Raw genomic sequence first — 257324 nt, forward strand, 5'->3', positions numbered from 1 at the left:
CTGTAATGGAGTGGCCTGCACAGAGTCCTGACCTGAATCCTACAGAACACCTTTGGGATGTTTTGGAACGCCGACTTCGTGCCAGGTCTCAACGACCGACATCGATACCTCTCCTCAGGGCAGCACTCCGTGAAGAATGGGCTGCCAAGAAACCTTCCAGCACCTGATTGAATGTACCTGCGAGAGTGGAAGCTGTCATCAAGGCTGGTTGGGCTAGCACCATATTGAATTCCAGAATTACCGATGGAGGGCGCCACGAACTTGTAAGTCATTTTCAGCCAGGTGTCCGGACAATTTTGATCACATAGTGTACATACGTAGCAAATGAATGAATATATCATTGTTAATTGGAACGAGGTTGAAGGAGATTGGTGACACTGTGCGTAACCTTTTACTGCATAGTGTTAATATTTGGCTACATTAGATTTAAAAATAAAACTTATTCAGTACCTTAAGGTTATTCAAATTTTATTTCGTAAACGATGAACTTACCACGTTTACAACATGTTTTGACGACATAATCTGCGAGTTTCAATTAAACAGAATGCAATCAAATACTATTAATCTAGGTGCCTTAAATAATTAAGTGCTGTTCACTTGGATTAGGATCAAGGCTCCAGCTATGGCGACTACCTCAGTTATGAGCACTCTGAGGTAATTAGTGAATGCTTAAGCTTCTTTTGAATACCAGTCAATATTATAATACCTATAACAACATGAAATGTGCTATTTAATTAGAAGCATTGCTTTCTTTGTTCTTGTTTGTAGCCATAATTTTGTGAAAAGGTCTGAGCTGAAGAAGTTGAGTTTAAAGAGTTTTCTTTAAGAAATGTATAATCGTGTTTCATACTGTACATGTTTAAATAAAGCTTCAGAAGAAAAATCATTTGGGAGCTAAGATTAAGCATTATAGTTTTATTTCTTACAAGTTGCATATGTTACAACTCAAAACAATACCACTAAACTTATATGACTATTAACAGATCCATATTTAGTCTTGGTTCCCTGTTATGACCATGATTAGCCACAAGTAGACAAATGTGTGTTACGTTTTGGCCAATTTTAAACGTATATGCAAAAACTTCTCATGGTTAGGATTCAGTCATATAATATTTCTTAAAAGACATCATAGTCGCCGTTGACTGTATAAAATATTTATTATTACTATTGCAATTTCGGCCTTATGGCCATTTTCAACTAATTATGGATATACACCCTGTGCTTCACTTTTGTATGTTTTTGCAGTGTTACTTTAAAATGGCCATAAGGCCGAAATTCAAATATTAATAATAAATATCTTATTCGGTCAACGGCGACTATGATGTCTTTTAAGAAGTAAATGCTAAACATCTGCAACACAGATTTTATCTGCGCTATAACAAGGGTAATAAAAAATAATGTGAAAATCGATCAATAGATGGAGTTGCATGTGTCAGAATACGCAAATAAAAACACCTGTCATGCGCACCCATTGAAGCTGGTATAAACACGGTACACGGCTTTAGTTCCTTCCGCGTCTGCGACGTTTGCCATGCCTGTCTCAATGCAGGGTCGCGCTCTGCTTGTAATGCTGCATTACAAGAATGATGACTGTGCACACGTCGCTCTGCAGAAATTCCGGACACTGAAGGGTTTGAAAAAAGGCGTCGGTCCGATGACTGACGTGGATCTGGAGAAAATGACTCGGAAAGACGGGTTCTTTTGGTGTGCAACCTGGTAGAGGGAGGAAACGAACTGATTCGAAGTCAGTGGCAGCAGTGGCCGGCCACAGCAATGCAGGAGGAGACGAGTGGTGGTGTGCAGACCTGTAGTGCACGGAGAATTGTCCAAACATTGGACATACCGGTGAGCACGATGCGTAAAATCCTACGAAATATCCTTTTTTTGCTAACCATTCAAAATTACCCGTGTGCACGAGTTGCTTCCTGTTGACCTGCCAGCAAGAGAGACCTTTGCTTTAGAATTTCTTGCACGCATGGAAGTGGACAATGATTGGCCGTGGAAGATTTTGTGGACAGACGAAGCCCACTTCCATCTGACAGGATATGCCAATACACAGAATTGTTGAAAATGAGCAACGGAAAATCAACGCGCAAATCCACCGGTACCACTTCATCCTGAAAAGATCACTGTGTGGTGCGGGTTTAGGCCATCATTTATCATAGGGCCATATTTTTTCGAAGAGACAGGTGGTTCCAGTCCTGTTACCTGTACCGTCACTGGTGATCACTATGAGTGTCTTTTGCACAACCACGTAATTCCAGCTCTCCAACAGCATGGGTGTGTGGATGGTATCATTTTTATGCAAGATGGCCCATCTCAACACATTGCAAATCCAGTTAAGCAGCTGTTGAAGCACCATTTCGGAAATGCTAGAATTATCAGCCGCCGTTTCCCTACAGCCTGGCCGTCCCAAACACCTGATCTAAATCCGTGTGACTTCTGGCTGTGGGGCTATCTGAAAGAAGTGTATAGTGTTGCGATTCCAAACTTAGCTGCATTGAAGGCACGCATTGCGTAACACATTCCGAACGTGACCCCGGAAGCATTACGATCAGTTGTGGAACATGTTGTTCCTCGATTTCAACTTGTTGCAGAAAGTATATTGAACATGTTTTGCGCTAGTCACACGGAAATTAATAATCCGATTTGATTTTGATTTATGCTGTTTTTGGCCCCATGACAGAACCGATTTTCCCATCCGATGTGATATGACCGTGCCATGGTGGATACGCTTATGTAACTAACGGTATCACACCTGTACACCCATGCACACTGAGTAACACAGTTTGTTAAACATCAAACGTACACCGTAGGCGTTGTTGTACGTTTCATTTGTCGCTTGTAGTCGACCACTATTGAATTGTGGTGCTTACAGCGCCATCTACTGATACAATTTGTAACTATTTAGTTTTCTTCTGCCATACGTTTTCCTCCTCCTCCGGTAATATTCCATTCCCATGTGACGTCATTCCGACCAGTGGTGTTATTCCTACAGCGGTTTGAAAGTTTGATTCTAATCACCCCATAGACAGGGGCAAACACAGTTGGGCCAATGCAATACAGAGGGAACTATCTGGCCAGCAACTGCAGTGGCTTCAAACATCCAGCCAGCATGTTAACCAAATTGTCCGTGACGACCACCGTGCAACGACAGATGAATTCTGTTGCCAATTATCCATTGGTAAAGGCGCTGTGATGTTCATTATTGAAAAACTGTGTTATTCCAAGATTTGTGTACACTGGGTACCGAAAATGGTGAATGACAAGAATAAAGAGACAACAAAACATTTGCATCCAGTGTGTTGTGTAGTGTAATGTGTTACTAGTGAGAATGATCTGTGTTCCACTGAGGACAATCACACTAGTGAAAGATGGTCGTGTTACTTATAAACATTTTATGAAGTGGAAAAAGACCCACCATGTGCACACCAGTCTGTGATCTGTGCAGATGGTATGTATGCATTGATGTAACACAGCAGGGGCATGGCACGATGTGCTGAGCACAGCAACACTTGCTGCACGTGGATGTTTAGGCCTCCGTGATGCCTCCTGAAGGCGTCACAAACTTCTCAGAGAAAATGGACATACTAAAGTGTATATGCTCAAGACGCATGAAGATTGTAAATCTTTGATCTTAAGTGGAGTTTGATTTGATCAGACATGCTGATCAATGTGTTTGAGTTTATGAGTTACTGATAGAAAGATCTGTCACTGTAATTGATGTAAGTAGTTGAAACAATACAGAAGATTATCATTGATGACGTGCTCGTCTTTCAGTAGCTGGAAATAGTGACACACTCTTACAGCATTGTCCTGCCCGAATATGGCACAATAAGTTTGTGCCGTGGTAAGGACTAGCCGGATTGCGAGAGCGAAAATTAAATAGCGATCATGTTGGAAGAAGAACAATCAGTGGTAATGTAGACCACACCAAACTGACAGATCAGCCATCCAGTGTCTCCTACTTGTAGTGTTACAACTAAGTTACTGCACACACGTGCGAGGAAACAGGTCAGTTGCACCATCAGACTTACTTCTCTTTGGTCCGCTCAAAGAAGATCATTGGGGGCATTACTTTGAAGATGCACAGACCTCGAAACATTTTGTGTGCCGTTGGCCGAGGAAGCCTGACCATGATATTTACTGCAAAAGTATATGAGCTCTTGTTTCAAGGTGGGAAAAGTGTGGACAAAGATGGTGTTTATATAAAAAAATGACAAACTGATCATCCATAGTGTAGCTATTATCCTATGTATATGGCATTTACTTTTCTGGTAAAATAAAAATTAAGAAACAGGATGCATTACTTTTTGACTGATGCTCATATAGACAGTCTCATTCTGAGGCAAATTACTGTTTCCCAGTACCCCACTGAGAACTTGAAGCCTCCCAGTTTCTTTATCCATAACTCAGTCTATTTGTCTATTCCTCAGGGAAGATAGACAAGGAAGGTTACAAAGGAAGGACACATCACTTAGACCTCAGGATGAGACAGATCCACCCATAGTGATGATGAGAGGAAACAAAGATAAAGGGATCAGTGCAGAGGGAATAGGGGTGAGATGGTACACTGGCAAGCACTGTACCTGGTTCAGAGTCCAGAGATGATAAGGACAGAGTGAGAAGTGAAAATGGATCGAGGTAAGAGAAGTGAAATAAACAATGCAGTTGAGAACTACAAGTGGGGAAATGAAAACAGGGGTAGGGAGGGGAGGAAAAATAAAAAAGTAAAAGCATAAAAGAAAGAAAAGTTCTAAGAGATAAGATTGTATCACCACTTTTACTCATATATGTGTCTGTTGGTGGTATTATGCATTTCCCCACCTGAAGTTAAGTCCTGGTTAGTTATTCTGTCTCATAATTAATTAGTTTTCTCAACATAATTAAAGTTCAGCTACTCGTGGACATCCAGTGAGGGGTGTTAATTACTGTGTGACAGCAAAACTTTGTAGATATGCTAATGTGTGAATGCAGAACCGATTTATGCTGGAAAAACAGTTGGTTCCAGTTGTGGCCACCAGATGCAAATCTGTACACTGTATGATGGTATGATATCTACACTGTCATTTGACAAGCCATAACATGAGTTATCAGTACGGTTACTGAGAAGAGAGACTATGCACTGTCAGTGAAGCAGTTTTACATGAAGTACAGCAATTACACATGCCACACTGAGATAGTATCACCAACTAGAAGGTCTGGGGAGAGATCTGATCTCATTAAAAGTTTTCGAGAAGATGACAATGAAATATGAAAACACATGGAAGAGGAAGGCATCCTATCCCAGTGGAAGTGACTGACGAGGTTGCTCGCGCTGTAACTGACGATGCAGCACGTGTCCCGGGTTGTGCTGCAGCTCGTGTAGGATCACAAGGATTGTCTATACCGTGTTCCACCATACGGAAAGTTTTGCAGTCTATTTTGCACTCGTGCCCTAAAAGATCGAGACGATAAAGCAACTGAAACCTCACGATCCATCGTGACAGTCTGTATTTGCTCTTCAGTTTTTGGCACACATCGAATTTGATGACATGTGGGCAGGCAATATTCTGTGCAGTGACCTGGCACATGAAGCAGTGAATACACAAAACTGTTGAATTTGGAGTACTGCTAAACCGTGTGTTTTACACGAAGAGTCATTGCACTCACCATATGTGACTGCAGTGTGGATTTATTCTTGGTCCATCCTTATTTGAAGAGAGTGCACCCATAGGACATACCAGGTGTACCGCGACATCTTTGACATTTTGATGTCATGCACTATATCAAAGACAAAAAGAGTTGTCTATTGACTTTTGCAATCATTGCCCTCCGCCACACACTGTTGGGTGGCGTGTGGAGTATAAATGTAGATGTAGATCTGCATGTCATTGAGACTGCCTTGGACAGCTTGTGATTTCCTGCTTTGAAGGATCACATCCATATGCAAACCACCGTTTTCATGAAAGATTGGGAAACACCTCATGTTGCTCGCCCACTGAAAAATCTATGTAGTGCAGCTTTCTATGAACAGTATGTTGTTTTACGACTGCAGCATGTCATCGACACCTCCGGTGCTTGTATTGAACAAGATGTGTAAGCGGCGATTAATAATCAAATCAGTACTGTGCCTTTGTCACTTGTTTGACCTTCTCTGCCCATATTGCACTACTAACTCATTACATGTGTAAACATTCCTATATGTCTTTCTTGCAGTCGCAGCACCAGATTTGCACCTGATGGACACAGTCATAACAAACCTGTTTTCAGCTTAAATCGATTCCACATTAACTCAGCATATCTAACCAATTTTGCTGCCATACAATAATTACAGCCCACACTGGATCTCTGTCAGTAGCTGTACTTTAATTACAAGCACCCAGTACAATTGTCTGTTTAATCCACTTTTACTTCCAAGTATTTTTATGACATGTGTGACTCCATTTGTAACTCATTGATCATTTGTATTTTGAAATGCACAGTATTACGTTTAGAATCAGCTGCCAGTCTTCGCATATTTTCCAGATGAAAACAGACAGGAGATTGCACAGGATTCGTAGGCTACGATAATAAATGTAAGTAGTAGATTTAAGGGTAAAAATATTTATTAACACACAAAATATATTTTCAATTAATTTGCATTTTTTTCAATATATCAGGCTTCCTCTCTATATGGAAGAAAAGTACATCAAGAATTTATTGTGCTGTAGATTAGTTTCCATTTAAAAAAATCAGTCGAGTTCATATTACATAGCCAAACACTTCTAAAAATCAGTGTATAAAGTTATATTAATACATATCACAGGACCATATCTCTCAGCAGAGCTATGGACTCATGGGGTGAAAGTCTGAAATACAGTCTTAATGGTAAAATTCATTTGTCTACATTCCAAATGTATATATAAATTACATAAACTTTTAAGAAAAGACAATCAGATAACATATGTGGCACAGTCAATAGCTACAGATAGATTTCAAGATCTGAGATCTGCTCCACAAAAAATCAACTACAACATTAAAGAGTTGTTACGATAAATGGTAACGAGTCAATACAAATTAGCCCACAATTTTATTCTATATTTTTGTGCCCTATAACAGGCACAGAAGCAAATTGGAAGATACTACAAGAATAATATTACCACAACCTACAAGTGACGAAACTGAGCACATTATTAACTATTATTTGACTTTGAATGGGTCCCTAAACTGTGTTGGGTTTTACGAAATCCGTCAGCCCAGTGGCAGAGAAGAAGTCTTCCTGTGGCCTGTCGGAAGGGCGAAAAAAGTGGAATTCCCCAGCAGTCCAACAGAAAACAGTATGCAGATATGTTCTGTACAGACAGAACTCATCTGAACATTTAAAGCACTGATTTTGTGCATACAGCAGTAGAAGTTTTTATTCTGATATTACAATTTCAACATTACACTTTTGCAAACATAAATATCCAACACTGTGTTGTACATGGTGGTTCATTGGTTTGAAAACACACTTACAATTGAAAATCATGTGGAGAAACAAGTTTGAAGTCAAGTAGTAAGAAGTGGGAACGAGAGGAAACCTGTGAGACTATTTTAATGTTGGTAACCTACAGTTCACAAGACTTTGTGCAAACATGACATCATTTTGATGTCACGCACTATATCGAAGTCGAAAAGAGTTGTCTATTGACTTTTGCAATCGTTCCGTTCACAATACACGAGGCACTGTGGTCAAAATTACAACATTCCCCTCAAGTAGAGAGAAATGAAGGTTAAGATTTTTCTGCAGGATACGTTAACCTCGAAGTTACATCGTTTGTAAAAGTGTAAAATTCTGCTTTCATGTGGACTGGGCTGTGGATAAGGAAGAGATTAAAGTGTTGTCAAGATTTAACTCTGAAACATAGTGAATACGTTGTACTAACTATTTTACCTATTAAGCATTCATCAACTCTGAAAATGAGGTGACTTACTAATTTACAAGGGGGGGGGGGGGGGGGAGGGGAGGTGGAATTCAAGGCAGCGATCACTCCAACTGACAATGTATATAGGGAGGGGTCCAAAAAAATGTATCGACTGTTTAAAAGTCCATAACTGCAAACTAATTGGCGGAGTTATCTCATCTTTGGCAGTGTAATAGTTTGTAGTTCTGGCAATCGCCACACAAGCGTTGTATTGCATTGTTTTGTTTTGTCAGATGACAGTTGCCAGATAGTCAGTGTTTTGTTCTAAGTTGCACCTAGTTATTCAACTAAACATGGCTGGCGCAAAGCTTACATTCAATGAAAGGAAGTCAGTTTTGAAGTTGTATATTAACTATGAAAACATTAATGAGGTTCAACGGCAATGACAAAATGAGTATCTACAGAGCCACAGACACGTTTAACAATTTGTCGCATTCGAGACAAATTTGAAGCCGAAGACTGTTAAAGATGTACAAAAACAATGATCTGGATAACCTGTAACAGTAACAAGTCCAGCTAACTCCTGTCATGAGTTACAACAATTCACTTGCTCACAACAGAAGTCTGTGAGACAGTGTACCCGTGAAACTGGAGTGAGTCGCTCAAGTGTTCGGCGAACTTTGAAGACAGCAAAGTGGAAGTGCTACATCCCATGATTGCTACACGCAGTGAATGAGGACGACCCAGATCGTAGAATGGAGAACTGCCAAGTGGTTTACTAACATGGTGCGCAACTATGAAGAGTTTGCAGAGATGATTGTGGGGTCTGATGAGGCACAGTTCAAACTCAATGGTACAGTAAATCGCCACAGTTGCATCTACTGGGCTGCCGAAAATACGAATGTCCATGTAGACAAAGCCGTGAATTTGCCAGGGATAAATGTGTGGTGTGGGTTGTCTTGATTGGGCCATTCTTCTTTGACGGCACAGTTACCGGTGAAGTGTACCTTCAGAAGCTTCAGACATCCATTTTACCTGCCATCCGAGACTTGTATGGAGATGGAAGAGTTTACTTTCAACAAGAAGGTGCCCCAGCTCACTACCAAAATCGTGTTAGGGCATATCTCGACGAAAATCTACAAGGAAGATGGATAGGCCATAGAGGTGCTGTGGAGTAGCCACCACGTTCCCCAGACCTAACTCTTCTGGACTTTTGAGAATCCATCATACATTCACGTGCAAATATCCAACTGAACACATTGCAGTCAGTAGTTCATGCTGCAGTTTGGCGGCATCATTTGTGTGTAGATGTTAATGGTGACCGTTTCGAACACCTACAGTGATATCTTGAAATTGGATTTTAAGCTACACTTTCACCAAAAATGAGACAACTCCGTAAATTAGTTTCCAAGTTATGGACTTTAAAACAATGGACACATTTTTTTGATCCCTCTGCATTTAACAGTTTTCATTAAGCTCATTTTTAGAAACTCTGAAAATTATTTTCAGGATTTGGTCTGTAATTATAAAGGGTGGGTAGCAGTTCTAGCACGTGCATTAAAGCAGCAGCTGTTTCAAAACACCAACACATTGAGGATTTCTCGAAAACACATCATTATTGATAAAATTTGTAGTACTAAAATCACAAAAAGCATAACATTTGTGGTTGAAGATGTACTTTAACTGAAGATGTCAGTCTGGAAAAGAAGTGTTCTAAAAGAACTAGATTGTGAATTGTCTTTTATGCACTTTATAGATGGTTGAGTTTAAGTTATTGGTGCCTTTTAATTCTGTTGCAAGTGTGTTAGTCTTTTTTATGCTTTTTATTCTGAATGGTAGTTTGCTTTACCAGATGGTCAGCGTGTGAATATTTATTTGCGTTTGCATATTTTGTGCTTGATTTGTATATTATTGACAATGACAACTCTCACCAGAGAGAGAGAGAGAGAGAGAGAGAGAGGGTTGAGTGTCAAATATTACTGAATGAAAGTACTTCTATTAGCTTAATAATGAAGGCCCCGAACACTTTGGAAATGAAAAGTAAAATAATAATAATAATAATAATATATTATGTATAATGATAATAATTGTTATTATTATTATTTACACATCAGGATGTGAACCACAGTTTGTAGCTCAATGCTTATAACCACTACACCAGGATGAACTAGAGGAATTCCAGTCTTTGTACTGTAACTTGGACCTCATGAAGGCTTTAACAGCTGGATAAACTGAAAGAACCAGAGGTTGTACAGAGTTTCAGGGAGAGCATTAGGGAACAATTGACAGGAATAGGGGAAAGAAATACAGTAGAAGAAGAATGGGTAGCTCTGAGGGATGAAGTAGTGAAGGCAGCAGAGGATAAAGTAGGTAAAAAGACGAGGGCTGCTAGAAATCCTTGGGTAACAGAAGAAATATTGAATTTAATTGATGAAAGGAGAAAATATAAAAATGCAGTAAATGAAGCAGGCAAAAAGGAATACAAACGTCTCAAAAATGAGATCGACAGGAAGTGCAAAATGGCTAAACAGGGATGGCTAGAGGACAAATGTAAGGATGTAGAAGCTTATCTTACTAGGGGTAAGATAGATACTGCCTACAGGAAAATTAAAGAGACCTTTGGAGAGAAGAGAACCACGTGTATGAATATCAAGAGCTCAGATGGCAACCCAGTTCTAAGCAAAGAAGGGAAGGCAGAAAGGTGGAAGGAGTATATAGAAGGTTTATACAAGGCTGATGTACTTGAGGACAATATTATGGAAATGGAAGAGGATGTAGATGAAGACGAAATGGGTGATACGATACTGCGTGAAGAGTTTGACAGAGCACTGAAAGACCTGAGACGAAACAAGGCCCCCGGAGTAGACAACATTCCATTAGAACTACTGACGGCTTTGGGAGAGCCAGTCATCACAAAACTCTACCAGCTGGTGAGCAAGATGTATGAGACAGGCGAAATACCCTCAGACTTCAAGAAGAATATAATAATTCCAATCCCAAAGAAAGCAGGTGCTGACAGATGTGAAAGTTACCGAACTATCAGTTTAATAAGTCACAGCTGCAAAATACTAACGCGAATTCTTTACAGACGAATGGAAAAACTGGTAGATGCGGACCTCGGGGAGGATCAGTTTGGATTCCGTCGAAATGTTGGAACACGTGAGGCAATACTGACCTTACGACTTATCTTAGAAGAAAGATTAAGAAAAGGCAAACCTACGTTTCTAGCATTTGTAGACTTAGAGAAAGCTTTTGACAATGTTGACTGGAATACTCTTTTTCAAATTCTAAAGGTGGCAGGTGTAAAATACAGGGAGCGAAAGGCTATTTACAATTTGTACAGAAACCAGATGGCAGTCATAAGAGTCGAGGGGCATGAAAGGGAAGCAGTGGTTGGGAAAGGAGTGAGACAGGGTTGTAGCCTCTCCCCGATGTTATTCAATCTGTATATTGAGCAAGCAGTAAAGGAAACAAAAGAAAAATTCGGAGTAGGTATTAAAATTCATGGAGACGAAGTAAAAACTTTGAGGTTCGCCGATGACATTGTAATTCTGTCAGAGACGGCAAAGGACTTGGAAGAGCAGTTGAACGGAATGGACAGTGTCTTGAAAGGAGGATATAAGATGAACATCAACAAAAGCAAAACGAGGATAATGGAATGTAGTCCAATTAAATCGGGTGATGCTGAGGGAATTAGATTAGGAAATGAGACACTTAAAGTAGTAAAGGAGTTTTGCTATTTAGGAAGTAAAATAACTGATGATGGTCGAAGTAGAGAGGATATAAAATGTAGACTGGCAATGGCAAGGAAAGCGTTTCTGAAGAAGAGAAATTTGTTAACATCGAATATAGATTTAATTGTCAGGAAGTCATTTCTGAAAATATTTGTTTGGAGTGTAGCCATGTATGGAAGTGAAACATGGACGATAACTAGTTTGGACAAGAAGAGAATAGAAGCTTTCGAAATGTGGTGCTACAGAAGAATACTGAAGATAAGGTGGATAGATCACGTAACTAATGAGGAGGTATTGAATAGGATTGGGGAGAGGAGAAGTTTGTGGCACAACTTGACTAGAAGAAGGGATCGGTTGGTAGGACATGTTTTGAGGCATCAAGGGATCACAAATTTAGCATTGGAGTGCAGTGTGGAGGGTAAAAATCGTAGAGGGAGACCGAGAGATGAGTACACTAAGCAGATTCAGAAGGATGTAGGTTGCAGTAGGTACTGGGAGATGAAGAAGCTTGCACAGGATAGAGTAGCATGGAGAGCTGCATCAAACCAGTCTCAGGACTGAAGACCACAACAACAACAACAACATGTCATTATATGACATTTAAGTAGAACAAATCATACCAAGAATGACGTGTCTTTAAAAATTTTTAATGTGCCGTTGCCTTGAAATGACATGCTTTTGTAACACACAAGTTATGGTATGAAATTACGGGATCCGATACGGTGTTTACCAAGTACCTAGCATCAAATGTGAACAGAAGTCAACTTGTGAACTGTAGGTTAGCTGTTAATGGCATGGCAGCCATTTTGAAAGTTGTTATCCTGTACGCAACTTGTACTTTTTCAATGAAAAGCGGGTCATGTGACATATTAGACTGGATAGAGAATTGTATGAGAAAAGCAATGGTGCCTTTCATTTGCGTGTAGCTTTATTCATTCTCAAGTTATTACTGATATCTCCTGCTTATACAACTTGATGGTACTAACACGAGCCACACACACACAGGGATTGTCCCGGTATAAGGAGAGAGGAGCACCTGTGTTATCGCAGAGGGTTTCAATCTACACCACCCAGATATATCACCCCTTACTCACAGTGCAAAGGTGAAACTCCTCAAGAAATTCTGCGTAATTGGCTGTGTCACAGAGATTAACCAAAACATGGATAGTAAAAAATGGCTACAGATGAAGCAACATGAATTGCTGTTCTGTAGAATACTGAGAACAGGACTCGCCACACGTATTGGTTGATTTGGGGGAGGGGACCAAGCAGTGAGGTCATCGGTCCCATCAGATTAGGGAAGGATGGAAACCAGGGTGAGCTGGCCCTGGACAATGAGAATTTTGGCCACATAGAACATGACATAACTTGAAAACGAATGAAGTCGTGCTCAAATGACAGATACCACTGTTTTTCTTGTGGAATTCTCTATCTGTCTTATATATCACATGACCCCCACACCCTCCACTAGAAAATTGTGGACTGAATCCAAGATGACAACTTCCAAACCTCATAACATAACCTCATTGGTCCCCCCCCCCCCCCCCCCCCTCTCTCCCATCTCCTACTGATTGATTTTAAATTTATGTTTATCCACTCACATTTGTTTTAAAAATGTGATTCCAAGCCTACAGACCACACTGTATTTAAGTCTACATATAAATACCAGATGTTTGCTTGTGGCAGTAGCCAGAGTTGTTGCCTACTATCTGTGCCGTGACATGTAACCGAATATTTATGCTCGACAAAGGCACGCTGAAATTGTAGTAGCGGAATATAAATGTCATCAGCCATCTTTTAAATGATTTGTACAAGTAGCAGACCCATATTACAAAAAGTTAGTGGTAACATGTCAACTCAGGTGGGTCCTGCCATTAACTGAACATATTTGATAAATTGACAAATTTGCTGCACTGATCTCCTTCATTACACGTCAGACCTCATATACAATATTTTTCAGAAGAGCACAAGAACAAGTGCACAGCAAACTGCTCATCACCCTTTGCTACCGAGTTGGTGAATTTCATGAAATTAGTCACAGCTTAATGACACTGTTGAAGAAGACTAAGAACACACTAATTCGCCAATATAAACAAATTTTTAAGTGATATCAACAGTCACATTTCTTGTACGTTCAGGTAATATACTGAAAAGAATCAATCTGAGAAGTTTTCGCAGTAGATAATAGTCTTATAATTCTGTATATATGTAATAGCACAGTAAGTTGTGATTGAAAGGATTAACTGTACAAATATATGTACATCTACAAATCATATCATATATACAAAGATAAATAGCTTAAAACCTATCAGTAACTGAAGTTCATGTACTTTTGGAGCTTTCATGGTAAAAGCAGCTAACTGTGTTTGCAATTGCACGGGTCCTTCATTTCTTACAAAAGTCAAAGATTTCACCAAGGATTAGTAATTAAACTGTTCATTTTTCAGTCTTACATCAGTTCTGTAAGCAAACGAATATCATTTATCATTATACTACTGAGGAAGGACTGGACATATAGATGTGAATTCTACTGGACAGTTTGTCTGACAGCTCACAAAGTTTCCACAGTACAGAGTTTTTGTGCAGATTATATCAGTGACAGTGAAACATGCAGTTCCACACTCATCTGTCTGTCAGTAAAATTTCCTACTAACTGCAGTGGCCAAGAAACTAACATTGGCATGAACTGATAAGAGATCTCTTATCTGGATTGTTGCGGCATCCAAAGGACTCCAGCCTATCGGGTCTGCTTATACAACTTTCCACACCGAAGACTGGAAGTTCCGACAGATTAAAAAATAGCCGACGTGCGACTCGTAAGCTCAATGTCACATTATGCTGTGCACTTTGTCACATAATCGCTTCCCCTGAGTGCATTTAATTCCTGTGCGACCAATTATTATTTTGTGGACACGGTATCCTACAGAACATCACCATATTGTAAGCTTACAATAACTAACTTTTAAACTATGAGGTAGAAGAATTTACAGAAGAATAGAAAAATGCTTAGAAATGGAAGAAAGACTAATGAAAGACAAACTATTTTCAAGGCACTTGTAGACTTGCAAGGAAAGATAAACATAGCTGTCACTGACTTCTGAATGAGACCAGTTTTTTTATGTTTCAGAACACAAGAAAACACATTTGGTGTTATATGATGTGCTGTGGACCATCAGATGTAGGAGAGAGGGGGGAATGAGGAGTGCAAGGAAATGAGCAGACGTGGGACCGGACTGCCTGTCACATATTAGAGATGAATGCGACATGCTGTATGTGTAGTTTATTACAAAATGAAAGTGGCTATAAAATTTGTTACTGGATTTTTCAGGTATTTCAAAGGAAAGGCAAACTAGAGTCAATCACATAGTTTGCAGACAGATTAGAAAACAGCTACTTGATACAGACATCAATGCCGAAGAGTACAGAAGAGTACATGAAGAAGTCACTGATGAAAATGATATTGAAAATGATTTTGGGATGATTCAATGATACAGCTAGAAAAGAGATGACTTAAGACTGCAGTGAAGTATTATATGGCAGTCACGGAGCAGTGTTTCTTCACATTATACACCACCAAAGACAAATAGAACAAAATTTCCTGAAGGTTACTTGGCTGATGCTTACAAAATATGGACAAAGCAGCCAAGAGGAAATGATGATCCACAATGGTGCCCTCCTCGACTAGCCCAACACATCGACACTTAGAGTCAAATTTACTATCATAATAAGGGGGGGGGGGGGGGGGGCACAGTTCTGCAAAACTTCAAAAAGAATGCTCAAATGACATGGCAGAAATAGGAAGGTGCTACAATGAAGAATAACTCATGAGGTACATGATCTGTTGATTTATATACAACTGAATGTTACGACTCTGGATGATGCCTTTTAAAGCACAAATTGATCCAAACGGTACTGTAATATTCAAAGCTTCCAGAACATGGTTGCAGTGGCTCAAGAGAAAAAAAAAAGATTGTTTCTTGCATGACCACACATTAAGTTGGTAGCAGATTTTTTTTTATGATGCTGCTAATGTAGAAAAGGAAGCTAACGAGTTTATTACAAAAGTAAGGTGTTTCACGGAAGAGTATAATTTTATGCTACAGCAGACAGTTAATACAGATCATCAAAATTTGCTGAAGAGTTATGTTCTGGGATAACTCCATTAAGGGAACAGACACGATTTATGGTATCATGTGTTTAGGTGCAACAACCACCCATTCATACATGAAAACATCTGTTATTTTATTAGATGGCACCCTTCTTCCACATATGTATGTTGTCATCTGGGAACCCATTGGGAAATTTCCAGCCAAGCACAACATTTCAATTACTGAATGTGAAAGCATACAAGGTGTAATCAAACAGTAGTAGGACTGAATTTCTGTAGTGCAAACGGAGGAAGCAGAGAGTGGTCACATCGATTTTTGTTGTCCTCTGTTCAGTAGTGCAATCGCATTTCAAGATGGAGAAAAATCTCAAGCAGTGCTATGCCATCAAATTCTGTGAAACTTGGGAAAACTGTGATGGAGACCCTCAGAATGATTAAGGACGCCTGCAGGGATGCTGCCCTGAGCATCTCAACAGTATTCCAAGCAGCACAAGCTGTTCCGGGAGGGGTGGGAGCCCATCAAAAACAACCAGTGCACCAGTTGCCCATCAACACCGAGGACTGAAGAAAATGTGACCTAAGTAAAGATGTTCCTGGAGTCTGACTGGTGCTTAAACATTTGTCTGACGAGTTCGAAATTTCGTATGGCAACATACAAAAAATTGTTACCGAGGGTTTCGCCATGCGAAAGGTGTGCACCAAGTATGTGCAAAAAATTCCGAGTGATGAACAAAAACTGAATCTTGTGCAAATTTCCCAGGAAATTCTGAACTGTGCCCAAGAAAACATCATTTTTTTCCACAATGTGTTTATCAGTGACAAACTGTTGTGTTTTGAGTACAACCTGGAAGCCAAACACCAGAGCGCTGAGTGGCAAACTGCCAATTCCCCACATATGAAGGAAGCCAAAATGAGCAAGTCAAGGGTCAAAACTATGCTCATTTGCTTTTTTGACTGTCGTGGTGTATTTCACCGGGAGTTTGTGCCCCCTGGACATACTGTGAATGTTCAATTTTACATGGAAGTGCTTGAAACGTTGTCCAAATGTGTTCTCCAAGTGCAGCCAGACATTGCCGCCTGATGGAAGCTGCACCATGACAACGTGCCAACACTGGGCGGTCCGTGACATTAAAGACACAGCACAAGCTCGGACTACGGAAGGACGGAGAAGGAAATTGACGTGTCCTTTCAGAGGAACCATCCCAGCATTTGCCTTAAGTGATTTAGGGAAATCGTGGAAAACCTATTTCGGGATGGCCGGATCTGGGTTTGAACTGTCGTCCTCCCGAATGTGAATGGGTACCTGTCTACACCACCCTAATGGTAGGAAGTACTCGGATGTGCTAAGAGCCTAATATGATGCTGCCTGTCCAGCACCTGTCATGCTGTATACAAATGTCAAAGTGGCAACACTTCTCAAGGCAGCTCCAGCCCTGCATAGAGCCCCATTGTACACCCACATGGCTGTTGAGCAAAGTAACAGGTATAACACCTTCTGGTAGTCTCTAAAAAAAGACTCCTGTTCCCAAATTTTTGCAGATATTAGACCTTGCTGTGAACACTGAACACAAACAGGTACAGTTTAATGAAGATGACACAGAACATTCTAACTGTACGGTGCATCGGAAAGCTTTCCAGTGCCGACGATCACGTGCGGTTGGTGTGCACCCGACGGTGTGGTGGGATCCTGGTGCGGTGACAAATTGCGGACCCCACCGGTCACTTCCGTTCCCACGCTCCTGTACGGAACGGCGACATCAGCAGTGTAGTTCCTGAGTTCCGCGATGACGTCGAACATGTCCACAGTCTTGTCGCCGTGCGAACCACGGTGGGACGCGCGGTAGCTGTCGCGCGGGTACGAGCCGTCCGCATCCGGAATCCTCTTGCCGCCAGAGCTGCAGCCATACAGCGTGTAGTTGAGTGCTTCGTCATCGTCTTCTTCGTTATCGTCCGACAGCCTGTCGGAAATAGCGCTCATCCGCTTCCCCGGCCGGCGCACCTCCGCATACACGGAATGCCGCTGCTCCTCTTCGATAAACGTGCTCTTGCCGGACTGAAATGAAAGTCGGGAAGAAAATGACGTGTTATGTAACAGCACTTTAGCACTAAAAACTGTTAAAATTGAGCAAATTTGAAACACATTAAGAAAGAAAAGTGTGTAATTAATTGTGATCTCTCGGGTTTCTCTGTGTGACTGATTATAGGGGTGCTTCTGGGAAGTCAGTGAATTGCGGTTTCCATTTTACACACAGTGTTTTGACGCACAACTCGGTCGTCTTCCTGAGGTGATGTGAGTTTTGCTATTGTACATGCTTGCTGGAGTTCAGGCATCTGAAGAAGACAGCTGGGTTGCTCATCAAACAGTGTTCATAAAATAGAAATAACACAGCTGAGTATTCGAAAGCACACCTTTAGTTGGACAGTTACTACCAGGTTCAAATGCCATAGTTGTAACTTCTTGCTACGATGTGGAACAAGTCATTTCTACACTAATAGTACTCTTTACAACTGAAAAATATGAAGATATCAGACCCGTACTTGACATGGAAGAGCAGTTGAATGGAATGGACAGTGTCTTGAGAGCAGTATATAAGATGAACATCAACAAAAGCAAAACGAGGATAATGGAATGTAGTAGAATTAAGTCGGGTGATGCTGAGAGAATTAGATTAGGAAATGACACACTTAAAGTAGCAAAGGAGTTTTGCTATTTGGGGAGCAAAATAACTGATTATGGTCGAAGGAGAGAGGATATAAAATGTAGACTGGCAATAGCAAGGAAAGCGTTTCTGAATAAGAAAAATTTGTTAACATCGAGTATAGAATTAAATGTTAGGAAGTCGTTTCTCAAAGTATTTGTATGGAGTGTAGCCATGTATGGAAGTGAAGCATGGACGATAAATGGTTTGGACAAGAAGAGAATAGAAGCTTTCGAAATGGGGTGCTACAGAAGAATGCTGAAGATTAGATGGGTAGATCACATAACTAATGAGGAAGTATTGAATAGGATTGGGGAGAAAAGAAGTCTGTGGCACAACTTGACCAGAAGAACGGATCGGTTGGTAGGACATGTTCTGAGGCATCAAGGGATCACCAATTTAGTATTGGAGGGCAGCGTGGAGGGTAAAAATCGTAGAGGGAGACCAAGAGATGAATACACTAAGCAGATTGAGAAGGGTGTAGGTTGCAGTAGGTACTGTGACATTAAGAAGCTTGCACAGGATAGAGTAGCATGGAGAGCTGCATCAAACCAGTCTCTGGACTGAAGACCACAACAACACAACAACTTGACAACTTACATTTTTGTTGTTTTTTGGGTTCTGTTACCTCAACCGGTAAAAACAGAACCCTTATAGGATCACTTTGTTCTTTGTCCATAATCTGTCTGTTTATTCTGTCTGACCATTAAAGAACTTGTTTTCTTGGGAACTGGAGGTCATATCAAAATTTACGCCAGATACTAAAGGCCCTTGGAAGTGTAAAAAAAATTTAACCTTCTAACTCATTGTAATCAAAAGATATGGTCATTTATGTCACACATTTTGATACTTGCAAATTCAACATCTATAACATACTTCCCATTAACCTGGAATCATGAAATTTGACAAAAAGCTATGTTTCACAATACAAGTAAAGAGAAAAATCTTAAAACTGTAATTTTGTATTCATATCACACAAAAAATTTTTTTGTCTTGTCCGTCTATCTGCCAGTTAAGACCCACTTTTCTCAGGAACAGGTAGGTGTATCAAGTTCAAGTTAATGTCACGTACTGCAGTCTACAGTTCCTTGGCGGTGTAGAAAGTTTAAGTTTCCAAGTCAATGTAATCAAAAGGTAAGGCTGTTTATGTCATGTATTTTGATACTTACAAACTCACTTGTCAAAAGCTGTAGCGTGCTTTGGCAAGAAACTAGGTTTCACAGTACAAATGAAGTAAAAAAATATTCCAAAAATGGTTCATTTGTAATTGTATCATACAAAATTCTTTTTCGTCTATTTCTCCGTCTATCTGTTGTTATCTATCTTTTCTCTAAGGAGTGGGTTGACATATAAAGTTGAAATTTCTGCCACATACGAAAGTATATAGGCCCTCTCTCTCTCTCTCTCTCTCTCTCTCTCTCTCTCTCTCTCTCTCCACACACACACACACACACACACACACAACTACTACCATGCATTCCGGAACTATTCTATGGAGTAATTTATCAGCAACACAATACACTTTCTGATAGATGCTATACAAAAGTCTTTGAAAAACTTTAATTAAAATTATTGTGTTTTACCTAGGTCTTACTTAGGACTATCATCTTCAAAGTAGTCACTTTGGGTGCGAAATTATCAATCGCAACATTTCTGTCACTCCTGAAATCCATCCTGTAAGCCTTTTTTGTTAGAGTATTTAGTACTCTCAGTGATTCTGCTGGGATCTCGTCCACTGTACCAAACGTTTGCTCCTTTAATTCGATTTTCATCACGGAGAAGAGGAAGATACATCGAGGTAAGTCTGGTGAAGATGGTCACTGGGGAACAACTGTCATTTTGTTTTCAGTCAAACATGTCTGAATAATGTAGGGTGCATGTGGTTGTCAATTGTCCTTCATATACTACTACTTCTTGTTTTCTCTTGTCCTCCTTCAATGACTAAGAACATTGTGATAGGAATCTGTATTGAGTGTTTACCCCAGGCAGACAGATTCTCTATGAAGAAACCTGTCAATTAAAAAGAAAAAAGAAGCTGGCCAACGTGAAGGACTGTTCCATCATGACAATTACTGTTTACAGCAGATATAAACAGTGTGCCAGACCGAGACTCAAACATGGGACCTCTGCCTTTCACTGGCAAGTGTTTTGTCAACTGAACTGTCTGAGCATGTCTCACGATCCATCCTCACAGGTTTACTTCAGCCAGATACGATATGAGATACTGGTCGAAGTAAAGTGTGAGGACAAGTTGTAAGTCGTGCTTGGATAGCTCGGTTGACAGATGACTTGCCTTTGAAAGACAAAAGTCTCAAGTTCAAGTCTCGGTCCAGCACATGATTTTAACCTGCTGGGAAGTTTCATATCAGCTCACACACTGCTACAGAGTGAAAATTTCACTCTGAAGTTGCCATTTAGTTTCAAGGTAGAAGCCATAAACTAAACTCTCATCACCAATGAATGCTTTTGAAAGAACGTTTGGATTGCTTGAAACATTTGTTTCAGTTTTCTACAGACTCCCACACTAAGTTCCTTTTGATCATACTAATACAGTCGTGCTTAAAACTTTGCCACAGTTCTTCTTGTGTTCAGTTCTTCTGACAGAATATTTTCACATTTACTGTAACTTATCCCAGGAACAGAATAATGTTATTTCATTTTTTGAAATTACTCTTCCGTACAATTTATTCCTATAGACTTACCACCCCCTCTCCCCCACCACCCCTTCTCCACGTAAGTGTTAATATATTATAGCAACATATGCACATGCAAGGAGCTACTGATGTAGGATGTAATTTGAACAATACCTTCTTTCCACAGAAGACTGTCTGTTTCTTTGCATGCATTTTTATGTACGAGCAGTAAGTGTCAAAGTAAGTGGTATTTGGTGCTGGGGGCTGCTTGCCATCCAGTGTGCTCTTCTGCTTCCTGCAAACAAAAGAGAATTATCTGCATTGTAATAAGGCTGCAAGAAATGCGAGAAATAAAAAGTTGCCACTCTTACAGCAGTTGCAATGGAAAATAAGAGAAGCGAGTTACAAGAAGGGTGTCAACGGGGTAGGGCGTACACATATCATAGGCCAGTTGCAGCTCTGTGTCATCATGTGTACCAAAGTCATTATGTTCTTGAGAAACCAGTGATGTCTTTTGACAAAGGAGACCCAGAAAACATTTTCTCAAATTCAAAATCTCCAGATAAAACAGAAATTCAGAAATAATTAGAGCATTCAAAAATTACAAGGCTTCTGGAGAGGAAAACATGAAAAAAAAACCTCATGAGAATTCCAGGTGTGAGATGGAAGATTGTGTCAAGAAGCTCCTGATAAATTAATGGTGTGTGTGTGTGGGGAAGGTATGTAAGGGGGGGGGGGGGGAGGGGGGAAGGGGGAGCATAATGACCTTTTTTTCCACTCTGAGCTAAATACCAGCCATGAATAGTAGTTTAATCACACTTTTTAAATATTGATAATTTATATGGAATAACATTCATATAATGAACACTCTTTGAAATGTGAAGTATTTTAAAGCTTGTAATCTGTAAAACTCAATAAAATTCAGTTTCAATGCTAGGTCAAAAATGTAGAATTCCCTGACATTTTATGAAATTCCTGAAATTCCCTGAGACTTCACTGATTTTTCATGGCAAAATGTAATTTCCTGAGAATTACAGGTTTTCCAGACAAATCACCACCCTGATACTATACATTTGAGCTTTTGGCTTCTAGTAGCTGCAGACAGGAGGTTTGGGTGAGAGGCAGAAAAGGAGAGAAGTAGAGGAAGGGGGGGGGGGGGGGGGGGATTGTGGGTGTGATGGTGGAAAAGAAGGCTGTGTTGTACTGGAGTGGGAGCAGGGAAGGGGATAGGTGGGTGAAGGACAGGGATCTCCCCTATATGGCAAGTAGCAGTCTATGCTTTCCACACTACTGCCATTATTGCATTCTGGATTTTCGATGTTTGAAAATTCAAAAACTTTTGGAAGAAATTTGGGAAACATAGAAAATTCCAGAAGAGCTGAAATGCTCTCATATTCATTACACAACAGAGGAAATAAGACTGATGTTAACAACTATAGAGGAAGTTCTCTAGTGACTGTTATGTACAAATTCTTATCACTGACCTTTAAAATGGTTTGGAAGACCAATTAGACCATCGGCTTGGTTAATACCGAGGGCATTTTAGAAAGGTCCAGCCCTGTGTAGAGCAGATTATGAATTTCAAACTCATTGTAAGGAACTATTGTTTAAGAAGTAAAAATCTTATCATAACCTTTGTAGACCCCAAAAATATGATGACTCTGTAGACAGATAATAGTTCTTCAATACATTACAAGAATTCATCTCAGATAATAAAAACTTACCAAATGAGAAAGCGCTGGTATGTTGATAAGACACAATAAAACACACACACACACACACACACACATTTCAAGCTTTTGCAACCCAAGGTTGCTTCATCAGGAAAGAGGGAAGGAGAGGGAAAGACGAAAGGATGTGGGTTTTAAGTGAGAGGGTAAGGAGTCTTTCCAATCCCGGGAGTAGAAAGACTTACCTTAGGGGGAAAAAAGGACAGGTATATACTCGCGCGCACGCACGCACGCACGCACGCACGCACGCACACGCGCACACCTATCCATCAGCACATATAGAGACACAGGCAGACATATGTCTGCCTGTGTCTGTATATGTGCGGATGGATAGGTGTGTGCGTGCGAGTGTATACCTGTCCTTTTTCCCCCGTAAGGTAAATCTTTCCTCTCCTGGGACTGGAATGACTCCTTACCCTCTCCGTTGAAACCCACATCCTTTCGTCTTTCCCTCTCCTTCCCTCTTTCCTGATGAAGCAACCTTGGGTTGCGCAAGCTTGAAATTTGTGTGTGTGTGTGTGTGTGTGTGTGTGTGTGTTTGTGTGTTTTTATTGGGTCTATCAACGCAATAATTACAGAAACACTGATGGAAACAAAGTCGAGGATAAAAGTCTGTGGAGAAATTCTGGAACAATTTGAAATCAAAACTGGTGTAAGGTAATGTGATAGCTCTTTCCCAATGCTCTTCAAATGCAATGTCTTGGGTGCATTATTTCATGTGATAACAGGATAATAATCAAACTTAAAAATCAACTCAGTTCTGCCATCAAGTTCAAAATCTGCACTGGAACAATCAAGTTCCCTCAAGATCAAAAAATACGCCCCAGAAACCTGCAACCTGCAGAAGTGAAGTTCTTACAAACCATTATTTAGAAAACTAGGAAGTATAGGGTAAGAAACGAAAAAATAAGGGAAGAAGCTGGAGTGCACGCATCTTAGAAAAAGAGCGTACGAGTGAAGGGTAGCAAAGAAATGGCTACACACAGATGTGATTGGTAGAGGACCAAGGAAGATGCGACAGCAGCAACTCAAGGAGGATACAGGATCAAGAGGAGTCAGCTGGGATACAGTCCTGACAGAAGAATGGTACACAGACCGACATGAGTGGAGGAAAGTCCTCATAGACCACACCTGGGCAACTGGAGTAGAAAACCAATGGTGATGAAAAAGTGTTTGCAGCCCACAAGTGAAGTGAAATGGTAAGAATGTTTGAAAGCCGGTCAGGTGAGTTTAGAGGACCTATATCAGAGGGAAACAGTGTGACATCCTTTCTGCCAGCATCACCGATCTCGCACAGGGATCACTTGAGTAGCATGTTAGAGTTTAGAGTGCATACGAGACATGTAGAAATTACACTTCCTCTCACTTAATATGGAAATAGAAGAAAACAGAAAAATCTTTTGTAGCAACTACTTCACCATTCTTACAAAGATCCTCATTTATTTCTGCGAGTGTGTCTGTCATAGAAGGGTCGAGGCATAACTCATTGCTAATATTTTTTCTTCTTGTAGATACCAGCCCAGTTAGAAAATGAGAACTATACAATGTGAGTGGGCATTGAGAAATGTGCAAAGATTTTGCATAATATATTTACTACTGCAGTGTGCAGGGCAATACCGGTCTCTCAGTGAAAAATGATTACTGCACTGCACACATACAGTTGCCATGGAAAACTAGATCTAAAGGTCTTCAAAGCAATCCCTTGCAAAAGTGACAACACACTATTAACAATGTGGGAGGTGCAAAATACCACCTGCACATCCATTTGCCACACCGGGTCTGAATCGGGTAAACTGTAGACTGTTTCACTTAATATCAATATTTTACACAAAATAACATCATGAGATGGAATCCTCCCAAGTTAGAATAGCTATCGGTAAGGTCTTCACCAGCACACATGACAGCAATTGTTTTAGCTCTAGGTGTTTTAGAAAAGGTAATATGAGAACAGATAAATCTCCTCCAAGGTTGGTGTATGGCTGATAAAGGAAAATTCCCTTTAGGAATTGTAAAATGACAACAATACAGAATGGTTGGTGAGTACTTACACTATGTGATCAAAAGTATCCGGACACCCCCAAAAACATATGTTTTTCATATTAAGTGCATTATGCTGCCACATACTGTCAGGTACTCCACATCAGTGACCTCTGTAGTCATTACACATTGTAAGAGAGCAGAATGGAGCACTCTGTGGAACTCATGGACTTGGAATGTGGTCAGGTGATTGGGTGTTACTTGTGTCATACATCTGCACGTGAGATATCCCCAAATGTAAACATCCTTAGGTCCACTGTTACTGATGTGACAGTGAAGTGGAAACATGAAGGGACACGTACAGCACAAAAGTGTACATGCCGACCTCAACTGTTGACCGACAGAGACTGCTGACAGTTGAAGAGGGTTGTAATGTGTAATAGAGAGACTGCTATCTACATCTACATCTACATCTACATCTACATCTACATCCATACTCCGCAAGCCACCTGACGGTGTGTGGCGGAGGGTACCCTGAGTACCTCTATCGGTTCTCCCTTCTATTCCAGTCTCGTATTGTACGTGGAAAGAAGGATTGTCGGTATGCTTCTGTGTGGGCTCTAATCTCTCTGATTTTATCCTCATGGTCTCTTCGCGAGATATACGTAGGAGGGAGCAATATACTGCTTGACTCTTCGGTGAAGGTATGTTCTTGAAACTTTAACAAAAGCCCGTACCGAGCGTCTCTCCTGCAGAGTCTTCCACTGGAGTTTATCTATCATCTCCGTAACGCTTTCACAATTACTAAATGATCCTGTAACGAAGCGCGCTGCTCTCCGTTGGATCTTATCTATCTCTTCTATCAACCCTACCTGGTGCGGATCCCACACTGCTGAGCAGTATTCAAGCATTGGGCGAACAAGCGTACTGTAACCTACTTCCTTTGTTGTCGGATTGCATTTCCTTAGGATTCTTCCAATGAATCTCAGTCTGGCATCTGCTTTACCGATGATCAACTTTATATGATCATTCCATTTTAAATCACTCCCAATGCGTACTCCCAGATAATTTATGGAATTAACTGCTTTCAGTTGCTGACCTGCTATTTTGTAGCTAAATGATAAGGGACCTATCTTTCTATGTATTCGCATCACATTACACTTCTCTACATTGAGATTCAATTGCCATTCCGTGCACCATGCGTCAATTCGCTGCAGATCCTCCTGCATTTCAGTACAATTTTCCATTGTTGCAACCTCTCGATACACCACAGCATCATCTGCAAAAAGCCTCAGTGAACTTCCGATGTCATCCACCAGGTCATTTATGTATATTGTGAATAGCAACGGTCCTATGACACTCCCCTGCGGCACACCTGAAATCACTCTTACTTCGGAAGACTGCTCTCCATTGAGAATGACATGCTGCGTTCTGTTATCTAGGAACTCCTCAATCCAATCACACAATTGATCTGATAGTCCGTATGCTCTTACTTTGTTCATTAAACGACTGTGGGGAACTGTGTCAAATGCCTTGCGGAAGTCAAGAAACACGGCATCTACCTGTGAACCCGTGTCTAAGGCCCTCTGAGTCTCGTGGACGAATAGCGCGAGCTGGGTTTCACACGACCGTCTTTTTCTAAACCCATGATGATTCCTACAGAGTAGACTTCTAGTCTCCAGAAAAGACATTATACTCGATCATAATACGTGTTCCAAAATTCTACAACTGATCGACGTTAGAGATATAGGTCTATAGTTCTGCACATCTGTTCGACGTCCCTTCTTGAAAACGGGGATGACCTGTGCCCTTTTCCAATCCTTTGGAACGTTTCACTCTTCTAGAGACCTACGGTACACCGCTGCAAGAAGGGGGGCAAGTTCCTTCACATACTCTGTGTAAAATCGAACTGGTATCCCATCAGGACCAGCGGCCTTTCCTCTTTTGAGCGATTTTAATTGTTTCTCTATCCCTCTGTCGTCTACTTCGATATCTACCATTTTGTCAACTGTGCGACAATCTAGAGAAGGAAGCACAGTGCAGTCTTCCTCTGTGAAACAGCTTTGGAAGAAGACATTTAGTATTTCGGCCTTTAGTTTGTCATCCTCTGTTTAAGTACCATTTTGGTCACAAAGTGTCTGGACATTTTGTTTTGATCCACCTACCGCTTTGACATAGGACCAAAATTTCTTAGGATTTTCTGCCAAGTCAGTACATAGAACTTTACTTTCGAATTCATTGAAAGCCTCTCGCATAGCCCTCCTCACACTACATTTCGCTTCGCGTAATTTTTGTTTGTCTGCAAGGCTTTGGCTATGTTTATGTTTGCTGTGAAGTTCCCTTTGATTCCGCAGCAGTTTCCTAACTCGGTTGTTGTACCACGGTGGCTCTTTCCCATCTCTTACGATCTTGCTTGGCACATTCTCATCTAACGCATATTGTACCATGGTTTTGAACTTTGTCCACTGATCGTCAACACTATCTGCACTTGAGACAAAACTTTTGTGTTGAGCCATTAGGTACTCTGTAATCTGCTTTTTGTCACTTTTGTTAAACAGAAAAATCTTCCTACCTTTTTTAATATTTCTATTCACGGCTGAAATCATCGATGCAGTAACCGCTTTATGATCGCTGATTCCCTGTTCTGCATTAACTGATTCAAATAGTTCGGGTCTGTTTGTCACCAGAAGGTCTAATATGTTATCGCCACGAGTCGGTTTTCTGTTTAACTGCTCAAGGTAGTTTTCAGATAAAGCACTTAAAAATATTTCACTGGATTCTTTGTCCCTGCCACCCGTTATGAACGTTTGAGTCATCCAGTCTATATCCGGCAAATTAAAATCTCCACCCAGAACTATAACATGGTGGGGAAATCTACTCGAAATATTTTCCAAATTATTCTTCAGGTGCTGAGCCACAACAGCTGCTGAGCCCGGGGGCCTATAGAGACATCCAATTACCATGTCTGAGCCTGCTTTAACCGTGACCTTCACCCAAATCATTTCACAATTCGAACCTCCGTCAATTTCCTTCGATACTATTGCACTTCTTATCGCTGTAAACACGCCTCCCCCTTCACTGTCCAGCCTATCTCTGCAGTATACATTCCAATCAGAGTTTAGGATTTCATTACTGTTTACGTCTGGTTTCAGCCAACATTCTGTTCCTAGTACTATATGGGCGTTGTGACCGTTTATTAATGAGAGCAGTTCTGGGACCTTTCTATAGACGCTCCTGCAGTTTACTATTAGCACATTAATATTGTTATTCCTTGTTGCATTTTGCCTACTCCTGCCTCCGCGTCTCAGGAGGCGTCTTGTCGGGCCTAGGGAGGGAATTCTCTAACCTAAAAAAAACCCATGTGCACTCCACACGTACTCCGCTACCCTCGTAGCCGCTTCCGGCGTGTAGTGCACGCCTGACCTATTCAGGGGGACCCTACATTTCTCCATCCGATAGCGGAGGTCGAGAAATTTGCACCCCAGCTCTCCGCAGAATCGTCTGAGCCTCTGGTTTAAGCCTTCCACTCGGCTCCAAACCAGAGGACCGCGATCGGTTCTGGGAACGATACTACAAATAGTTAGCTCTGATTCCACCCCACGAGCGAGGCTTTCCGCCTTCACCAACTCCGCCAACCGCCTGTACGAACTCAGGATGACCTCTGAAGCCAGACGGCAGGAGTCATTGGTGCCGACATGAGCAACAATTTGCAGTCGGGTGCACCCAGTGCTCTCTATCGCCGCCGGTAGGGCCTCCTCCACATGTCGGATGAGACGCCCCGGCAAGCAGACAGAGTGAACACTGGCCTTCTTCCCCGACCTTTGTCTCTGTCAACAAAACTTTCAAGTCCAGCAACACTTGGTACTCCTGTACCACCACGAACAATGGGTACGGTAAACTATCCGTTACCATGACCAAAGGAATCGTTTATATCTAAACTAAAATTAAATCTGCAACTGACGAAAACAGCAGGACCATCCAGCAAAGCTTGTGCAGCGACAGACTTAACTGGAATACGATTCTTCTTGTCTCCAGCTGTTGTAGCAAATTCGATGTTTTCGATGGTCTTTTAGATTGTTTGTTTAGAACGGCGTAGCTGTTGTAGCAAATTCGATGTTTTCGATGGTCTTGTAGACTGTTTGTTTAGAACGGTGCCCGCGTACGCTGTGCGCCAGCCAGGCGCGCTGCCAAGATTACGTAAGTTGGTCGGCGAGTGACTAGTGCCCGCGTACGGGATAATGCTCCGCCAGCAGGCAGTAATATTCTAAGTCCAAATCAAGGTCACGTGTGTTCGGACAGCTATATAAGCGAGCGAGCGCCGCGTAGCGGCTCAGTCGCGCTGCTGCTGCTACACAGGTAACTGCATTGAACGCTGCCAAGATGCCGTACAGAAGATATCGCCGGCGTTCTAAACAAACAGTCTACAAGACCATTGAAAACATCGAATTTGCTACAACAGCTGGAGACAAGAAGAATCGTATTCCAGTTAAGTCTGTCGCTGCACAAGCTTTGCTGGATGGTCCTGCTGTTTTCGTCAGTTGCAGACTTAATTTTAGTTTAGATATAAACGATTCCTTTGGTCATGGTAACGGATGGTTTACCGTAGCCATTGTTCATGGTGGTACAGGAGTACCAAGTGTTGCTGGACTTGAAAGTTTTGTTGACAGAGACATTATAGCTTTTCGCACTTACCATATTTCTGAATTGGCTAATAAGGATTTTGGTAAATCAGCTATCCAGACCATCACACAAGAATTCCAGACTGCATAAGGGTTCACTGCAAGTACTATGACAGTTAGGCAGGAGGACATAAAACTTGGATTTCATGATTGAGTGGCTGCTCATAAGCCACACATCATGCCAGTAAATGCCAAACAAAGCCTCGCTTGGTGTAAGGAGCATAAACATTGGATGACTGAACAGTGGAAATACGTTGTGTGGAGTGATGAATCATGGTGCACAATGTGGCGATCCGGTGGCAGGGTGTGGGTATGCCGAATTCCCGGTGAACGTCATCTGCCATTGTGTATAGTGCCAACAGTAAAATTCAGAGGCGGTGGTGTTATGGTGTGGTCATGTTTTTCATAGAGGGGGCTTGTAACCCTTGTTGTTTTTCATGACACTATCACAGCACAGGCCTACACCGATGTTTTAAGCAGCTTCTTGCTTCCCACTGTTGAAGAGCAATTCGGGCATGGCGATTGCATCTTTCAACACGATCGAACACCTGTTCATAATGCACGGCCTGTGGTGGAGTGGTTACACGACAATAACATCCCTGTAATGGACTGGCCTGCACAGAGTCCTGACCTGAATCCTATAGAACACTTTTGGGATGTTTTGGAATGCTGACTTCATATCAGGCCTCACCAACTGACATCAATACCTCTCTTCAGTGCAGCACTCTGTGAAGAATGGGCTGCCATTCCCCAAGAAACTTTCCAGCACCTAATAGAATGTACCGTATTTACTCAAATCTAAGCCACACTCGAATCTAAGCCACACCTAAAAAATGAGACTCGTAATCTAGGAAAAAAAATGTTCCTGGATCTAAGCTGCACCTGAAATATGAGGCTTGAAATTCAAGGGGCGAGAAAAGTTTTAGGCTGCACCTCCAAATCGAAACAAAGTTGGTCCATTGTAATATGGGACACAATTTAGGTCGAATGAGTGACGATACAGCTACAGTAGTTTGGTTAGAGTCATAAGCTTAGCAGTTAAGCTTTACCAGGTAGCCATTGCTATGCGTCAGGTGCTCCGTCCGTATTTATACGGGTACCCTACCTTTTTCACGTGCTTCGTCTGGTTTGAATTGATTGCTTATTTTTCTTTGATCTGATAAGTAGCGTTCTCTTTGTTATGTGTGTTTACGTCACTCTATGTTGAAAATGGATTACTGTACTGTGTCATGCATTGTTTGTCGCATTCTGATAATGAGTGTTTATTGCCGCTCGTGGCATGGCTTGCTTTTGGGTGCCCTACAGTGAGAAGAATCATCTCATTAGCGAAACAACGACAAGAGACTGCTATTTGTTGTTACTTACACTGCTGCTTTCTTTGATAATGATCAACAAGAACCAAATAATAGACTGCGTATGATAGAAGATGTTCTGAACAAGAGTTTAGCGAAAAATTTTCTCTGTTTGAAAATCTTTGCAGACACCCCTTTAGTGCATTACATTCTGCACAGAAATTAGAGTCTTCTTAGAGTTAAAAATCTAGTCAATTGCTGTGCTTTATTTCTGACTGTATCACTATTAGGCACAAGAATAATACGAATATAAACATGACGTGATACGTATATTCTTCCGCGTTTGCTGTTCTCTCACTCTAGTTTCGTAGTTTATCAGGCAGACAGGATTTAAAAGAGATAGCATCAAACACAAAAGAATACATGGCAAAATGTTTATATTCGTATTATTCTTATGGTGAAGAGAATACTGCATGTGATTCACAATTCATAAAAGTTCCTATTAGCAACCATCTCTTCTCACAGGTAGGAAAAAATTCAGAACGTAGAGGTGGCCATATTGACAAACATCCCAAACAGTCTTGCCAGTTGGATTTTCGTAGTACATAGGAATGCTGCTACATTCGAAGATGAACAATATGGAATTTGTATCTACTTCATTGGATATTGTATGAAAATGCAGTGGTCGAAACTCGGGGCGGAGAAAAAAAGCTCGTCTTCCACTTTTTTTTAATTTATTTACTGACACAGAGGTTTTGGCGCCAGTATTTATCTTTGTGCCTGCAAAGCATGCCTGTGTAGTGCTACATATATTCGATGACAGCACCTACCAACATTTTTCAGAACTTCCGCTTACTTTTCACTCGATTCTAAGCCGCAGGTGGTTTTTTGGATTAAAAAACTGGAAAAAAAGTGCGGCTTAGATTCGCGCAAATACGGTATGCCTGCGAGAGTGGACGCTGTCATCAAGCCTAAGGGTAGGCCAATGCCATACTGAATTCCAGCATAACTGATGGAGGGCGCCACAAAGTTGAAAGTCATTTTCAGCCAGGTGTCCAGATACTTTTGATCGCATAGTGTACCTGCAGGAGGCAAAAATTCTAGATAGGCACAAATAAAAGTAGGAAATTAGGTTTCAGATCTATTAGTTCTTTCCTCAGCGAAGAAAGGAGATATTCACCATGACCTGAAAGGAGGCAAATAGGTCATCCAGAGTGTTTGCTTTTAAGAGGGCGTATGCGTGTGTAGGAGCATGTGATTGTAAAATAACTGCGGCCCTGGCACTGAGACATTTTTAAATTCCTTTTCAGATTCCAAACATTACTGCATTTAAAATTGTGGACTAATTGTATGGAAACTGAGAAGATGCTTTATAGAGCTTTTAAAAATAATAATTTGTTCCTCAGCCAGCTTTTGATGCGTTATAGGTGCCTTTTCAGATTGTAGCTGCTTACAGGTACTGTATATTTTGTACTCAGTGCTTCTCAAGTTATGCAACATTTACAGTTTATGGGATGACAGGGATCTGTCATGATCCCAGTTGCACCTGGTACAAAGTATAAAGTGCCTATAAACTGCCAAACCTGGTGATGAAACTGCATTAGCTCAAAACTTAGCTAATAGAAGAATAAAAGCTTTAGAGAAGCATGCTCAAGCTACTGGTTGAAGCTTTTGTGCAAACTGTCGATTGCTCAGTGTTGTCTGGGGTAGGGCTTGTGGCTGTGGTGGACCACCCATGAAGTGCTAAGGTTTCAAAAGGTAGCCACAGACACTGTATACATTACTAGACAGCTGAGACACTCACCTGGTTCCAGCAGCAGGCTGGCTATCTAAGGGCCTGCAGGGGCACAAAAATTTTATTTTCAGTATTTTATATAATTAATGGTCAAACTGGAATTTTTAAAGAATTTACTCATTGAAAGGTATAACATTACGTTAAAGGTTTTACACAATCTGGAATATGCCTTTGATAAAGTTAACAGAGAAAACCTGTGGAGCATAATGAAGAAAAGACATTACACATTTCATTTAATAAACACTTTAAGAATTCTATATGAAGCCACAATACTAACATTAGATACAAATGGAGTCCTGACAGCATGTTTCAGCATTAACAGGGCAATCATACAGAAAAGGCTGTGGCATTTGACCCACACTTTCCATACATATGTATACAGACAATTTACTGTGTGAATCGAACATTGGTTTCATGCAGGTATTAGAATAGACACAGAGACTACTATGAATTGTGTTTTATATAGAGTGTTCAGAAATGCCTGTTAAAAACATCTAGTATTTGTAAAGGGGATGAGTATGTAACATTTTGAATAGGAACATACCTTTTCTCTTCTATGTTTTCAATTCAAATGTTTAACTCGTTCACTTCTGCTTGAGGAGCTGAAGTAAGCATGACACAGTACAATTATTTGGTAATAGTTTGAAAGCAGACATAACAAAACATCAGTTTATCACTCAAGTACATTTGTTTGTATCAAGACTTCAACATAACACATTTCCATTATCCAGAAACAAAAAAGAACCCAGCACACTGTACGTACAGAATAGTACTGATGCACTACAGCTCAATGTGGTGACTGTCTATGTTGTTACAGACGTTGTATCTGCTGAACGTGTTTTGGTACACATTCTCCGTCCCACCAGGGCTACCCTATTGTATATTAGGACTATCAACTTTGGGACTTTTCTCTTTCCCTCAGCTGATGTGGACGCTTTACACACCTGAATTGAAATGGTCACTGAATAGAAATAGTAAATTTCTGGACACGGGTTCCTATTCAAAATATTATGTACTCACTCAGATCTACAAGTCCTAGAACTTTGTAACGGAATTTCCAAACATCATGCGTAGACAATGTAACAGTTTTAACAGTTAAAGAGAATGATCCACGAAAAGGAATTCACCTTCTGAATCGCATACGACTACATCTGTAAAGAAAACTGGAACAATGGTTTTGATAGGACAGAACCCGGATATGAACAAAAAAGTGGTGTACAATACAGCAGTAGTACAGGTCAGGCATTGTAACTATCTGCAGTGTGATATCACATGACAGTATGACAAAAGTGCAATGGAGAAAGTAGCAAAATTTTGAAACACATGTGGAACAATAAACAGGTACTTTACAAACATTATAAAAAAAATAACACAAGCGAACTTTTATAACAATAACATCCGTTTGCAGACTACAGAATGAATCGTGCATCTTTTACATTGCCAAAAAGTAAGATGTGAGCAGCAGAAATGAGATTTCTTAGGGTCGTGAAGGGCCATACCAGAGACAGATTAAAAAACAGCAACATTAGGAATGAACTAAAGACATTTAATGTAAGAAATTTGCTGATGACAAAAGAAAATGGGAGTTAACATTCCAACAGCATAAACAATGAGCAAGACCTAACAAAGTCAGAATTATAATGTAGTATAGAATGAGATTTTCACTCTGCAGCGAAGTGTGTGCTGATATGAAACTTTGTGGCAGATTAAAACTGTGTGCCGGACTGAGACTTTAACTCGGGACCTATGCCTTTCGCGGGCAAGTGCTCTACCGACTGAGCTACCCAAGCATGACTCACGCCCCATCCTCACAGCTTTACTTCCGCCAGTACCTCGTCTCCTACCTTCCAAACTTTACAGAAGCTCTCCTGCGAACCTTGCAGAACTTCAGGAGTGCTAGTTCTGCAAGATTCGCAGGAGAGCTTATGTAAAGTTTGGAAGGTAGGAGACGAGGTACTGGTGGAAGTAAAGCTGTGAGGACGAGGCATGAGTCGTGCTTGGGTAGCTCAGTTAGTAGAGCATTTGCCCCACGAAAGGCAAAGGTCCCGAGTTCGAGTCTCGGTCCGGCACACAGTTTTAACCTGCCAGGAAGTTTTATAATGTAGTAGGCTGAAGAAGTCTGGGATACCCGAGGAACAAACAAGCACCATAACAGGTAGAGGCCTAATATTTGAAATGCAAAAGACGTAGTCTCAGACACTTCTGTACAGTTTTTACTTAGGTCATTCGGTTGACTTACCCGTTCCCCGTCGACACAGTTGTGACACGAAACTGCTCTTGTGGAAGGGATGCCACCTGCTCCCGTGCCGGAGACGTCAACTCCTGTGCGGAGGGCAGCTGTCGCAGTTTCTCCACTGAGGCGGCTTCACCCACAGCGGGGAGCTGCCGTTCCGGCACCCGCCTTCCGCTGGTCAGCTGACCGAGGTTACCTTTGAGGATGCACTCGTAAACGTCACACAGTCCGAGAGCGTCTGCGGAATGGGGTGCCACAGCCGGAGGTGCGGGCGGTGTCTCGGCCCGTACTGGTCCGGGAGGTGGTTCCGGCATGTCTGAGCATGGCGTGTCGTGCAGCAGCAGGCGAAGCATCGGCTGGTTCGGCCGTGGCGAGCAGGCGGGCAGCGGTGGCAGTGGGGGTGCCGTGTGGACAGGCTTCGGCCTCAGCTCACGATTTCTGCAAAAGACACACGGCATCACCTGATTAGCAAAATTGTTGCTCTCTATGCACCATACTGTGACCTCTCCATCATTTTTCCTTGCAATGTATAGTACACTGGTGAACAGAATTAAAGCAACAAACAGAATGTTTGCAAAGTTGCCTTTATTTTCACACAAAAAAGTATAACAAGGTGATACTACAGTAAAAACAATGTAAACAATACAAAATGTAAACAATTGTGACATGCTTAATGGTAGACAAAAATGTTATTCATTTTTTTCAATTTAATGCACACACATTCTGACAGCTGGTTAATGTGCTCAGCATGGAGTGTGACCACCTCTGACAGCAATATGGGCTTCACAACAATGGGGCTCGGTGTGAATGATGTCATCAATATCACGCTGAGGCAGTAACGTCCATTCCTGCTGCACAGTTGCTCGCAGTCTCGGAGAGGGTTGGTGGATGCTGATGTGATGCAACCCATCTCCAAAGAGCATCCCAAAAATTCTTACGGGATTCAAATTGGAAGAGCGAGTTGTCCATGCCATATATGCAGTGTCTTCTGTTTCCAAGGAAACAAACCATATGTGCTCTATGAGTTTGAACATTATTGTCCATCAATACAAGGTCTGAGCTCACAGCATGTTGCAAAAACTGCACTTGAGGTCCCGAGATCTCCTCACGGTACCTGACAGCAGTTAAACCTTGCTGATTCACTTGTACAATTTCATGAAGAGGTGTTCGAGTGGTCAACATAATCCCTGCCCACATCATTATGGATCCTCCTCGATAACAGTCTATTTTACAACATTTGGGTCATGAAATTGTGTTCTACATTTCTTCCAGATACAAATTCATCAAAAATCACTCTCCAGAACATCTGTGAAAATCATTCAAGTAGCACGTCGGTCACTCCACGATCCCTTCTGTGAAGATGTCTCTGACAATAAAGGCCTTCTGCACACTGTTTGCCTCGGTACAGCACATCCAGTGAATGCTGCAGGTTCAGGTGCCAGTTGCGGTGCAGCACTAAGTCCATATTGTCGTGTCCTTACAGCCAAATAACAGTCCTCTCTTTCTGATGTTACATGTGGTCGGCTCTGCCCTGGCCTTTGGGATACAGTTTTGGTTTCTGTAAACTGTCGCCACAGCTGAGAAACAACAGAATGTTCCACATTAGCCATCAGACCACATCAGTTTGCAACTGTCCTGGTTTCATTTTTCCTATTGCCCTTTACCACAGAGTGTCTGGAAGGTGTCTTCTCTGTGCCATACCGCACCATCTCTAAGTGTGTACATGTGGATGTGGAACGACCCAGCAAACACTACCCGTTCAAAAGGTGCTCTGACGTCATCATTGGTGTGGTTGTCTATTGACCAGAATGCCATCTTCCATACAAAACACAATGGTAGGGACATCTGTTGACAGTTCGTATGATTGTATCTTCAATCACACATGGGATAGGGAAATAATGGTATGTTGCTAATTTTGGACGGAAGTGTATTAAGGCCGATAACAGTATTAAGGTTCTGCCATCATGCAGTAGATCGTGCAAATGTCACCTGGAATTCTTCTCCATTACAGTCACCTTATGACAATTTCTCAATGTTGTGCACTTGCAACTCAAAGCTATTGGTTACTTCCCATAGTTCTTCTCCGACAGAATCAGTGTGAAGACAGAGAAAGAGTCCTAAATATGTTTGGCAGCTACAAAATTATATCTCAACATTCCCTCAAGAGACTGTCATATTTTAAATTGTCTCAAATAATCTTACAACATACTGTAGTCGTGAATCATTATGTCGATACATATCTAAATATATCTGATATGTCTAGTGACTCAAGTTAGTAATGAAATGAAACAATCATTTTTCAGTCCTGTTTTGTTTTTACAGTTATTAATGGTTATTCTTCTCTGCGATGTCCAAACCTCCTCCAAGTAGTGACTGCGCAGCTCAATTAAAACATCTGCACCACAGATAAGTCTGCTCGGTGCTGTCATGCCTCACAGAAATTTCGTATGCGTCCTGTTTCGTGGATTTTAATTACAATTTGTAACAACCATGAACATTGGGTTTCTCCACCTATTACTACACTACTTATACTTTTTTCTAACATTGAGGTACGGGTGGAATGTATATCTCCGGACAAGCTACAAGTTACACCTCACCTTCCACTACCCCTCCAATTGGTTTGCAGATTTTTGTCATCTTCGCAGATTTTTGTCATCCTCATCAGTCACAAATTTTGTGAAGGCTGACTAAATTGGTTGTTGTTCTTAAAACATCATTGAAGAGGCATGTAACTTACTGTAAGATAGAAGCATACTTAAGTATATAAAGACCGCAGTAGAGGGGCGCAGTGGCCAGGATGGAAAATGTGGCAACTACACATTTTTTGTCCAGGTGCCACTGCCTGCTAAGAAGTGGTCAAAGCAGTTCTAATATACACCACTAATTCTGTCAGTGAGCTTTGCAGAGGAAGCTTGTTCCATTATTTTTTAGTACAAACTTTTCCAATTTTCAGTTGTCTGATATAAAGTAAGTCATTTATCTTCAATAAGGATAGAAGCTGAAGTAATGAATTAAAAGCTGTGCCAAGGCTGGGACATGAACCTGGATCTCCTGCTTACTAGGCAGATGTGCTACCTGCTACACTACTGTGGGATTGTGGCTAACACAACTGCACAGACTAGCGTAATCCAATCCCCCCCCCCCCCAACACAAACTTCAATTCATACCTCAGCCCTGCTTGATTTTCCTCTTCTTAAATCATCAGTATTGCCGAGGCTCTCCAATATTGGAATATCACCACAGCTTTGTAAGTAATGGGAAAATCGTGCCTGGAGCTCAGGTGTAGGTGGTCTATTGAGCTGATGAAATTATTTCAGCTTCTATTTTTATTTAAAATAAGGTTGAGTTCAGTAAGTCTCCAGGAAAATGTAATTCTGTAAGATCAATAGATCACCTACACATGAGGTACAGGCATGACTTTCTCATTACGTACAAAGCTGGGGTGCTATTCCAATATCGGAGAGTCTCAGCAATATTGGTGATATAAGAAGGGAAAAATGAAGATGGGTTGAGGTGTGCATTGAAGTTTGTGTCATGGAGGGCATTGGAGTAGGGTAGTCGATGCTGCCGTGTTAGCCACTATATCAGCACATCTGTCTAGTAAGCCGAAGACCTGAGTTCAAGTCCCAGTCTTGGCACAAATTTTAATTCATTATTTCGGCTTCTATCCTTATCAGAGATAAAGTTGTCTCCAAGAAAATTTAATTCCTTAAGTCATTTGTACTATTCTTGTTATCTTGTATATATGTAGAGTTATACTACATACAATATTGTCCATCTGCTTAGCTGAGTGGTAACTTGCTTGCCTTCCCTGCAGTGGGCCCAGGTTCGACTCCCGGTCAGGTTGGAGATTTTCTCTGCCCATGGACTGAGTGTTGTATTGTCCTCATCATCATCTCATCGTCACTGACATGCAAGTGACTCAATGTGGCGTCATATGAAATAAGACTTGCAACACTGAACTTCACCGGATGGGGCCTCCCAGCCAACAATGCCATCGATCATTTCATTTCATTTCACATACAATATTAATGTTAAAACAATGTCTTTTGGCCTACACGAATAGTTCCTCAATGTTTCTTTCAGTTCGTTAATTTCACCTGTGAACCACTGATCCTGACACGGCATGCAATGGAAAAGTAGGCACATTACTAATCGAGATAAGTGGCCAAGGTGTCTAACCAGATAAGAGATAGTTTATGCCCAATACGGGTTGACAATATTATGAAAAGAACAGATGCTACTTACCACACAGAGGAGTTGTCAAGTCACAGACAGACACAGAGAAAGGGCTACTAGACATTTAAGCTAACTGCCAAAAGGCCTTCTTTGGAAATAGTAAGTCCACACACATTCACACAAGCACAAGTTTGACACCTGGGGCTCCTATCTCCGGGCACACAGTCATGCCGTAATGGCTGTAAACAGTGGCAATGCGTGTGTGTGAGAGTTATGCTTGTGTGTGTGTGTGTGTGTGTGTGTGTGTGTGTGTGTGTGTGTGTGTGTGTGTGTGTGGGCTTTTTGTTTCCAAAAAGGCCTTTTGGCCGTTTCTGTTCATTGTACCTTGTGGGGTCTTGTCCACTTGTCTCGTATAAGCTGCCTAAAGGATGCTATGTTACCAGAAGTTTTTATAATTATTAAGAAGATTGACAATACTTAGGCTTTACAACGAGTGTCGCAAGCAATGGGTGACATGTAAATAGTAATGTTCTTCACCACAGACAATGTCCAAACCAGCAATTGATACTGATCTATAATAATGGTTCTGTGAGTGCCAGTCTACAACTGTGCTATTATTGTCCCAATAATGAGTGGCCAAGGCTGGCAGGAGCGGCACTTATATTCTCCTCTTGTAGAGGCTGCTCCTGTCGTGGTGCAGTCCTAATCAGCGCACCATTGGCCGAATCATTTCACCACCTTCTCTTCTCTTGCATTCATTATCTTCATTCTGGCACTTGTGGTTACACCAGAACATACCTGTCTGTGACTTGACATCTCCTCTGTCTGGTGAGTAGCAATATGTCCTTTTCATAATATTACTGTTACTGCATCGTGGACAGTCAATGTTTGATAACAAATTGTCTTCTAAATGCCTTTATATACAAATTATATACAAAACTATCATCCATCATTCTGTCCCTTTGCAAGAATTTGGGATAAGTAATTTAAATTATTTAAAACCATATCTGTTCTGTTACATTTGACCTAACACAAAAATCTTCTCCAGCCAAATGGTATTGTTTCAAATACGAGGCATCAAGCTGCCCAGCAAATATTTCCAAAACTAACAACAACTGGGTGATGCTGTTGCCATGGCACTGGGCACATCAACTCCTTAGGTGGGATTAAGTGGTCATTGTGTAAGACTTCATAAAAATTCATGTAGTTCCTACATATATTTTGTTTATCAGTTACAAATATTTGGTGTGCTATCTTACGACACACAAATTTAAATGTGTAAGCGACCAGGTTCTTTCAGTAACCCCGGTTTGGTGAAAATTCCATTTTCCTTAGAGTGGTCGCTTTATCACAAAACATGAGCATATAATGTGAACCAGAAACAAAGCAGCTGTTAACTCCTCGGTTTCTGAGATGAAGAAAACAAACAGAAGTGGGTTGTTTGTGAAGCACTTTACACAAAATGATGGTTCATTTTCTTTTATTACACTGTCTGTGTTGCAACAGTTTGTTTAGAGGACCATAAAACAGTTAAATCCAAGTGGTACACAAGAATTTTGTTGTCAAACAACAAAATTTAGAAAAAAAAAAAAAAACGACATTGCACTGTTCTTCATCTTGACACTGACACAACATCTGATGAGAAGTATCTAGGCACCCCTGCGGAGGACAGAAGTGATCACTAGGTGTCACAAGAGAAAGACACACCAGTGCAAGAGGAGGTGCGCGGAGTATTAGAGAGAGGCAGTAACAGAAGAACGGGTCGTTCACTTCAGATGTGGACTAGTCATTGGATGTCACTAAAGTGTGCGTCATTTATGATGACAGCCGAGTTTAGTTTCGATCTATGCATCTGACATCACAAAACAGTCAGCCAATGAACAGAGAATGGCGTTGCCAGAGCTGAGCACGGACAGGTCTCTTCAGTTTTAGATATGTTCAGTCATAAATAAAGTAATTGAACAAAAGCAATGTCTTGATAGCAGACTTTCTTTTATAGAAAGTTTGGAAAAAACATTCTTTATACCAATTGCTTCATATTCTATTAATTTAACCAAACAAGCAATAAGCCTCCTAATTCAGGCGATAGCAAGGAAAGGTGTTTGTATCATTCTCACTAACTGCTTTTTCGCAATAAAGAACAGCGGAAATTCTTTATTTCCTATTGTACTTCGATGAAATGTGAGTAATTCATAATCATACCAACCGTGTTTGTCAGTATTTTGCGTGATATTTTAAAGCCCTCCGGGAGTAACATTGAATGATGAGCTGTGATAGTGTAATGATTAAAGTGTATGGCTGCTAAGCGAAATGTTCTGAGTTCAAACCGTGAATGGTGTTAAATATTTTCTTTATTTTAAAAACAATATCAAAGTGTCTTACTTCATGGATTTTATTCATTTGATCGTAATTTTTTGAAATTTCTAGTGGCAACTAAAATCGACCATACGCTATGGACTTTTACCTCTGCAAACTCTTCAAAATTTCGTGAAATGGTTTACTACATCTAATGCTGCACAATAACTGCGTTGAACATCGAAACAAAATTAAGTCATTTATGGGGGGAAAGGTATCAGTCAAGAAGATGTGTAAAAATCAATTTTTTGGGCCAAATAGTTTTTGTGAAATTGAATGATAAAGTGTGTCAAAGCAGTCGAAACACCATGTGTCTGCACAGGCGAGCAGTGCAATGATGACAAAATCGCGCACATCGCGGAATGTGGGGAGCACGTCTCTGTAGCAGCGAAAGGGTTTAGGCAGCCGTGGTGGCTTTACTTCATAAACTGCACGCTCCCCCCCCCCTAAACGTAAGTTTGCGAACTATACTATGGCGCTGCTTCTCTTGGTGCGTACAACTGGCAATGCAGCAATCTCCCGCATCTGGGCGGGCATGCGCGAACCGCCAAGATAAAAGAATTGAACAATAGACGACGTTTGCTGGCTAAGTCAGCCCTGGACAATGATCACTAAGCAAGTGATTGAGAGCTGCTCATGTATTTCCCAAATAGGCTCTCGTCCATTCTCGTCTAATCATTGACATCGCCCGGTCACTGGCCGATTCTACTCGGCCGGCAGTTGGTGATATCTTCACCACCGGTGCCACCCATAGCGCTGGTGGAACTTGTGCAAACGGTGAGTCTCTAAGGCATTGGCAACAGCTCGGATCTTTGTGCCTGTGGTGCTTTTACCCTGGCTATGTCTTGTTTGGATGACACAGCAATATCGACCCTTCCAAAGGTGTCCAAGTTGACTGTCACAGATGTGATTATGAAATGGAAATGCGTTAATTCCAAAGTGCTACATGCAGCTCAGCTAACACATTGATTGTGCATAGGGAGTTAAAAAAGAATGGGGTAGAGCAGTCGGGCACCACCTCCATATTTCTGTAGCCTGTGCTAAGTGACAGACACTCGAAATGGTGTAAAGAGCAATGCCACTGGACAGTGGATTACTGGAAATGAATGATTTGGAGTCACAAATCGCACTACACAATGAGGTAATCTGATGGAAGGGTCTGGGTTTGGCAAATGCCTGTATAACGTTACGTGCCTCTGTATGCAGTGCCAGCAGCGAGGTGGTGTTACAGTATACAGGTGTTTTTCATGCTTAGGATGTTATACCCTTATTGCCCTCAACAAGAAAAAACAACAACAACAACAACAACAACAACAACAACACTGTATGCAGATGGATACGAAAACATTTTAGAGTGTCATGTATTGCATACAGTACAGGAAGAATTCGGAAACGACTATCAGTTGCACCGGCCTTTCACAATGCAGGCAACAGTTGCTGGACAGTAACATTCCCAAAAGGACTGGCCTGTCCACAGTTCCAACCTGACTTCAATCTACCCTCAACTTGGTGAAAATACCAATTCAAAGCAGCTAGTAGTTACAGAGCATCGTCACAAATTGCACTAAATTTTTTTTTTTTCCGAATATTATTTGGGGCAATTAGTTCAGGAGAAGAAGAATGGGTAGCTTTGAAGAATGAAATAGTGAAGGCAGCAGAGGATCAAGTAGGTAAAAAGACGAGGGCTAGTAGAAATCCTTGGGTAACAGAAGAGATACTGAATTTAATTGATGAAAGGAGAAAATACAAAACTGCAATAAATGAAGCAGGCAAAAAGGAATACAAACGTCTCAAAAATACGATCAACAGGAAGTGCAAAATGGCTAAGCAGGTATGGCTAGAGGACAAATGTAAGGATGTAGAGGCTTATCTCACGAGGGGTAAGATAGATACTGCCTACGGGAAAATTATAGAGACCTTTGGAGAAAAGAGAACCACTTGCATGAATATCAAGAGCTCAGATGGAAACCCAGTTCTAAGCAAACAAGGGAAAGCAGAAAGGTGGAAGGAGTATATAGAGGGTCTATACAGGGGCGATGTTCTTGAGGACAATATTATGGAAATGGAAGAGGATGTAGATGAAGATGAAATGAGAGATATGATACTGCGTGAAGAGTTTGACAGGGCACTTAATGACCTGAGTCGAAACAAGGCCCTGGGAGTAGACAACATTTCATTAGCACTACTGACAGCTTTGGGAGAGCCAGCCCTGACAAAATTCTACCATCTGGTGAACAAGATATGAGACAGGCGAAATAAAAACTTTTGAGGTTCGCCGATGACATTGTAATTCTGTCAGAGACAGCAAACGACCTGGAAGAGCAGCTGAATGGAATGGACTGTGTCTTGAAAGGAGGATATAAGATGAACATCAACAAAAGCAAAACGAGGCTAATGGAATGTAGTCGAATTAAGTCGGGTGATGCTGAGGGAATTAGATTAGGAAATGAGACACATAAAGTAGTAAAGGAGGATATAAAATGTAGACTGGCAATGGCAAGGAAAGCATTTCTGAAGAAGAAAAATTTGTTAACATCGAGTATAGATTTAAATGTCAGGAAGTCGTTTCTGAAAGTATTTGTATGGAGTGTAGCCATGTATGGAAGTGAAACATGTACGATAAATAGTTTAGACAAGAAGAGAATAGAAGCTTTTGAAATGTGGTGCTACAGAAGACTGATGAAGATTAGATGGGTAGATCTCATAACTAATGAGGAGGTATTGAATAGAATTGGGGAGAAGAGGAGTTTGTGGCACAACTTGACCAGAAGAAGGGATCAGTTGGTAGGACATGTTCTGAGGCATCAAGGGATCACCGGTTTAGTACTGGAGAGTAAAAATCATAGAGGGAGACAAAGAGATGAATACCCTAAACAGATTCAGAAGGATGTAGGTTGCAGTAGGTACTGGGAGATGAAGAAGCTTGCACAGGATTGAGTAGCATGGAGAGCTGCATCAAACCAGTCTCAGGACTGAAGACCACAACAACAACAACAACAACAACAACAACAACAACAGTTCAGGAGTCCACTCAAAGTGTAAATGGCTGTGAAAACACACTCCACCTCTTAGGCAACAAATAATCCAGAGAAAATAGGGAGCAGTTGTCTGCAGAGTATGGATGTAGATGTAGGGACCCAAAAGTAATGGGATGGGTGGAGATAGTGAGTGAGGGAACCCATCGTTCGACCAGGTGTCCATTACGGCCACGCCACCTGAGTCAGTGTGTGAAGTTGTGTTGCTGTGAGTGCACCAGTTTGCCCATGAGAGTTTTTTTAGTAAAACAACTTTTTCCATTCCAACAAAAACGTGATGGGACATAGTTGAGAACAACACACGGCTACGAAATTTTATCTCCTGTTGTGGAAATCGGTCAGGAAAACTATTGTAATGCTCAAATCTAAAAAAATTGCTGGAAGGCAAAAAGAACATCCAAAGAAGTGAATTTAAAAATTGTTTTGAACAATGGAAGGATCGTTTGAAGCTGTGGTCAATGGAGAATACTTTGAAGATGATCAAAATTTGGTGTAAAACTATTAAGAAATAAAGATGTTATGATGAATTTCCCATTTTTTTGGGGTCCTCCCTCACACATGAGCTACATACTGTGTACAATAAACAGTATTTTGAAAAACTATTTGCAGTTTCTGTTCCATTCTCCAAGCATAGCAGCTGTCATGAAAACAGGTGCCTCAAGGTTCTCCACTGACCCTACAGCATTGCAAGTGAGTGATAATTTCAAATGATGTTTTTAGTGTACAGTATGGTGAAGTGGCCATTTTGGTTATAGGATTGGGGAGAAGAGAAGTTTGTGGCACAACTTGACTAGAAGAAGGGATCGGTTGGTTGGACATGTTCTGAGGCATCAAGGGATAACGAGCCCCGCATGGTATAGATATAAACGCTGCATACTTCTTTGAATGAATGGCTGCCCCCACCTGGGACTCACGATGGTGGACACTGCCCGCTGTGGCGTCTCGGTGATGGTCGGCACGCAGTTGCTGGGCTGGGACCTCTTGATGACCGGCACCGCTCCGCACGTCTCGGCTGCCTTCGGACTGCCATTTGCGCCAGACGGGGTGGTCTCTCTGGTGTGGGCTGGCACCGGCTGAGGAGCTGGCGGTGCTTTCAGGGGATACTGTGGAATCTGTCAAGAGAAAAAAAAATTAAACTGCAATTCATTATTAAGACAATTTTCCAGTACTACCCAGTCTCTTTTAGTTATTTGATATAAGGCTGCCACATCCCGAGTACTGGTTTCACGAGAGATCGAATGACTGCAACTCATGCTAAAGAGAGTTGAGCCAGTTGAGAAAAGTGAGAGAGACTTGCTTGTCTAGGTTAAATTTCCTGAGGGGAATATAGGGGATCGGAAGATGACGAAGGTAATAATTAACTCAAAAGATACAATTAACTTCTGAGTTTTATTCAGAATATTAAGTACAGAAATGACTTCCTTAGCACAAGTGCCCCATACTAACAGCTAAGTCCTGCCAAAGAGACTTTGACTGTCGCTGTTCTGTCTGCTTACTGGAACGCTTGTACAACTAAAACCCTCGTACAAAGTCTAACACCTTCAGAGTCCTGCAGCTAAGTAATCCACTGCCCCCCATCAACCGCACTTTCCCTGATGACCATGGTTGGCAATTTTGGAGGCAAACTAAGGAGAGGTTCCATTCTTCCAATTTTCTGGACGGGTACAGTGGTTTACTCCCAGTATCGTGATATGGGGAGGTCTCAAATACGACTTCGGGTTACGGCCAGTAGTGACTGAAAGAACTCTGATAGCACAATGGTATGCCACAGACTTCCAGCATCCTCATGTGTTACCTCTCAGTGACAGTATTGTAGTGTCGTGTTTCATTTGTGTGATGGGATATGCCTCTGACCCGTAAGTTCCCCCAATCTATCCCAGGCAGAACACACGTGGACCACTTTGAACGTCAACTTTGTCCCAGTATCCAGGATATCAAGGGAAAATAACAACTGTTGTGGGCCAGCTTGCCTCGACAAAGGATATAATGGTTTTATGATACCCTTCCTGACACATTCAAGTCGGAGGTGGTGCAATGTTGTCCTCTGAAGAGTGGACTCGAACTGGAAATACTTTGCAAATTGATTCAATTTTCTAATCTCTGAAATTACATCGCAACCCCTCTCGATCTTCGTTTCGTCGGGCAGTGTCTGCGGGTGCCGGTGAAATACAGAGTTGCATCCGGGAATTGTAGATTCAGAATAAAAGATGTGCAGAATTTATTTGAGTAATCATCAATGATGTTACTGTGCAAGTCTGAAAATTTGCAAGAGAGCTACTTCCTGAAGAAAAGTAACTGAGATAATCTGGTTGAAAACACTGTCAGTGCTTCAAAGGACTACCCAGACACTGTGTTTTCAGATACACACAGTACTTCAGAATATGACACCTAAACAACAATAAATTGTCATGTTTCTTGTTCCTCCCCTTTCTTGAAGAGGTAAACCCTGTTTCCTTTCTCTGCCCCCTTTCCAGTCATTCCTGCCTTCCCTCTCTCCGCTCAAAAATTTATGAACAATAGGCAGAACAGCTGCCGTTTGTACCATATTTATGCAGACACTTCTGTCGAGTAGTACATCTGGTTTTCTGTTTTGTTATATGAACTGTGATACATATTATGTAAATAGGGGTTGGCGGACTGGGAAAGGAAAGGAAAGGAAAGGAAAGGAAAGGAAAGGAAAGGAAAGGAACTAATCATATCAGTGGCATAGGAACTTTATGCAGAATCAACAGCAACAAATGAAAATGTCTGCCTGACCAGGACCTGAACCCAGTACCTCCCATTTACTAGGCAATTGCATTAATCATTGTGCTGCCTGAACAGAGTGATTATCGCAAATGCGGGAAATATTGCAGTACGCTTCCCGGCTGACTCATGCCCACCCAGCGCCACCTACCCACAGTCCCTGTCCCATCCATGTCTTCCGTGCACACTAATTTTAGATTCCTGCTGGAGGCCAAATGTACAAGGTGTGTTTTTTAAGTAAGGTCCGTTTTCAGAATGAGATTTTCACTCTGCAGCGGAGTGTGCGCTGATATGAAACTTCCTGGCAGATTAAAACTGTGTGCCCGACCGAGACTCGAACTCGGGACCTTTGCCTTTCGCGGGCAAGTGCTCTACCATCTGAGCTATCTGCCAGGAAGTTTCATATCAGCGCACACTCCGCTGCAGAGTGAAAATCTCATTCTGGAAACATCCCCCAGGCTGTGGCTAAGCCATGTCTCCGCAATATCCTTTCTTTCAGGAGTGCTAGTTCTGCAAGGTTCGCAGGAGAGCTTCTGTAAAGTTTGGAAGGTAGGAGACGGATACTGGCAGAAGTAAAGCTGTGAGTACCGGGCGTGAGTCGTGCTTCGGTAGCTCAGATGGTAGAGCACTTGCCCGCGAAAGGCAAAGGTCCCGAGTTCGAGTCTCGGTCGGGCACACAGTTTTAATCTGCCAGGAAGTTTCAAGGTCCGTTTTGTTGTAGAATTTGTAGTTCGCACGCATACCACAATGAGCACGTGCGTCATGCACTGGCATGCCTCGGGAACAACTGTGCTCAGGTTCATGTCTGTAGCTAATCTGTATGGTTCTGTTCTGTGCTTTCAAAATGTTCAAGATTATCAACTCGCCCAACGCGTGTGAGGTTCGCTCAGTGATACAGTTTTTGTCAGCAAGGAACCTGTCTGCTGCAGAAATTCACAGATAGATTTGCAAAGTGATACTGTTATGAGTGAAAGCAAATTGCATAAATGGGTATGAGAATTGAAAGGTGGCCATGACAATGTCCAAGATGAGGACCATTTTGGTTGCCCTTCTTTGATTACAGACGATTTGGTGGCTTCAGTTGAAGCGAGAATTCGTGAGAACAGGCGCTTCACAATAACAGGTCTCTCAAACGAATTTCCTGACATGCTGAGATCAGTGCTTTACAACATTGTTCCTGAACACCTAAAGTTTACGAAACTGTGCTCCTGTTGGGTCCCGAAACTCCTGACAGAGGACCACAAAAACCAAAGATTTGAGTGTGCGATGAAGTTCTTGACTCCTTATCATGAAGAAGGTGATGGCTTCTTGAGTCAGATCGTAACTGGAGACGAAACATGGGTTTCGCATTTCACGTCCGAATCAAAGCAACAGAGCATGGAATGGACACACACACACACACACACACACACACACACACACACACACACTCGCCTGTAAAGGTGAAGGCCAAGCAGACTCTGTCCCAGCGCAAAATCATGGAGTCGGTGTTTTGGGATAGGCATGGTGTTTTGTTGGTCAACCTCATGCGATGAGGAACCACTATCAATGTAAAAGCATACTGCCAAACCCTGAGAAAGCTACGCAGAGTGATTCAAAACAAAAGACATGGCATGCTGACAAAGGGAATTGTCCTTGTCCATGACAATGCAAGACCTCACACTGCAGGTCAGTCCCGTGATTTATTGGACAGTTTTGGCTGGGAAGTTTTAGACCACACACACTACAGTTCTCATCTTGCACCGAGCGATTACCATCTGTACCTCCACCTCAAACAACACCTCAGTGGCAACCGTTACAATGACGACGATGACATGAAAATGGCAGTGAACTCTTGGTTATTGGAGCAGGCAGCAAGTTTTTATGAAGAGGGTATTTTAAAATTGGTTGAGAGTTATATCTGTTTCAACAAACTTGACAACTATGTCGAAAAATAGAGTGAAGTATGTAGTTTCTGAAAATAAATTGACTTTTTTGAAATAACCTTTCATTGTGTACCTACGTTAAAACGGACCTTACTTAAAAAACGTGCCTCATAAATGTGCCTCTGTATTGAAGGTCAGACATGTCTGAAAGAACAGACACCATACATTTATATAATTGATTCATCTTTATGGACATCTTTAGTGTGCACGCACAGGTCCAGAAGAAGAGATAGCACACATTTGTGTACTTGATTTTCCTTGATGGGCAATGAATTCACAACCTTCTGTGAGAATGCACATTTACATTCAATTTTCAGCGGAAATCTAAAATTAGCAAACACAGAGGACACGGATGACGGGAGACTGGCACTGGGTGGGAATGTGGGTCGGACAGGGAGCGTGCCGAGATAGTCCACACAGTTGCAATAAACACTGTGTCCGGGTTCACAGTGGATAATGCAGCTGCCTAATAAGTCAGATATCCCACACACAGGTTGTCGTCCTGCACACATTTTCACTCGACTCCGCATGAAGCCCCTGATATCATTAGTTCCTTCCCTTTCTCTTCCTTTCTTTCCCTCACACCTCAATTTTTGTAACTTCTGTTTTGTACCAACCTGAGAAATAAAATGCAAAGCTAATTAATGCTTAAATGTACATACAATCAAAACTGACAGAGCTTAATACACACCTCAACGAAAGTTTGGAACATCATAGAGTTTACTACAGTGTCTTCTTACAGGATACCCATTCAGGTTTCTACAATACCTTATTAACAAAATAAACATAATTTCTTCTGAAAACAAGGATGATATTAGTTAGCTACAAAAAAAATCATTACAAAACAAAGTAGGCTCTCTTCTAAGTGTACATCTTGAAACAAAAACAGCAAAAATCTTTATTTTGTGATGATGATTATCAGTCTTCAGTAGTATTTTATCCCTGCACACGGATGAGTTCTTCCACTCGGCGAGCATGCTCTGGATAAGACCATCCAGTTTATCTTGGGGTATCAGGTCCCGCTCTTCAATAGCAGCTTCAGTGAGGTCCTGAAAATTGTCTGGTGGATTCAGATGCTGTGCAGTGGCCGCCTTCAACAGGTCCCATGCATGCTCGACTGCATACATGCTGAAGACTGTGTTGGCCAATGCAGTGTGTTGATTTTGCTTGTTGAAGACAACTGAGACACTGCAAGAGTACGATGCAGTCTCACATTGTCATAGACTAGGATGAAGTTCTACTGTCTTCATGTCTTCAGGGCCTTACAATCGTTTGTAGGACCTTTTGGGGGTATAGGGGACCAGTCAGTTTGTTGTAGATGGGAATTAGCGGGGTCCAGCATCCCATCGTCATTGCCAACCAGAACATTACACTTGCACCTGCACAAATGGATGGACTTCCTGAGCATATTGGCGTTCCCAGGGTCATCTAGTGCATGTCCAAACCCTAATGCAATCTAGTATCCAGCCCCGAACCATTCCTTGTCCTGTCAGCAAACATGACATTACTCCATTCCGCAACAGTCAAATGTTGATATGCAACAGCGCAGGTCCTTTGATTTCATCGGTCCACTGACACATCTCATTGGTCTTCTGGAATAAAGACCATCATGATGCAATCTTCTACGCATTTTTAATCTGAGATATAAATCCCTGTTGTTCGGAAGAAGTCATTTCCAATATGTCTGGAAGCTGATGTTGGGTGCCAGCATTGGAAACAACCCTGCATTGGTGTTCTCATACAAGAATGATTACCGTGACGTCTATGGTTCACATTTCCAGCTTCTCTGTACTTTCTACACACCTTAGACACACCACTTTGAGTCCCATGTAACCGATCGGCAACATCTTGCTGATAACCTTCTGTGAGTAAAGCTACTATCCTGACACTATCAAAGCACTGTATGCGTCTACGTGGCATGTTACTGCAGCGCTGAACACAAACTGAATGAATGTGTCATTCGTCATTCATACTGTACTGCTTGTGGTGTGCTGTTGCAGCTGTGGTATGATTACATGACTGGGAAATGGCCAGAACACATGCCAGCAGTAAACACCATCCAGCATATGGGCTCCAACTGGATAATGCATTAAGTGCCTAGATCAGTGAGATCTCTAGTATTGTAGACTACATTTTACGATAGTATTCCAAACTTTTATTGACCTGTGTAATTCAACAGAATAGCAGTAATAGTAAATCTGCTACTGTGCATTTGTTGGGTACCTACGTAAAAACAAGTCAAAAGAAACTATTTGCAGCTAATTCATAAAAGTATAAAGGAGATGACACATTGTAATCTAATGCAAGCTGTGGGTCCAGCAGAGAATGAAAGAGTGGCTGATATCCAGAAAGATATAATTTAATGTGTGCTCCGTGGAAATGAAAAGGATGCCAGTACCTGAATGAAACCGACTTTCTCAATGTCGGTGGTGTCAGCTTCCACCTCTCTCTTCAGCCGTTTGCGACCGTTCCCTCTGGCACGGAGCAGTTTCTTCTCTCCGGTCGTCTCAAGGAAATCCACCGGCACGGGAGGCCGTAGCACCACGTGCCGCTCGCGCGGAGCAGGAAGGCAGTGGCGGGGCACCCGCGGCGGTTCCGGGAGGGCTCCCGGCGGAGGCGTCACGTTGCGTCGGAATACGGGGAATGAGGAGCACGCGGCCGGGTCCGGTGGGACGCGCACCCGCCTCTTGCGCAGAGGCCTGCTGGAGTTGGCATCCGAGGAGCTACCACATGCAGCGGACATGTCGGGTGGCAGTTTGGTTTCATCTGTGATAAGGACAAAAACATATAATTGGACTTCTGCTAAAAGGAGGGGAGAGTAATACACTGAGATGACAAAATTGTGGGGCAGCAATATGCACACATATACGAGGACTGATTGGAAAGTTTTACGAATGTAATTGTAAAATGGTGGTACTTACAAGCTACTGTGATGCATCTCCTTCAAAATAGTCCCCTTCTGACTGAACACACTGACTCCAATAGTGGTTTCACTTTTGGAAATATTCCTGGAATTTTTTTCTTGAATTGTGTGAAGGATACTCTCCGTATTTGCCTGGATATCTTCAATCGAGTCAAATCACTTTCCTTCCAGTAAAAATTTCAGTTTAGGAAATAGCTGGAAGTCCGCAGGGGCCAAATCAGGGGAATATGGCGGTTGTGGAAGCATAAGAATTTTGAATTTGGTCAAAAATTCAATGAGGCAGAAGGTATGTGGGCTGGAGCATTGTCATGGTGTAGCACCCAACTCCTGTCTTCCCACAATGCACTCCTCTTCTTCTGCATTTGTAGTATTCCTGGTTAATTGTCTGTCCTCCAGGGGTAAATTCATGATGCACAATACCAGCAGAATTAAAAAAAAAAAAAAAATCATCAACATTGTCTTCTCCTTCGACCGACTTTGCCTGCTACACAGTAGTCAATGCCTTCACTTAATGACCGAGAGCAGCAGCAGTTGCATTGAGTTGTCAGTGCTAACAGACAAGCAACACTGCATGAAATAACTGCATAAATAAATTTGGGATATATGACAAACGTCCGCAGCTTGTGGTCTTGTGGTAGCATTGTCGTTTCCCGTGCACGGCGTCCCGGATTCGATTCCCAGCGGGTCAGGTATTTTCCCTGCCTCGAGATGACTGGATGTTGTTGTGTCATCTTCGTCATCCATCCCCATTATGGCCAGAGGAAGGCAATGGTGAACCACCTCCACTAGGACCATACCTAATTAGCAATGCGGGTCTCCCGCATCATCCCGTACACTCCTCGGAGTGTGGGAGCTCATCATCACCATATGACAAAAGTGTCCCTCACGATAATGCGGCGATATTTGGTGTTAATGGACTACAGCAGCAGACAAGTAATGCGAGTGCCTTTGCCAACAGCACAACATTGCCTGCAGTCTCTCTCCTGGGCTTCTGACCATGTCGGTTGGACCCCAAAATGACTGGAAAACCATGGCTTTGTCAGACAGGACCCAATTTCAGCTTGTAAACAGTTGATGGTAGGGTTTGAGTGTGGCACGGATCCCATGAAGCTGTGGACCCATTTTGTCAAAAAGGCACTGTGCAAGCTGATGGTGGCTCTATAATCGTGTGGCTTGTGTTTATGTGGAATGGAGTGGGTCCTCTGGCCCAACTGAACCAATCATTGACTGGAAATGATTATTTTCACTGCTTGGAGACCATTTGTAACCAGTATGGCCTTCATGTTCCCAAACGATGATGCATTTTTATGATTGACAATGTGCAATGTGACCGAGCCACAATTGCTTGTGTTTGGTTTGAAGAATATTCTGGATAATTCGAATTAATGATTTGGCCACCCAAATCGCCCAACACAAATCCAATCGAATATTTATGGGACATAATTAAGACGTCAGTTTGTGCACAAAATATTTAATTGGCAACACCTTTGCAATCTGCACAGCTGTAGAGGCAGCATGGATAAACACATCTGCCGGAGATTTCCTATGACTTATTGAGCCTGTGCCATGTCGAGTTGCTACAGTATGCCGTGCAAAAGTAAGTCTGGCATAATATTAGGAGATATCCCATTAATTTTCTCACCTCAGTGTATACATTTCTTTCTTGAATATCTTCAAATGTTCTAAAGTATTCTTGAATGTTCTGGGACACAGTTTGTAAATGGCACATACTCATATCACACTGATCCGCATTCTGGCAAAATTGCCTTACATGAAGAACTGCGCAATGTAGTTCAAATGGTTCAAATGGCTCTGAGCACTATGGGACTTAACATCTGTGGTCATCAGTCCCCTAGAACGTAGGACTACTTAAACCTAACTAACCTAAGGGCATCACACACATCCATGCCCGAGGCAGGATTCGAACCTGCGACCGTAGCAGTCACGCGGTTCCGGACTGAGTGCCTAGAACCGCTAGACCACTGCGGCCGGCACAAAGTAGTAAAACAGAGGAAAAATTACATTCTCTTGGAGAGAGAAGCTATGTAAACAAAGGCAGCTTTTATGTAGTCTCCTTGTTTACTATGGTTACTGTAAATAAAGCTATAGCATTCTTTGAGTTGTCAAGGTTGAACACCTGGTTGGTTAGGAAGGAGTTGAAGTTTGTGGTATGTACCTCATATGACCAGATCTCATTTTCTGTAACATTGAGACGTGTTGAGTGTGCTGTTCACTTATATTTTGTACTTTTTTATAACAGATGTCTGAAGATGGGTGTAATCCCGAAACGCGTAACATATTCTAATAAAAGAGTCAATTGAACATCTCATGACTTTATTGCAATTGTACAGCATTTGTTGCCAATTATTAACATAAAAATGATTGCAGGCCTCAGACGGGATTTTATGTCCTGTATATCGCACAATTCCTTATTGGTGTAGAAATTTTTTTCCCATCAGTGTATTATCTCTGGCTGTAGACTCAACTCCAGTCTGCCATCAGCAATGGAGCATAAATCTCTGACAATGCCAGCCACTTGTGGTGTTGAAATGTCAGAAAAAATCCCTAAACAAACATCAGCCAAAGAGCTTGAGATGAAAGGCAACATGCAATATCTCAACAAATGGATGTGAAAGCCTCAACAATTTTGCAGACTGTGTATAGCAGCATGTGGCCTTGTTTACACATTCCTCCCCCCCCCCCCCCCCAACCCTAAAGTACCTTTGATGTTATCTACCACTGTCAGATGTCGAATATACCATACAGTGAACAGGCATTACTCCCAGACTTAATTTCTCAACACTGTAGTAGACAAATTACCTGTACATGCGGGTGTTGGCTGTGAATACTCAGTTCCCCTGTCATTTCCATGCGTTGCAGTGACAGTGCTGATGCACATCGAGTTATTGGCCGTTGCTGCTCTATTCACAGGAGTGGGAACGATACTGGAATCTGTGAGAACAGTCTCAGCTGCAGTACTGCTTTGGGATACAACACATTTGCTAGCTTCCTCTCTTGCTTTTTCTGCAGTTTTCTCCTCTCCTGGTTCCACTGTGCTTGCTGTGGAAGAGGGAAAAAGTAATTACAAATATGACCATCCCATTAATATCCACTTTGCATAAAGTTAGCTCCATATTTGCCATATGTGGCTAACAGTCTGCAAAGATCAAACAATGGAAAATACAGGATGGAATGTAACAATATTTGAAAAGGAAAGCTGCTACTCACTATATAGCGGAGATGCTAAGTCACAGATAGGTACAATAAAAAAGACTGTCACAAATATAGCTTTCGACCAGTAAAGCCTTCATCAAAATTATATGACAACCACACACATATGTACTCACGCAAACGCAACTCACACACGCGACTGCAGTCTCAGCCCTGAGACTCAGCATCTCCGCTCTACTGTGAGTAGCAACTTTCCTTTTCACAATATTGTAACAGTCTGCAAAGGGTTTATAGAGGAGAAAAAATTATGAAGAAAGCAATTTATTGGAACCACTTGCCAATAATGTTCTAAAAATGTCAGTAAAATTTCTGAATTAGTTTCTACAAAAGATATACAGTGCTTTTTAGCTAAAGAATACTGTCACAGTATATAAATAAAGGAAAAGAATTTATGTACCTATATTGGACAGGAATCACTTGACACCAAGTTTATGGAACCTCTTTTTAGCTAGTTAGAACAGGAAATAATACATTTATCAACTCTTTTCAGTATCCCCAATTGTATACTGAGGTGACAAAAGGCACGGGATAGCAACATGCACATACTCAGATGACGGTAGTATCAAGTGCACAAGGGATAAAAGGGCAATTCAATGGAGGAGCTTTAATTTGCAGCCAGGTGATTCACGTGAAAAGGCTTCCAATGTGATTATGACCGCTTGGCGGGGATTAACAGACTCTGAACATGGAATGGTACCAAGCGATGTGGCGCAGTGGTTAGACACTGGACTCGCATTCGGGAGGACGATGGTTCAATCCCGCGTCCGGTCATCCTGATTTAGGTTTTCCGTGATTTCCCTAAATCACTCCAGGCAAATGCCGGGATGGTTCCTCTGAAAGGGCACGGCCGCCTTCCTTCCCATCCTTCCCTAATCTGATGAGACCGATGACCACGCTGTCTGTTCTCATTCCCCAAACAACCAACCAACCACCCATGGAATGGTAGCTGGAGTGAGATGCACGAGACATTCCGTGTTTACCCCTCACCACGTATAACACAGTGGCTGATGGCCTTCACTTATTGACCCATGAGTGCAGTGGCATTTGCATAGAGTTGTTGATGCTAAGAGACAAGTAACACTGCATGAAATAACAACATAAATCAATGTGGGACATACAACAAACAAATCCATTAGGAAAGTGTAGTGAAATTTGGCATTAATGGGCTACTGCAACAGACAACCGACACGAATACCTTTGCTAACAACAAGACACTGCCTGCAGCACCTCTCTGGGCTTGTAACCAGATCAAATGGATCCTAGATAACCAGAAAACTGTGGTCTGGTCACAAGAGTCCCAATTTCAGTTGATGGCAAGGTCTGAGTATGATACAGACCCCACAAAGCCACGGACTTAAGTTGCCAACAAGGCATGTGCAAGATGACGTCAGTTCCATAATGGTGTGGGCTGTGTTTACATGGAACGTACTGGGTCCTTGTTATTGTTATAACCAGGAATAACACAATAACCTCTTCAGTCTGGTTTATTAAATCACAAATCACTTTTTAACAATTATGTTAGCCAAGCGTCTACCCAGGCTCACACTCAGAAGTAATGCATAATTAAAGTTTGGTTATGCCAGTGTCCAAATGTGCATGGGGGGTGCACGTCCCGTAATTATTCCCAAGTCCAGTGAAGTTCAGTCCCTCCAAGTGAAGTCGCAAGATTTCCGCCGTGCAGCCAGGTAACCTTGAGTGGTGCAGCGAGTCATCCACAAGCAGCTGGGACACGGCGTACTGCACTTCCCGATGAGAACTGACCTTTGCGGCGGTGGCCAATTTTTATATAAGGCTTGCTAGTTAATGGAGCCGTCGGCTGGGGTCGCTGTTTTCCAGTGTCGACCTGTAATTGAATCGGTTTTTCCGCAATCAGGACTTCAATAAAAAGCCTATTGGTGGTCTCCTGATGATCAATAGTGGCAATCAGATTAACATCCATCAGAAGGTCCGAAGGTTGCTGCGGCTGGCGGGACTTTCGACACACAGAAGCTAAATGGCCCTCAGAACAACATTTGTAGCAAAAGGCCCATCGATCAGGACAGTCATCTCGTTGATATTTTTTAAAACAATCAGGACATGATGGTAAACGTTTTGGCACCCACGACTGGTTGGAGCAGTTTGAGCGAGGTGGCGGACGGTTCTGCTGAGTGGACTGGTGGCCTGCCCGCACTATTGCTATTTCGGAATCATCACTCCAGTGGGCCTTAGCCACCGGCTCTGATGTGTTTACATTGACTGCAATGTCGACCCATGATTCTAGTTTCTTGCCTGCTACACGGGTCACCTCGAAGCTTTGTGCTAAGTCCACAACTTTATCCAATGAGGGGTCGACGAGCTGAAGGGCCTCATGTTGGAACTCCCTGTCTGGCGTACCCCTGATTATCATGTCCCGGATCATTTCTTCGGTGTAGGAATCCTTATTTTTAGAGGTAACAAAGTGACATCGTCGACCCAAGCCTTGCAATTCCGCTGCCCACTCTCTATGCGTCTGATTCGGCTGTTTCTTGCATTGGTAAAAGGCGACTCGAGATGAAATAACATGGGTATGGCGCTGGTAATATTTAGTGAGCAACGAGCGAATCTCGGCAAAAGTCAGCTCCGAAGGTTTTGATAAGGGGGCCAGTTTGCACAAGAGCTGATAAATCTCAGGTTTAGACCAAGACAAAAACAAAGATTCCATGAGGCCAACGTCAGTTACCTTGAAAGTATGGAAATGTTCCTGCAATTGGGATTTGTGGGCTTCCCAGTCCTCTAAAAGACGGAAATGGTGGTACTTGCTGCGTGGCCTGCGTCTGCATGAACCCTTGTATACGTGGCTGGAGGGTGTTGAGTAGCAGCCTGTGGTTCTCGTCCTGCTGCTGGAGAAGTTTCTTGAGGAGATCTTCCAACATCTCCTGGTGCAAGCTCATTGCCATTTTATTGTGTTACAACTAGGAATAACACAATAACCTCTTCAGTCTGGTTTATTAAATCACAAATCACTTTTTAACAATTATGTTAGCCAAGCGTCTACCCAGGCTCACACTCAGAAGTAATGCATAATTAAAGTTTGGTTATACCAATGTCCAAATGTGCATGGGGGGTGCATGTCACGTAATTATTCCCAAGTCCAGTGAAGTTCCGTCTCTGCGAGTGAAGTCGCCAGATTTCCACTGTGCAGCCAGGTAACCTTGAGTGGTGCGCCGAGTCATCCACAAGCAGCTGGAACATGGCGTACTGCACTTCCCAATGAGAACTGACGTTTGCGGTGGCGGCCGGGTTTTATATAAGGCTTGCTAGTTAATGGAGCCGTCGGCTGGGGTCACTGTTTTCCAGGGAAAACCAATCGCAATGTTTCCTGGCGTAGCCAATTGCTGCATGCTGACAAACGCGCGCGCACAAGGGCGGCCAGCGATAGTAGCCACGAGCTGCCCGGAGAAGTGCGGCCAGCGATGTATTTGGCGGCCGTGTACTGGAGCGCGTTGTTCGGTGTTTGTTAGAAGTGGTGTATACCACAGTTATGTTTGGCTACTTGGTGACCATCTGGAGCTTCTTGCAAATCACAATACACTATTTACAGACTGTTTTTTCTTTCTCTTCAATCAATAATTTCCAATATAAATATCTGGTAAATGTGATAGCATTTCTGGGTGATGTTTGTCTTCTAACTTCATTTCCAATTTCTAACCTGTTAGTGCTTTCTTACATAAGCACGTAAAGGTAATAGAAGCACAATAACACATTTTGCCTAAGTACGCAATAATCATCATGTAATAAGTACACAATTGCTAATGTGTGGATTAAAAAATTTTAGGTGGTGAAACTATTGAAAGTTGCAGGTAAATTTGAGTAAGAACATTAGTAATTTCTGTTTCATGTTGGATATTGATGAATTTTAAGTGAAGCTCCTGCAGGTGACTTCTTTGTCATGGAATTCACAATTTACGTTTGCTACACACAACACTTTGGGATTTGGGGTTAATAATTGTGATTCAGAATGAACTACAGTTTTAATTATTATACTGGAACACAGTTTCCATTTGTACCGTCCAAAGCGGACAGCATTTGCCTAAACCAATGTCAAAAACTGCCTAAAAACCCACCCAGAATGGTCATTGTATTGGCCCTTGACCATTAATCCAGCACATATGCCAGCCAGCCGGCCTCCCTGTCTCGCAGACTGGTGTGCTGCACATTACATTATATAAGCAGGTCAGATGCTGGAGAGATCCGTTCATGCAGAGAAACTGCAACAGAAGGTAACTGAGAGAAAGAAAGTTACCTAAGAAGGAGGCATTGAGAGTGGATGTCTCCAATATTGTAATGGTAAATGTTGCAGACCACAAACATTTTAGTACTGCCTGATATTATCAGGAATGGAGAAAACAGTCTCTACATAATTAGTTAAAACTTAAAGAACTTTTTTTACAAAAAATATTTAATTCCTGGATTGTATTTACATAAGGCAACTGAAATATGATGCTGGTTTTGATTGTAACAACTGTCTTCAACTCTGTAAACAAGCAAAATACAGGAAATCACCTTAGAAAAACCTATTTACAACATAATATTTGAGATAAAATTGTTTGAAGAAAGTACAAAATCTACAGCTGGAATCACTTGCTTTACCATAAATCGGTTTTGCATTAATATGTTACCATATCTACCAAGTTTCGTGGCCATACAGTAATTACAGTTCACAATGGACCTCCATTTTAGTCCACGCTGGACCCCCAAGAGTAACTGGACTTTAATTGTAACCACTCAGTATGTTTTCACGTTATTCATGTAACACTGGAGTCTTGTATGTTCAATTTCAAATTACTGTTATATAGGATACTAGTACTGCATATGCTGACATTTTTAGTAAGAATGATTAAGTTTTTAGTCTTGTAATGAATCCTCCTTCAGTCATTAAAAAAGTACAAAGATGCACCTATTTTTCATCTTTGTATATTCCTACAGATGTACAGCCCTCACTCAGTTTTGTTGGTATTGCTTTCTACGCAGATGCACATAACTGCTGATGGTTATTACTGCTACAGCCAGTTCATGTTTAACCTGCATTTAATACGTGCATGGTAGCTTATATTAAAAGCATTAATTTTTTTTTTGTCTGTGTAACACTGTAAGGTCAACAGTTATCCATATTCACTTTCTATATGTGATGTTTTCTTTAACATATGATGTTATAAGCCGCCATTTTGAACCAAAGTTGTTAGTTCCATCTGTACTTCGTGCTTTCTTCAAATGATTTTACCTTTCTTATTAGGTGGTAAAGGGGATTTTCTAAGGTAATTTTCTGTATATTATTTGTTTACAGATCTGATGACAGTTGTTACTTACAACTGAAACTAGTCAGTCATCATATTTTATTTAATTGTCTTATATAAATGCAATCTAGACATTAAAAAATTATTGCAAAAAAAAAGAAAGAAAATTAAATTTTAACGAAATTTTAACATATGATCTTCCAGACTGTCATGTTCCACATTCTACATCTACATCTACACCATACTCTGCAAGCCACCTAATGTTGTATGGTGGAGGGTACTTTTGGTACAACTAACTGATCCATCCTTGACTGTTCAACTCACAAATGGCATGAGAAGAACGATTGTTGGTAAGCCTCTGTATTAGCTCCAATTTCTCAAATTTTCTTCTCACAATCATTACATGAGACGTATCTGGGAGGAAGCAATATGATGTCCAGCTTATCCAAAAAAGTGCTCTCTCTAAATTTCAGTATTAATCTGTTCCTTGATGCTCAACTGCTTTCTTGTAATGTCTGCCAGTGGAGTTTGTTGAGCATCACTGTGATGCTCTCGTGCCAACTAAACAATCATGTGGCGGAATGTGCCACTCTTAATTGAATTTCTCTCTCTCTTCTATCAGGCCTGCCTGGTAAGGAACAATACTCAAGAATCAGTTGAACAAGTCCCTCTTATGCCAGTTCCTTAATGAATGAGCTGCATTTCTTTATGAATGAGTTACATTTCCTACAAATCTCATTCTGGCATCTGTTTTCCTTCTATTTGTTTTAAGCGGTCATTTCACTTAAAGTTACTCTGGACAGTTACACCTAGATAACTTACAGTGGACACTACTTCTGGAAGTTTCTCATCAATACCGCAGTTGTACTGTAGTGGCTTTCTTGTCATGTGCATGCACAGCATGTTACATTTATTTACACTCAGAGTCAACTGTCAGAGCCTGCACCATTAATCAATCCTCTGCAGGTCATTCTGCAAATTGGTATCTGTCTTCTGGCATGGCTACTTTCGTACAGACAGCCTCATCTGCAGACAGCCTAAAAAATCACCCAACACTTTCTACTAAATGATTTATATACATTGTAAACAATAATGGTCCTATCACACTTCCTTGGAGCACTCTGGAAATTTCCTTTACATCTGTCGATTTTGTTCCATTAAGAGTGACATGTTGAGTTCTACCTGCAAGAGAATCTTCAGTCCAGTCACAAATCTGCTCATATTTTTTTTTCACTGAACAGCTTTGTGGAAGAGCATCAAATGCCCTCCCGAAGTCAAGGAACATGGCATTCACCTGAGCACTGTTGGATATCATGGAGGAACAGAACAAGCTGAGTTTCACAAGACCTCTCTTTGCAGAATCCATGTTGATCTTTACAAAGGAGATTTTTGTTCTCCAGAAAATGACATAATTCTTTATCATAAAACATGTTCCACAATTCTACATGTTAATATCAACAATATAGGTCCATAATTGTGTGCATCTGTCCTACAGACTTTCTTGTAAACAGGAATGACCTGCTCTTTTTTCCAGTCACTAGATACCCTTTGTTGGTCCCGCAATCTATGTAAAAACTGCTACTAGAAGGGAATCAAGTTCTTTCGTATAATCTTATGGGTGTGTCATCTGGTCCTGATGCCTTTTGACTACTAAGCAACTGTAGTTGTTTTTCTCTTCTGCAATCAGTTATCTCAATGTCTGCCATTTTGACATTTGTATGATGATTAAAACGCTTACTGATTTTATTTGAGACCAAAATGTCTTAGAGTTTTTACTCAGATTGATTGAGAACATTTTTACTTTCAAAGTCATTGAACACTTCTCCCATTGCTCTCCTTATGTTGATTTTTGTTTCATTCAGCTTATCTTTGCCAGCTAGGTTTCGACTTCTCTTGAATCTGATATGAAGTTTTCTTTGTTTATGGAACAGGGTTCGAACACGGGTATTAAAACAATGGTGTATATTTCCCATCCCTTAAGACCTTGCTCGGAACATACTTGTGTAAGGCATATTCAATGATGGTTTTGTATTTTTTTTTTTTTTTTTTTTTTTCCATTTGTGCTCTACGTCTTTGTTCTCATCAATGAATATCTGACATTATTTTTGCCATCTATATAAATGCTTAAGTACATGGGGATCTCCTGTGTAGAACAGTTCCGATCCAAATTCCAAAGAGATCTGCCTCTTTTTTTTGCCTGAAAACCATCCTCTCGGGGTATTCCAGAAATTCCTCAGCTCCAGCGTCATCTCCGAATTCTATCTGAAAAATATCACTGAAACTCCAAACCTTACTCAAGTTGAGTCCTGAACTATCCGTGACCTGAAGGCAGATCACTACATTATCATCTGCAGTGCTGACAAAGACTCCACTACTGTGATCTTAAGGAAAATGTGGCAAAGCAGCTGTATCCACTTTGACGCACAAAACTGTTTCTTTTGACCCGTTCCTTCCACCCACTGTGAGCCACAGAAAATCCCAATATTTCTGTGCTTCCAACATACTTCATACCCCTTGTAACTGACACACCCCTGCCTTTTACAGTCTTCCAAAAATATACTAAAACGATCACCCCAACTGTCCCAACAGGCTTCACAGCCCTCACCGAATACATCTCAGATCTGGTACACAAGCACCACTATCCTATAGTGGAGAACCTCTAGTGCTCTACAAAAGGCACCATCCACTACCAAGAACATCTTTAATCCATCCCTGACTCTTTCCCACATGGAACCTTCTTCATCACTACTGACACAACCTCACTCTAAAAGGCTAGACCACACACACACACACATGATCTCTCAGTGATAGAATCCTTCTAATGCTGAACTGAAATCTCTGTAAAACCTGATTCACACTCAACCGAGCCAACTTTATCCTCACCCATAAGTACTTCTCTTTTGAGAGCCAAACGTGCTGGCAAACTGGGGGCCTGTTACAGGAACCCTGATGGCCTAGTCCGTTAATTTCCCTGCCTGTCAAAGGCATGGGTCCCTAACTATTTATATCAAACATGCGACTCGATGTCAATCTGGTGACTAGTGGTACGAACTACAGTAAATGTTCAGCGTGTTGCCAGTGAAACACAGTTCTTCATTTTCAGTTGTGAATTGCAATGACTGAAAGCATTGGCGTTTTGAGTGTACAATAGTCTCACACAATGAAATATTATTCCAATATTATTCCAATATTATTTCTCAGTTACTTAGTATGGAAAGTTGTGTGAAATTTTGTCTGGACTTTGGATGGATTCCAAATGATGATAGCAAAAATTGTGTATATTGTCACAGTCTCAACTCCATGAAACTTTGCAAGAAAGGAGTGCATGCTGATTTTCCTTTGCAATTTTACTGCACTGAGTGTCCAGGATGTCCTCTGTAAGAAGGAACATGTGGTTTGACAGTTCCAAGTTATCTATTGAGAAGAGCATCATTTTAGTATCTTGTCGAATAAGAGAGTATTTCTAGCAAGCGACAGCTTTTGAAAAACAATTGTTCAAGAACTGCATGTGTGACTACTGCAGTTTCTGGTGAGATGTTTGTTAAGTCACAGTCATGAATGACATTGTCCCAATCAGTTGACAAAACAAGGTTGTCAAAACAGATGAATCATATATAGCTATCAGGAAATACCAGAGAGAAAGACTGTCAAAAAATGTAGTTGAAAATATTTGGGTATTCAGGGTCATTGGAGGAGAAACTCACAAGTACTTTATTGTTTGCATTTATTTGAGGTGAAAGAAAACTATCTCACTGGTAAAGCTCTTTCTATTGCCAGGTACAAAAGTGATAACAGACAGCTTTAAGTCAAACAACATCTTAAAGAAATAGGGATTTCAACATGAATTTGTGAATCATTCTGTCAAATTTGTATCATGAAACGATTCACCTGTCCTCACACCGAACACTGAACAGTTATGGAAATCTGTGAAATCACTGATAAAAAGAGAGGGGTGTATAAGACTTAGGAATGAGCTGTACCTCTTTTACTACCTATATTTCCAGAACTTGAGGTTGCGTGGAAAATCTGCCCCCTCCTGGTGCTCTTCTGATATTTATGACTGACAATACAAGAGAGCATCTCGGTTATGGGTAAGAAGGATTGCTACTGGGGACTTATACAATGCCAGGAATAGTGCATGAAGAAGGCATGGCTGATGAGTACAGTAACTACTTTTATTTGTAATTAATTGTGACTTAAAAAACAATCCGTATTTTATCATTGGTCTAGAGAATGTTGTAAACAATATCTGTAACATGTGTCACCAGAGTCATTTGATCGACACAGTCACACATTCAGCATCAGTTGTTAGGGGACCACACATTCGACAGACAATCGTTCCTTTTCATGGGTCACACGGAACAAGCATTTCTCATCATCCAGGTTCCTAGGCTTCGTATAGATTTATCAGTGACATCTTTGAGAGCTGGCATCATGATCAGGAAGAACTGTTTCACATCCTGGGAACAGCTTAAATACTTCTCCCAACTATAGTTTCCCCAGTTCTCTGCCAAATCCAAAGCTACCTTACTTGACCCTGATCTCCATCTCATTAAGACTCACATCTAAATCTCAGTTAGTATAAAAATCAACCAATAAGCAACAATACCTCCAGCGAGCTACGTAATGTTTCCCGGCATATTAACTGACTGTACTCTTGTCAAATCTGCAACTGGATTGTTTAGATATCTCGACAGGATATGTCAATTGTCTATCTGGATCCCACCTTCTGGTCCAAATGCCGTTTACTAAATCTCACCAGAACCAATTCCTATCGTGAACAGTGACCTCCTATACAAAACGGAGAGAAATAATCACTGCTCGTAATAACATAAACCAAAAGCTGCCAGAAATGGTGTACGTGCCTGGGCCAGCCAAGTCAATGAACTCTTTTTTTGTTTTTAATATCAGATAGAAAATGATTCCACATTTTACTTAAAGGCTACCCCTTGTCTCTAGTTCCCTGGGTATGGATTTATTCCAATCTTCTATTAGTTCATCTGCTTCTTTCCCCTCTCTCTGACCATCTGATCCTTCACCCCATCTCTGTCCATCTCCTCCTCTAGCATCTGTCTGTCCATTTCCCCCTTGTGTCTCACTGCCCATTTCATCTCCCCCCCCCCCCCCCCCCCCCCACCATCTGTGCCTGCACCACCTCCTTATCCCTTGCTGTCTAATTTCCTCCTCCTCCACCCCTCCCCCCTCCTCTTTCCCCACATATTCATGCTCACGTCATTGGAATGCTGGTGGGTTTTAACCTCACAGTATTTCTTTCCAGATCATAACTAATATGTGCACCAAATTTGCTTCAAATCAGCACAGGGGTTTAGAACAAGGTTTTCACCCGCAATGAAAAAGTCGTAGGACACTGCCTAATATTGTGTCGGACATTTTTTTGCCCAGTATAGTGCCGCAACTCAATGTGCAGTGGACTCGACAATTCACTGGAAGTCCCTTGTAGAAATATTAGGCGGTACTGCCTCTATAGCCAACCATAATTGAAAAAGTGTTGCTGGTGCAGAATTTTGTGCACAAACTGACCTCTCGATTATGTCCCATAAATGTTTGAAGGCAATATTTATGTCAGGCGATCTGAGTGGCCACATAATTCGCTCGAGTTTTCCAGGATGTTCTTCAAACCAATCCTGAACAATTGTTATCCAGTGATGTGGCACACTGTCATCCATAAAAATTCCATTGTTGTTTTGGCACATAAAGTCCATGAATAGCTGTAAATGGTCTCCAAGTAGCTGAACATAACTATTTCCAATCAACGATCAGTTCACTTGGATGAGTACATTCCATGTAAACACTGCCCTCACCACTATGGAGCCACCACCAGCTTGCACAGTACCTTGTTGACAATCTGGGTCCACCGCTTTGTGGGGCTTGCGCGACACTCAAACCTTACCATCAGTTCTTACCAACTGAAATCGGGACTCATGTGGCCAAACCACAGTTTTCCAGCCGACTAGGGTCAGTCAATACAGTCTCAAGCCCAGCAGAGGTACTGCAGGAAATGTCATGCTGTTAGCGAACGCACTCGCATCAATTGTCTGCTGCCATAGCCCATTAACACCAGATTTCACTGTGCTGTCCTAATGCATACATTTGTCGTACTTCCCACATTGATTTCTGAGATTATTTCACAGAGTATTGCTTGTCTGTTAGCACTGACAACTCTAAGCAAATGCTGCAGCTCTTGGTCATTAACTGAAGGCTGTTGGGCACTGTGTTATCTATGATAGAGGAATGTCTGAAATGTGGTATTTGCAGCACACCCTTGTCACTATAGATCTTGGAATATTGAATTCCATAACAATTTTGGAAATGGGATGTCCCGTGTATCTAGCTCCAACTACCATCCCACATTCAAAGTCTGCGTGGCCATAATACATGTCAGAAACCTTTTCACATGAATCATGTGAGCACAAATGACAGTTCTGCCAAAGCACTGCCCTTTTACACCTTGTGTACATGATACTATCAACATCTGTGTACATGCGTATCACTATCCCATGAGTTTTGTAACCTCAGTGTATTTCACATGTATTTGTACACAATATGTAAGGAAGAAGAAAATATATAAAACCACTGACACGATGAAGAATGAAGATGAAAGTGTAAACTTTCCAACAGGGTTTTAAACTTTTCTATGTCACCAGCATGCCCTCAGAAAAAAGCTTATTAATATCATAAATTTAGAAATATTAACCAGAAAAGGAAAAGCCGAGTCAGTATTCATTCCATTCAACTAACTTACCGCTGAGCTTTAAAATGGTCCAATTTCTGGTATGATTAGCATACTGTAAGACTACTAATAATATTGTAGTGTGTATCTAAAAGAATTGTTTATATTAAAAATAAAGATTCCAAGACTTACCAAGCGGGAAAGCGCCGGCAGACAGGCACCCACACCCTTTCATTTTTCCCTCTCCTTCCTTCCTTCCTGACGAAGCAACTGCCAGTTGCGAAAGCTTGTAATTCTGTGTGTGTGTTTGTGTGTTTTGTTCATGTGCCTGTCTGCCGGCGCTTTCCCGCTTGGTAAGTCTTGGAATCTTTATTTTTAATATATTTTTCCCATGTGGAAGTTTCTTTCTGTTTTATTTAAAAGAATTGTTTCTCACACACAGACAACCAACTATATGTAGAATGTTGGACAACTACTGTTTGTACCCAAATGAAAAACACCAAATATAGTTTGTAAGAGTATACTTGGAGTAAGTTAGATGCCACACAGTTGATAAGTTTTATGGCACAATTTCTTCATATTCAGAAGAAGGAAAAATGAGATAAAATAAATAGTGAAGTGGTTCTTTCTCATCTAGTTAATATGTACTCATAATGTTTCCTTAATTAAATACTGTCAAGTAAAATACGACAATTTCTCAGGAAGCAACTGAGGTAACATTGCAAGAGTGAACTTATAATGGAATAACAAGTTATGCAGCACATCTCAGGATTGGTTGTAAGGCTTTAAATACTCACGATCATGTACTGGCATATGTTTCATCATGTCCTCCTTGTACGAAAAAGTCAAACTGCAGACTGGGCATTCATAGGGGTGGCTTCCCTTGTGTAGCCGCAGGTGGACTTCCAGGTTCTCTGAGCTGTCTAAGCACTTGCCGCACACTTTGCATGCATATGGATGCTCATCTGTGTAAAAAGAGAATTTATACTAGTGATATTTTTAAAATTAGACTCTGTTAACAATCAACAACAAATTCCAAACTGCATATTTGAAGTTTAAGAAGAAAATAAGAGAAGAAATATAAGGACATGCTTTCAACAGCAATGAAGGATTTTAATGGGCCGTCACAGTAAATAACAGATAAGCAAGCAGAGTATAAAACTAAATATAATAGTCGAGAACTACACTGATACACTAATATTTGTGGAATACCCACACAAATACATACAATATTCTGCTCAGATAGTGTCAAATGAAACTAAATAAATACACATCGTCTCAAAATGGCAGTACAAAAATAAATAAATAAACAAAAAATATTTGTGGAAAATTAATGTTAAAGTTCAATTAGTGATAGTGAGGTGTAACATTGTTGATCGAATGAGATGTTCCACCTCCCTGATATCTGTCAGCCGACAAAGGACATTCGTGGGTTAAGGCAGTTAGTACGCAGATAGCACCCCACTTTCACGAGGTTTCTTGATAGTTTGTGCAGATCGGAATTGTAGCGGTCCTGTGCTACCACTGATGTGGGCCACAGACTGGCGCTTCTATCTGCCGGGTGGAGTTGTTCAGCCTGTGGAGCTGTGACAAATGGAGGGCACGTGTCCTGCCTCACGTCAAAGAAATCGGCACTGCATTGGTGTTATGTTTTTATTGTACTACTGTTCTAAGTCTAGTGTGAACTGGACGTGTGGCAACATCTAGGTGGACTGTAATGCACGTGTAGTTGATTTATTAACAGCAGTTAGAGTTGCACATTATAGGAAATACATTGAGTTGAACTTCTCTGAGTGTGTCATACCACTGGAGCAAGAAAAGTCTCTTTCAGCATCTTTGACACAGCAGATCGAAGTCCGCAGGGAAGGAACTGTGTCACAGTTTGAGGGTACCGAATAACAGGATTCTCGCAGCATTGGTACTGTACAGTCATCACGAGAAAAAAGTAGGAGAAATATTAAACCTAGATATGGAAATTACAGATTGACTACTGGACTATTTCGATGGCGTGTTCCTGACATCCCGAATAGGGAAATAAATATGGAGGAAAGATTCCAATAGAGTGCTGTAAATATTCTCAATCATTAACGAATTTAGTGAGTCTTTCTGAGATGTACAGAGAATGATTGTACTTCAATTAATTTCAGAACTTGTGGGAGGAAGGGGCAGCCACTGCCAACTTGTAGGTACACAAACAGTGTTGTCCAACATGGCTGCTTACAGCAGTTTGTCAGCCACAAAGATTTTTTATATGAGTTATAACTGACATTATCCTCTAGATTACCTTCACCGTGTGCAGCAGCAGGGTTTTCTCGAGGCAGAACTTTCTCTGCCTCCGTACTCCTCTCCCCCACCACAGTCTGCGACTCGTCATCCTTCTCGGTCTCGCTGTGGGACAACTTGATGTGCCGCAGCAAGTTGTCCTTCCGCTTGAATGTCTGGGAGCACTTGTCACACTCAAATGGACGCACTGAAGCTGCGAAGATTATAGTCACATTTCAACATTTTCGCCCACACCGACAGTAAATTTATTCAGTTTGGACATAGTTCGTAACTGTATTTCACTGCAATATCTGTAACCTAGATGCACAAATTAATAAACCTAACAGATTATATGGAACTGACAGTAAAAACACTAACATCGGGATCCAGTAACAGTACCCACTCGATTGGTCTTAGGAGAAAGGAAAGAGTAGTGGGGTTTAGTGTCTCAACAAAGAGTGAGATCATTAGAAGCTGAGGAATGGAAGTAAGTTTGGAGTTTAATGCCACATCAATATAAAGCCATCAATTGTGGAGCATGAGCTTATCCATGGAGCCTTTAAGAAAAGAAACAAGATGATAATTACAAAAAGAATGAAGCAGCCATGTGTGAAAATCAGAGGACTTTGAGCATTTTATCTCAATCTTCAGAAATATTAGTGAGAGTAATACACAGATCCCGTAAGAACAAAACAGAACCCAACTTGGCTGAATACCAAATTGGCTTCTGGAAGGCAGCCGCACAAGAGAAGCTATTCTATACTTTTGCAACATAAATTCAGAGACGCTTTGGGTCAACAGAAAAATTTACGTAGTTTTGATATGCATCACAAAAGTATTTGGCATTTCCAATTGTAACAAACTTATAGATTCTCTGAAACTGGTGAAATCTGACTATAGAGAAAGAAGAGTAATTAAAGAGATATGCAAAGGACAAACTCCACCAGTAAAGATAAGAAACATGTAAAAAGATGCTAGAAATCTTTTAGGGTGTTAGAGAAGGATGCAATCTGCCTCTATCGACAGCTACAGGGAACATACAATAAATGAGTGCAAAGAGTATCATGTAATTAGCAGAATAAATGGAGAAAAAATGCAGGTAATTAGGTTTGCAGATGACATAGCTGTCATAGCTCAGAAGAATCTGTTATGGGCATAGTACTACAGGATAGGACAAAATGGAAGAAAAAAAGTGAAAATACTCGTAAGCTCCAAGGAAGCAGAAGAACTAACATTAGAAGAAAGAAAATAAACTAGATGATGCAAACATTTAGGAAGTAAGATAGCTAAAGACAAATAAGCATAGAAGACATAAAACAAAGCATAGAGATTCAAAAGTAATGTTAACGAATAAAAGAAATATTCTTGTTCAAGCAACATAAATACTGAAGTGAGGAGAAAGATGGCTATGAACTGCATCTCATAGCACTTTATGACTGGAAAATTTGGATAATGAACAAAAATTAAATGACATCTACGAAAGGACTCGAGGTACGATGCTGGAGACGTGTGCTGAAGTAGACACACAAAACAGCTGACGAGGAAGTCCTGTGAAGAATTGGCTAAGATAAAAGTCATGTGAGGACAATAAAGGAGAGAAGAAGACAAGTGGATTGACCAAATAATATGACACAACCAGTTCCTTGTAAGTGTTCCAGAAGCAATGTCACAATGGAAGAAAGTCTAAGAAAAACATGTCAGTCGTTTCTTTTTTTTTTTTTAAAAAAAAAAAACCATACACAGTGCATGAGTTTTAATTATTTAGAAACGAAAAAGTTAGCTTGTAATACATCCAGATGGAGAACTGCAAACCAATGGAAAGATTGATGCTGGTGAAGTAGTTTGGATCAGACAAGTATAGGTACGGGAAACCTTTTCGAAGCGACCGTCGAGACATTGACTGAACCGATGGGTATCGGGAAAAGGAGTCGCACCCTTTCCTACTGAGAGCTAATCTAGTGCCACCTCACACAGGAGAGAGACAGGGGGGAAGATGGGATGGATAGAGGGGGGGGGGGGTGGCAGGACAAAATTGTCTTAACTGAAGAATTGTGCAAGGTACTAAAGAGACAGAAACAACTCATCAAAAATGTGTCTCCACTTATAGAGCAAAACTAAGTAGACTGAGAACAGTTTTGTAACAAGTTTAGCACCAAAAATGATGTTGATCAACAAAGAAATCAACAAATAGATAATATGGCACTAATGAAAGAAAAATGTATACAAAACAACTGACAAGATGAGAAAACAAGATAAATGCATAAACTTCACAACAGAATCCCTATTTCAGTCAATATTCCCTGTACACCCCTGGGAAAGAGATTATTAACATCATAAAATTGGGAATATTAACCAGGAAAGGAAAGCGCAATCCAGTATTACCACTCATTTCAACTAACTTAGCATTCAGCTTTAAATGGCTCCGATCTCCAGTAAGATTAGCATATTGCATGACTAGTTCACAAGCCAGTAGTGTGGAATGAATCTAAAGGAACTGTTTTTCTCAAGCAGACAAATATCTGCAGCATGCTGGACAATGACCACAGATTTCTCTTACTAACCAAATGCAAAACACCAAATGCAGTATATAAAAACACACTTTGAATAAATTACATACTGCATAACTGAGAGGTTTTGGAGCATAATTTTTGCGTATTCAGAAAATAAATGAAGTAAAATAAACTTACCTAGTTAGTACATACTGATAATGTTCCTTATTTACACTAATGGCAAGTAAAATGTGACAATTTCTCGGACATCACCTGAGACAGCATTAAGCCTACAGTGGAATAACAAGTTATGCTGCACACCTTAGTACGGGTTGTATGGCTTTAAATACTCACGGTCGTGTATAGGCATATGCCTCGTCATGTCCTTCTTGTACGAAAAAGTCAGACTGCAGACTGGGCATTCATATGGGCGGATTCCCTTGTGTCGCCTCAGGTGGACTTTCAGGTTTTCCGACCGGGCAAAGCACTTTCCGCACATTTCACATGCATACGGACGCTCATCTGTGTAAAAACAAAATGTGACAGAAGGAACTAGTGATATTTTTAAAATTAGTTATGTTAACATTCAACAACAAATCACAAGCAACACATTTGAAATATAAGAAGAAAATAAGAGAAGACATTTAAGGACATGTCTGTAACCTCAATGAGAGTGTTAAAGTTATGAATGGACTGTTACAGCAAATAACAGCTGAGCAAGCTGAGTACAAAAATTACAGAGTTTTTGAGAGCTTTTACTGATACACTAATATTCGTGAAAACTGACACACCCACATGAATACTTGTAATTAACCCTATATCACAAGTTATGATGGTTATTGTCAAATTAAAGCCTAACATTTAATTTCACAGAAACTACAACAGATATGGAAAACATGTCATGCAGTGACGTATGCACGTACTTTTACTTTCAAAAGGATACACACACAGCAGTGCTATGTCATCCGCAGAGGACACCTCAGACAGAGTGTGTGTGTGTGTGTGTGTGTGTGTGTGTGTGTGTGTGTGTGTGTGTGTGTGTGTGTGTGTGTGTGTGTGTGTCCACTGCCAGAGCCCGCTACAGGCTATTTAAGGTCAGCCAAGCTATGCCTGGCCTCAGTTCTTTATGTGTATTGCTACAACTCATTGTATACGTAATTGATTCCTGCTGAATTCTACTTAAATACGTGTTCAAATTGTTAACACTTCTGTGGAATAAAGTTGTGTTCGACCTACTGGTTGTGTTTTACTTATACTTAATTACAAAACATTAACACAGTTAAATGGAATAAAATTTCAGCTACACGTTGTCATTTTTCTGCATATTCACATCCTTTAACTATGCATTTTCGGCAAAGACAAACTGGAGCCCGTACTCAGCATTCAAAAAATCTAAATCAGTTGAGACTAAGTGGTCTTACACATTTGGCAGTGGCTTCAAATGAATGTGGAAAATGGCTCAAGGAGCTGGAAAACTGAAGGTGCAAAAGTTGATGTCATAGGTGAGGTCAGACATATTTGGCAACAAGTTGTTGAGTTACAAAAATGTTGTGGATCCCACTGGAAGTGGAAGATTTTCTTCTACTCTGGCCTGGCTCTGGAAATGTGAGCTTTCAGCCTAGTCAAGGTCATCACGTAGCATTCAGAATTAGCAATTTTTCGAGTCTCTAAGAGATCCTTTGAAGCACACCTCAACTGTTCCACAAGACCGTACTTGTCAGTTTGCTCTCTCACGAAGTGCTACTCTGTGCACTGTCTAGCAGATTCTGCCTCATAGTGGTGACACCAAATCTCATTTCCAGTTATAACAGTGTACGTAAAATTGTCACTTTTGTCATCGTATCAGTCCAGCACATACCAACAATTTTGCATTATGGCAGGGTTTTTGTGTCCTGTAAAAATCTGCAGTACCCATCTCACACGAACTTTGTGGTAATGCTACAGCACCGCACTCAGGAATGCAATCCTTCCTCAGTCATAATCTGCCCATTGTAACTGAAACGCAACTGCTCACCGCCTAACATTACTCACAACTCCTGTACCATCTCTGTACACTTTTGTGAGTGTCGACAGGTTTCAATTATCACGATTTGCTCAGCAGTTGGGATTTCAATTACGCATCTCCATTTTATGGGCACACTGGTGTCAGGCACTACCGTGAAATGTTCCCCTGCTGCCGCTAACCACTGCGGGACTACGAAACTGGCAGGATATTAGTGGGAAGATTCAAAATTAACACTAAACTCACATAATTGTGTTTTAATACTCAAAGTCAACAAGTAACAGGTGGCACTGGTTTTGGAATGACTCTCACAGTCCATAGGCAATTAGGATCATGTCACTCTAATCCATTTCAGACTTTTGTAGCTCAGTATGGTGTGAAGCTCTCACGTGCCGCAATCGTCAAATGATAGATCTACACTATACTCTGCAAGCCACCTTACAGTGTGTGGCTGAGGGTACTTGTGTACCAGTGTCACTTTCCCTGTTCCAGTCACGAATTGTCTACAGGAAAAACGATTGCTCGTACGACTCGGTGTACGCTCAAATCTTTCTAATTTTATCTCCGCAGTCTTTTCGCAAGGTATACATAGCAGGAATTAATATATCGGTCAACCCTTCTAGGAACGTATGCTCTCAGAACTTTAAAAGCAAAGCACGCAGTGATGCATGAAATCTCTCTCATACTGTCTGCCACTGAAGACACATTTGAATTTAGTGACAGAGCCTGTGATGAACACTGCTCTTCTTTGGATCTTCTCTGACTCATTCATATCACTCATTCCTACCTGATGCATATTCCAGACTTAAAACCAATGTTTAAATATTGGTCAAATGAAGATTTCTCAGTCCACCTCATTTGTGAGTATACTGCGCTTTCTGAGAACTCCTGTAATGGATGAAGTCCAACACCTACATCCGCAATTACTTTCACGTGACCGTTCCACTTTAAATTGCTCCGTATGCATACGCCCAGGTTTTTGATGGATGTCGCTCCTTCCAGTGATTGTTCTTCATTCCTGTAATTGCACCGTAATTGAGCTTTCTGATAATTTATGTGCAAGGTGAATCTGATCCCCCAACCCTCTCTAGTTTCCATATCTGTCCCAGCACTTCCCAACTCACACCTGTAATACAGAGTCTTAAATTTCCTTTCCAAACCCAATAGCACTTCTGTTTTGAAAATCCTATTTAGTTCACTGTAAACCATCCAAGTCATTTTGACTCGTATGTCTATATCTTTTCACTAATTGTCTTTTCAGTATGGTGGTTATACACTATTTTCATTTTATTTTAATTTATTTTCAGGCCTATTTTCAAACTTGCTCTTTTAAGTCCTTCCATCTGTCACTTTATCAGCACTACAGGCAGACATTGTGTCAGCTTTCAGTGTAACAATGTTCTTCTTTACATTTGTGAAAGCATTGTCATCTCAAACTTCTTCTCCAAATTTGTTCTAATTCCTTTAAAATCCAAAACTGCTACACCAAATTTCAACAAATAACTCACAATACTACTGTCAACTTAACATATGGTATATTATTTTCATCGTCACACATGTTGTGTATGTTTGTGATAACTTTTTACTGGATAATAGTAAATTTTCAAAGTTCACCTTCTGTATCAGACAACACAGGTTCAATGTTAATATAACAGCTGTTGTGCAATATCCAGATTTCTGGGGCACTCGGGTGTGACGGTGGTCCGATACTGGCCTGCCCGTAACGTGGATGCAGGCGTACTTGTCATCAAGGTTCCAGCGAGCCACACGTGACCGGCACGAGGAAGGATCACTGTACCATACACTGGTCATATCATAATCCCTTCACGTCAGTTCTGGCCGTCTGGCAGCAAGTAATGGATATCCTGCAAGATTCTGGGACATCCTGCCCCAGCGATCAGAAACTAGCAACAGTCAGACGGGTAGGCTGGCGTTATCACCTCGACACGTGTGGCCACATTCGGAGTGGTACCACGGCTGGGAAACCACTGACTCCTGAAGAACAGTGTGACACTGTGTTCAGCTATGAGTTGCGGTTCTGCTCTACACAAGACGACCGTCGTCAGCCGGTGGCAACTTGGGAAGACGTCCTATTCTTACGATGTTCTGGAAGGGCACAGCAGTGTTATTCTCAACATCACGAATGGGGAGGCACCGAATAGGACTAGAGGTCAAAACTGGTAGCAATCGAGGGAAGCCGAGGGGACGGTGGTACGTCACAGATCTCCCGTGTTGTCACATGTTCTCTACCGTGCAACAGTACTGCCATGCCATTTTTTGACAGGACAGTGCTTATCGACCCACCAAGATCCCCAGACGAGTGGAAAAAATGAGTATCACACAGGTATTAGAATAGGCAAAGAAACCACTCCAAACAGTGTTTTATATGCAGACAGTGTCGCAATTTTAAAAGAGACCTGTAAAAAGGAATTTGCCTTCTGGGAAAAATAATCAGAGACAGGAAAAGTGCTGTATTATTGGGCACTGTTTCTAAATTAGCAACTACCAATAAATCAGCAGTCTCAATATTATGGAAAATGTGCTGTACTGTTAGCAAGGAATATTTAAATACTACACTTGAAAAAAAATTTCTGAATATTTTCTCATTCTGTAAAAGGAGGACAAAGAATGAAAACGTTTTTTAACCCCAGAGAACAAGGTTCCCAATTCCAGGTTTCCTAACTGGAAAATAGGTTGTAAATAAACATTAAAACTTAATGATTAGTAACGTAGCCCTAACTTGTACCAAATGCAGACATTTCAGCCATAATAATACAGATGTTCAGTCTTTGCGCTTTTTGATACAGATGTGACATTCAAAATCTTATTGTCGCCGACACCTGCACTAAGGTCATACCACCAGCAAAGGTGACCGATGCACTTAATCCAGGTATTTTTGGAGATATCAGTTGAGAACAGTTGGTCGCAGTAAATGCACTCCCTCTCCTTTTCACATTCGGATTATGATTCTTTCAACACGCTTTCATCAGCGCTCGAACTGAAGTCTTATTCATCGTGATTCTGCTGCTTCATGACTCTTTGTTTCTTTCTTATGAAGAGCTTCCTTTTGATAGCCCCAGATGTTGGAGGTCTGTCAGATGCACCACGTGAAGCTCCTGGAGTAGGTTTCGTCGAAGGTAGTGTTGTTCCTTTAGTCTCGGTACTTGCTTTCTCTCTCCCTTTGGCCAGGGACTCCTTTTTAAAAGAAGACAATGTCAACATTGGAGCTTTACCTGTTATTGGTGTTGGGTTTTATGGTGAGCTGCTAGCAAAAGTAGAAAATACCATTTCTTCCATTCTAGTAACTGCAATGAAGTTTTCACTCTACAGCGGTGTGTGCGCTGATACGAAACTTCCTGTCAGATTAAAATTGTGTGCCGGACTGAGACACGAAATCGGGACCTTTGCCTTTCGCGGACAAGTTCTCTACCAACTGAGCTACCCAAGCACGACTCACGCCCCGTCCTCACAGTTTTAATTCTGCCAGTAACTCGTCTCCTACCTTTCAAACTTCACAGAAGCTCTCCTGCGAACCTTGCAGAACTAGCACTCCTGGAAGAAAGGATATTGCGGAGACATTGCTTAGCCACAGCCTGGGGGATGTTTCTAGAATGAAATTTTCACTCTGCAGCGGAGTGTGCGCTGATATGAAACTTCCTACCAGATTAAAACTGTTTTAATCTGGCAGGAAGTTTCCTACTAACTGAAGTTCACAGTGGTCCTGCTGTCGCTTCTGAGGTCTCAGCATAGGCTGCAGATTGCTGAGGAGGATAATCAATAAATGAAAAAAACACAGGTCAAGAGGGTGGCTTCCACATTTTTTAAAATAATTTGCAGCTAATTTTATTGTTGTGGCTCTGCAAAATGACCAACTCATCAACGGCGCAATTTCTTTGTCTCTCAAACACTGGAAAGTTAGCATTTGGAATAAAATTCGCAATGTTTAGTTGTATAAAAGGAAACCAAATTTTGGGTACCTGAATTAGTGCATCCTATTACTACTCGCTATTAAGGACCATCCCTTACTTCTGTTTAGTCACAACCTAACTCTCATATTAGTGGTGGATGACACTTTTATCTATTTGGTAAGAAAGAGCATCCTTCAAACTGCTGTCTCATATGAGATGCTTTGAATGTATATCTTACCGGACTTATGGAAGGATTTCCAACTGAGGTCTGTAGAACACGTTTTTCTTGACCAGAATGTTGAAATAACGGGTTGATGGAACATCGACAGTACTGGCACCAAACTCACAATGGTGTATCAGAATGACCTTCCCTACTTGTTAACAGAGTGAGCTGCAGAGTGATGCACCGGGCGAGGGAGATATTCAGGCACCTGAAATTAGGTAACCACCCAAAATATGGGCACCTACAGGATGACTATAACCCAACAAGAAACTAAAACAGTGGTTTCAGTATAAAACGACCCAGTATCAAGAAAATTGCTAGTGAAGAACACAGTAGGAGAACATGTCAGCCATTTTTATTACCTGAAATGCAATATCACGTATGAATATGAGAAAGATGTAGCCAAGCAGCAAAATTTGGAAAGATATGAGTGACAGTAAACAGGTGCTTCACAAAAATACAATTGCCAAAAAATGAATACACCCTTTTAGAGGTTTCCATTTCAATCAACATTTATTCTTGGAACATTGGATATGGAATATAAGGAATGACTGCATTTGCAGACCAATAGCACAAATAGTTCTGAGGTACCAGGTATCGACCCATGCTGAAACACCCATACTAGTATGTGGTGTAGACCTCACACGCGGCAATGCAGGTGACGATTCCGGCATCTAGTCGATCGTACAGATGATGAATACTGTCCTGGGCTATGTTATTCCACACCTGCTCTACCTGTTCATGTAGTTCTGTAAAATTTGCCAGTGACGACTAGCACAAGTCTCTTCTCATTCCATATTCCACACCTGCTCAATTGAAGACATGCTTCGAGATTGTGCTGGCCGTGGAAGTTGCTGTACATCTTGAAGAGCACGCCGAGTTTCACGGGCAGTGTGCATATGAGCATTAGCCTGGTGGAACAACACATCACCTTCCTGTTGTACATATGGGTGAAGAAAGGATCTAACAACAATCTGCAATACCAAGTGCTAGTTAGCGTCACCTACAGAAACACCATATGTGAACGAGGCGTTTAGCTATATACTTATATAGATATGGTGTCTATTCTTTCGGACATACCTTCAGCTGCTGACGAGCGTTGATATATATCAAGGAAGACAGGTGAAAATGTGTGCCCCGACTGGGACTCAAACCCAGGATCTCCTACTTACATGGCAGAAGCTCTATCCATCTGAGCCACTGAGGGCACAGAGGATAGTGCGACTGCAGGGACTATCTCGCGAACGCCTCCCGCGAGACCCACATTCTCACCTTACATGTGCGCACACTACATTCATAGCGTCTCTACCCAATACACTCATTACTCGTGGAAGCCATTCTTACTAAGTACCATAAGAGTTTGGGTAATATGTGTGCATCCACAAAGAAGAACGAGGTCATGGCCGGTATCGCCAGAACTATATAAAAACAAAGATGATGCAACTTACCAAATGAAAGTGTTGGTATGTTGGTAGACAAACAAACAAACACAAACACACACACACAAAATTCGAGCTTTCGCAACCTAAGATTGCTTCATCAGAAAAGAGGGAAGGCCTCGACTGACATCTCTGCCCAAACTCTTTGCCTTTACATATGTCTGCTTGTGTCTGTATTTGTGCGGATGGATGTGTGTGTGTGTGTGTGTGTGTGTGTGTGTGTGTGTGTGTGTGTGGGCGTGCGCTTGTATACCTGTCCTTTTCTCCCCCTAAGGTAAGTCTTTCTGCTCCTGGGATTGGAATGACTCCTTACACTCTCCCTTAAAACCCACATCCTTTTGTCTTCCCCTCTCCTCCCCTCTTTCCTGATGAAGCAACCTTAGGTTGTGAAAGCTTGAATTTTGTGAGAGTTTTTGTCTTTGTTTGTCTATCAACACACCAATGCTTTCGTTTGGTAAGTTACATCATCTTTGTTTTTAGATATATTTTTCCCACATGGAATGTTTCCCTCTATTTTTTATATATGAGTTCGGGTAATATGTGTGCATCCACAAAGAAGAACGAGGTCATTGTCGCTTTCTTCAGGAAAGAGGGAAGGAGAGGGAAAGAAGAAAGGATGTGGGTTTTAAGGGAGAGGGTAAGGAGTCATTCCAATCCCGGGAGCGGAAAGACTTACCTTAGGGAGAAAAAAAGGACAAGCAGACATTACATCATCTTTGTTTTTAAATATATTTTTCCAATGCTGTGACTTACCAAACGAGAAAGCGCTGCTTGTGCCTGTATATGTGCGGATGGATATGAGTGATGTGTGTTTGTGCGCGCGAGTGTATACCTGTCCCTTTTTCCCCCTAAGGTAAGTCTTTCCTCTCCCGGGATTGGAATGACTCCTTACCCTCTCCCTTAAAACCCACATCCTTTCGTCTTTTCCTCTCCTTCCCCTTTTCCTGATGAAGCAACCTCAGGTTGCGAAAGCTTGAAATTTGTGTGTGTGTTTGTGTCTATCTACCAGCGCTTTCTCGTTTGGTAAGTCACAGCGTCTTTGTTTTTTATATATATCTTTCCTACGTGAAATGTTTCCCTCTATTATATTCCTATGTATATATAAACTTACATAGCTTGTCACGCTCCACATCACAAGACCTGGGTTGGTGCCAGTGTCTCTCGAATTAATGCACTTTACGAGACAGCACTCTGGCGGTCTCCATTGTACGCACAAATGGCCGTTACTTGCATTCAGTCACATTCTGCTTTCATCACTTAAGACCACGGTAAGCCACACCATCTTCCAAGAGATCCTCTGATGGCACCAGTCGAGTTGTGCACATTGATGCCGTAGCGCAAGTGTAAAGCAAGTTAATAAAATAGAAAGAAACTTCCACATGGGAGAAATATATTAAAAACAAAGATTCCAAGACTTACCAAGCGGGAAAGCGCCGGCAGACAGGCACAATGAACAAAACACACAAACACACACACAGAATTACTAGCTTTTGCAACCGATGGTTGCTTCTTCAGGAAGGAGAGGGAAAGACGAAAGGATGTGGGTTTTAAGGGAGAGGGTAAGGAGTCATTCCAATCCCGGGAGCGGAAAGACTTCCCTTAGGGGAAAGAAAAAGGACAGGTGTACACTCGCGCGCGCACACACACACACGCACACACGCACACACACACACACACACACACACACACACACACACACACACACACACACACACACACAAGCAGACCCGTAGGCAGAGATACGTTCTGTGGGGGCTTGGTAACCAGCTACAATGGGGTGGCCAGGATGTTTGGGTTTGTGAATTTTAGGAAGTAGGTAGAAGGTAGGAGTGCGAGGTGTCGGTGGGGTCAGGAGTTTGATGGAGTCAGGTGAAAGGTTTTGTAGGGGGCCTAAGGTTCTGAGGATTCCTTGAAGCTCCGCCTGGACATCAGGAATGGGATTACCTTGGCAAACTTTGTATGTAGAGTTGTCTGAAAGCTGACGCAGTCCCTCAGCCACATACTCCCGACGATCAAGTACCACGGTCGTGGAACCCTTGTCAGCCGGAAGAATGACGATGGATCGGTCAGCTTTCAGATCACGGATAGCCTGGGCTTCGGCTGTGGTGATGTTGGGAGTAGGATTAAGGTTTTTCCAGAAAGATTGAGAGGCAAGGCTGGAAGTGAGAAATTCCTGGAAGGTTTGGAGAGGGTGATTTTGAGGAAGAGGAGGTGGGTCCCGCTGTGATGGAGGATGGAACTGTTGCAGGCAGGGTTCAATTTGGATAGTGTCCTGGGGAGTTGGATCATTAGGAGTGGGATCAGGATTATTTTTCTTCGTGGCAAAGTGATATTTCCAGCAGAGACTACGAGTGTAGGACAGTAATCTTTGACAAGGACAGTTTGGTTGAACCTGGGAGTGGGGCTGAAGGTGAGGCCTTTGGATAGGACAGAGGTTCCGGATTGGGAGAGGGGTTTGGAGGAAAGGTTAACTACTGAATTGGGGTGTTGTGGTTCCAGATTGTGTTGACTAGAATTTTGAGGTGTTGGGGGGAGTGGAGCTGGAAGTGGGAGATTGATAAAGCAAGTTAGACGTGTATGCATCTATAGTCCTACTGCTAATAACCAGTTCACAACAGTTCATGTTGACACATCTGGGCTCACAAGCCCTCTTATCTGTGCTGTAGTAGCTATTCGATCTGCCACTGCTGTCCTTAAAGTATGGCAATCCTGATGGACATCTGTGCTGCGTGCTAGTCCAGAACCTCATCTACAGGTGTGAGAATGTTCATGTGACCACTGCTTACAGCATTGTTGCGCAACTGACACAGGATCTCCCCCTTGTGTTGCAGTTCTCTGAAAGAACCATCCTGCTACTCAGAAGGCTAAAATTGGACCACTTTCAAACTCTGTCAGTTGGCTATAAGAAAGATGAGTGCGTCGCCGTAGCACGGTTGGCTGCTTGATTCACACATCTGCAGCACCACTGACCTTTAAAGGATACACATAGATGGCGTTCTGGTAGCTATGGCACTACATTATCTCTTGGTGGATGACACTGAATATAAAGTAATGGCAATCCCACACAACCATATGGAAGTGAGTCAGGGTCATTTGCAAATGACAAGAAAGTAAGACCCAAGCAGCTGAAATGAGATTTCAAAAAAATGTTCAAATGTGTGTGAAATCTTGTGGGACTTTACTGCTAATGTCATCAGTTCCTACGCTTACACACTACTTAACCGAAATTATCCTAAGGACAAACACACACACCCATGGCTGAGGGATGACTCGAACCTCCGCCGGGACCAGCCGCACAGTCTGTGACGGTAGCGCCTTAGACCGCTCAGCTAATCCTGCGCAGCAATGAGATTTCTTTTGGATGTGAAAGACTGTACCAAAGTAAAAACATTAAGGAACAGTAACATCAGTATGGAATTAAACATGTTTCACGTAAGAAACAAAACTAACGAAGCAATAGAAGAAATTGGAGTGAACATCTCGGCTCCTTGAAAAAGTCAGAAATTATAACCAGTTAGGTCAAAGAAGTCTGGGAAGAGATGGACTTTTAACTGGCAAAGGATGCAGTCTTGAATTGCAGAGGAAGAAAAAATGCCAAGAACTTTAAGCTCATCTTTGCACTGTTAATATAAGTTTTACAAGAAAATTCAATTTGGTGTCTTGAAAATGCCTGTCTGCAATGTCTGTGGAATCAAATTTGCATTCATTTATCCAGTAATAAATGTCCTTGTATGTTTATGTGCAGTCCCCACCAGTTACCCTCAACTAGGTCTGTACCTATGCCACAGTTTACTCTTCCTGAATAACAGAAAAACATTTCATCACTGCAAATAATTATTCTTCATCAATTTCTAGATAGCATCTCAACTCTGTTCACCTAAGATAGCTGCCGACACACAGCTCAGCTTTCACTGTTTGGCAAAATCATTTACGAGTCACATTTACTGACGATCAAGTCACAAGAAACAATCATGCTAGTACTTGTATTTACCAGACTTTTCAGTCCATATTTATACTTTTACTTAATAAAAAATAGTTTATATTAAAGTATTGCCTTGATTAATAAAAGTTGACAGATATCACAATAACTGAGTAACTTTCATTTGGGCTCAGTCTGTAGGGTACAATACGTGTCCAGTAGTCAAAATTACTATAAAAAGAAGTGCATTTGTAGCATCTGACTAGAACATTTGACTGTGCTCACTGCGGCTGGCAGTCATTTATACGTACTTGTATGAATGCTGCGGACATGCTTGTTGTAATTGGCTCTCTCGTTGAAGCTCCGTCCACACTGGTCACACTTGTATGGCCTCTCACCTGTGTGCAATCTCGAGTGAACCTTCAGGTTCGAAGCTTCGGCAAAATGTTTCCCGCACGTAGAGCACTTGAACTTACGATCGTCTGTGGACAGAAACAGTGCCACAGATATTACACTAACTGGAAATGGAACATTATCTTACAGAAACAGTGTACCAGTTTGAAGTATTATCACGGGAGGAAGATCATCCCATTGACAGCTCGGTTATTAGAGACGGATCACGAGCTCATATTATGAAAGGATGGGAAAGGAAATTGGCTGTGCCGTTTCCAAAAAGGCACACTCAGTATTCACACTAAGCAGTTTAGGGAAATTTGGGAAAACTATTCAGGATTCTAGGACATTATTTGAACTGTTCTCCTCCCGAATGTGTGTCCAATGTGCTGACCAATCAACTGACTAACTCAGTCCATGTATTATGCTGTGAGAAGCTACAAAAATTATTTCATACATATACAATGTTTTTCTTAAGCATTTGTCAGTTTTGACTGGCCTACAGAGCTTAAGACTCTTAAGCAATCAAGAATAAAAAACAGGAAGTGAAAACTTATTTAGAACTTGAACAGAAACCAGACTACAGTTTGTAATATAACAGACTCGTTTGCAAAAACAATGCAGTATGGTTATACAACCATAAAATCAGTATGTTAAGGGGCAACTTAGTGACAGTTTCGCCGTGTCACAAAGTAACCCCACTGTGTTTTAAAGTGTAAATATTTGACATTTCTGTGCTTTTACAGTGTTAAATGCAAAATGAGGAAATACAAGAGGAAGCTTGGTGCTCGATCATACTGTAATTATACGAAATAAAGCGTAGATAATGCTGTCTCCTTGGTCATTTCTGGGAAACTATCGTTAAGGGATTCATCGAAGAGGTTTGTTATCACCTACACAACATTTTTTGAAAAAAATGGACTTGCGACAACTTATCTAATGTGCTTGTCTTCATTTTAATTTCAGATTTAACATTCTTCATAATAAAATATGGGTGAAGACGAAAGAAGCAAGGGGTTTAGTTGACCAACCAATAAAGAGGCCTGGTCATTAGCTTGTGATCACAGAAGAAGAGGAAAAATGATTCATTGCACATGCAATTGCTATGTCTTCGTGTGGGTTTCCAGAGACAACGTTCGATTTATGCTGCGTGGTGAAGGCATATCTAGAACAAACAGGAAGAAAAGAGCCAATATTCCAAGATGGCAGTTTTCCTGGGAGAAACTGGGCACTCTCTTTCATGAAGTGCCGCAAAAAAGACATCTCAGAAAGGGTGTCAAAAAATATCACCTATGCAAGGGCCTTGACAGACACAGATGTGATTAAGATGTTATTTGGGAATTTGGGGGAGGAGTTGGATTGAATACCACCCGAAAAGATTTGGAATTATGATGAGACTAATTTGCAAGATGGTCCAGGGAGCAAAAAAAATCATCACTAAAAGGGGAACAATGTACCCAGAAGAAATGCAAAATGCTTCAAAATCCAGCACTTCGATTATGATTTGCGGAAGTGCAGCTGGAGAGCTAGGACCACTTTATGTGAATTATAAAGCAGAGAAAAGGTGGTTGACATGGAGGCAGAATGGCCCAGAAGGAGCTATGTATACCTGAACCAAATCAGGATGGTTCGACCATCAGGTATTAGAGGACTGGTTTTTATCACTGATGCTTCCTATTTTGAGGAAGCAAGATGGCAAAAAAGCCCTCATTGGAGGTAATTTAAGCTCCCATAATAGCCTGGAGGTGCTGCATGTGTGTGAAGAACACAAAATAAAATTCATCTTTTACAGCCCTTAGACGTAGCCTTCTTTTGTCCCCTTAAAATAAATTGGCGTGCAATTTTGATGGACTGGAAACAAACAGCATCTGGCAGCCGATGCACAGCCATTCCAAAAGATAAATTACCAGGCCTCGTGAAAAAATTAATGATTAAAATGGAAGAAAAAGCCAAGCAAAATCTGAAGTCAGGATTTCAGAAAACTAGGATCTTTGCCCTAAACAAAAACGAAATTCTGGGAAGGCTCCCCAAAGTAGTTCTTGAAGGAAGCTTGGGCTCCATGACCGATGTTGTGGGTGATGTCTTCATTGAAGAATTTAATAAAACAAGAAATGAGACCACTGCAGGACAAGTCACCAAGAGGAGACAAAAAATTAATGTTCCAGCAGGGAAGAGTATTTCTGCTGCGGACGTACCAGTAGTAGAAGTGACCACTGGTAAGAGGAAGGTGAAATCTTTGAGTCCCGGTACTGGCAATGCTCAGTAGCTGAAGAAAAAGTGTTCTGAAGTCTCAAGAAGAGTCACTGATAAGGTTGAGTACTCAGATGAGAGCGAAAGCATCAAGTGGACCAATGAAGATCCGAATGACTTGGAAGCTCTCTGTGAAAGTTCATTAGATGAGCCATCAGACAGACACACACCTTTGACTAATGGTAAGTTACATCGAGACACAAGGAATGCCCACCACTTGAAAAGGGCCACTAAGAAGACCACTGAATAAACATTCGAACTTGATGATTTTGTGGTAGTGAACTTCGAAGGGGAAATCTTCCCTGGAAGAGTGACTGATATCAAGCCAGGAGGCTACATGATAAGCATCATGGAAAGGTCAAAAATATACTGGAAGTGGCCAGAATGAGATGATTGCACTTATCATTCAATGGAGGAAGTTCTGTATAAAGTAGCACCTCCAACACCAGTAGGAAAGTGAGGTCCTTTTGATGTTAAAGATTTATTTTTAGATTAAGTAGGTACCTTTGTAAATTCTTTATGTTGTCAAACAACAAACCAATGTTTTGTATATTTCCTTAAATAAACATTTGAGGGGGTAACTTCGTGTCAGTATTTATTTTCCATGCATTTCGGAGCAAAAAAAAAGCTTGTCACACAGTAATCCCACCTGTTGGGTTAACTTTGTGACAACTTGTAACAGTTGCATTATGGTTTTCTGTTTCCATCAGGGATTAAAAAAAGAAAATTTTTGGCACAACCTAGCTAGAAGAAAGGTCTGGTTGATAGGACACATCCTGAGGCATGAAGAAATCATCATTTGGAGGGAAATGTGAGGAGTGAAAATTGTAGAGGGAGACCAAGTGAGGACATTGAAGTGGATGTAGGTTGCAGATACGAAGAACTGGCACAGGACGCAGAGTAGAATGAAGAGGTGTGTCAAACCACAACAACAACAACGTGCACTGTATGCAGAAGCTCAGACTCAGCAGCAGCCAGCTGTAACAGGGAGCGTACGTTACCGAACTTCCCTTACCTGTGTGCACGATGGTATGCCGTGTAAGCTTTGTCTTCTGCTTGAATCCTTTCCCGCAGACGTCACACTTGTACGGCAAGTCTCCTGCAAGAAAATAATACCGGGCTTCACTGAAGAGTAACAAAAAAACAACACGTGAAGGATAATGTAAAGAATGAAACACACTAATGATAAAATAAGAATATAAAGGGCGTATTTCACAAATGCACAACCAGCAACTTCCTTTAGCATATCACGATGGGAACCTGGTAAACAGAAGCATACATGTGATGTATGCATACAAACAATATTTTTCCTTTTACTACATTCTACTTGCAAATGTGATTAAGGATTTTTATTGAGCATTATCCTCTTTTTTTTTTTGCTCATTTTTCTACCTTTTAGACTATACTTTTATCTATATTTCCATAGCTAAAAACAAGTTTTTGAGCAACACTGACCGGTATATTATCTCTCACCACTTTCCGTGGCCCCAACTGCAAAGTTTGTTGACAGATGTTAAGACTGATAACTACTGCACATTACATGTCGACCAACACTCACTATGAGGTCCTCTTTGGCTCTGTTCGTCACCGTGTAGTGAGCATTCACATTTTGCAATTTGCCGGAATAATCGAAGTGTCTTTTACCTTTCAAGTAGAACATTGTATTTTGGTTGGAAATACTGGTTTAACTGGAATAAAGTTTGTTTTTCAGGAAGTGCCAACTTGTATTTTCCTTCTACAGAGGGATTTCGGACACCTGTACACACACAAAGTTATCCGAGTCCTCACTGGAAGTTGCACCTTAAGGAAACAGCATAAACAGGAGCGGGAAATGACTGATGGAAATGCCTGCATTCTGCCTCTCATTCTTATTGGCTAAAGGGCCCAAATGTTAAATAATTTTTTGGAGCAGTACAGAACCTGCGAAATCAAGAGTCAGTTGACAGCCCTTGCAGGTAGGTGCTGGTTTTCTGAAATCAGAAGTTAGTGACGCAGGGTGGCCATCCAAGTTTTTCCTTGCACTGTGGAAAGCTGAGAAAATCCAAAATGGTGTTCCCGTGCACAGGTGTCAAGCCAGTCCTGTTTTATTAGGCAAGTTTTGCTGCTGAGTGAGTGTTCGGACACTCGATAGATGGTGACCTAATATTTGTCTGTGGAGCCAGTAGCTAGCCAGACAATCGTGTTTTCTCCTGCACTCCTTTTAAAGGTACAACTATCATTTTGATCCCGCAACAACTATGAATTAAGATACAAAGGAATTAATGGTATCAGCTGCCAGTGGCAAACCATCTGCCTAATAAGCAGATCTGGGTTCGAATAATGATCCAGCACAAACTTTCGACTATCCCCATTGATTTAATCAATGCCCACTGGCAGCTAAATTTGTGTCTTTTCTAATTATTTATGGAAAACAGAAGGAATACCAGGTGTTTATATCCCATCAACAGTGAGGTCATTAGAGAGAGAAAGAGCACAAGCTCAGAGAGGGAAGGTTGCTGGTCGTGCACTTTTGAGGGAACTGTCCCGACACTTGCCTTATGAGACATAGGGAAATCATGGAAAACCTAAATCTGGGTGGCCGGATGGAGATTTGAAACCCCATTCTCCTGAATACATGTTCAGGATCTTACCACTTTGCCACCTCACTTAGTATATTTACTTGTGTATTTTTGACATTTTTTAATCACAGATGTTATTGCAGTAACATCACATGCATAATACGGCAACTGAGTTTAACATATTAGGTGTTGGTGTGCAGAAAATATGGCTGTGAAGTAGGATTCTATCTTGACTTTGTATGGGAAAACCAAGGTTCCATGACCTACTAATTGTGTAACAACTGTCATCTTATCTCCATATATAACTGAAGCATCTAAACAGCATGAACTGTCACCATTAGTGACACATTGACTTACAGACAAATAATTAAGCCACTTATAAAAAGTATCCTAGCTTTCAGAAGTATTAGTTTCTTTGAGTAAGAAAGAGGAACAGTTTGGGAAAGGGTAGAGAGAAAAAGGACATATCACTCAGACTCCAGGATGAGGCACACTGCCTGTCATAAGGACGAGGAGAGACAGAGAGAAGAGGAGGTCAAAGATAATACATCACTAATCACTGCAATTACAATGAAATGAACATCCTTAGCTGCTTACAGGCGTTGACATGTCAACGGGGACAGATGAAAATGTGTGTCCCGACCGGGACTCGAACCCGGGATCTCCTGCTTACATGGCAGACGCTCTATCCATCTGAGCTACCAAGGGCACAGAGGGTAGCACAACTGCAGGGGTTTATCTCTGGCACGCCTCCCGCGAAACCCACATTCTCAACGTATTGTCCCGCACTACATTTGTAGTGCCTCATATATATATATCATATATATATATATATATATATATATATATATATATATATATATATATATATTAAAAACAAAGATTCCAAGACTTACCAAGCGGGAAAGCGCCGGCAGTTCCAAGACTTACCAAGCGGGAAAGCGCCGGCAGACAGGCACATGAACAAAACACACAAACACACACACAGAATTACAAGCTTTCGCAACTGGCAGTTGCTTCGTCAGGAAAGAGGGAAGGAGAGGGAAAAATGAAAGGATGTGGGTTTTAAGGGAGAGGGTAAGGAGTCATTCCAATCCCAGGAGCGGAAAGACTTCCCTTAGGGGAAAAAAAGGACAGGTGTACACTCGCACACACACACACATATCCATCCGCACATACACAGGTGTACCTCTTTCCATATCAAACCTATCATCCACCAGCAATACCTACACTTCAACAGCTGCCACAAATTCCATACAAAGAATTCCCTTCCGTACAGCCCACCCATCCATCGCCGTCACATCTGTAGTGGCAAGCAGTTTCTCTCCTAATATACTGAGGGTCTCATTGAGGCCTTCACAGACCACAATTACCCTTCCAACCTCATACAAAAACAGGTCTCCCGTGCCTTGTCTTTCCAGTCACTCAACATATCCTAAGTCCCACTGTCTGGCCACACAAAAGGATTCCCCTCATGACTCAGTACCACCCAGGACTGGAGCAACTGAATAACATTCTCCATCAGAGTTCTCTGTTAGAGTTTCTACTACCTCTCATTGTGCCCTGAAATGGGAATTGTCCAATCCACTATCCTTCCCACTCCTTCCACAGTGGCATTCCACTGTCCACCAAACCTATACAATATCCTCATTCATTCCTACAAAGCCCCTGCTTCCAAGCCCTTGCCTCATGGCTCATATCCCTTTACTAGACCTAATTGCAAGATCTGTCCTGTACATCCTCCCATCATCACCTACTCCAGTCTGGCCACAAATATCACCTACCCATCAAACACAGGGCAACCCGTGAAACCAATTATGTGGTCTACAAGCTAAGCTGCAATCACTGCGCTGCATTCTATGTGGGCATGACAACCAACAAGCTGTCGGTCCTTACGAATGGCCACCAACAAACTGTGGCCAAGAAACAAGTGGACCAACCTGTAGCTGAGCACGCTGCCAAACACATCTTTCATTTCAATCACTGCTTCACAGCCTGTGCCATATGGATCCATCCCACCAACACCAGCTTTTCTGAAGTGCGCAGATGGAAACTTTTGCTACAATATATCCAATGTTCCTGTAACCGTCCTGCCCTCAAACCTTCGTTAGTCATTGTCCTCTCCATCCAGCCCCTTCTCTGTTCCCATTCCAGCACTACTCATTCCACCATCACGCCCGCTCTTTTTACTTCTCTGCTTTCCCGCCACCCCTCCTCTCCCCTGTCCTGCGTCTAATCCCCCGACTGCACCTAACTGCCCTACCTAGTCTCCACCACGCCCCTGCATGACCCCCCCCCCCCCCCCCACACACCCTAAGCAGCACTTCAATGTAAGCCACCTCTAACCTACTATCCCTGCCCATCTCCACTCCCTCCTCCTACTTACCCCCACCAGCTAGTTGCCTCTCCCATCATGCACTGCTGTATGCGCCCTCACTTCAGCTGCCAGAGACTGTGATTATGTGTATGTCAGTGGCATTTGCATTCGGATGTGTGTATTTGTGTGTGTGTGTGTGTGTGTGTGTGTGTGTGTGTGTGTGTGTGTGTGTGTTGGGCAAAAGCTCACTTTCTGGCAGTCTTTTTGTTGTGCCTATCTGCGACTCAACATCTCCGATATATGGTGAATAGCAAATATTCTTTCGATAATATTGTTATTTTTACAAAAATATATAGCCTATGTCTGTCTTAATATTTGATGGAGAGTCATATACAAATCTGTAGTAAATCGGCAAAGAACTTTTTGATATTTCCAGTAACAACATTTCCCCTTTATATATTACTTAGATAACTTAGGTATTGATATATGGTATGTATGTATATAACTGTCAGACTAAATTTTTGTTATGAAAACATGTAACAGCAGAACTATCAAGCTGAACACAATTTTTTTAATTTTCTTTTTCATAACAAAGATGCCACTACCATTCACCATTACAAACTCAACACAAAAAAATCAACCAAATCAGTTGAGCCACTCTCAAGTAATAATCTACCACAATTTATTTTAAGTTTCGACTTCTCCGGTGGAATTTCCAAGACTTTTTACTCATATAAACCTTGTCCTGACAATTACTAACGCAAAAAAGACAAAAATCAACCAAATCTGTCGAAGCATTCTTAACTGAATACATTTCACACTTGTGGCAATTGTTAATTTTCAACCTTTTGGTTGGATTTTCCAAAAATTTTCTTTCACAAAAACCTTGTTGTTGCAACAACTAAAACACACACACACACACACACACACACACACACACAAGGTTAGGCCATTCTCAGGTGATGATCTATCATACATGCAGGAACTGTTTTTTATTTGTGTAGATAAGACAAACAGTTCAAATGAGATATGAAGTTATAGATATTTAGATACGAGAGAACCCCGCATCTAGTTAAAATGGTGTGCAGCAGAACTTCACCATCACACTTTACACTGTAATTTGTTACTTCTTTACAACTAACTATATTTGCAACACACTTTGCAGACACAATCTTCAGATATTGCTAAATGTACCTGTACAATTATATCACGTACAACACGCAGTTCAGGGCATATGGCATCATAAACATTCAGGTGCATGAAAAACTTGTTTTCGTTTAAAATGTAGAACAAATGACCCAGACTATATTCATCCAGTGGCTGATAATGAGAGCACTTAATGACTTCCAACAAACTTCAACCCCTCCTCACAGAAGATTTTAAGACCCTGTATGTACTTCTGTTTCAGTATTGAGAAGAATGAAGCACTGCAAAAAATTCTAACAGTCTGATTTGACCCATACAGCAACAGCAGATATAAGAAAATCCTGTTAATGGTATCTGTCACAAAAAAGAACTAAAATCCAGCTAAGGCCATTCAGCAGTAAACGTGGTTCAGGCGCCAGTTCCCGTTACCGTCGCAGTCACTCGATCCCGCCTCACCTGTGTGGTCCCTCATGTGGTACTCGTAGTGGGACTTGCTGACGAAGCCCTTCTTGCACAGCTCACAGGTCAGCGGCTTGTTCTCGACCCCACAGTAGTAGTGGTACCTGACGGTGGACCGCGATTTGAATTTGTGGCCGCAGATCGTGCAGCAGTACATCACCGACGAGCCTTGGAGAAACGAGAAAAACAGGAGACATGAGTGGACAGTACAGCCCAGACAGTTACAAAAGCACCACCAAATAGTGAGGCACCTAAACTAACTCCTTCCCTTTAAACAACAAATTACTTGCGCCTTCCGCAGTTGCAAACTTGTGCATGTACGTTTACTTATTTACTTTTTCTTTGCACAGAGCCATCAAAATGATGGCTTTTGGGAGTCCTAGAATCAACAGTATGGCAATAAATTAGTCTTACAAAATACATAACATACTACAATTTCTGCACCTTATATCTATTTTGTACACTTATTACTTTACAGCTAAGATGCTGCTTGTTTACAACACAAGTGGTGTCTCAAAATTCATTTGGTGGACATAAACATTTTTGTATCAGAAAAAGATTTTACTTTTGTGTTAAAATCATTCCCATTACATATTCTTAAAGAGTTTGGTAGCTTGTTAAACCAAATCAAACCATCACTGTATTGACTTTGATCGATAATTTTTGATTTTGTTCTTTGTTCTTTTGCTCCGGTGTTGTGATCCTGCATGAGATGCTACACTAAATCCAAGAATTTCCTGGTACCAATCAAACCAGTAGCAGTACAACATTCTGCCATTACATCTACATCTGCATCTACATGGATACTCTGCCAATCACATTTAACTGTCTGGCAGTGGGTTCATCGAACCACCTTCACAATTCTCTATTATTCCAATCTCGTATAGCGTGCGGAAAGAACGAACACCAATATCTTTCCGTACAAGCTCTAATTTCCCTTATTTTATCGTGGTGATCATTTCTCCCTATGTAGGTTGGTGTCAACAGAATATTTTTGCATTCTGATTAGAAAGTTGGTGATTGGAATTTCATGAGAAGTTTCCATCACAATGAAAAACACCTTTCTTTTAATGATGTCCAGCCCAAATGCTGTATCATTTCTGTGACACTCTCTCACATATTTTGTGATAATACAAAATGTGCTGCTCTTCTTTGAACTTTTTCGATGTACTCTGTCAGTCCTATCTGATAGCGATCACACACTGCGCAGCAGTATTCTAAAAGAGGACGGACAAGCATAGTGTAGGCAGTCTCCTTAGTATATCTGTTACATTTTCTAAGTGTCCTGCCAATAAAACGCAGTCTTTGGTTAGCCTTCCCCACAACATTTTCTATGTGTTTCTTCCAATTTAAGCTGTTCGTAATTGTAATACCTAGGTATTTAGTTGAATTTACGGCTTTTAGATTAGACTGATTTATCGTGTAACCAAAGTTTAACGAATTCCTTGTAGTACTCATGTGGATGATGTCACACTTTTCATTATTTAGGGTCAACTGGCAATTTTCACACCATTCAGATATCTTTTCTAAATTATTTTGCAATTTGTTTTGATTTTCTGATGACTTTATTAGTCAATAAACGACAGTGTCATCTGCAAACAACCTAAGTCGGCTGCTCAGACTGTCTCCCAAATCGTTTATATAGATAAGGGACAGCAAAGAGCCTATAACACTACCTTGGAGAACGGCAGAAATCACTCCTGTTTTACTCGACGACTTTCCGTCAACAACTTTTTTTGTTTTTGTTTTTTTTTTTTTGTTTTAGGGCGCACATCTTCAATGGTCACTAGCGCCCAGACTAAGTTAGGAATGCACCGCGAGTCACAAGGTTAAAACAGCAACTAAAAGGGACAACACTATAAAAGACGTAGTAACAGGCATAGGATTTAAAAAACAGCATACTCAAATGTCCCTAGACAGTACTGTCGCAAGAAGATCGGGCTCCGGACAGCCATGCGGCACTATCGAGAGGGAGGACGGTCGTGTTTGCCGTACGGCCCTGGTGAATTGTACTACATCTCCAGCAGTAGTCTGAGCAGCAGTTGGCATCACTGTGACGCAACCAACTGTTACAAACCGGTTACTCCACGGACAGCTCTCAGCCAGACACCCTGCAGCGTGCATTTCACTACAGCCAAACCACCGCCATTTGTGACTTTGGAACTCCGCCTGTTTGAATACATGTTTCACTGAATCATATTAAATTTCAGTTTACAGTTGCATAAGCAAAGAAACATTACCTAGGTTTAGGCTATAATAATGTAGCCTTCTTCAGAAATGTCACAACATAAAATAAAAATTAAAACATGCCAGATATTGGCCTTGCCTGACATATTTTAATTTTAATTTCTTCAGAAATGTCACAACACAAAATTAAAATTAAAACATGTCAGATATTGGTCTTGCCTGGCATGTTTTTATTTTAATTTTGTGTTGTGACATTTCTGAAGAAGGCTACATTATTATAGTCGAAACCTAGGTAAGGTTTCTTTGCTTATGCAACTGGAGGCTGAAATTAATTTAATATAATTATATTTTACAGTTGCAGACTCAGCTGCATCATGCTAAAAATATTCAAACAGGTTTCACTGTGAAACATTCCTGACAGATTAAAACTGTGTGCCGGGCTGAGACTCAAACTCGGGAGCTTTGCCTACCACGGGCAAGTGCTGCACCAACTGAGCTACCCAAGCACGATCCACGCCGTCCTCACAGCTCTACTTCTGCCACTATCTTGTCTCCTACCTTCCAACGGGGGCATGAGTCATGCATGGGGAGCGCAGTTGGTGGAGCATTTGTCCGTGGTAGGCAAAGGTCCCAAGTTCGAGTCTCGGTCCGGCACACAGTTTTAATCTGCCACTAAAGTTTCATATCAGCGTACACTCCGCTGCAGAGTGAAAATCTCATTCAGGTTTCACTGCACTGAAACATGTGTCCAAGACACAGGTAACATAATAGGATGCAGTATTAAGGAATGAACAGGAGAAAACATGAGTGAAGACTGTCAAAATACAAAACACAGTCCACAAATATACAAACCGCACGTAATAGTTTGTCACACCTAAGCTTCACAAAACTTTCATCGATGTCCACAGGCCCAGCTCAACTAGACAAGTACTCAGTTGATACATAACATGAACTTGTCACAGCTAAGAACTAGGAAAATACGGCCGTGATAATGACGAAAACGAGCATATTACAAGAATTTTACCAGAATATACATTACAAGGATTGGATAATAAACAAAAATAAATTTATTGCAAACAATATTATAACATTCTTCATGTTTGCAGATGCATGGGTCATAATTTAGACCTGTGGCCAATTTTGATTGGCAGTCAATTGGCAGTCACAGGACACACAAAATGTAAAATAAAAGATAAAAGTGCACATACAATTTGCAGGACAACAAAATCTGATGCATCATATTCTTTCACCTAAATATAACCTGTATGTATGTATTTCAAGAAAATGATAAAAAAGAGGACAAGGACTACAAAGGGTGCCACAACTGTGGTGAGAGGTGTTTTGGTGGTAAAACAAAACAGTAATTTGCATACTTGCAAAAAGGTAGACTCATCATTAATTCATTATCTTTTTTCTGCAAGCATGGAAACTAAGCTCATAATTTCTCTGCAAGCATGGGAACTAAGCTCATAATTTCAACTCCTACAGGAAAGTAATGCCAGGCTCTTGTGTCCTTGCAATTTCACAGTTTTAATGAATTTTCTTTTGTATTAAATAATAAAATAAATAAAAATTTTCTTGCCCAACTCATTATCTCATTTTGAGTCCCGTTACTGTATCCTGTTGGTATACCAGACTTATCTGAAGGTGATGTGAGCATCATGGAACAACCAAATAAGTGATGTCTCTCTGTGCAACTGACCAGGCAACTTAATAACGCCATGTGTCGGTGGTGGCGGCCTCTTCGCAGCTGGTCTGCCGCCCTCCGGCAGTGGATCGGGGTCATCTACGGCCTCGGCATCGACACCGTCTTCCCACGCGAGTTCTGGCACATTGTTGGCATTTGTTACGTTCAGTTCGTCCAGTACCTTCTTCCCTGAGTTTTGCTGAGGCAAGTCTTTCTTTTTATTGTTGCTAGCAGTCACACTGCTAGGCGAGGTTTTCACTGTGCTGTCCCCTGGCTGTGAAAATAAATAAAAAGTACCTAAATTATTATTCTTTATAAGTTTCCTCATTTCCACATTGTTAGGAACACAACAATGCTACTTTTGGAGGACAAAATTGTCCCTTAACTGGCCAAAAATATAATGTCTCTTTCTTACTCATTAGTTTACTATTTTAGCGCAGACCATAGATAGATACAGGCCACACACACCCCCTGTCTCTACCATGTTAAAGTTTAAAGCCAACAACAAGCAAGTCATATATATGATATGTATTGCAATGCTTCTGTTATTCTGATTACAATGTGTGCTTGTCCAAAGGAAAAACCGCTGCAGGGACTACAGCTGTTGTGAAACACATTATGTGAATTCGCAGTTGTGAATAAGGACAACCACGAGCTGTAGAATGGAATGATGATAATGAAAATTTGTGCTGGACCAAGACTCGAACCCGAATTTCCAGTGCTCGTTTATTCTAATACAGATGGAACTGAGAAGAAAAAGTTGCTAATGATAGTTAAATCAAAGAATGCTAGGTGTTTTAAGCACTTAAAAAATCTGCCAGTGCATTACGATGCTATTAAAAAATCCTATATGCCCTCCAAAAATTCCGACGCTGAAATAAGGCGGTGGGGTCAGGAGCTCAGAAGTCAGGAAAGGAAGATACTGGTTCTTGTTGACAACTGTCCAGATCTTGGAGAACATTAAGATTGTTTTACTTCCTGCAAATACAACAAGCTTATTGCAACCCATGGACCAAGGAGTAATTAGATGCCTGAAATGCCACTACTGTAAGCTCATATTGCTGAAACAGTGCATTGAGAAAAAACAGGACTATTCTATTACAATGATGGGTGCAATCAGATGCATTACCAAAGCTTGGAGCTGAGTCACAGCCTAAAAAAAAACTATTTCCGCTATGTGGGAATCACAAAAAAAAGGTTCAAATGTGTGTGAATTCCTAAGGGTCCAAACTGCTGAGGTCATTGGTCATTAGACTTACACACTACTTTTGCCCGAGGGAGGGCTACAACCTCCAGCGGGAGGGGCAATGCAATCTGTGACAGAGCGCCTCAAACCCCGCGGCCACTCCACCGAGTGGGAACCACAACTGAAGGAATAAATGCCATCGAAGCTGAAGACACTGATGCTGGTGATTAGCCACTACTTGCATTGCTGCCAGAAATCATCTGCTCTATTCTCGATCAGTGCGACTCTGAAATGTATGCAACAATAGATGATGACCTTATTACAACCAAAGTGCACACTGAAGATCAAATTGTAAATGAAGTCAAGAATCATTCTACTGTGAGTGACTCTTAAGAAGCCCTTAGAATTGTGAACATGTTCTATGAAGCTAGGGGAGCCAGCAGTGAAACTGCAAATGAAATACTGAAAATAGAACGTAATTTAGAAAGTGTGTATTGGGTATATAGACAGCAGAGTAAAATGACTGACTACTTCAGTCCTAAGTAAAATGGTTTTGGGAGTACTTAGCATAGTACTGCATATACACTACTGGCCATTAAAATTGCTACACCAAGAAGAAATGCAGATCATAAACGGGTATTCATTGGACAAATATATTATACTAGAACTGACTTGTGATTACATTTTCACACAATTTGGGTGCATAGATCCTGAGAAATCAGTATCCAGAACTACCACCTCTGGCCGTAATAACGGCCTTGATACTCCTGGCCATTGAGTCAAACAGAGCTTGGATGGCGTGTACAGGTACAGCTGCCCATGTAGCTTAAACACGATACAACAGTTCATCAAGACTAGTGACTGGCATATTGTGACTATCCAGTTGCTCGGCCACCACTGACCAGACGTTTTCAATTGGTGAGAGATCTGGAGAATGTATCCAGAAAGGCCCGTACAGGACCTGCAACATGCAGCCGTGCATTATCCTGCTGAAATGTAGGGTTTCGCAGTGATCAAATGGTGGTTAGAGCCACTGGTCATAACGCATTTGAAATGTAACATCCACAGTTCAAAGTGCCATCAATGTGAACAAGAGGTGACCGAGACGTGTAACCAATGGCACCCCATACCATCACGCCGGGTGATACACTAGTATGGCGATGACGAATACACACTTCCAATGTGCGTTGATCGCGATGTTGCCAAACACGGATGCGACCATCGTGATGCTGTAAACAGAACCTGGATTCATCTGAAAAAATGACATTTTGCCACTCGTGCACCCAGGTTTGTCGTTGAGTACACCGTCGCAGGCACTCCTGTCTGTGATGCAGTGTTAAGGGTAACCGCAGCCATGGTCTCCGAGCTGATAGTCCGTGCTGCTGCAAATGTCGTCGAACTGTTCGTGCAGATGGTTGTTGTCTTGCAAACATCCCCATCTGTTGACTCAGGGATCGAGACGTGGCTGCACAATCCGTTGCAGCCGTGCGGATAAGATGCCTGTCATCTTGACTGCTAGTGATACGAGGCCGTTGGGATACAGAACGGCATTCCGTATTACCCTCCTGAACCCACTGATTCCATATTCTGCTAACAGTCATTGGACCTCGACCAACGCGAGCAGCAATGTCGGGATACGATAAACCACAATCGTGATAGGCTACAATCCAACCTTTATCAATGTTGGAAACATGATGGTAAGCATTTCTCCTCCTTACACGAGTCACCACAACAACGTTTCACCAGGCAAAGCTGGTCAACTGTTGTTTGTGTATGAGAAATCGGTGGAAAACTTTCCTCATGTCAGCTCGTTGTAGGTTTCGCCACTGGCGCCAACCTTGTGTGAATGCTCTGAAAAGCTAATCATTTGCATATTACAACATCTTCTTCCTGTCGGTTAAATTTCTCGTCTGAAGCACGTTATCTTTGTGGTGTAGCAATTTTAATGGCCAGTAGTGTTCTATATTGATGTAAGTTTAAGAGTGAATACTGTACGTGAAATAAATTAATTGCCAACACAACAGACTGAAAATACAAATCTCAGTTACAACGGCAATCATTTACAAAATAATTTTCAAGGTCCTTTGAATGTTTTTATAGCCAGGTTCTGCTGTATTACTTCTTTTCAGATATTATTGCACGCAACCTAACACTACAGAGGATTCCATCACTGTAATAAGAACCTTTTCTGAAAATATTACAAGATGAACTCAACAGCAATCCACAAGTCACCTGCAAATGGATACCACCAAACTGATAGAGATGTCGGTTACAATATAATGACATCACACACGGTCTACAGGACTTATGGTTTAATTGTTTTACCTGTGAACTGCACATCAGACAGTAGATGTAACAGCTCCATTGGAAACTCACCTCCACAATGTAGCACACTGCTAGTTCTATGGACTTTTTATTTACTCTGTTCTGTGTGTTTGACAAGCCAATGTTGTACCTTTGTTTTATAAGTAGACAGTGCTGCTCTTATGTTTCACACAATGTTGTATTATTTGCAGAAAATCGGAAGACAGCAGCTAGACTCTGTCGATACAAGTCACTGGGGAAATAAAATAAAAATATTACAAGGCATGATCTTGGGTGACAAATTATCTTATTTACCAAGTATCAGTCCACTCTCAGCAAAATGTGTGGCTTCTATACAACTGAGGACTTGTGACATTGCCACTATATACACAACTGTTGAGCATGATGATTATTACTTACCAATACACTGGCCAGTCACTTAGCAGAGAATATTGATCTGTGTGTGTGTGTGTGTGTGTGTGTGTGTGTGTGTGTGTGTGTGTGTACGCGTACATACATATATATTTATATTTACATAAGTATACACATAAGTATGTATATGTATGCACATACGTATGAGTATGTAAAAGGGATGTCCCGAAAGTTAATTTTGCCATTGTTTTCCATGGGGAAACTTCATTGCCAAAACCAAATACGCCATGAAAGTGCACATATGGTATAGTGTGCAATCAGTTTGTATAAACCACTCTGGTAAAACTCGGTGCCCTGCAATGCAAGGAACTGTCGCACAGCCTGCTCTGCCTCAACATTAGTTTGGAAGTGATGTGCCAAGTGTGCCCAGCTGGAAGTCCATTGGAGCGAGATAAGGCCCATGTGACAGGTGATTCAATTTCTCCCATTTGAAGCAAGGCATCACATGATGAAGCCTGGTTCCCATTCTTGCTCTGTTGTGAACTCCAGTCAGGTTTCTTGGTATCGGTATCTATCTTGCACACACTTTTTGGTAATCCATCACATCATAGGGCAATTTTCTGACACTGTCATACGTGTCTCCACTAATACCACGTCCTACACAATGTATTTTTGATTTGTGGATGTGTAGGAACAACCACTTCCATCTCTATCTTCCAACCTACACTTTCTTTCACTGAACATGCAACACCAGTGACTAACCATTTGACAGGACATGAACTCTTTAGCGTACACAGTCATCAGACATTCATGGATTATGGACACACTAGCGCCATGTGTCCACTCTAACAGGATAACAGCACACACTACTTCTGGCGATTACATTTTCAGTACACATCTGTCTGCCATGATGGCATGATTTTGGCATCCCTATATGCCAAAATCTCTCTTCTTCGGTGTTCTGCACATGCATCATTGCTACTCTGCTGACGTCTATTCCATTATTGAACCAGCACAGGGTGAGGATTCATATCACATTTGTTTGTTTCACATTGTGTACCATTTTTATCTTTCAAAAACAATGACATAACTCACTTTCAAAACATCCCTCGTGTGTGTGTGTGTGTGTGTGTGTGTGTGTGTGTGTGTGTGTGTGTGTGTGTGTGTGTGTCAATATATCTGATTCAGGAGGAATGTCACAATTAGTGAGGTGATTCTGCATATGGAAATAAACTCAAAAAATCCTTTGAACATGTGTCCAGTTTGCAATCATCATGGAACTGGAGTGGGTTGACGACTAGGATGGGATAATGGTAGGACAGATGACTGACCCACCATATAAGAGATGTTCAAAAAGTCCCCCGCCCATCTTAGAGCACTTGTCAGAGCATTGGAGGGTGTGTTGTGCTGCACATTGGTCATCATATTGGCGGGCTTTATGTAAGGCAACAGCAATAGTGATGCCAGTGACAAGTTCATGTGTATCCACTTTCATAGTGTACAAATCCCCCTCTAACCAGGCCTGTAAACAGAAGTCCAATGGGATGGGATCAGGTCATCTGGCAGGTCAGTTAATGGGTCCACCATGGCCAAACCACTGTTGAGGATCTGCATTATCCAGATACTGGGATACCTGCTCGTACAGTGAATAGGTGATCCATTATGTTGCAAATACATTTTCCACTGCTGCTCTACTATTATGTCTTCCAAAAGTCCAGGTAGGTTTTCAATAAGGAAATGTGGATTGCTGCGCCTGTCACACGATCTGGCAGGAACACAGTCCCTACCACCAGGTCGTCAATCATACCACAGCAGACGTTCACTGTGAATCAAACTTTGATTCTTGTTTCCCAAGTGTCATATCGGTTCTTCATCACCCATGTATGAGAACTGTGGGTTTTCATGATACCGTTGCGTGTAAATGGAGCCTCAGCTGTAAATAAAGTCTATTGCATGATGTGTCTATGTACAACCAACCAATCACAAAATTTTGACTGTTGACAGAGTGGCCTGGATAAAGATGTTCCATAGGCTGCACACTGCTTCGGTACAAACCCTCAGAATGTAATATGCACTACATTCGCATTTGTGGGCTATCAGACTAATGACTAATGTGTCGTGTTCTGGTGGTGGGACACTGTTGTGACATTTCAGTAACGTCTCCCCTTTCCTCAACTGACTGTACAGCCTCATGTTCTGATGATACTTGTACATTGGGTAGTGTTCCAGATTTATGTAACAGTTGAAAAAGCCTAGGAAATACCCTGGCACAGGTGGTTTGTCAATCAGGGAAACGTCTCCAGTATTCTGTCCCAGTCGAACACGCATGGCCATTACAGTACCCAAATGCAAACAACAAATACCCTCAGACTTCAAGAAGAATATAATAATTTCAATCCCAAAGAAAGCAGGTGTTGACAGATGGGAACATTACTGAACTATCAGTTTAATAAGTCACAGCTACAAAATACTAACGTGAATTCTTTACAGACGAATGGAAAAACTGGTAGAAGCCGACCTCAGGGAAGATCACTTTGGATTCTGTAGAAATATTGGAACATGTGAGGCAATACTGACCCTACGATTTATCTTAGAAGAAAGATTAAGGAAAGGCAAACCTACGTTCCTAGGATTTGTAGACTTAGAGAAAGCTTTTGACAGTGTTGACTGGAATGATCTCTTTCAAATTCTGAAGGTGGCAGGGGTAAAATACAGGGAGCAAAATTTGTGGCACAACTTGACTAGAAGAAGGGATCGGTTGGCATGGCATTATCTGAGGCATCAAGGGATCACAAATTTGGTATTGGAGGGCAGCGTGGAGGGTAAAAATCTTAGAGGGAGACCAAGAGACGAATACACAAAACAGATTCAGATGGATATAGGTTGCAGTAGTTACTCAGAGATGTAGAAGCTTTCAAAGGATAGATTAGCATGGAGAGCTGCATCAAACCAGTCTTAGGACTGAGGACAACAACAACAACATGTGCGCATTCAGCACAGGTGGAACGTATGCAGCATGTTAAACAAGACTGGAGCATGATAGGCGCACAGCCTTATGACTGCTGACTGATCCAACCCACGACTGCACACTGCGTATTCTTGGCAGGGGTTGCCTCGATTCAACATAGCAGAACTGCCATCTGTTGGAGAACCCCCACAACATCCTGTACGATGAATCAATCATCTGTCCCATCATTATTCTGTCCACCACAGCACCTACATGGCATTTCAGTAAGTAATACTCACACCTGTCTTCATGAATCATTCATGGATGTGTGTACTCTTCAACTCGCTCCAGTTCCGCAATGATTGAAAATTGGAAACATCTTCATAGGACTTTTTTGGTTTTTCTTTTTTACGTGTAGAATCACCTCACACCTGTGTGTGTGTGTGTGTGTGTGTGTGTGTGTGTGTGTGTGTGAAGGAAGGGACTCATTACAGCACTGATGTAGCAGTGGCACCTTGATTCCTAATGTATGAAACCCTCAATGTTAGACTCCTACTCACTCTGCCTGTGACCTCCGTGACAGACCTTGCTGTCACTTTGCTACAGTAATGTAGGATCTAAAAGTTTGGTGATCAGAGACAGAAGTAAATGTTCCATTCGACCAACAGTCTTGGATTTTGGCTTACTTCTGCTGACTAAGGAATAGAATGAGACTTTTCCAAGTTTACCCCCATACAATGTCCTGTATAAATAAAAAATATTCAAGAATAAGCATTCTGTGGTATTGTTAGTAGTTCTGCCTACAGTAACATAATCTCGGTTCACCTAAGTCGAAAGAATTGAAACCAGACTGCCAAATTTATCTACCCTGGCTACAAAATACAAGACAGAAACTAAACTCGATTAGAATGATACAATCAGCACTTTGCTTCACGCAATGCAATAAAAATTATAATAAAAGCACAATTCCCGCAGGTGGACATTTTCTTAACTCTTAATTGTGACTCAGTTTCTCTTATTTCTAATTAATAATTTCCATACTATTAATATTTTATAAGGAGTGAATAATATTTGTTCTTCATTGCACACCACACTAAAACCAATCTACCGCAGATGTCGTCAACAATATTACATAGATTTTATTTTATTTTGAATTTTTCAGGAAAGTTTATATAATTTGTAACTTATTATAACAATGATACACTTAACTTGTTGTAGTGTGGTATTTTTCATCATTAGAGTTCATTTAAGTAATATTTTACAGAAATGCTTCATCTGTAGAATTGGCTACATCTACGAAGAAAAAATTGCAGAAAAAAAGTTTTACATTAAAGAGGGTGGGAGGGGGAGGTTTGGCAAACTGCCAGTGATGCAGGATCACCTCAATATGGCTCTGGTTACCGTGAGCAAGAAACAGTAGACTGAAATACATTACGTTTAATGTTAGCAATGTTAGACCTAGGTATAAAATATTGTCAGTTTTAAGAACTACAAACTGTTACCTATTAGTTAAGAAGAACTGATTAATTCTTAGGTAACATCAGCAATAATTGAAATTCCATAACTTAGTTAACAATCTAGTATTTTCAGTGAGTCTTGAGTTGCAAGGTGGGTAATAGGGCTTTATTGTTGGTACTATGACGACGTACTAAATCTACACTACTGGCCATTAAAATTGCTACACCAAGAAGAAATGCAGATGATAAACGGGTATTCATTCAACAAATATATTATACTAGAACTGACATGTGATTACACTTTCACACAATTTGGGATCATAGATCCTGAGAAATCAGTACCCAGAACAACCACCTCTGGCCGTAATAACAGCCTTGATACGCCTGGCCATTGAGTCAAACAGAGCTTGTATGGCGTGTACAGGTACAGCTGCCCATGCAGCTTCAACACGATACCACACTTCATCAAGAGTAGTGACTGGCATTGTGTGACGAGCCAGTTGCTCAGCCACCATTGACCAGACGTTTTCAGTTGGGGAGAGATCTGGAGAATGTGCGGGCCAGGGCAGCAGTCGAACAGTTTCTGTATCCAGAAAGGCCTGTACAGGACCTGCAAAATGTGGTTGTGCATTATCCTGCTGCAATGTAGGGTTTCGCAGGGATCGAATGAAGGGTAGAGCCACGGGTCGTAACACATCTGAAATGTAACGTCCACTGTTCAAAGTGCGAATAGGAGGTGACCAAGACGTGTAACTGGTGGCACCCCATACCATCACGCCGGGTGATACGCCGGTGTGGTGGTGACGAATACACGCTTCCAATGTGCGTTGATCGCAATGTCGCCAAGCATGGATGCAACCATCATGATGCTGTAAACAAAACCTGGATTCATCCACAAAAACGACGTTTTGCCACTCTAGCACCCAGGTTTGTCGTCAAGTACACCATTGCAGGTGCTCCTGTCTGTGATGCAGCGTTAAGGGTAACCGCAGCCACGGTCTCCGAGCTGATAGTCCGTGCTGCTGCAAATGTCGTCGAACTGTTCGTGCAGATGGTTGTTGTCTTGCAAAACACCCCCATCTGTTGACTCAGGGATCGAGATGTGGCTGCACGATCCATTACAGCCATGCAGATAAGATGCCTGTCATCTCGACTGCTAGTGATACGAGGCTGTTGGGATCCAGCATGGCATCCCATATTACCCTCCTGAACCCTCCAATTCCATATTCTGCTAACAGTCATTGGATCTTAACCAACGCGAGCAGCAATGTCGCGATACGATAAACCGCAATCGCGATAGGCTACAATCCGACCTTTATCAAAGTCGGAAACGTGATGGTATGCATTTCTCCTTACACGAGGCATCACAACAACATTTCACCAGGCAACGCTGGTCAACTTCTGTCTGTGTATGAGAAATAAGTTGGAAATTTTCCTCATGTCAGCACGTTGCAGGTGTCATCAGCAGTGCCAACTTTGTGTGAATACTCTGAAAAGCTAATCATTTGCATATCACAGCATCTTCTTCCTGTCGGTTAAATTTCGCATCTGTAGCATGTCATCTTCGTGGTGTAGCAATTTTAATGTGGAGTACGGCTTGGAGATGATGAATCTCTCATGTTTCACTACAGCAGCAGATCAAACTGGAAGTAATTAAACGTGTTCCACCCATCCTTTGCAACATTTCAAGTCCACTGCCAGCCACAAATAAAAGAAAGTAGCACTTGACAAGCCTTTACCTGTGTGCTGCTAGCTGGTGTCTCTGGTACAGGGGACGGCCCAGTGTTTGCTCCGGCAGTACTGGGCTCACTGCTGCATGTCGCTAAAGCTGCAGGCCCACCTGTATGGAAAACTTGTTTTAGTATAATCGCCACTATGGTGAAACATGACCAGCACACTTAACAACAACTAATCAGAACTGCACAATAGAAAACTGGCGAAACAAACTGTATACAGAGAAGTAGTATAAAGTGACTAATGTAAACTGAGAGCCAATATCATTTCTACATCTACATCCGTACGCTGCAAACCAACGTGAAGTGCTTCACAGAGGGTATGTCCTATTGTACCAGTTATGGGGTTTCTTACTGTTCCATTCACGTACAGAACATGGGAAGAATGATTGTCTGGCAGTCAGTCTACCAATTCCCATAAGAGTTCGGGCAATCTGAGTGCATCCGCACTGAAGAAGATCGTTGGCCAGTAAGCCTTATCTGTACAGATACCATTGGTAATCTTGCAGCTCTCAAATAATGAAATTACAATGAGTTCATATAGATTAGGCTTACCAGCAATGATCTTCTTCAGTGCAGATGCACTCACATTGCTCAAACTCGTATGGGAATAGGTAGATTGACTGCTGCGAGTAATGAGTATGGTGAGCAGGGGCAGAACAAATGTAGTGTCTGGACAGAAAGTTGGAAGTGTGGGTCTCATGGGGAGCATGCCAGAGATAACTCCTTGCAGTCGTGCTATCCTCTGTGTCCTTGGTGGCTCAGTCGGAGAAAGCATCTGCCATGCAAGCAGGAGGTCCCGGGTTCGAGTCCCGGTCGGGGCACACCTTTTTCAACTGTCCCCGTAGATATTTGTTAATGCCTGCAGGCAGCTAAAGATCTGATTTCATTGTAATTTCATTCTTCCAGAGCTGCAAGATCACCAATGGTATCTGTACAGATACCAGCTTCATATAAATGTTTTCAGGTGGTGTGGCCGTCTTTCCAGGGCCTCCTGGCTTCTTCTTCAATGGAGAACCTGTCTCACGAAAGTTCTTAACCTATAGCAAAATCGTATTGTGGGTCAGAATTGCACCATTATGTGGAACATCGAATTGGAGACAGAAATTCCTCTGAGTGGTGGTCACAGATTTTGCATTTTTAAAGAATGTCTCTATGACAAATGTACATGTTGTACAATCCATCTCTCTGTTTTAACTAAACTCCTGCTGTAAGGAAAACAATGACCCAAAGCAAGCGCCTCCACTTTGCTGATTCACTCACAACTACTGAAGTCAAAAACGTCGGTTAAGTCTGACTCACGCTGTGCTATGGCACCTTACGTGATATGACTGCAAGAGTATTTCAAAAGGTCTATGTGAAAGTAGGTTTTTGCACGGAGGAAAAGTTGGTTTCATATCTCCAGAAAAGTCTGACAAAAAAAGACTAATAAACATAACAGAGTTGAAATGGGAGCCTTCCCAAGACTATTATATTGGGCAGATAGGGCACAATTTCTGTGTGTGTTTCAGGGAGCACACTTACGTTACTATTTTGAATGTTTCAGGATGTCATCTTACAGGCAATAACAATGTATTAATCTATTGACGAAAGAATTAAATATTACATTCATCACCGAAGGGCATCACACAAATGCCCTAGAAAAAATTGAATGTTTTTTACACCATAAAACAGATGAATCTCTGGTTAGACAAGAGAAAAAGTAGGATCAGCAAAATTTTCGTTTTCACCATTTGATGTTCATTTGCTCTTTCTCTGGTCCTTTGCATGTTAATTAAATAGCACCTTATCAGATTATTCTTTTTTGTAAAAAAGACTTATGAATGACACATCTTGCTTATCCTTTCTAAGTTACAAGCAATACTTGTATTTGAAATATTTTATTTGATTTTATAGATTCAGATTTTGATTCCTTTTCTGTCTCATTTCAAATTGTAAGCATATTTGTGATTTCCTTAGAAACTGTTTACACGTTCATATATTCATTTTGTGCTTGGCATAGTGATCTGCAACTGTGGTGTCATTAAGTCTGGCTCCACCTTTTTTTTTGGGGTGGGGGGCAGCATTCCTTTGGGGTCATTAACAAAACTGCAATAGCTGAATGATGTTTTTTAGTGTAGTGAAATGCAGGCACAGCTTGTGCTCAATAAGTAATGTCCTACTTTTGTTTTTCCTCAGCACATATTTATTGTTAAGAGTCAGAATTTGATGACAACATACATCAACATGTCTTGTCCATGTCCTAATTTTCTACATAATCTCCATCAAGTTCTATGACGGCACGTCAATGTTATGGAAACGCATGTATTCTCTGTTGGTAAAAGCTCTTGTCCTGTAGACATAGCCATGTTTTCACTGCACGATTCATACTCTCGTAATCTTCAAAGTGGGTTCCCCATAGAGAATCTATATGTTCCAACAATTCAGATGAAATGACTTTTCTTTGAATCTTTTGGTCCACTGTGAGCATTCATGGAACACATCGTGAGCACCTCTTTGAATATCAGGCACTGAAGACACACTTCCAATGCTGACAGACAACCGTAGAGCCAAATGTCAAGTTGTGATGCACCGTTCGGCACGAATAATGGCACCCGCACTATTCAGCAGCAGTGGCTGAGACAGGACGTCCTGAGTGTGGCTGATCGTGGAGCTCTGTTTCTGCATTTCTTGAGGCTGTAACTTTCTTTACCCATCACTCAACTGTACTCCTATAAACTGCAGCATCGCTGTACACTGCACACACATGTTTATGATTGTTCACCAAGGTTTCTTTTTCTGCACACAAGCATTTGATAACAGCACGCTGCTTGTAATGTGAGTCATATGTAGATGCCATTTGGACACACTACTACGGCTCTGTCACCTGCCAGAATGGTTCGAAACATCATTGGTGCACAGAACAAACGTCAGATGTGAAGCACCAACAAGGATGTTCGTCTATGTATATTAATGGGTTTTTTTAAAAAAATGTGGACATTACTTATTGAATGACCTTCATATTTATAGGCCCTGAGGCACAGCAGCCCCAAATTATATATTACAATAAATTTATCAATAATTGATTTCAAAATTTAAATTATCAGGATGCAACTCGAGTAATTATCACATGAATTTACATAAGGAGAGTCACTGTTTTTGGAACTGCTGATACTGACTGATGCTTTTCCAACAGGTAGTAGTTAAGGCTGTGCCTTGTAATTCCAGTAAAGCTCCACATTGCAGAAGTCTGAAGATGTGACTACTGCAGAATACTGACCTTATGGGCCTCACAAAGGCTCAACCATTTCAGCGTATCTGCCCTATGTCACATCTACATCACATATACACCATGAGCACAACTTGTAAGTTGCCATATTACGTTTTATTTAATCCCTTATTTGGTGGGTTTTATAAAAAGCTATGTACTATAACTTACATCCCATGAATAAATCCCATTTCAAAGCACAAACTCATTGAGGATCTCTCGGAAACACATTGTTTTTTGTACAATTTGTTGTAAAAAACTTGGTGTTTAAAGAATTTTCGTTGTTTTGACATTGTAACATGCATGTCGTCATTCCATTCTACAGCTGATGGTTGTCATTACGCACAATTGCGAATACATTTAATGTATTTCATAATGGCCATAGTAGCTGCTGTGTCTGTTCCTTTGGATACTCATGCACGTCCAAAGGAATTTTGCATCGTAAACAGAATAATACAGGCACTGCAGACTGTATATATTCACTATGTCTACAGTTCTTAACTTTACAACAGCTCTCAGATCCAGAGCGTACAGGGTTATTTGCCCCGGGGTATCCAGGAAAAACCCCAATATTTTTTCATCCAAGGAAAACATGGGACTTTTTTAGAATTCTGCAGATTTTTCGTTGTTTAAGTTACTGTTAATTTTTTTTATTTTGGCTGGTAAAAACTGATTCTTTAACAAAAAACTTTACTTTAGCCCACTACTGCAGAATAGTACTGCAGCAATAAAACAAAAACAAGATAGTAACACTGAAATGGAACTTTACTTTCAGAGAAAATGTGCCATCTGCAACAACAAAAAACAGTGCATACACAAGCATCTATCGACAGCAAAATCTGTCAAAGGCTTTAGGATGAAGACTATGCAATACTCTGAAATAACAAATTGCTTTCCACAAGCATTATGTCACAACTGTTTACAAATCTAAAAGGTTGAACGAAAATATTATGAATGATGGTTTGAGAAGTATTGCTTTCAAAACAAATTCTCTTTTATTCTGTTTTTGTTTTTGTTGTGAACGGCCAGTGTCGGTTGGTCAGTCAGTGTGCTCCCTGCCGCCGTTGGATAAGCAGCTGCAGCAGCAAGTCATATAACCCTAGCTTACTTATTTGTTAGATAGTTTAATTAATTTCTTTGCGTGTTTTTGGGTACTTGCATTGTTTAATTCATATATTTCGGGCGTATTATAGTATTTGACAGTTGTAGCATCGCGCTTTAGTGTTTACTTCGTAGATTCATATTCAAATTGCGTGTGAGTTTCGTATAGGAGGTGCAATTTCGAGTCTTAGTTACTGTAATCGTAAATTCAGCAGATTGTAGCGCAGTCATTAGGCATTTGTACAGGTTAGTTGATACATTCTTTGCGTGTTTCGCTTGCGTTATCTAGGCACGGACTCGTGTTTCGGCAACTGTTGTTCAACATCGATTGGAATGGTCAGGGACTGCGATTACTGTGTTCGGATGAGGGCTGACTTGGCATCCCTTCACTCACAGCTGCAATCGGCGCTGACTTCGGTCACGCAGCTTGAGGCTGTTGACAATGGGCACCACTGTGGGGAGCTGGACTTGGGTATCATGGGGATGTCAACCTCGTCCCGTCTGTCCCCAGATCGGCCTGCCGCTGTGGTTGCCCCGGTTACTGCCCGCAGTGGGGCTGAGCCCTCGCCTGTGGTTGATTGGGAGATCGTTCCAAGGCGTGGCAGGCAGCAAAAGGCGTCCCCGGAGGCTGATCAGAAAGCCTCCCCGGTGCGTCTCACAAACTGGTTTCAGGCACTGTCTCTGGCTGAGCCAGATGCAGCTGCCTGCCCTGTTTCAGAGGATCATTCTCAGCCTTCAAGGTCCGAACAATCGCAGAGGGTGGGCTTACTGGTAGTTGGGAGCTCCAATGTTAGGCACGTAATGGGGTCCCTTAGGGATACGGCGGCTAAGGAGGGGAAGAAATCCAGTGTGCACTCCGTGTGCATCCCGGGAGGAGTCATTCCTGATGTGGAAAGGGTCCTTCCGGATGCCATGAAGAGCACAGGGTGCAGCCAGCTGCAGTTGGTGGCACATGTCGGCACTAATGACGTGTGTCGCTTTGGATCTGAGGAAATTCTCTCTGGATTCCAGCGGCTATCGGATTTGGTGAAGGCTGCCGGTCTTGCTTACGAGATGAAGGCAGAGCTCACCATCTGCAGCATCGTTGACAGAACCGACTGCGGACCTTTGGTGCAGAGCCGAGTGGAGGGTCTGAATCAGAGACTCAGACGGTTTTGCGACCGTATTGGCTGCAGATTCCTTGACTTGCGCCATAGGTGGTGGGGTTTCGGGTTCCGCTGAATAGGTCAGGAGTTCACTACACTCAGCTGGCGGCTACACGGGTAGCGGAGGCTGTGTGGCGTGGACTGGGCGGTTTTTCAGGTTAGAAGGGCTCGGGAAAGTGTGGGATGGGCTGCAATGTCAAAGGGTGCTTGGCAATTACAGGACGTGCTTGGATCAAGGAACAGTCGGAATTATAGTTGTAAATTGTTGTAGTTGAGCTGGAAAAGTCCCTGAGCTTCAAGCGCTAATAGAAAGCACAGAAGCTGATATCGTTATAGGTACAGAAAGCTGGCTAAAGCCTGAAATAAGTTCTGCAGAAATTTTTACGAAGTCTCAGACGGTGTTCACGAAAGATAGATTAGGCAGAATTGGTGGTGGAGTGTTTGTGTCTGTCAGTAGTGGTTTATCTTGTAGTGAAGTCGAAGTAGATACTCCGTGCGAATTGGTATGGGTGGAGGTTATACTTAACAGCCGAATTAAGTTTTCGAAGTAGATACTCTGTGCGAATTGGTATGGGTGGAGGTTATACTTAACAGCCGAATTAAGTTAATAATTGGCTCCTTCTACCGACTCCCACACTCCGATGATACAGTTGCGGAACAATTCAGAGAAAGTTTGAGTCTCATAACAAATAAATACCCCACTCATACGGTTATAGTTGGTGGGGACTTCAACCTACCCTCGGTATGTTGGCAAAAATACTTGTTCAAAACCGGTGGTAGGCAGAAAACGTCTTCCGAGATTGTCCTAAATGCTTTCTCCGAAAATTATTTCGAGCAGTTAGTCCACGAAACCACGCGAATGGTTGCGAAAACACACTTGACCTCTTAGCCACAAACAATCCAGAGCTGATAGAGAGCATCATGACTGATACAGGGATTAGTGATCACAAGGTCATTGTAGCTAGGCTCAGTACCATTTCTTCAAAATCCATCAGAAACAAACGCAAAATAATTTTATTTATAAAAGCGGATAAAGTGCCACTAGAAGCCTTCCTAAAAGACAATTTCCATTCCTTCCGAACTGACTATGCGAATGTAGACGAGATGTGGCTCAAATTCAAAGATATAGTAGGAACAGCAATTGAGATATTCATACCTCATAAATTGGTAAGAGATGGAACGGATCCCCCGTGGTACACAAAAAAGGTCAGAACGCTGTTGCAGAGGCAACGGAAAAAGCATGCGAAGTTCAGAACGCGAAATCCCGAAGATGGGCTAAAATTTACAGACGCGCGAAATTTGGCACGTACTTCGATGCGAGATGCCTTTAATAGGTTCCACTACGAAACATTGTCTCGAAATTTGGTAGAAAATCCGAAGAAATTCTGGTCGTATGTAAAGTACACAAGCGGCAAGACGCAGTCAATACCTTCGCTGCGCAGTGCCGATGGTACTGTTATCGACGACTGTGCCGCTAAAGCGGAGTTATTGAACGCAGTTTTCCGAAATTCCTTCACCAGGGAAGACGAATGGAATATTCCAGAATTTGAAACACGAACATCTGCTAGCATGAGTTTCTTAGAAGTAGATACCTTAGGGGTTGCGAAGCAACTCAAATCGCTTGATACGGGCAAGTCTTCAGGTCCAGATTGTATACCGATTAGGTTCCTTTCAGATTACGCTGATACTACAGCTCCCTACTTAGCACTCATATACAACCGCTCGCTCACCGATAGATCTGTACCTACAGATTGAAAAATTGCGCAGGTCGTACCAGTGTTCAAGAAGGGTAGTAGGAGTAATCCATTTAACTACAGACCTATATCATTGACGTCGGTTTGCAGTAGGGTTTTGCAGCATATACTGTATTCAAACATTATGAATCACCTCGAAGGGAACAATCTATTGACACGTAATCAGCATGGCTTCAGAAAACATCGCTCTTGTGCAAAGCAGCTAGCTCTTTATTCGCACGAAGTAATGGCCGCTATCGACAGGGGATCTCAAGTTGATTCTGTATTTCTAGATTTCCGGAAAGCTTTTGACACCGTTCCTCATAAGCGACTTCTAATCAAGCTGCGGAGCTATGGGGTATCGTCTCAGTTGTGCGACTGGATTCGTGATTTCCTGTCAGGAAGGTCGCAGTTCGTAGTAATAGACGGCAAATCATCGAGTAAAACTGAAGTGATATCAGGTGTTCCCCAGGGATGCGTCCTGGGACCTCTACTGTTCCTGATCTATATAAATGACCTGGGTGACAATCTTAGCAGTTCTCTTAGACTGTTCGCAGATGATGCTGTAACTTACCGTCTAGTAAGGTCATCCGAAGACTATTATCAGTTGCAAAGCGATTTAGAAAAGATTTCTGTATGGTGTGTCAGGTGGCAGTTGACGCTAAATAACGAAAAGTGTGAGATGATCCACATGAGTTCCAAAAGAAATCCGTTGGAATTCGATTACTCGATAAATAGTACAATTCTCAAGGCTGTCAATTCAACTAAGTACCTGGGTGTTAAAATTACGAACAACTTCAGTTGGAAGGACCACATAGATAATATTGTCGGGAAGGCGAGCCAAAGGTTGCGTTTCATTGGCAGGACACTTAGAAGATGCAACAAGTCCACTAAAGAGACAGCTTACACTACACTCGTTCGTCCTCTGTTAGAATATTGCTGCGCGGTGTGGGATCCTTACCAGGTGGGATTGACGGAGGACATCGAAAGGGTGCAAAAAAGGGCAGCTCGTTTTGTATTATCACGTTATAGGGGAGGGAGTGTGGCAGATATGATACACGAGTTGGGATGGAAGTCTTTACAGCATAGACTTTTTCGTCGCGGCGAGACCTTTTTACGAAATTTCAGTCACCAACTTTCTCTTCCGAATGCGAAAATATTTTGTTGAGCCCAACCTACATAGGTAGGAATGATCATCAAAATAAAATAAGAGAAATCAGAGCTCGAACAGAAAGGTTTAGGTGTTAGTTTTTCCCGCTCGCTGTTCGGGAGTGGAATAGTAGCGAGATAGTATGATTGTGGTTCGATGAACCCTCTGCCAAGCACTTAAATGTGAATTGCAGAGTAGTCATGTAGATGTAGATGTAGATGTAGATGAACCATTCACATGTGAGAATGTGCAATGAATTTCTTAAATCACGGAGCGTATAGGGGTAATGCAGGAGTAGGTCTAATAATGAATAGGAAAATAGGAATGTGGGTAAGCTACTACAAACAGCATAGTGAACACATTATTGTGGCCAAGATAGATACAAAGCCCACACCTACTACAGTAGTACAATTTATATGCCAACTAGCTCTGCAGATGATGAAGAAATTGAAGAAATGTATGACGAAATAAAAGAAATAATTCAGATAGTGAAGAGAGATGAAAATTTAATAGTCATGGGTGACTGGAATTCGAGTGTAGGAAAAGCGAGAGAAAGAAACGTAGTAGGTGAATATGGATTGGGGCTAAGAAATGAAAGAGGAAGCCGCCTGGAAGAATTTTGCACAGAGTACAACTTAGTCATAGCTAACACTTGGTTTAAGAATCATGAAAGAAGGTTGTATACACGGAAGAACCCTGGAGATACTAAAAGGTATCAGATAGATTATATAATGGTAAGACAGAGATTTAGGAACCAGGTTTTAAATTGTAAGACATTTCCAGGGGCAGATGTGGACTCTGACCACAATCTATTGGTTATGACCTGCAGATTAAAACTGAAGAAACTGCAAAAAGGTGTGGATTTAAGGAGATGGGACCTGGATAAACTGAAAGAACCAGAAGTTGTACAGAATTTCAGGGAGATCATTATCGAACAATTGTCAGGATTGGGGGAAAGAAATACAGTAGAAGAAGAATGGGTAGCTCTGAGGGATGAAGTAGTGAAGGCAGCAGAGGATCAAGTAGGTAAAAAGACAAGGGCTAGTAGAAATCCTTGGGTAACAGAAGAAATATTGACTTTAATTGATGAAAGGAGAAAATATAAAAATGCAATAAATGAATCAGGCAAAAAGGAATACAAACGTCCCAAAAATGAGATCGACAGGAAGTGCAAAATGGCTAAGCAGGGATGGCTAGAGAACAAATGTAAGGATGTAGAGGCACATCTCACTAGGAGTAAGATAGATACTGCCTACAGGAAAATTAAAGAGACCTTTGGAGAGAAGAGAACCACTTGTATGAACATCAACAGCTCACATGGAAACCCAGTTCTAAGCAAAGAAGGGAAAGCAGAAAGGTGGAAGTAGTACATAGTGTCTATAAAAGGGCGATGTACTTGAGGACAATATTATGGAAATGGAAGAGGATGTAGATGAAGACGAAATGGGAGGTACGATACTACGTGACAGAGCACTGAAGACCTGAGTCAAAACAAGGCCCCTGGAGTAGACAACATTCCACTGGAACTACTGACGGCATTGGGAGAGCCAGTCCTGACAAAACTCTATCATCTGGTGAGCAAGATGTATGAAACAGGCGAAATACCCTCAGACTTCAAGAAGAATATAATAATTCCAATCCCAAAGAAAGCAGGTGTTGACAGATGTGAAAATTACTGAACTAACAGTTTAATAAGCCATAGCTGCAAAATACTAACATGAATTCTCTACAGACAAATGGAAAAACTAGTAGAAGCCGACCTCGGGGAAGATCAGTTTGGATTCCATAGAAATACTGGAACACGTGAGGCAATACTGACCTTATGACTTACCTTAGAAGAAAGAATAAGGAAAGGCAAACCTACGTTTCTAGCATTTGTAGACTTAGAGAAAGCTTTTGACAATGAGGCTGAAATACTCTCTTACAAATTCTAAAGGTGGCAGGGGTAAAATACAGGGAGTGAAAGGCTATTTACAATTTGTACAGAAACCAGATGACAGTTATAAGGGTCGAGGGGCATGAAAGGAAAGCAGTGGTAGGGAAGGGAGTGAGGCAGGGTTGTAGCCTCTCCCCTATGTTATTCAATCTGTATATTGAGCAAGCAGTAAAGGAAACAAAAGAAAAATTCGGAGTAGGTATTAAAATTCATGGAGAAGAAATAAAAACTTTGAGGTTCGCCGATGACATTGTAATTCTGTCAGAGACAGCAAAGGACTTGGAAGAGCAGTTGAATGGAATGGACCGTGTTTTGAGAGGAGTATATAAGATCAACATCAACAAAAGCAAAACGAGGATAATGGAATGTAGTCGAATTAAGTCGGGTGATGATGAGGGAATTAGATTAGGAAATGAGACACTTAAAGTAGCATTTGGGGAGCAAAATAACTGATGATGGTCGAAGTAGAGAGGATATAAAATGTAGACTTGCAATGGCAAGGAAAGCGTTTCTGAAGAAGAGAAATTTGTTAACATAGAGTATAGATTTAAGTGTCAGAAAGTCTTTTCTGAAAGTATTTGTATGGAGTGTAGCCATGTATGGAAGTGAAACATGGATGATAAATAGTTTAGACAAGAAGAGAATATAAGCTTTCAAAATGTGGTGCTACAGAAGAATGCTGAAAATTAGATGGGTAGATCACATAACTAATGAGGAAGTATTGAATAGGATTGGGGAGAAGAGGAGTTTGTGGCACAACTTGACAAGAAGAAGGGATCGGTTGGTAGAACATGTTCTGAGGCATCAAGGGATCACCAATTTAGTATTGGAGGACAGCGTGGAGGGTAAAAATCGTAGAGGGAGACCAAGAGATGAATACACTAAGCAGATTCAGAAGGATGTAGGTTGCAGTAGGTACTGGGAGATGAAGAAGCTTGCACAGGATAGAGTAGCATGGAGATCTGCATCAAACCAGTCTCAGGACTGAAGACCACAACAACAACATTGACTGACATCTATAACTTAACACTCAGGACTTGCCACTTAGAAAAATATTTTTCCATTATTTAAAATTTTTCTGGCAAATTTGTGTTTTATATACCCCACAGAGTACCACACGTTAAAAATAGGTAGCTTCGAGGTTAATTCTTCATATTTATTTTAGTTCTTTTATAGATTACAAATTATGCAATAACAATGGCAAAAAGTAATTAAGCTTCAAAAAAAGAGTGAAATGAGTGCTAGAGCAATTTCACACATAACTGGCTTTTCTATGGAAAAGACGAAGTGCTCAACAGAACACGAATTCAGCGAGGTAATACACAAAATGTTCAGTGGTGCAGCAGTGAACTCTATAATAGTGCCTGTCATAAATATTCAGGTATTACAGTTTAAGATTTGTTCTTAGGATCTTCCCTCACCACTCACTTGGAGAAAAGCAGCAAAAAATGTTCGATGACCAATATTATATGTGAAAGCTTAGCTTTTCTTGTATCTATACTGAATGTATATTAATTTAAACAAATTAAGTTTCCCGATTTCTGTTCACGTTATGTAACAGTGATACTGCTATGGGATGGCAAGATCATGTGACACGAGCTACAATTGGCTAACAAAAGTGCATTGCAATCTCGATTTCAGTACTTTAGAAGCTGCCGTGTTGTATTTGGTGGAATTCTTATTTATACTTTCGTAATACAAAAATATGCAGCATACATTTTGACACACATCAATGATCTTTCCAAAACAAGCTGTTTTTATTGGGTTTTGTTTCTTTAAGTGCTGGGAAATTCTACACTGGCGTATAAAACCCATATAATTGAAAGGACTTATAAGTTTTACAGCAGTGATGGAAAGAATATTTTCTCTTGTTGTTGCGGCACTTAAATCTATACCTCATGTTAACAAATTTCTCTTCTTTAGATTATGTTTCCTTGTGATAGCCAGTCTACATTTTATATCCTCTCTACTACGACCATCATTAGTTATTTTGCTCCCCAACTTGCAAAACTCATCTACTATTTTAAGTGTGTCATTTCCTAATCTAATTCCCTCAGCACACGTGATTTAATTGGACTACATTCCATTACCCTTGTTTTGCTCTTGTTGATGTTCATCTTATATCCTGTTTTCAACACACTGTCCATTATGTTTGACTGCTCTTCCAGGTCGTTTTCTGTCTCTTGACAGAATTACAATGTCATTGGCAAAACCTCAAGGGTTTTATTTCTTCTCCCTAAACTTTAATTCCTACTCCAAATTTTTCTTTTGTTTCCTTTACTGCTTGCTCAATATACAGGGTGAACAACATCTGGAATAGGCTACGATCCTGTCTCACTCCCTTCTCAACCACTGGTTCCCTTTCATGCCCCTCCACTCTTCTTACTGCCATCTGGTTTCTGTACAAATTTTAAATAGCCTTTCGCTCCATCTATTTGACCCCTGCCATATTCAGGAAAAGAGAGTATTCCAGTCAACAATATCAAAAGCTTTCTCGAACTCTACAAATGCTAGAAATGTAGGTTTGCCTTTCCTTAATCTATTTTCTGAGATAAGTCACAGGGTCAATATTGCCTCATGTGTTCCAACATTTCTACGGAATCCAAATGATCTTCCCAGAATCATACAACGTAGGCTTTCAAAGCCGGTGTTGTCTGCAGTTGAAACTTCTGGGCTGAGAGGCCATGGTTGATATATAAAATTTCCACGTAACATTTCGTCTCCATCTGCAGGAGACATCTTCTGAGATCGCCCGGCTACTATCACTGAGGCTAATGGGATGTTCGTGCTAGAATGTTTGTCAAGCACGAACATGTTTGTTCTGGCACAAACATCCCATTTTCATCCGTGCATGTATAGAGAAGCAATAGAGATTCGCAAACACCATAACAATTTTAATAGAGAAGAGGAAGTTTTAAAGTTAGACAAAATATGGATGTCGACGTTGCGCCAGCAGAATGACAATGGATTACTCTTAATCGAGAATGATGACGCCTTCCAAAGATAGGCATACGGTTGGCATCACGTGACGAATGATGGTGCACTCTATAAATGCAAGCGTACCTGGAGCCTCAGTGGCAGTAGCCGGACGACCTCAGAAGATGTCTCCTGCAGATGGAGACAAAACATTAGGTGGAAATTTTATATATCGACCACGGCCTCTCAGCCCAGAAGTTTCAACTGATCTTCCCAGAGATCGGGTTCTACCAGTTTTTCCATGCATCTGTAAACACGAAAAATTTTTAATTCTTCACCTCGAGTATAGGGTATTTTCATCCTGGAAAAACTGTGTTTTTAAGGGGGTAAAAACAGGGATTTTCTTTTTCCTTTCTCGCATACACACCCTGGTGTAGGTGATTAGCTTCTGTAACTTTACACATTGTGATATCTTGCCGCTACACGTTAGTGGAAGGAGAGAGAGAGAGACCAAAGAGTACCCTCACCTGCTGTTTCCTGTGCAGATGCCACCGGACTTGGCACGGCCGCGGGCGAGCCGCCTGAACCATCGCCAGCTTTGGCCCGCAGGCTGCAGGTACCGCACTCGTTGCCCTCGACGATGACGCAACAGCGGCACTTGCGGTGGCCGCAGGAGTCGCGGACGAACAGGGAGCCCACCCTCCAGAAGTCGCCGCACTGCGGGCACGCCACGGGCGGCGCCCGTCCGGATGTGGGCGCCGACGGGCCCGGCGCAGCCACTGCTGCTGCCGCCATCTGCGGAGGAGACTGACTGTTACTGGCTTACTTGGCAATTGGGAATCGTATACGGGTGACCGCTCTTGGTACAACAAACGGGTTAGAAAACTGCTGCGGAAGCAAAGGGAACTTCACAGCAAACATAAACGTAGCCAACGCCTTGCAGACAAACAAAAGCTACACGAAGCGAAATGTAATGTGAGGAGGCCCATGCGAGAGGTGTTCAATGAATTTGGAAGTAAAGTTCTATGTACCGACTTGGCAGAAAATCCTAAGAAATTTTGTTCTTATGTCAAAGCGGTAGGTGGATCAAAACAAAATGTCCAGACACTCTGTGACCAAAATGGTACTGAAACAAAGGATGACAGACTAAATGCCGAAATACTAAATGTCTTTTTCCAAAGCTGTTTCACAGAGGAAGACGTCGAACAGATGTGCAGAACTATAGACCTATATCTCTAACGGCAATCAGTTGTAGAATTTTGGAACACGTATTATGTTCGAAAGGATGTAGAAGCGAGTATCACTAGGGGTAAGATAGATACTGCCTACAGGAAAATTAAAGAGACCTTTGGAGATAAAACAACGACTTGCATTAACATCAACAGCTCAGATGGAAACCCAGTTCTAAGCAAAGAAGGGAAAGCAGAAAGGTGGAAGCAGTATATAGAGGGTCTATACAAGGGTGATGTACTTGAGGACAATATTATGGAAATGGAAGAGGATGTAAATGAAGATGAAATGGGAGACATAATATTACTGCGTGAAGAGTTTGACAGAGCACGGAAAGACCTGAGTCGAAACAAGGCTCCAGGAGGAGACAACATTCCATTAGAACTACTGACGGCCTTGGGAGAGCCAGTCCTGACAAAACTCTACCATCTGATGAGCAAGATGTATGAGACAGGCGAAATACCCTCAGACTTCAAGAAGAATATAATAATTCCAATCCCAAAGAAAGCAGGTGTTGACAGATGTGAAAACTACCAAACTATCAGTTTAATAACTCACAGCTCCAAAATGTTAATGCGGATTCTTTACAGACGAATGGAAAAACTAGTAGAAGCCGACCTCGGGGAAGATCAGTTTGGATTCATAGAAATGTTGGAGCACGTAAGGCAATACTGACCCTACAACTTATCTTACAAGCTAGATTAAGGAAGAGCAAACCTATGTTTCTAGCATTTGTAGACTTAGAGAGAGCTTTTGACAATGTTGACTGGAATACTCTTTTTCAAATTCTAAAGGTGGCAGGGGTAAAATACAGGGAGCGAAAGGCTATTTACAATTTGTACAGAAAGCAGATGGCAGTTATAAGAGTCGAGGGGCATGAAAGGAAAGCAGTGGTTGGGAAGGGAGTGAGGCAGGGTTGTAGCCTCTCCCCGATGTTATTCAATCTGTATATTGAGCAAGCACTGATGGAAACAAAAGAAAAATTCAGAGTAGAAATTAAAACCCATTGAGAAGAAATAAAAACTTTAAGGTTCGCTGATGACATTGTAATTCTGTCAGAGACAGCAAGGGACTTCGAAGAGCAGTTGAATGGAATGGACAGTGTCTTGAAAGGAGGGTATAAGATGAACATCAACAAAAGCAAAACGAGGATAATGGAATGTAGTCTAATTAAATCGGGTGATGCTGAGGGAATTAGATTAGGGAATGAGATGCGTAAAGTAGTAAAGGAGTTTTGCTATTTGGGGAGCAAAATAACTGATGATGGTCGAAGTTGAGAGGATATAAAAAGTAGACTGGCAATGGCAAGGAAAGCGTTTCTGAAGAAGAGAAATTTGTTAACATCGAGTATAGATTTAAGTGTCAGGAAGTCATTTTTGAAAGTATTTGTATGGAATGTAGCCATGTATGGAAGTGAAACAAGGACGAGAAATAGTTTGGACAAGAAGAGAATAGAAGCTTTTGAAATGTGGTGCTACAGAAGAATGCTGAAGATTAGATGGGTAGATCACATAACTAATGAGGAAGTATTGAATAGGATTGGGGAGAAGAGAAGTTTGTGGCACAACTTGACTAGAAGAAGGGATCAGTTGGTAGGACATGTTCTGAGGCATCAAGGGATCACCAATTTAGTATTGGAGGGCAGTGTGGAGGGTAGTAATCGTAGAGGGAGACCAAGAGATTAATACACTAAGAAGATTCAGAAGGATGTAGGCTGCAGTAGGTACTGGAAGATGAAGAAGCTTGCACAGGATAGAGTAACATGAAGAGCTGCATCAAACCAGTCTCAGGACTGAAGACCACAACAACAACAACAACAAAATTATGTTCGAGTATAATGACTTTTCTGGAACCTAGAAATCTACTCTGTAGGAATCAGCATAGGTTTCGAAAAAGACGATCGTGTGAAACCCAGCTCACGCTATTTGTCCACGACACTCAGAGGGCCATAGACACAGGTTCCCAGGTAGATGCCGTGTTTCTTGACTTCCGCAAGGCGTTTGATACAGTTCCCCACAGTTGTTTAAAGAACAAAGTAAGAGCATATGGACTATCACACCAACTGTGTGATTGGATTCAAGAGTTCCTAGATAACAGAATGCAACATGTCATTCTCAATGGAGATAAGTCTTTCAAAGTAATAGTGATTTATGGTGTGCCACAGGGGAGTGTCGTAAGACTGTTGCTATTCACAATATACATAAATGACATGGATGACATCGGAAGTTCACCGAGGCTTTTTGTAGATGATGCGTTGGTATATCGAGAGGTTGTAACAATGGAAAATTGTACTGAAATGCAGGAGGATCTGCAGCGAATTGACGCATGGAGCAGGGAATGGCAATTGAATCTCAATGTAGACAAGTGTAATGTGCTGCAAATACATAGAAAGAAAGATTCCATATCATTTAGCTACAATATAGCAGGTCAGCAACTGGAAGCAGTTAATTCCATAAATTATCTGGGAGTAGGCATTAGGAGTGATTTAAAATGGAATGATCATATAAAATTAATCGTCGGTAAAGCAGATGCCAGACTGATATTAATTGTAAGAATTCTAAGGAAATGCAATCCGAAAACAAAGGAAGTTGGTTACAGTACGCATGTTTGCCCACTGCTTGAATACTGCTCAGCAGTGTGGGATCCGTACCAGATAGGGTTGATAGAAGAGAGAGAGAAGATCCAACGGAGAGCAGCGCGCTTTGCTACAGGATCATTTATTAATCGCGAAAGCGTTACGGAGATGACAGATAAACGCCAGTGGAAGACTCTGCAGGAGAGACGCTCAGTAGCACAGTACAGGTTTTTTTTTTGAAGTTTCGAGAACATACCTTCACCGAGGAGTCAAGCAGTATATTGCTCCCTCCTACGTATATCTCGCGAAGAGACCATGAGGATAAAATCAGAGATTAGAGCCCATACAGAGGTATACCGACAATCCTTCTTTCCACTAACAATACGAGACTGAAATAGCAGGGAGAACCGATAGAGGTACTCAAAGTACTCTCCGCCAGACAACGTCAGGTGGCTTGCGGAGTATGGATGTAGATGTAGAAAAATCTGTACCTGACGGCTGGAAAGCTGCCCAAGTCACATCGATACATGAGAAAGGAAATAGGAGTAATCCACGGACCTACAGACTCGTATCGCTAATGTTGATTTGCAGTAGGATTTTGGAATGTATACCATTTTCAAACATTACCAGCTATCGAGAAGAAATCAATTTATTGACAAAAAGCCGACATGCAACTAGCTCTTTATTTGCACTAAGTAATGAGTACTGCCAATAGCAATCTCAAACTGATTCCATATTTCTATATTTCCAGAAGGTTGTCACACTGTTCCTCTCAAGAAACTTCCAATCAGATTGTGTGCCTACGGAATATCACCTCACTTTGGCTCCGGATTCGTGATTTCCTGTTGTAAAGGTTACAGTATGTAGTAATCAACAGAAAGTAATCAAGTAAATCAGAAGTGAGATCTGTAGTTTCAAAAGGAAGTGTTATAGACCCTCTGTGGTTCCTCATCCATGAGGGTTGTTTGAAAAGTTCTTGGAATGGAATAGAAAAAAAAGTACCTACATCACTGAAACTGTATTTTTCTTTTTCAATGTAGTCTCCTTGTAGGTTAATGCACTTGGTCCAACAATGTTCCAGTGCCTTGATCCCATCTTGAAAATGAGTTTCCTCCAGGCCTGCAAAATAGTTGTCAACTCTGGCTATCAGTTCTTCATTTGAAGTGAATCTTCGTCCACCAAGAAAAATTTTCAGTTTTGGGAAGAGAGGGAAACCTGACTGAGAGCCATATTAGGTGAATAAGGCAGGTGTGGCAACAATTCATGCCTTAGTTCGTGTAATTTTTCTGTGGAGATGGCACATGTGTGCGGGGGCGCATTGTCTTGTCGCAGCTCCCATCTTGCAGGTAATTTTTTCATTTCTGATCCTTCAAGTGATTACTCTAGGAATATACTACAACCTCCTACGTATCGCTCACATAGGGATAGCGAGGATAATATTAGATTAATTACAGCATACACAGAAACACTTAAACAATGATCATTTCTGCTCTTGATATGTGAATGGAATGGGAAAAAATGCTAATAGCTGGTACAGTGGGGCATAGCCTCTTCCATGCACTTAAGAATGGTTTGCAGAGTATAGATACAGATGTTGATAATTCACAATTGAAACACAAATTAGTTGTTTGTTCTACCAATACAATCACTGAAGTAATAATATCGAATTTTACTCATTAGCAACTTAAATGGCAGTGTGATTAGTCACCTATGAAAATATAATGTAATAGGGTAGATAAAAAAATCTTCTCAGCAAGTGGCAGCAGGAGCCAAAAATATAAAGGTTAAGGAAATGTGCAAGCTTTTGAAGCCAGTGGCTGCTACTTCTAGCAAAAGGGTGGAAGGGGAAGGAAGAGGGGTGAAGGGAAAGGACTGGCAACATTTAGGAAATGAGGAGAGTTCAGAAAAGTCATCCAGAACATTGGGACTTACTGGCTGGGATGAGAAGTAAAGATTGATGGAGACTGCACCAGACAAGAGTTGAAAACCTGAGAGCTTAAAGGTGGAAGGTAGGGTAATAAGCAAAACAAGAGATTACTGATCACCATCACGCAGGCCTTAACAAGTGGTGGTGGTGGTGGTGGTGGTGGTTGTGGTGGTGGAGGGGAGATGGGGATGGAGGAACAGACAAAGAAAATAGAATACACACAAAACTAAATGGGTGTGTGGAAGTGAAAAAAAGGAACAACTGCTGAGAAGAAATGCTGAGACAGAAGAAATTAAAGAACATTAATTAACACTATTCAAAAACAAATCTCCTGTTCCTTAACTTTCCAGTCTCCATCACCTCATAAAGTCCCACCGTCCAGCCACAGAGGAGCATTCTCCTCATAACTCAGTACCATCCAGTACTGGAGCAACTGAATTATATTCTCCACTAGGGTTTCGACTACCTCTTGTCATGCCTGAAATGAGAAATGTCCTGCCCACTACACTTCCCACAGTAGTATTCTGCCGTCCATCAAACCTATACAATATACTCATCCATCCCCACACAAACCCTGCTCCCAATCCCTTACCTCATGGCTCATACCCCACCAATAGACCTAGATGCAAGACTTGTCCCATACATCCTCACACCATCACCTACTCCAGTACGGTCACAAACACATCTATCCCATCAAAGGCAGGGCTATCTGTGAAACCAGTCATGTGGTCTACAAGCTAAGCTGCAACCACTGTGCTGCATTCTATGTGGGTATGACAAGCAACAAGCTGTCTGTTCACATGAACGGACACCTACAAACTGTGGCCAAGAAACACACGGACCACCGTGTTGCTGAGCACACTGCCAAACATGATTTCCTTCATTTCAATGACTGCTTCACAACCTATGCCATATGGATCCTTCCCACCATCACCAACTTTTCTGAGATGCTCAGGTGGGAACTTTCGCTACAATGTATCTTACGTTCCCGTGACCATCCTGGCCTCAACCTTTGTTAGTCACTGTCCTCTCCCAGCCAGCCCCTTCTCTGTTTCCATTCCAGCACTACACAGCCCTAATTCCTCCCTTGCACACAGTCTTTTTACTTCTCTCCTTTTCTGCTGTCCCCTCCCACCTCTCTGCTGCCCTCCGTCTAACCTTGAGACTGCACACAGCTGCCCTACCCTCTTTCCACCTCGTGCCTGTGCGTTCCCAACAGCATGTCACTGTCTGCCACCCCCATCCGACTAACCCTCCCCTCCCCACCACAGCCTCCTCCTTACCCCCACCCAGTCGCCCCTCCCATCATGCACTGTGCTGCTCGCAATGTGGCCTCAGCTGCCTAAGACTGCAGTCGTGCGCGCGCGTGTGTGTGTGTGTGTGTGTGTGTGTGTGTGTGTGTGTGTGTGTGTGTGTGTGTGAGAGAGAGAGAGAGAGAGAGAGAGAGAGAGAGAGAGAGAGAGAGAGAGAGAGTTGAGTTTGCGAGAGTGTGTACGTGTGTGTTTGTCGTCTATTTTTGACGAAGGCCTTAGTGGCCAAAAGCTATATTTGTGACAGTCTTTTGTTGTGTCTATCTGTGGCTCACCATCTCTGCGGGTCGACCGAAGCGTCCAATCCCACCCATCGGCTGTGACCCGTGACGTAAGGCTGTCGTGGTATGTGAAGTCACGGCGGCGCGGAATTTAGTGTGTGAGAGTGTCGTGCTAGTAGGTGTCGTTTTGGTGTGATCGGTGGTGCGCTCTGGTGGTGTGTTAGGTGATGTTTTTGGTTTAGTTTCTGAGTTTGGCGCCGTGGGTGAATTTTGGTAAATTGCTTTTTTTATGTCTTTGGTAGGCATGAATATGACTGACAGGGTCAACAGTTTTCGGTTGTCGGCTATGATGGGGGACAGTGCGTTGTCTCTAATAAAATTTCATCAACTATTCGGATTTTTGGATGAAGTCGTGAAAAAATGAGGCTTACTTAAAAGTTCCGTCATCTCAGACCAGGGACGGCTGTATGTGGAGATGTCGTAAGAATAACACGTCAAGGGCAGTGTTCGATCCCAATGTGTGGCTGTGAATGTTGGTATTGGTATTGGGAGATGTTTTTGAGCTATATAGGTCAAGTGAAGTGTTAGGTCCTAATTTATGGGATCAGGAGCAGATGTTGAGCTATATAGGTCAAGGGAAGTGTCTGATTCCAAATGATATTGTGTTTAATGATATTTGGAGAGTTCTGTGATTTTTTTTTTTTTTTGTCATTTTGAGTGGTTTTGTATGGGGGTGGGTGTTTAAATTTGTTTATATTTAGTTTGTCCCCCCTCCCCCAAAAAAAATCCCTATTTCCCGCACTTGTCCCGTTAGTGTCATTAGGCTTTTTGTGGAACATGTGTGCGTGTTTGTTTTTCCACGTATTTTTGTCCTCGCAATGTGTATGTAACGACTTTATATGCGCCATATTGGAATCGTGGTTTATGGTCATTTCCGCCATATTTGTGACGTCATGGGTCAAAGCAGAGGGGCGGAATCGGACGCTTCCGTATTTCCATCTCCACTATATGGTGGGCAGCAACTTCCCTTTTCACAAAATTATTAATTAATATAAATTAGAGCCAGGTGGGTGGTGAGAACTAAGGACAAGTGATGCCAGTTACCACCAGATTTAATTAATTTGTAATGATGAAATTTTCTGTGTAGTAAATGTGTATATACAGGACGTCCCAGGACAAAAGATAGGCTGTAAAATGTACACCTTTGGAGCTGTGAGCACTAATACATCTTTGAGATGATAAATCAAATCTCTTTTACTGCCAGCTCTTTGCTTTCCATATTTTGGGAGAAGGTAGTATGGACCAAAACAAGAAAAGATTGGAGCACTCCTTTAATAAAAGAGAGATTCATGGAGGTGTGTTCCCTCTTTGCAACTAACTGAAAGGCAATATGTGATCTGAGGCTTTCCGGGTGAATGTGCTGTACCAAGGTTCTCGGTTGTCCAGCCAGATCCGATCGTCAAAGTTTCAGATATTTCGGCGAATAACCATTCCGCCATCATCAGGTGGTGTCGATGGGATGATATGTCTGCGCTGTGTCTGTGGTATTTACGTCCGCGTGGTCCCAAGTTGTACCCCAGCGCGACCGGCCGACGCTCCCCCGTGGTAGGAGGGAGGGATTGAGGGGGAGGGCGGGGGGGGGGGGGGGGGGGGGGATGGGGAGGTAGCTGCAGCCACGCCCGGTGGAAGGCATAGTTCATCTCGGTCCATCGTGGCGGAAGGCTCTCATGTACACTCGCGCCACTGCTCTTTGATGGTGTTTAAAAATGGTTTCCAGGAAACCTGGTGTCCCTGTTGATGAGGTTATCTGTTACGCGAATTTTGATGGCCTTCTTGTAAATACTGTCCCAACAGGTGCTTGTGCCCGTCAGGATCTTTGTCTCTTCCAATTTGAGGACCGATGCAAGGAACAAGAATGTCACACCCGCTTATGCCAACCCAGCCATTCGGCCCTAGCAGAACACTGCATTGAAACCGGACACACAGTGAAATTCATAGAGACAAAGATCCTGACGGCCACAAGTGCCTACTGGGACAGTATCTACAAGGATGCCATAGAAATTCATCAACAGGGGCACTGGGTTTCAACTTAGCAAGCCTGGAAACCATTATTACACACCATCAACGGCAGACGGAAATGAACTACGCCTAACACCGGGTGTGGCTGCAGCTCCCCCCCCCCCCTCCCCTCCCACCACGCGGCACTCTGCAAGCCGTCCGCGCCAGGGTACAACTCGGGACCCCACGGACACACCGCAGACAGATCATCCCATCACCACCTGATGATGGCTGAACGGTTATTCACCGAAATATCGTGGAATTTCGAGGATCGGATCCGGCTGGACACCCGAGAACCTTGGATACAAATGATTTTGCCAAATGCATTTTGCTTCTTTTATTTATGAAGCATCATCTGTGGCCTGAGCTAAAAATGCATTATGTAATAGTTACACGTATGTTACTATGTTACTTTTTCTAATGTTATTATCCTCTTTTTCAGGTTAGGAATTCAAGAGAACAACATGAGAAAACGTAACATAGTAACATACGTGAAACTACTCATACTCCTCCTCCTCCTCCTCATCATCATCATCATGAACACTTTCCAGCCCCAGGCTGGACTTGCCTGGAACATAAGCCACACCATTTAGTCCTCTTTTTCCACCATTTTTCTGTGTTCACTCTATCCAATCAACGCTTCATTTTTCAATACACTTTTCAGCCATCAATCCCTCAGTGTTTCTCTCGATCATTTCCTTTGTATCTCCGTTTCTTGTATCTTCTTGGGAATCCTGTTTTCCATTCTGTTCAAATGCCCATATCACCATAACCTTGATGTTTCCATCCTACTCTACAACAGTTTCACTTTCACTACTTCCCTCATCCTTTCATTCCTCATCCTGTCTCTCCTTGTTATCCCTGCCCTACTACCTGCTTACATCTATTTCCTTAATTACCCATGTCTCAGATGCTTAAGTCAGTATTAGGACGTAGTACCACTTCTCTGCTTTTTTGTAGTATGTCTTTGTTCCAAGCCAGGCTCATAACACTTCTCACTCCTTTCACTTCCCTCTAATACACTTCCCAAGTTCTTGAGAATTTATACCTTCTTCACCTGTTCACTTCCATTCAGCAACCATCAGTACTTTAATCTGTGAGCCATATGCTACAGAAACAACTAATGTATTAACCGCAAATTGAATAGAAATTGGTAAAAATTAATCATGCACACACAGGGCCAATCGACAAGTTTTTGTGTTTAGGGCAGTTGGAGACTAGAGATGGATGGACAGAGAGGAGCAGAAATGAAAAGAAAAATTGTTGTTAGTCTTTGGTAAACCAAAACCAAGCATCTAATGTATCTGAAAAGAAAAGCTTACAATCGGTGTGTATTAGCAGCTTTGTTAAATGCAAATGGTACATGGAATTTTAATTCAATTACTGGCCGTTGCTCAGTGAATAATGGAGATGAACAGTCCCAGCCCCAGAGAGCAGATTGGAATGGAAGTTATAATTATGACTGCAATGAAAATGAAATGGAGGCAGGAGGAACATGCCATGTGGAAGGCTGTTAGGTGATGGACCATGGTTGTTCTTTGTTGGATACCAAGAGATGCAGAAACACTATAATGGAAGCCTAATTGAAGGTGACTAGGTGATATTAAAAGACATGCAGCAGTATAAAGATGAAAGACTCTGGTGTGTGTTTTGAGAGAGAGAGAGAGAGAGAGAGAGAGAGAGAGAGAGAGAGAGAGAGAAATCTTTGTGTTTGTGTATGGTCACTGCTTTTTTTAGCTTCCAATGTAACTGGTTTTTAATCTGCATCTGAAAATACTACTACTGGCCATCAGATGTTTCAATCTCAAGGATAAACTAAATATTTAACAGCTGTCTCGGTTATTGCTATCTGTCTACCATTGCATCATCTAGAAAGGTTTACAAACTATTGTCCCCTTAAGAACTGCACTTCATCAGTGAATAAAATTACTGCGGTATTGTTGTTTATTTTCCCAACCATTTCAATGTATGCAAAGGCAAAAGGCGTGGCTGAACCCTATATGACAAATTCAGGCTGTTTATACAGCGACACAACTGCAGGCCTGCACTCCATCATTTGCGTAGCTTGTTTCTATATTGAAAGACTCTCCTTCATAACAGTGTGACAGGCAGACGCAACTTGAAGTAGTGAATCATCATGAGACATTACGGTGTTTCGAGGAAATTAAGCAGTATGCACCACCGTATCTTCCTGTAAGTGTTAAGGAGGTTTCTGCGCAAAACGTTGTCGTTTAAGGTTTAAGTTATTTGTATTCTTTGAGGGCCACGAATCAGAAAGAACACGTGAAACAGATTTCTGATTCTGCGCTACGTTCGTAGCGTAGTTATCTGGTTGTATCAATAACGACGCCGCAAAGGCAATGATGTATGTGGCCCGGACTGCTTCAATGCATGAAGACAAACTTCAAGATAAACTTTCACCTACCCAAACCCGACACCATGACAACCATACGGTACAAATTCGTGTAAGTACAAAATGCCCTGTGACAAGATATAAATCAATTCAGGTTTACCTCGTAAAATGTTATGACAAGACTGTCACCTTTGTACTACGTAAATATCTACATTGCAACTTCTAGGACAGCGTCACTCGGACAATAACAAACGAACTTGCAGAGCACTATCGATACAAAACGAGAGAAATCGATTTTTGCCATTTACAAAATTTCTTCGATGGGTAAGAGTCGATAATTGTCAAAAGCAGACTTCAATGAATCAAAACATTGTACGGGAGAAAAATTGCCCTACTCGGCAGTTCGCGGTAGTCCGGTAGTCAATATGTGGCGCGCATTTTGTTCTGTAACATTTGTGTATGGAGCTACGGAAAAATAACTGTCTATATGCCCTCGTGCACGGATTAACTTCTTTATAAATTCCCGAACATCTGATTCAAATGGCTCTGAGCACTATGGGACTTAACATCTGAGATCATCAGTCTCCTAGAACTTAAGAACTACGTAAACCTAATTAACCTAAGGACATCACACACATCCATGCCCGAGGCAGGATTCGAACCTGCGAGCTTAGCGGTCGCGCGGTTCCAGACTGAAGCACCTAGAACCGCTCGGCCACATCAGCCGGCCCCGAACATCTCTTTTACGCTTTCGCAAATAAAATAAAACAGTAATAAGGTGAAATGGGACTAACAAATGTGTTAAAAGTAATCTCCAAAATAACTTCGCAGTCACCATACACACTAGACACTTACTTGAGGAAGGTATTATGTCCAGATATTCTGGAGTACACAGTAGTTAAACCACCATTCAAAAAAGAGACAAAATAACATGGACAACTATGGCTACGCTCGTTCATCACTCTCAAAAATATTTGAAAAGGTTGTCACGACACAATTCAAATTGCCGCACAAAAATTAAATGCAATTTAACAAACACAGTTATTGTTTCCAAAGGCAAAAACACGGCATCTGCTATCAACAAATTTGAAGACAAAATTAGCTCCTCTATAAACAAATACTGCGAGCTCAGGATTTTTTTCGTGACCTTTCAAAGATCTTTGATAGTGTGACCCACTTGTTAGTCTCTAAACTGCAAAAATATGGACTTACGGGCATTTCCTTATGATAGCTTTGGGTCTACCTAACCACTTGAAGACTAAGAGTGGTTGTAACGCCAGAGAAAGTGTCACTTTTTTTATTTTTGGATATAAGATTCAGTAATACAATTTCCATAAATGTGCAACCCCAACGTCGCATGTGGCTGGTTTGGTTTGAAGCATAGTGGACAGTCTAAACCAGAGGCTCAGAGGGTTCCGCAACAACAATGGATGCAAATTTCCTGACTGCTGACATCAACTATAGTACAGGGAGTTGTCAGACTCCCCTCGCCTCCCCCTCTTAAAAGTTCAGGCATGATACTCAGGAACTGGCTGCTAGGGTGGCGCAGTATGTGTGTCATGCACATGAGGCTTTTTTTAGATTTGAGGAATGCCCCTTGGAAACAGTGATGAATTTCCTGCTCAAATAATATACGGGATAGCCATTTTACTCTCAGAAAATGTCTGTCCTCACAGATCAGAACTAGGAAAGGTTAATATGACACTAATAAACTCCAGAAACGCCCCTGATGAGAACCCAGAATTAGTGCTGCTTATTAAAGGTAATGATACACAGAGAGTATTACGAACAGAAAGTTGGTTGAAACTGGAAGCAAACAGTGATCAGATCCTAAATTCAGATTGGACCATTTATCACAAGCATAGGTCAGAGGTCAACAGTAGTGATATGTTCTTTGTGGTAATGAATTTGATTATATCTAGAGATGGTCCACAGACTCTGAATGTGAAATAAACTGGGTAGATCCACCATGCTAATTGGATACTTTTATAGATTGTCTGCATCAGTAGCCGTATTGGCAAATTGCTTCAGAGAGAACTTGCAGTATTTCAGGAGTAAGTCTCATGATCACACTGTTGTAATAAGGGGATGCTTCAATTTGCCAGTTATAGGATGGAGAGTCACCCAATCAAAACTAGTACCAGAGAGAAGGATACATCTGATGTCATTATGAGTATCTTGTCTGAAATACATTGAGCAGATAATTACAAAACTGACTAGTAAGGGTAACATCTTAGACATCTCAAAAATAAATGATTAATGGAAAATCTCATATAAAGATGTGAAACAAATACTAACAAAGAGATAGAGGGGCTGGCCAGTACTTACCTCAGCTCAGTACAGCCGATAGATACACAAAACAGAACAGAAAATTTACGTTCCTAGCTTTCGGAACTTTGTTCCTTCATCAGGGAGGAGGGAGGGGGAAGAAGGGAAAGTGGATTCAGTTACTCACAACCCAGGTTATGAAGCAACAGAGAAAGGTAAACAGGGGGGCAGCAAGGATGGAGGCATGGTTGTCAGAGGGAAGTCAAAGGTATTCTACTGTAAGTACTGTGCCAGTTTCAAACCAAAGAGGATTCATACAGTAGTGAAGAAGTATATAGTATAAAGATAAACACAACTATGTAGGATGAAAGGATGCATGAATGGCTAAAGAGGGAAAGAGGAGAAGACTGAAGAGTGAATGAGAGTGAGGTTGTTTAACGTAGGTTCAGTCCAGGGGGATGGCGGGATGAAAGGATGTGTTGGAGTGCAAGTTCCCATCTCCGCTCTCTGAGCTGCATAAAATCCTAAAAACCCAAGGTCCCTCACAAGGCCTCACAACAGCTTCCATAGACCTACTCACTCCACCTGAGCCACGTACCCCTACCTTCTACCTATTACCCAAAATCCACAAAGAGAGCCATCCTGGCCATCCCATTGTACCAGGCTTCAAAGCCCCAACAGAACCTATCACAGCTCTGGTAGGCCAACACCACCAACCATCACCCGCAGACTCCCATCCTACATCAAAGACACAAACCACTTCTTAGAATGCCTCAAGTCCATTCCCACTCCCCTCCCCCTTTCTTGTCACCATAGATGCTACATCCCTTTACACAAACATCCCACATACCCATGGTCTCTCTGCCCTTGAACACTACCTCTCCCAATGCACACCTGAAGATCTTTCAAAAACCTCATTCCTTATCACACTTACCAACTTCATCCTCACCCATAATTACTTCAGTTTTGAAGGCCAGACCTACAAACAAATCAGGGGAACAGCCATGGGAACCAGGATGGCTCCATCCTATGCCAACCTCTTCATGGGCTGCATGGAGGAGGCTTTCCTGAAGACCCAACAGCTGCTTCCTCTGGCCTGTTATAGGTTTATAGATGACATCTTTGTGGTCTGGACTCATGGTGAAGAAACACTCCTTAATTTCCTCCATAACCTCAACTCCTTTTCGAATCTGAATTTCACCTGGTCCTTCTCCAAAACCCAAGCCACCTCCGTAGATGTTGACCTTCATCTTGTTGAAGCTCACATCCACACCTATGTCCACATCTAACCCACAAACAAACAACAGTACTTTCACTTTGATAGCTGCCATCCATTCCACATCAAACGCTCCCTTCCCTACAGCCTAGGTACTCGTGGCAAACTTATCTGCTCCAGTGACGAATCCCTCAATAATTACACCATTAACCTGACCAATGCTTTCCTCTCCCGCAACTATCCTGCAGACCTTGTCCGCAAACAGATCTCCCAAGCAATACATTCCTCCCCGTCCAACAAAAATGTGCCTACCTCCAGACCACACAGAAGCATCCCCCTTGTCACCCAATATTATCCTGGCCTCGAATACATCAACAAAGTACTCTGCCAGGGATATGACTTTCTCAAGTCAAGCCCTGAAATGAGATTATCCCTTGACAAAATTCTCCCCACACCACCCAGAGTTGCCTTTCATCCCCCCCCCCCTAACCTCCGTAACATCCTTGTCAAACCCCACAATATTCCCAGGCTACCTTCTCCACCCAGCGGTTCCTACCCCTGTAACCGACCCCACTGCAAAACCTGCCCCATGCATTCCCCCACAACCACCTACTCCAGCCCCACTACTGGTAAAACATACACAATTCAAGGAACGGCCACATATGAAACAACACATCATTTATCAGCTGACATGCCTGCACTGCACAGCCTTTTACATCGGTATGACAACAACTAAACTGGCTGAATGGGCACATACGAATTGTCCGCCTAGGAGATGTCCAATACCCAGTAGCAGAGCATGCCCTCCAGCATAATTCTAGGGACCTAGGAACCTGCTACACCATACATGCCATTTGGCTTCTCCCACCCAACACCAGTCGCTCTGAACTGTGGAGGTGGGAACTTGCACTCCAACACATCCTTTCATCCCGCCATCCTCCTGGACTGAACCTACGTTAAACAACCTCACTCCCATTTACTCTTCAGTCTTCTCCTCTTTCCCTTTCCTCTTTAGCCATTCACACATCCTTTCATCCTACATAGTTGTGTTTATATACTATATACTTCTTCACTTGCATATGCATGCTCTTTGGTTTGAAGCTGGCACAGTACTTATAGTAGAATATCTTTGACTTCCCTCTGACAACCACGCCTCCATCCTTGCTACCCTCCCTGTTTACCTTTCCCTGTAGCTTCATAACCTGGGTTGTGAGTAACTGAATCCACTTTCCCTTCTTCCCTTTCTTTCCCCTCTCTCCTCCCTGATGAAGGAACAAAGTTCTGAAAGCTAGGAACATAAATTTTCTGTTGTGTTTTGTGTATCTATCGGCTGTACTGAGCTGAGATAAGTACTGGCCAGCCCCTCTATCTCTTTGTTAGAATTTGTTCCACATATCAAAAATAAAAAGAACTGTACTTTTGAAATGAGGTAATGAAGAGATGGGTATCTGCATTCATAAGCCTGCGAAGGAAACTATGAATGTGGGTATTACAAGGAATGTTAAGAAAGGTAGGAAAATATTTTGCTTTGCAAGAGTAACAGGATACAAACTGCAGAGTGTCTGAGTAGTCAGCATCAAATATTCAGTGCTGAGGATGAAGATGTGTAGCACAAATGAAAAAAAATCGAAAGCATCATTCAGCAAGCATATCAGAAAGATATCGGAAAGACCCACTGTGTTTTAATAGCCATGTTAGAAAACTGTTCTTTAGACAAAGAGAGCTTCATCTCAGATTCAAGAGAAGGCAAACCCTAGCTGACAAACAAAGCTGAATTAAATGGAAATGGGCAAAAGAAGAGCAATGAGAGAAGTGTTCGATAACTTTGAAAGAAAAATTTTGTGAACTTATCTGACTAGAAGTCCTAGAAAGTTTTGGTCTTATGTAAAATCAGTAAGTGGATCAAAATCATCTCCTCAGTCACTCTGTCACTTGCATTGAAATGGAAGATGACAAAATGAAGGCTGAAATACTGAATTGGGTCTCCAAGAATTGTTTCACTGCAGAAGATCACAACACAGTCCCTCCTATCAATGATTATATGAACACAAAATGCCAGAAATTAAGATAAGTAATCATGCAACAGAAAAGCAAGTGCAATTGCATAGTTGTGGAAAGGCATGATGACCAAATAAGATACCTTGAAGATTCTACAGAGACTATGTGAGAGATTTTCTTCCCCATCTAACAGCCATTTATGATGGGTCACTAAAGCAGTGAAGGATACCTAGTGACTGGAAAAAGTGCAGGTCACCCGGATTTTTGAGAATGGTTGTAGGACAGATGTACATAATTACAGGACTGTATAGCTGATGTCAATCTGTTGTAGAAATGTGGAACAAGTTTCATGCTTACATACACTCCTGGAAATGGAAAAAAGAACACATTGACACCGGTGTGTCAGACCCACCATACTTGCTCCGGACACTGCGAGAGGGCTGTACAAGCAATGATCACACGCACGGCACAGCGGACACACCAGGAACCGCGGTGTTGGCCGTCGAATGGCGCTAGCTGCGCAGCATTTGTGCACCGCCACCGTCAGTGTCAGCCAGTTTGCCGTGGCATACGGAGCTCCATTGCAGTCTTTAACACTGGTAGCATGCTGCGACAATGTGGACGTGAACCGTATGTGCAGTTGACGGATTTTGAGCGAGGGCATATAGTGGGCATGCAGGAGGCCGGGTGGACGTACCGCCGAATTGCTCAACACGTGGGGCGTGAGGTCTCCACAGTACATCGATGTTGTCGCCAGTGGTCGGCAGAAGGTGCACGTGCCTGTCGACCTGGCACCGGACCGCAGCGACGCACGGATGCACGCCAAGACCGTAGGATCCTACGCAGTGCCGTAGGGTACCGCACTGCCACATCCCAGCAAATTAGGGACACTGTTGCTCCCGGGGTATCGGCGAGGTCCATTCGCAACCGTCTCCATGAAGCTGGTCTAAGGTCCCGCACACCGTTAGGCCGTCTTCCGCTCACGCCCCAGCATTGTGCAGCCCGCCTCCAGTGGTGTCGCGACAGACGTGAATGGAGGGACGAATGGAGATGTGTCGTCTTCAGCGATGAGAGTCGCTTCTGCCTTGGTGCCAATGATGGTCGTATGCGTGTTTGGCGCCGTGCAGGTGAGTGCCACAATCAGGACTGCATACGACCGAGGCACACAGGGCCAACACCCGGCATCATGGTGTGGGGAGCGATCTCCTACACTGGCTGTACACCTCTGGTGATCGTCGAGGGGACACTGAATAGTGCACGGTATATCCAAACCGTCATCGAACCCATCGTTCTACCATTCCTAGACTGGCAAGGGAACTTGCTATTCCAACTGGACAATGCACATCCGCATGTATCCCGTGCCACCCAACGTGCTCTAGAAGGTGTAAGTCAACTACCCTGGCCAGCAAGATCTCCGGATCTGTCCCCCATTGAGCATGTTTGGGACTGGATGAAGCGTCGTCTCACGTGGTCTGCATGTCCAGCACGAACACTGGTCCAACTGAGGCGCCAGGTGGAAATAGCATGGCAAGCCATTCCACAGGACTACATCCAGCATCTCTATGGTTGTCTCCATGGGAGAATAGCAGCCTGCATTGCTGCGAAAGGTGGATGTACACTGTACTAGTGCCGACATTGTGCATGCTCTGTTGCTTGTGTCTATGTGCCTGTGGTTCTGTCAGTGTGATCATGTGATGTATCTGACCCCAGGAATGTGTCAATAAAGTTTCCCCTTCCTGGGACAATGAATTCACGGTGTTCTTATTTCAATTTCCAGGAGTGTATTATGACACTTTTGGAGAATGATAATGTCCTCTAAAAAAATCAACACAGATTCCAAAAAACAGAGATCTTGAGAAACTCAGCTCACTCTGTTCCTCTGTGAGCTCCAAGGCTTTTTATAACATAGATGCTCAGACTGGTGCCATGTTCCTTGACATCATGGAGGCATTTAACACAGTTAACTGCTGTTTATTGAAAAAAATAAAATAAAAAATGAGCGCACTGAGTATTGGAGCAGACTGTAACTGGACTCAAGACTTCCTTGCATACACAACTCAACAAGTTTCTCTTAACATAATGAGATTAACAGATGTAAAGGTAACTTCACATGTACCACACAAAGCACGACAGGGCTGTTCTGTTTACAGTATATATTAATCGTCTAGTACAAAGTGTCAGAGGCTCCATATGGCTGAAACTTCTCTCCATAATGTTGTTTGCAGATGATGATGATATCTAAAGCAGTGCTAGAAGACTGTAGTCACTTGAAAGAAGACATGAGAGGAGACTATCTAATGGTGTGAGGTATGTGCAGTTGGAGTGATATGGAACCCCTGATACATCTAAGTATGACTATGACAAGTGACACATATGTAAGCATCATGTCTGATCACCTGCATCCATTGATGTCCATTGAGCATTCCAACGGACTTGGGCAATTGCGAGAGGACAACACAACACCCCACATGTACAGAATTGCTACAGAACACTCTTCTGAGTTTAAACATTTCCACTGGCCACCAAACTGCCCAGACATGAACATTATTGAGCATATCTGGAATGCCTCGCAACATGCTGTTCAGAAGAAATCTCCACCTCCTCATAGTCTCATGGATTTATGGAGAGCCCTGCTGGATTCATGGTGTCATTTCCCTCCAGCACTTCTTCAGACTTTAGTTGAGTCTGTGCCACATTGTGTTGTGGCACTTCTGCATGATCGCGGGGGCCCTACATGATATTAGGCCAGTGTACCAGTTTCTTTGGCTCTTCAGTGTAAATATAATGTATTGGACATAAAAAGATAAAGAAATCCACTATATTACAATTACATTACTTGTGACAAATTTATGGAAAGTGTATGTACTGTAAAATAGCTACTAGAAGTGAGCATCCAGAGTGACATTAATGGGAATGACCACATAAAACAAATTGTAGCAAAAGTAGATGCGAAGCTGAGGTTCATTAGGAGAATCTTAATGAAATGTAATTCATCCATGAAAGAAGTGACTTCAAAACACTTGTTCAACCAACTCCTGAGTACTGCTCACCAGTCTGAGCCTTACCATATTGGATTAATGGAATGGACAGAGAAGTTTAATGAAAAGCAGTGCAGTTTGTCATGTAATCATTTAGTCAGTGCAAGAGCGTTACAGAGATGCTCAACAAATGCATGTGTCAGACGCTATAAGAGAGGCATTATGCATTGTGGAGAGAGGTTTTGTTCAGGAGAAGAGGCAGACAACATATTACATCCTCCCACATATGTATTGTGAAATGAATGTAATAAGGAAATTTGATAAATTCAGCTACATCTACATCCATACTCCGCAAGCCACATGATGGTACGTGGCGAAGGGTACTTTGAGTGCGCCTATCGGTTTTCCCTTCTATTCCAGACTCGTTCGTGGAAAGAAAGATTGTTGGTATGCCTCTGTGTGGGCTCTAATCTCTCTGATTTTATCCTCATGGTCTCTTTGCGAGATATATATAGCACGGAGCAATATACTGCTTGACTCCTCGGTGAAGGTATGTTCTCAAAACTTCAACAAAAGCCCATACCGAGCTACTGAGAGTCTCTCCTGCAGAGTCTTCCACTGGAGTTTATCTATCATCTTCGTATTGCTTTCGCAATTACTAAATGGTCCTGTAATGAAGCATGCTGGATCTTCTCTATCTCTTCTATCAACCCTATCTGGTACGGATCCCACACTGGTGAGCAATATTCAAGCAGTGAGCGAACAAGTGTACTGTAACCTACTTCCTTTGCTTTTGGATTGCATTCCCTTAGGATTCTTCCAATGAATCTCAGTCTGGCGTCTGCTTTACCTACGATCAACTTTATATAATCATTCCATTTTAAATCACTCCTAATGTGTACTCCCAGATAACTTATGGAATTAACTGCTTCCAGCTGCTGACCTGCTATATTGTAGCTAAATGATAAAGGATCTTCCTTTCTATGTATTCGCAGCACATTACACTTATCTATTTTGAGATTCAATTGCCATTTCCTGCACCATGCATCAATTCACTGCAGATCTTCCTGCATTTCAGTACAATCTTCCATTGTTGCAACCTCTCGATATACTACAGCATCATCTGCAAAAAGCCTCAGTGTATTTCTGATGTTAGCCACCAGGTCATTTATGTATATTGTGAATAGCAACAGTCCTATGACACTCCCCTGTGGCACACCTGAAATCACTCTTACTTCAGAAGACTTCTCTCCATTGAGAATGACATGCTGCGTTCTGTTATCTAGGAACTCTTCTATCCAATCATACAATTGGTCTGGTAGTCCATATGCTCTTACTTTGTTCATTAAACAACTGTGGGGAACTGTATCAACCTTGCGGAAGTCAAGAAACACGGCATCTACCTGGGAACCCGTGTCTGTAGCCCTCTGAGTCTGGTGGACGAATAGCGCAAGCTGGGTTTCACACGACCGTCTTTTTCGAAACCCATGCTGATTCCTACAGAGTAGATTTCTAGTCTCCAGAAAAGACATTATACTCGAACATACTATGTGTTCCAAAATTCTACAACTGATTGACGTTAGAGATATAGACCTATAGTTCTGCACATCTGTTCGATGTCCCTTCTTGAAAATGGGGATGATCTGCGCCCTTTTCCAATCCTTTGGAATGGTACACTCTTCTAGAGACCTACGGTACACCGCTGCAGGAAGGGGGGCAAGTTCCTTCGCGTACTCTGTGTAAAATCGAATTGGTATTCCATCAGGTCCAGCGGCCTTTCCTCTTTTGAGCAATTTTAATTGTTTCTCTATCCCTCTGTTGTCTATTGCGATATATACCATTTTTTCATCTGTGTGGCAATCTAGAGAAGGAACTACAGTGCAGTCTTCCTCTGTGAAACAGCTTTGGAAAAAGACACATAGTATTTCGGCCTTTAGTCTGCCATCCTCTGTTTCAGTACCATTTTTGTCTCAGAGTGTCTGGACATTTTGTTTTGATCCACCCACCACTTTGACATAAGACCAAAATTTCTTAGGATTTTCTGCCAAGTCAGTACATAGGAACTTTACTTTTGAATTCATTGAATGCCTCTCACATAGCCCTCCTCACACTACATTTCTTTTCATGTAATTTTTGTTTGTCTGCAAGACTTTGGCTATGTTTATGTTTGCTGTGAAGTTCCCTTTGCTTCCGCAGCAGTTTTCTAACTCAGTTGTTGTACCACGGTGGCTCTTTTCCATCTCTTACGATCTTGCTAATGTGGAGGTTTATCAACAATTAGTCTTCCCACATGTTATTCATGAATGAAACAGGGCAGGGGGATCAGTTAGGTGTCAGGTGGCTTGTGCAATATGGGTGTAGATGCAGCCTGAAAATATAGCACAGAGACTTCCATAATAAATCTTCTATTCCACAATGGGGTGTGTGTTGTTTTGAACATTCCTGGTAGATTAAAATTAGGAGAGGTTGTGGCAGAATGGAAGCTGTGAGATAAGGATGTGCCCAGGTAGCTCAGTCACATTGCTCTGGAAGGAGAACTTCTGGGTTTACGTCTCAGTGTGGCATGTACTGTTATTCTGCCACTGTGTTTTGAGGAATGTATCGACTGTCACTGAAACTTCATGGTTCAAGAGGGTATGTCATGTCGTTTCAGTGATTACAATTTTGAGTCAAATCTATAAAGAACTTGGCAGTGTAAACTGACATATTGGCATGACGTTGCAGCCCTCCTGCCAGGATGCACACACTAATTCAGTTGGGAAGGGTGTTGTACAGCTGTCGTATTCTCTCCTGAGGCAAGTTGGCCCAAGAATGTCATAACTGGAACTCGATATCAAGGATATGTCCACAGGCACATAATTGACATCCAAGTCAGTTGCGTACATATACTACCAGGGACAGGTCTGGGATCTCGTCGGCTAGGGAAGTACCTCGACATGACACAGATAGTTCATAGAGACACCTGCCGCTTGTAGACGAGCATTGTCCTGTTCAAAAATGGCACCACAATGTCCCAAATAGCTGGCATACTCCCCAGTGATGGTCATCCCAGTAATACAGAATACGAGCTTACACAATTCACCCACCAGCAGTCCATGCTTCTCGGTCATGACACCAATCGTTTTTGTTACTCTGGTAACAGCAGCCCACAGTAATTTCCTAGTCCAGTCTCTACTATCCATGACGCTCTCTGCTCTTGGCCATGTTGCATGCTCAGTTGTCTTTATCTGGGTCCCAAGTCACATGGGCAGCCCAGGTAATGAACTGGCTGAACGTTTGGCTAGAGAAGCTCCGTTTCACGATTGCAGGTGTGGGTATGCAGATCTACATCAACTCACTCTTTGCTCAAAAGTGGAATGACGTCTTGTGTGCTACTGCTAGCAGTAATAAACTCCACACAATTGAGAAGTCTACTGCAGTTTGGCACTGTTCCTTCCACTCCTCTCAGGAGGAGTCCACTGTTTTATACCGTTGATGAATTGGTCATACCAGGCTCACCCATTGATTTCTCCTGTGTAATGAACCACGCCCACAATGTGGCTGTTAATCCAGACTGATGGTATCCCACATACATAGATAGTGTTGGAAGTTCCATGTGGCTTTTCGCGGATGATGCTGTAGCATACAGAGATGTTGCAGCATTAGAAAATTGCAGGAAGATCTGCAACGGATAGGCACTTGGTGCAGGGAGTGGCAACTGACCCTTAACATAGACAAATGTAATGTATTGTGAATACATAGAAAGAAGGATCCTTTATTGTATGATTATATGATAGCGGAACAAACACTGGTAGCAGTTACTTCTGTAAAATATCTGGGAGTATGGGTGCGGAACGATTTGAAGTGGAATGATCATATAAAATTAATTGTTGGTAAGGTGGGTACCAGGTTGAGATTCAATTGGAGAGTCCTTAGAAAATGTAGTCCATCAACAAAGGAGGTGGCTTACAAAAGACTCGTTCGGCCTATACTTGAGTATTGCTCACCAGTGTGGGATCCATACCAGATCGGGTTGACGGAGGAGATAGAGAAGATCCAAAGAAGAGCAGCGCATTTCGTCACAGGGTTATTTGGTAACCGTGATAGCGTTAAGGAGATGTTTAACAAACTCAAGTGGCAAACTCTGCAAGAGAGGCGCTCTGCATCACCAGGTTTCTAGAGGGTGTATTTCTGGATGAGGTATCGAATATACTGCTTCCCCCTACTTATACCTCCCATGGAGATCACGAATGTAAAATTAGAGAGATTAGAGCGCGCACAGAGGCTTTCAGACAGTCGTTCTTCCCGCGAACCATATGAGACTGGAACAGGAAAGAGAGGTAATGACAGTGGCACATAAAGTGCCCTCCGCTACACATCGTTGGGTGGTTTGCGGAGTATAAATGTAGATGTAGATGTAGACTGGTGGAATGTCCCCTTCTTTTGGCCCTTCGTGCTAAGTATAGTCTTCCAGATTCCTTAATTTTAATATTAGCAGACGATTCATGGCTGGTTGAAGTGGGGCTCAGGTTCCTCTGTGAATGTGGTTTTCATTTCCAGATATAAGGTTCTGCTTCACTCCTGGAGCAGGGGTAGGGTGATTGTGGCTGAGACCTCTCTTCAGGTCCATCTAGGACCCCATAACCACTCCCCCGTGGAAAGACTGCTCTTTTTTCAGTTTTTAGATTCAGTCTCACCTTTTATGCTTTTTAATGTGTATGTTTTACCTTCATTATTTTACAATTTGACTCCCCTGGCTCGCTCCATCCACTTTTAGCAGATCCTCTTTCTTCTGTGAGTCACTTCGGAATTGCGGGACTGCTGACCTTGCTGTTTGCTCCCACAACCCCTCTGATGTAATCAATCGTTCAATTCCTAGTCCGGTTTCTGCAAGTCTCTAACCGATACTGCAGTATGTTGCACACAATCGCTTACCTGTTCCTGGGAGCCAGGTGCAGATATGCAGGCGCGATGCGCTCAGTGCACAAAAAAGTGAGCCTCCCTCACGTGATGGTCAGACATGGTCAAACAGAAACTTGACAACATGTTTGCCTGCCCTCATATTCCCCTGCAGTCCAACATCCGATTGCCCCACAAATCTGGACATTCCACAATTCGACCATCTGGCCAAATGGAGAATTACAGTGAAGCTCCTTTCAAACTCTGCCAAGTGCCCATAGCACCATCTCACACCAGTTTTCATTATGCATGTACCCTCCAAAGTTGTTATTTGATGTGTCACACTGTTTGTACTCTTTTTATATACTGTACTGGCCCTGGTAACAACTCTAAATGCAAACAACTCAATTGCCCTCTGGAGGCCATTCTACCTGTCACGGATCATTGGAACTCAGAATCGATCAACACATTGTAGGTACACAAAATGGAATGATCACGCAGGTTCAGTTGTGTAGTAACCAAAACCAACCACAGGAATGCCTTGGGCTGCGGATCAGAGCCGCCAGGCAGGGAAGCCGCCAGCAGTGGAGCACGCACCACTGGGTAAAACACAAGGACGAGTTGGACGACAGACCAACGACAATCGACAACAAACGACAATGACCAACACAACAAGGAAAAGATAAACAACGGAGGCTTGTAGAAACCACAACACCAAACACCAACAGTAAATCCACTCAGAACCAGAGCCAGGCAAATGTCAACAACGAGCAACGACCAGAACGCAGTACCACTGAGATAGAGACGCAATCCAGAGCGAGTACCAGACTGACTGGACTAGGTCAGAGCGGGTCCATATATACAAAACTGGAGGGAGCAGCTATTGGCCGCAGTCTGCACGTGATGTAGCAGTGGCGCCCTTGCTGCTCGGAAGAGCTGCTGCGGACGCGGAGCCCTCTATGGGCTGGCCCCATCCATTTGTTCTGGCGCGTGTTCGACTTCTGCGGCGGGAGGTACTAGAAGTCATGGGTGGTAGACTTCGATTTAATGGTAGAATATTGTGGAAGTGCGATCACTCTACAAAGGAGATTGCTTACAAATCACTCATGCAACTTGTTTTAGAATGTTGCTAAAATGTATGGGACTAGTACCAGATAGGACTAACAAGGAATATCGAACGTATATGGAGAAGGGCAGCACAAATGTTCACAGGTTTGTTTTGTCCATGGGAGAGTGTCACAGAGATACGGAAGGAACTGAACTGGAAGACTCCTGAAGACAGATGTAAACTATCCTGAGAAAGACTATTAACAAAGTTTTGGGAAACAGCTTTAAATGGTGTACCCCCTATGTACCGCACATGTAGGGAATGTGAGAATAATATTATAATAATTACTACATGCACAGAGTCATTCAAACATTCATTTTTCCCGCACACCATACATGAATGGAATGGGAAGAAACCTTAATAGCTGATACAATGGGACACACACTCTACCATCAACCTCACATTGGTTTGCAGAGTATACATGTAAATGTAGATGTAGATGGTGAGTATGTGAACAAAGCGGTGTCCTGGTTGACAGGGTCAAGTCATTTAAATATCTGAACAAAACGTTGCAAAGCAATATGAAATGGAACGAACATGTGAGAACTTTGGTTTATTGGGAGAAATTCAGGAAAGTGTGGTTCGCATGTAAAGGAGACTGCATACATGACACTGATGCAACCTTGTTCTTGAGTACTGCCCGAGTGTTTAGGATTCTTGCCAGGTCAGATTGAAGGAAGAAAGTGAAGCAATTCATAGGTGGGCTGATAGATTGGTTACTCCTGGATTTGAACTACGTGCAAGTGCTACAGAGATGCTGTAGGAACTCAAATTGGAATCCCTGGCAGGAAGGCAATGTTCTTTTTGAGGAACACCATTAAACCTGACTGCCAAATGATTTTACTGCTGCCAATATACATCGTGTGTACAGGTTGACATGATAAATTACAAAAAATTAGGGCTCATACAGAGGCATATACAGGGTGTTACAAAAAGGTACGGCCAAACTTTCAGGAAACATTCCTCACACACAAATAAAGAAAAGATGTTATGTGGACATGTGTCTGGAAATGCTTAATTTCTATGTTAGAGCTCATTTTAGTTTCGTCAGTATGTACTGTACTTCCTCGATTCACCACCAGTTGGCCCAATTGAAGGAAGGTAATGTTGACTTCGGTGCTTGTGTTGACATGTGACTCATTGCTCTACAGTACTAGCATCAAGCACATCAGTACATAGCATCAACAGGTTAGTGTTCATCACGAACATGGTTTTGCAGTCAGTGCAATGTTTACAAATGCGGAGTTGGCAGATGCCCATTTGATGTATGGATTATCACGGGGCAATAGCCATGGTGCGGTACGTTTGTATCGAGACAGATTTCCAGAACAAAGGTGTCCCGACAGGAAGACGTTCGAAGCAATTGATTGGCGTCTTAGGGAGCATGGAACATTCCAGCCTATGACTCACAACTGGCGAAGACCGAGAATGATGAGGACACCTGCAATGGACGAGGCAATTCTTCGTACAGTTGACGATAACCCTAATGTCAGTGTCAGAGAAGTTGCTGCTGTACAAGATAACGTTGACCACGGTACTGTATGGAGAGTGCTATTGGAGAACCAGTTGTTTCTGTACTCCACACAATTGTGCAATCACATCATCAACACAGATTTTCTGTGAACATTTGGGCAGGCATTGTTGGTGATGTCTTGATTGGGCCCCGTGTTCTTCCATCTATGCTCAATGAAGCACGTTATCATGATTTCATATGGGATACTCCACCTGTGCTGCTAGAACATGTGCCTTTACAAGTACGACACAACATGTGGTTCATGCATGATGGAGCTCCTACACATTTCAGTCGAAGTGTTTGTACGCTTCTCAACAACAGATTCGGTGACCGATGGATTGGTAGAGGCGGACCAATTCCATGGCCTCCATGCTCTCCTGACGTCAACCCTCTTGACTTTCATTTATGGGGGCATTTGAAAGCTCTTGTCTACACAACCCCAGTACCAAATGTAGAGACTCTTCGTACTCGTGTTGTGGACGGCTGTGATACAATACGCCATTCTCCAGGGCTGCATCAGCGCATCAGGGATTCCATGCGACGGAGGGTGGATGCATGTATCCTCGCTAATGGAGGACATTTTGAACATTTCCTGTAACAAAGTGTTTGAAGTCACGCTGGTACATTCTGTTGCTGTGTGTTTCCATTCCATGATTAATGTGAAGAGAAGTAATAAAATGAGCTCTAACATGGAAAGTAAGTGTTTCCAGACACATGTCCACATAACATCTTTTCTTTCTTTGTGTGTGAGGAATGTATCCTGAAAGTCTGGCCATACCTTTTTGAAACACCCTGTAGATAGTCGTTTTTCAGTCACTCTGTTCGTGCAAGGACAGCGAAGGGAATGGCTAGTAATGGTACATGGTACCCTGCACCGTATGGTGGTTTGCAGAGTATGTATGTAGATTTGAGGTTCAATTTTTGGTCCCTTTCTGTTCACTCAATATTGACAGCTACCCAGTTTTATTCATAGGTGACACATCTGTAATAATTGAAACTAACAGTACTGACAAAATTTCTCATTAATTCCAAAGAAAATTGGATTAATCCATATAGATAAAAATTAGACACAAAAAACTTTGTTAGTGCAATTTAAAACAAAAAGAAAGCAAAGTTTGACGATATTCAAATCCACCACAAAGGCCAAGATTTGCAGGAGTGTAACTGTGTGAGACTCCCAAAAATTCAATTCAGCAAAAAGTTATCATAACTGTTGCACACACAGTACTTGGCACATAAATTAAATAACCTGACTTTTGAAATGGTGATACTATACAATGTAACCAGCTTGAATGTCAGGAAAGCAGACTATCACAGCTGCATTCAATCAGTCATGAGATATGAAATTATATTTTGGGAGAGCTTGAACAATATATCTCAAATATTGTAACCCCAAAAAACTGTCATTAGGAAAATACACAGTGCAAAATGAGAACAATCGCGTCACCCACTTCTAAGAAATCAAATATGTGCTAAGTGTTCCTTCACTTTATATCTACAAACAGATTATCTTTTTCCACAGTGGCCATGATTTTTTATTTACTTCTTTATTTTTATTTCATTCATCATCCAAAAGGTCACACGTGATATAGGGTTTGTCATTAGAGTGGTTATGTGTAACACACGATAAAAATTCTAAACATAATTAACAAGTAAAGCAAATTATACACCCATAGGACATAAATATAGAACAAACACTAAGCAAAAAACAAAAAAAAAAAAAAAAGAGAGAGAGAGAGAGAGAGAGAGAGAGAGAGAGAGAGAGAGAGAGAGAGAGAAACTTAACTCACAACAGACATATGTAGGGCATTAAACTGCGCCTTATGCACAAAATGTATTGGGAGCATTTAACAGAATTTTAATAAGTGCTTCATGATTTTAAAATAAATTTGTTATAACTTCAAGTTGAACAAATATATTTCAAGGAAGACGCAATACATGAAAGTCACAGATCAAGTAAACAGAGTAAGATGTTTGTACACTTTAACAGTCAAATAATAACTGAGTCCAAGTCTAGCAGCCGCTGGCTGGCTGGCTGGCCACTTAGATGGCACTGCTGCTGCACGGCTGGCAGACAGTGCCGCATGTAGAGGACACATGTAACTGTGTGGTGGCACTTTGGAAGATCAGCGAGTTACAACACTTTTCCCCTCTTTGAAGTTTTTGCACACGTCTTGATGGAGGTGGCCTGTATATTGATAACGTCCATAGGTATTGTTTGACTGGCTGTAAAGTCTCGAGGAGGAGGTTTGCCGTACGGACGGAAGTGTCCCCGATGATAACGGGTCGAGATGACAGGAGACATGCGGGTTGAATCTGCTGGGGCCCCATGCACCAATCTGCCCATTGTGGCAAGTCTGGTTTTTATAACAGGAGACATGGGCGACGTGTCTGCGTCGGTAGGAGGAGGAGGTGAGTAGAGTTGCTCCGACAGATGATGGTCATCGGGTTTCTGCATGGGCACGTCTCCTGGTGGCGTCAGTTCTTGTGCTGGCACTGATATGATGGTGAGAGGACTGCGTTGTGAGTAATGAGAGATTCCAGGATCCCGAGCATCAGGTAGAGCTGAAAGTGGTGTAGTGGCATCTGGGCCGGCCGCAGTGGTCTCGCGGTTCTAGGCGCGCAGTCCGGAACCGTGCGACTGCTACGCTCGCAGATTCGAATCCTGCCTCGGGCATAGATGTGTGTGATGTTCTTAGGTTAGTTAGGTTTAAGTAGTTCTAAGTTCTAGGGGACTGATGACCACAGCAGTTGAGTCCCATAGTGCTCAGAGCCATTTGAACCATTTGGCATCCAGAACAGGCGTTGCCGGCACACGAGTCCGAAGCTGGCCTGAATGACGCACTGCAACACCCGTGTCCGTCTGGATTTCATACAGGAATCGGCCATGGTGTAGTAAATTGCGACCAGGACTCCATTTTGGCCACCTGCCATATCTCCATACCCATACGAGGTCGTCAGCAGTGAACCGGCTGAGTGAAGACACCTGCGGCCATGAGGTGGAAGGCCGCAGAAGATGAAGTAGTGTGCGGGGCTGTCGGCTTAGTAAGAGCACAGCCGGGCTGTGGTCGCCCATGGGGGTGAAACGGTAAAAAGCCAGAAATTGGAGAAGCGCATCATCAGCAGAAAAAGTCAGGAGTTTCCTCATCTGAGCCTTAAATGTGCGGACCAGTCGTTCAGCCTCACCGTTTGACTGTGTATGGAATGGAGGGGCCGTGACATGCATGATGCCATGACAGGCACAAAAATCCACAAAATCGGAAGAGGCAAATTGCAGACCATTATCAGTAACAAGAGTAGAGGGAAGGCCTTCCAAAGAGAAAATGCGAGCTAGAGCATTGGTGGTTGCCGCAGTGGTAGGCTGCATGCAACGGACAATGAAAGGAAAGTTAGAGTAGGCGTCAATAATGAGAAGCCTTTAAGTACCTATAAAAGGTCCCGCAAAGTCAGCACGAATACGCTCCCAGGGCTCCTCATGCAAAGGCCACGGTGACAAAGATGACTTTGGGGTGGCGGCCTGTGACGCACCAGAGCCACAGGCAGTGGCCACGTGTGCGATTTCAGAGGCAATGCCGGGCCAGTACACATGACGGCACACCAGAGATTTTGTGCGAGAGACACCCCAGTGCCCTCAGTGAAGGAGGCACAAGACCGAAGCACGCAAAGATGCAGGTACCACAACACACGGCGAAGCATTTTCGGTAGAAAGGAGGATAACACCATCCCTAACCGCCTGTCGGTTATGCAAAGCGTAGTAGTTCTGCAACGGATCAGAAGTCTTAGCGGATGGACGATCTGGCTAAGCCTTCTGAATACAGCATAAAACCCGGGAGAGGGTAGGGTCAGAGCCCGTAGCAGCTGCCAGCCGGTCCCCGGTGATGGGGAACCCATGCACAACACGCTGCTTGGCAACATCCAGGTGGAAACACAAAAGTTTGTCCCTATCAAATGCCAGTTCAGGACCTGTGGGAAGGTGAGACAGTGCATCAGCATTCGCATGTTGAGCCATCGGCCAGAAATGAATCTCATAATTGAAACAAGACAAGTAAAGAGCCCAACGCTGGAGGTGGTGTGCAGTCTTGTTGAGAAGTGACATTGGTGGATGAAACGAGGAAACAAGTGGTTTGTGATCTGTAACAAGATGAAATTTGGATCCATAGAGAAAAACACCAAACTTATGAAGAGCATAAATAATGGCCAAAGCTTCTTTTTCAATTTGAGAATACTTTTGTTGGGCATCCGTGAGCGTTTTGGAGGCATAAACAGTGGGGTGTTCAGAACCGTCACAAAAATGGTGCGCAAGGACTGCACTGACCCTGTATTGAGAGGTATCCGTGGCAAGAACAAGATGTTGGCCAAGTCGATAAGCAGCCAGGCATGGGGCCTGTTTCAGCATAGCCTTCAATTTCTGGAAAGCCGCATCACATGACACGGACCAGTGAAAGGGCATGTTTTTATGCAACAGGCGATGCAACGGCTGAGCCACCAAAGCCGCAGATGGTAGAAACCTGTGATGGTATGCTATTTTCCCCAGGAAGGCCTGCAGTTCCTTAACAGATGTAGGGCGAGGAAGGGCATCGATTGCAGCGACAGTTTGCTGAAGCAGACGAATACTATTCAGAGAGAGTTGGAAACCCCAAGCACGTGACAGATGCCTGAAAAAATTGTGATTTCTGAAGATTACACTTAAGACCGGCAGTCTGTAAGACATGGAAGAGTGTGTGGAGATTCTGGAGATGTTTTTCAGTGGTGGAGCCAGTGACAACAATGTCGTCCATGTAATTGATACGCCCAGGGACAGGGAGGAATAATTGTTCCAAGAATCGCTGAAAGAGAGCAGGGGCGCTGGCAACCCCAAATGGCAATTGTTGGGATTGATAGAAGCTGAAAGGCGTGTTAAGGACCAGAAAATGCTGGGAAGCAGCATCAAGAGGAAGTTGATGATAAGCTTCTGACAGGTCAATTTTAGAAAAATACTGGCCCCCAGCAAGTTTAGTGAACAATTCTTCAGGTCGGGGCATAGCATAAGTGTCGATGAGGCTTTGAGCATTTACAGTGGCTTTGAAATCGCCACAGAGATGAATATCACCATTTGGCTTAGCAACGACAATGACAGGAGAGGACCACTCACTTGAAGTGACAGGAAGCATCAAAACCAAAAAGATTTTCTGCATTACTGTGGTCGACCACAAATATGGTAACAGTGCGAACGATGGATTTGTAAGATACCTCAGCAGTAAATTGTCCCAAGAGAGAAATCTTCTGTTTATTGTACGTCCATAATTGCCAAGTGACAGGTGATAGGATTGGGGAACCCAACTGAAGATATGTCTGAGAATTGATGATAGTGGCAGCAGAACCAGTGTCCACCCTTCTTGTGAACATCTTGACCAAGTATTTAGACAGTGAGGAATAACTTCCCTGAAAGGGAAGAAGTACAATTGACAGACAACACAGAATCAGAATCAGTGTCACGATCATGAACATCAGGTATGCGGTCGGATTTGCAAATGGATGACACATGACCCTTCTTTTTACAATTGTGGCACATGGCCCAACGTTGGGGACAATGCTCCCATGTATGTTTCGTAAAACACTGCGGACATGAAGGAAGTTGCCGGGGGTTTTGCTGCAGTTTCTTAGAGGCTTGTTTACGGTTAGGCTGAGGCTGTGCTTGGGAGTGTACTGTGGCCACATCGGCCAGCGGGGACGCACCGCACGAGTCGTCAACAGCGCACAGAGGTTGTATTTCCCCAACATCACCCCACACCTCTATTTGCGCTCCAGCGGCGCGAGAAATTTCGAACGACTGCGAGATGGATAGGACTTAACCTAGAATCGGATTTGCCAACTGAAGGGCACACTGCCTAACTTCTTTGTTGGGCGCCAATCAGATAATAGCATCCCGTACCATGGAATCGGAGTAGGATTCTTTGTGAACTTCAGTAACATATTGACACTTTCTACTGAGGCTGTGAAGTTCAGCAGCCCAAGAGCGATAAGATTCATTTGGTTGTTTTTGACAGCGATAAAAGGCAACCGTGAGGCTACCACATGTGTATGCTTTTGAAAATATATGGACAGAAGTGAGCACATGTCAGCAAAGGACAAAGACACAGGATCTTCCAAAGGAGCCAATTGCGACAACAGGGATAGGGTTGAGGTGAAATCCAAGAAAGGAACAGAGACTTACATGTTTGTTCGTCCGTGATATGAAATGCCAAGAAGTGCTGTCAAAGACATTTTTCATAATCAGACCAGTCGTAAGGAGGAAAAGGTGGTATAGGCAATGACGAGAAACGGCCCAAATTGGATGCCGCGACGAAATCGCGAATCGCCGATGTGAGAAGCATTTGCTGTTCAATGAGACCTTGCAATAGTTGCTCTAAAGTAGCCATGGAAACCTGTGGGTTAACGATGAAAAGGAAGAATCCCATCCTCGTTGCCAATTGTTATAACGTCAAGTTAAACACATATATTTCAAAAATGACACAACACATGTAAGTCACAGAGCAAGTTGACAAAGCAAGACATGTGAACATGGTAACATTCAAATCTGCACTGAGTCCAAGTCTATCAGCCACTGGCTGGCTGGCCGCTTAGGTGGCGCCACTGCTGCATGGCTGGCAGACAGCGCCGCATGTAGGGGACGCGCGTAATTACGCTGCGGCACTTTGAATGATCGGCAAGTCACAACACTGATTTTCATTAAACCCTAAAGTATTTTAGAAACAAACCAGGAGGACTAATATAGGTTGGTAATTTTCTATTTTGTGTCTGTCCCCATTTTTATATAGTGGTATAACTTTAGAAATTTTAAGTTAATCAGGAAATATCCCTTCACTAAAAGACAAGTTTGTTATGTGCACTATAGTTTTAACAATACATGATACAGTTTCCTTAATTATTGATAGAAATACTTCATTTTGGATTTCAAGCTTTTAATAACTTTTAGTGCTTCAAGTTCATTTGTTGGGATTGCCATCATCCTAATGTTTACCATCGGTGCCATCACTGTTGGTTATTGCTTAAAGCTAGTGCTTAAAATATGGGGAATATTCGAATAATAATTGTTTACATGGTCTCCCATGAATTCTTTTTGTAAATTTTCATTATTTTTATGATTAGTTTTCTGTTCTTAAGTTTGTCCTGCAGTTTCTTTTTCTTTTTTTAAAATATATGTTTAATTTCCCACATCATTTTGGACTTGTTGCTAGCAAGCCTTATTAATCTATCATTGAATAATAATTTTGCTTTTGCTACAACTTTGTGGTAAGACTTTTTGTAGGTGCTCACATACTAAAAAAAACGCAGATAGTGATATGTTTTTAGCTATAAACTTAGTATTTTCATGGTTTCATTTGACTTTTTGATTTCTGGTGCAATCCAGGAATTTGACATTTTGGATCCAGATGATCTGTAACTCACAAGTTTTTTTTGGGAATCACATTTAAAAGTTTGTCATAAATCTGTAAGCAAATGTATTGTAAGCATCATTTGTGTTTGTTTGTGCCAAGATTTCTGAACACACTTCATTTTTTTTAGATACTTGTAAACTGGTTACAGTTTTCAGTAGATAAAAATTGTTTGTACTCATTTTGTGCTACATTTATGTACTTAGGCACTGTAGTGGAATTAAGGGTTGGTGAATTATGATCTGATAATCCTATATTTGCATTTGTTACCACCACTTCATCTTCGACCACATTGGAAAAGATGTTGCCTATTAAACTTTCATTGGAGTGCGTTTCTCTAGTGGGATCTGATACATAGGGAAACATGTTGTAGCTTTTTAGTATCTCCAGAAACTTGTTTCTTACTGAACTTTGAGCCAAGAGATTAATACTTAAGTCACCACAAAAAATTATGGCGGAATTCTCATTAGAGAAATGTTGTGCAATACTTCCAATTTCTTAAGAAAGACTTCATTATCCCCACAGGTTGACCTGTAAACTGCTGCAACAATTAGTTTCGTCTTTAAACTTCACACCTGAACAGCCACTGCTTCAAAAACCTTTTCACTGTTCAATGATTTAGCCTCAGGTCTTAACCGGAATTTCCAGCAAATCAATTTCTATGTGATTAGAACACTAGGAATCAAAACAATTTTATGCTGTATATCCATAATTTCAAACTTTATGCTCAAACTCTGCAGTATACATGTATGAAAATTTACAGGACGTGGCAGAGCAAATTGCTTACTTGAATTAGAACCCTAAAGAGATGGTTGCTCTGAGGATGGTGGGGATAAGAACATTAGAGGGGATGAAGCGTAAAGATGTAGCTCCACTTGGTTTAGTTAGCATCACAGATTGGATGAAGGTGGAACACACATTTGTTATCGAGGCATACATTTGCAACAGTAGCTCAATCACTGCCATGCAATGTTCATTCTGTGCCCATTTCAATGTTGCACCCTTTGGTTGTGTTCCTGGCTGGCAGTCAATTGTTTCATGGGTAAATAACTTCATGGAAATTGGTGATATAAAGAAAAAAAAAACTAGATTCCACAAAGAGTGAAGTCTCCCGAAAACATCGACATGGTAAGGTTTTCTGTGTTGTGGTCCCCACAGTGCTGTGCCTGCAAATGTGTAGCTGCTGTCGGGTTGTCTGTCCATTCTGTGAGGCAAATCCTTCAAGAAGAATGGAAAATTTCACCCCTACAAATTGGCTGTGGCGCAGAAACTTAACCCAGGCGATCTTGTTGCTCGAGAAAATGCCCAGATGCACTTCTCGACACACCTCATGACACACTTCTTTTCCTCAGTGATGTGGCTCACTTCTATCTTTCAGGATCTGTAAATAGTTAGAATATGCACTATTGGAGTCCTGATACTGCCAGACAGTGTCATCAGCATCCATTGTATTCACAACATGTAACTGGTGTGCACTATTGTTAATTGGAATAACTGATCCATGGTTTTCTGAAGGAAACAAATGGACAGTTAAGTGACAAGAATATTGCTTTGCCAATACTTAGCTGGCTGAAGGAGATGTACTTGTATGGTTCCAGGAGGATGGTACCATGTTACTCACAAGCACATGTGTCAACACCTGTTTTATGACAATACTTTCCATGACACCCCATCTCCTTGATGTTCGATCTGCACTGCCAGCATGTCAGCCTGATTTAGCATCCTGAGACTATTTTTTATGGGGCTGCCTAAGTCACTGGTTTACAGCAATCATTCTAGTACCCTGAAGAACAACTTTCATGAAGCCAACATATCCATCATTATGCGGGAAAATGTTCAACAAAACTTTTAAGTTAGATTAATATAGTGTATTGAGAATAATGGACACCATTTACCTGATATCATCTTTAAAACTGTGTAAAAATAAAATTTTAATGCTGTACTAGATGCTGTTTAAAAAATTAAATATTCACTGTCATTAAACTTTGAAAAGACCCACTATATACAGTTCAGAACTTCCAAGAGATTTCCTTCTGGCGTGTGTATAAAATATGGTGAGATGGAAATAGGAGGAGATGAGAGTGTAAAAATCTTGGGATTACAACTTGATAATAAATTCAGTTGGAAGCAACATACTAACAAACTGCTGAAGTGCCTAAACAAGTATGTTTGCAATGCAAGTGATGTCAGACATAGGCCGTGAATAAAACCACGGTGAGGTCATTGGATTAGGGCGTCTGTCATCACCGCAACAAGATCGTGGAAGCCTGTCCAATTTCCAGTGTACGGACCAGCCGCACGCAGCTGTCACTCCTGCAATGTTGGAACATGCTAACACTCTCATTTGAGGTGATCAACGGATCACAAGCAAACACCTCGCTGCACAACTAGATGTCTCTGTTGGTAGTGCTGATAGACTTGTCTACTAGTGGGGGTACTCGAAGGTGTGTGCCAGCTGGGTTCCTTGCCACCTTACGGAAGATCACGAAGAGCAACAAAGGACCACCTGCATGGAAATGCTTGCCCATTATGACACTCATAATGACAAATTTTTTTGAACATCATCACAAGTGATGAAACACAGATTCATCACTTCAAACTGGAAACAAAACGGCAATCCGTGAAGTTGTCCACACCACCTGTCCACCAAACAGAAAGTTAAAAGCTGCACTCTCAGCCGGTAAACTCATGACAATGGTCTTCTGGGAGTCTGAAGAGATTATTCCGTTTGATGTCCTTCCTCATTGTTGTGTACATAGTTCTGTGTAGTCAGTGCGTACACATCTTTCCCACTATAGTGCGCCCCGCTAAGCACAACAGCGCAGGTGCAGCGCTCGTCCGTCTCCGCACTACGAGATGGCGCTGCCATAGAGACGGACCAAATTCTGCTTCCACCGATCCACGTATTAATATGTAACGCATCCAATGAGATTGCTGCTGACGTAGAACCTTTTCTCCTCGCGGATCACACTTGTGCAGTGATACATGAACACATGAGGTATTATAACGATTGTACAGACCTCCGATTAGTCAGTCCGCATTTGTATGTACCAGTCTGCATTTGTCTGCATCAGTCTGTACCAGTCTACATTTGCCTGCACCAGTCTATAGTCAAGTTTCAGTCTGCACCTAATAAGACTACCATATTCCTGTGCATAGCCATAAAGATAAATGTATAGACACTTTTGTCAAGTATCAGAGATATATGTGAGAATAAGATTAACATACCAATACCAAAGGAACTTCAGATTGTCAATTGTAAATAGCATCCAGGACCAAGTTAAGTAATTTTTATGCTTGTTGTTATTTTAATAAATGTGCGTGAAAATTAATCAAGTTCTGTTTAAAGTTGGTCACCATCAATCTGCTACTCTAAGCGTGCCAGTGGCATTTCTATCATCTGACCTAATGGCAGAAGATAAACACATCACGATAAGACCACGAGACATATTTCTGACACTCGCCTACTTTGTTAGAGCGACAAGTCAAATAATCTGATGGTGTGTGTACTGAACGTCTTACAGTACGCACACCACACTCATAATGTAACAATAAAGTCTGAAGTGTATTGTGCTACCATCAGGAAATTGAAGAAACAACTTCAGCGTGCTTATCACCACAAAAATGAAAATGAACTTCTCACTCCCCATGAGAATGCAAGGCCTCACACAAGTCTGCACACTCAAGAGGAGCTCATAAAACGTCATTGGACTGTTCATCCTCATCCACCCTACAGCCAGATGTCACACCTTCTGACTTCCATCTCTTTGGCTGACTGAAAGAAGCAGTACATGGACGACGGTGAGTTTACTGACACAGCAAGACTTTGGCTCCGACGTCAACCAGTACCACGTGGGCATACAGGACCTCCCATTAAGGTGGCATAAGGCCATTACACTGAACCAAGAATATGTTGAAAAATAGGGTTTTCTAGCCAGGAGCGTATTGGATCCTGAATAAAACCAACCTGCTTTCAGAAAATTGAATGCCCCTCATACTTTTTGTAAATATCATTGGAAGAACAGAGATCTGAATGAAATTTTAAAAAAATGGTGAGCAGTTTCAGTGAAGTATAGACCAGGGGCAATTCTAGAAGTCGGCGAAGGGGGGGGGCATAGCTAGTGGGGGGGGGGGGGGGCAGAGTATAGCTTAACAAAAGGAGAGTTGGGGGCCTCCATCGACAGATTGGTAAAATCTGGTGTTGCTTAAAGTAGTTTTTGGTAATTGTTTTGGAGTTCAGGGTAAAAACATGTCTACAGAATGTGTGTGCCGGAGAAAATAATACGATTTGACCCAGATGTCCAGCGACTTTGAAGTTTTTGTCTGAGGTCAGCAATTTAAGTGTTGGTGGGCATGCCCGGCAAATTTAGCTTTCTCGATTATTGTACGTGGTACATTAATATACATCCAATGTATATTCATTAATGATAAGATGCCCATTTTAAGTTAAATGATATTTATTGGTTTAGATAGTAAGCTAATTGCCGCTCTTATTCTTTTGTTAAAATGTGTTTGAAATGCACAGCAACCTATATTGCTACATAATTATTTTAAAAAAATGATTGAATCTGATGAAATAATACATTCACTGATTTCTGTAGTCATTTTATCCAGTATAATATGATACTCCATTGGCAGGGCGTTTTGGGGGGGGGGGGGGGGGGGGGGGGGAGGGGTAGAGCATCTTAAGACTTATCTCTGAAATGTAAGTATATTTACACACCTAGAGAGTTAAATGACAAAAGATACAAACTGAAACATGTAAACATAAGGATAATTAAAAGAAATATACCCAATACTGGTAGACAGAGATGGTGAATGGAGCACGTACCAGATGTTGAGACATGAACATTAACTGCTGGATAATGTGGAGAGGCTATATGTTAAGTTGGACATGCTCCACCCACCGACCTCTGCATGATGTCAATAAAAGGCAATACGGTATACAGTAAGTAAAAATGTTACAAAAGTAATGTTCATACAAAGTAACATCTAAGCTACATAACATCAAAATGTAACTGCTATAGAAAGCATTTTAGATGAAAACATTAAGTAAAATTATGTTTAGTAAACCTATACCAATGGGTTCCAAGAATGAAGGGCTATCTTCTACTGGCAGTTTGTTAAATTGGCACTGATATGTAGAGTGTGTTCCTCTAAGTCTGTAAATGTACTTATATTTCAGAGACTGGTCTGAAGATGGTCCTAACTTGACTGAAACTGGTTACCATTTTAATAAATGTTTTTATGTGACCGAGTCTGTTTTAATTTCTTTTTTAAAACTGAATTTATAATAACAATATAGCGGAGACACTGAGTCACAATAGGCACAACAAAAAGATTCACACAATTATAGCTTTTGGCCATTAAGGCATCTGTCACATTCCATCCTGAATTTTCCACTGTTTGAATTTATAATAAGCAAGTTGCTCTGCTTCATACTCTATAAGAAAGTAACAGCCAAAATTTTCCTCAATATTGTTTTAAAATCAGCAAAGAAATATACAGGGTGTATAAAAAAGAATCACCCAATTAAAAAAAAAGAGTCATAACTGTTATGTTATTTAAGATATGTGCATGAACAATGTATTACACGGTTCCTACTAGGTAGCAGCAGTATGTGTCCACTTCAGTTCTAGTAAAAAAGTTGTCAGGACAACAGAAATCATTTTGTGTTCCACATTGTGCACAGTGTGGGTCACTAATAAGTGTTCAGGGCAACTTTCATCCTAGGTATATTGTGGATCCTCCTACAGCACACAGCATTAGACAATGGCATGAACAATTCTGAGAATAGGTTGTTTGTGTAAAGGCAAATTGCCAGGCCTGGTTCATGTATCAACAGACAAGAGCCGATGTCCATCTGGCTTGTGTTGTATCTGACACAGACGTGGGACGCATCCACCGTAGCTTTGCCAGTCCGCGGAAATCTGTTCGCTGAGCAGCTCGACGTGAACCGATGTCCATCTGGCTCATGCTGTGTCGACGTTTACACATGAAACCATACAAAATTCAGCTACTGCAAGCTCTTCATGAAAGTGACAAAAAACAATGTGTGGAGTTCTGTAATTTTGTTTTTGGTAAGATGGAGGATGACAGTTTTCTTCTACACTTAGTGTTTAGTGACGAGGCAGCATTCTACTTAAATGGAAAGGTGAACCGTCATAATGTGAGAATATGAGGTATGGAAGAACCACATGAAGTTGTACAACAAGAGAGGGACTCTCCAAAATTTAACATGCTATGTGGAGTTTCGTGGGAAAAGGTGTATGGTCAGTTTTTCTTTTTTGAGAACACTGTTACAGGAAGCACATGTCACCATGTTCTTGAGAACTTTCTTTTCCTACAGTTGGAGACTGATTCAAGTAACTTCAAGTAACTTCATTTACAAACAGGATTGGGCACCACCTACTGGCATGTAGAAGTGTGGGAATTTTTAAATCAAAAGATTACTAAACAATGGATCAGTTGCACTGGACCAAATGATTCAGCCTTACATTACTGGCCTCTAAGGTCATCGGACCTGACTGTGTATGATTATTTCTAGTGGTGGTTTATAAAAGACTCTGTTTATGTGCCTCTGTTGCCAGTAACAATGAATGAACTGAGACATCACATAACAGCAACTGTGCTCAAGACATGCTCGCTGCATTGTGGGAACAATTTGAATACAGCATCGAAATGTGGCATGCATCTCAAGGGGGGGGGGGGGGGGGCATCTTGAACACCTAAACACCTATGAACAGGTATGAAAAAAAAAAAAACCTTTTTGAGTTTACCGTTCATCAAAAACCAAAATGTTTATTAGTTTCAGAAATACAGATGTGCCAAATCAGAAGATTCTGTTTGATACATCCTGTATTATACTCAAACTCAACAAACTATTTCTTCCAAAAGTTAGAAAGTTTTCTTTCTCTTTTGTCTGTACCTGTCAATGACTCTTTGCTTCTGTTCTCCACAAGCGATCTCCTTTACTTGTAAATCATTTAAATTCTAGCAGAACTTTGTATATTTATGAGAGAAACTGGAGCAGAAGTGTTACTGTTCAACTGAATAGTTCATGAAGGATGATCGGAAAATTTCAGAAGAGAATAGGCATTTAAAATTAATGTTTCTATGAGGATGTGCTGAAAAGCAATCCCTCCAAACTTTTAATGTGAAATCTCTTAATCTTTTTAAATAAAACAAACATTATCAGCAGTCTACATCTTTATTCTGTAGTTCTACATATTTGCAGCCCTCTGCTGCTAGAGGGCTTCAAATTATAGCGTGTAACACAGCAGTGTGTAATGTAACTATGTTGGTGCATGAGAAACAGCATGCTGTAATCCGAGTTTCAAATTTGAAGAGTCTGTCAACACATGGAGCACCTTCTCCTTCAGCACAGCAATGACTCATTGCTTCTATTCTTCACAAGTGATCTCCTTTACTCATAAAGTACAGCAGTGTCAGACTGCACAAGAGTAGTGCTGCAACATCTGCAACAATCCGACAGTTCGAGTTCGCTGTCATCGATCATCCTCTATACAATCGTGATACAGCCTCATGCAAATTTAATCTGTTTCCAAAAATTAAAAGAACATTTTTGAGGACTTCATTCTGGTAGTGATGAAGCAGCACAAGCAGAGGTGAGGTCGTGGCTCGATCAACAGAGTCAAACATTCTACAGTGGCAGTATTTATGTTGATGTATCACATGATACCTCTCCAAAATTACAATTTTTTTTAAAAATTTTCTTATGGTTTCCTACAGGAAAATTAAACAAACCTTTGGAGAAAAGAGAATCACTTGTATGAATATCAAGAGCTCAGATGGAAACCCATTTCTAAGCAAAGAAGGGAAAGCAGAATGGTGGAAGGAGTATATAGAGGGTCTATACAAGGGTGATGTACTTGAGGACAATATTATGTAAATGGAAGAAGATGTAAATGAAGATGAAATGGGAGATATGATACTGTGTGAACAGTTTGACAGAGCACTGGAAGACCTGAGTTGAAACAAAGCCCCGGGAGTAGACAACATTCAATTAGAACTACTGACAGCCTTGGGAGACAAAACTCTACCATCTGGTGAGCAAAACGTATGAGACAGGCGAAATACCCTCAGACTTCAAGAAGAATATAATAATTCCAATCCCAAAGAAAACAGGTGTAGACAGATATGATTAACTACCAAACTATCAGTTTAATAAGTCATGGCTGCAAAATACTAATGTGAATTCTTAACAGATGAATGGAAAAACTGGTAGAAGCCGACGTTAGAAAAGATCAGTTTGGATTTCACAGAAATATTGGAGCACGTGAGACAATACTGACCCTAAGACTTATCTTAGAAGCTAGATTAAGAAAAGGTAAACCTATGTTTATAGCATTTGTAGACTTCGAGAAAGCTTTTGACAATGTTGGCTGGAATACTCTCTTTCAAATTCTGAAAGTGGCAGGGGTAAAATACGGGGAGCAAAGGGCTATTTACCATTTGTACAGAAACCAGATGGCAGTTATAAGAGTCGAGGGACATGAAAGGGAAGCAGTGGTTGGGAAGGGAGTGAGACAGGGTTGTAGCCTCTCCCCAATGTTATTCAATCTGTATATTGAGCAAGCAGTAAGGCAAACAAAAGAAAAATTCGGAGTAGGTATTAAAATCCATGGAGAAGAAATAAAAACTTTGAGGTTCGGCGATGACATTGTAATTTTGTCAGAGACAGCAAAGGACTTGGAAGAGCAGTTGAACGGAATGGACAGTGTCTTGAAAGGAGGATATAAGATGAACATCAACAAAAGCAAAATGAGGATAATGGAATGTAGTCAAATTAAGTTGGGTGATGCTGAGGGAATTAGATTAGAAAATGAGACACTTAAAGTAGTAAAAGAGTTTTGCTATTTGGGGAGCAAAATAACTGATGATGGTCGAAGTAGAGAGGATATAAAATTTAGACTGGCAATGGCAAGGAAAGTGTTTCTGAAGAAGAGAAATTTGTTAACATCGAGTATAGATTTAAGTGTCAGGAAGTCGTTTCTTTAAGTATTTGTATGGAGTGTAGCCATATAGGGAAGTGGAACATGGACAATAAATAGTTTGCACAAGAAGAGAATAGAATCTTTTTGAAATGTGGTGCTACAGAAGAATGCTGAAGATGAGACGCTAGATCACATAACTAATGAGGGGTTTTGAATACAATTGGGAACAAGAGGAGTTTGTGGCACAATGTGACAAGAAGAAGGGACCGGTTGGTAGGACATGTTCTGAGGCATGAAGGGATCACAAATTTAGCATTGGAGGGCAGCGTGGAGGGTAAAAATCATAGAGGGAGACCAAGAGATGAATACACTAAGCAGATTCAGAAGGATGTAGGTTGCAGGAAGTAGTGGGAGATGAAGAAGCTTGCACAGGATAGAGTAGCATGGAGAGCAGCATCATAGCAGTCTCAGGACTGAAGACCACAGCAACAATAATGATTCGTTAAAATGGTACAGTTCTCTCTAACTGAGAGTGTTTGAGAAAATGTCGTAACGAAAGGGGAAATTGAAAAACTGTAATAAAGAAACCAAAAGTAATAGAGATCTGAACACACACACACACACACACACACACACACACACACACACACACACACACACACACTTCTGAGTTCTTTTTTCACAATAAATTATTAAAATTTGTAACTTTTTGCGAATTTCCAAATTACATTTTGAAAATATGAATAGTCACAGGATTTTAACTCTCTTGAGAAATGATAAAGCGGAAAGGCTGCTAATTGTTAGCCATGACATTAATGCTTGAAATTCTTAAACTGTCAAAATATTTATACATGATGATGAAAGAATCTGAATTTTTTTGTTATTTAGAAATTATTTTCTCCAAAACCCCCATCCTAAATGTTCTAAAATTTTCATAGTATGTTAATTGGTCATTATACTTAGGGAATGTACAAACAGAAATTTTTAAGGTAGACGTAACTCTACTCTCAAGGCAAAGGTTATGCAAAACTGGCATTCCTGTTCAAAATAATTACTTTACAACATTGTAAGTGAGTGGCAAAACAATTCATAACTTTATATTTGAAAGCATTTTATAACAAAAAAATGAGATATATAATATTTATACCCATTATTATTGTCTTCTGCCATGATTTAACTTCTTCGTGACTTTCCATGAATTAAAATTGCCTACAGTGTAACAATTAACACTGACCTGTTGAAAAAGAGTTTTTTTTTTTTTTTTTTTTTTTTTTTTTTTTTTTTTTTTTTTTTCCATATGCTTCTCATTGAACTTCTATAGCTGAGCTCAATTTACACATGGAGCAAGAGCAGTATTTGAGAAATGGGAACTGCACACTGATCTTTTGATGAGGGCTATTTGAACGCATTAGCAGGACCATGAGCTGTCATTAAGGAGACGGTTATATCTTGCAGCTTACTATCTGTCCCACCAGTCACTGGTTGTCATACAGACAAGAAATGAAGTGGCTCACTACATAGTCTTCTAATGTATACCGTGGTCTCAACGGTCATCACTTCAGCACCAGGCCACATTGCACACTCCTGCAACCAACATTTACCTTGAGGCTCTTGATATATACACGAAAGCAGCAGGTCAATCTCTGTGTGCTTCTTTCCTATGACACTGCCTATGGTGAAACGAACAAGTTTCAAACCAGTGCAGTAAATACATGTGCATACTACCTTCACTGGCTGGCATTTTACCCATTTTGGTCTTAAGTAGAATTTTGAGAGACCATTTTTTAAAGTTGGGTTCCCCTTTTTCATTAGGAGATATACTTCACTTATCAGTCTTGTCATATATCTTTTTACTATCTTAACTTTTTCACCAGTTTCACTAAAAGAGATGACATCAGCCTGGTTGGGACCTTGCGGGTCAATGGAAGCATCCGATTCCACCTGTCTGCTTTGACCCACGTCATAATGGTGGTGGTGTGTGCGATGTCATTACGGCGTGGAGTTTTTGTGTTGGTTAGTTTTTCGGTATCAGTAGCTGCAGTTTAGCTATATAGGTAAAGGAAAATGTCCAATTCCTGCAGTTTTGCTGGTGTATCAGAATGCTGTAATTTAATTTTTTTTAAATATTATTTGTTTGAGGATGGTGCACCATTTTTTTTATTGTAGTATATTTAGTTATTCCCTGCCCTAAACTACTAATTTTCCACAGTTGTCCCACTAGTTTCATTTTATTTTTGAAGTGAGACATTATTATGTCATTTTTTTGTTTGCATTTGTTGGTGTTTGTATGTAATGACATCATTGTCGTCATTTTGTATACGCTGGAAGTAGCTGTTACTGCCGTATTGAGTTGGTCACGGGTCAAGGCAGATGGATCAGACACTTCTGTAATGCCGACTTTGCCTGCTGCAATATGTCATCACTTAGGTATTATTCCAGGGCAACAGTAAGCGTGTCATCTTGCAACAGATGCCCACAGTAAGAAGCTGAGCATGTCCAAATACCTTTCTCATTCTTTATTTTACGAGCTTTTGAAAGCAAATAATGTGATGGAGTGGGTATGTATTTCTGTATCTGCTGATTATAGTAACTATCTGTTATCAGTGTCACTCACTGCACCTTCTCAGTATAGGTGGCTGCAGAGATAGCAGTATTTAGGTTTCAAAATCGCACATTGCATTTCGTGCACATGTCATTATCTTCAGGGTCTGCACCAAGTGCATCTATACTATACGCTTCACAAAGTTTTGAAGATGTTGCTTGTGTAAAACTTGTTTCAATTTCTTCCACTTTTCTTTTTACGTACTGTTTTCTTTTTGTGCCTGTTACCTTTCTTGGGTGTTTACTGAGTGTAGTGGCACAGTGCTTAGCACTCAGGAGGATGGTGGCTGAAACTCACATAGGGCCATCATGGTTTAGGTTTTCCTGGTTTCCCTAAATCGCTTCAGGCAAATGCTGGGCTGGTTCCTTTAAAAGGGCACAGCCAATTTTCTTCCCCATGCTTCCCTTAGCCTTTGGGACCAATGACCTCGCTGTTTGGTTCCTCCTCCCCTAAATCAACCCACCTGGACATTTAAAGGGGGGATATAATGGGGGTTGCAGCAGAAATGCCAACATTTAATGCATCAACAACTTCACACCCAGGAATATAAACATTTCCACAGTCTTCTTCAGTTTCACAGTTGGATGGTGGTGATCATTCGGGTGGGTTGTCACTAAATTTCTTCTTGTATTGGGTGTAGCAATGCCCGCACAGTGGGTGTGATGCTAATACCATTACTTGAGGAGCAAGATATTTCTGTAATACCTCTGACAGATTTCCAACAACTAAGAAGTGTTTTCCATTTTTCTTAAACACCACCTTCTCGCATCTTTTTTCATAGTCCACACACCTCACTCCTTCACTACTGTATTTCCTCACTGACATTGTATATAATAAATAATTCAAACCAAACACAAAACTAGATGCAGAATAGTTTATGTGAAAGTTCTCACTCATTTGTTATAAACAAAAAGAGTGCTGGAAATAGTGTTGCCAACATACATATTTTACACTAGAAATTCAGTGATATAAAATATGCAGAATGTTGAAAATTTTAACACCTTACACAGAAAAATATTGCCCACTATTTTTGCACTGAGTACTAACATATTAACCAAACAATATTATGTGTGATTCTCAAAAGTTTTGAGATGGAGGTTTTTGAGTAAATAATTTGTAAAAATTCATAAAAATGCATTTTTTTCATTTTTAATAATAAATATTTACATAATACAGATAGCTAGAGCTTAGAAGACACATTTTATTATTACATCAGTAGTATCTGGTAATATAACAGAAAACATGGCGTTCTGTGACTTTCCAAATTAGAAAAAAATAATTTTTAAGTGGAAAAATTAACTTAAATTTTGTATTTTGTCTTAAATTTGTAAGTTAAAGGAAGCCCAGAAACGAGTGGGTGTCAACTAAATTTCAACACACTAATAGGGAGCTTTAACTCAAAACAATCAACAGAGATGTGGAGCTTTGCTTGTGGATTCATAGCATAAATAGCCCAATTGAAGTGGTCCTACAAATTTCTGATTTCCTTTAAATGCAGTGGATCTGCTAGTTGGGGGAGTATAGTAAAGTCATCCTTTTCTTCAAACCATGCACATACACTGTGAGCTGTGTGACATGTTGCATTGTCCTGTTGGTAGATGCTGTACTGCCGAGTAAAAACAAGCTGTATGTAGAGTGGGCATGGTTCTGAAGGACAGATACATACTTATGTTGATCCACAGTGCCTTCCATAATCATGAAATCATGCATGGAATGCCAAGAAAATATTCTCCACACCATAATGCTCTCTCAATGGCTGCAGGGTGTTTCCTTTCAGATGCTTCTCACTGTATATGCCAACGGCCATTTGTCCAATGAGCAGAAAGCACAATTCATCTGAAAAGACTACCTGTCGTCATAGAGGCGATGTCCAGTTGTGATATTGGGGTGCAAATTCCAGCCTTCACTGCCGATGAGCAGTAGTCAAAATGGTTGCATTAACCAGGTGACAGCTGTATAAGCCCACACACAGCAACTTTTACTAAACAGTTGTTGAGAGGGCATGCTGTTGGTAGCCCCTCAGTTCATTTGGGCAGTCAGTTGCTCAGCAGCTGCACGTCTATTCACCTGTACACATATCTGCAACTGTCTATTGTGGCTGTCATCTGTGGCCATGGTGTTCCCCACAGTTGAATCTTCACTGGCCCTTTTGCCATGTACAATATACTTTAACTGTGGTGACCTGCGAAAAATTTCAGATAAATCCGTCCACTGGTAAGTGTAATAATAGAGCAATGAACTGCTGTGAAGTTTCACATGAAACTTGGAAAAACTGCTATTGAAACCTATATTTTACTTAAAGGAGTGTATGGCAAAGACTGTTTGTCATGTGTATGGGTTTTTGAGTGTTTCATGTGTTTCCTAGATGGCCAAGAAGATGTTGAAGATAACTCACACATGGGATGCCCTACAACATTGAAAATGGATGTAACCATGAGAAAAGTAAGTAATCTGATTCACTCTGACTGCCAGTGGAGCATTTGATTGACTGCTGAAACTGTAGGAATTGACAAAGAATGCTTAAGGCTAATTTTACGTAAGCAGTGTAACACGAGAAAAATGTGTGTCAAACTGGTGCCAAAAATTCTCACGACTGAACAAAATGAAGCTCACAAAAATGTTTGTAATGACACTTTGATTATCATCGAAATTGATCTTAATTTCTTCGAAAGAGTGATAATATGTGATGAATCTTGGTTTTTCAGTTATAATCCAGAAATTAAGTACCAGCCCATGCACTGGAAGGGCCCAACTTCACCAAGAGCAAAACAAACTCAAATGAGCAAATTGAGATTCAAAGTTTGATGATTTTTTTAAATATACGTGGAATTGTGTACTGCCACTGGATTCCTGAAGGTCAAACTATTAATCAACTTTACTATCTTGAGGTTCTTGCTCAGCTCTGTAATAAAATAAGGAAAAAAATGACTTAAATTGTGGAATAACAAGTCACAGGTTCTGCATCGCGACGTTCTGGCTTGTACCACATTGTCTGTCATGAGGTTTATAGCGAAGTGGTGGCAGGGGTAAAATACAGGTAGCGAAAGGCTATTTACAATTTGTACAGAAACCAGATGGACAATAGATAGTTTGGACAAAAAGAGAATAGAAGCTTTCGAAATGTGGTGCTACAGAAGAATGCTGAAGATTAGATGGGTAGATCACATAACTAATGAGGAGGTATTGAACAGGATTGGGGAGAAGAGAAGTTTGTGGCACAACTTGACCAGAAGAAGGGATCGGTTGGTAGGACATGTTCTGAGGCATCAAGGGATCACCAATTTAGTATTGGAGGGCAGCGTAGAGGGTAAAAATCTTAGAGGGGAACCAAGAGATGACTACACTAAGTAGATTCAGAAGGATGTAGGTTGCAGTAGGTACTGGGAGATGAAGAAGCTTGCACAGGACAGAGTAGCATGGAGAGCTGCATCAAACCAGTCTCAGGACTGAAGACCACAACAACAACAACAGTGAAGTACAGCATCTCAGTGTTAGACCACCAATCTTATTTGCCTGATCTAGCACTGTGTGACTTTTATCTGTTCCCTAAGGTCACATCTACATTAAAAGCAACAAGATTTCAGTCTGCTGAGGCAGTGAAAGAAAAAGTGGCCCGTGTCTTCTAGGAGCTGACAGAGGAAGACTTTCAGTACTGTTTCCACCAATGAAACATTCACGTGGATCGTTATAGGGATAGAGGAGGGGTGTGTATTGAGGGTCACAATAACTAAATATTGCCTTGTATATTCACTGTTTACACTCACAACAAATGTCTTGAGCAAACTTCTGCAGAGATCTTTCACTGGGCCTCTCTCGGCAGCAGCTGAATTCACCATGACCTTGTTCTGTGCTGTGGTGTTCATCAAAGTTATGTGTGCGTACTTTTGATTGGTCAGGACAGATCCTGTGTCACACCTATCAAATTATTTGTTTTCAGCATCCATTTCTCTTGGATATCATCCTCTACCCCCATGTTAGTCACACATGCCAGAACCTATTTCTCTAAAAGCATTTCAAAGTAAAGCTTAATTTTAACAATATGTATTCCAACCTGCCAAACTACATGTTATCCTAGGTCATAGAGTTGTACTGCCAATGTTCAGGATTGTGGCCAGTTCACTATTGCATCACCTACAGATCAACACCAGTTTGTTTATCCCTTATACAAATACAAAAAAGAGGCACAGAAGTCAACTGGGAAAGTTATTGTCTGGTGAAATCCATATTCTGTTGTAAGGGATTTCAGTCCAACACCTTTCATACAGATATGCTTCAGAAAACATCAATCATATAGAATCGAACTTGCACACTTTTTTCACACAAAAATAATTGGTCAAGATAGTCGGAGACATTGTGTAGATGACTTCCAAAAAGCATTTGACTCATTACCCCGCATAAGTGTATTATCAAGAGTATAATTATATGAGTTATCAAGCAAAATTTATGATGTGATTGAGGGTTTCTTTGTAGGCATCTTATCTCAGATGGAAAGCCTTCCACAGATGCAGAAATAACTTCAGATGCAGATGTACCCCAGGGAAGTATGTTGGGAGTCTTGATGTTTGTGTTGTATTCCTATGATCTCGCAGACAATACTGATAGTAATCTCACTCTTTTGCAAATGATACACTAATCTATAACAAAGTACTGTGTGAAAAAAGCTACAGAAAAATCCAGTCAGGTCTTGATGTGATTTCAAAGTGGTGTAAAAATGAACAACTTACTTTAAATATTCTATATATCTACCTACCTCTCTATCTCTTGCACCTAATCCCGTGATTGTGCAGGGTCGGCTTGGTTAGGTACTGTTTTGGCAATGTTAATGTTAAAGGGTGGCCTGATGCCCTTCCTGCTGCCACCCCGTGATCCCCGGGACGGAATCAGTGTACCCCAACTGCCTGCATCTAGTGTAAATCATGAAAGAGTTTGAAAGTGTTTCAAATGACTGTGAGTTGTGTAACTGAGGAAAGATGTGGAGACCAGCCCAGTATTCACCTAGTGGGATGTGGAAAACTGCCTGAAAACCACATCCAGGCTGGCTGGCACTCCAGCCCGTGTCATTAATCCGCCAGACAATTCGATCCGGGGCCAGCGCTCCTACCCGAGTCCAGGAAGCAGCGCATTAGTACTCTTGGCTAAACTGGCGGGTAACTTACTTTAAATATTCAGAAATATAAAATTTTGTACTTGACAACATAAAAATAAAATAAAAAATAGTCTCCTATAACTATATCATCAATGAGTCACAGCTGGAATTGAGCAACTCATACAAATACCTGGGTGTAGGACTTTGTGGGGTTGTTGTTGTTGTTGTTGTCTTCAGTCCTGAGACTCCATGCTACTCTATCCTGTCCACGCTTCTTCATCTCCCACTACTTCCTGCAACCTACATCCTTCTGAATCTGCTTAGTGTATTCATCTCTTGGTCTCCCTCTATGATTTTTACCCTCCACGCTGCCCTCCAATGCTAAATTTGTGATCCCTTCATGCCTCAGAACATGTCCTACCAACCGGTCCCTTCTTCTTGTCACATTGTGCCACAAACTCCTCATGTTCCCAATTGTATTCAAAACCCCTCATTAGTTATGTGATCTAGCGTCTCATCTTCAGCATTCTTCTGTAGCACCACATTTCAAAAAGATTCTATTCTCTTCTTGTGCAAACTATTTATTGTCCATGTTCCACTTCCCTATATGGCTACACTCCATACAAATACTTAAAGAAACGACTTCCTGACACTTAAATCTATACTCGATGTTAACAAATTTCTCTTCTTCAGAAACACTTTCCTTGCCATTGCCAGTCTAAATTTTATATCCTCTCTACTTCGACCATCATCAGTTATTTTGCTCCCCAAATAGCAAAACTCTTTTACTACTTTAAGTGTCTCATTTCCTAATCTAATTCCCTCAGCATCACACAACTTAATTTGACTACATTCCATTATCCTTGTTTTGCTTTTGTTTATGTTCAACTTATAGCCTCCTTTTAGGACACTGTCCACTCCGTTCAACTGCTCTTCCAGGTCCTTTGATGTCTCTGACAGAATTACAATGTCATCGGCGAACCTCAACGTTTTTATTTCTTCTCCATATATTTTAATACCTACTTCAAATTTTTCTTTTGTTTCCTTTATTGCTTGCTCAATATACAGATTGAATAACATCGGGGACAGGCTACAACCCTGTCTCACTCCCTTCCCAACCGCTGCTTCCCTTTCATGCCCCTTGACTCTCATAACTGCCATCTGGTTTCTGTACAAATTGTAAATAGTCTTTCGCTCCCTATATTTTACTCCTGCCATCAGGGTAGGGTTATAAAATGGAATGATCACAAAGGCTCAGTTACTGGTAAAGCAGTTAGTAGACTTTGTTTCACTGATAGAATACTAGGAAAAGGCAATCAGTTTACAAAGAAGACTGCTTACAACACACTCATGTGACCCATCCTAGAATATTGCTCCAAATGTGTGGCACGTCTACCAGATAGGATTAACAAGGGATATCAATGCAGAGAAGGGCAGCACAAATGGTCACAGGTTTGTTTGACCCATGGGAGAGTGTCATAGAGTTGCTGACAAAACTGAACTGGCGCGCACATGAAGACAGATGTAAACTATCCTGAGAAAACCTATTTACAAAGTTTCAAGAATCGGCTTCAAGCGAGGATTCTAGGAATAGATGAAAACCTTATATATATATTGCTCCTATATGGCTCATGAAAACAAGATTAGATTAATTACACCACGCACAAAAGCATTTGAACATTCATTTCTCCCATGCTCAATATGTGAGTGGAATGGGGAAAAACCCTAATAGCTAGTAGAATGGGACATACCCTGTGCCATGTACTTCATAGTGGTTTGCAGACTATACATGTAATTGCAGATGTTACATCATCTGTGCTGTCATAAGCTGTTGACAGCACACCGGTTGGCAAAGATGAAGTGCAAAGATCGACAGTAGACACTGGATCAAGTGCACCTACTATGAGAGAGACCAGAGACACACCAACAAGAAACTCACCACCAATGCCCTCTCGAGAGCATGTATTTAGGCCACCGCCACTGACCGGAGGGCCTCACTGACTAACACTTCCTGACCAGATTAGTGATTATAGTGGGACAAGCAGTGATACTCAGGTCTGTAATAGAAAGATTACCGATATTGTCTGCAAGAGGACTATTACCAATGAGCTTGAACCACAACACATGGACTCTATTCAAGAGAAGTAGGTGTTTGTGCAAATAAAGAAACGTATTAGACCAATGTGTTTTGTTTTGAAGAAAGAGGATATTGGTCACCCATAACTGCATCCTCTCCCTTACTTCCTTGCAGAACAAGATTCTACACATGGTAACGAGGATATTACACCAACATCAGTGGTTTCAACCCATAATTCTACTCAACATCCATTTGTGTATGTGGCTCATGGCAGTGATTGATAAAAGTCTCTCTCTTCTACAGTTTGTAATCAACTATGATTGCTCAGTCAATCTGATGAAGTTCCATCCAACTGCTTCCTTTTTTGATCAAGCTTCTACCTCTGAGTTCTTCTAAACAATGATTTCTTGGTTGTGTACTCTGGTTTTTGTTTCAATTCATAGTGGATTTTCTGAGGTAATAAACAAACTGAAAGGAATTTAAAAATTGGAAAATTTATTCCCATATGGAGGATACATGTTCATTCACTTGATCCAGTCATTATTGCCATTAATAAAGGAGTTTAACACAATAAATAAATTTAAGAAGAGTAGTGTTCCTAAGTATAAATTCATCATAACTGTGTTGGTGGTGGTGGCAGTGGTGGTGATGTTGTTTGGAGAAGGTTGTGATAGTGTGGTTATTTGTGCACAATCTATCTTTTATTGAATTTTTGTGGTAAATTTATTACTTAAGTAAATAAAGGAATCAAAGAGTACAGTAAGAATAAAAACATTAATAAACTTGAAAAATATATTTAGTAGAAAAGATATTTCCAAAATCAACCAGAATGAAGGTTATTCTGTGACCAAAGCACAGGCCAGCCTCTTGTATCCAGATCTGGTGCATTCTTTCAAAATGTAACTTCCAACACTTAGGAAGGATCATGCCTCAGACAGCAGTCGTGTACATGGCATGTGTCTGTTTGAGTGGGTGTATGTATATTTTCCTTTCATTTCTGAAAAAGGCTTTCGCTGAAAGATCACTGTGTAAAAGTCTTAGCTGTGCCTGTCTGCAACTCAATGTGTTGTCTTTACTTTTACTACCAGTCTACCCCTTTCATAACTGTAGATATTCCAAGCTGAACTTTCCACTATTTCAATATGTAGGTTCCCCTTGTTAGACATTGAAATCATTCAAACTGGGTTGTCTTCTTGTGAAATGGGGAAACAAAACTTCAAAGGACCATGTCAGGTTTGGATCTGTGTTGGCAGGGACTCATTTCAGCTTGGGGTCAATAACGAGCTACACCTAAGTCAAGTTATCTGACCACAATTTGTTGTCTCTCACTTCCCACCACTCTTTCCCCCTGTGCCTCAACTGAAAGTTCACTGCACATGTAATTACACTGTGTAATGTTTAATATTATGAAGGCTTCCCTGAGTGTTACAACCACCAGTTCACTTCGTACATGTAAATGTATTTTCAGTAAGTAGCTCATTGGAATGACTTTTCAACAGTAATAAACACGAATTAAGGAATCTTTGGTATTGAAAGCTGGTGCTTGTGGCTGTGATGAGGTATTTCCAAGATATCCTATCCCCATTCCTTCACAACCTTAACACCTTTTCTCCCATCCACTTAACTGTTTCTTCTCTATCTCATGTGCCACCTTCCTGAACATTGAACTCCACTGCTCTGATGGCCCCATCTATACCTTTGTCCATATTAAACTCACTAACCACCGACAGTACCTGCCTTTGGACAAATGCCATCCCTTCCACACAGAAAAATCCCTCCTGTACAACCTAGCCACCCACGGGCGACATATCTGCAGTGACGAGAACTCCATTACTAGCATGCTGAATGTCTCACAAAGGCCTTCACAAACAGGCGCTATCTCCGAGACCTAGCCCAAAAACAGATATCCTGCACCATTTCCCCACACATCCCCAATCCTCCCACCACCCCCAAGAACCGGTTACAAAGGAGCACTCCCTTCGTCGCCCAATACCACTCCAGACTGTAACAACTAAGCACGTTCTTCATCAGGACTCAATTATCCATCACCCTGCCCTGAAATGAGGGACATCCTACCCGAGTTCCTTCCCACCCTTCCTAAACTGGTGTTTTGTCACCAGCCCTACCTCCACAACATCATAGCCCATCCCTAAGCAACTCCCACTCCGAATCCCTTGCAACAGAGACTATCCCTATGGAAGACTGAGGTCCCAGTCCACCCACCCACCACTTTCCAGCCCTATCACAGGCTTATCCTACCAGGCACTTAACTGTGATTTGCAGAGTATCCATGTAGATGTAGAAGTATCCCTCTAGATACCTCATCAAAGGCCATGCCACCTGTGAAAGCAGCCACATCATATACAGACTCTGCTGCAATCACTGCACAGCTTTCTATCTCAGTGCAACTATCAACTAGCTGTCCACTAGGATGAATGGCCACCATCAAATGGTTGCTGAGAAAAAAGTTGCCCAACTAATGTCACAACACACAGCTGAAAATAACATGCTCAATCTCAATGGCTGCTTCACAACTCGAGCCATCTGGATCCTTCCCTCTACCACCAGCTTCTCTGAACTTTTCAGATGAGAGTTACCCTTACAAGAAGCCCATCCTCTGCTCCCATAATGGTATTGGTTTCAATCCCAGGTAACACACTGCTCCGCATCTTCTGCACAAGAGTTTCCTCTTCCTCCATACCAAGTGAAGTGGCACAGTGGTTAGCAAACTGGACTCACATTTGGGAGGACAATGGTTCAATGTAGCATCCGGTCAACCTTGTTTACGTTTTCCATGATTTCCCTAAATTTCTTCAGGTAAGTGCCAGGATGGTTCCTTTGAAAGGGCGAAGCCAACTTCTGATGACCTTGCTGTTTGGTGTCCTCCCCAAACCCAACCCTTCCTCTGTCCTGTCACCTCCCTCTACTCACCCCACAAGACACTACCCCCACCATGACCAGCCAACCTGCCGCAAAATATCACTGGCAATATCTGTTTACCCGGCACTGAGTACCATAGGCGAGCATATGGATTTGTGTGTGTATGTGTTTGTACTCTACCTCATCAAGCAAGTTTTCCTTCTTTTGTGTGTGCCTATTGAAAACTCAACACTTCTGCTTTTTGGTGAGTGGTTTCCTTTAATCTTGAAGTATTTTTATTCCCTTACTGTAGTTTTTCTGTGGAGAACCTCTTAATATGAGCAGCGTTGTGAAAGATTTTGAGACAGGCTGTGTTACAAACCCATTACTTCACTTCATTAAACTACAGAATACAACGGTATCTTATAAGTCTCCCTTGGATGTATCAGCTCATTGTTGTTGCTGGGTGAGCTGCCATTGGGTGCCAGGCAGCTGCCATCAACACGGAACTGGGAAGGAAGCTTTTCTGTTAATAGGTTTTTATGGTTCCAAGAGTACAGTGAGAGTACTAATAGCCTTTTGTGTTTGCATCATGCTCTCTTTCACATACAACAGTCATTTGCATCGTTCTGGGAATTTTGGAAAGTCACAACTTCATTTCAAGACAAGAAGAGCAAAACAACAGAGTTATGAAGAACATGGTCCAATAAAACAATGACATTTAAGTATATCTCAGTGCCAAAACACTTATCTCCGAGTAAAAGGAATTTTCATTGCTATGCTTAGACAGTTGATAAAAAGGATAGTTGTGTAGAATAGTGAAAATTCATGTTAGAGAGATTCCACAAAGACAAAAATAAGATGAAAAATGTTTCAAAAGTTAGATTACTATGAAGCCAAGATGCATATGTTTTGTGGTGAGTACTCCAAGAAAACATTTATCAAATTTGTTTGGCATTATTTTGTATGTCTGCAACAATACCTTTTTAATAACAGTGACAGAAGTGTATGGACAAAAGAGAAATGTGTCTGGAGATTGTATGGGAATGGGGAAGGAAATGAACTGATAATATTCTTGTCAGATTTTAAGCCAGATCACACAATAACGCTGGCGTAATATTTCAGCCACTGTAAGTCATTCCTGGCGAAAACTACAGCCCTTTAATAAGCAGCAGAAAACTACCAGCACATTCTCCAAAAGGGTGCACTGACACCCGCTAATGCAAAGTGAAGGTGCAGTGTCACAGTAGCAGAAGCGATAAATCAATACCGAGTATTGTGGCCAATACATTTTGCCAACAGAATCAAAGAATGTTCCTTTTTAATATCATATAGAACAGGTATGCACATTTTACTTAAAAGCAGGATCTCTTAGGGTGTTTGCACCAGCACAGTACAGAGTGCAGAAAATGACTTTGCTATGTCGAAGACAGTACAAATCTCCACTCCTCGACATTGTGCAATAGTGCTGTCTCTCTTTTTCCGTACACTTGATTCACTTGCTTCACCTCTCCCGACCTTTTCCAAAACTCCACCTTTTTTTTCTTTCTTGTTTGACAAATATTTATGTGCAGTGAATGGAGAGAGTAGTTTAGGGGACAAGATTACTGAAGCAATAGTGATTTATTTGATAATAATAATAACTTTAAATTTGGTTATGACAAAGAATTATTTATTTCTGGCTGTAACTACAGTTTTTCCCCAGTGAACCCTATTCCTTCAACTGCCGTTTCAACAGCTTCTAAAATATATGCCCCTGTAACAATATCTTTCATTGTCCATGTCGTGCAAAAAATGTCGAACTGAGCCATGTACCTATTACTTGTGGACTTTTTTCCTGTCATTCATGCAAATTCCCGGCAGTCTCGCTGAATGGTCAACATTGTATAGTACTGGAAAATGGCATTCTACAAAGGATGAAAGAAGGTAATGTGGGATTCACTGTTCTAATATATCTAACAAAATATTCTTTAGTAATAGCCCTTCCATAAACAGTTCCCAGCTCTCACTAAGAGATAGCAGCTTTCTCTTCTTCACCTTAAATCAGAGAAAAAAAATTGGGTTAGGAACAATAAAAGTGAAAATGAATACACATTTGAGAGGTATGAAAAAAAACCTCAGTTCGTTTTGCAGGACCTTTATAACCAAAATACACTTGCTAAAATACTGATACAAACGTCATTTAAGGATACAGAAATCTCTTCTGCAAGAGACTGCAACTTCCTCAATTCTTTCTCTCTGGCGCCCTCTTTGATTTCATTATACTTTTCTAAATGCAGTTGGCTGTACTGTCTTTCAATAATTGATTTTCTTACGCATAATTACTGTACCACAGGTTAGACATTTGACTTTATTGTCACAACTAACAAAAAACTAATAAATTCCCACTCTGTTTTGAATGGACTGAGCCGGGGCTAGCTCGCATCATGACTTGTTTTTTTATCATTGGTTGCAGTCCAGTGGTGTCTTATTTCTTCTTCGGTTACCACCATAATATTGCTGTCTTCTCTCTGTGAGTGGCAGCAGCAGCGTATATCGATACTAGTACTGCTGTACTATCTTTGGTGTGGCAGATATATTTTCTGGCTGTGCGGTGTGTGGCAGTCGGTCGGTAGGGCAAAGCAGTAAGGAAGTCTCCGTGACGCGTTTTCAGGCCACAGCCGCTGGCAGTGTGCCTTCCGATTAAGAGGTTGTTGGTCTGGCTGCCTGACTCACCTAAACATGCGTTAGTGTTACCTTCCCACGCCAATCCTTGGAAGCTTCTCAGCGCCACTCCTTATGTTTTACATAGTGATTTCCCTTTTAGTCTTAAGTACTCTGTGTGGTCTTCAGCCAAGTTATACCTTATTAAAATTGCATGGCTTTTCTTCTTAGGCCTTAAGCCATAAGAAAAATTGTTTCTTGTTTGGTATGTGGCCTTCAGCCGAGTTTTCAGCCTTTTCAAATCAAAAGTTGAAAAATTTTGTCTAGGCCTTAAGAAATATTTTCTAGTTTGTATGTGGCCTTCAGCCAAGTTTTCCAGCTTAAATTAAAAATTTCTTTGTCTGGGCTTTAAGCCGTGAGATTGTTTGGGTTTCGTATGTGGCCTTCAGACGAGTTTTCATCTCGCTTAAATTAAAAATTCAAAAAACTTGTCTTGCCCTTAAGTCATAAGATTGTTATTCTTTAGTATGAGGCCTTCAGCCTTTTCAAATTGAAAGCTCTTCTTCCTAGGCCTTAAGCTGTTAAATTGTTTTATTGATATGTGGCCTTCAGTCCTTTCAAATTGAAAGCTCTTCTTCCTAGGCCTTAAGCTGTTAAATTGTTTTATTGATATGTGGCCTTCAGTCGAGTTTTCAGCCTATTTATATTAAACAATGAAAATCTTTGTCTTGTCCTTAAGCCATAACACTGTTCATGATTAATCTGAGGCCTTCAGCCGAGTTCTATGAGAAAAATATAAGCTAAGGCTTTCAGCCTATTTATATTGAAAATAAAAAAAAAAATTCTAAAGAAGTGAAACCTCCAGAAGAACTCCTGTACCTCAATTCCTTGCTTGGGCCTTGTACCTTGGATTTTCGATGTGGCCTTCCGCCAATCTAAATTAAATCAAAGGAGGTCTTTGTTAAAACCTTGAGAGTTTTTGATTCTTGCTTGTGTGTCTGAGTGTTTTAAGAAATAATGTTGATACGTTTATTGCAACAGACAATAACTTATTTTGGCCCCTTTCCCCAAATATAACCGTATCCGCTCTGTCCTGCTAGCCCAGGGATTTCATGGACTTTCGGACACCTTGTTTTTTCAGAGGAGATAATTCCATTATTCCAGTAACTGTCTCGCACTTATCTCTTTCAGTGTCGCATAGGCCATCTATCGACAAACTCAGTAGCACACTGTAGTGGCTTTACTGTGCAAGCCGGGTTAAGGCGAATTAAGGCAAGTTGGACCGATCCACTGGGCAAAGACTCTCTGCACCTCACTTTGTCCTGACTCAAAGAATAGCCCTAATCTCTGTTCATATTATGTCTGCCAGCATTATGTCAATAGAGTTCCGTAACATGCAGTCCGAACGGAGAGAGGCAGAAGCGACTGTCTGTGTCTCGCCATATATCAATTCTGTCTCTCTCAGTTAGAGAGTGTTCCACAATCACTACTCAGGGAGTAGTAACTGTGTGTGACAATGGCATTTGACACACCTAATGAACAGTACAAATTGTGTGGCCAACACTCATTTTGTCACGCTGCCAACAGACTTTGTACACACTGGACTTCCACAGTCCTTGATTATCTTTATCTAAGCCAAAGAGAGCTCTTAACTTTGGAGGCGGACAAAATACACTTCTAATACTATAACTTTTTAAAATCTTTTCTATTTTTGAAGATACATCTCCAGCATAAGGTAAGAAAGCAGTTGACCTACCTTTGTCTTCTACTGTTTTCAGCAAAGGTCCAAACACCAAGCCATTATGAATCCATTTCTCGATGTACCCATCCTGCTCGAACACAACCTACTGTATATGCGATCTATATGTCAAGGTTTCTATGTCTGAGATGGTGAAAGCCCTCCTTACCTCCACCGATCAGGGCCCTCCACATTGATACAGTGGATGACAACTCCTCACGTGTAGATATCAGTCCATTTGCACCGATTATTTATGAACAATGCATATCAGAGTTGTTTAAATCTCCATTGTAAACTTAATACTAGACTGAAGGCAATTAAAATTACCCATAAAACAGTCGAGGGCAGAGTGTGACATGCCATTTTGGGAATGAGATGCCCCATTTCCCTGCTCCCCACTGGCGAACAAGAGACATTCACGAGCTATGGTAGTTAGAGAGTAGGAAGCACCCCACTTTCGGGAGGTATTTTATGCCCTGTGCAGATTGGAGTTGTACCTATTAGGTGCTATCGGAGAGGCAGGCCATCTGCTGGGTGGAGTTGTCTGCTTTATGGTGCTGTGGGTGAAGGGGACAGAGAGAATAACTCCACAATGGCAACGAAATGCTCACCAGAGAATAAATTATGTTGAAATACAGGATGTTCAAAAAGTCTCTCCGCAGTGCTGTATGATTGTTAGCCGTGTGTGCCGTATGCACAGTGAATATACCGAAATGAAACTCAGTGAAATACAAGTTATTAATTTATTGAATATTCATTTTTACTTACAAATTTTCACATTAAATGCTGAAAGTGTCCCCCCGTTGTCGAACACACAATTCAAGCTGTAACATTTCTTCTGTAACAGAAGCAGTGAAAGTGGATACTGCAATTTTCAATTCATCAATGGATTTTGGGCGGTTGTTATAGACAGTTGCTTTCACTGCACCCTAGAAGAAAAATTCAGTTGGTGTTCGGTCAGGTGATCATGGAAGCCAAAGTCCCTGTGAAATTATGTGATCACCAAAAACATCAGCAAGCAGTGACATTGTAACACGAGCTGTATACGCGGTTGCACCATCTTGTTGAAAATAACCATTCAGTATTTCACTTGACGCAAGTTTTCCTATGAATGGGTACAGAATATCACTGCAGTATTGTTGTGTGTTTATTGTTTCAACGAGAAAGCCAGGCAGGCGAGTAATCATATGGTACGCGTGGATAACAATCATACGGCACTGCGGAGAGGCTTTTTGAACACCCCGTATCTTTGTACCAATTGTTATTGCATTGATGACCTCTGATGAACGTATTTTCTCTTTTCTGACTGGAATATTGCAAATGTAATTGATTTGTCACCTAGAATCGTGTATTATAGGCAAGATATCAAGTGGCTACATTGAATGACAGAAGGAGAATTAGTCCGCTGAGAAGACGTGTGCTATAGTTTAATGGGCAGTGATTAGCAGGACCCTTTCAGCACACTAATTATGGTGATCTATAAATATATTGCAAGTATGAAACTTCCTGACATTAAAACTGTGTGCCAGATCGAGACTCAAACTTGGGACCTTCGCCTTTCATGGGCAAGGGCTCTACCATCTGAGCTACCCAAGCACAACTTACGGCTCATCCTCACAGTTTTAATTCTGCCAGTACCTCGTCTCCTATCTTCCTAACTTCACAGAAACTCTCCTGTGAATCTTGCATAATTAGCACTACTGGAAGAAAAGATATTGTGGAGACATGACTTAGCCATGACCTGGGGTATGATTCCAGAAAGAAATTTTCACTCTGCAGCGGAGTGTGTGCCGATAAGAAACTTTCTGACAGAGCCTCAGTCCAGAACACAGTTTTAATCTGTCAGAAAGTTTCATATCAGCGCGCACTCTGCTGCAGAGTGAAAATTTCATGCTGGATATTGCAAGTACTTTCAAGAATTAATCTACAGCAATTCTACTGATCAACTAATGAATTCGTTTACCTATCTAAACCTATCCCCAAAATTGGAAAAGTATGAAGAAAGATTTCAAGCGTATCTAGTCCATGTGGCCACATCGTGAACATGTTGTCAACATACCTCCAAAAACAGGTAGGTTTTAAAAAAGCCATTAAATGAAACAATAAGTTTACTGTTACCAGTCACTGTTTATTTGTTTCCACGACACGTTTCAAAGGTTTAAACCTCCATCATCAGGTGGATATACATCAGTTAATATGGCATTTGTGTGTTTGTGTTGTGTTGTGAAAGGATCCTGTGACCACTGGAGACAGTGTCACAACTTCCTCCAAAGAAATCGTAACACAACACAAACACACAAATGCTATATTAACTGATGTATATCCACCTGATGATGGAGGTTTAAACCTTTGAAACGCGTCGTGGAAACAAATAAGCAGTGACTGGTAACAGTAAACTTATTGTTTCATTTAATGTCAATAACAGTCACGGTAAAGCCTAACCTAAAAATGTTCGCATTTAAAGTTAAAAAAGCCATTCTCAGCATCTTGTCTTCAAAGTTTCCTGTAAATTAATTGGCAACAATGGTGGAAGTAGTATGTGTGGACAATCTGAAATTTAAATTCTATAAAGGTGCCAGTTCAAATGGATTGGTGGGAATAAATTTAAACACTGTTTATTATGAACACTGTTTATGCTAGTGCTGTATCAAATCATATTTCTCACTATACAAGTTATGCTATCCAAAGTTATTATGCAATTACTATGCTTCAGTACAAACTTCAAGCATTGATACAATTTTGGGTACAAGTGAGAAGACAGTTACAACAAACATTGCTCTTCATAAAATACAACAAACACCAATGCTATCTACACTCTGTGGGCAACAGTCGGGATTCAGTCCATGTGAGCAACCTCAAGCATTACCTTACGCTTATTTAGATTGCTGTTTGCAACAATATCCACTGTCACCATCTGGTATAAGAACAATACACGAGTCGCCAGTGTGCTCACGCCAACTCTTTAGGCTTCATGTCTCCTGGAACAGATGTCGGTTCCTCAGTGGAACGCTGCAGAAGATTTTTGCTGAACCACGACGGGCGTTCCCTTTTCATCTCTACTATTCGCTTCCCCTAAAAATAGAGAAAAACATCTATTCAACACTTTCAACTAAAGTGTGTAACTTGTAATTACTATGTTCATGCAATTTTGACTTGTTGACATATGGCAGTAGAAAAATACCTACCTCGCACAAAAGCCTTCTACAAAAATTTCTCAACCAACTGTGTGTGTGAGAAAAATAATGAGACTGATAAATAGACTGACAACCCTGGGAGTGATCTGGCAACTTTGATTTACTTGTGTAGATTGGTGTGCCCAACCCCAGTTCCAGCTGCATACAGCCATCACACAAGTTTTGAGAGCATTATCAGTGAAGTTGTGTTTTTTTTTTTTTTTTTTGTGTGTACAAAAATGGAACAGCAAAATATGGAGCAATACTATGCAATCAAGTTTTCTGTTAAACTTGGAGAATTCATGAGTGTGACGTCTGAAAAGTTGAAACAGGCCTATGGGTAACATTCCTTATTGAGAGTACAAGTTTTCACTGGCACAAATTATTTTTGGAAGGCCAGGAACACATTGAAGAAAAACCTCACTCAGGGAGACCTTCAACTTCAAAAACTGAAGAAAACATGAATGTGTTAGAGGAGATTTACTGCACAGGACGAGAAGGAAAGATCAGTGCTTCCCTCTCATACTGTGCAATAAGTCTCTCCTAATCCATGGCTCAGGGTGACTTTCCCAAAATTTACGCCTTTTCCTTCACCCTGCTTTCTTCACATTCAACCCTTCTGCCTGAAGAAGGAGCCACTGGCTCCAAAAGCTTGCCTAATTATAACCGTCCTTTATGTGTGTGTTCTGCTGTCACTTGGTGAGTAAGAAAGCTGCCGTAACATATGACCAGAATTTCTTTTGGATCTTGGGAGAGGTATTTTGATAAGTTTTTGATAAGATTTTGCTATGGTGGTCACTCAGTGCCTTGACTCATTGCCATTTATAGCCAACTGCTTTTCCTTTAGCAGCTATCTATCTAAAGCTGTATGCTTTGTTTTATACCTGTTGTATAGTGTTTTTATTTCTTTTTCTTGGTGACTGTATACCTTGGAGGGTCCCTTCTATGTAGATATCCCAATCATGTGTATGGTCAACTATTCTACACCTGTGCCACTGTTTTTCTACTTGCTTCTGAGCAGGGTCAAACTGCTTCAAATTACTCATTGAGCTATGATACTACTGACTCCTTATCTTGTTTCCTGAATATGTATATCTTTCTACAGTCCCACATTTTACATTCATCCTTGTCAGTCTCAACATAAGTTCTATTCTCCCAGTACAATGCTTTCCCATCACATATGATTTCGTGTTACAACATTTCCTGCATTTTAAGTTTTCTTTGACATTATCACGATCTTTAACATTGATTTTCATACAGATTTCTGCAAAAAGTGCAACATATTCCCACTCAAAGTCAGCCTTGGAACAAAGCAGAAAATGTAGACTGTAAGCAAAGCTATTGGTCACATAATGTAATGTTAGTGCAGTAAGCAAGTTGGGTCATCACAGCCTGTATTAAAGGCTTACAATGTTTGGAAGGGTTGGGAGATATGCTGGGTAATTGCCTTAATGATAATCAAGATCTGACAACAGTGACTCTAGAACAAACTTTCCTTCTGCTTATTATGTTGTATTAAAACAGCTTTAATTTAATTTCAGAATCACTTATACAAATAAACACCACTATTGAAGACGACTGTCTCTATAATGAGCTTTCATGAATCGCTGTCACTTCAAAGTGAAATATCCTAACGGGTACTAGGTACGCAGTTTTAGGTTGGTACGACCTGATGTCAGACATAAAAAATCCTCCTCAAGATGCTCTGTAACGTGACAACAATTTCTGCCCTCTTTCAGCCAGGGCATCCCTGAACCGAGTAACCTTCCTTGTCTGCAACAAGCTGTAGATTTTGTACCTGTTGTTCTCTGTTTATGAAGACTGCCAACTTTAGTGTTTAACCCATATTGTGTTACAAGTTTCATTACTATAATTGTATAATGATTATTAACAATAAGTAAATAAAACAGAAAGAAACTTCCACATGGGAAAAATATATTAAAAACAAAGATTCCAAGACTTACCAAGCGGGAAAGCGCCGGCAGACAGGCACATGAACAAAACACACAAACACACACACAGAATTACAAGCTTTCGCAACTGGCAGTTGCTTCGTCAGGAAAGAGGGAAGGAGAGGGAAAAATGAAAGGATGTGGGTTTTAAGGGAGAGGGTAAGGAGTCATTCCAATCCCGGGAGCGGAAAGACTTCCCTTAGGGGAAAAAAAGGACAGGTGTACACTCGCACACACACACACATATCCATCCGCACATACACAGACACAAGCAGACATCTGTTTTATTTACATCGTCATTAATTTGAACCCAACAATTACGTTTGTTATTGTCTCTGTTGCATTTCGAAATCTTCTCTATCGTCTGACTTTCTCTTTTCGTTTGTACAAGAAGTTTCACTTTGTATTCATCTTCCATTTTTCCGTAATCTACCATACATTTTATCCTGCCTACTTATACTCAATAATACGTAATTTACTTCCAAACCATAACCTAAAATTTTCAACGCTTTCAACATAAGCGCTGCTATAAAATCCATTGTTCCAAGTTTACAAACATTTCGTGTAAACTTGTGAATACTATTTCACAGCTTCAGTTCCTTCACCCATTACACAACCATCTCAGTTTTTTTTTTTTTTTTTCCAACAACTTTCGTTTTATTTCCATTCCCGTTTCTCCCACAAAACCGATCATTTTTTAGCAGCTTCCCACAGGTTTACACGTTATTATTTCTTCATCAAACAATTGTTAGCCTCATTATCATAACCTGCCAGTACATAACCAGTCCTTTGAATACATTTACACACATATTCTTCGAGATTTTATTCGAAATTTTTTTTTTCGAATTTTATTTTTTCGCAAATTATTTTTTCGAAACTTTTTTCGAAAAAAATTTTTTTGTCGAAATTTTCTTGAATTTCTCGAAATTTTCTTGAATTTCCCCACCCTTTAACGTGATCTGGAGACAACATAACTACCCAACCTTTGCACCCATTGTTGTTCACCAACCTAAGTTCAGCACATGATCAACATAGCTCATCTCAACCAACACTCTTTCGACTTTTTTCACACCTTTATCTCTCCCTATATAAATCTCTCTTTACTTTCACTTTAACCTCATATTACCCTTTCCACCTAGATGTCTGCTTGTGTCTGTGTATGTGCGGATGGATATGTGTGTGTGTGTGCGAGTGTACACCTGTCCTTTTTTTCCCCTAAGGGAAGTCTTTCCGCTCCCGGGATTGGAATGACTCCTTACCCTCTCCCTTAAAACCCACATCCTTTCATTTTTCCCTCTCCTTCCCTCTTTCCTGACGAAGCAACTGCCAGTTGCGAAAGCTTGTAATTCTGTGTGTGTGTTTGTGTGTTTTGTTCATGTGCCTGTCTGCCGGCGCTTTCCCGCTTGGTAAGTCTTGGAATCTTTGTTTTTAATTTATTAACAATAAGTCTCACATTAGAACAATAATTTCTTTTTAATGTGGTTTCACAAAAGACTTTTGTTTCCATGTTTTGTTTACACCATTAGACATGAAAGGGACAAAGATGGAGACCCGCATGCCCATTTGTGTGTGTATCAGCACTCAGCCACTGCCTTTCAGACAGATTCTTTGCATACAGTAGAGAGGCAAGTAGAGCTCACTGTTCTTAGAAAGAAACAAAAACAATAAATTATTTTAGGTTTTTTTAAATAGGCAAAATTTATATGTTTTTATTTCATATTTTGAACAATGTAAAGAGAACGAGAGCACGTGTAATTTATTCATCTTCACTTGTTTTTTTTTCCGATGCTTTCCTGTACTTTACCCTTTCTTGGGTTAGTCCACTGAAAAATGTAAAAATAATAGCTTTAAACACTCTTGCAAGTTCTTCAAGAACCAAGGATTTGTCTATCCTCTGCACAGATGCCGCTCCAGCGCAGCTGCTGTTACAATAAGGTCATCTGTAAAGTGTATTCATAATATTCTGAGATACTGAGTCTGCGGAAAGCAGTGCTGGAAGTTTGTTCCACTGCCAACCTGAAGTTTCTTGTGGCCTTGTTGAATACAACATTTTCCCCTCCTGTACATTTTTAGTGTGACCTAAGTACTGGATTGCATTATACAGGCAGTCATTGTAGGCAGCAACACAATTACAGCAAGGTGGGAGTTGAAGCTGCTATGTAATCTGGCATATTAGTGACCTTTCTGCGCCTAACATTATATGAGCTCCACTGCTTTTTAGTTCTTCATGTGGTGGGACTTTGATGTGAATGCTTCGGCAGTTGATTACTTAGGGACGGGGTTTGGGGAGGTGGGGGCATTTTGGGAGTTATGAATACTTCAATAGATACTGGCATACACACTGAAGCACCAAAGAAATTACTATAGGTATACATATTCCAATACAGGAATATGTAAACAGGTAGAATACAGTGCTATGGTCAGTAATGCCTATATAAGACAAGTCTCTGGCGCAGTTGTTAGATCAGTTACTGCTGCTACAATAGCAGGCTATCAAGATTTAAGTGACTCTGAATGTGGTGTCATAGTCAGTACACAAGTGATGAGACACAGTATCTCCAAGTTAGCGATGAATTGGGGATTTTCCCGCATGACCATTTCAAGAGTGTGCCACAAATATCAGGAACCTGGTAAAAACATCAAATTTACAACATCGCTACGGCCGGAAAAAGATCCTGCAAGAACAGAACCAATGACGACTGAAGAGAATTGTTCAACGTGACATAAGTGCAACTCTTCCACAAATTGTTGCAAAATTCAATGCTGGGCCATCAATAAATGCTAACGTGTGAACCATTCAACAAAACATCATGCATGTGGGCTTTCGTAGCTGAAGGCCCACTCATGTACCCTTGATAACTGCATGACACAAAGCTATACACCTTGCCTGGACCCATCAACACCAACATTGGACTGTTGATGACTGGAAACATGTTGCTCAGTCAAATGCATCTTGTTTCAAATTGTATCGAGTGGACAGTCATGTATGGGTATGGAGACAACCTCATGAATCCATGGATGCTGCATGTCAGCATGACTGTTCAAACTGGTGGAGGCTCTGTAATGGTGTGGGGCACATGCAGTTGGTGTGATATGGGACCCCTGAGACATCTAAATATGAGTCTGACAGGTGACACGTATGTAAGCATCCTGTCTGACCACCTGCATCCATTCATGCCCATTGTGCATTCCAATGGGCAATTCCAGAATGACAACGTGATGTCCCCGACATCCAGAATTGCTAGAGAGTGGCTCCAGGAACACTCTTCTGAGTTTAATCATTTCCACTGGCCACCAAACTCCCCAGACACGAACATTATTGAGCATATTTGGGATGCCTTGCAATGTGCTGTTCAGAAGAGATCTACACTCTTATGGATTTATGGACAGCCCTGCAGGATTCACAGTGTCACTTTCCTCCAGCACTACTTCAAATTAGTCGAGTACTTGCCACATCGTGTCACGCCACTTGTGCGTGCTCGCGGGGGCCATACAAAATATTAGGCAGGTGTACCAGTTTCTTCGGCTCTTGAGTGTATGAGGGTCATTGCAAAAGTCATGGCAACTATTTTTTGTCTTGAAAATTAAAAAGTACCGAAATATGCAAATGGAAGGCTAGTTCATATGTAAGCATTACATGAAGGGGAGGGATGAACACACACACACACACACACACACACACACACACACACACACACACAAAGATACAGCATAAAAAAAGAAGATAAAATAAATTTTGTTGTTTCAAACAGATTTTACTGTCAATTGCAACAGAACAGAATAGTACAGGGCAGGAACATGGTCTTGAGAGTCTCTTGAAATAGTCTCCGACCAAATCCATCACATACTGCAAACACTGTGCAAGACGTCGAATACCTGTGGCCTCAGCACGTGAGAATTGTCGAATCTGATGTGTCACTGCGGTGCAATGTCTTTACATGTTTGAAAGCATGTTCCACACAATCACTCTTTCAGTTTTGGTATGAGGTTATAATTGCAGGGTGTTAAGTCTGGCAAATATGGTAGATGCTCCAGTACTTACCACCCCCATCGCACGAGCAGATTCCACACGCACGCTGCCGTATGGGCTCTCACTTTGTCCTGAAGAATTAATGCACTGTGTAGACGTTCAGGACGGTTCTTCAAAATAACACCACATAGGTGTCATTGCAGAAAACTATGACAGTAGTACAATGAATTGACAGTTTGTGTATGGGGGACAAAATGGCACGAAATCACTTCTCTAACGTCATATGCTATGATAAGACAAGGGAGGGATTCCTACAAAATTTCTGCCTGTGTGATGGACCCAGATGATGCCATTCCGAGGGACTGGGTTTCAGTTCTGGTTCGTAGGCCCTGGCTCAAAATTCATCTATGTGCAGCAGTTCTCACAAGCATAATGTCTCCCTCCTCCTCGTAATGCACTAGATGCACATGACAAATTTCTTAACATGCCCATTTTGTCACTTCGCCTGATGCAGAGGCACCAACTTTAAGCACGTGTAGATTGTTGCAGAAAATCCTGTGGATTGTTGTTTTCTCAATACCAGCTTGGCCCTGTAGTTCCTGCAGCATCTGTCTGCTGAGGTTCCCTTGGCATTGGGTGATCTGGGTACGAGCACAATCCGTACACACACTGAGAGACCACACGTATTGGAGCATGCCGGCCATTGTAGCTGTGCCGCGCCTGAATAAATCTACCCACTGATCAACATTTCGGCATGATAGAGCAGCATTTCCTACTTCCACAAACACCTCGTGGCACTCTTGTACGTTCCTTCTATGGTGAACTGTAATCTTTACATAAGAGCATTGTTCAAGTTGGGTAACATTCAAACTGAAAGGCTTCTCAGCTCCCACTTACTCTCTCTTCATGCTTCATTCTCCTGGACAGGACTGCTACCTTGTGTCACATCACATTATTGTGGATTCTGGGCAAACACCAACCAACACACGACAGCGCATAGTTTGTAATGTACTACTGTTGCAACACATTTGCAATGACAAACTTTCTTTCAACTTTTTCCTTGTGCTGCATCTTTAGTACAATGTGTGTGTTCATTCATCTCCCTACACAAAGTGTTTATATATGAACTAACATTCCATCTGGATATTTCAGAATTTTTTAATTCGTTACCATTCTCAAGACAAAAAATACACAATGTGATCAAAGTGCCCAAACACCCACAAAAACATACATTTTTCATATTAAGTGCATTGTGCTGCCACCTACTGCCAGGTACTCTGTATCGGCTGCCTCAGTAGTCATTAGACATTGTGAGAGAGCAGAATGGGGTGCTCTGTGGAAATCATGGACTTCGAACGTGGTCAGGTGACTGGGTGTCATTTGTATCATACGTCTGTATGTGAGATTTCCACACTCCTAAACATCCCTAGGTCCACTGCTTCCAATGTGATAGCGAAGTGGAAACGTAAAGGGACACGTACATCACAAAAGCGTACAGGCCGACCTAGTCTGTTGACTGACAGAGACCGCTGACAGTTAAAAAGGGCCGTAATGAGTTAATAGGCAGACATCTATCCAGACCATTACACAGGTATTCCAAAGTGCATCAGAATCCACTGCAAGTACTATGACAGTTAGGCAAGATGTGAGAGAACTTTGATTTTACAGTCGAGCGGCTGCTCATAAGCCGCACATCAAGATGCCTCACTTGGTGAAAGGAGCATAAACATTGGATGATTGAACAGTGGAAAAACATTGTGTGGAGTGAAAAATCACGGTACACAATGTGGTGATCCAATGGCAGGGTGTGGGTATGGCAAATTCCTGGTGAATGTCATCCGCCAGTGCGAGTACTGTCAACGGTTTAATTCAGAAGTAGTGGTGTTATGGTGTGGTCGCATTTTTCATGGAGGTGGCTTGCACCCTTTGTTGTTTAGCGTGGCACTATCACAGCACAGGCCTACACTGATGTTTTAAGCACCTTCTTGCTTCCCACTGTTGGAGAGCAATTCGGGGATGGCGATTGCATCTTTCAACACAATCGAGCATCTGTTCATAATGCACACAGCCTGTGGCAGAGTGGTTGCAAGACAACATCATCCCTGTAATGGACTGGCCTGCCCAGAGTCCTGACCTGAAACCTATAGAACACCTTTGGGATGTTTGGAACGCCCTCACCAACCGACATCGATACCCCTCTTCAGTGCCGCACTCCGTGAAGATTGGGCTGGCATTCCCAAAGAAACCTTCCAGCACCTGACTGAACATATGCCTGCGAGAGTTCAAGCTGTCATCAAGGCTAAGGGTGGGCCAACACCATACTGAATTCTAGCATACTGAAGCAGGGCGTCACAAACTTTTAAGTCATTTTCAGCCATTTCAGCCAGGTGTCCAGACACTTTTGATCATATAGTGTTGTTGCCATGACATTTTCAATGTCCCACGTATATGAACAAATGAATATGTATAGCTCCTATATATACATATAAAACGCATACACAAAAAACCTGTTTGTACAGTGTAATCCAGTACTTAGTTTGCATTAAGTTCCTGAAGGAGGGCGGCAGCATTTCCGTTGTAACATTAGGCAACGTGGCACTGCTATGTTAGACCTACAAACAGCTAAAAGCAAGGGAAACTGTAGTCATTATATTTCCCAGTGATATAGAAAATAGAAGTAATTCGCTGAATGACAGACCTATATAACTAACATCGATCTGCAGCAGAAATTGGCACATATACTGTGTTTGAATATAATGAATTACCGCAAAGAAAACAACCTGTTGACACAAAGTCAGCACAAATCCAGAAAACATCATTCTTGTGAAACACAACTGGCTCTTTATTCACACTAAGTAAAGGCTATCAACAGAGGACCTCAAACTGACTCAACAATTCTAGATTTTCAGAATGCTTTTGACACAATTCCTCACAAGCAGCTTCTAATCAAATTGTGTGGCTCAGCTCAGACTGGATTCATGATTTCCAGTTAGAAAGGTCTCACTTTCTAGTAATTGATGGAAAGTTATTGAGTAAAACACAAGTGAGACAGAAACACAATTAACAGTGGAAAGGGACTGGAATTTGATAATAGGAAAAGTAAGAGAAAGAAAAAATTGAAGAACATGGACTGGCAGAAATAAATGCAAGGGGAAGCTGCCTTGTATAATTTTGCAAACACTTGGTTAAACATTCTTGAAAGTAAGTTGTATAAGTGAAAAACATCTGGAAACACCAGAGTTTCAGACAGATTATAAAATGGTAAAACAAAGCTTTGGAAACCAGATTATAAACCGCAAAACATTTTCAGGAGCAGAAGTGGGCATTGAATAAAATTTATTGGTTATGAAGGAACCGAAGTTGACCCTTACCATAATTTATTAGTTATGAGAGGCAATTAAAGGTGAGGAAATTGAGAGATATGGGAAATTAAGTAACTGGAACCTAAATAAGTTAAAAGAAACTGAGTTTGTTGTAAGTTTAAAAAACAGTATCATACAACATCTGATGGAAATGGGAGAAATACTACAGAAGATGAAATCATGAAAGCAACACAGCAAAAATTAGGAAGAAAGGCAACACCCAATACAAATCCTTGGATAACATCTGAGATATTAAATTTAACTGACCAAAGGAAAAACGCAAAAAATTCAGAAGAAGCACGCAAAAGGGAATACACACATCTAAGAAATAAAATGAAAAGCAAAACTTTAGAAGCCTGAAATATTATACAAAATACAGAAGTGGTGTATAGGAAAAATAACAATATTTTCAAGAAAAAAGCCAGAGTATGAATAACTAGAAGTCAGGTGGCAATCCAGTACTAAACAAAGAAGGGAAGAGTGAAAGGAAGAAAGGATATATGGAAGGACTATATGAACAAAAGAAATCTGAAGACAATATAACAAAAAGGGAAAAGAAAAAAAGAAGATACGATTGGGTATACAACAGCATGAGAGAAATATGATGGAGCACTGAAAGACCTAACTTTAAAAACAATGTAGCAATCAATCCCCATAAATAAATGTGAACGAGTATTTATGGATCTAACAAAGGCATTCCACTGTGTAGACCACAAAACTTTAGTAGAAATATTAGGATTATATGACATAAGAGGAAATCCAGGGGACTGGATTCTCTCGTACCTGACAAACAGGAGGCAACATACTGAAATTACAAAAACTACTGCTGAAAAATAAGATCTAAAGCAAGAATTTTACACTTCTCTGTGCCACAAGGCTCCATTCTTGGCCCAATACTCTTCATTCTATACACAAATCACATCCCAAATATGATTGAGTATGGTAGTATAGTAACCTACGCCGACGACACAACTCCTCTGTTCAAAGTTAAAGATACAGAAAAGTTAGAAGTAAAAGCGAATGTAGAAGTAAATAATGCCACCCAAAGATTTACTGGATTAAACCTGCACAACAATATTACTAAAACACTTTGTGTACACTTCAGACTTTGAAACTTTCACAGTGAAGATGCTCCATTCTTGGCCCAATACTCTTCATTCTATACACAAATCACATCCCAAATATGATTGAGTATGGTAGTATAGTAACCTACGCCGACGACACAACTCCTCTGTTCAAAGTTAAAGATACAGAAAAGTTAGAAGTAAAAGCGAATGTAGAAGTAAATAATGCCACCCAAAGATTTACTGGATTAAACCTGCACAACAATATTACTAAAACACTTTGTGTACACTTCAGACTTTGAAACTTTCACAGTGAAGATGCATAGATGAGTGCATAGAAGAGAACACCAAATTTACAAAATTCCTTGGGATAATTATCGATGAAAATGTAAAATGAATAAGCATGTAGAATATACAAGGGGGAAACTCAGTGCAAATGTATGTGTGCTGCACATATTCAGCTACCGAAAAGATACAGGCATTATGGCTGGGAAAAAAAAAAAAAAAAAAAAAAAAAAAAAACTATGCATTAATTCATACGACATTAAGTTATGGCATAATTTTGTGCCCCCCCCCCCCCCCCCCCCCCCAGAGGTACCTCGAAAACAAACATTAATAAAGAATTTAAATTACAAAAAAGAGCCATAAGAATGATAGCCAAACTTAAATGGAAAGATTCTTTAAACCAGCTTTTAAAGCTCTCAAAATACCAACATTACCCAGTATACACCTACACAAACTCCTCTGTTGGACCAAATTCAAATATTCTGCCGACACTAGAGACGGTAACACACAACACGACCACGACACAAGAAAACGGAACCTCTTCCATGAACCTAACACACCACCACAAAATACAAAAAAAAGCCATCATATGCTGGACCAAAAGTCCTTGAAAAACTCCCTTCAATCTTTAGAGACATAAACAATAAAAATATTTTCAAAAAATGTCTGAAAACATATCTAATAGAAAATTGTTATTACAGTGTTAATGAATTTATGTGCACTACTGTTCAAAACAAGTGTACAAAATCTACACTCCTGGAAATTGAAATAAGAACACCGTGAATTCATTGTCCCAGGAAAGGGAAACTTTATTGACACATTCCTGAGGTCAGATACATCACATGATCACACTGACAGAACCACAGGCACATAGACACAGGCAACAGAGCATGCACAATGTCGGCACTAGTACAGTGTATATCCACCTTTCGCAGCAATGCAGGCTGCTATTCTCCCATGGAGACGATCATAGAGATGCTGGATGTAGTCCTGTGGAACGGCTTGCCATGCCATTTCCACCTGGCGCCTCAGTTGGACCAGCGTTCGTGCTGGACGTGCAGACCACGTGAGACGACGCTTCATCCAGTCCCAAACATGCTCAATGGGGGACAGATCCGGAGATCTTGCTGGCCAGGGTAGTTGACTTACACCTTCTAGAGCACGTTGGGTGGCACGGGATACATGCGGATGTGCATTGTCCTGTTGGAACAGCAAGTTCCCTTGCCGGTCTAGGAATGGTAGAACGATGGGTTCGATGACGGTTTGGATGTACCGTGCACTATTCAGTGTCCCCTCGACGATCACCAGAGGTGTACGGCCAGTGTAGGAGATCGCTCCCCACACCATGATGCCGGGTGTTGGCCCTGTGTGCCTCGGTCGTATGCAGTCCTGATTGTGGCGCTCACCTGCACGGCGCCAAACACGCATACGACCATCATTGGCACCAAGGCAGAAGCGACTCTCATCGCTGAAGACGACATGTCTCCATTCGTCCCTCCATTCACGCCTGTCGCGACACCACTGGAGGCGGGCTGCACGATGTTGGGGCGTGAGCGGAAGACGGCCTAACAGTGTGCGGGACCGTAGCCCAGCTTCATGGAGACGGTTGCCAATGGTCCTCGCCGATACCCCAGGAGCAACAGTGTTCCTAATTTGCTGGGAAGTGGCGGTGCGGTCCCCTACGGCACTGCGTAGGATCCTACGGTCTTGGTGTGCATATGTGCGTCGTTGCTGTCCGGTCCCAGGTCGACGGGCACGTGCACCTTCCGCCGACCACTGGCGACAACATCGATGTACTGTGGAGACCTCACGCCCCACGTGTTGAGCAATTCGGCAGTACGTCCACCCGGCCTCCCGCATGCCCACTATACGCCCTCGCTCAAAGTCCGTCAACTGCACATATGGTTCACGTCCATGCTACCAGTGTTAAAGACTGCGATGGAGCTCCGTACACCACGGCAAACTGGCTGACACTGATGGCGGCGGTGCACAAATGCTGGGCAGCTAGCGCCTTTCGACGGCCAACACCGCAGTTCCTGGTGTGTCCGCTGTGCCGTGCGTGTGATCATTGCTTGTACAGCCCTCTCGCAGTGTCCGGAGCAAGTATGGTGGGTCTGACACACCGGTGTCAATGTGTTCTTTTTTCCATTTCCAGGAGTGTAATTTAACATTAAATAGCCCTAGAATAATTTTGTAATAAATTATATGTTTGCTAAACAGTAGACAGTAAAAACTACATACCTGATTAGACTAGATTAGTACGTGTTCCATAGATCATGAATACAACACTTCGTAATGATGTGGAACGTGTCAAGTTGATAAAAGGCGTCTATACAAGATATTACATTAGACAAAAATATTACATGACAGTCAATATTCTTTTTTTGGGGGGGGGGGGGGGGGAAGAGAGAGAGATTGGGAAATTACCTATTTACTATATCCAAAAATTCATCTAATGAGTAGAAGGAGTTGCCATTAAGAAATTATTTTAATTTCCTTTTAAATGCTATATGGGTATCTGTCAGACTTTTGATGATATTAGGTAAGTGACCAAAGACTTTTGTGGCAGCATAATTTACCCCCTTCTGCACCTGTCAGTGCATGAAATAAAAACAGGACTGTGGCCTAAAGTTAAGAGGAAAAACTAAAAGGTCTGTGATTTGTTAATGACATTGCAATTTCTACAATAAACGACAAAGGGCTTGAAAGATCTGTTGAGTACAATGGATAGTGCCTTCAAAACATGTTATAAGACAAATATCAAGAGTAATAAAAGAGTTATGGAATGCAATGACATTACATCAGATGATGCTGAGGAAATTAGATTAGGAAATGAAATTCTAAAAGTAATAAATGTGTTTTGCTGCAAAATAATTGTGAATATAAACTGAAGAATGGTAAAAGTGAGAAAAGTGCTTCTTGAAAAGAGAAATTTGCAAACATCTAATATATAAACAAGAGGTAGGAGGCCTTGTGAAAATTGTCTGGAATGTAGTGTTATACAAAAATGAAACATTAATGATTGACAGTACAAGCAAGGAGAGGAAGAAATTTTTGAAACATGGTGTTACAGCAGAAGAATACACGGTTAGACCGGGTAACAAATGAAGAAGTATTGTATGAAATTAGCACAAAAAAATGTTCTGTGATACAACTTGACTAAAAGAAGGTAATGGCTGGTGGTATGGGAGGGGGGAAGGGGGACTGAGAGTAAAAATCGTGAGGCATGCTGAAGCTTAACTACAATAAGCAGGTTTAATTGGACATAGGTAGCAGTAATTAAACAGAACTGAAGTGAACTGCATTCCAACCCAGAGAGCATACTTTGCACTAAAAACTGCAAATGTGTTTGCAAGTAGAAAAGATATGACAGAAACAATCATTCAAAACAAAGAAGTCTAGCAAACATGGGCTGTAAAACGCATACACAAAGAGCTACGAGCACTTCTTTATCTCTGGTACTGTGCAACAGATATTTTTTAATACAAGCTCTTTGCATTTCATATTTTGTGAGGAGGTAGTACGGACCAAAACAAGAAACAATGACAACTAATAGTGGGCTCCAAAGTGCATACCTTTAGAGCTATAAGAACCTGTTCATCTTCACTGCTATCAAACACATCTCTCCCACTGAACAAGTGCTGCTCATAGCTTTGATGAAATGTATTTTAAAACCCATGTTTACTAGACTTGTTGACTTTGAATGACTGTTCTTGTCATATCCCTGAATATTGACCAGTACTACTGGAACATCGTGCATAAGTTAGTCCACACTGTAAACATCATAGATTTCTTAAAAGTTTTGTTTGGTGAGAAATTATTACAGCTAGCTTTACATCTACCTGTATCTCAGATTTCTTTTCTGTCATAAAAAACCTGTTCCCGTTAAAGTTGGTACTAAAATTACAAATGTTGGTGCTTTTTCAATCATGCTTAGGTAAGAAGTAACATAAGGGGATGAAGAAGTCTCTGTCTGTATCTTAATCACTGGCTTCTCGTTACATAATTTTAAAATCAATATGTAACTAACTGCAAATACAAAAACCACATAAACTCACAATTGTGTTGCATATCAATTGCTTACGGGTTAGACTGTTCCAGTCTTTCTCCGTAATACATCCACTACATTTACCCCGATTGGCACAGTAACATACAGAAACATTATGTCAGCTGAACATACCTTCCAAAATTCATCCGACTGTTCTTGCTTCTCACCCTCATAGACGACTACCACTTCTTGTTCAACAGGATTCAAGCCTAGTTCTTTTTGAATTTGTTCTTGCATCGCTTCCGTTTCCAGCTTCACTTTCTCATAGCAATGGGCTGTTTAAAAATGAAATTAACTGTTTATATCACGCTGTTTTTCCGCGGTACAAATGCAAAAGAAAATGCTTTTTACTTACGACACAGATTTCTTGCTTCGTAAGAATTGCCACATGTGTTACATGTTAGTAAATGCTTCTTTGGCTTGAGAATCTTGAGATGGTATTCGGGATTGCCATACTTTCTTTTTAGCCTCCTTTCGATAGTGCGCCTATTTCGTGGCACAGCCCACAAAAATCCGTCACCCACAATACTTTCTAACAAAAAGGCACTTGTTGACGGCGTTGGAATTACATTTCCAGCGTATGCTAGAGCGTAATTACCTATTAATTATTACACAGTATTAATGACGTTCTTAATATTCTTGTGTATACAAAGTATCCTAAGTACTGCGGATTATACTTGCCATGGGGGAAGTTCTGACCCATAAACATTTGAAGAAATACTTCTTCTATTCTTTTCAAGGCAGTGCGCAGTCTAAAAATGACTCCAGCCATAGTGGTTTGCAAAACTAATCGAATTCACAATAATTTTACCAACATGCAATTTATAACCTCAATATCGCACAACCGGCACAAAATACACCAAAACATCAACATTGTCTTTGGTAAATAAACATATCAAAGTTTGTGGCTGCCGCTAAGTTCGACTTTCAACTGTCCAAAACTCGAACACTTCAGCCATAAGCCTTCTCTTATTTTTGGCGTTTCAGCTATTATACATATGGACAAAGCTACTTTGCAAGGCTTTTCTTTCTCCCTGTCCCTGGACTTCACCTTAAACCCACAACTGTCATATTCGCTTCTGGGCTGTTCCTTCCTCGCTTCAGTCCATGTTTTGGCTTTTCTTTGTATCAAGATGCGCTTGTAATTTTGTCTTAACGGAATGCTTTCGTGGAGATCCTTCTGTGATATACCCACTTCTTGCAGCTCATGTTATATCTCGATGAACAACGCCTCTCTGGTTTCTGGTTGAGATAATAGAGTAAGCTTCCATTGCTTAACCTCGTAGGACTCATGCGGTCATAAAAAACAATTCTTCTATTACAAGGTACAAATATATATGCGATCTTTCGTACATGCTTGTAGAGTTCGTATTTTATGTTATCTTCTGAATTCGTCTCTTCTTTGCCTGAACACTGGAAATTCCTCAAGCTCTCTATTTTTTATCTCTATTTTCTCGATCAGTATATCGTTTCTTGATGTTAATGGGTATTGATTTCTTCTTATAGATGTTTCTGTTTAGTTGATATACTGCTCCCATTTTCCTGACCTGTGATGCAAAAACTTCTTTCTCAGAGATCTCTCAACTCTTCTAGGTACTCAAATTTCTCTCCTTGTTTGATTTCCCTTTCATGTGTCACTAGTACTTTTAGTGTCGTCTTGTTTGTTCCATTTTCTTGCAGATGTTAAGCCCCCCTTTGCTGCTTTTCTCTTTAGTCAATAAGCCTGCCCAGTTGAAAAGTGAAGGTGAGAGTCCATCTCCTAGTCGGACTCTCATTCTAACTTCAAAACGGTCTGAAGTCTCTCAGATAAATTTCAGTTATGAGCGATATCATTTATTTATTTTTGGCTGGAGAGCTGCGTCTGGCTGATTAGCCAGTCTGTTTCGATTAAAATAAATCAAGCATAATCGATACCTTCCTTGCTGGGACGACAACGACTTTATTTGTACGTAGGTCAGGTAACACAGAACGTCATTAGACGCAGTCTACATCAAGATAAACTCGAGAGAGAACAAATAAGACTCTTGTTGAATAAACATGAACATATCAATTGCTAAATCTAAGAGTAAACGACACGCTATAGATGAAATACAGCGCTCCTGGTAGCCGGAACCGATTTGACAGCGTGAAATCAAACACTGATAGCACGACAAACACGTGAGAAACGCACACACTACACTGCTCTGAACTGCTGGCAGCGGTCGCTACAACAGATCCCTCGGCGCAAGTGGAGCGCCATCCAGGAAGAGTGTCGGAAGTGAACGCGTCGACCAGATCTCATGACACGCCGGTCCCCCTGGGCTGATGTCATGGCCGGTGCTGGTGCAAGATTTGCTGTTGCTGGACAAGTTACTGGGTGAGGCTGTGCCTGTCGAGTCTTGGTGGAGGGCTGTGACTGAAGACGTATGTCGGCTTGACCCCATCTATTGTAACAGTAGTGTGTTTGCTGTCGACCAGAATGTGCGATCTCCCCTCTTGACGATACGATCCAGTCCGGTGTATGGTGCGTAGGGCTAATTTGACGCCATCAGCAAACAACATTATGTTTGTGCATATACTGAGGTCTTTGTGGATAAAACGTGATAACAGCTCCAAGCCTGGCTGCGGTGGTCCACCTTTGTGATGTGATCTCTAAGGTGACTGGCGAAAGTAGACGTATTCGTATCAGGTTGCACAGCAACATCTACAAATTCTCCAAGCAGTCATAGCGACTCTCTGTACGGCAGTTCTGCAGAGGAACTATCCGTTTTTGTGTGAATTCAGTAGGCCAATTACAAGTGTCGGCAGAGCTTCTGTCCTACCTGTCAGTGTGGCACGTTAGAGCTCTTTTAGTGTTCAGTGCCAACGCTCCATCATTCCATTGTTGGCCGGGTGGTAGCTTGTTTTGTAATGATTCGTGTCACAGAATGCTGATTCGAACAGCTTGCTGCGCACTGTGGTAATTTGGACAGGACACCTGAAACATGATACCCACTTTAGCTTTGGTCCCCCCCCCCCCCCCCCTTAAACCAACCGACCAACCCAGAATGGCAAGAACACATGCACCAAAGTTTCCACGGAGATGTTATACAGAGGTGCTGCTAATGCCCAACGTGTGAATTAATCCAGAATAAGATTTTCACTCTGCAGCGGAGTGTGCACTGATATGAAACTTCCTGGCAGATTAAAACTGTGTGCCAGACCGAGACTCGAACTCAGGACCTTTGCCTTTTGCGGGCAAGTGCTCTACCAACTGAGTTACCCAAGCATGACTCACGCCCCGTCCTCACAGCTGTACTTCTGCCAGCACCTCGTCTCCTACCTTCCAAACTTTATAGAAGCTCTCCAGCGAACCTTGCAGAACTAGCACTCCTGAAAGAAAGGATATTGCAGAGATATGGCTTAGCCACAGCCTGGGGGATGTTTCGAGAATGAGATTTTCACTCTGCAGCGGAGTGTGTGCTGATACGAAACTTCCTGGCAGATTAAAACTGTGCGCCAGACCGAGCACTTGCCGCGAAAGGCAAAGGTCCCGAGCTGGAGTCTCGGTGCGGCGCACAGTTTTAATCTGCCACGAAGTTTCATGTGAATTAATCATTCATTGTCAGCAGGAACCGTTGATAGTTCGAAGGCAGCAGTGGTCCCACGATGTCCTTGTGAAAGTGATCAAAACGCTTGGAAGTGTCACAGAAGTTGCCAACTGGTGCATGTATGTGCCGGTTGACCTTGCAATGCTGACACTGTATGCAACATTGTGTCTACTCACAGCAGTCTTTCTTTCTTCCTGGCCCCATGAAATGATGTGTTATGATGCTTAATGTAGATGGCTCGCCACATGACACAGATTGTGTAAAGACTTGACGACTTTCTTCCAAAACTTTGCTGGTAAAAATGACTGTGGTATGGCTGTTGATTCATTGCAGTATAACATGATGCAAGAGCGAGGAATGCTCACTAATTGCAAGTCTAACGACGAAGTTGACTTGTGAGAGACAGTGTGCTACTAGATTCTCAATACCAGATACTTGCTGGATGTCTGTGCTGATCTGTGCGGTAAACATAAGTCGGCAATGCTGCCGCAGTGAACAGTCGACTTTGTTCTGCAGAAATGAATATGTGAGCGTCTTGTAATCAATGAGGATTGTAAGCTCATGAGCTTCCAGCTGAGGTTGAAAGTACTTGACTGCCGCATATATTGTTAACAGTTTGCAGTCATAAGTGCTCCACTTTTGTTGAGGTGTTGACAGTTTCTGCGTGCAAAAGGCTTTTGTCATTGTTGCGTTGCTGCAACACAGCTCCCACCACTATCTGGTTCGTGTCTACTACCAGTGCTAATGGTATGCATGGGCCAGTGTGTACCAACAGTGCAGCATCCGCTATCGCTTGTTTTGCTTGCTTGAATGCAGCAGTTATGAGCTCTATCTAAGTTCAAGCTGCGTTCCCTTTGCACAGCCGTTAACGGTTCTTGAATTTCTGTTGCTTGTGGTAGATGCCGACGAAAAATATTTAGCATTCGTAGAAATCATCGCAGCTTCTTCATTGGGGAAAGCTGGCGGATCTTCAGGTCCCACTTTTTCAGGTAGTGGTATGGAGCCTGACTGCATAATGCAGCGTCCAAGGAAATTGATTTGTTCTTACTTACTTACTCCTCGGCTCTACAGCCCTACAAGGGCCTTAGCCTGCATCACAATATCCTGCCATTCTATCCCATCTTTTTCATGTCTTCTTCAACTCCACCCACCCACCTCTTTCTGGGGAGTCCCCTCCGCCGTCTGCCTCCAGCCTTACCATAAAAAATCCTCTTACATGCTCTGTCTTCTTCCATTCTGACCACGTGCCCTGCCCACCACAGTCTTCATATTTTAATGGTAGTAACAATGTCTGGTTCTTCAGAAAGGTGTTTTAGTTCTGCATTCATACGAATGCTCATATCCTGGGCCATATATTTTACATAGCACCTTTCTGTCCCATATGCTAAGGATCTTTTCCTCATTTACAGTCATGATCCACGGTTCAGCACCATACATAACAACTGGTCTTATAATTGTTTTGTAAATGAGGATTTTGGATTTTCGTGATAGAAGCGAACTCCTAAGCATGGGTAACGCGGCAAAGTAGCATCTGTTACCTGCTGCTATTCTGGCTTTCATTTCACTGGCAATGTCATTTCACTGGCAATGTCATTTGTCTCAGTGATCGTCGACACAAGCTAGTTGAAGTCTCTCAGCCTTTCAAACTCCCTGTCGGCTATCCTGAGATTTGGTAGGTTTTGTTGGTTGGTCATTGCCGTATATTTGGTCTTTCCGATGTTGACTGTCAGGCCAAGTTCCCTTCCACCTTTCTCCAGTTGTTGATAGGCTTCACCTAGAGCAGCAGTATTTCGTGCGAGTAATGCCACATCGTCAGCGTACGCTAGGTACTGTAGTGAACGATTTAAGAAGGTTTCTCCTTTATTTAACTCTATCTGACTTATGACTTTTGTATGCAAAGGTTGCGTAGCAATGAGGAGATATTGTCACTCTGTCTAAGTCCCTTCTTCACTTCCACTTCTCTGGAGATTTCGCCCTGTATTTTTACTTTACAGTTGGTTTCGCTGAGCGTCATCATAGAAAGTTTAATTAGCCTCTTAGGTATTCCAGCCTCTTCCATTACATTCTGAAATGCCACTCTTGAGATGCTATCATTGGGATATTTAAAGTCGATATAAAGCTGGTGTAATTTAATTTGATGTTTGTAACATTTTTCAAGTAGTTTGCTCAATGTGAATATCTGGTCAGTTGTTGAGCAATTTATTCTAAAGCCACCCCGATAGTCTCTAACACTCTCTTCCACATATGGAGTAAGGCTGCTGGTTAGAATCTTGGAGAAAACTTAATATGTAGTATTTAGTAGGAAGATTCTTCGATAGTCCTGGCAGTTTAATTTATCTCCTTTCTTATGTATGGGGCACATTATAGCTATTTTCCAATCCTTTGGCATGCTCTCCTCTTGCCAGATACTCAGTATTATTTTATGAATTGTTTTCCACAGTGTTTCCCCACCATACTAGAGAAGTTCGGCCTGGATCTGATCTTCTCCAGGTGCCTTATCGTTTTTAAGGTCTTAATGGCTTGCATCACTTCCCCCAGTGTAAGTTCAGGTGTTAAAACCTCTGGTCCATAGTAAGTTAGTTCCACCTGTTCTTCTCGCTCTAACCGTTCTATTTCTGGGTTCAGTAACTCTTGGAAGTATTCTGCCCCACTGTCAAATATTTTATTCTCTTCCCCTATCAAATCTCTTTCTTTGTTCCTACACAGTTTTGTTCTGGCTTGGAACCCAGTCTTTCCTTCTTTAATCTTTTGGTACATTTCACTAATTTGCTTCTCTTCTCCTAGCTGTTCAATTTCTTCTAGTTTTTTTCTTTTCTAGTGCTCGTTTCTTCTGTCTGCAGACCCTCTTCGCTATACGGCCCTTTTCATTATATTCATTCAGATTTGCTCGAGTTCTTCTCTGCAATAATTTCATTCACGCTATATTACGTTTCTCAATTCTTCTCATACATTCTTCGTCAAAGCAATCTTCCTTCCTTTGAGCCCATTCATGTCCTAAAACCTCTCCAGCTGCCTCGAAAAACCTCTCCAGCTGCCTCGAGGATTGCAGTCTTACATCGTTTCCACATTACTACTATATGTTTATTTGATGTGTTGGTCTCATTCTTAATCCTCTCTTCTATTTTCGTCTGATGTGCTCTCCGTATTTCTTCTAACTTCAGTTTCTTAATGTCAACTCTCTTTTGTTTGTGACCTTTTTGTTTATTCAATAGTGAGGTCCTGTGTCTATATTTCTCACTATATGGTGGTCTGTATTGCAATCAGCTTCACGTTGGCTCCTAACGTCCATTATGTCTGATCCGTGTCTATCTGATTTCTGGTTTGTCCATCTGGTGAAATCCATGTTTCTTTGTGTATTTTTTTGTGTGGGAAACATGTAATGGTGACAGTCGTGTTTTTGCTTATAGCAAAATCTACAGCCCTAAATCCATTGTCGTATGATATTTAATGGAGGCTATGTCTTCCTATGGTTGGCTGAAAGGTCTCTTCTTTTCATATTTTTGCATTCAGGTCTCCTATTAATATCATGGCATCATGTTTGGGAGCCTGATCATACAGTTGTTCTACCTTGCTGTAAAACTCGTCCTTTTGTCGTTCTTCTGCCTCCTCTGTGGGTGGGTGTACATTTATCATTGCAATGTTCAAAAATTTTTCCCTTAATCTTAATATGGACATCCGTTCATTGTTTGGTTGGAAACACATCATCGCGCGTTTCAGTTCTGTAGCGACCACAAAACCTGTTCCAAAGGTATTCATCCTCCCACCACTATAGAAGATAGTGAAATTTCCTGCATCCATTATGTCACTCCCCTTCCACCTAATTTCCTGAAGAACCAATATTTTTATACTGTAGTTGTTTACCTGCGTTAGCAGCAGACGTAGGGCTCCAGCTTGCTATAGGCTCCGCACATTCCATGTTCCTATGTACATACCTCTCATCCTTTTTTTGTTTGCTGGCGTCGTCATCGAAATATCTGTCCGGCTTAATCCTTTGCTAGCATTCGCAGCAATTGATGTTTTAAAAGGGGCACCCCCCCCCATTTGGGGGGGGGGGGTGCTCCTTAGAGCTCGCATGGTAGCTGGCTCCATGTTCAGGTTAGCATACTTAGCCTTTGTAGATCCCTGTACCAACTGAAAGCAGCAGATTATTTTTATTTAGCCTTAGGGAGACTGGCTTCAACATGGGTCTAGAGTCCTCCCTGCCCTATGGTGTAGGATGTTAAGAATGATAAGGGAGAGGGATAGGCTTAGGATAGGATCGTACAGGAGACAGGAGATAGGTGCCGGCCGCGGTGGTCTAGCGGTTCTAGGCGCTCAGGCAGCAACCGCGCGACTGCTACGGTCGCAGGTTCGAATCCTGCCTCGATCATGGATGTGTGTGATGTCCTTAGGTTAGTTAGGTTTAAGTAGTTCTAAGTTCTAGGGGACTGATGACCAGAGTAGTTAAGTCCCATAGTGCTCAGAGCGACAGGAGATAGGTAGTTGTGGGACACACTTCGTCTGGCTCCTCCCCATTGCCCTGTCCGCCATGGGTGGCCCTTCTGGTAACTACACTACCGCTGGCATAGCCCTCTGGACCCAGAGCACGCAAACCTCCTCGCCCGCACCGTCAGTGCTACATTAAGGCGGTTGCCCCGGAGGTCAATGTGTGCCAACAGTGCAGCATCAGCTGTCGCTTGTTTTGCTTGCTTGAATGCAGCAGTTATGTGGTCTATTTTTCCCTTTGCATTTTGGACCTACAAACACAGCTGTTAACAGTTATTGAATTCCTGCTTCTTGTGGTAGAAGCAGACGCAAAAAAAATGTAGCATCCCTAGAAATCGTCGCAGCTTCTTCATTGGGGAAGGCTTGGGGAACTTTAGGTCCCACTTTTTCAGGTAGTGGTATGGAGCCTGACTGCGTAATGCAGCGTCCAAGGAAACTGATTTGTGACTGACCATAAATAGACTTTGCTGTGTTCAGAACAACGCCATACTCGTCGAATCACTTGAAAACCGCGACAATGTTCTTCTGGCGAAGCTGAGAATACCAACTTGTAATCAAGGCAAGCAAAACGGAATGACATGCCTTGCACCACTGAATCGATAAATGGCTGCCATTTCTGTGTGGCATACTTGAGGGCAAAGTAATGAATTTGCTTTCAAACAGGATGAACATTGTAATTATGGCTGCCTTTGGAATGTCTTTCTCGGCGACAGATGTCTGCATGTGTTACTCAGCACAGTCCAACACACCGTACAGGCATGAAATCCCAAACGAACAGGCAGTGTAGACCTAAGTCTAGCTCAGACTGTTGTGGTCGTACATCGTGATAGAAGTGTAGTATCCTCATTGCCACTGTAGTGTCTCTTTCGCCACTATATTATTCTCATCGCCATTGTAGAGTCTGGTACCAAGAGAGTAAGGGGGAGGATGTTATTGGTGGCTGGTATCCCCTTTCTATAACACAAATTCACTCGTGGATTAACACATTCTTTATTTACATGAACTAGAAGTTTTTACTTAACTGGAATAGAGTCCACGTGTTGTGCTACAAGCTCTTCAGTCATTGTCCTCTTGCATACAATACCGGTAATCTTGCTATAATCTAACGCTATGTACTGTCGTAGCCTAAGCCCACTCTGCAAATGAATGACAAATGCCATACTGGAGTGCAAGTTAATGCGTCAGTGACTCAGTGACTGAGCTAGTGACTGAGACCTCTGGGGAGTGGCTGAGTTGTTCTAGGCGCTACAGTCTGGATCCGCCCGACCGCTACGGTCGCAGGTTCGAATCCTGCCTCGGGCATGGATGTGTGTGATGTCCTTAGGTTAGTTAGGTTTAAGTAGTTTTAAGCTCTAGGGGACTGATGATCTCAGAAGCTAAGTCCCATAGTGCTCAGAGCCAATTGAATTGAGACCTCTGGTCAGCGACGGCGGCCTAAATACTTGTAGTCGAGAGACCATTGATGGCATGTTGCTTGCGAGCCTGTCTCTGGCCTCTCTTGTGGTAGATGCGTTTGATCGAGACCTACTATCAGTCTAGCGCTACATGTTTGCCAACTGGTGTGCTGGCGTCAGCTGCCTCCAGCACAAGAAGAATTACTGTTTTCAGAAGTTAGACAGAATGATTAGTGTGGCCTGCTCCAGTGTTGCGTTGTTCATGCGAAGATACATAGATTAGAGCCAGTGCCAACCAGATATTTCTGGCCTGTACATCAGTCACATACAAGCAGATGCTGTGACTCTGACTGACAATTGTGTGATGTTTCTACATCCGACTACAGATAGCATTTGGATTTGGTACAGAGATGTGCTTGACTGTCACATCTACATCTACATGGTTACTCTGCAATTCATACGTAAGTGCCCGGCTGCTGTGGTACCGACATACCTCCTGCTGCACTTCTGTCCCAGCAGTAGACGAGGCGGTCGACGGCCTGCTGTATGAACCCTTCCAGAATCTGGATCTATCATGGTCGCTCCTGGCATCATGGTGGAATAAATATAGCACGATCTGCTGTGTCAGTACGTCCAACGTTGCTGTCAGACCGTTTCAGTCGACAGTCGATACTGTGTGTACTGCACAGTTGTTATGCTGATAGGCGTGGGATATATAGCGTCTTACACCTTGTCTGCTAGTTGTGCCAATGTATCTAAAGGTGTGTTAGATTGTGACAAAATAACTGCTTTAAAGGCAGGCAGCAACTGCATACTTGATATGGTTCTCAGGAGGCTGTCCACTACTGTTCCAACATCGATTTTGCTTCACAAACGGCGCAAGTACTGGGACGGTCTCTCTATGTCAAGAACTGGCGGGGTCATTCTCCTTGGGAGATGGGTACATGCTTTGAGACGATTGAACAAAGCACTCTATGATGGCGAAGTTATCACATATTGCATTTCAGCTGTGTCATGTTCACTCGCAACTTGGTGGCATCAGTTTTTATACTCGAATAAAAGAAACTGGAGCCGGCCGGGGTGGCCGAGCGGTTCTAGGCGCTACAGTCTGGAACCGTGCGACCGCTACGGTCGCAGGTTCGAATCATGCCTCGGGCATGGATGTGTGTGATGTCCTTATGTTAGTTAGGTTTAAGTAGTTCTAAGTTCTAGGGGACTGATGACCATAGAAGTTAAGTCCCATAGTGCTCAGAGCCATATGAACCATTTTTGAAAAGAAACTGGCTTCGACATGAGCAAACCAAAATTCCATTTTATGAGGTCAGATAGGCAGTAATCGTACCGAGAGCCTGGAGACAGCAGGGGTGGTCGATGCCGGATTTTCCGTGAAGCTGCAATATAATTTTTCTAATTGTGCGTCAGGCAGGCGTAAAGCACGTCGGGGTCACCAATTTGGCCATAGGGCTAGTCTGGCTCATCCCACTGGTTAGCCTGTTTGGATTAAAATAAATTATGACAAACGATATCTTTTTGCTGGGACGACAACGACTTTGTTTGTTCACAGGTCAAGTCGTAAGGACGTCATTAGACACCTTATGCTCCGAGAGAAATTGAAGAGAGAATGAATAAGACTCTTGTTGACTGGTTACTAAGAGCTAAGCACAAGCACAGAACTCAAAAGAGAGTGCTATAAACTAAGGGTAAACGACACGGAGTTTATAGACAAAACGCAGCGCTCCTGGCGGCCGACATGGGACTTATTTGACAATACGACGTGGAGCACTCGCGGTACAAGAAACGCGTGAAGCACTCGCACGCTGCACTGTACCGAAATGCTGGCCGCTTTCGCTACATATTCGCCCCACGACCTTCTCACAATGTTATAGAATTTTTCAACGTATTACAATTAAAATAAATAGCTATAACATATATGCACAAAGAATATATATTTTACGAGACTAAGACAAGTGGCTGAATGTGGCCTTGCTGAAGGATGTGGCCTTGCCTGAAATAGACATCAGTGGACCTTTGCTCAGCGCTGATTTCCTTCACCATTTCCGATTACTACCGAATTTGGCTAGCAGTACGTTGGTTCACTAAGACAGCAGTTTCATGATTACTTGCATTGTACACCTTTGGATAGCGATTGCCATGATTTTTGCTATGTGGTGTAATATTTATTCTGACTGGATCACAGGATGAATTGGGGTTATGAATAAAAACCTGAAACTAAGCATCATCAAGTAATGAAAAAAAAACTAGTTTGCAACTTTGGCTGTTTGTCATACAAATATATACAAAAATATGGAGAAAAGTTTTTGCCAAAATCTCGAAAAGTTCTTGATTGATTTACTTCAAATTTTTGCGCAATACTCTGACAAACATATTTTTAAACAACACTGTACATGTTTTTGTTAAAACAGATTGCGTGAACAAAAGAACGTTGTTCTTTGAAAATGTGTGGTTTAGTTTTCTTTCTCACAGTCAGTTTTAACTACGATATTAGGTTATCTAAATCACTAGGTAAACTGTTGTATTATATGGAACTAGGGATCTGGAAACAATGGGGAGGCTTCGTCCCCGTCATAGCCCTCAGTGGTTCACAACTCCACAACAGGCTACAGCAGTCCACTCACACCACTGCCCCTCCCCCCTCCCCCCTCCCCCCCCCCCCCCCCCCCCGCCGACTCCGAACCCAGGCTTATTGTGCAGTTCGTCTCCCAGTGGTCCCTCCCCCCATGAACATCTCACACCAGACAAGTGTAACCCAAAATGTTTACGTTGTATAATAATTATGGTGTACACGTACATGGAGACAGTGTTTGCGCAGCAATTGCCGACATAGTGTTACTTAGGCGGAATAAGGGGAAACAGCATTCCCCAAGGCGGACGGAAAACCGCCTTAAAAACCATCCACAGACTGCCCGGCACACCGGACCTCAACACTAATCCGCTGGGTGGGTTCGTGCCGGGGACCAGCATGCTTTCCCACCCGGAAAACAGCGTGTTAGACTGCATGGCTAACCAGGCGGGCTAGGCAAATTGTTAGTCCTTTATATTCTTCCACCTCATATGTAATTTTAAACAAAATTCACACAGATAACAATGTACTGTTTCGTTGTATTCCTTGCACTCAGTTTGAACAGGAAATAGGACAGTTGTCAGCTTACGATTAGAATATTATTATAGAACCTGAATCGTCCAAAACTTTGTAGACCTAATGATACTGTCATTCAAGCTACTATCCTGATATACCAAGCACCTGGAGAGGTCTCTTTCAAACCGAATGTACCAGCGCTATCCAGTTCTTACCAAAGATTTCGTCCAAATGCATTTCCATTTCATGTGTGAAGTTCGCAGGTGCAAAGGTGGGGTCACCAAGTTTCTGTTGCACCTCCAGTGGAACATGTTCCAACAACTCTGGCAGAATTTCTCATAAGTCACCGAGTGAACATGTGTGAGCTGGTTAGATTATCGCTTATAGAGCAAGCCCAAATGTTGACAGCGAACCAATCTTCATGACCACGAAGAAAGATGGTGTTCAGATTTTCCCATGGCCACATGTATTGATTGTGGCTGTTGACATACCGCCTTGTATAAAGAATGCCTCATCAGTAAAAAATAAATGGTTCAGAAAGTCCGGAAGGCAGTAGGGGTGCAGATCACCTTCATACCATACATGCCAAATCGTGGAATGGCTTACACCCATTTCATGTGAAACACACTGCGAGCTTGTTAAGGGTGTGTTTTCCAGCGATTCTAACACCTCCTTTTCAAGCACTGATGTACACACTATGGATTGACGATCGTGCACGTGTAACACAAAAGGAATACATCGAGTTTAGAATCGAAGTAGGCCTTAAATGCAAATGTGCCATTGTGAGAACATGCCAATGGAAAACGTACCTTAAGTCAACCTGTCTCTAATAGTGACATGTGAATGACAGTAAATGTGTGTCGATATGACACTTGACAGTTTGCAAACCACCAAACATGCAAACTTTGGACAGAGTGACCATTTTCATTGGCTGCTCTGTAAACAAAATTGCATGTCTGCCCTTTCCTTCCAAGAACAGCAGTCCATTTCCTGTCCGCTACACACAGTAACAAACACAAAAATATTCCCACTTGATGACAAACTGATGCAGCACCAGACGATGCAGTGTCTACAGGTGCTGCCCTCTAATCAATATCTATCAAACAAAAAGTAGCACAATCAATACCAATGCATTCATATCCCAGTAAGAAGCCGAAAACCTGTAGCATTGTCACACTTGGAATATCTGCAACTATGTCGACTACAGCATTTGCAAATAAAGGTTAGAAAAATTCAACTTCACGTCCCTTTTATCTTCATGTCACAAATACATAGAAATCGTTGCCCTGAAGACCTGCTACCATGACTACCTGTTTGGTTTGATGATGGTGTTTGGTTTGCTCAACCATGTGGTCATTAGCCCCCGTACAGAGGCCCAATTTTAACACAGTCCGATATCTTTACACAGTCCAATCTAGCCACTATCACGAATGATGATGATGGTGATGAAATGATGAGGACAACAGAAACACAGAAAACATCCCCAATCCGGACGGGAATCAAACCTAGGACCAGGATTCAGAGGTAGCAACGCTAGTCACTATACCACGAGCTGCAGACATCTGTCGATCTGGCACTTGACAGTTTGCAAACCACTGAACACACAAACTTTGGACAGAGTGAGCATTTCTATTGGCTGCTCCATAAGCACAGTTCATGTCTGTTCCAAGAACAGAGCTCCATTTCCTAGCCGCACCACACAGTAACAAACACAAGTGTCCCCATTTGATAACAAGCTGATGCAGGGCGAACCAGACTCTGCAGTGTTCACAGTTGCAACATCTATCAAACTTCTGTGTGTCTATATACCAAGTGATCAAAAAGTCGGCATAAATTTGAAAATTGAATAAATCACGAAATAATGTAGATAGAGATGTACAAATTGACACACATGCTTGGAATGACATGGGGTTTTATTAGAAGAAAAAAATTACAAAAGTTCAAAAAATGTCCGACAGGTGGCGCTTCATCTGATCAGAACAGCAGTAACAAAGTAAGGCTAAGCAAAGATGATGTTCTTTACAGGAAATGCTCAATCTGTCCACCATCATTCCTCAACAATAGCTGTAGTCGAGGAATAATGTTCTGAACAGCACTGTAAAGCATGTCCGGAGTTATGGTGAGGCACTGGAGTCGGATGTTGTCTTTCAGCATCCCTAGTAATTTCCGTCGATCACGATACACTTGCTACTTCAGCTAACCCCAAAGCCAATAATTGCAAGGACTGAGGTCTGGGGACCTGGGAGGCCAAGCATGACAAAAGTGGTGGCTGAGCACATGATCATCACCAAACAAAACGCGCAAGAGATCTCTCACGTGTCCAGCAATATGGGGTGGAGCGCCAACCTGCATAAACATTGTACGTACCAGCAGGTGTTTATCAGCCAGGCTGGGGATGATGCGATTCTGTAACATATCGGCGTACCTCTCACCTATCATGGTAGCAGTTACAAAACCAGAATCACGCATTTCCTCTAGGAAAAAGGCCCGATAATGGTAGGTGTGGTTCTAATAAAACTCACTGTCATCCCAAGCATCTGTGTCAATTTTTACCTCTTTATCTACATTATTCCGTGGTTTATTAAGTTTTCAAATTTAAACTGACTTTTTGATCACCCAGTATATATAAAGCTGAGTATATCTATGTATGTCTAAGAACTCCTCCCAGGCCCCAAGACTGGGCCAAATCTGACTTACAAACTCCTTGCCTCAAGAGGACCAACATAGGGTGTTTATAACACTGTAGCTTTAATATTTATTGAGATACAGACAGTCATGTTTCTATAAGCGCCTGCCACATAGGTTTCCCAGCACGGCAAATGTTTTTTGTGGATAGAATATCAAACTGCCTTGTCGACCTGCTTGGCAGGGCAAACTACACTCCAGGATCAAGAAGAGGTTATTTTTTCCAGCCCCACATGTATAGGCTATCCAGCACAACAGGTCTGTTGTATTAGTAATACTAGCGTGCAGTGCATGGCAGCCTACCCGTCATGGGGAAGAAGGGTTTCGAAGCCCTTGGCATATAAGCTGTATTGCATAGAGGCATGTTTTGGGAGTAGTACGAGAGTGTGTTTTCGGAAGAGAAGGTGCAGTAGAGGAGGAATTGGGAGGGAGGGGTCAGGAGGAGATATGCCAACCGAGATGGAGTGGCTGAAAGAAAGAGACAGAGACAGAGGGTGGAGGATGAGATGGACAGAAAGTGGGGAGATGACCAACAAGTATCTGATGGTCAGATAGGAAAACAAAAACGTGTTTTTCCAAGGATAACTTGCATGACACGTGTATTGTATGGGAAATGTATCTGCTGCCTGATCGATCTACTTTGGAGGGCAGCCTACATGTCAGGGACAAGAAATGGTTGTCCGTCCTCCAACACATAGGCTGCCCTCCACAACAGGGCATGCTATGTTGCACGAGGGTCATTATGGTTGCTATGCCTCCTATATTTTTGTGGTGACTTTGGGGGTCCGTGCCAGATGTTGTTAGTGTAGTGCCAATGATTGAACCTTACTCTTTCATTTGCAAGTAGTTTCATTGTTCTACAGTAGTTGGCGCCAGCAGAGAAGTGTCCGTGAATGGGTTCTGATGTGGATGTGTGATTGAATTCCTCACTGCTGAAGAAATTGCACCAATTGAAATCCACCGACGCTTGCTAAAAATGTATGGAGATGATACGATAAAAACGAACAATGTGAGGCAATGGGTATGGCATTTTTAATGTGGTGAAAAGGGGGTACATGACAAGCCATGGCCTGGTCGACCCAGTTATCTCTTGCAATGAACAAGGTCTTGATCTACTAATCCATGCTGATCGGCGGACAACAACCAGAGAATTGTGTGCCAAGATGAATGTTGGCTTTAATGCCTTGGAAACAATTTTGGAACATCTCGATTACCACAAAGTCTGTGCGAGATAGGTCCCACAAATGCTTACAGGAAAACAAGGAACACATCCAATGGAAATTTGTGGGGACCTGCTGGACGAATATGAAGCTGATGGTGACAATTTGCTGAATAGCATCGTCACTGAAGATGAGACGTGGTGTTACCACTATGAGCTGGAATCGAAAAGACAGTCCATGGAATGGCGACATGTGGATTCTCTATGGGTGTGGTTCTTTTGGGTGTCCTGGAGCCTGGGGAAACTGTCAATTCAGCACGCTACAAGATGACACTGACTAAGCTAAAGGCCCTAATTTCCAGACTAAGGCCAGGAAAGAAGACCAACTTTCACCTGCACTATGATAAAACCAGGCTTCACACCAGTTTTGCGACCACATAGCTCATTGCAAAATTCGGCTGGACTGTCTCACTACATCCACCATACAGCCTCAATTTAGTGCCTTCAGATTTCCATCTCTTTAAGCCTCTGAAAGATGGACTATGTGGCGAATACTTTCAAGACTAGGATTCTGTTGTCAAAGCTGTAAGGAAGTGGTTATCCTCAGCTGGTTCTGATTTTTAGAAGCGCAGCATGCAGGGTCTGGTTCATTGTTGGCAAAAGTGTGTAACGAATGGTGATGACTACGTGGAAGATGGTAGTCTGTAGCTGAAATATCACTCTATTTAGCTGTGTTGTTGTGATTTATGTACCTCCTGTAGTTTCCATGTATAAAAATAGGAGGGATTACTTTCAGAACGACCCTGCCTTATCAACCTGCTTTGCTTGGCGGCTCATATGTCATTAGCAAGAAATGGTTTGCAGCCCCCAAATTGTAGTGTGCCCTGCATAACAGGTGTGTTGTGCTGAAATAGTATAGGCCTGGACGAAGGGATGGGTACGGAGAGAGGGAGACAGGAGTGGATGGAAAGAGAGAAGGGGGAAGGCAGACAAGAACGGAGACAGGGAGACGAGGAAAAGGACAGAGAGTGGAAGGTGATAGAGAGTTGGAGGACGAGAAGGCAGACGACAGGGAGGGGGCAGAGGATTTGGACAGAGATATGAGTGAAGAGGGGATAGATTAGTCGAGAGAGGGGGAGATGTACAGAGAAAGAGGGAGGAGGAGGTGGTCAGAGAGAGAGGAAGAAGAAGATAGAGAGAGAGCTGGGTAAAGAACGAATGGACAGAGAGATCTACAGAGAGAGGGTGGAGGAGATGGACAGAGAGGGAGAAGAAGGCGATAGATGATCAGGAGGGGGAGAAGATGGAGAGACAGAGAATGGGGGAGAAGATAGATAGAGATGGGAGGATGATGTGAACAGAGTGACAGACGAAGAGGTGGGAACAGAGATGTGGAGCATGTGTGGGCAATATTGTGTTGAATGCATATGTGGGAAAAAGCCAGACTCCCGGACCTAGCTGGACTAAATTTGACACATAAACTCATTGCCTCAAGATATGGGGAACTCTATAAAATCTTAAAAAGGCTTATGTTCTCATTTATTCTGAAAACATATTTTATATACACGATTTGCTTTTAGGAGGCATTCGTATAAACAGTATTTGGTCTATAAAATCAATCAAGAAAAACATTTCTTAAACAAGTATAGCATGTATTCTCAACAGAATACAGGTTATTCCTGTATAAAGCAACAGTGACCCATAAATTGAAAGATGGAGATTATGAAAAGCGAATCCGTTGCTGTTAATAGTTCACAGCTCTTATTGAAAGGAATACCACTGATATATATATATATATATATATATATATATATATATATATATATATATATATATATATATATATATTATACAATTACCATTACCAACTTTGGCCCATATAAAAAGGTACTCATCAGCATTTAATTTGTTCTTCTTTCGCGTACTCAAAACAAATGGCATGCTTGGAACAAGAGTACCATAAGGCTGTTTAGCCAACAGTCCTGTAGTACGCGAAAGGACTTGCCCCCCTTCCAACAGCCGTGTACCGCAAGCCGGGGTTCCAAATGATTGGAAAAGAGCACAGGTAGTCCTAGTCTTCAAGAAGGGTCGTCTAGCAGATGCGCAAAACTATAGACCTATATATCTGACGTCGATCTGTTGTAGAATTTTAGAACATTTTTTTTGCTCGAGTATCATGTCGTTTTTGGAAACCCAGAATCTACTCTGTAGGAATCAACATGGATTCCGGAAACAGCGATCGTGTGAGACCCAACTCGCTTAATTTGTGCATGAGACCCAGAAAATATTAGATACAGGCTCCCAGGTAGATGCTATTTTTCTTGACTTCCGGAAGGCGTTCGATACAGTTCCGCACTGTCGCCTGATAAACAAAGTAAGAGCTGACGGAATATCAGACCAGCTGTGTGGCTGGATTGAAGAGTTTTTAGCAAACAGAACACAGCATTTTGTTATCAATGGAGAGACGTCTACAGACGTTAAAGTAACCTCTGGTGTGCCACAGGGGAGTGTTAGAAAATTGTAGCGAAATGCAGGAAGATCTGCAGCGGACAGGCACTTGGTGCAGGGAGTGGCAACTGGCCCTCAACATAGACAAATGTAATGTATTGCGAATACATAGAAAGAAGGATCCTTTATTGTATGATTATATGATAGCGGAACAAACACTGGTAGCAGTTACTTCTGTAAAATATCTGGGAGTATGCGTGCGGAACGATTTGAAGTGGAATGACCATATAAAATTAATTGTTGGTAAGGCGGGTACCAGGTTGAGATTCATTGGGAGACTCGTTAGAAAATGTAGTCCGTCAACAAAGGAGGTGGCTTACAAAACACTCGTTCGACCTATACTTGAGTATTGCTCATCAGTGTGGGATCCGTACCAGATCGGGTTGATGGAGGAGATAGAGAAGATCCAAGATCCAAAAAAGAGCGGCGCGTTTCGTCACAGGGTTATTTGGCAACAGTGATAGCGTTACGGAGATGTTTAGCAAACTCAAGTGGCAAACTCTGCAAGAGAGGCGCTCTGCATCGCGGTGTAGCTTGCTCGCCAGGTTTCGAGAGGGTGCGTTTCTGGATGAGGTATCGAATATATTGCTTCCCCCTACTTATACCTCCCGAGGAGATCACGAATGTAAAATTAGAGAGATTCGAGCGCGCACGGAGGCTTTCAGACAGTCGTTCTTCCCGCGAACCATACGAGACTGGAACAGGAAAGAGAGGTAATGACAGTGGCACGTAAAGTGCCCTCCGCCACACACCGTTGGGTGGCTTGCGGAGTATAAATGTAGATGTAGATGTAGATGTAGTATGTCAGTAATGTGTGGCATCATCGTCCACTGCTGCCTCTTCTTCTCCCTCTGGTATGTCATACATGTTCTTTTAATAAGTAAATACACTTGTGAAATATACATGATGATTCGCGGGACTGTGCGGAAGAAGTGATCGAAGTTTTTCTGGTGAAATAACTACAGGTTTAGTGCACTTATTCAGTAAACTGACTGTCGAAAGACTGAAACGATGATCACAGCTCTTCACAAGTCCTTAATGCAGATGCCATTGATAAGGTTTAATGCCAAATCCCATTTTGTACTTTCTGGAGAAAACTAAAACTCTTCCCTCTGAAAACTTGTCGCTCGCAACTTGCCCCTTCGTTAAGTGCTTTTGCAAAATTCCTATATCTTTAAACTAGTTCTCGTTACCATAATGGCATCAAAAGGGTTATTCCTTCTTCTCCTAAGATACGATTCTGTATTCTCGATAAGAGTGGGCGGGAACCATGAATATGTATTCCATTGTTGAGAAATGGTCTGCATAGATGTCTCTGACACAGGTTAGAACCATTTCATGTTTTTATTCTGCCCACTACAGTTATCGCCGAAAATACGTCACGTCTTCGCTTCTGGTGGTATTTTACTTTCAGTATAGTGAAAGACGCAACTTGCAATTTCAGCAGAGCCTCGTTTACCGTTGCTTTCATCCCACAGGTACATTGGAGCCATTCTGTCCTTTATGCTGTGGACACCAAAACTGGAAGTAAAATTGGATTATAGGATTTGTTTTGGATGTGGGATGTGCCTGCTGAACTTCTATGGCAACAGGAGCAACTACTGGAGCGTCGTTATGAGCCATTTGTTTTAACAGTGTTTGTGGGATCATTGTTCTGCGTTTATGCAAACTCATTTCCAGTTTTAATTCCGCTATTTCGGAATCGTTGTCTTGTCTCATTGTCTCTTTGTTTTGTCACAACAGTTGCAGGCGGTAGACAAAGGATGAGTAAACCAAGATTAAATTCTGTCTTAAGGACGTGACGGTAAAATGACTCAGAGACTGGACGATCTTCAGCACAGTTTTCACAATCCAGTCACAACCAAGCTCGTACATTTTGGATACATTTAAATCAGAGTCTAAGTAGCTCCTGTGTGGAGTTTTAGCTTTGCTGTAGTGACAGGATATGGAAGGAAACTGTTAATGTGTGCCTTTATTTTGTCTCTATCTAACACTATCAGCCTACTGTCATAAAAACGCCAGCAGCTGTAACATTAATTGGTAGACAGCTTATTTTTACCTACCACAACTCGAAAAGATCCCCTACAGTAACTTTAATCATAAGGTACACCATCCTTGTCACTTGAACAAATTATTTTTCGAGGTTATAATCCACTCTCCAAATTTTCGATAAAGATCTTGCCTACTAGTTGTTTCCAATAAACCTGGGATTTCGGTCCATAGATTCCGAGCTACATCCCGATTACGATATTTTTCATCCTCGGTATGCCACAAACTACTCCTTTGAATGAATTTATCAGCTCCCCACAGCCCATGTTTCGTGTCGTATTGGGCATTATGACCGAAAACAAGAAACTGATTTGATTTTCACCGACTGTCTTCCGAAATCTGAATGTTCGGGCGATGCAATCGGTTACATTGTGACTGCACATATAGTGGTTTACTGGTTTGAGAGGAGAAGTGACGTATTAAAGTAAACGTCGACAAGTGCGAGGCAGTTCTGTTCACTCGCAGGCTGAAATTACTACGAAAACACCAAAATTGCATACCAATAACACTACATACAAGCCCAATACGCTTCACTGCGAAAGTCAGATACCTCGGTGTTTGGCTAGACCGGAAGCTTACATGGGGGGACCACATACCATACATGACTAACAGGGCAAACGCGAGGCTCAGACAACTCTATCCTATGCTCAACAGGAATAGTACACTGAATAGGAGGGTGTCTAGGACATTATACACGACACTGATTAGACCGCTGATGGTATACGCAGCTCCTGTCTGGGGATATGCAGCATCCACACACCGGGACCGCATCCAGAAAATACAAAACAAGATATTACGTATCATAAGCAATGCTTCCCGATACACACGGACAGCGGACCTTCACCGAGAATACTGACTGGAGACTCTCCAGGAGGTATTCAAAAAACTCGCCACACGACTGTGCAAGAAATCAAGTCACTCGAACAATCCTCACATCATACACCTGGGCAGCTACGACCACAACCATAGATGGAAACACGAGCGCCCAAAGACACTCCTTAGGGACTAACCATCTATGGTAACTTCCTAACTACGCAAACGACACTGAGGCGAGCCCCTGCACTTCAGCCACTGACTAGCTTGCTAGCTGAGCCTCTGCCACGAGAACTGGCAGTCGCAGGGAAGCCAAAGACGACTCACAAACAAACCGCCAACACATATCACACTGCCAGTTCTTTTGAGGACCCTCGAACTGACAAACCTACAACAGCATGGCTATGTTACAGGAGCAGCAGCTGGCCCAGGAAACATCGTCGGCCCAGCAGCTGCAGCGCACACCTCCTCGACAGAACTGATCATTCCATGACAAACTGGCCTTACTTCTATGGCATTGATGCATGATACTCAACCACTAACATAACCTTACCTTGCACGATCTGTCGCAGAAAGCAAGAAACCGCTACTGCCCTTACTATCCAACCTGACACTGTCGCAGAGGTTTTTTTTTCCCCTTTGCACTTGCCTTGGCACTTTTTTCCCTCTGCCCTTCAAACCGCTCTTCTTTCAAGCTTGACTCTGTCGAGCTTTTTCGACCACTTCTATCACCCAGATGCGCCCGTATTAATGGATAACCCTACCCAGATGTACGGAAAACATCGCAGTTCCTCGCTCCTGCGATCTCCTCGATTCTAAATGCCAACAATGCACAGGTAACAGTAGACCATGCTTGTGCGAGCGTGGAGGGCCTCACACCTATATAATAATAATAATAATAGAAAATAAATAATAGAAAAGAAGCCACTAACGCCATAGTGAAGTTACACGAAATTGCACAAAGAACTGGCCTGCAAATCTCATATGAGAAAACCCAGTACATAGAAAGAGTGCCACAAGACAAGTTGCCTATTGTGACAACCCATGGGAAAATCGTGCAAGTACCACATTTTAAGTACCTGGGAGAAATCATCCAGCCACCAGGGATCAACCTAAAGGCCAATGAGGAAAGAATAAAAGAACTACAGAAAGCACATAAACTCACGTGGAACTATTATAACAAAGAGTCCATATCCATTAACGCAAAATTGAGGCACTGCGACACTGTCGTACTTCCGGAGGCACTGTATGCATCTGAAACAACACAAATAGGTGGGAAAACTAAAATCAAAGAAATAGATAAACAAGAAAGGAAAATTCTCAGGAAAATTTTTGGCCCGATACAAGAGCAAGGAATCTGGAAGAAGAGACCAACATCAGAATTATATGAATACACAGACAAGATTACGGATACAATAAGGAAAAGAAGAATGCAGTTCTACGGACATATCTACACGGTGAATGAAAACAGAATTTCAAAGCAAATTCTTAAGGCAGGGGAAAAACAAAATGGATAAAAGAAGTTGAAGAGGACCTCAGACAAGCACACATAACAGTAAATGATGCAGAAAATAGAACTGAATTCAGGAACACCATCAAAAAACATAAATTTGACACCACAACACAGAAGAGACCAGGATGCAAATGGACAGCGGAGCGAAAGAAACAACTCAGTGAACACATGGAGAAAATTTGGGCTCAGAAAGAACATAAACAATCATCATAAAGGAATTCAAGTTCAAATGCTCTCTTAAATGGGAATAATCGAAAATAATAATAATAATAATAATAATAATAAACTGATTTGAGATGACGAGCCATCTTCTGGCAATTTCAGTAGTCGGCAGAACTCACCGATATTGGTGCTACTGTGACCGTAGCCTTAACCCGTTCTACACGAGACGTGTGAGCTTGCAAGATTACCCACAGTGCACGGCGCCGGCCTTTGTGACCGAGCGGTTCTAGGCGCTTCAGTCTGGAACGGCGCTACGGTCGCAGGTTCGAATCCTGCCACGGGCATGGCTGTGCGTCATGTCCTTAGGATGGTTAGGTTTAGGTAGTTCTAAGTTCTAGGGAACTGATGACCTCAGATGTTAAGTCCCATAGTGCTCAGAGCCACTTGAACCATTTTTGAACAGTGCACGGCTTCCCCCGGCCTCTGCCTTGCTGCCCAACATACACACGTACGATCTCGGTTAGATAGAGTAGGATAGATGCTATTCTCACGCGTAAGAAAGTGCTTCTCGCTTGCGCAGACGACCGAGTGGGGAGCGCAACTGGCAAACAGCGCGAAGTTCTTCCTGAATTGTGTCTCCTGCTGAACGAATCGTTGTAGCTTGTTCATCTCATAAATAGAGCCAAAGAAAATGGTACAGGCATGCGAATTCAAATACAGAGATACACTCCTGGAAATTGAAATAAGAACACCGTGAATTCATTGTCCCAGGAAGGGGAAACTTTATTGACACATTCCTGGGGTCAGATACATCACATGATCACACTGACAGAACCACAGGCACATAGACACAGGCAACAGAGCATGCACAATGTCGGCACTAGTACAGTGTATATCCACCTTTCGCAGCAATGCAGGCTGCTATTCTCCCATGGAGACGATCGTAGAGATGCTGGATGTAGTCCTGTGGAACGGCTTGCCATGCCATTTCCACCTGGCGCCTCAGTTGGACCAGCGTTCGTGCTGGACGTGCAGACCGCGTGAGACGACGCTTCATCCAGTCCCAAACATGCTCAATGGGGGACAGATCCGGAGATCTTGCTGGCCAGGGTAGTTGACTTACACCTTCTAGAGCACGTTGGGTGGCACGGGATACATGCGGACGTGCATTGTCCTGTTGGAACAGCAAGTTCCCTTGCCGGTCTAGGAATGGTAGAACGATGGGTTCGATGACGGTTTGGATGTACCGTGCACTATTCAGTGTCCCTTCGACGATCAGCAGAGGTGTACGGCCAGTGTAGCAGATCGCTCCCCACACCATGATGCAGGGTGTTGGCCCTGTGTGCCTCGGTCGTATGCAGTCCTGATTGTGGCGCTCACCTGCACGGCGCCAAACACGCATACGACCATCATTGCACCAAGGCAGAAGCGACTCTAATCGCTGAAGACGACACGTCTCCATTCGTCCCTCCATTCACGCCTGTCGCGACACCACTGGAGGCGGGCTGCACGATGTTGGGGCGTGAGCGGAAGACGGCCTAACGGTGTGCGGGACCGTAGCCCAGCTTCATGGAGACGGTTGCGAATGGTCCTCGCCGATACCCCAGGAGCAACAGTGTCCCTAATTTGCTGGGAAGAGGCGGTGCGGTCCCCTACGGCACTGCGTAGGATCCTACGGTCTTGGCGTGCATCCGTGCGTCGCTGCGGTCCGGTCCCAGGTCGACGGGCACGTGCACCTTCCGCCAACCACTGGCGACAACATCGATGTACTGTGGAGACCTCACGCCCCACGTGTTGAGCAATTCGGCGGTACGTCCACCCGGCCTCCCGCATGCCCACTATACGCCCTCGCTCAAAGTCCGTCAACTGCACATACGGTTCACGTCCACGCTGTCGCGGCATGCTACCAGTGTTAAAGACTGCGATGGAGCTCCGTATGCCACGGCAAACTGGCTGACACTGACGGCGGCGGTGCACAAATGCTGCGCAGCTAGCGCCATCCGACGGCCAACACCGCGGTTCCTGGTGTGTCCGCTGTGCCGTGCGTGTGATCATTGCTTGTACAGCCCTCTCGCAGTGTCCGGAGGAAGTATGGTGGGTCTGACACACCGGTGTCAATGTGATCTTTTTTCCATTTCCAGGAGTGTATATACACAGGCAGAATACGGCACTGCGGTAGGCAACGCCTATATAAGACAAAAGTGCCTTGTGCAGTTGTTGCTACTGCAATGGCAGGTTATCAAGATTTGAGTGAGATTGAAAGTAGTGTTATAGCCGGCGCACAAGCGATGAGACACGGCATCTCCGAGGTAGCGATGAAGTGGGGATTTTCCCGTACGTCCATTTCACGAGTGTACCTTGAATATTGCGAATCCGGTAAAACATCAATCGCTACGGCCAGAAAAAGATCCTGCAAAAACGGGACTAATGACAACTGAAGAGAATCGTTCAACGTGACAGAAGTGCAACCCTTCCGCAAATTGCTGCAGATTTCAATACTGCGCTATCAAGAAGTGTCAGAGTGCGAACCATTCAACGACACATCATCCATAATGACTTTTGGAGTAGAAGACCCACTCGTGTACCCTCGATGACTGCAAGACACAAAACTTTACGCCTCGCCTGGACCCGTCAACACCGAAATTGGACTGTTGATAATTGGTAACATGTTGCCTGGCCAGACGAGTCTCGTTTCAAATTGTATCGAGTGGATGGACGTGTATGGGTATGAAGACAATCTCATGAATCCGTCAACAGGGGATTGTTGAAGCTGGTGGAGGCTCTGTAATGGTGTGGGGCGTGTGCAGTTGGAATGATATGGGACCCCTGATACATCTAGAGCGGTGACACGTACGTAAGCATCCAGTCTGATCACCTGCATTCATCTGTGTCCATTGTGCATTCCGATGAACTTGGGCAATCCCAGCAGGTCAATGCGACACTCCAAACGTCCAGAATTGTTACAGAGTGGCTCCAGGAACATTCTTCTGAGTTTAAACACTTCCGCTGGCCATCAAACTTTCCAGACATGAACATTATTGACCATATCTGGGATGCCTTGCAACGTGCTGTTCAGAAGAGATATCCACCCCCTCGTACTCTTACAGGTTTCGGACAGCCCTGTAGGATTCATGGTGTCAGTTCCCTCCAGCGCTACTTCAGACGTTAGTCGAGTTCATGGCACGTCGTGTTGTGGCACTTCTACGTGCTCGCAGGAGGCCCTACACGATATTAGGCAGGTGTACCAGTTTCTCTGGCTCTTCAATGTAGTTAATGGGTGGAACGTAAATCAGTGATCCGGATCTATCTGGAACTGCTCTCAAACAAAATGTTGTTGTTCGTTTGCTCATGAGCCATAATGTGTCTTCCCACGAAAGGAAAAACGTGAGTTAATCTAGAATGAGATTTTCACTCTGCAGCGGAGTGTGGGCTGATATGAAACTTCGTGGCAGATTAAAACTGTGTGCTGGACCGAGACTCGAACTCGGGACCTTTGCCTTTCGCGGGCAAGTGCTAGACCAACTTTCTTTTATGCATTTTGTTCATTATTGATCGTTGCGGACGTCGCAAGACATCCTGTTCAAGTACGGTGGTTGATCCTTCCACTCAGTTTTTTATTACCGAGGCCAACCGGCCCTCTGACCGCACACGTTGAGCTACCGTGCCGGCTACCAACTGAGCTACCCAAGCACGACTCACGCCCCGTCCTCACAGCTTTACTTCTGCCAGTACCTCGTCTCCTGCCTTCCAAACTTGAGTTAATCTAGTAAATTAACATTGGCAACAGAAAAGCAACATTTATATTGGGTTGTCCGTGATTTGCAGCTTTTATAGTGAGATCGTTCACACCTGTAAGTGAATTAGTTTCACATATACTGCACGAAAACAACTGAATTCAGCGTCACAGTGTCCGTCTAAACTGGAGTTAAAGATAGTAATCATTATTAAAGGACATAAAAACTTGATAGTCACGAAAAGTGAATTTAAGCCGACGATTCAGTTGCTGTTAAGTTGACAACAAAAACCGTAGGGACGTAGAGCAGACGGCTTGGCAGGTAAGTACCCAGATAGCGCTTCTTTTTAGTTGGACCATCTGTAGCGTGGAACGCTGCAGCATAATACGACTTCCATGTTCGAGCGCACGTCCCTGCAGCGTAGATTCGGGGATACGGGCGGCAACAACGCCCTTGATTGCAAATGGACTAGCAGACCAATTGTGTGATTGGATTGAAGAGTTCCTAGATAACAGAACGCAGCATGTCATTCTCAATGGAGAGGTGTCTTGCGAAGTAAGAGTGATTTCGGGCGTGCCGCAGGGGAGTGTCGTAGGACCGTTGCTATTCACAATATACATAAATGACCTGGTGGATGACATCGGAAGTTCACTGAGGCTTTTTGCAGATGATGCTGTGGTGTATCGAGAGGTTGTAACAATGGAAAATTGTACTGAAATGCAGCGAATTGACGCATGGTGCAAGGAATGGCAATTGAATCTCAATGTAGACAAGTGTAATGTGCTGTGAAGACATATAAAGACAGATCCCTTATCATTTACCTACAAAATAGCAGGTCAGCAACTGGAAGCAGTTAATTCCATAAATTATCTGGGAGTGCGCGTTAGGAGTGATTTAAAATGGAATGATCATATAAAGTTGATCGTCAGTAAAGCAGATGCCAGACTGAGATTCATTGGAAGAATCCTAGGGAAATGCAATACGAAAACAAAGGCAGTAGGTTACAGTACGCTTGTTCGCCCACTGCTTGAATACTGCTCAGCAGTGTGGGATCCGTACCAGATAGGGTTGAAAGAAGAGATAGAGAAGATCCAACGGAGAGCAGCACGCTTCGTTACAGGATCATTTAGTAACGCAAAAGCGTTACGGAGATGATAGATAAACTCCAATGGAAGACTCTGCAGGAGAGACGCTCAGTAGGTCGGTACGGGCTTTTGTTGAAGTTTCGAGAACATACCTTCACCGAAGAGTCAAGCAGTATATTGCTCCCTCCTGCGTATATCTCTCGAAGAGACCGTGAGGATAAAATCAGAGAGATTAGAGCCCACACAGAAGCATACCGACAATCCTTCTTTCCACGAACAATACGAGACTGGAATAGAAGGGAGAACCGATAGAGGTACTCAAGGTACCCTCCGCCACACACCGTCAGGTGGCTTGCAGAGTATGGATGTAGATGTAGATTTAGATTGCACTGAGGCCGCCCATTGTCGCTGTTTGGACGCAGATCGGTGAGTCTAAGTTAACACACTCGATGATCACTTCCTGCCTAGAGAAGCTCGACATCTTGTGATACAGCGCTGTCCATTCGATACCTCTGCACTCAATGTAGAACGGCGGCAGGCCCGGATTTATGGGGGTTGCCCAGAGAGCGGTCGGGGGAGGGGGGGGGGGGGGGGAGGCGGTGACCGGTCTGGGCTATCTGCCTCGGGTCGCAATGTAAGGGTGCGCCAAATTCATATTCGGAAGAAGAAAGCCTTGTTTCACAAAGCGCATAGCATTCAGCGCACGTTGGTCTATCAATTATTCATGTTGTTATTGTTGTTGTTGTCTTCAGTCCTGAGACTGGTTTGATGCAGCTCTCCGTGCTACTCTATCCTGTGGAAGCTGCTTCATCTCCCAGTACCTACTGCAGCCTACATACTTCTGAATCTGCTTAGTGGATTCATCTCTAGGTCTCCCTCTACGATTTTTACCCTCCACGCTATCCTCCAATACTAAGTTGATGATCCCTTAATGCCTCAAAATATGTTCTACCAACCGATCCCTTCTTCTGATCAAGTTGTGCCACAAACTTCTCTTCTCCCCAATCCTATTCAATACTTCCTCATTAGTTATGTAATCTACCCATCTAATCTTCAGCATTCTTCTGTAGCACCACATTTCGAAAGCTTCTATTCTCTTCTTGTCCAAACTACTTACTTTCCATGTTTGACTTCCATACATGGCTACACTCCATACAAATACTTTCAGAAACGACTTCCTGACACTTAAATCTATACTAGATGTTAACAAATTTCTCTTCTTCAGGAATGCTTTCCTTGCCATTGCCATTCTACATTTTATATCCTCTCTACTTTGACCATCATCAGTTATGTTGCTCCTCAAATAGCAAAACTCCTCTACTACTTTAAGTGTCTCATTTCCTACTCTAATTCCCTCAGCATCACCTGATTTAATTCAAATACACTCCATTATCCTCGTTTTGCTTTTGTTGATGTTCATCTTATATCCTCCTTTCATGACACTGTCCATTCCGTTGAATTGCTCTTCCAAGTCCTTTGTTGTCTCTGACAGAATTACAATGTCATCGGCAAACCTTAAAGTTTTTTTTCTTCTCATGGATTTTAATACCTACTCCAAATTTTTCTTTTGTTTTCTTTACTGCTTGCTCAATATACAGATTGAATAACATCGGGGATAGGCTACAACCCTGTCTCACTCCCTTCCCAACCACTGCTTTCCTTTCATGCCCCTCGACTCTTATAACTGCCATTTGGTTTCTGTACAAATTGTAAATAGCTTTTCGCTCCCTGTATTTTACCGCTGCCACCTTCAGAGTTCGAAAGAGAGTATTCCAGTCAACATTGTCAAAAGCTTTCTCTAAGTCTACAAATGCTATACACGTAGGTTTGCCTTTTCTTAATCTAGCTAAGATAAGTCGTATGGTCAGTATTGCCTCACGTGTTCCGATATTTCTACGGAATCCAAACTGATCTTCCCCGAGGTCGGCTTCTACCAGTTTTTCCAGTCGTCTGTAAAGAATTCGCCCTAGTATTTGCAGCCGTGGTAATCTCCCCACAGCAAATACCCGCTACCACGCACCAATTAATCATTTTCAATCAAGCCATCCACATTCATTCACTTTGGAAAAGTTATCTGATCTGATTTTCTCCTAATATATGCGGCGACAGCTCGTCGACGCCAAAGTATTTTCTAGTGCGTTTATTCTTTGAAATAACAGAGATGCATATATTCATTCTCCATGATTGTTAGAGTGGTAACTAGGACAGCTTCTGGAGTATCTGCTGAGGGATTGACGTGTTTCTGAGAGATACATATTCTGCTTTTCTTCTCGTAAAAGCGAGCCAATTAACATTTGTGCCGTTGGCGGTTTGTTTTGAAGAGAAAGAGATTGTAAAAGGAAAATAATTAAGGCGTGGAATCACAGGAGATCTGGACATGTAATGGAGATGGATTTAATACACGATTTCGTCCATAAATAAGGTTTGTGACTTTTTTGTTCTGGAGTGAATGAACGAATGAGTTTTTTCTGAATCATTTGATGACCTCGTTGGCTCTGTAATTAGTGGGGATGTTACAGCTGTGTCGAAGAGAGCCTGCAATCACTGAGTGTGTTAAATCGTCCAAAAAGGCTTCGTACACATCTGAAATTCGCAATCCTTCGTAAAAGGAACAAATTGTCCAAACGATTGATTCTCCCGACTGACTGCAGTGTTTAACAGTAGTAATAAATGTATAGATCTCTTACAGCAAGCCAGTCGCTAATGACCAAGACGAAGGACTGCACCAAACATGAAATCTTATATTAAAAACTATACATAGATAAAGGAGAGAAAGAGAAAGAGCGAATAAAAATAGAGATAATACTAATAATTCTCAATTAGTCTAATTTTTCGCCTGTCTTATCACGGATCAGCCAAGAACTGGGAGGGCCTTACTTCACTGTATAGACCTATGTGTGAAGGTGAAGGGACCTTAAGGACAACAGATACACATCTATACAGACAAGACATTACACAGAGACAGCGGCTAGCTGCATTGATCATCTATTCTTAGATTAAAGAGACGGCAACTTATTATCCGAACATTTAAAATGTTGAACCGTGACTTATTAAATTGATAGTCGATAATTTTCACATCTGTCAATACCTGCTTTCGTTTGGATTGGAATTATTCATATGATTTTGAAACACGTCCCCGTTGGTTTCTGAACATTTTTGAACACATACTAAGCTGATTTCTGAAAGAATCATAAGTTGATTTATGATTGCGTGCTTAGTATACGTGATGTCTCTGCCAGGGGAATCCCTGTCGCATCTAGAAATAAAAAACTTTCACGCAGACAAACGAGAACGGGGCTACATGATCTGAGCTGAATGAACCCGAACGGGTGAGTGCCAATCGCTGTTTGTTTATTTAGTTGACTGGGTGTGCGAGTTATCAGTGCTATAATTATAAACAAAATCCACAGATTCAGACAAGCAGAATGGAAATAAACATCTAACAGGAATAACAGGTAAGAAATATTGCATGTTAATCCCCTCGGTGTATCCAAGAAAATGAAATTTTGACAGAAAATTTTTGCTAGATCGCTTCACTGCTAAGGGCCAGTTTTACAGTCCCCGGTTAGCAGCTACTAAGTTCTGTTCTCGGAACAGTGTGGAAGACACGATGTACGAACACGCAATAACGCCTAACGGCAGAATAAACGCGGTATAACGAAACTAGTGAATCTGGCAGTGTTTGTGACGTCTAACCGGAGAATAAGTTTTGACAATGGCAGGAATAGTTACAGAATTAGTGATTAGTAGATTGTTTGTTAGAACGAGGAAGGACAAGAAATGGTGACGTCACGCAAATAGCAGAATATGATGATCCCAAATTTATATGAAAATTTCGTACTGCTACTACTTTTCGATCTGATTCCTGAGAAACTGGAGCGTATGAATGAAATGTGAAACTCTTCCCCAACATAAAACTTTATGCTTGTAGTAGGCCTAACAGGCTTTAGATACTGACTTTTCTTCTGTCGTCTTATTTGCGTAAAAGAGGTAGATCAAAATGACCATTCGTCCCAAAACAGTCTCGCCTGTTCGGCGTGTGTTACAACTGCTGCAATATTAGGAAGGCCTATTTCGTTTTCTCTAGCAGACAGTGACAAAATAGACGTAATCAAATCAAGAAACCACATTTCGATTTTTCGTGTAGCAAACCATTTGTCAAACCTTGTTGAGGTAATAGATTCTTTCGGAGAAAGGGAAGCACGCCGTGTAAACTTGTAGCAAGATTAGAGTATTAGATATTGACTCTAATTAGTCCTCTGTGAGATTATAAAGTTGACCTTGTAATCAAATACACAACACACCATATTGCCAGGAACACAAATTTTTAGAGACTATTTATTCAGCGATGTTACATAACGAAGATCAAAGAGAAAACATAAACTACCATACATCTAACACATCAAAGAGTAAAATATGATTGTTCCCAACACCCTCACAAGTTCTCGAGATGTCAATTCGTGAACTCTGAAAGCCCCACAGCTTGACAGCACCACTGCTGTTTACCTTTAGGCAGTGCCTCTGTCGAAAAACTCAGCTTGCTGCTTATCGGTACTTAAAGGTTTAACACTGAATTTTAGTGTTTTAATTAAATCACGAATATAGTGGTGCCTCACGTCAATGTGTTTTGTTCGAGCGTAATGCACACCATTGTGATTCAGTGCAATGGCACTTCTATTATCACATCATTCACTTACTGGTTTTTCACTATGCGCAACATACAATTTACGAAGCAATCATTGAAGGTATACCGCTTCTTGCGCTGCTGCTGATAGCGCCATCTACTCAGCTTCTGTAGTTGATACAGCGGCGGTTTGTTGTTTTTAAGTCCAGGAAATTGTTGTCCCAGCTATCTTGAAGATATAGCCGGCCGTTGATAGCCGCTGATGGCGGTCTGATGCATAATGAACGTCACAGAAACCTTCAATTTCAATTGTTCCACTTTTTCGGTAAATTAGTCCTACATTGACTGTGCCTTTAATGTACGCATAATTCGTTTGACCGCTTCCCAGTGGATTTTCCGATAATTAGAATTGAATCCCCCCCATGAACCATGTGGTGCTACAGAAGAATGTTGAAGATTAGGTGGGTAGATCACATAACTAATGAGGAGGTACTGAATAGGATTGGGGAGAAGAGAAGTTTGTGGCACAACTTGACGAGAAGAATTTCTGAGGCATCAAGGGATCACCAATTTAGTATTGGACGGCAGCGTGGAGGGTAAAAATCGTAGAGGGAGACCAAGAGATAAATACACTAAGCAGATTCAGAAGGATGTAGGTTGCAGTAGGTACTGGGAAATGAAGAAGCTTGCACAGGATAGAGTAGCATGGAGAGCTGCATCAAACCAGTCTCAGGACTGAAGCCCCTACAGCACATGCAAAAATGTTAAGACCTAAGGATTGAAGGAATGTGCACTGTGTTGTTTGTCTCTTGCCTTTACTGGTTTTATGTTTCCTACAGTTAATTTTATACCACACAAAAGAGAAAGTTATTAGCTAATAGGCAATAAAGAGTGAAAAGTTTCTGAAGGGTTCTTATTCTCCCAGGTCCAAATAACTATATATATATATATATATATATATATATATATATATATATATATATATATATATGTATGTATGTATGTATATATATTAGGAGATTAGGATTCAAACCGACCGCCTGGGAAAGGAGAGGCATCACAGGACATTTAATTTCCATTAGCGTGGATACAGGATTGATGGCTCCCATTACAAAATAACTAGTTTTATTTCTACAGAGCGAAATACAGCGACGTGCCATAAAAGAATGGTGTGTGAAGAGGCGTGGCATTGCACTTTTGGCATACTTAAGACCAAATAACATGTATTAGATTTCCTCGAACATACATGTTTTACATGTCAAACTGTTCAGACGTGGAATCATCCTACACGTCGGGCAGGGGCCTGAATATGCCGTGTAAATCCCCGAAACTAGTAGCCAAATAAAATAAGTTTGGAAACTAGACGGCTGACATCCTGTGTCGAACAGCCGAGTCCCGAAACCATCTCTGAAGAGATGGTCATACAGAGACTGTTCAGAAAGATGTGCACTACAAAAAGAACTTATTTTTGAAGAATCATATTTTTTTCATTTTTTAAGTCCTGTCTCAAACGCTCAAGGGGTGAGGAGGGGTGCACCGCTATTAAGTTTTTGCCCGGTTCGGAAATATCGTAGATCGATGGCTGTAGGAGGGGGGAGGTGGGGGGGGGGGGTTAGGCCACGACTCTACTCGGATCAATCGTGGCGACTTCCTTCTGCCTGGCCTTTCTGCCCGTGCTGTGGTGTGGAGACACACAATTTGCTTCGTTGTGATAACGCGATAACTTACTACAGGGTGTTACAAAAAGGTACGGCCAAACTTTCAGGAAACATTCCTCACACACAAAGAAAGAAAATATGTTATGTGGACATGTGTCCGGAAACGCTTAATTTCCATGTTAGAGCTCATTTTAGTTTCGTCAGTATGTACTGTACTTCCTCGATTCACCGCCATGACTTCATACGGGGTACTCTACCTGTGCTGCTAGAACATGTGCCTTTACAAGTACGACACAACATGTGGTTCATGCACTATGGAGCTCCTGCACATTTCAGTCGAAGTGTTCGTACGCTTCTCAACAACAGATTCGGTGACCGATGGATTGGTAGAGGCGGGCCAATTCCATGGCCTCCACGCTCTCCTCACCTCATCCCTCTTGACTTTCATTTATGGGGGCATTGGAAAGCTCTTGTCTACGCAACCCCGGTACGAAATGTAGAGACTCTTGGTGCTCGTATGTGGACGGCTGTGATACAATACGCCATTCTCCAGGGCTGCATCAGCGCATCAGGGATTCCATGCGACGAAGGGTCGATGCATGTATCCTCGCTAACGGAGGACATTTTGAACATTTCCTGTAACAATGTGTTTGAAGTCACGTTGGTACGTTCTGTTGCTGTGTTTTTCCATTCCATGATTAATGTGATTTGAAGAGAAGTAATAAAATGAGCTCTAACATGAAAGTAAGCGTTTTCGGACTCATGTCCACATAACACATTTTCTATCTTTGTGTGTGAGGAATGTTTCCTGAAACTTTGGCCGTACCCTTTTGTAACACCATGTATATTCGCCACTACCACGGCAAGCCACTTCTTACATTAAAGTGCTATAGAACATACAAAATTTAATGAATTTTTTTACAGACACATTAAGTAAGTTCTCTCATTTATGTATGAAAAGTTATATCCTTGATATGACCACCTAAGGCCGCGCAAAAACGAGCTATGTGCTCATTGAAGTTTTCGATGACGCGTTCACAAACATCTGGTGGGATTACCTTAATAATCCTTTTAATTTCATCCCTCAATTAGTCTATTGTTTGTGATTTGTTCACGTACACTTTTGATTTCTCAAATCCCCACAAAAATAAGGTCACAAGGCATAAGGTTGCATGATCCGGTTGCACACAAAGAAATAATTTTGTGACGAAACTGTTCATTCAGCGGAGCAATCGTTTCACAGGGTGTGTGACATGTCGCACCATCTTGTTCAACCCAAAAATCGTCATATTCATCAGTAAGAGGGAAAAACAATCAGAAAGTACGTTTCGGTAACTGTCGCCGATCAGTGACGACAGCTCCCTCATCATTTTCAAAAATGATCACTCCTGCCCAGAACACCCACACCACACAGTCCTTCGTTGTGGACACATCTTCCACAGGCACTCGCGGATTTTCGTTACCCCAAATTCTACATTTCTGGTTGTTGACGAACACACTGAGGTGGAAGTGCGCCTCATCTGAGAAAATTACTCTTTTTGCGAAGTTCTCGTTCTCTGCTTGTCGAGCAGAGACCCACTGAGCAAATCGATGTCTCTTTCCATGATCTGCAGGCTTCAACTCTTGTGTAAGCCGAATCTTGTACATATGCATTTTCAGATTTGTTGAAAGGATTTCATGCAGTGAACTTGCTGATAAATTTACCTGTTGAGCTCGTCGGCGAACAGGTCTTCTGGGGCTTGAGGTCACATTGTCACGCACGATAGCAGTGTTTTCTTGTGTTCGAATAGAACGCGGTCATACTGTTTTCTTTCCGTTTGAAACAGAACTCGTGGTCCTAAACTTCCGGATCAACTTCCGAACTGATGATTCCGTTAAAGCCGGCCGTTGTGGCCAAGCGGTTCTAGGCGCTCCGGTCGCAGGTTCGAATCCTGCCTCGGGCATGGATGTGTATGATGTCCTTGTTATAGTTCTAAGTTCTAGGGGACTGATGAGCTCAGATGTTAAGTCCCATAGTTGGTTGGTTGGTTGGTTTGGGGAAGGAGACCAGACAACGTGGTCATCGGTCTCATCGGATTAGGGAAGGATGGGGAAGGAAGTCGGCCGTGCCCTTTCAGAGGAACCACCCCGGCATTTGCCTGGAGTGATTTAGGGAAATCACGGAAAACCTAAATCAGGATGGCCCGTCGTCCTCCCGAATGCGAGTCCAGTGTCTAACCACTGCGCCACCTCGCTCGGTAAGTCTCATAGTGCTCAGAGCCATTTGAACCATTAGATTCCGTTAAAGCAGAATTACGACCGAGTGCCACACGCAATTCACGAACGGTTGCCGTGGGATTTTCATTGGTTTTATAATAACTTGTTACCACTTGGTTACGTTGCTCAGTTGTCATCTGCTCCATGACGAAAATGAACAACGATGCTCAGCGCATAGCTATCAGGCTACTAATAGGAAGGATCGCAGATAACAAACGCGAAAAAACCGCGGGTCCCAAGCGTCATATGACGAAAAGACGCTAAATTCATATTCGTTCTTGCTTCTCAGACACCCGGTATATAAATTTCCATGCACATAATTTTAAATAAAATTCCTCACAGACCATTGTCTGTCTACTGACTGGTCACAAATTCATTACCTGTGCTAACCTCTTCATCTCAGAGTAGCACATGCAACCTACGTCCTCAATTATTTGCTTGACGTAGTCCAATCTCTGTTTTCCTCTACAGTTTTTGCCCTCTACAGTTCCCTCTAGTACCACGGAAGTCATTCCCTCATGTCTTAGCAGATGTCCTATCATCCTGTCCCTTCTCCTTATCAGTGATTTCCACATATTTCTTTCCTCTCCAATTCTGCGTAGAACCTCCTCATTCCTTACCTTATCAGTCCACCTAATTTTCAACATTCGTCTATAGCACCACATCTCAAATGCTTCGATTCTCTTCTGTTCCGGTTTTCCCACAGTCCATGTTTCACTACCATACAATGCTGTACTCCAGACGTACATCCTCAGAAATTTCTACCTCAAATTAAGGCCGGTATTTGATACTAGTAGACTTCTCTTGGCCAGAAATGCCTTTTTTGCCATAGCGAGTCTGCTTTTGATGTCCTCCTTGCTCCATCCGTCATTGGTTATTTTACTGCCTAGGTAGCAGAATTCCTTAACTTCATTGACTTCGTGACCATAAATCCTGATGTTAAGTTTCTCGCTGTTCTCATTTCTACTACTTCGCATTACCTTCGTCCTTCTCCGATTTACTCTCTAACCATACTGTGTACTCATTAGACTGTTCATTCCGTTCAGCAGATCATTTAATTCTTCTTCACTTTCACTCAGGATAGGAATGTCATCAGCGAATCGTATCATTGATATCCTTTCACCTTGTATTTTAATTCCACTCCTGAACCTTTCTTTTATTTCCGTCATTGCTTCCTCAATGTACAGATTGAAGAGTAGGGGCGAAAGGCTACAGCCTTGTCTTACACCCTTCTTAATACGAGCACTTCGTTCTTGATCGTCCACTCTTATTATTCCCTCTTGGTTGTTGTACATATTGTATATGACCCGTCTCTCCCTATAGCTTACCCCTACTTCTTTCAGTATCTCGAACAGCTTGCACCATTTTATATAGTCGAACGCTTTTTCCAGGTCGACAAATCCTATGAACGTGCCTTGATTTTTCTTTAGTCTTGCTTCCATTATTAGCCGTAACGTCAGAATTGCCTCTCTCGTGCCTTTACTTTTCCTAAAGCCAAATTGGTCTTCACCTAGCGCATTCTCAATTTTCTTTTCCATTCTTCTGTATATTATTCTTGTAAGCAGCTTCGATGCATGAGCTGTCAAGCTGATTGTGCGATAATTTTCGCACTTGTCAGCTCTTGCCGTCTTCGGAATTGTGTTTATGATGCTTTTCCGAAAGTCAGATGGTACGTCGCCAGACTCATATATTCTACACACCAACGTGAATATTCGTTTTGTTGCCACTTCCCCTAATGATTTTTCCTTAAGGGATAGAAAAACGTCGGTTGATTTAGTCACCCTAGAAAAGGCTACATATAATTATCCCTGACTGAAGACGGGATTTGGTAAATATAAGTCTTTTCTTTCAAGAGTTTGTCTCTGCGACTTGTTATAGTTACCGCAAATGCAATTTTAGTAGGCAACTGTCTTTTCGTGAAATGAAAAGGCAAGCTTCGATCAGATGTTTTTAAGTTTATCTGTGGTATTACGGTAGTTTCCCCATGTATCAATCAGTTGGGCATTAATTGTAAATTCATTTAGTTCTCTTACTGCCATGCGATCTCCATTGACTACGCCCTGTTCAGCGTTGTGGTTCTCGTCGCCATGACAACAGCGTTTTTCTTTAGTACAGGCTTTTGTGGCGACGATCCTCACGGATGTAATGAATGTAAGAATTCTGCTGTTTGTCGGTCACCTCATCGGATTGTACTGAGTCTCAACTGTAGAAAATGCGAAATTTGTTGGTAACCTTAAAGCAAATAAAATGGTATTTGTAATAAGATAACATGAAAACGATCTTCGTTATTCGTGATTAACAAGTTACCTTCGTGAAATTTAGATGTAAAGCTGCGCGCCCATGAAGCCCTTCTGCCTGAGATAATCCTATGGGGAGGAATTCCTCTCTCCCCCCTCCCCCCCCCCCCTCCGATCCTCCCGCTCTTTGGCTACATCCTTGGATCAGTGCTTTGCAAAACATGGAGCCTTGCGAGAGCAATTATTTTTGTGCTTGTCTGCTTCTTTGCAGCTGAGTTGCAGAGAGTCGTGACGATATTTGATTTAATAAATTCATCGAGAAAATGTTTCAATACTGATTAGATTAGATTAATACTTGTTCCATAGATCATGAATACGACACTTCGTAATGATGTGGAACATGTAAGGTCAATAAAAGATGTCTGTACAAGATATTACATTACACAAAATATTGCATGACACTAATGTTTAAGTTAGTTTTATTTATTTATTTATTTTTTTCCTTCCCCTCCCTTAATTTATATCTAAAAATTCAGCCAATGAGTAGAAGGAGTTGTCATCTAGAAATTCTTTTAATTTATTTTTAAATGTTGGTTGACTATCTGTCAGGCTTTTGATGCTGTTTGGTAGGTGACCAAAGACTTATGTGGCAGCATAATTTACCCCATTCTGTGCCAAAGTCAGATTTGACCCTGCATAGGTAAGATCATCCTTTCTCCTAGTGTTATAGCTATGCACACTGCTATTACTTTTGAACTGAGTTGGATTATTAACAACAAATTTCATAAGTGAATATATATACTGTAAGATTACTGTGAGGATCCCTAGATCCTTAAATAGATGTCTGCAGGATGACCGTGGGTGGGCTCCAGCAATTATTCTGATTACACGTTTTTGAGCAATGAATACTTTTCTACTCAACGATGAATTACCCCAGAATATGATGCCATACGAAAGCAGTGAATGAAAGTAGGCATAGTAAGCTAATTTACTGAGATTCTTATCACCAAACTTTGCAATAACCCTTATAGCATACATACGTAGCTGTGCTCAGACGTTTCAGCAGACCATCAATGTGTTGCTTCCAGTTTAACCTCTCATCAATGGACACACCTAAACATTTTGAAAATTCTACCTTAGCTACAGACTTCTGTTCAAAGTCTATATTTATGACTGGAGTTGTGCCGTTTACTGTACGGAACTGTATATACTGTGTTTTATCACAATTTAAAGAGAGTCTGTTTGCTGAGAACCACTTAATAATTTTGTGAAAAACATCATTTACAATTACATCACTTAGTTCTTGGTTTTTGGATGTTATTGCTATACTTGTATCATCAGCAAAAAGAACTAACTTTGCATCTTCGTCAATGTGGAATGGTAAGTCATTAATGTATATCAAGAACAGTAAAGGACCTAAGACCGACAGATGGTAGTGCTCTGTGTTTGAAAATTATGTTTGTTGGTCTCTTCAAAGCCTGTCTGTGCACTGCTACAAATACAGAGTGCCTCCCGTAAGAATTTCCGGAAGTTTTCCATCGATTAGTAATGGTGGCTTGGTTATCTACATCTACGTCTACATGGATACTATGCAAATCACTTTCAAGTGCCTAGCAGAGGGTTCACAGAACCACTTTCACACGCATAGCGCGGAAAGAATGAACACCTATATCTTTTCGTACGAGCTCTGATTTCCCTTATTTTACCGTGGTGATCGTTCCGCCCTATGTAGGTCGGTGTCAACAAAAATTTACGCATTCGGAGGGGAAAGTTGGTGATTGGAATTTCGTGAGAAGATTCTGTCGCAACCGAACACGCCTTTCTTTTAATGAAGTCCATCCCAAATCCTGTATCGTTTCTGTGACACTCTCTCCCATATTTCGCGATAATACAAAACGTGCTGCCTTTCTTTGAACTTTTTCGGTTACTCCGTCAGTCCTATCTGGTAAAGATCCCACATTGCACAGCAGTATTCTAAAAGAGGACGGACAAGGATAGTGCAGGCAGTCTTCTTAGTAGGTCTGTTACATTTTCCAAGTGTCCTGCCAATAAAACGCAGTCTTTGGTTAGCCTTCTCCACAACATTTTCTACACACCTGGAAATTGAAATAAGAACACCGTGAATTCATTGTCCCAGGAAGGGGAAACTTTATTGACACATTCCTGGGGTCAGATACATCACATGATCACACTGACAGAACCACAGGCACATAGACACAGGCAACAGAGCATGCACAATGTCGGCACTAGTACAGTGTATATCCACCTTTCGCAGCAATGCAGGCTGCTATTCTCCCATGGAGACGATCGTAGAGATGCTGGATGTAGTCCTGTGGAACGGCTTGCCATGCCATTTCCACCTGGCGCCTCAGTTGGACCAGCGTTCGTGCTGGACGTGCAGACCGCGTGAGACGACGCTTCATCCAGTCCCAAACATGCTCAATGGGGGACAGATCCGGAGATCTTGCTGGCCAGGGTAGTTGACTTACACCTTCTAGAGCACATTGGGTAGCACGGGATACATGCGGACGTGCATTGTCCTGTTGGAACAGCAAGTTCCCTTGCCGGTCTAGGAATGGTAGAACGATGGGTTCGATGACGGTTTGGATGTACCGTGCACTATTCAGTGTCCCCTCGACGATCACCAGAGGTGTACGGCCAGTGTAGCAGATCGCTCCCCACACCATGATGCCGGGTGTTGGCCCTGTGTGCCTCGGTCGTATGCAGTCCTGATTGTGGCGCTCACCTGCACGGCGCCAAACACTCATACGACCATCATTGGCACCAAGGCAGAAGCGACTCTCATCGCTGAAGACGACACGTCTCCATTCGTCCCTCCATTCACGCCTGTCGCGACACCACTGGAGGCGGGCTGCACGATGTTGGGGCGTGAGCGGAAGACGGCCTAACGGTGTGCGGGACCGTAGCCCAGCTTCATGGAGACGGTTGCGAATGGTCCTCGCCGATACCCCAGGAGCAACAGTGTCCCTAATTTGCTGGGAAGTGGCGGTGCGGTCCCCTACGGCACTGCGTAGGATCCTACGGTCTTGGCGTGCATCCGTGCGTCGCTGCGGTCCGGTCCCAGGTCGACGGGCACGTGCACCTTCCGCCGACTACTGGCGACAACATCGATGTACTATGGAGACCTCACGCCCCACGTGTTGAGCAATTTGGCGGTACGTCCACCCGGCCTCCCGCATGCCCACTATACGCCCTCGCTCAAAGTCCGTCAACTGCAGATACGGTTCACGTCCACGCTGTCGCGGCATGCTACCAGTGTTAAAGACTGCGATGGAGCTCCGTATGCCACGGCAAACTGGCTGACACTGACGGTGGCGGTGCACAAATGCAGCGCAGCTAGCGCCATTCGACGGCCAACATCGCGGTTCCTGGTGTGTCCGCTGTGCCGTGCGTGTGATCATTGCTTGTACAGCCCTCTCGCAGTGTCCGGAGCAAGTATGGTGGGTCTGACACACCGGCGTCAATGTGTTCTTTTTTCCATTTCCAGGAGTGTATGTGTTCCTTCCAATTTGAGTTGTTCGTAATTGTAATACCTAGGTATTTAGTTGAATTTACGGCTTTTAGATTAGACTGATTTATCATGTAACTTAAGTTTAACGAGTACCTTTTAGTATTGTGTGGATAACATCACACTTTTCGCTATTTAGGGTCAACTTCCACTTTTCGCACCATACAGATATCTTTTCTATACCGTTTGGCAGTTTGCTTTGATCTTCTGATGACTTTATTAGTCGATAAACGACAGCGTCATCTGCAAACAACCGAAGACGGCTGCTCAGATTGTCTCCAAAATCGTTTATATAGACAAGGAAAAGCAAAAGGCTTATAACACTACCTTGGGGATTGCCAGAAATCACTTCTGTTTTACTCGATGACTTCCCGTCAGTTACTACGAACTGTGACTTCTCTGACAGGAAATCACAAATACAGTCACATAACTGAGATGATATTCCATAAGTACGCAATTACACTACGAGCCGCTTGTGTGGTACAGTGTCAAAAGCCTTCCACAAATCCAGGAATACGGAATCGATCTGAAATCCCTTGTTAATAGCACTCAACACTTCACGTGAATAAAGAGCTAGTTGTGTTTCACAGGAACGATGTTTTCTAAACCCATGTTGACTGTGTGTCAATAGACCGTTTTTTTCGAAGTAATTCATAATGTTAGAACCCAATATATGTTCTAAAATCCTGCTGCATATCGACATTAACGGTATGGGCTTGTAATTTAGTGGATTACTCCTACTATCTTTCTTGAATATTGGTGTGACCTGTGCAACTTTCCAGTCTTTGGGTACGGATCCTTCGTCGAGTGAACGGTTGTATATGATTGTTAAGTATGGATCTAATGTATCAGCATACTTCGAAAGGAACCTAATTGGTATACAGTCTGAACTAGAAGACTTACTTTTATTAAGTGATTTAAGTTGCTTCACTTCTCCGAGTATATTTACTTCTACGTCACTCATGTTGGCAGCTGTTCTCTATTCGAATCCAGGAATATTTAATTCGTCTTCTTTTGTGAAGGCATTTCTGGAGCCTGTGTTTAGTAACAGTGATTCTCAAACCGTGGGGTGTGAATGGCGTGCAAGGGGGCGCGTTATGATAGGAAAAAGTATATTCTTAGTAACAACCAATTATGTTTATCTTTTGTCGAACAAACGACATGATTCTGATCTGGTTTGAAATTCGACCGGCGTCGGTGTTAACGCCACACGCGGTCGAAGACAATTAAACCGCTGTCACATTTTCAGCATTCTCTGGAATGATCTGCCGGGCTGCTCGACTTCCTTCAACGCCACCCAGGAACATAGCGAGCTAAGTAGCCTTTGTTCCTAGGTGGCGTTGCTTCCTTCGATACTCGGCGGAATACCCTTTGTCGCCTGCGCCATTACTGTTTCCGTAACTATCCCGCGCAGTGCAGGATTTGGCTCGAGTATCTTAACACATTCTTATAATGACGATTTTAACTATTGTCATAAGACATAGCAAGGAAGACTTGCCTGCAGTATGAAGCGTTTCCTGATCACTGACAAACGTCAAGACTGGAAAAGGGGAGGGAGTTACTCCAAAGGCGAAAACGAGGAAGTATGATGACAACTACACCGATTTCTCATACACAAACAGCAGCCGACCGGCGTTGCCTAGTGAAACGTTGTTGTGATGCTTCGTGCAAGCAGGAGAAATGCGTACCATTACGTTTTCGACTTTGATAAAGGTCGGATTGTAGCTTATCGCGATTGCGGTTTATCGTATCGTGACATTGCTCCTCGCGGTGGTCGCGATCCAATGACTGTTAGCAGAATATGGAATCAGTGGGTTCAGGAGGGTAATACGGAACGCCGTGCTGGATCCAAACAGCCTCGTATCAATAGCAATCGAGATGACAGGCATCTTATCCTCATGGCTGCCAACGGATCGTGCAGCCACGTCTCGAGCCCTGAGTCAACAGATGGTGACGTTTGAAAGACAACAACCATTTCCACGAACAGTTCGACGACGTTTGCAGTAGCATGGATAAGCAGCTCGGAGACCGTGGCTGCGGTTACCCTTGACGCTGCATCCCAGACAGGAGCGCCTGCGATCGTGTACTCGACGACGAATCTGGGTGCGCGGTTGGCAAAACGTCATTTTTTACGATGACTCGAGGTTCTGTTTACAGCGTCATGATGGTCGCATCCATGTTTGGCGACATCGCGGTGAACGAACATTGAAAGCGTGTATTCGTCATCGCCATACTGGCGTATCACCTGGCGCGATTGTGTGGGGTGCCATTGGTTACACGTCTCGGTCACCTCCTGTTCAAATTTACGTCACTTTGAACAGTGGACGTTACATTTCAGATGTGTTACGACCTGTGGCTCTACCCTTCATTCGATCCCTGCGAAACCCCACATTTCAGCAGGATAATGCACGACCGCATGTTGCAGGTCCCGTACGGGCCTTTCTGGATACAGAAAATATTCGACTGCTTCCCTGGCCAGCACATTCTCCAGATCTCTCACCAATTGAAAACGTCTGGTCAATGGTGGCCCAGCAACTGGCTGGTCACAATACGCCAGTCACTACTCTTGATGAACTGTGGTATCGTGTTGAAGCTACATGGGCAGCTGTAACTGTACACGCCGTCCAAGCTCTGTTTGACTCAATGCCCAGGCGTATCAAGGTCGTTATTACGGCCAGAGGTGGTTGTTCTGGGTACTGATTTCTCAGGATCTATGCACCCAAATTGCGTGAAAATGTAATCACATGTCAGTTCCAGTGTAATATATTTGTCCAATGAATACCCGTTTATCATCTGCATTTCTTCTTGGTGTAGCAATTTTAATGGTCAGTAGTTTATTAATTGCTAGGCTTCACAAAAACTACGATCAATGGCGAAGAACGTTCGTTGTTTAACGATTTTAGCTGCTGATAGCATGAAACATATAACAGAAGACATCTTGAAACAAAGCATCCTGTATTGACGGGAATACCAACAGATTTTTTTTGTCAGGAAACTAAATGTTTTATTATCTTCCCAGAAGAACTTCGCTGGAACGAATAATATGACGCCTAAGGCCGTTTTAGCCTCTTACCAGATTCTCGTAGATTTGCTAAATGCAAGAACCCACACATTGCTGCAGAAACTTCGGTTTTACCAGCAGCAATTGATGTAGTATCAACAATGCTTGTCCACTAATTTGCTCAACAGTTCAAAAGTATTCTTGTCTCTAATGACAATGCGTAGATGAATTTTAGAAATTTCTAACGATTTACTCGAGCAGTTAATCGATAAAGTGCGTAACAACTATTTTGCACTGCAAGTGGACAAAGCAACTTACGTTCACAAAGACGCTTATTTGATTGCATATGTTCGTTTCGTTGATGAAGCTGATACTGGAAACAGGTACAGCTGAAAGACTTTTTTACATGGTTCAAATGACTCTGAGCACTGTGGGACTTAACTGCTGAGGTCATCAGTCCCCTAGAACTTAGAACTACTTAAACCTAACTAACCTAAGGACATCACACACACCCATACCCGAGGCAGGACTCGAACCTGCGACCGTAGCGGTTGCGCGATTCCAGACTGTAGCGAATAGAACCGCTCGGCCACTTCGGCCGGCTGTTTGACATGCTCGGTACTTTCTTTAATCAAAACGCTATATCGTGGAATAGGTGCATTGGAGTATGCACAGACGGAGCTGGCTCAATGTCTGGAATTAGTGATGGATTGCAAGCGAAAGTTAAAGCTGTAGCTTCTGAGGCCGTATGGACTCGCTGCATGATACATCAAAAGGCTCTGGCCGCTTAAGAATTTAGTCCACCTCTTCATGAAGCTCTGCAAACGGTTATACAAACAGTTAATATTATTAAGGCAACATCCATAAATTCGAGGCTTTTTAAAGTTCTACGCGAGGAGATAGGTCTGAACACACGCAGTTGCTCTTTTTTAGTAATGCTCGATGGCTTTCAAGGGGTAAAGTGTTGAAAATAATATTTGAACTGAGGAATGACGTATTCTGTTTTTTAAAGGAGAAAAGTCACTCTTTGGCAGATTTTTCAACAACGGAGATTTTTTTTAATGGCTTACATCACTGAAATTTTTGAGGAACTAAATATTTCTACACTTCAATTCAAGGTAATCAGGCAACTGTACTATCTTGGAATTCAAATGTGAGGGCATTCATAAAGAAATTAGAGCTGTGGCAAAACCGAATGGAGAGTGACATACTAGATACGTTCCCTACTATAGTTTCACTGTTTGAGGATACAGATAATCCGATACTTCCAATGGCGATAAACTGCGATAACTATTTCAGCAACGATTTTGATAAATTTAAATGGATAAAAAAGCCATTCATAAATACTCCTGGGCTATCATTTCTAAATATAGAAGAGCAATTTATTGAACTCACTTCATTGAAGAGTAAATTTAATGAAGTGTCTTTGTTGGAGTTTTTGGACATATCCAAGGACTTCCCAACGCTAATCCAAAATGCAATGAAAAACCTGAAATCTTTTGCAACAACTTACTTATGCGAGACTGGATTTCATCTTTGTCAGCTATGAAGGCGAACTACCGTTCATTGCTAAATGTAGACAAAGAACTTTTTTGTGGCTCTTTCTGCTAATCCTCAAGGTCTTGAGAAACTTTGTTCTCTAAAAGAAGCTCATCCATCCACTGAACTTTTTAATTTATAAGTTTTATTGCTCGTGAAATTCTTAGTTGCTGAATTGTAAATAATGTTCATTTCACAGTTTGTGAAAAAATGAAAACGCGACAAAGATAAAAAATTTGTTCCGTATTTTCGTTATAATAAGTTACGTTATTTTTTGTTTCTGCTGCGTAAAATCCTTTTAAACTGAGTTTGGTAAACATAATAAGGAAAAATATAAACTACGACTATTATTATTTATAACAATAGGATGGGAGGCCGTGAGGAAAAAAGTTTGAGAACCACTGACATATTCCATCAACTTTTACCCACAGTCTCGTTCGCGTATCAGTAGTATTGTTACGAAGCACAGCTCTCTATGTGCGCCGACCGCTCCGCTGTCAAATCGTACGGAGTCAGGTCTCGTAAGCCAGTGTGTCTATGGCATTACAGCACCGACACGAATGCATCGATACTAACACAGATTTTTTTAATATGTATTCGAAGGCTAGTTTAGTCAGAATTGTCGTTACATATGTTTGACCAAAGTTTCTTTAACCGTTTAAAATAAAGAGTTTTCCGTCAACAACACGATGCCTACTCAATTTGCGGTACATAATTTTATATCATACTACACTATACCTCACTGAATTAAAACTCAGAATGCGTTCTTCACATTTTTTTCAGAAAAACTTAATGAAGCAAACGATAACAATACGATACAACGCTATTCAAAATATGACAAAATGCGACATATAAAAATTATTTATTACTTATTGGAATTTGGACATCGCAACACAGCTATCCATCACGTGTAAATGTACACATTAACACCGTCCAGCGGTGGCATGTGGTAGCTCCGAAATATTGTTTCTTTTGATCAGTACCGACATTGCTACGGATAGATCTTAAGGCGTTTCGAAACGTATTTCCAAGCGGTGCTCACATCAAATAGCCATAAACATGTTTTAAAACTATGTTTCAAACTCTGTATGTACGCGCATTAAGCTTCTACAAAAAAATTGAAGCCAAGGAGAGTGGACGGTAGTCCTGTGGATCACCTGGGCTATAAGTTAATTATGATTCCAGATGCCTTGGTAACGTGTTTATTTTACGTAAAGACGATAATGGTTCTTAATTATGACAGCAAGGACACATAGTAACAGTCTGCACCCTTATCGAAGTGAGCGAACGCCAAGAGGAAGCCATCATCACTTGTTGCTTTTCTGTTCCGCTGTCGGTCACCCTCCTAACCTCGGAAAGGGAAAGTGTGCCCCGACCGACCGTTGGTCGACTTCTCAGGCAGGTCGGCAGGTCACGTAACTGGGATTCTAGGCTGTCTACGCCAGGAACGGGGTCACTGGAACACGAAATGTGTCGCTGGGCCACGGAATACTGCGCCACAACCGAAACCAAAACAGGGACGCGCCGAGCGCGCCTCTAGTTCACAAAATTGCCACGAGTGCGCTCGCGCCTCTGGGTAACGCCTCAATCGTATCGATTTGCGATATCTCGCGTTTCCGATTATCATGCCGATAAAGCGAAAGTTTCATGTTCAGCAAATGCAGATTTTTAACCAAAGTCTTGCCTATTTATACTAGCCATCATTAGTGGTCTTTAGTAAAATGAAAATTATTTAATTATACTTGTTTCGTTATGATAGTTCTGGCGTTTCCCGACAACACATTTAATTTATCTGTTTACACATGTATTGTTGTCATCTCTCATTTTTGCGTTCTAGTGATATGCCCATTTGTTCTTCTGTAAGCATTGAATGCAAATACTGCAAGTTTTCGACTGGTGGAAAACTGAACAGTATGACATATTTCTGCACGTGTCAAAATACGGAAGAACACTGATAGTTTACAGTGCACAAAAGTAGCGAACGAATTCCAAGATCACGGGTTCCCAATACACTTACAGCCCAAGTAGCAGAATCGTGTGTTAAATGGATCTAGGGGAGAGCACGAGATTAACGATCCAATCGAAAAATATTGGAAAATCGAAGGGCAAAATAGTAAAGCGTTAAACCCGATAGCAGACAAGGAATGACGTATCATGCTATGCAGTTACTAATGGGACTTTCAGGTTTGTCGATTTCCTTTTCATAGAACCGCATTCAACCAAGCTCTTGAATGGCATCCTTTGGTTCGTGTCATACTTTATCTGTTGGAGGGGGGGGGGGGGGGGGGGAGGGAGAGTGGAATGGGGGAGGAAGAGGATGAAAAGCACTGAAAAAATGTGAATGGCTTTCTCAATCAGATGACATGTCTTACGTGATAGAAAAATGCATCTGCACGCAGTGCTTTCGTAAGGCACGAATTAATCTGAGGCTAATGATGTAAGTTTCAAAGGAAATCTGTCAGTTCAGGAAACACAACCACCTCAGAAAATGTTGATACAGACCCGAAGAATTTAGTAATATTTTGAAATCGTTGACTGACTAGGAAATAACAGATAGAATGAAAAATATAACATCTGCTGTACTTGACCTCATTTTTCTTCATCAAAAGTATTTTAAATTAATAGGCCCTTACCACACCACTTAAGAATTCACTAGTTAGCCTACTCTTATAGTTCATAGTGAACTTCTGACATTAAAATGACAGTGATTTGCAGACTTATCAATGAATACGCTTCTAGCACAAGTGTTTTAGTACTACTTACATGTGTTCAGTTGCGCAGACAGCATGTATTACAGCACTCGAGATGTCGTGTCTGGCAAACAAAAACGAAGCACTTAGAAGAGAAAGTGAAATGAAACATAATTGGCTGAAAGCATATGTGATGTTATTCCTGTGATTACAATATGAAGTCAAATTTATAAAGAACTTGACAGTATGAGCTCAGTTACCAGTATGACACTGCATCATCTGTGAACTGTGTGCAGGCAGTACTTCAGTTTGGAAGGGTGTTGTAAAGCCATTGCATACTCTCCTGAGACAAGCTTGCCCATAACTGTCGTAACTTGGTGTTGATATCTCAGATGTGGCACAGGGATAGAGTCGATGACCGAGCTGGTCACACACGTGCTCTGTCGGGAACAAATTTCGGTGATCTTGCTGGCCACAGGAGCACTGGAACATGATGCACCGGTCATACGTACATATGCTGCGTATGGGCGAGCTTTATCTTGCTGAAAAATGACATCACAATATTTTGGCATGAGGCATAACATGTGAAGTTGCTGTATGTCTGTGATGTACTGTTGTTCCGTCAGAGTTCCGTTAATCACAGCCAGCGGTGTCTGCAGCTCGTGGTCTAGTGGCTGGTGTTGTTGCCTCTGGAGGACAGTGTTCCGGGTTCGATTCCCAGCTGGGTTGGGATTTTCTCTGCCCGGGGACTAGGTGTTTGTGGCTCATCATCATTTCATCATCATCAGCATTTGTGACAGTGGCTTGATTGGACTGTCTAAAAATTGGGACTTTGTACGGGTGTTGATGACCGCACAGTTGAGTGTCCGACAAACCAGTCATCATCATCATCAATGCCAGTGGTGGCCTGAACTCATATCCAGTGGCTGGAATGTCTCCCCAAGCTGCTGCCATAGGCACTGATGACGGTAATCTGGTGGAATGGAGAACTAAAATTCATCACCGGACGCAATGTGACACCATTGATCGTCTGTCGATGCTTCCCAACTGTGACAACACTCCAAACGCAGCTGTCTGCATTGTGCTACTAAAGCACCGTGTGCACAGTTCAGTAATTCCCTGGTCTAGCCGCTGCTAGTCTCTGAGCTATGATGCAGGATGATAAAAATATTGCAGGGAGTCCATTAATTATTCACGAAATGGCAGGAATGGAGGTGAAGGGGTTACAATGTACTCAGAGCAAAATCCGGTGATCCTCTCTCGTGGAGGTCACGGGGTTACGATGTGCTCAGTGCAAAATCCTGCAATCCTCTTTCGTGGTGGTCATGTGTGTTCTACCGGAACCTTTATGATGCCTGTACTGCCTTCACGTTTGCACGCAGTCTGACATTGGAATATTCAAGTGCTCCACAAGACTGAATATTGCATAATTCTCACTAGGATAGATTTTCAATTGTAACGGGAAGCTTTCTGCTAAACTTGAACAGTTCTTCACATATGAGAAGCTCAATTCCAAAAAAGAAGGTACCAAATCCACAGAATCTAATTCAACATAAGAGGAAAAAAACATTTTACAACCACAGTAGCATCAGAATATATTTTATAACTTTGTTGTTATATTCAAGCAGATATTGAAGCACATCACACCAAGTATCTCTCTTAAATGTTTATTTATTTAATTGTTATTACATAATTAAAAATGGATTTGATACCTTCCAACAGAAAATTGACACAAGTTACGTAAATGCTGTTCTGGAGTTATAATATGTTACTACAAGCAGTAAAATATAATTGACGATTTAATTTGCAGTGCTTTGTACTGCAGTTTACACTCTTCACAATTTATTTTGAACTGTTAGTATCTTAAAGGTTTAGAAATATTGCAAATAAAATTAGTGAGAGTATTTTTATTTCACAAAATATTTTACTCAATATTTACACTTCGACATAACTTGAACAGTCTAAATGGTATTTCATGACACTTTCTTCAGTATTGTCATCACAATGCAGAACAGTATTAAATACCTACTGTACAACACAGTCTACATATGAGGAGGAGGTAATCCACGAACATCTATCACCCGTAACGAGAGTGACATCATAACATTTTTTTCCTGGATGTACATTACATGACTTTCATTCCTGTGTAAATTTAAAAATTACTGGTGCCGGTATTATAAACATTAAATAAACATGCTTCATAGAAGTGTAATGGAGCTCTTGCATTTCAGTTGGTTAATAAACTTGCAGCACTGCAGTAGCCACTGTTATGTTCTCAACTAATTTGAGACCTAACACTAACCAATCTTTTTGTACATTTATTTTGTTTCGCAACAATTTTCTTTCACTTTTCCGGTCTATGTACCCTTTCCCATGGATTTTCAGATTCTGTTGGTGATTCACAGTATTCATCTGATATATCAGACTCCATAATTTAATTAAAAACTGACAATAGAAAAAAGCCAGACGCGTCCTTATAACATACGGCATGTAAACATATGTCAGACATGTTGTGGTTTTGATACTTACCGGACATGAAATAAGACTGGATTTGGTACTGTGCCATGAACCACAAGCCTTAACGGGAAATATACAATGGATATGATATGTTTTGGCACAATTAACACTTATTGCATACATAATGGTTCTAAGAAGAGCATGTGACCTGCTATCTCATTTTGCACTTTTTCGGATTTGGTACGTTTTGGAAGTGAACGCATATGAATATGCCATAGAATCGGTTCTGTAATATTAACAGAGTAGCATGCCCAGAACTGTGCATATGATTGCACTCAGGCTGGCTATGAGAAATAAGGCCCTATGTGCAGTTTTCTGTTTTCTTTGAATCCCAAGGTTTTAAATAACCCCTACAGCAAAAGCTCTGCCTCAAGGACAAGGGGACCACACAGCAACTGAATTTTGTCATTTTTTATACTTATCGTAAATGAGGCTCAGAACTCTAATATCAATCACCCCAAAGTAGTTCTACGGAACTATCAAAAATTCTGAAGAAAAATTAACTCTGAAATTTCCTGACCATTGTTCATACTATTCTAAATTATTCACTGAATGTGAATTTCACGTCACCTGCAATGGGTATGTGGTACCCAATTCTTACATAAAAAATGTCATGCCACACTAGGACTCAAATGTGAATTTCTCACTCATTGCAAGCTGTCACCTTAACCACTTCAACTATTCGGGCACACTTCGCAGCCTGGCCCATACCTCCACACATCAAAATCCACATTCATAAATCATAGTCTTACGTATGTGGACCAGAGAGTGTGCACACAAAGCTGAAGTTGTTGAGGCGATCGCTTGTGATAAGTGAGAAATCCAGGTTCGAACCCCGTCTGGCACAAATTTTCACATGTCACAATTGGTCAACACTTCTATACCCACTGCAGCTGACGTCACAAAATTCACAATCAGTGAATAATTTGGAATAATATTTCATACAACTGTTGACTGTGAAATCATTATTAATATGCTAGAAGGAAAGGTCTATTTTTCTCGAAGGCTGCATTGCTGAGCAGTAGAATGCTTGGAAGCCATGTAAGGGTTTCAGGTTTGATACTTGGCTGATGAGGATTTTCAAACAGAAGTGCATGTTTTACTAGCAATTTCTGGAATCAGCACTACTCGAGAGTGATAATCGCTGATCCTACCTCATTTTTCTCATTATTTTTCCACTCCCTCCCCTCCTCCCATTAAGTGTGAATGCCTACATCATTTAAATGTGTGAGTGCCTACATTGTGTGTGTGTGTGGGGGGAGGGGGGGGGGGTGGCAAGTAGCAATCTATCCTTTTCATAATATTTTCATTATTCCATTGGTTAAAAATCCAGCTCTTGTTCCAAATATAAATTCTTAGTTGCCAATCTTCTATAAGAAGATTGCTTAAGTTTTAAAATATTACAAGTTACATTATTTTTCATCCTTGTATATTTTATGCTTTAAGGAAATACTCACAGAATAGCCACCTTTGTTTAAAATTTTGCAAGGATTGGGAATGGAACCTGTGTTACACATTTGGTAGGTAAGCATACAATACAGCCACATGGCCTCTTGAGAAAATTCGACTTCTTTTTAGCGTATTAAACACGATCGGAAAAGTTCTAAGTTGATTTTATCGAGGATTTTTGAGAGTTGCATTGAACTGCTTACCATTATGGATATTTGGTTTCTGAATTTCACATACAATAAATATAAAAAAATACAAAAATCAGGAAGCCATGTGGTTTTCTTGTGAGACCTGATCTCTCGTGCCATCAAAATATATGTCCATGGCTGGTACCTGTACAGTCAGTCTCCAGACCACAGGGTCTTATTGCTTATGCCCCATGTCAAGACAGTCTAACTGAGTGTTATAGGCACTGCAAGGTCCAAATAAGAGACTGCCAGTTACTCAGAGAAAGAGAATGATATTGTTGCTCACTGGTTGCGACAATTGTATCATGTGAAATTAAGATGGCAATTTTGTAATTATGCTTGCATCTCAGCCACTGACACCCTCTAGCTGCAGCTGAGATAATCTGCCAGTTTCTACTGGCTTCTGCCATCACTAGACAGTACCATTCGCCCTCAATTGTTTTATTTCTTCATTTTGCACCTGTCCTCTATTGATTTGATTTAACATAAATAGAGAAATAAAAACAACAGTGGCCGTAGCCCATTGTTTCTCACACTGGAACTGAGTTTATTGTGTGGTTTGATTCACTGTAGTTTTTGTACAGCCAACTAGTACCATTAACCCATGCAATTTTGAGGGGGAGGGAGGTGGTACTTTCTGCCTACCTTTGGAAAATATTGTAATCTAGTTGGATACTTTATATTTTAAAACATGGAAAAAGTATTTACTGTTTATACTAATTTCTTACATCATATTCCGTTACTATTTTAAATTTTTCAGTGAAACTTCGCCAAAATATTTAAGCCTTAGTAACGAATGTGACTTTTCGCAACAAATGTCGTACGCATATTTTCAGTTCAGGACTTCTTACACATCTATATAACTTAGAAAGGTATGCTGTGAATGAAAAAACAACAATTTTTTGTGTATTTAAATTTTTTTCTGGTGGTAATGAAGTACTCCTCCACTTGTTGTAAGCATTAAGGAAAATGTGTTGGTGTTGCAATGATTGTGCTAAAAGATATTTTCATGTTATGTAACCAACTTATACATCAGTACCCAGTACCTATTTAAAAAGTGTGTTGTTGACAAAATTTAAACACATTTAACAAAATTTTTTTTTTTTTTTTTTTGGAGGACACATTATTATATTTATTATACCATTACTAGTTTCGGGTCTGAGCCCACAGTCGGATGGTAGTGTTAACTTCTTTTACATTTGTGTCCTAGAATATAACAATATTTTTGTGATGCATAGTTTACAAAAGATTTTACTTAAGGACACTTGAGTTTCAGCCACAGATCTCCTGGATACGGAACATTACTGAGAGATGGCTATGTTGGCTGTTTGTGACATTGCCTGTCGGCCCAGAGGAATGTGCATAAAGTGATGAAAGAGAAAATTCGGATTACGGTCCTGAGGCGGCTGGCCCAGATACCGTGTACAGGTGCAGACAAGTGGACGAGTGGTGCGTGGCAGACCGCAGGGTTCGCCGGGGTGCGGGAAAAAGAGGAGTACATAGGAGATGGTCCATCCACTGGGATTACGCAGTTTGACTCTGAGCTGTGCCATGGCGAGGGGTGAGGCAGAAGGTGGGAAACGGCTCGGTGACATCGCTACAGCTGCAGTTTACAGAGCCGCAGCTGTGGAGGTAGTATGAACCACGATGTGCTGGCCCTTGGCCGAATGGGGTGGGGAAAGGAAAACAGGTCTGTCAGTGTGGAATGACGGACTGAGAGGAGCAGTGAGAGACAAATAATGGAAGAATAATGGAAGAATTGGCCATGGCACTGGCAGCTCAGAGTAGCACTGTGTATTTCTCTGATCGAGCAGTGGAAATTGTGCCCAATTACCTCTGGTCTCTCTTGCCCATACTACACCAAAATCGTGTTGTACTCAAACTGTTCAGTACAATACTGGAGGGGGAAAAAAAAAGTGTCGCTCCTCAGTGGCCAGGGACCCAGAGAAGGTTAACCTTTTCACTTTACTCTAATCTCACATGGACTTCATGGTGTATTTCTCTGATCGAGCAGTGGAAATTGTGCCCAATTACCTCTGGTCTCTCTTGCCCATACTACACCAAAATCGTGTTGTACTCAAACTGTTCAGTACAATACTGGAGGGGGGAAAAAAAAGTGTCGCTCCTCAGTGGCCAGGGACCCAGAGAAGGTTAACCTTTTCACTTTACTCTAATCTCACATGGACTTCATGGTGTATTTCTCTGATCGAGCAGTGGAAATTGTGCCCAATTACCTCTGGTCTCTCTTGCCCATACTACACCAAAATCGTGTTGTACTCAAACTGTTCAGTACAATACTGGAGGGGGAAAAAAAAAGTGTCGCTCCTCAGTGGCCAGGGACCCAGAGAAGGTTAACCTTTTCACTTTACTCTAATCTCACATGGACTTCATGGTGTATTTCTCTGATTGAGCAGTGGAAATTGTGCCCAATTACCTCTGGTCTCTCTTGCCCATACTACACCAAAATCGTGTTGTACTCAAACTGTTCAGTACAATACTGGAGGGGGAAAAAAAAAGTGTCGCTCCTCAGTGGCCAGGGACCCAGAGAAGGTTAACCTTTTCACTTTACTCTAATCTCACATGGACTTCATGGTGTATTTCTCTGATGGAGCAGTGGAAATTGTGCCCAATTACCTCTGGTCTCTCTTGCCCATACTACACCAAAATCGTGTTGTACTCAAACTGTTCAGTACAATACTGGAGGGGGAAAAAAAAAGTGTCGCTCCTCAGTGGCCAGGGACCCAGAGAAGGTTAACCTTTTCACTTTACTCTAATCTCACATGGACTTCATGGTGTATTTCTCTGATCGAGCAGTGGAAATTGTGCCCAATTACCTCTGGTCTCTCTGGCCCATACTACACCAAAATCGTGTTGTACTCAAACTGTTCAGTACAATACTGGAGGGGGAAAAAAAAAGTGTCGCTCCTCAGTGGCCAGGGACCCAGAGAAGGTTAACCTTTTCACTTTACTCTAATCTCACATGGACTTCATGGTGTATTTCTCTGATCGAGCAGTGGAAATTGTGCCCAATTACCTCTGGTCTCTCTTGCCCATACTACACCAAAATCGTGTTGTACTCAAACTGTTCAGTACAATACTGGAGGGGGAAAAAAAAAGTGTCGCTCCTCAGTGGCCAGGGACCCAGAGAAGGTTAACCTTTTCACTTTACTCTAATCTCACATGGACTTCATGGTGTATTTCTCTGATTGAGCAGTGGAAATTGTGCCCAATTACCTCTGGTCTCTCTTGCCCATACTACACCAAAATCGTGTTGTACTCAAACTGTTCAGTACAATACTGGAGGGGGAAAAAAAAAGTGTCGCTCCTCAGTGGCCAGGGACCCAGAGAAGGTTAACCTTTTCACTTTACTCTAATCTCACATGGACTTCATGGTGTATTTCTCTGATCGAGCAGTGGAAATTGTGCCCAATTACCTCTGGTCTCTCTTGCCCATACTACACCAAAATCGTGTTGTACTCAAACTGTTCAGTACAATACTGGAGGGGGAAAAAAAAAGTGTCGCTCCCCAGTGGCCAGGGACCCAGAGAAGGTTAACCTTTTCACTTTACTCTAATCTCACATGGACTTCATGGTGTATTTCTCTGATTGAGCAGTGGAAATTGTGCCCAATTACCTCTGGTCTCTCTTGCCCATACTACACCAAAATCGTGTTGTACTCAAACTGTTCAGTACAATACTGGAGGGGAAAAAAAAAAGTGTCGCTCCTCAGTGGCCAGGGACCCAGAGAAGGTTAACCTTTTCACTTTACTCTAATCTCACATGGACTTCATGGTGTATTTCTCTGATTGAGCAGTGGAAATTGTGCCCAATTACCTCTGGTCTCTCTTGCCCATACTACACCAAAATCGTGTTGTACTCAAACTGTTCAGTACAATACTGGAGGGGGAAAAAAAAGTGTCGCTCCTCAGTGGCCAGGGACCCAGAGAAGGTTAACCTTTTCACTTTACTCTAATCTCACATGGACTTCATGGTGTATTTCTCTGATCGAGCAGTGGAAATTGTGCCCAATTACCTCTGGTCTCTCTTGCCCATACTACACCAAAATCGTGTTGTACTCAAACTGTTCAGTACAATACTGGAGGGGGAAAAAAAAAGTGTCGCTCCTCAGTGGCCAGGGACCCAGAGAAGGTTAACCTTTTCACTTTACTCTAATCTCACATGGACTTCATGGTGTATTTCTCTGATCGAGCAGTGGAAATTGTGCCCAATTACCTCTGGTCTCTCTTGCCCATACTACACCAAAATCGTGTTGTACTCAAACTGTTCAGTACAATACTGGAGGGGGAAAAAAAAAGTGTCGCTCCTCAGTGGCCAGGGACCCAGAGAAGGTTAACCTTTTCACTTTACTCTAATCTCACATGGACTTCATGGTGTATTTCTCTGATTGAGCAGTGGAAATTGTGCCCAATTACCTCTGGTCTCTCTTGCCCATACTACACCAAAATCGTGTTGTACTCAAACTGTTCAGTACAATACTGGAGGGGGAAAAAAAAAGTGTCGCTCCTCAGTGGCCAGGGACCCAGAGAAGGTTAACCTTTTCACTTTACTCTAATCTCACATGGACTTCATGGTGTATTTCTCTGATTGAGCAGTGGAAATTGTGCCCAATTACCTCTGGTCTCTCTTGCCCATACTACACCAAAATCGTGTTGTACTCAAACTGTTCAGTACAATACTGGAGGGGGAAAAAAAAAGTGTCGCTCCTCAGTGGCCAGGGACCCAGAGAAGGTTAACCTTTTCACTTTACTCTAATCTCACATGGACTTCATGGTGTATTTCTCTGATTGAGCAGTGGAAATTGTGCCCAATTACCTCTGGTCTCTCTTGCCCATACTACACCAAAATCGTGTTGTACTCAAACTGTTCAGTACAATACTGGAGGGGGAAAAAAAAAGTGTCGCTCCTCAGTGGCCAGGGACCCAGAGAAGGTTAACCTTTTCACTTTACTCTA

The 257324-nt window shown here is 41.9% G+C and overlaps 2 protein-coding genes and 2 non-coding genes across 6 annotated transcripts; 1 reads left to right on the forward strand and 3 right to left on the reverse strand.

The window, feature by feature from the left end:
* Positions 1-11649: 11649 nt before the first annotated feature.
* Positions 11650-131502, reverse strand: LOC126293532 (zinc finger X-linked protein ZXDB-like). Of its 3 annotated transcripts, XM_049986799.1 has the most exons (17): positions 131382-131502; positions 120075-120342; positions 106326-106426; positions 96336-96594; positions 92444-92614; positions 86982-87065; positions 83635-83805; positions 72187-72354; positions 69366-69557; positions 67879-68046; positions 54728-54967; positions 51383-51750; positions 45218-45426; positions 34752-35183; positions 32522-32554; positions 21214-21334; positions 11650-17760 (listed from the first exon to the last, which is right to left on the reverse strand). In XM_049986799.1, the coding sequence occupies exons 2-17, from the start codon at positions 120340-120342 to the stop codon at positions 17314-17316; spliced, it is 3432 nt and encodes a 1143-aa protein (XP_049842756.1). In that variant the 5' UTR covers positions 131382-131502; the 3' UTR covers positions 11650-17313. The 3 variants fall into 3 exon arrangements, with proteins under 3 accessions (XP_049842756.1, XP_049842757.1, XP_049842758.1); XM_049986800.1 differs by lacking the exon at positions 32522-32554 and having other exon boundaries at positions 131382-131498; XM_049986801.1 differs by lacking the exon at positions 32522-32554 and having other exon boundaries at positions 131411-131497.
* On the reverse strand, positions 89159-89233 carry Trnat-ugu (transfer RNA threonine (anticodon UGU)). Its single transcript has one exon. It is a non-coding gene; the product is annotated as a tRNA-Thr (tRNA).
* On the forward strand, positions 107070-107143 carry Trnaa-ugc (transfer RNA alanine (anticodon UGC)). The gene has a single exon. It is a non-coding gene; the product is annotated as a tRNA-Ala (tRNA).
* Positions 131503-183156: 51654 nt separating the features above from the next.
* On the reverse strand, positions 183157-199630 carry LOC126293382 (39S ribosomal protein L32, mitochondrial). Its single transcript, XM_049986589.1, has 4 exons — positions 199093-199630; positions 198767-199009; positions 198544-198686; positions 183157-183629 (listed from the first exon to the last, which is right to left on the reverse strand). The coding sequence occupies exons 1-4, from the start codon at positions 199181-199183 to the stop codon at positions 183507-183509; spliced, it is 600 nt and encodes a 199-aa protein (XP_049842546.1). The 5' UTR covers positions 199184-199630; the 3' UTR covers positions 183157-183506.
* Positions 199631-257324: the final 57694 nt, after the last annotated feature.

This window comes from Schistocerca gregaria, chromosome 10, assembly GCF_023897955.1.
Source record: "Schistocerca gregaria isolate iqSchGreg1 chromosome 10, iqSchGreg1.2, whole genome shotgun sequence".
Taxonomy (NCBI): domain Eukaryota; kingdom Metazoa; phylum Arthropoda; class Insecta; order Orthoptera; family Acrididae; genus Schistocerca; species Schistocerca gregaria.

Excerpts from the sequence above, each read along its gene's own strand:
- LOC126293382 (XM_049986589.1), bottom strand. The coding sequence starts at position 199,183 with ATGGCTGGAGTCATTTTTAGACTGCGCACTGCCTTGAAAAGAATAGAA. Across the intron at positions 199,010-199,092 it reads GGGTCAGAACTTCCCCCATG|GTAATTACGCTCTAGCATAC; the intron begins GCAAGTATAATC and ends AATAATTAATAG. Across the intron at positions 183,630-198,543 it reads AGTCGGATGAATTTTGGAAG|GGGAAGCGAATAGTAGAGAT; the intron begins GTATGTTCAGCT and ends CTCTATTTTTAG.
- LOC126293532 (XM_049986799.1), bottom strand. The coding sequence starts at position 120,342 with ATGGCGGCAGCAGCAGTGGCTGCGCCGGGCCCGTCGGCGCCCACATCC. Across the intron at positions 96,595-106,325 it reads CACCAGCTAGCAGCACACAG|CCAGGGGACAGCACAGTGAA; the intron begins GTAAAGGCTTGT and ends TTATTTTCACAG. Across the intron at positions 17,761-21,213 it reads CAGTCTTCTGTGGAAAGAAG|TCCGGCAAGAGCACGTTTAT; the intron begins GTATTGTTCAAA and ends CTTTCATTTCAG.